Source organism: Podarcis liolepis, assembly GCF_965112155.1.
Source record: "Podarcis liolepis genome assembly, chromosome: 17".
NCBI classification, from domain to species: Eukaryota; Metazoa; Chordata; class Lepidosauria; order Squamata; family Lacertidae; genus Podarcis; species Podarcis liolepis.
In genome coordinates this window covers 20,909,811-21,164,733 of record NC_139571.1, presented here as the reverse complement: position 1 = coordinate 21,164,733, position 254,923 = coordinate 20,909,811, and the positions used below count along the sequence as shown (strand labels likewise).

The 254,923-nt window shown below is 45.0% G+C and overlaps 2 protein-coding genes across 3 annotated transcripts; one reads left to right on the top strand and one right to left on the bottom strand.

Annotated features, from left to right (window-relative positions):
- Positions 1 to 11,813: 11,813 nt before the first annotated feature.
- Positions 11,814 to 76,397, bottom strand: MUSK (muscle associated receptor tyrosine kinase). The gene is made up of 18 exons (XM_083483476.1): positions 76,089 to 76,397; positions 59,444 to 59,570; positions 57,896 to 58,047; positions 56,822 to 56,949; positions 56,545 to 56,686; positions 53,460 to 53,489; positions 48,634 to 48,758; positions 42,053 to 42,212; positions 35,048 to 35,081; positions 33,302 to 33,565; positions 30,436 to 30,611; positions 28,436 to 28,459; positions 27,150 to 27,238; positions 26,639 to 26,798; positions 24,114 to 24,303; positions 19,538 to 19,729; positions 16,164 to 16,312; positions 11,814 to 13,177 (listed from the first exon to the last, which is right to left on the bottom strand). Exons 1-18 carry the CDS (start codon positions 76,165 to 76,167, stop codon positions 12,495 to 12,497), a joined length of 2,904 nt encoding a protein of 967 aa, XP_083339602.1. The 5' UTR covers positions 76,168 to 76,397; the 3' UTR covers positions 11,814 to 12,494.
- A 44,853-nt stretch (positions 76,398 to 121,250) lies between these two features.
- On the top strand, positions 121,251 to 248,856 carry SVEP1 (sushi, von Willebrand factor type A, EGF and pentraxin domain containing 1). 2 transcript variants are annotated; one of them, XM_083482095.1, is made up of 51 exons: positions 121,263 to 122,141; positions 136,238 to 136,493; positions 139,718 to 139,894; positions 153,698 to 153,856; positions 155,997 to 156,176; positions 161,598 to 161,777; positions 163,699 to 163,896; positions 166,070 to 166,188; positions 168,785 to 168,914; positions 170,949 to 171,056; positions 172,766 to 172,897; positions 174,208 to 174,402; positions 176,597 to 176,718; positions 177,309 to 177,417; positions 178,545 to 178,736; positions 179,016 to 179,249; positions 180,678 to 180,839; positions 181,834 to 181,995; positions 182,854 to 183,015; positions 185,091 to 185,182; positions 186,486 to 186,579; positions 188,011 to 188,124; positions 190,277 to 190,390; positions 191,216 to 191,417; positions 192,085 to 192,242; positions 193,769 to 193,970; positions 194,369 to 194,544; positions 194,690 to 194,814; positions 196,734 to 196,857; positions 198,208 to 198,378; positions 198,994 to 199,167; positions 202,586 to 202,705; positions 203,764 to 203,940; positions 206,020 to 206,104; positions 208,486 to 208,677; positions 211,180 to 211,347; positions 214,030 to 214,702; positions 215,399 to 218,193; positions 219,783 to 220,008; positions 221,284 to 221,439; positions 223,598 to 223,661; positions 224,226 to 224,399; positions 225,792 to 225,968; positions 226,181 to 226,354; positions 227,682 to 227,858; positions 228,630 to 228,800; positions 234,894 to 234,989; positions 238,902 to 238,997; positions 243,323 to 243,416; positions 244,872 to 246,213; positions 246,455 to 248,856. In XM_083482095.1, exons 1-50 carry the CDS (start codon positions 121,629 to 121,631, stop codon positions 244,900 to 244,902), a joined length of 11,082 nt encoding a protein of 3,693 aa, XP_083338221.1. In that variant the 5' UTR covers positions 121,263 to 121,628; the 3' UTR covers positions 244,903 to 246,213; positions 246,455 to 248,856. The 2 variants fall into 2 exon arrangements, with proteins under 2 accessions (XP_083338222.1, XP_083338221.1); XM_083482096.1 differs by lacking the exon at positions 246,455 to 248,856 and having other exon boundaries at positions 121,251 to 122,141; positions 221,316 to 221,439; positions 244,872 to 245,652.
- Positions 248,857 to 254,923: the final 6,067 nt, after the last annotated feature.

Sequence of the window (254,923 nt, the reverse complement as noted above, 5' to 3'; positions counted from 1 at the left end):
CGGTCATCCCTTGGTGTTTGGACAGCTTAGTTCTTGAACGTTTTGGCTCCCAAACATTGAAAACCCGTAAGTGACTGTTCTGGTTTGCGAACTATTTTTGGAAGCCAAATGTTCAATGGGGCTTCCGCGGTTTCTGATTGGCTGCAGGAGCTTCCTGCAGCCAATCAGAAACCGCGCTTTGGTTTTCGAACGTTTTGGAAGTCGGGACTTCCAGAATGGATTCCATTTGACTTCCAAGGTACGACTGTACTGTAATGTATACACAAAGGGAACACAAAACCTCACACCCAAGAACTGATATGGAAATGTTAAGAACTGAGCTTAAGATTGAAAGATGAGAAACCGATAGGAACCGAAACTGACAGGTGCACTCATCCCTAGCTTCACCTCACTATTCATCTACCTCTTCTGCGATTGTTGCTGTAGCATTAAATCTTCTCTAGTGAAAAGCAAGCAGACCTTCAACCCATCCTGCATGTCACTGCACCTCCCTCCTCCTTGTGCTGCCCTATGAGTTGTAGGGTTGTTGGTAGAGTTTGGACAGCTGTCCGCAGGCACATTAACTCATGCGGTCACCTGCTCCTACAAGAGCCATCCTTACTGTCTCACAAACACAGAACATCAAAGCACATTGTGGGCAGCCATAGAGAATGTTAACTCCATTGCTTGTTTTTCAGCGTTCATAAGGAACTCCCTCCCCGCTTGTGTTTTGTTGGCAAGCATGAATGAACTGGGAATGTTCTTAGTAATTCTATTCCCAAAGGCAGCCCAACACTTCAGTATGTCGCTGAAGAAAGAGGAGGTGATCCTCAAGGGAGAAGGGAGGCCCACCTAAGGACCAACTCTTAATATGATGGCATGCCTCTTCTCTCTCGGTAGCAGAAATGCAGATTCCAAGGCTGCTCTCAGATCTTTCGCACAGAGCGACCTCTGAAGAGATAAACAATCTGGCAGGCTAGATCAAAATAGAAAGGCCAAGTGTAGTGGTTAGCAAATGGTTTCTCAAATGTCAAGATTAAAAACCAGTTGACTGTGCACATCACACACAAGAATTCTTCCAGATCCACCCCATCTTTGTGTCCCTTTAAGACTTGTAGCATGATTGCGTTTAGTGTAATATATCTGTTTCTTAGAACTGTGCTAGCCCCAACTCCCAATGAACACACAACTTCTGACTCATAAGGGATGCATCTTGTATAAATGTGACAAAAGTGCATTCATTCCAATGGGTCCTTCCATTTATGGAAGGCTGTTTGCTCCAGCAGATGCTTCTATTATCACCTTCTTTGCAGCGGCATTATTTACAGAAGTCATTGACAGTTCTAGTGTGCAAAAGCAGCAGCAGCTTCTGTTTGAGCAATGGTAGTGGCTGTTCCTCTCTCTGTGTGTCCCCAAAACCCACAACCTCCTTCCAAGCACACGGAAAGGTGCGCCCAAAATTACTTGAAGAGGCATCCCCCTTGCATGGACAAGAGGGACAGCATACAGTGGAACTTCGTGTTACATACCATCCCCCTTGCGAACGCTTCAGGTTACAAGCTCTGCTAACCCGGAAGTAGATGCTCCCAGTTGTGAACTTTGCCCCGGGATGCGAGCGGAAGTCACAGCACAGCAGCAGCAGGAGGCGCCATTAGCGAAAGCGCGCCTCATGTTACAAGCGGTTTTGGCTTAAGAACGGACCTCCGGAACGAATTAAGTTCATAACCAGAGGTACCACTGTATTGAGCATACACAATCTGCATCTTTTGAGTGGAGCAGAAAACTTGTGAAGATGCATGGTCCAAATAGCACGAGAAGGCAAATAAATGGCCTTCTTCTTAGGGCTATGCTTTAAGCAGGTCACTTCCAGATGACCTGTTTATTGAGTGTTCATCCTTGTTTGTTTGCAGGAAGGCTATACAGCATACTATCAAATAGTAGTTATTTCACACTTTCCAATGTAGTTCCCCATGCCTGGAAAAAAAAATCCATTGGAAAAAGCAGATTTGTTGTTCAATAGCACCAAATCCACTTTAACTGCACAAAATTGATTTTGCAGGTATGCTGTTGAATCTCACCCACAAAAATACCAACAGCTTCAAAGTGCCCACAGTCACCTGCCCGGCTGGATAGATGTTTAAATCAAGCCTTAAAGAAGATTGGGAAACTTGTTGGAAGGACTATAATGTGTTACCTTGGTTTTAAAGTGTGTGTTTGCTCTTTCTTGGCTCAGTTTTCAGGCAGCTCATCCGCACATTCCACTGTTAATCCCTACGTATATGTGCTTTCCTATTTTACATGATCCATTTTATACTTGAGCTCAGTTTTATAAATATAGATCAAAGATGTTACGGTTTTATTAAAAATTCCTTTGAAGTTCACGTAACAGTACTTGACGTGAAGGTATCAGGAGAATGTGTGCTGTTTAAATTCACCTAGGCTTCTTGGATTTAAGCTGGTTGTGTGATGAAATGCCCCCTTAATTTCATATAAACTTTAACTCTGCTCTGCTCAACACTCCCTGCTGAAACATCCTTTCTAGGGAGGGGGGAAAAAGTGGTTCAAAAAGTGTGTGCTGAAGACTGACTCACACATTACCAATGTGGTGCTGGAGCTACAAAAAGATTTCAGAATTATAAAGCGGTTCTAGTTTTTACTAGTTCCCCCTCTGTTTGGTCTAATAATGTAAATCTAATTTGTTTGTTAACCAAGGGGGTTTAGGAGTCATTACGGGAGGGATTCCACCCAATTTCAGCATCATTTTAATAACTGAATAACGTAGGTTGGTTGAATCACAAAAGACGTTCCCACATTATGGAGGAACCAAAAATGCATATCCTCCAACATTTTCCTGATAAAAATAGGGACGCCCTAATGAAGAAGGGGAGAAGAAGAAGAAGAAGAAGAAGAAGAAGAAGAAGAAGAAGAAGAAGAAGAAGAAGAAGAAGAGGAGGAGGAGGAGGAGGAAGAAGAAGAAGAAGAAGAAGAAGAAGAAGAAGAAGAAGAAGAAGAAGAAGAAGAAGAAGAAGAAGAAGAAGAAGAAGAAGAAGAAGAAGAAGAAGAAGAAGAAGAAGAAGAAGACCTGTACACAGGCCTGCCTTCAGATGGTTCAGGGGTCGGATAACTCCATACCCTCCAACATTTCTCCGATAAAATAAGGACATCCGTGTAGACCCCAGAGTTTCATATATGGCAATGTGTGAAATGGTTTGGAACTGAGGTTGACAATATGAAAGTGTACTGTACGCTAAGTTTAAGCTGTGTTTAATAATAATCTAATATCAACTTTTATTTATAATATTCTGGTAAAGGTAAAGGGACCCCTGCAGCGGCGTAGCGTGGGTTGTCAGCACCCGGGGCAAGGCAAGTAATTTGCGCCCCCTAACCCGGGGCAAGGCAAGTAATTTGCGCCCCCTAACCCCTAACCTGCCGCCGTTGCCAACTTCTTCTTGCTGCTGCCTGGTCTGGTCTGGTGTGGTTCTCTCCCGCGCTCAGCGCTGCGCTGGGCGGCTGCTGCACTGTCCCTCCCCCAGATAGTCCCTCACTCTCTCTCCGCACCACACGCCTGGCACCCACCCCCTCCACAGTGGGCGGCGACCCGGCGGCTCGGATCGGATTTGCACAGCCAGCACTGCAGTGAGAGAGAGAGAGTGAGCCAGGTAGGGGCAGAGAGCTGCGAGTGCGAGTGCGCCCCCCCAGATGTTGCGCCCGGTGCGGCCGGCCCCCCCTGCACCCCCCACGCTACGCCACTGGACCCCTGACCATCAAGTCCAGTCGCGGACGACTCTGGGGTTGCGGCGCTCATCTCGCTTTACTGGCCGAGGGAGCCGGCGTACAGCTTCCGGGTCATGTGGCCAGCATGACTAAGCTGCTTCTAGCGAACCAGAGCCACACACGGAAACGCCGTTTACCCTCCCACCGGAGCGTTACCTATTTATCTACTTGCACTTTGACATGCTTTCAAACTGCTAGGTGGGCAGGAGCAATGGGAGCTCACCCCGTCATGGAGATTTGAACCACCGACCTTCTGATCGGCAAGTCCTAAGCTCTGTGGTTTAACCCACAGCGCCACCCGCATCCCAATATTCTGGTAGCTAGGCCCAATTTCTGACTTTTGAACACAGATATCTCATAATAGTTCCCAACATTAAATGCACAAACTTACTGCTGTGAGCGGCAACACTTTTCCACGGATTCTGACAAAAGGTCCCTCTCCGTCCCTCCTGGAGATGCAAGGGATTGAACCTGCAACATTCTGCCTGTAAAGCTGGTCCTCTAGCACTGAGCTATGCTTAACAGTTATGGTTAATTCTGTGATTGCCTGTTTGGCCTTCGGCCACCTCTGGAAGCCTGCCTCTTGCGTGCAATAATACAGCTTGTGTGTGGTCTGAAAGGCCACACAAGGATTGTTGGATATCGACTTTGGAAGGAGATCTTTTGAACTCTGGTCCCCTTTAAAACTGGAGAACTTCATTTAGAACGTTCGGGAAACACGAGAGAATGAAATAAACAGATAGCTAAGCCATGGAGGATTTTTTTAAAAAGCCACACAGGCCAAAACTATAAATGATTATATATTTTTTCTTGAAAATCATTGTGTCTCGGGATGAGGTTGCCCCACCCTGAGGTGCAGTGTATCTGATGGGGAATATCTCCTGCCAGGAAGCAGCTCGTCAATTAATATTTCTGTTAACCACAACGGTGACTGATCTCATTGGAAAAAATAGAGAGAAGTTCAGAGTGTTGCAAAGATGATGAAAATCAATGTAAAGCTGTCTTTTTAAAAACAAAGTTTATTAAAGCAAATAACATTTTTTTTGTGGGATGGGGCAGTTGTATTCAACACAGAACATTCCATCAGTGCGATAATTTCTCCTTATGCAATGGAACTTTCTCCCCCTGTCCCTCCATGTTCCCTACTAGATCTGTTTTGGGTGCCCTCTCTGGAGAGAGGGAGAGAAAGGTACAGAATTAATTGTTTTTTCTCCTTTTGCCAATAAGCGCTGTGGAATTCCTAGGTACTTGAACATCATGTTTTGCTCTCTTGGGAATTCTTATGGAAAGCGTTTGTGCGCGCATGTGTTTTGAGGCCCTCTTATGCCTTGCATCTGCCAGGAGAAGTATGCAACTCTCAGGGAGTGACATTCTACAGAGGAGAGCTTCAGGGTGTTTGCTGTGTCCAGCTTGCTGAAAAACGAGTGTCTAGGATCAGTCAAATGGTTGGGATCCCAACACATTTTTGTAATGAATAGATCTCCTGTCGCAAACCCGGGAAGCTGCCAAGGAAGGTCAGCCACAGGCCACATTTATGTAACTTTAGCAATAGCATGAAACAATTCATAAATCTGTGTTAACAGTCTATGAGTGCACGGGAAAAGCTTCTGCCGCTCCTTGCCTTTGGAGCCATAAATCTTAATCTTGCAGAACCGCCAATGTTATAAGAACCACAACTTGGGAGTCCCAGGTGGGATTTTAAAAACAAAAAAACTTTCAGCGTTACACTATTTCTGCTCCCCTTGAAGCCAATAATACAATGGCGAACCTTTCAGGTGAAGCTGAGTGTTTCTCGAAAATGCACATACATAATCACCTCGTGTCACAGAACTATTTCCAGCATGGGACACGAAGCAGATGTTGCAGGTAGGGTAGCCAAAGTATAAGAGGTCAACTTTTTGGGGGAAACGAAGGGAAATTCTGCAGCAATGGTGCTGGACTGTTCTGAAATCTGCCTTGTTCATTGTGCTGAGATGCTCACTAAATAGCAGAGGGGTGTGTGTGTCTTAAAATTAGCTTGCCATTGGTCCCATTCAGATGATAATATCTCAGCTGATTAAGCCAATGATCGCTGAAGAATTGATGCTTTTGAATTATGGTGCTGGAGGAGACTCTTGAGAGTCCCATGGAGTGCAAGAAGATCAAACCGATCCATTCTGAAGGAAATCAGCCCTGAGTGCTCACTGGAAGGACAGCTCCTGAAGCTGAGGCTCCAATACTTTGGCCACCTCATGAGAAGAGAAGACGCCCTGGAAAAGACCCTGATATTGGGAAAGATGGAGGGCACAAGGAGAAGGGGACGACAGAGGACAAGATGGTTGGACAGTGTTCTCGAAGCTACCAGCATGAGTTTGACCAAACTGTAGGAGGCAGTGGAAGACAGGAGTGCCTGGCGTGCTCTGGTCCATGGGGTCATGAAGAGTTGGACACGACTAAATGACTAAACAACAACAAATCTCAAGCTTTTCCCACCTCCTTGCAGCCCCTTCACCTCTTCTTTTAGGAAGCCATAACTAAACCAGGAAGTCTGGGTGGGAGTTGGGAAGTTGACTGGTTGTTTTGCCATTGTTTCGCCGAGTGTGGAGACGTTGGAAGGAATTGGTGAAGACAGACAAGATGTAATTTATGGACCACTTCAAAGGAGTTTTAGAAGCAAGAAAATCCTCTCTTGGGCTCAAGGGAGAGAAATGCATTGCATTGGATTTGATATGCATAAATAGCACTGCTTGCTAATAGTTACCATGAAGAGTCATCTTCAAAACCGTGTGTGTGGAGTCTACTCCATCACTAGGGCTTCGAGTGTGAAACTGCTGCGTCACTCTGCATGATTCAGAAAAATAGCCAATTCCTTCAGTTGCTCATAGTTCAAATCCTGCTCGCAGATTCATAGTAGTATAATATTTCTTTAAGTAGTCCAAAAAAGGTTTCCATTCTTCCACAAAACAATCGTAACTAGGTTTTCTTAGGACTCAGCTACATTAGTCAAAAAACAGTGTTTTGAATGTGTTATAAAAGTGCAACACCAGAAGGTTCAGTAAAGCAAAAAAAATTCTTAGCAATTTTCCATAGCACTTTTTTTCTTTTGTTATAACGATTTAATTTCTGACTTATTTATAGTGAGGGTTTTCCCCCTGTGTGTAGATGCACCCTTATTTTAGCTGTTAGCTTTGCTGATTCCACATAGTCAATGGTGATACCTATCTATTTTTCTTTGGTGGGAATTTCTTCTTCCTTTGATGTTTGTGAATGCAAAATCCTAGTTGCATACATATACAGCTTAATAATTGTTTTGGAACTTATATCACTGTAATGCCTAAGAGAAAAGCTTCAGGTTTTTTTGTTTTTTTTAAAGGTATAATCACTTTAAACATCTTTTCTTATTGTAGCTAGGCATTTTTCTGGAATAAATGCCTAATCATTAGAAACAAAGCAATGAGATACAGAACCAGTATATTTTTGAACTAACTTAATGGGTTAGTTCTTAATGGGTTAGTAACTTAATGGGGCCTTAATGGGTGGGACACTCTCTGGAACATGAGAGTGAACGAAAGCGAAGGGGCCTTCTCATTCCTGGGCCTAATTTGACAGTGTGCTAGGATTGGCTATACTCTGAATGGCAATCTAACCACCTTCTCATCCAAAGAGCCATCTGTGGCTGAATCATGGAGCAAAACCCTTGCTCCCAGAGGAGGTCAAGAAGCCAGTGGCACATATTATTGGCTGCAATGTTTATACTGTAGGAGAGAGAATCTTGGCCTTCATCACCAAGTCTGAATACAAATATATACAACAGGAGAATGTTGTGAGTGGAAATACTGATTACTGTGGTGTTTGGATTCTTGGCAGCAGATGTGGCTAGCTGAGGATCAAATCCTTGCTTAGCCAGGAAGTTCATTGAATAGTCTGGAACAACTATCTCCCTGTCTAATAAAGATAATCATTTTATTATTTGTACCCTTCCTATCTGACTGGGTTGCCCCAGCCACTCTGGGTGGCTTCCAGAATATAAAACATAACAAAACAAAACATTAAACATTAAAAACTTCCCTATACAGGGTTGCCTTCAGATGTCTTCTAAAGGTTGTATGGTTACTTATCTTCTTGACATCTGATGGGAAGGCGTTCCACAGGGAGGGTGCTACTACCAATAAGGCCCTCTGCCTGGTTCCCTGTAACTTCACTTCTCATAGTAAGGGAACCAGCAGAAGACTCTTGGAGGAGGACCTCAGTGTCCAGGCTGGACAATGGGGGTGGAGATGCTCCTTCAGGTATACTGGGCCGAGGCCATTTTAGGGCTTTAAAGATCAGCACCAACACTTTGAATTGTGCTTGGAAACATGCTGGGAGCCAATGCAGGTCTTTTAGGACCGGTGTTATATGGTCTCGGCGGCCATTCCCAGTCACCAGTCTAGCTGCCGCATTCTGGATTAGTTGTAGTTTCCGGTAGCCCCATGTAGAGTGCATTGCAGTAGTCCAAGCGGGAGATAACCAGAACATGCACCACTCTGTCTAGACAGTCTGTGGGCAGGTAGGGTCTCAGCTTGGAGCTGGTAGACAGCTGCCCTGGACACAGAATTGACCTCCATGGACATCTATGATTTCAAAATGACTCCCAAGCTGCACACCTGATCCTTTAGGGGCACAGTTACTCCATTCAGGACCAGGGAATCCCCCGCACCTGCCCATCCCTTGTGACCCAGAAACAATACTTCTGTCTTGTTGGGATTCAACCTCAATCCGTTAGCCACCATCCACCCTCCAATTGCCTCCAGACACTCACACCTAACCTTACGTAAGCAAAAGTCATTAGCACACTTCCAGGCAAAAACATTTGAGGAGGGGAAGATAACAGCCACAGAGGGGGTGAAGCCTGGGAAGAGTCACAAGGGCCAGGCAGAGAGGCCTGGGGGGCCGCACTCAGTTCCTGAGCCTGAGATTCCCCACTACAGAACAAAACAAACTCCTCTGTCCTGATTCAGAATCTTGTTCTGAGCTCATTATCGTTTAAACCGTCTAGTATGTAGTATACCATAATATTTTATCCAACGCTTTTTAAACACTGCCATCCAATAAGTAAACCCTTGGGCTTGTTCGACATAGGCTGGTGTGGAAAAAGGAACATTGTTTTGACGCATCTGCTTCATAGTGCAGTGAGCTCGCCAAGAAAAATATTTGTGCTGCTTCGTGCTGAGTCAACATATGGTTCAGAATAAACAACGCGCTCGTTTTGCTTGGCGCAATGGTTTGTGTCATGGAAGGTCGCTGGCAAAACATGATGGCCACTGAGATGCTGCAGCTTGTCCTCCTCCGGGATCCAAGAGAGTGTTTATAGCACTGTGTTTATGAGATAACATTGAGATAAAGGCTTTGTTGCTGGTGTATAGACCCAGCTGGATTTTTTAAAGATATATGTAGAGCACCGTGTTTGGCTAAAGCAGCCAGTTTGGAAGGATGCCAAACAGGGCTGTGGAACTTGTGGCCTCCAAAGTTAGCTTAACATTCTCTCCATCCTTGACCATTGGACATGCTCACAGAGGCTGATGGGAGTTGGGAGTTCTACAACTTCCAGAAGACGGCAGGTTTTCCATTCCAGATGCAGCAGATGTTCAACCTTATGTGTTGCCCTCATCCCTACTGGGACCCAGAAGTGGCCTTGACAAGCAAGGTAGGTGAACTGCTGCCTTTGGACCCTGCTTCTGAGCTTCCAGACAGCACCTAGAGAGGTCTGCTTTTGGACACAGGGTGCGAGATTGGAAAGGCCAGCTTTTCCCAACCTGGGAAACACAACTCCCATCAGCTCCAGCCAGCATGAGCAACTGTCAGGGAAGGTGGAAGTTAAAAGCAGCAACTGGAAGGCACCAGGGTGGGAAAGGCTGAGATCAGGGATGGAAGTGCCTGGAAATCTCGATAATATTCACATGTTGTTGTTTCTAATTCACGCATTGCTCCATTCTGTTCTCCCAGTGGCGAACCGGAAGCCTGAAATCAGGACCTGAGCACCACAGCACTGTCCTCATTTGGGCTTCCCAGCAACTAATATTCAGAGAAGTGGAGGTGGAAATATAGCCATCAAGCTATAGACTTATCTATAAGCTATAGACTTATGATAGACTTATCATCCATATCTCTCCCGAATCTTACAACCTTCAGCTTCAGTAAATGCCTCCAAGTTCTAGAATTATGAGAGAGGAAGAAAAAAAATTCTCTTTGCTTCACAACATGCAGAAGGGCTGAGAGATTCCATATCATAACAGATGTCAAAAACTGGAAGAGTGGGTGGGAGGAACCAGCTGGGGAACCCCGAAGAGAAGAAGGCTCAGAGTCTGGGAACTGGTGGGGGGGGACGATGATGAGTGGCCAGAGGGAGAAGACTGGGAAGAGAAGGTGTCAGAAGATGAAAAGATAACAGGCCTTGTGAGCTTGGGGGAGTTGGTGGCAGAGAGCAGTCCAGAATCAGAATCAGAGGCAGAAGCTGAAGCAAGAGGGTGGGAGGAGGAAAGCCAAGAGGCAGAAATGAGTCAGGCTGGTGAAGAGTCACAGGGGTCTCCCCTTCCTGCTATAACAAGCTTCCCTCCCGCCTTGTCTCCCAGAACCTGAAGAGAGCTGAAAAGGGCAGAGCAGAGGCAGACTGCATGCAGATGCAGTCTCCACTTGCTTGGGGAAAGCCCTGGAGACGAGGGGACATAGATGGCAGTGGGGAGGCAGGAACTTTCAGTCTTGGCAGCTGATTCATGGAGCCAGATCTACTGGGGATGAGCTGCTGTGCTCATTAGGCCTGAGCCTCAGCTAAGTGTGGTTAGGCATTGGCAGGGGTGTTGTTATGCAAATGAAGGGGGAGGAAGTGCCATCACCTTCCCCAAAGCAAAGGTTAGTCCGGTAAAGGACTCTGGGGGGCGCTGCCCTGTCCGAAGCCTATGGAGGTGTGGGCCTAAGGCACGCCCCCGAGCGGTGACACCCGGGGGATCCTAGTTGGCGTACTTCAGCAGGACTCCCCCGGCTGGTGGTTAACCCTTCCCGGTCTTCATGCAATTGGGCTGAAGCCGGGTAGTCGATAGGAACCAATGCCTAAGGACAGCTGATTATGTAAACTAGATTGGTGGAGGAACAGAGAGAAATGACTAACAGAGATGGGAGCGTGAAATTTCCAGTCCTGGGCAGGGCCCTAAACTTCAGCTCAGGAAGTTTACACATTTATCTGACTATGTGCAAAGGCATTCTTGTCTGGGTGACTGCGTGTTTGCTCAAGGCCTTGCAACCAGGGCAGCTGTGGTCCCTGACCATTTGTCAGTATGCGCCTTGGGACTTTGTGGTGGTTGCAAACGGCAGCTAAGAGGACCCCAAGGCACTCCATAGTTCTGCAGGCTTTTCTCTCTAGGGGTCAAGTGCACTTGGCGTATCTCTCAACAGACTGTCACATGTCTGGATGTTAAGAACTTCCCGTTCCCCTGCTGTTCCTTTCTGGGAGACATGCTGTATCATCTTGTTAATGATCGGCAGGGTACCAAAGACTTCCAAGTCCCCTTCGCTGTAACCCAACTCCGACTGCCTTATTCCCTGGCATCCCCGTCTTGTGAACTGAATCCAACTCCCCCAACGAAAACTGATAAATTTAGAAGGCAATGATCTCACCACCAAGGAGAGTGAATGACGCTCTTTTCATTCACATAACCCTGCTGGCTTCATGCGGTGTATAGCTCTGCTCATTCACCACCAAGTTGTTTGTTTACACAAGACATCGCTCCCCCTCCCCACATCTAAAGTTCCCGAAAATTCTGTGTCTCCTGTGATGGATGCACAGAAATATACGTGCATGTTCATTTGATTTGCAGCCAGTCAGTACATACAGTGTATTCCGTTTTCAGACAAAATAAATGAACGAGGTTTTAAAGGGGGTTAGAACTGCAGGACATCGATCAGTGCTTTTCTGTTCTTAACCCACACATCTAAAATGGTCTCTCATGGAACAGGGTGTATACAAGGAATTGATTTCTCCATTCTTAAATTCAGTTCTCCATATTTCTGCAGCAAATTTGCAATTAAAAACAACAACAACCCTCACATCAGTGTGAATTTCTTCTAATAAACACATTTTGGAAGCAATTTTCCAATAAAATACATACAAGATGAAATCCTGTACTCTTGCCTGCCTGATCAGATTGAGCAATGTTGTGACTCAGGATAAATCAAGACATGAGATATAGACACATGTTCAAAATCACCTGTGAAGAACTTCCTGCTCTGGAAGGAGTTGGGTTTTTAGAATTGTTCAGGATGTTCCTGCTATAATATCCAACATGCCCCCCCCAAAAAAAAACCCTCTTCATTTCCTCTTTCAGTTGATTGTATTTGAAATTCTGCTGCTGCTTTTAGCTTATTCTCTGATCTTGTTTTAGTAGTAGTGGATTTTATTTTTGAACGTCGTGGTTTTTGGCATAACAGAAAGTCGCGATAAAAAAAAGTTTTAAAAGAAAACGGAAAACAAAAATGACATTTCAAGAACAGTGTCCTTGCTGGTTATTTTCAAAATACACTCGTGACGCTTCCTGAAGTTGCAGCCTTCACTCAAGTCAACAACCACACTTGCTTCAGTTTCCTATTGGGAATGTTGCCTAAGCAGCAACTACAAAGACTGTGTTGGCACAATTGATCCTGCTGATATATTGAGGTCCAGACTCCTTCTTTCACCCAAGCTTAGTCATTCAAGAGAGGAGGCCATGAAAAGCTGCCCTTGGTCGCACAGCTCATGCATGATCAGCTGCCACTGCCCTCTCATACATGCGCTCCAGAATGCGATAAATGCTCGCAAAGCTCGGCCTGTCAGAAGGGAGTTTGCTCCAACACAGGCGCATGAGGTTATACAGCTCCAGAGGGCAGTTATCTGGGCAAGAGAGGACATTTCCATCTCTCACGTAATAGATGACTTCCTCGTGAGCCATCCCATAATAGGGCTGCAGGCCGAAGGCAAAGATCTCCCACAGGACCACGCCGTAGGCCCAGACGTCAGACTCCGTCGTATAGCGATTGTAGAAGATGGACTCGGGGGGCATCCATCGTATGGGAATGGCGTCGTTCTCGTTGGCTTTGTAATAGTCTGCCGAGTACATATTCCTGGAGAGACCAAAGTCTGCAATTTTGACCACCATGTTTTCTCCCACCAAACAGTTCCTGGTGGCCAAGTCGCGGTGCACAAACTTGCGTTCTGAGAGGTAGGCCATGCCAGCTGCCACCTGTTTGGCAATGCAGAGCTGGTCGGTGCACGAGAGACCGGGCACGCTGGGGCTCGAGGGCCTGATCCGCATGTCAAGGTTATTGTTGCTTAGGCTACAGAGGTTGCGTGGCGATCGGTTGCGCAGGTATTCGTTGAGGTCCCCAAAGGCCATGTATTCAAAAAGTAGGCACATGGGCTTTCCAACAGCACACACCCCTGAAATCAAGGATAGACATGCAATAAATATTTGCTTGCTTGCAGGCCAACAAGTTTGTCGGCAATAGCAATGTGCTATTTAATGTGCCATGATGTGCAGGCATTTAAATAATAACAATCTTATAGGTTCTTCCCCCCCCCCCTACAGAGGATGTCCAGCAGTTAGCTATTTAAGAAAGGAAGTCCATAAAATGCTTCCTCAACTGGTTAATTGGAATTGCAACTTGGAATTGCAACTACCAACACTCAAACTCTGGGTTTTAGGAGCTTTATTGCTTCTGTTGTTAACAAGATCAACGATAACTCGTGTTATGATACTGAGTTGCTGGAAGGGCAAGTTGCGTCCTACAAAGCCACTGCATGGCTCAATAAATGTGTTAGTGTTGTGCAAATAACCATGGCACCAATGTATGTACTAATTGTGTTAGGACCATTGCTGGGAAGAGAATCACCAGTCCCTTCCTGCCTGGGCCCTCTCAAATGTGAAGCTTTGCTCACAACACTCTTCCCTGGTTGTTGTTTTTCCTCTGAAGGCTGTGCATGAATGCTCTTCGGCACTGACAATTCCCAAAATTACAAATACATAAAAGGAAGATAAGGAATGCTAAAGCTGTAACAAAACTATGCCTGCTCCTTCCTATTACATGGAGGTCGAGCCCTAGAGGTCCTGAATTTGCTAACATGTGCAAAGAAATGAGCGAGAAAGCAAAACAGAATTGTAGAAAGGCCTGGCGCTTGAAGCACAGAAACACAACATGTAAAATACAATGTCTCACCATAACACCCCCCCCCCCAAAAAAAAAACCAAAAGGAAGCAATTGATTCATTTCATCTGGAAGATTAATGTTTAGGAGCCAAAGGGTCTGTGCACCTTGGTGAGAGCAGTACATAAAGTAGGGGTATATACTGCTCTTTTGGTTTCTCTTGCCAAACAGCCTAACCACTGTTCTGTTTTAAAAGCGGCTTGCCTCTTTCGTACAATAGGTGCTCCTGCTAACAGATCTCTGGCTACATTTATGGTTTTCTCCCACATGTCCAAATATCTTGTTTTAATGCCAGCTAATAGCTGTTCAGGATTTTTACAGATTTCAGCTGCTGGAGCATTAACAACTGGAATGAGCTAAATGATTACATTGTGCAATTGTGTAGCTTTTGAAATATGAATTGCTGAAGTATACAGCCTTACACAGCTCGTATTAAACCTAAAAATTGGAGTATGAAAAGTGAACAAAGAGTGCAAGTACATTTAAGCCTCTGATGTCCTGGTGGACATTTATGTCCCATTTAGTCACTGAGGCTGAATTTTCACTCCTTCTCGCCATTGGGGGCATGGGGGACGGGACGGACACAGACATTTCACATTTCCAAAACAGCTGGTCTAGGCTAAAAGAGAAGTGTGCACGTAAAAGGGTTCTCGGGTCAAGTGATGTTCAACAGTCCCACACCCCCGCAACATGAAACTGATGGATTCCTTTGGCCTTTCCTAATTTATCCAGCATGGTGATAATAAACAAAGGGATCTCTCCAACTGAGTGTCCACTTCCTGTTTCCCCTTTCTCCTGCTGAAATGTACACAGTCGCTTTGGCCTGAGGAACTAACTTCAAACCCCTCTGTAACACCTCCCCCCCCCAAAAAACAAAAACTTCTGGCTTGACAATATTTCTAGCAAAATAAACCTTGTTTGGATTGATTACTAGAACCAGTCATATTCATTTGGAGAGATTTGCAGCTGACCAGCCCAATGACCTATGATGCTGACGGGGAGAAAGGAGGCATAGCATGATAACATCAAATCATGCATTGTGTTACTCTAGGCATTATCAGAAAGAAGGAAGGAGAGGCAGCTCTGCTTTTGCAAAGGATTCTGGGAGAACACTCAGTTCACACACGGACAGATAGATCAAGGACTTCCGCTTAACATGGCGACAGGTTAGGCAGTTGGCTCTGGAGCTCTGCAGATAGCACAATTTTAATTGAGTTTCAATGAGTTTTAGCCTCTTTTAAACCAATAACTCAGTTGGTTAGAGTGTGGTGCTAATAATGCCAAGGTTGCAGGTTTGATTCCCTTATGGGACAACTGCATATTCCTGCTTTGCAGGTTAGTTGGACTACATGGTCCTCAGGGTCCCTTCCAACTCAATGATTCTATGAATTAATTTATCAGTTTCACACACGGAGCCAGATGCGTCAGAGGCCTGGGTTGCACTACGCTGTTTTGTTCTTGGCTATGGCATGCAGTTGATGAGATAAAAGATAAAAAGGTAAAGGACCCCGGATGGTTAGGTCCAGTCAAAGGCGACTAGGGGTGCAGCACTCATCTCACTTTTCAGGCCAAGGGAGCCAGTGTTTGTCCTCAGACAGCTTTCCGGGTCATGTGGCCAGCAGGACTAAACTGCTTCTGGTGCAACGGGACACCGTGATGGAAACCAGAGCGCATGGAAACGCCGTTTACCTTCCTGCCACAGTGGTACCTAGTTATCTACTCGCACTGGTGTGCTTTCGAACTGCTAGGTTGGCAGGAGCTGGGACAGAGCAATGGGAGCTCATCCTGTCACCGGGATTCAAACTTCCAACCTTCTGATTGGCAAGCCCAAGAGGCTCAGTGGTCTAGAACACAGCACCACCCATGTCCTGCAGTTGATGAAGAGAGTCCTTAGCCATGAGTTCCAATTCAGGTGACAAACTAAGTCAAAACTTAGCTTAGTTAGAAAGGAACACAGAAGAGCAAAATGACAGTATTGGTAAGCCGCAGTTTGGCTCCCTGTGTCACGTGAACCAAGTCAGAAGCAGCACAAGAGACCAGACTCCATGTTCTGCTGCTTTTGGTATGGCAACTGCTTCCTCAATATGTCACCCAAGATGGCTGCCTAGTCTGCCTGCATCTTTGAGCCAGTGCTATGGGACAAGCAGGGGTTCCATAACAATAATAAATGCATATTGATGGTTTTAAGAAGAAGAAGAAGAAGAAGATGTCAGGTTTGGTACCTAAAAGTTTCACAATGTTTGGATTATCAAATTCAGCCATGAGGGCCGCCTCTCTCTGGAAGTCTGCCTGCATGTCCGCCGAGGCTTCTTCTTTGAGCATCTTCACAGCCACCATCGTGAACGGCTCGTAAGGAAGCAGTCCAGGAGCCCTAAGAGAGGAGGAGAACAAAAAGGAACGAGGCAGAGAGAAAAGTCATGTGCAGCTGCAGAAAATGAGAGCATCCCTTTTGCTATGCATTTTCAGAGAGCAAAACGTGCACCCACATGAAAAATACATATTACATATAAAATATGTATTATATTATATTATATTATATTATATTATATTATATTATATTATATTATATTATATTATATTATATTATATTATATTATATTATATTATATTATATTATATTATATTATATTATATTATATTATATTATATATAAAAATACATATTTTTCATGCAAAAGATGCGTACAAAATGCATCAATTACTGGTGATTACACAGAAAAGTATTTAGAAGTGTGTGTTATAAATAAAAGTGCAGGTTTTATGGAAGACATGCTCACAAAATGTGTACAAATGCTTGCCATAATGGCATACAATGGGAGAGAAAGGGAGAGAAAGAATTCAGGATTGTGTGACAGTGAAACCAGAATGGGATGGAATGAGCTGCTCAGCTGATATCTAGGATCTTGCCCGTCCCGTCGTGGTGTGACATTCTTTGTCCCCGACAGCAGAGAGCAGCATCTCCCATATATAACCTAAGGAATAACTTGCTGGCTGGTGACACCATTCACTTTTCTCTCTCACTGCCTCATAAACACCAATTGTTCATCTAGCTCTGAGGACTTTGTGTGTCAGCTGCTGGCTATTGTACATAACTCTCTCTGCCTCTGCCTCCCTTTGATGTCCACAGGTGGCAACCGCAGAGGTACAGGTATGAATAGAAGGAGGCACCCATCTCCTTTCTGAACCAGGTTCATCGCTTGCAGCGCTGTTTTCATTCTACTGCAGTTCAGCTTCTGACGATAACTACATTATTTCGCTTGCTGCGGTGCTGCGGCAGATAATGTACAGGCAACCCCCCATTTACACACATTCAATACATGTGTGACTGCGCACATGCCCATTGTGCCAAACCTGGAAGTGAAAAGGTCAGGAAAATGTCACAAAAGGGGGCGGAATGGGGCAGGGCAGAGGAGGGGCAGAACGGGGTGTTTGCAGACTTTTCCAATGGTGTTTCAAATATGTCCGTTTGCCCCTTTTGGGGTGGGTGGTTTTGTGGGAGGGCCCCGGGCCTCCATTGTGAAATGGCATATCGCCGGCCGGATCATCCTCCTGCTGCCAAATCAGCCCATGGCGGCAGGATTTGGAGATCGTCCCCTGGGTGCGAGACCAGCTGCCCAATAGCAGCGCTTGGCACTGCAACCAGGGCCAGGATAAATTCCCGGCCTGCCAAACCTTCAGCCTCCTTTGTGCCATGCCGGTTCTGTGGCAGCAACAAGGATGCTCACTTGTTAACCTACCAGTGGCAGCAGGTTCCTGTACCCTTGCAGTCCCCATCACAAGACAGTTGGGCCACAAGTGAAGGGGTTCATACCATGGAACTGGTGCCAGAACGGGCACTGTGCCTGCTCCTCTGCTGCTTGCCTAACCACCATCCGAGGTGTGGGATGTAATCCACTGGGAGCAGTCAAATACAACATTCCTTGTTTTCCTAGAATGGACATGCAAGGGGATGTTGGTCCAGCCAGTCGAAAATTCCTATTCCTCCTGGGCTGGAGCATCCTTCCCTTGCATGAGACTAGAGGTGGGCGTGACCTTACCTGTCCAGGTAACAAAAGGACGAGTCATGCAGCACTCTCTCCCTTCTCGCTTTTTCTCTCTCTTCTTTGTTGGACCAGCTTTTTAGCTACGAGTGCTCTGCTAGCTAGCAGAAGCACTGGGACTATTCCCCATATGGGGTAGATCCACATGTACATATTTGTAACTAAGTCTGCCTTCAGGAATCCAACTGTGAACTGATGTGAGTAAACTTCTTTTATTGACTTTAAATAAGATTGTTGTGTCTTTATTCTTTTAAGAGGGGTTAAAGGGAACTTACCAGGAATGCACAATTCAATCTTAAAGGTAAAGGGACCCCTGACCGTTAGGTCTAGTCGCAGATGACTCTGGGGTTGCGGCGCTCATCTTGCTTTACTGGCCGAGGGAGCTGGCGTACAGCTTCTGGGTCATGTGGCCAGCATGACTAAGCCGCTTCTGGTGAACCAGAGCTGTGCACGGAAACGCCGTTTACCTTCCCACCGGAGTGGTACCTATTTATCTACTTTGATGTGCTTTCGAACTGCTAGGTTGGCAGGAGCAGGGACCGAGCAACGGGAGCTCACCACATTGCGGGGATACGAACCGCTGACCTTCTGATTGGCAAGCCCTAGGCTCTGTGGTTTAGACCACAGCGCCACCCACGTCCCTCCTAATTCAATCTTAGACAGACTGAATTGTTTAATAGTGAGAGGCTTACACAAGCCTGCAACCAGCTATCTGCTGTATATGTAAGAAAGGGGAATGTGCCACATAAAGAAACTTGCTAGCACAAGTTAGGAAGGATATTAATAAACAATATATCCTCTCCTGCCACCCTGAATATTCCCACATGAGGCTCAGGAGCCCTGCTTAGAAATCCCTTTCCATGTCCTAGCATGATCTGAGTGTATCTGGCCTCAAGATGGGGCTCAGAAGGAGATGGGAAGGGAAACTGACAGCCTCAGAGTGGCACCTGTACTCCCTCTTGCCTTAATAAACCCCCCTTTATTCAGCTGAGATTATTTATGTCTGAGCTGGCCCATGGCCACGCCTATGGGAATGCCATCTCCGTGCTGTCCCTATGTATGGCATTATATAGAAGGAGACGCCTGCCTGGGGAGATGTAGCAGCCATCCCCAAGCCAACTTGCCCAGCTGTTGCTGAAACGTCAGGGTGTTTTACTACCCAGTAGCTATAGGAAGTCCCAGTCTCCAAAGCGAACTTCCAGTTCTCGCGTCGCCCGCTCCGGACATGTGGCAGTGTGACAGCTGCAGTGTGGATACAGTAAATGTCACATCATTGTCAAATGCCTGAGAATGGCCTCTTGCCCATCTGAAAACAAATCTTCCAGGAGAGCAACACAGCTGCAAGGCTGGCCCATGTGGTTTGGCAACCACAAGCATCACCGTTTTCTGCACATGCCTCAGCTCCAGTTAAGTGCCTTTTTGACCTCTGCCTTTGGGGGCAATGGCTATTCTTTGCTTAGCTAATTCTTCGAAACATAGAGAAACGAAGACAGAAAACGTGTCTAACATTGGGGTTCATGTAAACAGAAACACCAGAGATGACAGCTGGTCATTTACCTTGCTTGGAAAACCCGGCCGAAAGCGCCTTCTCCAATATCTCTCACATATTCGATATTGTTCCGTGGATACTCCAGACTGAATAACTTTGGGTTCAAGAGTAGAGGCATGCGCTGGTACATGGGATTGGGGTGCAATCTGTCCAATAAGAGCTCAGAAGGAAGTGTTGTCAGGGCTGGGGGTGCTGACTCCCTGAAACAATGGATGGAAGATTTGTTGCAAGATTAGAGCAAGCATAACGTTGATGATGATGTTGCTGTGGATATTAAGCAGTTTACCAGTAAAAAAAAAAATAATCAATTACACAAGTATTAAAAATAAACTTCAGTAATTGAATGCATCCACAAGTAAAAAGAAACACAAGAAACAATCCTATTAAAACATCAAAACGTAAGCATCCATAATTAAAATATGCAATAAAACAATGCCTTTGAAACAGCAACAATTAAAATAGGAGACCCTTATTGAGAGATCAAATAGCACCAGCAGGCAACTTTTCGAAACCATCAACTGTAGTAGTCAGTCTGCAGAGAGGTGTATGTGGAAATAATTAGTGCATGAAAAATATATAAAGGATGGGATATCTGTATGAAGCTATTTTTATTCCAGGAGTTGACAGGGGTACAATTTATGTAGGAAGAAGTGCCATCCCTTCCCTTTGGTCCCCAAGAACATCTGTATTCCTAGTTCTTCACACTGAGTGACAATTAAACTGGCCTATATACATAAGTCAAATGTGCCAAAAATACTTTCCCTTTACTTCAGCAAAGGGCAGCTATGTGGCCTCGAGTTGGGAAGACTGCTATAGTTATTATGAGTTATAAAAAGGTAACTACAACAACTGCTCCTAAAATACACTGCTCTATTGTAATCTAACCTTGCCCATATCCAATGCCCTTCTACATCCCTGAAATATTCTTATCCCTCTGCCTAATGGTAGGGCTGGCGCGATCCCTTGACTATTCTGCTTAGCTAGCTTCTCGAGCAAATTTTTAAACCCTATTTTTACCACATTTAAGAGAATCGTTCATGAACAAACATAGAAAATGGTTACCGGAGAAGTTCTTGTACGAAGGCAAGATGCCTTCAGTGTGTCTGTTAGACAGGTGGTAACCAAAATGGGGAGAGAAGGGTTTCAAGGTCAAGGGTCAAAATGTGCATTACGTCAGCCAATGACACGAGTCTGTTTTTAATACAGTGGTGCCTCGCAAGACGAAAAGAATCCGTTCTGTGATTCACTTCGTCTAGCGGTTTTTCCGTCTTGCGAAGCAAGCCCATTGAAGGATTAGCGGATTAGCGCTATTAGCGCTATTAGCGGCTTATCTGCTGATCAGATCAGCTGATAAGCGGCTTAGCGGCTTAGAAAAAGGGGGGAGGGGAAAAACCCGCAGGAACTCGCAAAACATTGTCATCTTGCGAAGCAAGCCCATAGGAAATTCGTTTTGCGAAGCACCTCCAAAACGGAAAACTCTTTCGTCTAGCGAGTTTTCCGTCTTGCGAGGCATTCGTCTTGCGGGGCACCACTGTATGAGCAATTGTTGTGACCCAGCCTCAACTAGGCATAGATAGGCCTGACTATTTCTAGTCCACAATCGTTTTGCACATGCTGATTCATAAATCCTTTCCATCCCATTTCTGCTTCAATCTGATTTTTTTTAACAAAAAAGAAGTGCATAATGTTCACATTACCCTCTAAATGCACTTTCCCACAATAGACACAGCTCATGCATTTATCCTAAAATATGAATTATACAAAAGTTTTAACCCAAATACCGTATTTTCCCATGTATAACACGCCCCCATGTATAAGACGACCCCTATTTTTTGGGACCGCCACAAAGATGGGGGGGGGGAATTGCCCAGAGTTCTTGAGCTTTTTTTGGGGGGGGGAGATCGCCAAGTGTTATAGAGATTCTTTTGGGGGGGTCACCACCACCAATCGGTCTACAGCCTGCCCACCAATGCAAATCACACTCATTGCCCTGGGCACCAATCGTCTGAACGCTCGGTGGAAAAAGCCCAACTGCCCACCCCACGCATCCACAGCCAATTGCAAGCACGCCTCGACACTGCCGAGGCGGCAATGTCCAATTGCCGCAACCACAGCCAATCATCATCAGCCCTTGGCGCAGCAACCAATCACAAAGCCAATTGCCACTGCCTATCTCCTGCTGGCTGCTGCAACCAATCGCCCGTCATGAGAACAATGACTTGCAATGACACCTTGAGTTCATATTCACAATGGAAACAGCGAGTGCTCTACTTGGCACAGAAACACTTGCACTATTCAGGAGTGGGGAACCTCAGGGTTCAGGGCCACATGTGGCTCCCCAGGCCTCTCTCTTTTTAAAAAAATAATCTTTTTATTAGCAATTTCAACATGACAAAATATCGAAACATATCCTATTCATTATTTCCCCCCTTTCCCCCCACCTCCCCAACAACCCCCCTGAGTCTTCCCTCAGCTCCTCTGATTTCTCCACACATATTATTCTTTGCATATTGTAAAATTGTATAAATCTTTATATTATCCTTTTACTATGTTAACAATCAATAAATTTGTGTATGTTTATTCAAAACCAGCCAAGGAGTCCAGTTCATTTTGTTGTCTTTTTAAGTAATTTGTAAAAAGTTCCCATTCTTCTTTGAAGTCATAGTTGTCCTTGTCTCGCAATTTGTATGTCAGTTTAGCCAGTTCTGCATAGTTCATCAATTTCTCTTGCCACTGTTCTTTTGTCGGGATTTCTTCATTCTTCCATTCTTGTGCTATCAAGACTCTTGCCGCTGTTGTAGCGTACATACATAAGTTCTTTATTTTCCTTGGCAGTTCTTGTCCTACAATCCCTAACAAAAATGCTTCTGTTTTTTTTTACAAATGTCATTTTAAATATTTTCTTCAATTCATTATATATCATTTCCCAAATTTTTTTAACTTCTCTACATTCCCACCATATGTGATAAAAGTCCCTTCTTTTTCTTTACATTTCCAACATGTATTTGACATGGCTCCCAGGCCTCTTTATCTGGCCCTCGGGACCCTCTTTAGACCCCACTGCCTCCTTGATCCTGTCCACACACCCTCCAGATCTTTTGTCTGGGCTTGAACACTTCTTGCTCCCTCGAATGCTCCTCACTTCCTGCATGGACAGATGTTGCTCTGACTTTTACATAGTTGGACTGCAATCTCTTCTGCAAAGGCAAGAGTTGCACCCATCACCCAGCCTACCACTAGGATGCCAGAAGGCTGCTCCCTAGGCAAGGCAGCTTTTGGGTTGAAATGAGTGCCTCACCTCTGCTCTACTACACGAACTATTAGTCCAACTGGGACTTCTTCATTCCCCCCCTCCCAGTTATATTTTATTAAATTTTCAAAAAATTCACATGGACGCTCCAATAAATAATAATTTTTTCGTTTGTTTTGTCGACTTCCTGCCTCGTTTTCCAAACTGTTTTTTATTTCTCCCCCTTGCTGCACCCTATCTTCTCTCTCTCTTATGCCATAATAACAATACAATAATCTCTCATTTCTTCTGTTGCTCATAGATCAAATCCTGCATGTGAATTCGTCGTACTATAGTATTTCTTTAAATAATTTGAAAAGGGCTTCCATTCTCCCACAAAACAATCCTCATTAGGTTCTCTCATTTTAGCTGAAAATTCCACTTAATCCATCACTCTGTTTATCCATTCTTCTTTGGTGGGAACTTCTCCATTTTTCTACATGCAGAATCCTAAGTGCTGTCATTACATTAGACCAAGTGGAACTTCTGATTAAATATGATTAGGACTGTCCTTCTGCTGAACAAACCACACACAACGTTGGTGAGCCAAAGTCTTCTTTGCCGCCCTGGCTCCTAATTATTTTCCCCGGCGATGGAAGAAAAGTACCCCTCCTTTGTATTAAAATAAATCAGCGCTGCAGTTTCAACTGTAAGCACCATTTCAAAGCTGAAATTAATGGAATGAAGCACTCTCAAATGAAATCAAATATCCTTTATTAGGCATAGCAAACCACACATTATCAAACAGACACTGTATACAAATTATGCAAAATACAAGCTCAACATAACAAGGTTTGTCCCAGATCTTTAACTCCAAAGAAAATCAATTTGCATAAATAATACAGTACAACCACTAAATCTCTTTATAATGGCCCAGTCTTTCTACATGGACAGCACTCAAAAATTCAGCCACTATTAAAGTAATTTGATCATTACTGTCCGAAAGCAGGTTCTGAACCGTTGGTAGCGTAGAAGTCAGCCTATTGAGTTGTAAGGCCTCTAATAATTGGCTTCTGGAATAAATGCCAAAATCACAAGAAAATAAAATATGCTCCAAAGTATCAGGTTCCTGTTTACTACATTTGCAGAGACACTCTGATTCTGGGAGAGCTAAATATCCCCCTCTCACTATCATCGAGGGAAACATATTAAATCTGGCTAACATAAACAGCCTGCACAATTCATGATTTGTGAAGCTCTCTCTTTCTCTCTCTCTCTCCCCCCCCCCCCCGGAGTTTTACTTAAAGGCGTTTCTCTCTGAAGGAGGCTGCAACCAGGGAAGCCCCAGATCTCACCTTGTTTTGATTTTCAGCTGCTTGCGCCTCCGGCAACAAATAAGAGCCAGGATCACAAGGATGATCAGCATCGCAAAACTGGAGATGATGGAGATAATGACAGTCATAGAGTATGTCGGGGAAGAAGAGGGGGCAAAGGGGAAACGTGGAGGAGCCGCACTCAACTTCGTCATTTCCTGGGTCAAAGATGCTGAAAGGGAAACAGGGAATTTGTGAGTGCTTGCTTGCCATTTATTTATTTGATAAATGTTAACTTAGCACAGTGGGACATAGGTAGCGCTGTGGGTTAAACAACAGAGCCTAGGACTTGCCGATCAGAAGGTTGGCAGTTCGAATCCCCATGATGGGGTGAGCTCCTGTTGCTCAGTCCCAGCTCCTGCCAACCTAGCAGTTCGAAAGCACGTCAAAGTGCAAGTAGATAAATAGGCGGGAAGGTAAACGGTGTTTCCGTGTGCTGCTCTGGTTCGCCAGAAGCAGCTTAGTCATGCTGGCCACATGAACCAGAAACTGTACACCGGCACCCTCAGCCAGTAAAGCGAGATGAGCGCCACAACCCCAGAGTTGGCCACGACTGGACCTAATGGTCAGGGGTCCCTTTACCTTTAAGTTAGCACAGACATAGCTTTTATACATGTATTCTATCAATGAGGAGACCCCTATTCCCATGAAAGAGTGACAATTCCCAGGGTGGTTTAATGGTTAATCCCTCTTCTCAGGGAACCCTGCATACAGACCCTCCAAGTGTCCCTATTTCCCAGGGACAGTCCCGGATTTACAGAAGCCGTCCCAGTTTCTGATTCGATCCTGGAATGTCCCGCTTTTCCTTAGGACGTCCCTATTTTCACTGGAGAAATGTTGGAGGGTATAGAGCCAAGGAGATAAGTAACTTTACCACCTTTAGAAGATATCTGAAGTCAGCCCTGTATAGGGAAGGTTTTTTTAATGTATTATGGCCACCTCATGAGAAGAGAAGACTCCCTGGAAAAGACCCTGATGTTGGGGAAGATGGAGGGCACAAGGAGAAGGGAACGACAGAGGACGAGATGGTTGGACAGTGTTCTCAAAGCTACCAGCATGAGTTTGACCAAACTGTGGGAGGCAGTGGAAGACAGGAGTGCCTGGCATGCTCTGGTCCATGGGGTCATGAAGAGTTGGACACGACTAAACGACAAAATGTTTTTATATATGTTGGAAGCCACCCAGAGTGGCTGGGGCAACCCAGCTGGATGGGCGGGGTATAAATAATAAAATTATTCTTATTATGGAATAGGACATCCCTATTTCCATCAGAGAAATGTTGGAGGGTGTGTTTATAGTGCAGATGGGTCCTATTTCTTGTGTATATAATTTTTATTAAATTTGCTGTTTTAAAATTTAAAATATTCATTTAAACATCCTTAAAATATCAATGACTTCCTTTCTTCTCTTTCCAGGTTCATTTTGCATACCCTAAATACCTACATATTTTACAAAAGCTAAACCATTCAGTATTTCATTATTGCATCCATCAAAACTTATTTACACTGTTGAATTTATCTTAATGCTGCCAAAGTTTTCAGATGTACACAATACCCCCCCATATATATTCAATAAACGTTTTCCAATCCTCTGTAATGATGGGGCCTATTTCTCATTCAACAGTGTGATTATATATATATATATGGAATCGTGAATTAGCAAGAAGGCTAGAAATGTAATAGATAAGAGACTATAATCTGCTAAACCCTATAATCTTTCTAAATCTTGAGCAGTTTCTCCTTTACGGTATCTTTTCTTGCAAACTAAAATGTTGCAGTGTGTAAATGTTAATGTTCAGGGTCCCAGAAACTACACACCATTCCATTCTTAAAAAAACAAAACTAAAACCCATCAGTTTTCCTGCTGCAGCTGTCATAGAATCATAAAATTGTAAAGTTGGAAGGGACCACAAGGTTCATTGAGTCAGTCAACATTCCATGGTCACTGAGCACATTGAATGCTCACTGGACCGTTTTGGGGCTTCTCCCCCACTTAGGTATTTGCCCTCTTATAGATTTTCTGTACTTCTGCAAACTCTGGAGTTCCCCTAAGCCTGCTGAGGCCTCCAGTGTGTGCATGCAGGTGGTGGAATTTTGGCGACATGAGTAACGGTGCTGACAGCCTCAACATCAGAAATAGATGGGGAGATAGATTTGTGGTTCTGCATTCCAATATCTGGCAGACTGGCTCAAAGCTATCAATAGCGCTACACAGCTCAGATCTACGGCACCCCTGCCACATCTCTCAGCACAATTTATTGATTCAAAACAAGCCAGCTAAAACTGGACGCACCACATATTGTAGAAAAAATACGCAGCGCTAAACATTCTGAAGCAACGCATCTGCAGCTTCCGGGGCTAGTGGTTTAAAGATTTCTCAACATTAAGCGGTTCAGAAATGCATTTCAATAAATAAAGAAATGAAATGAAAATGACTGGACCAATGCGTAATAAGATCAACACCCAAGCGGCACCTTTTGCTATAAACTGTACATTATGGTTTCTCACCATCTCCACAATGAGGCACGTTGCAGTATTCCCATTTCACAGATGAGTCCCTCGTGTAACACCAGGGCCGTGCATTTTCACCCCCTGGATTGCGGCAATAGTTTTCTGCATTGGACAGCTCCGGGAAAGCCAGAGGGGTTTTCCGGTGTGAATGGGGTACCTGGTGACAAGGAATAATGAAAACGAATGCTTTTTCAGAGTGAGTTAAATTCTGTTGGCATCTTGAAAAACAATAATCAAATGTCTGACGGACTGGTTGACGATGGGACCTGCTTCCATGGAAGTGATTTGTACCACTGGCTCCCAGGTATACCTCACGTCAGTGCTATTTTTCTAGAAAAAGAGGTGCCAGAACTCACCATGAACGCCTTCCTTGTTCTCTTATAATGGCAATGGCGCCCACTTGACAGATCCCAGAACTGATGAGTTCTGGTGAGTTCCAACTGGACAAATCCCTGCCTCGTCTGCTTTAAACCATCACCGCCCTCCAGCTTCAAATAAACCTTCTTACCTGTTCATTCCACTTCTGACAGGGAATCCCAGAGGTTGTGACGTTGACAGGACCCTCATAGGTTAACCCATTGCCTTTGTAACAAGTTGCTGAAGAGAAACAGAGGAAAACGGAATCGTAAAGCAAGGTGCCACATCCCACTGGGCTGAACAGAAGGCCATGCCCCTATCTCAATGCCCTCCTGATGGACAACAACTGGGCTGAACATCTTAGAATGTCCTTTTACCAGTCACTGGAAATCACAGGTAAAGGTGTGTCACGTTTCCCTTGGGAGGAGCGTCACTTGGCGATGGCTGATCGGGTTCCAGCAGGGGTAATGGATGGTGAATTTCAAGATCAACCAAGGGGCTACTGGAGTGTCCTGTCTTTGACTTATCTAGATTGGGCTGGCATTCTTTATGTAGCTGGCCTTTTTGCTCTAAGGTTTTCCACTCCAAGGGAGTGTTACGGCTGGGTGCACCGCGCGTATCCATCCTTAACGGCCCTGCCGAATGAACCACGGGCCTAGGGCAAGGGCCCTCTGACAAAGAGGACATTGATTGCCCGGGGTCAGTCCAGAAATACGACAAATTTGGCAGTAGTTGTTTCCGTTCTGTGTCTTTAAAAACTCGCCTCAACTCAATATTATAGTCCTGTAAGAGGGCCCTATATTTCAGGAACTTTTTAGGAGTAGCCGAGTCGGGAAATGTCAGCATGAGTCTGGTAAAGGTGAGTGCTTTAGTATTCAGCTCCTGCTCGCAGGGTTCCCACAGGCACAACAAGGTTGGCCACTGTGAGAAGATGGTCTACATGGACCTTTGGCCTGATCCAGCAAAGCTCTGCTTATGTTCTGTTCCCCTGCCCGCCTGCCAAATGCCACAAATACCCATTTCAGCAGCCTCCTTATCACCCTTTAAGTCTTCGACCGCATCCAAAAATATAGCACAGAAACATGGTTGCTGGCATGGAATCAAATTTAATGCCCTACAGTCATATGAGATCTGTGGGTATAGGGCAGTACACAAATTTAATAAATATGAATATAACAAAACACCAGGCTATATAATAATTCTCATTATATTAGTGCAACACTGGGTGCTTCCACACAGCAGCTTATAAAGTGCTTGGCACTGTCGAGGCATGCACGGTTTTTTGCACCACGTCGTCATCAAAATGCCATTCCCCTGTTATTGTCCTGTTTCATCCCGATTTACCGTTACCGTAGGAAATCTGATAAATTAAAAGAACAACAATAACAACCACAAAACATTTCCGGTAAAGTGCAGATTCCGAAGAGAGCCACTCACTTGTTATATCCTCCTTTTTAAGCTCTGAGGAAGGAAAAAGACACAAAGATGTCATCAATTTGTATCAGAAAGATTTTGAAATGTCGCTGTCTGGCGGTGTTAGCACTGTGCCCCCCCCCCCGCATGCTCTGATTACGGGGTTGCCAGTTTCAGCAGTTTTCAGCCACTTGCTACAGCTGTGCCTTTAGCTAATGCTGAAGACATTTGCAAAGTCTGATGTACATTTCCATGTCATGAAAATTTTCTGATTTCCATGTGTCAAGCTGTTGCTAAAGGTCACGAAGCCCCTAGATTAAAGGTGGCTCAAACACATTCACATGCTACATGCTGAAATTTAGGTTATTTCACAGGAGGGTGGAGCAGGGCTAGTTTTGACAGGTTCCTGGCCCAGAAGAGTTAGCAAGCAATGCTGTTAAAGGCATTGAGATTCTGACACTCCTGCGCTTCCTGCCTGCTCTGGAGCAAAAGCAGTCTTGCTTCCCAAAGCAAACCGGGAAGGAACTCCAGGCAAGTTCTCCAGGATGGTAGCTAAGATAGCAACTCTAGAGGGGTTGCGGCATTCAGCTTCAGTTTAAAGTTTATACCCCATGAACACCTAATAAATTAGCTAAAAGGTATAAGGAGGTTCCTAAATAACTGCTGGAATAATAATAATAATAATAATAATAATAATAATAATACCTTTATTGTCAGTGTACAACCTGTGTACAATGAAATTAACCAAGCCTTCCTCCCCCCCCAAAAAACACCCAATCTCATTGCCCTCTGTGTGCTTGTTGCACAACACACCAACCCTGAAAGTCAGTCGCACTATATTATTTTCCGTTCAGCAGCCTAACAGCCCACGGAAAGAAACTGTTTTTTAGCCTGTTGGGATGACTGACTATACTTCTATATCTCCTGCCTGAGGGTAGAAGATTAAAGAGGTGCTGGCCGGGGTGTGAATCTTCCCTGAGAATTTTTCTCGCTCTCCCAAGGCAACGATCCCTTGTGATGTCATCTAGCGGACTCAAGGGACACCCCATGATATCATGTGCTGTGTTCACCACCCTCTGTGGAGACTTTCTGTCCGTGGCTGTCAGGCCAGCATACCACACTGTGATACAATATGAGAGGACACTTTCTGTTGTGGACCGGTAGAAGGAGGTCATCAATGGTTGTTTAACATTGATCTTTCGCAAGACCCTGAGGAAATGGAGTCTCTGTTGGGCCTTCCTAACCACCTGAGTTATATTGTTTCTCCAAGTGAGGTCCTCACTAAGGTAAACTCCCAGAAATTTAAAGGAGGAGACTCTCTCCACACAACTCGCCTGATATACAACGGGGCTAGTTCCCCTCTCTTCCTCCAAAAGTCCAACACCATCTCCATTGTCATCCATATAGATGGGTCCTATTTTCATATGTGGTGGACTTGTAAGAAAACAAGGGCATTGCAGGAGATTATATATGATGAGGTAAACAACAACAACAACCCTGAAGCTTTTCTTTTAGGTATTATAGGGACAGAAGTCCCCCAAAAGATGATTAAGTTGTTTGCGTATGTTACAAGTGCAGGTAGGAATCTCTACGCACAAAATTGGAAAGAAGCAGAAATACCCACTAAATAAGACTGGACAAGCAAGTCAAAGAATTATGCAGAACTGGCAAAGTTAGCCGCTAAAATAAGAGAACCTAATGGCGAAGGTTTTGTGGAAGAATGGAAATCCTTTTTGGATTATTTAAAGAAATATTATTATATGATGAGCAAGTGAACAGGATTTGAATTATGAGCAACAAAAGGGATTGAAGATGATTGGAATTTTGTTAAGGTTTAATAGATAGAAGACATCTATTAAAACACGATGAGAAAGGGGGTGAGGAGTAAAAAAAGTTTTTATTATGTATTGAAATGTTTGTGTGAGATTTCGGAAAACTTTAAAAAAAAACTTCAGGGGGGGGGAATATAAAGTTTACACCACATAAATTTGTTGAGACAACAGGCTACTTATTGAACTGCTTACCAAACTGTGGGATCCTCGTGCAAGTATTAGGGTCCTGCTGTATGCTGGGAAGACTGTTGCACTTGGGAAGGGTAAGCAACATCAATCCAGGCTTATAGATTCCTTTGCGGGCATTTTCTTCCATCGAAAGCCATTCTTTAAAGCAGTAGAGATCCTTTACAGCAAGGCAGTGCTCTCTAGAGTGTTTCACAAACAACAGCAGAATGCACAGTCAATGATGTGACGGCGACAATATTACCCTAACTATGGACAGCCAGCAGCATACAAGAAAGTCGTCATGTGGCGTAAATCAGTACAGATTACATTGATTCTGGTTTTTTTAATGCTAGCTAAGTATCTGGCCAGACACTGCCATTGCCCTACTCTTTTACCATTGATTTCAATGGAAGTTGCTTCTGGCATGCGATGCATTCGGGTATTCTATGTGTCATTGAACGTTACCAGAAGCATTTGACGCCACCAGGCCCTCTCCACAGATCAGACCAAGAATATAGTTTGAATATTTCCTTGGTTTTCTGCGGTTCTTTCTCTTTAAGGAAAGACTTCCCACGTAAGTTTAACAGGTTTTGTCCTGTGATTTTGTAAGCATATTCACATAGGACTTTCTTCTTTAAAGAAATTAAAATTCCATTCTCAGGATAAGGTTTGGCAGTACCACAGAACATGCTGGTGCTTCTCCTAAAATTCTGGTTTGACATTAAAAACAAACAAAAAACAAAGCTCAAAAAGCCTTTTAGACAGTCCCTGAGAAAGTGTCTGGCCAAAGCAGAGGGAGAGGGAGAGACAGTGTGACTTTGGCTGAGACCATCTGGTTTCCAGAACAGTCTCTGGCACTGTTGACATGAGAAATTATAAATGAGAATGAGCAGGGCTGGTGAGCACTCTTTGTTCTTGGTCCTGATGAACTGGGAGCAGCAAAGCAGAAACATTGGCATGTCACTTGGTCCAAACCCAGCTTTCGGGTTTATTTCCAGCAACAAACCATGAGCGTTAGGCTACAACAAACCTTGGCTATTACTCGCGATTTTGTTCGGAAAGCCACAAACCGCCAACCCAGGTTTGGGTCAGTGACGGAGTGAAGCAGGGATTTTTCAGCTGAATGCACCAGCATCCTTCATGTTAAACCATGGCTAAATTAATCTCTAATTAACAGAAGAACCTCTGCTTCTTAATGGCGGCATTGGGGGGTTATCGGCAGATGAAATGCTTTTGCACTCAGCGCCTCCCTGCCTCTCACATTCCATGCCAGAGCAAGAGCCAGGTACTGAGACGAACCACAAGTGGACCCCATCCCCCCTGTCCCTGGGGGGAATTTGCAAGGATAATTACCCTCAATCATCCTTGTTTTTTCTTTGCCAATGATTTCCCACTGTCATGGGAATTAAGCCATTAAGGCAGACAGGAACCGGAAGCCAACCATGGCTAGATGTTAACCATGGTTGAAAGTAGCAAGTGAACCAGGCCTCCATGGGTAATCACTATGGAACAGTATGGAAGAGTCCATATCTGGATTTACTCAACTTACTCCCTCCTTCCCCACTCTCCCAACCCATCCCATCCCCACTTTATAGCAAACAGTCAGGTACAAGCCCCATGGCTGTTATGACTCAGGAAGTTCATACAAGAGAACAGCTTCCGGTTCTTCACTACATGCTAGCGACTGGCTCCCTACCAGGCAATAGCTATACACCAACCATTAACTAACAACGACGAAAGAATATAGGTTGATTTCTATCGATAGCAAGGAGCACTGGCAGGTTCATTGCTTTCCTATGAAAACAAGGGCTTGCTGGTTGCCCACTTTATTTGGGGAAATCAGAGTTAGATGGAAAGAATGAATTGCACAGGACTATTTATTTATTGGAGGTCACATCTAAAAATTACCTGATAAATGCTCTTATAAACAAAACACAAAGCCACACTTCTCACTCGAAGTAACAGGTGGTGGTAGCAGCGGCTGGTCAGCCCCATGCAAGCCTCTGGGGAGAAAGCCCTGCTTTAGGATGGATTTAGGAAGGCTTAACGTTTTCAGAATGACCTATGAGTCAACGCATATATTCATTGGATGAAAGGGTTTGCTGGCTGGGATCCAAGGAGCTCTCTGATTGGTTCCAAGTATGGCACGCCCAGCAAGGCTCTCGCTTCAGGATGGTTCCTGAATAGCAAATAACTTTGGGAACCCCTGGGGATTGGCAAAAGCGGTCTGTGATATGACATGACAGCAGTTGTGGATGGGGAGGCCCAGAGGAAAGCAACTAGAAATGCCACAGAGCAGATTCGATCTTTTGAGCACTTTGGATCAATGCCATAAGAAATGCAGTCATGAAATGTGCATTTGATCTGGAATAATGACCAAAGTAACCCAAGCCAATGCGGTTCGTTGGGCCTGATCCCCTAATTAGCTGAGGATACTTGCAGCATTCCAGTCAGGGGTGGTGGGTGGTGGGAATGAAACAGACACCAAGCCAATCCTTGCCAAATGCTCAGGAATGTCTAGCATACAACGTCTGCAATTTGTCTCCAATAATGGATAGTACTAATGATTAAAACTTAACTTCCTGTTCCACATCTACTTAGGCACAGTCATAGCAATATTTATACACAGCAGTCATCGTCAACGCCAAGAGCCAATTAATAAATAATCTGATTTCAAAGCAACTCACATTTGAGGGGGAAATTTTTCCCTAACTCGCATTGGGGGAAAATATAATTGGAATTCCAAAATATAATTCGGAATGTAATTCCCAAAATATGACATTTTTCTTTGTATTTCTCCATGCGTACCCTACCCTTTCCTGCAGGATGTGGTGAAATTTTGGGGGACGGGATGAGGATCAGGTTTGTTTGTTTTGCTCACTTGTGTTACCTGCAAACAGGTTTTGGAGCAGCTCCGATCCTGGAGGGATTGCACTCCTGGAAGATGTAATGACACAGCAGGGACTCAGCGGCTGGGCGGCAAAAGGGACTCACTGTTTTCAACTCAGCCCACGCTGTGCGGACAAGCAGTTCTTGGGTCTCCTCTGGGTCTCCATAGGAGGCGTTGAAGAAAACGAAAGCGTCCTTGGCCAACAGAGAGCTACACACCTCTCCACGGTATGTGCTGCAGTAGCCTGTATCACCCTTGTAGAGTCTGATGGGGAAGAGAAAAACACACACGGGGGGATTTCTGAGTGTTGACAAATCGTGCAGACAAATCTGCAGACTATACCATCAGCACTTGAAGTGTTTAAAGCTAAACCCCTAGAACAGTTATTATATGGGGCTCAGATCTGGACAGGCATTCCCCTTGGATCTACAGAAGCTCTTTAATAATAAATAATAATAATTTTTTATATTATACCCCACCCTTCCTGGTTCAGAAAACCGGGCTCAGGGTGGCTAACAACAACTTTAAAACACTTAATTGATGCTGCAACAACAACAAAATACAGTATAAAACGTGAATAACAATAAATTCAGAATTCAAAAATCAATTAGGGGGAAATCCATCCAATAAACATTAGATGATCACCAGGGCTAGCTGGCTAAATTAGTCCTATTTGGGCCAGTGAGGAGACCAGGGGAGAATTAGCTGTGGGATCCCAGAGCGGGTAATCTTCATAAAAAGGGGAGGGGAGGGAAGGAAGGGGGGAAAGATCAGGCTAAGTCCAAAATGAAAGCTAGGCAGAATATCTCTGTCTTAAAGGCCCTGAGAAAGGAAATTAAATCCTGCAGGGCCCTGGTCTCATGGGTTTAGTCTAAGTTCCTAAGGCAATTTTTTCCTGTTCCATCCAAATGCTTCCTTGCACTTGGAGACTAATCTCTCCTCTGTTGAATTACAGACTTGGCGTAGGACATTTAATTATTGGCTTCGCCTAAATTTAAACCCCACTGGCCTGCCACCCTTAGTATTGCAAGATTGTCATGAGCGCACTTGGACTAAAATTGTCAGCCAAAAGCTTTACTTTTCCGGTTTATCACCACAACAGTTATTAACACCGGGCTTCCGTAAAGCAAATAATTTAACCAGACAGAGCCTATGTCTATGATATCGAGTGACAGAATAATCTGGCCACAATAAGGAAATTTTGTCCATGGTATGATTATTTTCCACCTAGTCCTTTTGACACTTTGTCACCCTATTTGCAAAATTTAACAATTCCAAAATACAGACACGTTTTCACTTTCGCAAGATTGAATATACTGCCTTCGGCTGTACTTGAGGGTCGATTTCAAAAAATTCCACTGGAAAAACGGTTATGTCCCTGTGGAGATGGCAGTACTGAGTCTGTGGCTAATGTCCTTCTGGCTTGCAGTCTTTATAAAGATTTGAGGAGTGAGGCTATTACCCCTCTACTGTGGTCCATGCTGGGTTGCTCAACCACTGTTACGGTGTCTTTTCTTTTGGCAGATCAAGATGGTCAGGTGAAGGCAAAAACTGCAAAGTTTTTAGCAGGGGCAATTAGAATAAGATCTATTATTTGATTATTGATGTAAAGCCCCAAAATGTATTTGCTATAGTTACGTTTTTACCTCTATCTTCGGTACATTTTATTTTATTTTATTGCTGATGGTGAAGCCAGCAAGGACAGTGACTTTGGGAGGTAAGCCCCTTCCACTCTCTGCATGTTACTTGTATGTGTGAAGGCTAATGGGAGAGGCTGTTTCTAAGGCAAAGAGGAAGAGAAAAGGCATTCTGAAGCCTAACTGGTTACAGAGCAAGGGAGTGTTGAAAATGGAAATTCAAAGATGGGTCTCTTCATTGCCTCGCCAACCCAACTTGAAAGAAAAGCCAGGAGGATCATACTTAACTAGAAGCATGATTGCTGTTCGTTCTGTCTTGACCCACATCGTTCTGCCCAGACACTGAGGTCCAGCGCCAAGGGCCTTCTGGCGGTTCCCTCACTGCGAGAAGCTAAGTTACAGGGAACCAGGCCTTCCCGGTAGTGACACCCTAGAACACCCTGCCATCAGATGTCAAAGAGAAAAACAACTACAGTGGTACCTCAGGTTACAGATGTTTCAGGTTACAGACTCTGTTAACCCAGAAATAGTACCTCGGGTTAAGAACTTTGCTTCAGGATGAGAGCAGAAATGGTGCTCTGGCGGTGTGGCGGCAGTGGGAGGCCCCATTAGCTAAAGTGGTACTTCAGGTTAAGAACAGTTTCAGGTTAAGAACGGACCTCCAGAACGAATTAAGTTCTTAACCCGAGGTACCACTGTACCAGACTTTTAGAAGGGATTTGAAGGCAGCCCAGTTTAGCGAAGCTTTTAATGTTTGATGCATCCCAGAGTGGCTGGGGAAGCCCAGCCAGATGGGCAGGGTATAAATAAATAAATAAATAAATAAATAAATAAATAAATAAATAACTATCATCATCATCATCATCATTACACAAGGGTCACAGAGTTCAGTTTATATCAGTCCCAAATATTAGGAAATGCCAAAGGAGCTATCTGCACCTCTGTTAAAAAATTTCCTTCCCTCGGCTGACTTCCATCACCAACTTACTTGCTTGAAGGATGTGAGCTGCTTGCCACTGACAAGATGATTCAAGGTTTCCCCAACACTCAATATGTGCAAATATGCTTCCCAGCTGTAGGGACACTGATTTTTTTCTCTCCCTCTCTCTCTTTCAGCATTCCATACCAAGGTTGCAACGTTCTCCCTTGACTCCATTTCTTCTGGGATACGATCAGGGTTGGATTAAAAAAATTTGCTCGTGTTTGCAGAAAAGGAAGTGATTCATCACGACTGTAACCTGATAGCAGTGCAATGTCCCCGTGGACATAGCAGACGAGCCAAGATTAATGTTTCTCCTGTGTGTAGCTCAGTCCCTTTTCATGAATGATACATGCACACAAATGCAGCGCTTGCATTCATTGAATTTTACTGGCGTTTCTGCCTGGTTTTGAACATCCCTTTTACACTGTAGTACCTTGTTCTGTAATAGAAGTGTGGCTTAATAATAATATAAAAAATCATTGCAACAATATGTCGCCTAAATTTTAAATGCCAACAAGAATGGTGTGCTGGTAAAACGACATGGATCTATCAACTTTGAATCTTTTCAGAATAAGATCTTTACAACTATCCTAAGTATTCGTAACAGCATGTCTTGAGTTTTATTTAAGGCCTCAAGTCGGCATATTTTAGGCAGAACAAAGTGTGTACTTAATAGTTTTTTCAACTTGTTGGTTTATGTAACTGAAAATTCCTGAAGACATGCTCTTAAATGTTTGTTTAATGGAACAGATCCAATCAAGTTCAGTTAAACAAATGACATGCTTTCGGAAGATTAGAAAGATGATTCATCCTGATGGCTTTTCCATGAATTATTTGCTTTTGTTCTATCAGTTTTAGGGCAGCAATTACAAAACTGGATTTTTTGAAAAAGGTAAGAGATGCATAATTAGTTTATTTTGGCCAACACTAAGGTTGCATCTTAGTCTTTTCTGACATTATCAACCTGAGACTGAAAAATGTGTTTCCCTTTTTTTAGATCCAGTCAAATTCTTCATACAGTCGTTGCTAGGCGATCCCATACAATCTTTGCACTGAAAAGAGGCACACAATCCACAACTTTTGCCCTGGTTGTGACTGAAATGTGCTTAGATATTGTCAAGATTCATATGGTTCGATTAATCTGGTGCCATTTCGTTTTGGGTCTCTGTATCGAGAGTAGGTCTTGCATTGCTGGTGTTTTTGTTTTTATTTTGGCCGGATTCTGTATTTGTTTTACTTTGATTCTTACCTCTGCTTTTATCCAGAGCTCTGCAATAGCTTACGGCTAAAAACAAATACATTTGATGCTGGCTTGACTTGTATTCTCCAGCAACAGCAATGGGTTGCTATAACAATTGAAACATATTACCGGTTTTCCCTTCCATCGTTCCAAAGCGCTGTTGGTTTAAGAGGCTTAGAAGGAGTTTGCAAATGAGTGAATACCAATCGGTAACTTACAGTCTCCTGCATTGTTACCACTTTGCAAGCTTCTCGTTTCCTCCCTTTGCCAAGTGGTGATGGGAATTTCACCTTTCCGCTGCTTCCTATAATTCGTCACACCCTAAAACCCTTCACTCCACAGACTGCTGTTAGGAAGAGTGGGGTCAGCAGCAGAGGAATACTCTCTGGCACATGTGGTGGCGCACCCAGGGCCAGGGCGAACCGCCCATAGGGGCAGGGTGGGGCACACAGCACCCATAGGGATGGGGCACGCGGTGCCCTTAGGGAGGGGCGGTGTGGGGCGCATGACAACCACAGGGATAGGGTGTGTGGTGCCCATAGGGACGGGGCACACCACAGGGCCTCAGATGCCCTACAGCAGGTGGGGAGGCAGCGGACAGACAGAGTGGAGCCTGCGGGTGCCCAAGACCCTTGGCTCGGGTGCGCTGCACAGGCCCAGTGGTTTGTGCCGCCCGCCATTTTGTCACCCCTCTCAGTGGGGACACCTGGGGCTGGCCCATAGCTGTCAACGTATCACTTTTTTTTTAGGGGAAATTCCCTTATTCCAAATAGGATTCCTCTCAAGTAAAGGGAAAAGTTGGCAGCTATGGGCTGGCCGCACCTACTGCATCCCCCTTGCTACGCCCCTGAGTGGGGTAACTCACCATGGGATGGTTTCACATCAGGCATTTCAGACGGGAGACGAGAAGGAGATTGTGGCTGTTGCTTTTAAGAGCAGCCGCACATTTTCCAGAAACATCTAATGGGTAGAGCACTCCTAGCATCATCCAAGGAGGGGAACCTGTCTGAAATCATGGTGAGCCTGTCAATGGAGCCAATGATGTGGCAGGGGTCAGCAAACTTTTTCAGCAGGGGGCCGGTCCACTGTCCCTCAGACCTTGCTGGGGGCCAGACTATATTTGGGGGGGGGGAATGAATGAATTCCTATGCCCCACAAATAACCCAGAGATGCATTTTAAATAAAAACACACATTCTACTCATGTAAAAACACGCTGATTCCCAGACCGTCTGCAGGCCGGATTTAGAAGGTGATTTAGAAGGCGATTGGGCCGGATCTGGCCCCCAGGCCTTAGTTTGCCTACCCATGTGCTAGAGGAACCAAAGTTCTGACTCTGTGTAAGGCAGCTTCCTCTGTTCCGATATCCTTCATTTCTACCCCAGCAGGAAAAGGTCTGTGACCTGCTGAGCAGGTGGTTCCATCTGCCCTGTTCGTGTCACACAATCTTTTGTCACACAAAATCCATCCCCAGGTGACCCTTACCTCCATTCTAATAGCGCAAGCATGAGGTCCATCCAAAGAAGACAGTTGCGTTGGAGGGAGCGAGAGGAGGAAAGAGAGAAAAAGAGAGATGAAATGGCAAGGGCTGTTTGTGCTGTACTCAAAATAGATTTGCATCTTTACACAAATAAAGCTTAGAAGAGCTCTGTAGCGTTTTCTTTTAAGTTCTTAGGGAGAGAGAAGAGAATAAAAATAACTTCTGGTAGTGCCGTAGCTGGGGAGGGGGAGGGCAGGGGGGCTAGCCAGGTTTTTATGCCCTGGGTGAAGACTTCAGAGGGGCACCATTGAGGCTCCTGCCTGTGTACGCAAATGTGCAGTGTATGTGAGCAGGGCCGGATTTCGGTTTGATGAGGCCCAAAGCTACTGAAGGTAATGGGGCCCTTTATATGTCCAGCTGTCCTTTGTCAACAACAAATTGTCGGTGTTTTTTGTGTTGAATATATGCTATATGGTAATTTATGGACCTAATAGTTATCTCAAGCCATTTGCACATGTTGCCGTGCAACCAGTCCATGCAGAATGTAGGCATCCTATATATAGAAATGAGCAAACCAGTGATATTATAGGGAGCAGGCTAGCAGGTGGGGCCCATTACTTACATCAGGTGTAGACAAACTCCGGCCCTCCAGATGTTTGGGACTACAATTCCCATTATCCCTAGCTAACAGGACCAGTGGTCATGGATGATGGGAATTGGAGTCCCAAACATCTGGAGGGCTGGAGTTTGCCTATGTCTGACCTACATCATAGGAGCCTACACAACACAAAACACTGTTGCTGTAGGTAGGTTTTATTTTATTTGTTTTTTAACTTATATTTTGGAAATGTACATCCGGTTTTTTTCCCTTTAAATATTTTTGGGCTCCTCAAGAGAGTGGGGCCCTAAGCTATAGCTTGTTTAGCTCATACATAAATCTGGCACTGTATATGGGTCAAACTGGGTCTTCACTTGGGTGAAATGAACCTAGTTTCGCCCCTGCCCTCTGGATAAATTGTTCTCCTGATTTGGTTACAGGCATAGAGGCACAGAAGCAAGCTTCCGAAACAGATCTCTAGCTGGATGAGGAGTCCCATAGGGGCAAAAACAAAAAACCCTCCCAAAGCATTTTATGTATGCCTATTTCCCCCTTCAGTTCACTTCCACAACAGTTTGTGTGATGCACAAAGTGATCCGATTGTCCGTCTCCCACATCAGTTTTGGGAGAAAGGGGCAAAGAATACAGACATTATTAGCCTTGCCTGGTTTAAAGCAGACCAGATAAGGGGTGGTATTGGACATCAACAGGGCTTTAAACAGCCTGGTTCTCTCCACATCTACTCAGAAGTAACTCTACGTTAAGTTTGATGGTATTTAAGCTAAAGGTAAAGGGACCCCTGACCATTAGGTCCTGTCGTGACCGACTCTGGGGTTGTGGTGCTCATCTTGCTTTACTGGCCGAGAGAGCCGGCGTACAGCTTCCGGGTCATGTGGCCAGCATGACTAAGCCACTTCTGGCTAACCAGAGCAGCACACAGAAATGCCATTTACCCTCCTGCTGGAGCGGTACCTATTTATCTACTTGCACTTTGATGTGCTTTCGAACTGCTAGGTTGGCAGGAGCAGGGACTGAGCAACAGGCACTCACCCCGTCACAGGGATTCGAACCGCCGACCTTCTGATCGGAAAGTCCTAGGCTCTGTGGTTTAACCCACAGCACCACCCGTGTCCCAAGTAAAAGTGTCTAGGGTTGCAGCCTGCCATGGGCAGTGAAGGCACTATGCCGAGCCATCTTTCCTATTTGGGCTTACAGGCACCTTGCGCCAGGGCGCTGGCCTCTCAGGGGCGCCCCAGCGAGTGGGAAAGCTGTGTGGCTTTGCCAGCGGCCTCCCCTTTCCCTGCACGCCCGTCAGCTGCGCCCCATCAACCATATGGCTGGCGAGTGTGCAGCTTGCCTCCCAGGCCTCTGCGGGAAGAGAGCGATACCCGCAGAGGCTTAGGAAAAGGTCAACAACTATGGGAAACGGGGGGGGAGGGGTCTTTGAACCACGGCGCTGGATATGCTTAAGACGGCCCTGGCGCTATGCTACCTTCCTGTTGCTCACCAGCAGGGAGGTCAGGGCGATACGTTTGTACCTTGCCCAGCTCTCTGCTGCCTCACTGCTCCCGGCGGAAGTTAGGGGAGCTATACAAGTCGTCGTGTTTTATCACTGTTCAGAAAAATATCTGAAGTGGCGCCCCCTCCTACACTGAGCTGCATGGGTCAGCAGAGGAGGCCCAGCTATTGACGCTGCCATGCTCTGTGGGTTTGAGCAGGCGCAGACTTCTCTGTGGTGGCCCCTCCAAGTTGTAGACTGCCCTTCCCTCTGAGGTGCGTCTTGCACCATCACTGCATGCTTTTCAGGGACTGGTCAAGACACACCTCTTTAGCCAGGCCTTTGGTCAAGCAGATATCCTCTCTGCCCCCGCATTGCTGTCCTCTGCAGCTTTGCCTGGTCATTCTGATGTTGGTTTTATTTCATTATTTTATTCGGCCTTAACTTGAATTGTGACATTTGCGGGGGGGGGGGGACAGGGGTGTGTGTGTGTTACTGGGAGCATTTGGCGAAGGACAAATAACAAATAAATGAAGACCACACACAAGATCAAAGTAATCTCGGCGTGATTTTTGCACCTTGTCGTGTTGTACACATTGTGAGCAGAATGGGAAACGGCGGGGGGTGGGGAGAAACCACAACATTTTTCCTGAACACTTTGATATTCCATATACAGTGGTACCTCAGGTTACATACGCTTCAGGTTACATACGCTTCAGGTTACAGCCTCCGCTAACCCAGAAATATTACCTCAGGTTAAGAACTTTGCTTCAGGATGAGAACAGAAATAATGCTCCAGTGGCGCGGCAGCAGCAGGAGGCCCCATTAGCTAAAGTGGTGCTTCAGGTTAAGAACAGTTTCAGATTAAGAACAGACCTCCGGAACGAATTAAGTACTTAACCTGAGGTACCACTGTACTTTCCTTTGGGACCAACCTGTCCCCGGTTCGTGTAAGTAATACTCAAGATGGTCATGCCTCCCTGAACTATTTTCACATGGCTGTTAGGTGATATTAATATAGTGCTTCCTCACTTCCTTCTCCTGGATGAGTTTACAGAGTGTCTTGGGACACCGTAACCAGGACGGCAGCAAATATGTCGGAAATTATAGCTGTGCCAACCTCTGAAGTGTAATAATATAGGAAGAAACAGCCGGGAATGAGGTGCACTCCTAGATCAAATTTATCCTGCTGCAAATTACAAGGAAGCCAAGCCCTTCAACTTTCTATGATGTCTCTCTCTGTGTGCGAGCGAAACTCCACACAGAAGTTGAAGGACATTTGATTCCCCCACAAGTGCCTCTTTCTCTAAAAGCATACCTGATACGTTGATAGTGGCTGCGGCTTTTGCTGTGCCATAAGTCTCGCTGTGCTTATTCGTAGCTATGCAGGTGAACAAACCCGGCCGGGTGACGTAGACTTGCAACCTGGAATCGATCACTCTGTCTTTGACGGTTTCTACGATGGATCCTGCTGAGACCTAAGACAAATGAGCGACGGTTCAGATGTATTGCGTAAAAACCACAGGTCATCAGAATACAGAAGCAAAACAAGTGTAGCTGGTGCAGAATTCAGCGGCCAGGTTGCTCACCAGAGCAAGACGGTTTCAGCATATTACACCGATCCTGGTCCGACTGCACTGGCTACCAATTAGTTTCCGGGCCCAATTCAAAGTGCTGGTTTTGACCTATGAAGTCTTAAATGGCTCAGGACCACAATACCTCAAGGACCGCCTCTTCCCATATGAACCTAAGCGGTCCCTGAAGTCATCTTCTGAGGTCCTGAAAGACCTACATTGGCTCCCAGTACGTTTCTGAGCACAATTCAAAGTGTTGGTGCTGACCTTTAAAGCCCTAAATAGCCTCAGCCCAGTAGACCTGAAGGAGCGTCTCCACCCCCACCGTTCAGCCTGAGGGAACCAGGCAGAAGGCCTTCTCGGTAGTGGTGCCCTCCCTGTGGAACGCCCTCCCATCAAATGTCAAGGAAATAGACAACTATCTGACTTTTGGAAGACATCTGAAGGCAGCCCTGTTTAGGGAAGCTTTTAAAGTTTGATGTTTTATTGTATTTTTAATATTTTGTTGGAAGCCACCCAGAGTGGCTGGGGAAACCCAGCCAGATGGGCAGGGTATAAATAATAAATTATTATTATTATTTAAGAAGCAACTTAATAAGGGATAGCTCAGTCAATAGGGCACAAGACTCTTAATCTCAAGGTCGTGGGTTTGAGTCCCGTGTTGGGTAAAAGATTCCTGCATTGCTGGGGTTCAGACTAGATTACTCTCGTGGTCCCTTCATATATATCACGGTAGATTATGACTGTTTTTAATTATAAATAACCAACCTGCTTGCAAAGGGGGGACATGGACTGCAAGGTTGGGACCAATGATTTAAACCTGTAATATTAGTACATTAATGTGGCTCTCTTGCCTAGGAAACGAATAAGGGAGAATGTGTTGAAGAGCCAGGGATTTAACGCTGATATTTTATAGCCTGCTCTGATTCACACCAGCATTTAGAGTCACTTGTTCGCTTTCATTAGGAGCACATATTTCCTACATTAATAGGCATGCTTGTACAAATACAAGAACAAGCCAGAAGTTGGTCTGGTGAAAAAGGGCTGGTGTCAATTAATCCACAGGTTGTCAGGTTTCTCGTTTCTGTCTAAATATTTCGTTGATCAAAATATTTAACCAAGTTGTTCTTTTAGTCAGAAATCACTTCTCAGGATTTAGTGTGCAGAAGCAATTTCCTCAAGGGCATGAACCCAGTTCTGCTTGAGTTCATTGAGGTGTTATAGTGTCAGAGGCAAATGCAGCAGATTTAATAAAGTCCCAGGTTTAAACTGTTTTTCCTTATTTGCGATAGGATAAAGGCAGATTTCCCTGCAGTCAAGGAGGAGGTCAATGATGCACTTTCAGCGAGACATGTGTGTCAGATTGCATTTCTTAGTGCAGAAAGTATTGATCTCATGTGTAAAGTTCTTTCCTATGCTTTCCTATTCTGATTAATTCTAGAAGCTACTATAAGTTTCTCTGTATGAGAGAAGCAGGGGCAGAAGGGCTAATGATTGTTTGGGTTATACCTTCAGAGAAGCTGAGTACAGCTGCTTTGAATTAGTTTTCTCCCAATTAAGGTCATGGTGACTATAAATATAGGCCAGAACGAGCCTGGGTTTTTACCTTTTCTCTTCTCTCTCTCTTCTTTCTGGTGTGGTGTTTCTGTTTCTGTACATAGGATGCTTAGTGCTAAGGTTTAGTCTTATTATGAGTTAAGTTTATAAATGCTGCAACTGGATTTTGTATGGACTGAGTCAAACCTCATTGTATTGGCTTTGATAACCATTACACTACATTTGCCTTCAGCACAAGTAAAGCTCTGTTGAATGAAGTACTATTGCCATAGCTGTAAACTTTTCCCTTTTCTTGCGAGGAATCCTATTCGGAATAAGGGAATTTCCCTTTAAAAAAGGGAAACGTTGACAGCTATGGCTATTGCCTCTGGTCTATTTTTGGGAACTCTGCTGAACTCGGCAACGCATTTAAGGTTTTCCTCCACACTTATGACAACATATGACAATGTGGACCAGATCCAGATTTACAGAATCATAGAGTTGCAAGGGACACCAAGGATCATCTAGCCCAACCCCCTGCAATGCAGAAATATCAGATAAAGCATCCAGGACTGATGTCCATCCAACTGCTACTTAAAAACCTCCAAGGAAGGAGAGTCCACCACCTCTCGAGAGAGACCGTTCCTCTGTCAAACAGCTCTTACTGTCAGAAAGTTCTTCCTGATGTTTAGTCAGAATCTCCTTTCTTGCAACTTGAAGCCATGGGTTCGAGTTCTATCCTCCAGAGCAGGAGAAAACAAGCTTGCTCCATCTTCCATGTGACAGCCCTTAAGATATCTGAAGATGGTCCTCATATCTTTGGGTTCATGCCAGAGTGGTGCATGCTCTGGTTATCTCCCGCTTGGACTACTGCAATGCGCTCTATGTGGGGCTACCTTTGAAGGTGACCCGGAAAAGCAAAGGGTGCCCCCCATTTAATGTGGGGAGTGGTCATTGTAAAATCAAATAAAAATGATGACAGAGAGAGAGAGAGAGAGAGAGAGAGGGAGGGAGGGAGAATTGGGTATAGAATAATCAGAGGGAGCAATGGAGGTATAGGCCTTCTGACCTTGTTGTTGTTGTTTAGTCTTTTAGTCGTGCCAACTGATTTGTTCAAAATTGGGAAAAGAGTACGACAAGGCTGTATACTGTCTCCCTGGTTATTTAACTCAGTGTTTCCCAACCGGTGTTCCGCGGCACACTAGTGTGCCGTGAGACACCGGCTGGTGTGCCGTGGGAGGAAGGCGGGCGAGTCGGGCGGTGAGAGGCGGCGGCGGCGGCGAGGATCCGCGTCGAGCCGGGGGCGGCTCCGCGGTGGTGGTGCCGAGCGGCGGGGCAGCGCGCGCAAAAGGGAGGAGCGCGAGACAGGTTGATGGCAGAAAGTGAGGAGGAATTAAAGAACCTTTTAATGAGGGTGAAAGAGGAGAGCGCAAAATATGGTCTGAAGCTCAACATCAAAAAAACTAACATCATGGCCACTGGTCCCATCACCTCCTGGCAAATAGAAGGGGAAGAGATGGAGGCAGTGAGAGATTTTACTTCTGACCTTTAAAACCTCTATTCTGCAGTGTGATAATTTCTGGGCTTTGGCCCTTCTTTTTTTTAACACCTAAGAATGGGCAGTTGGTAGCGCCAACATGGCCCCTCAAACTTCCTTTCCCTTCTGTTCCTCTTCGTCTTAAAGGGACCCTGTCAAGTCAGGGAAATTTTTGTGTGTGTGGCTTTCCGTCCTGGCTGCAGATTTTGGAAAGGAAATGTGAGAACTCGGAAGGCTGAGTCAGAAGGCTTCGCTCTCAGCCTGGACCACACAGCCAAGGAGACTTTCCTTGCCACGTTCGCTGATAGAACTCACAGGGACAGGGAAATAAACGCAGGGAGAATTGAAAAGAGCTTCAGTTCTAGGGGTAAGCTCTGTCGCCAAGCTCCCATTAGGTAATAACAATCCCTTACTGCCTTGGCACAGCTAACTTCAGACCATCTTGAAAGACAGTTAAGCGCTGCACTCTTTGCCATTTGCACCGTGGAAACGAGGAGAAAATAGCTGCAGGAAACCTCGTGAACATTGCAAGGGACTGCATTTTTAAGTCCGGGCAGCTTTTCAACTTGAAATGTGAGACCCTGGTAAATTATGACAATTTATTTCGTACAAAAATCCTGTCACTCACTCTCAAGAAATCGCCTTTTTTAATCCTTTAAAAAATAAAAATAAATCAATTTAGGAATTAAACTTGAGACAAGATCAAGTATATATTTAGGCTACAAATTCAGATCCAGTTTTACACCCATTCCACTGACAAAAAGAATGCAGAGAGCAGTACTGTGGCGGGAAAGCTGATACTTCCCTATCGCGGGTCCCCATGCTCTCAGTTCATAGCATTCCTTCAAGAGAGAGAGAGCAATGCCTTGTAACTGATAACAAAGTTCAACAAAATTAGGGAAGGGCAAGTGGGGCCTGCAACAAAAGATTGCAGGGCAAAGTGCTCCTGTTCAGAGTTCCAGCCAGCCATGTTCGCTTTCATTCCATTCAATCCCCATCAATCTCATTTTCTATTTCCCCACCTCCAATAGACACACGGTATTCTGTGTGTATTCTAGGGATGCGGGTGGCGCTGTGGGTTAAACCACAGAGCCTAGGACTTGCCGATCAGAAGGTTGGCGGTTCAAATCCCCGCGATGGGGTGAGCTCCCGTTGCTCGGTCCCTGCTCCTGCCAACCTAGCAGTTCGAAAGCACGTCAAAGCGCAAGTAGATAAATAGGTACCGCTCTGGCGGGAAGGTAAACGGCGTTTCCGTGCACTGCTCTGGTTCACCAGAAGTGGCTTAGTCATGCTGGTCACATGACTCGGAAGCTGTACGCTGCCTCTCTTGGCCAATAAAGCGAGATGAGCGCTGCAACCCCAGAGTTGGCCATGACTGGACCTAATGGTCAGGGGTCCCTTTACCTTTACCTTTATTCTGTGTCCCCTGAGTATATTCTCATGGGGCTTCTTTATTCCCAGTTAGTTTACCCCTCCCTCAGTGATTGTTTGTACTTCTGCACTCTTGTGGGTGGGTGGTGCAGTTTCAGCTACAGAATGATCAGCGCTTGAGCCAGAGCAGCGCTAACAAAGGGCATATGTTTGCATGCCCAGTTGCAGACTCTCCTCCCTGGGAGCCAGGCCCAGATAATTATATTTGGTCATTTTTTCTTTTTTTTTCTTTTTCCCACTTCAATTTTAAAGGTGCGGCTTATATGTGGGTATGGCTTAAGTTCGTGCTGTGATAAGAATTTTAAAGTCTTAGATATATAATAAATGTCCATAAACGTACCAACCAAGCACGTACATAGATCAGCACAGGAAGGCCGACCTGAAACCATTTTTGATTCCCCAACCGACCAAATGTTTTCTCTGCAAGGTCAAAGGAAAATGGAAAAGCCTCATACTTGAGTAAGGATCTCATGTTCTACTGGCTAAACTGGGAAACCCCCTGAGTTAAAACTGTGAGCACACCTCACCTTGCAGTGACTCTTTCTAGACCTCCATTTATTTTGTCTTAGCCTAATAATTCATAACCTCTGATGTCTTGAGGACCGTTTTCTTAGTTCTTGTTTTCGGCGAGTCACATATTTTCACATATTTTCCTGCATTGTAGCTGCTGCAAAACTATCCGGCTCGCAGACCCTCCAAGTGTCCCTATTTTCCAGGGTCAGTCCCAGATTTACAGAAGCTGTTTCCCAGTTTCTGATTTGATCCCAGAATGTCCCGCTTTTCCTTAGGACGTCCCTGTTTTCATCAGAGAAACATTGGAGGGCATGGAGTTATGCGACCCCAGAGCCAAGGAGATACGGAACTATACAACCTTTAGAAGCCATCTGAAGGCAGCCCAGTATAGTGAAGTTTTTTAAAAATTTTATTTAAAAAAAATGTTTTTATATATGCTGGAAGCCGCCCAGGGTGGCTAGGGAAACCCAGTCAGATGGGCGAGTTATAAATAATAAAATTATTCTTATTATGAAATAGGACATCCCAAGTTTTTATTGGAGAAATGTTGGAGGGTATGCGGCTGCACTGAACAAGCAAGATGAATGAAAAAGAAGCATGAATGAACGTGTGAGAGACATTCAAATGTCAAGGAGATAAAGAGCTACACAACTTTTAGAAGACATCTGAAGGCAGCCCTGTTTTAAATGTTCGATATTTTGCTGTGTTTTTATATATGCTGTAAGCTACCCAGAGTGGCTGGGGAAACATAATAATAATAATAATAATAATAATAATAATAATAATAAGAAGAAGAAGAAGAAGAAGAAGAAGAAGAAGAAGAAGAAGAAGAAGAAGAAGAAGAAGTATAGATTCTCATAGGTAGCTGTGTTGGTTTGACGCAGTCGAAATAAATAAAAAAAATTGTCCAGTAGCACCTTAGAGACCAACTAAGTTTGTTCTGGGTATAAGCTTTTGTGTGCATGCTTACACCCAGAACAAACTTAGTTGGTCTCTAAGGTGCTACTGGACAATTTTTAAATAATTAGTATTATTATTATTATTCCAGGTTTGTGCATGCTTCACATCAACTAGTTACGTGTCAGTCAAAACTGATACAGGGCTGATCATTCAGTCTAGCTCTGTTGGAAGGTAGAAAGAGCTGAGTTTTCATTCAGCATTGCTATTTACTTTGCAAAAGCCTTTGGCATTTTCTTGCATGTTTCCTTTTTTACTCCCCGGCCTCCTCAAGGTCCAGCTGACAGCATGTGGCCTGCAGACCTCAGCTGAAGAATCACACATGTTCCCAGCAACTGCAAAGACACTTACGGCTTTTCCATTTTCAAGCCATGTCACCGTAGGGGTTGGAATGCCTGTTGCTGCACATCGCAGCGTCACCACAGAGCCAAAGCTGACATTGTAGGATTCAGGAGCTTTCAGGATTCGGGCGAAAACTGTATATGGAAGAAGACAAAGTTGTGGTTAATATTCATGGTCAGCCACTGGTCAAAACTCTGGGGATTTCTCTGTCGGAAAGCTCATCAAACAGCTGAAAGTCAAGCTAATCCAAGGTAAATCCAAATCATTACTGAAGGCAAAAAACAAGCATCATCATCATCATCATAATTTTTATATGCCACCCATTTGACTGGGTTTCCCCAACCACTGTGGGCAGTTCCCAACAAAATAATAAAGACACAATACAACATCAACCATTAAAAACTTCCCTAAACAGGGCTGCCTTCAGATGTCTTCTAAAAGTTAAACAGTTGCTTATCTCTTTGACATCTGATAGGAGAGCATTCATACACAGGGAGGGCGCCACTACCAAGATGCCAGTTTGTTGTACTTTTGCACATATACAGTAGACCCTCTGGTTACGGATATAATTCATTCTGGGGGTCTGTGCACACCCTGAAAAATCCATAACCAAATGCCTGCTTCTGTGCACGCACAATAGAGTGCTTCTGCGCATGCGCATGTGGCGAAACCCAGAAGAATACACTTCCAGGTTTGCCGCATTTGTAGCCTGAAAGTTATGTAACCGGAGGGTCCGCTGTGTGTGTGTTTTCTACAGTCCTGTACACAGAATTATGTACACAGAATTATGCATACCCTACAAAAGAAATACCAAAACTATCTATCATGCTAAAATAAAGGTTTGTGTCAAAAAGCTGGCTTCTGTTGCATGAATAAATTATACAAATTGCATCCCCGATTATGCCTGGATAACTCAGCCAGTGGGAGCCTGGTGTTGATAAGGTTGCAAGTTTGATTTCCATATGGGACAGCTGTGTATTCCTGCATTGCAAGCGGCTGGACTCGATGATTCTTGGGGTCATCTAATTCTATGATTCTAGTATTCTTTTTACATCTTTTACTGCTTGAGCAGGCAAAGAGGGCTGCCAGAAAAGGCCCCAAGGGCCACATGTGGCCCTTGGGATGTGTGTTGGACTGCCCTGATCTGGAGGAACAGACATTCCCCTTCCCTGCCTTACAGAATCAAGCCAGGCCCTGTAAATCAAATAGGTTGCAGATTCATTTAGCAGCGGTGGTGGTGGGGAATCATACTGCATGTATTCCACCAGTAGATTATATCAGAAGAAACCTCTTTAGACACATCCATAATACAGAGACCGAAACAAAATGTGAAGAATGTTTGTCTGGCGTCCCTATACAAAACCCATGTAATACAACGACTCATTTCTATATTCGCAGCAGCAAATCCCTAAAGGCAAGTGCATGGAAGGATAAGATGTGTTCGAATTACCTTCCTAAGGAAATGAGGGAGGAAGTTCTTTTCATGCCAGACCTTGTTCTGTGCACGTAAAGGAGCCTTTAGCCGCATGTATAAAGTTAAAGGTAAGCCAAGTCTGTTGGCTCAGCTGTCGAGAGCATCTGATGACTCAAGTCCAGGAAATAGGACACCGTAATAATTGTTTCAAAGATGTCTCAGGACTCTGGACTTATCCATTCATCCCTTTGGCCCTGCGGTTTCTAGGGACAGGTTTGCACTTTAAAGCTCTGAGTCCGAACATTGCTGTTGGTTGTTTGTTTGCTTGTTTGTTTTGCCCTGCGCCTTTCCCTAGGAAAACCCACTCTTTAACACTGTAGCAATTCGGGTTTTCGTGGATTGCCTGTTTGCTCTGATTCAGCATTAAAGAGCGGGCTTCCGTGGGGAAGTTATTATTATCATTTAATTTATTTAGAACATTTATATACCACCATGGGACGCGGGTGGCGCTGTGGGTTAAACCACAGAGCCTAGGGCTTTGCCGATCAGAAGGTCGGTGGTTTGAATCCCCGCAATGGGGTGAGCTCCTGTTGCTCTGTCCCTGCTCCTGCCAACCTAGCAGTTTGAAAGCACATCAAAGTGCAAGTAGATAAATAGGCACCGCTCCAGTGGGAAGGTAAATGGCGTTTCCGTGTGCTGCTCTGGTTCGCCAGAAGCGGCTTAGTCATGCTGGCCACATGACCTGGAAGCTGTACGCCGGCTCCCTCGGCCAGTAAAGTGAGATGAGCGCCTCAGCCCCAGAGTTGGTCATGACTGGACCTAATGGTCAGGGGTCCCTTTACCTTTACCCCTGCTCTAACCAATATGCCACGTTGGGACAAATAATAATAATAATAATAATAATAATAATAATGTTCAGACACAAAGCTTTAAAGCACAAAGCTTTAAAGTCCCTTTGTTTAATTCTCTGCACTCTGTCCTTTGTAAAGTTTGCCGTGGCAAATATTACAGGGCTGACTAAAAACCCCAACAGCATTCTGCATCTCCATCCATATGCTTCAGGGAAATAGTAAAGAATAATTAAAATGGCAACAACAACCATCACTGCAAAGTTTTGATGGGGCCCCAAAGTCTTAAGTGAATCAGGACAGGAGATCAAGTTATTGCCTAGTAACTTGTGAAGTTCACACAGTCAATCTGGAAGCCTCCTGCTAAAAGAAGTGGAGGCAGGGAAAGGCTTTCGTAAAAGAAGGGCTCGGTGGATTGGGCCCATCATCTGTTGGAGGCCAAAGACACAGGCTGGGCAGCAAACCAAATGAAATCTCACTCTGATCGAAACCAAAAATTCATTTGTTCCCAAGGTACCACAGACACAGCAACAAAAGGAGATGAACCACTGTGTTTTCCTCGTCTCTCCAATAACATTTAATTTATTTATGACATTTAGATACCATCATAGTCTTCCAAGAATCTCCTTGGACAAAGAAAGCACCAGTGCACATTAGGGGATACCAATTTCCACCAACACTAATTATTCTCCCCTGCAAATACACCCCAGGCTGTATGGATTTATTTTTCCTTACTGGTCTCCAGCACTGAACTCAAGCCAGCTGAGGGGGCAAAAATAACCAGATGCAGCACTTTCGGGGGGAGAACTGGCTCGCGTGGGAAATATTAAGTACCCTCTCACTGCCAACTTCCACATACAAAAAACCTCCCCCTGTTCCAAGCCCAACACAGCAAATGAGGGTTTGGAGATACACATTGGACAACTTGAGAAGCGACATGCCCTCAAGTTTAATGCGGACATTTATCTAACTCCCCTAAGCAAGGAATTCGGGGCCAACTTGGGTGCATGAGAAGAAACACAACAGTCAAGAGACCTGGTCGTGGTCCAGAGAAGAGACCGGGAAGCTAAAGGACCTTCTCCTTTCTCTGAGCTTCATTGTGAAGGTTGCAGTTCTTGCATGTCCCCTGCCAAGGACTAATGATTAAGCGGGGGGGGGGGGATGTTTAGCTTTCGATATCTGCTTTTTTCTTTTTCTTTTTTAAATTTTTTTTTATTAAAGATTTTCTTGTTTTACAGAAGTAAGTGTAATGTCTCTCATATTTTTCCCGTGTAACATTTTTACAAATCCGTTTCATTTGTTGAGACATTAGGAGGAGGGGGGGAAAAAGAAGGGGTGGAGGGAGGGAAGATGGGTGGGGGTGGGGTCGGGTGGCGATGTTTCTGTTATGCTTAATGTATGTAGGGTTTGGTGTCAGCGTTGCTTGTGCTGTTCACTTGTGTTCCTTTGGTGGTGAGAGAGGTTGGGGTTGGCCTAGGGTGTGGTTGTTTCTTTGTTTTCGTGTGTGAGTGGGGTGGGTGGGTGTTTTGGATCAGGTTAGCCATATTGATTCGTATGCTGTTGGTGGATTATTGTCACTGTCTTGTTGGGCTGTGTATGTGATAAAGGGGAGCCATACCGGGGTAAAGGCGTCTTCTTCTGTTTGTCCCCGTGTCAATTTCAGTTTATTGGTTAATTTTTCTAGCAGGGCTGTTTCCCATACTATTTGGTACCATTGGTCCATGCTCACTCCTGACAGGTCTCTCCAGTGTCTGGTTATGGTGTTTCTGGCTGCTGAAAGTAGGTGGGTTATGAGTTCTTTGTGGTGTAAATGGGCATTGTTGTCTTGGAAGATGTTTAGTAGGGCCGATGTCTAATATTTGCTTAGTTATTTTACATATTTCTTGTGTGGCTGTTTTCCAGAATAGATCTGCTGAAGTCATTTAGGTGCCATCATGCATGCCCACATATCAAGTCCTTTTCACACAGACTTTGCCTTTTGCTACACGCTGGACTGAGCCCAACAAGTTCTCTAGTTTCTCTGGATTTTGTAATGTGGAGAGCACAGTCCTGCGGATGACCGTGAGGTTCTGAGACTGCCACAACTTCGTGACACCCACATGCATCATCATAATTGTTACAAAGCCCCCTGTTTAAGACATGCACTTTGTTAAACCATGCAGATTGTGTGTGCGAGAGGGAGCCGTTTCCCAGTGAGGTACGCACAGCCATTTATCCTGGCTGACTTCCAAATTCTTCAGATAATTGGAAATTTGGATAAATGGGTATGGCAGCCACGCGAGGTTACATTTATACTGCTCTGTGGGGTGAATACACAGTGAATGCACAGAACGAACTTGTGCAATGTGGTGTTTAGATTAAATCGTGTTTGATTAATGGGGTTCTACCGAGTAGACAGTGGCTTGCAAGATTCGCCCATGCCAAATTTCTCGTATGTTCTCTTTCCTCCATCAGTTCCATTGAGCTGTTGTTAGTGTCATCAACCAAACAGAGTTGATGGGTTGGAATATTGCCACTGCAAAGATCATTAATGCTATAAACACTAAAACACAGCACACATGGTCTGAAAATACCTCCGTCTGTTGCATTTCTCTCATTAAGAGCTGCACAACAAAGAAATTGATAAAAGAGATGAATGTTCCAAGTTCTCCAAACAAACAAGCCCTGCATATGTCACAATTTATGTTTTTGTTTTTTTAAAAAAAAAACCTACCAAATTACTTACTGCCATGACCGCATCTTAAGTGCAATGCTTAATTTTGATAGGAGGCAGAATTAAAACAGAAGCTGTGTTAAAATATCATAATTCCTTAAGGGGGGAAGCAATGCAAGTTTGGAACATCTGCAGAAGACTTTTAAGGCCTTTAGTCTGTATCCCTTTCGTCATTGTTTATTTAGAATGAGCATTCCAGTACTGCAAGCAGATAAACCCTTCAAGTGAAGCGTCATATTTGTACGATTTTGCAACATAGAGCAGAACAGTCTGTGCATTAATCGGAGCGAATTAAAGAGATTATCTTGAAGCTGACCGTCCCCATTAGTGGCAGTTTTATAAATTAAGAAATCATTTAAGTGCGGGGGAGGAATGTATCAAGGACATAGTGTTCAGAATTGTTGTAAAAGTGCTGCCAACTTCAAATAATAATAAAAATCTATAGGAAAGTATTAAAGAGAGATGGGCAAGGTTAGTTGGTATACTCATTATCAAATATGAATGTTTATGCACAGGGGAAAGTAGTCACAGCTGGAAGTACCATAAAAATAAAAACTTTCTTATTTTTGTAAATGTAGGCATATCTATGTTAAGCCTGAAGAAGAGAAGACTGAGAGCAGTCGTGGTTGGTTGGTTGGGTGGTGATCATAGGCTCCAGCTCCTATGGGGCTGAAGACACCTTACTTCACCTCCCCCCAAAGTATGGGGGAAAGGAGCTGAGCCCCCTAATTGTGAGGGGCTGAACGACGCCCGGCCTCTCTGCAATGGTCCGATGCGGCTTCCACTTGAGTGCAGGAAGTTCCTGCAGCCAATCGGAAGCCCAACCTTGGTTTTTGAATGGTTTCAGGAGTTGAACGGACTCCCAGAACGGATTAAGTTCAAGAACCAAGGTCCCACTGTAGTCGCCAGGGGTCCAACATAACAGAGTGCCCAAGATGGACCTCAAAATGCTTCCTCCCCAGCTACAGTCAGAAAGTTCTGCCAATTAATATTGAACTGAGGACATGAAGTCTCATTTAGAGAGATAAAAGCCAATGGCTACTGCCTAGAAATTGCTGATTCTGGTTCCACTTATACATTACCCATAAGGTGTGTTTGCTTCTATCTCTGTGATTGTTCTCACAGCATAAAAGGTAAAGGGACCCCTGACCGTTAGGTCCAGTCACGGACGACTCTGGGGTTGCAGCGCTCATCTTTACTGGACAAGGGAACCGGCGTTTGTCCGCAGACATGTGGCCAGCATGACTAAGCCGCTTCTGGCGAACCAGAGCAGCACACGGAAACGCCGTTTACCTTCCCGCCGGAGCGGTACGTATTTATCTACTTGCACTTTGACGTGCTTTCGAACTGCTAGGTTGGCAGGAGCAGGCACCGAGCAACAGGAGCTGACCCTGTCGCGGGGGTTCGAACCGCCGACTTTCTGATCGGCAAGCCCTAGGCTCAGTGGTTTAGACCACAGCGCCACCCGCGTCTCACAGCATATTCAGTTCTTTTCAGACCGTGTGATTACGTATCATTGCTAATATGATTATGTGGCATGTTAGTGACGTAGAAGGATGGGCTGCTAGTATGGTCTAGTCCACGTGGCTGGAAGATCTAGATTAGGATGGGGAACCTGCAGAACTCCAACTGTCTGCATAACTCCAACTACTATTAGCCCAGACAAGCAGGGACAGTGGGCAGGGATTATGGGAGTTCTGTTCCAGCTCCATTTCAGGAAGGCCACAGATTTCCCCACCCATGTTGTAGATGTTCCTGGAAGCAAAGGTGGAGCAGCTTCAGGGCTGACAGTAACCATATAATTTCTGAAGGAAGGCAGAAATTAGGGAATCTAGGGCAGCGTGTACATGCCATAACTTCTTGACGGAACTATTGAGATAACTGTTGAGGTACCTTCTCCCCTACCTTTCCTAGGGTACCTAAGACCTGTGTGCCCTGCAAGAGTGCAAAAATGAAGAGGTTCAAGCCAGGGACCTTGTGTCACAAGCTCCTCAAGAGACCATTAGTCAGCCCGAGAGACCTCTGTTGTTCTATCATTTGCAGCATTTGTTTATTTTCATATTACAAAACTGCTTATCTGCCTCGAGTGCCTTGTCAGAAAGGCAACATATCAGTGGAATCGAAGTGATCTCATTCTCTGGCACCTTCACAGAAGACTCCATTCAGATGTTACCCATCACCCCAAAATATCTTAGAACGGCTCTAATTTACAGCCTGCTAGTAGCAATGGCATGAGAGGAATCCCCAAATGTATGTTCCTAGAAAAGTTTCTTTATTCAGAATTTCCATAGTAACAAAGCTGAGCTTCCCAGAATAGACTGAGTGGTTCACTTTCAGTTCCCTCCTGAAAACTAGGCTAGTCTTTAGGCTCAATATCCCAAGGTCTTTCTTCCAAATGGACATTGGATCTAAAGTTGAGTCTATAGATGGACCTTAAGGGCCATGAATAATCATAGTTTAGAGGTCCCGGGCCCTAAGGAAGTCAGATTATCCTCCACCACCTTTTCAGTGATGGCTCTGACCTGGTGGAATGCTCTGTCCCATGATACTAGGGCCCTTCAGGATTTAATCTCCTTCCGTCGGGCCTGTAAGACAGAGCTATTCCGCCTGGCCTTTTATTTGAATTCAGCCTAATCTTTTATTTCCCTTCCCTCCCCTTTCCCTTTTATGAATATCACCCACTCTGAGACTCCACAGCTAATTCTCCCCTGGCCTCCTCGCTGGCCCAAGTAGGACCAACTCAGCTAGCTAGCCCTGGGGATTATCTAACTGATTTTTTATTTTTGAATTTTAATGTTATTCATGTTTTTATACTGTATTTTATGCTGCTTTTATAATTAAGTATTTTAAAATGTTTAAAATTTGTTGTTAGCCGCTCTGAGCGGGGTATAATTAAAAAGTTATGATGATGATGATGATGATGATGATGATGATGGATCACTCACCTTCCACTTCCAAAGTTACAGGCTTTGAGTACGCCGTCCCAAGGCTGTTCTTTGCCATACACCAATAGTGGCCACTGTCTTCTCTTCGAACATTATGAATCCTCAAGTTGCCTGATTCAAGAATAGCAATCCGAGCATTTTCCTGCCACAAAAAAAGGCCCAGAGTGAGAAAGGAAGGGATTTGTTTTACTCCAGGGCTAAGGAGCTTTCAGACGATGGGTCAATAAGGGTATTTTGAACCCAGAGCCACCACTCACACCTGAAACGGGTTGCTCACCTTTATAACATTTTCTCCTTTGATCCACGATACTGAAGGTTTGGGGTTCCCCATCGTAGTGCATGGAAGAACAGCCTTTAGACCTTCTATTACTTTCACATTGGAAGGTGGGCGGGTTATTTTGGGTTCTAAAACAAAAAAGGTCAAAATGAGATGGAGATAGCGATAGCTGCCACATATTCAAAAGTCAAGTAAGACTATAAAAAGGAGGGTGGGGGAGACAACAGCCCTGTTTTCCTCTCACTATTTGTGCTATAGGTATACTCACTTTCTTATAGTTCAGAGCAGAAACAAAGGTTTCCCTAAACCCCTGGCAGGGACTGGGCAGGGGGAGGAATGGTGGAGACCGCCTCCCCAGGCTGACCCTTCCAGGGAGGAGGAAGAGGGAGACAGTATAGATTTACAACAGGGGTTTGTGGGAGGTCACAGCTCAGAGGCAGATGAGGGAAAAGTTGGGAAATAATGGGAGACAAGGAGGCAGAACCGGAATGGCAGCTGGCTGACACGGTGCCTTTAGAAAGCATTCCAGACCCTCCTTTCCCTTCCTCCCCCACAATAAACACTCTGTGAGGTGAGTGAGGCTAAGAGACTTCAGAGAAGTGTGACTGGCCCAAGGTCACCCAGCAGCTGCATGTGGAGGAGCGGGAAATCAAACCCAGTTCACCAGATTATGAGACTACAGTACAGCTCTTAACCACTACACTACACTGGCTCACTGAAAGTTATCCTGATGACACATCCCTGAAGTTGGGTTTCTCATGAGGCAACTGCCACAGATATGAACAATTCATAACCATGTCCCAAATCACAAGGGCAGAAAGAGACTGAAACATAGGCTGCATCTACACAGCTATAAAAAAAAAACGCTCTGGGGAAAAAACGTTTTAAAGCTCACAATGGAAAATTTCACAGTGCCCTCCAGTGTCACGGTGTTATAACACATTTATAACTTTTTTTTTTACTAGTGTAGTTGAGTCCATATAGTATTAAGGCAAATAATATATTGTGCCCTGTTTTCTTTTCCATGTGAGGACAAAACCAACTTTACGTTCAGTATGGGGTGTGTATACTCACTCATTTTCACCTGCAATGCCCCACATCTTTCTGCCGGTACCCCTACGCCATTGTTTGCAGTGCAGCAATAGACTCCATCATCACTTTCCTCCACACTCAGAATGGTCAGGAGCTGCCCATTTTTCTCTATGCTATACCGTGTGTCAAAGAACCTGAAAAATACATTTAAAGGGGGCATTTTAAAAGATGCACGTTACAGACCTGAGCTTATTCACTTGTTGTGAAATGTGGGCTTATCACATTCAGATATGTGAAATAGGCATACACCTATTTTCTTTTTTTCAAAAATGTGTGGAAATTAATGTGCGGCACCAGCAAATACAAACTTAGGATGGGGAGTAATAACTGGCAGAAAAATAGCTGTGGAGCTTAAGTTGGTTACAAATGTTGGGTGCCTGCCCCTCTCTCTTGCAGTGGCAAGAACCCATGGGGTCCCAGGTAATCACACTGGATCTGTGCTCCTTTGAAGAACTGAAGACACGGCAGAGACCATCGTGGCATGAAGAAAAAATGGTTTATTCACCCAATTCAAAGTGCTGGCTTTGACCTATGAAACCTTAAATGGCTCAGGACCGCAATACCTCAAGGACCGCCTGTTTCCATGTGAACCTACCTGGACCCGCCTTCTGAGGTCCTCCTTCATGTGCCTCCTCCTCAAGATGTCCGGAGGGTGGCAACACGAGAACGGGGCCTTCTCTGCAGTGGCTCCCCGTCTGTGGAATGCTCTCCCCAGGGAAGTTCGCCTGGCACCTTCAATACACACATTTAGGTGCCAGGCAAAAACATTCCTCTTTAACCAGGCCTGTGGTTGATCTTATTGACATCAAATCTCCTTTTAGAATGTGGCTCTTGGGAGGGGGGCGTTAATTGAGTTATTGTTTTGGGTTTGATGTTATATGTTGTGGTCTTGTTTGTGAACCGCCCTGAGACCTCCGGGCATAGGGTGGTGTATAAATTGAATGAATGAATAAAATATTTATTTTATTTGGAAGGAGTCCAGATCTTACACCATAGTCCTTTCAAGAGGTGCTGGTAACCCGCAAAGCAGTGCAGGCACCCTTCAGCCAACCTGCCCAAGATGGCTCTCAGCTCTTCTTCCTCCTCCTTCCTCTCAGCCACCCTTGCTCCCAGAGCAGTTACCCTGGCAACCTTCCAAATCCCCACTCTCGGTTCACACCTCAGGGCTATAGCTATCAACTTTCCCCCCTTTTTAAGGGAAATTCCCTTATTCCGAATAGGATTCCTCACAAAAAAGGGAAAAGTTGACAGCTATGCTCCAGGCAAGGGAGAAGGAGTTCTCTCGTATTGTTAATGGATTGTTCTTTTGATCACTGTTGCTCAGTCATGTTGTTTTGCATAAGCTAGGCCAGGATTTCCTCTGCAGCTTGCATTCTGCTTTCATATCCCAAATAACCCAAATCCTAGCATTTATTAATTTCTAGGATTTAGGGAGGGGTCCCCTCCTTAAATCTATAACAGCATTTTTGCATCGGTTTTCGCTAATTCATTTGTGGCGATGCCAACATCTTTTGCCCACATAATTTTTACCTGATGGGAATGTTATTGCGAGTCCATGTGATCTCTGCCTGAGGATAAGCCTCGACTACACACTCAAAGATGGCCACCTCTTCGACTTGGGCATCCACTGTTTCAAGAGAAGTGGCGATGATGGGCGCTGCAAACGGAAGGAGGAAAAAAGAAAGATGGCTTAAGAACACTAGTCATGTTCATGGTGGACTCTTGAGTTCACTCAAAAGAAATATACCTGTCTTTTATGCACAAAGCAAGCCCTCAGGGCAAATTAGAAGACAAAACCAGTTACACCCAACTGAAAGTTATCAAGATGAAGGACAATGAAGAGACAATCAGGTAATTGGGGATGAGGGAGAAATTCCGTTCAGTTCAGTTTTATTTATTTATTAAAAAAAAATATTTTTTATTAACAGACCAATCAAATCACATAGATTCCAAATTACAAAGCCAAATTTTAAATTTTTTGTTGGGGGTACCCATATTTCAAGTTCCGAAAGGGATCCAATCCTCTTGTTGCTGCTGCTTTAATGTCCACAAATCTGTCCAAATAATGTTCACAACTCTATCCAATCCTTTCTTGCTGTTTTTCACATCTCTTCTTGTTATTTTCATATATTTTTCCTTTCTCTTTGTCTTTGTGACCTCTGATAGTCTCCACAAGCGGGTTGAAACAAATTTATAATCCTGTGTGGGTTTTTCTATTCGTCCAAGAGTGTGATGGCCTGGGATTCCGAGTCTGAGAGCGATCCGGAGGAATCCCAGCCGGCACAGGAGTCCCCGCCTCCAGGGCCGGCTGAACTGGGGCAAGGCCTAGATGCTGAGGAAACTCAAGAGCAGGCACCAGGTGAAACCATTCTGGCCCCAGAGGTGCTGGATGACTCAGTGGCCACAGGTGAGCCTCCTCCAGGGCCCAGTAACCCTTCGGCCTCTCCTGATCTGCAGAGGCTTAGGGCAGAGAGGCGAAGGGAACTGGTTGCCCCCAGGAGGAGTGCTCGCCTTAAGGCCAGAGGAGGCGGGGCTCCTGGGGGTCGGGACCGCCCCTGACCTTAGAAGAGGATAAAAGCCCAGTCAGGCCGGCCCCAGGTTGCGGGAGCAACGTCGTTGTTGGCTACGGACCTTCCTGTGTTCTTGATCCCTGCTCGGCTTCCTGTTCCTGACTATCCAGTACTCCGGTTCCCTGCTCGGCCTCCTGTTCCCGACCATCCGGCGTTCCTGTTACCTGCTCCGCCTTCTGTTCCAGCGTTCCTGTTCCCCGCCTGGCTCTCTGCATCGGACCTCACCCCTCTTCGTGTGGACTCTGCTACACTCACGGTACCTTACCCCCGGGACCAGCACAGTTTGCTCCCGCCACACCCGCACTCCCCCTTCGTAGGGGTGCGTTCGGGAAGAGTCAGAGGCCATGGCCGATCAAGCGGCTACACTGTTGGCAATAGCCCAGGAGAACCAGGCTTTGAGGCACACCGTGCAGCAGCTCAGTAACGCGGTTACGGCACTGCAGCAGCGTTTGGACGCCCTACCGGCTCCTGGGGCCGACGCCCCGGCTTCTGGCAAGTACCCAGTGGCTTTGCCTGAGAAATTTGATGGGGCCCCGGCCAGCTTTCCCATGTTCCTTGCCCAGGCCAAGCTGTATATTCAGGGGCGCGCCCGGAATTTCCCTGACGACCGCACCAAGGTGCATTTTTTGATTAGTTTGTTAAAGGACCAGGCGGCCAAGTGGGCGTTGCCGCTGCTCAGGCAAGACTCCCCCTTGCTGACAGACTACGGGGGGTTTTGCAATCTGTTGGAGGCCGCGTTCGGCAACCCCCAGAAGGAGAGTCAAGCCAACCGGGCGATTCGGCGGTTGAGGCAGGGCAAGACCACGGTGGCCGCATACACCACAGAATTCCGGCTGCTGGCACAGGACTTGACCTGGAACGACTCGGCTCTCCGGGACCAGTATCTCGAGGGGCTTTCAGATGAGATACTGGACCAGCTGGCCACAATGGAACGCCCCACCACGCTAGACACTCTTATTCAATGGAGTCTACAGATTGACGATCGGCTAGAGGACCGGCGTCAGGCTCGGGACCGCCGGCACCTCCAGTTCTTGGCCCCAGTGTCTACCAGCAGCCCCACGGGCCCAGCTAAGTCATTGGAGGAACCTATGCAGCTTGGGGCAGTGCGGCCACGCCTCTCCCCCGCAGAGAAGTCGCGGCGTCGGGAGGGGAATCTATGTCTCTATTGTGGCGGAAGCGGACACTATGCAAGGTCCTGTCCTGAGAAACGCCAGCCGCAGGGAAACCACCAAACCCCAGTAGCTGATGACCCTGGCTACCTGGGGTCCCAAACAGCACAGAATGGGGCCGCACCAATTGAATTACAACACCTTATGGTTCCGGTACATCTATACCCTCCAGGAGGGCCATGGATTCTTACCCATGCGCTGGTGGATTCGGGCGCAACCCGCTCTTATATGGACGCTGCTTTTGCTGCCCAGCATCGGGTGCCACTTCGGAACAAGCCAGAACCGGTGCAGGTGGAGGCAATCGACGGACGGCCCCTGCGTTCGGGTGCCGTCACTCAGGAGACCCAGCCCCTGGTCCTGTGCCTCCAGCAGCACCGTGAGATGCGAACTCTGGATATTGCCTCCATGCCCCGGTTCCCCCTGGTGCTTGGGATGGACTGGCTGGAGGCTCACAATGTGCGGATCGACTGGGTCAAACGGACTGTACACTTCCCAGACCCCAGTTCTCCTGCTGAGACTGAGATGCTAGCAGCTGCGCCCACTGAGGAGGTTGCTGCAACGCTCCCCGCTGAATACCGGGAATATCACGACGTGTTTGAGGAACGGGGGGCAGACCAGCTGCCGCCGCATCGGTCCTTTGACTGTGGCATAGACCTCCAGCCCGGAGCGCCTCTACCAGTGAGTCGCTTATACTCGTTAACAGAGCCAGAGCGCGAGGCTTTACAGGACTTCTTGCGCAAGAACCTGGAGCGTGGGTTCATTAGGCCTTCTACCTCGCCCACTGCTGCGCCAGTGCTCTTTGTTAAAAAGAAATGTGGGGAGCTCCGCCTTTGCCATGATTACCGGGCCCTGAACAAAATTACCATCCCGGACCGGTACCCCTTGCCCCTTATTTCGGAGTTACTGGAGCGGGTGCAAGGGGCGCAGGTGTTCACCAAGCTAGACCTCCGGGGTGCCTACAATTTGATTCGGATCCGCGCCGGGGATGAGTGGAAGACCGCATTTGGGACCCGGTACGGACAGTTCGAATACCTGGTTATGCCCTTTGGTTTGTGCAACGCGCCTGCTGTGTTCCAACGGTACATCAACCACGTGTTCCAGGACTTACTAGACAAGTACGTGGTGGTGTACTTGGATGACATTCTGGTTTACTCCCGTGATCCGGCGTGCCACGAAGGCCATGTCCGGACCGTGCTGCAGCGCTTGCGCGAGCATCGTCTGTATGCAAAGCTCAGCAAGTGCGAGTTTCATCAGCGGTCAGTGGACTTCCTGGGTCACCGACTCTCACCAGGTGGGGTGCAGATGGATCCTGGGAAGGTGGCAGCGGTTCGAGAATGGGCGGCACCTCGGAACCGCAAGGACCTACAGCGTTTCCTGGGGTTCGCCAACTATTACCGGACTTTCATTGCGGACTATGCTCACCGCACCACCCCGTTGACCCGACTACTGCGCCCCAAGACGCCGTTTTCCTGGGACAAGGAGGCGGAGGAGGCGTTTCAAGGGTTGAAGGCCTGTTTCCAGAGAGCGCCAATCTTGCAACATCCGGATCCTTCTCGACCCTTTGTGGTAGAGACTGACGCCTCCAGTACGGCTCTTGGTGCCGTCTTGTCTCAACAGCACGGACCGGAAGCGCCACTTTTACCCTGCGCCTTCTATTCCCGCCAGCTCCTCCCAGCGGAGCGTAACTATACCGTGTGGGAGCGGGAACTACTGGCCATCAAGGTGGCCTTTGAGGTTTGGCGCCATCATCTTGAAGGAGCACGACACCCGGTGGAGGTGAGAACCGACCACCGGAACCTGGAATACCTCCAGACCACCCGCAAGCTGAACCAAAGGCAGATCCGGTGGGCGTTGTTCTTTTCCCGGTTCCAGTTCCGGATCCGCTACATCCCTAGCTCCCAAAACCAGAAGGCGGATGCCCTGTCCCGGAAACCCGAAGACAACGTAGACACGGTTCAGCAAGCAGCACCCACCATGATCCTACCACCAGCGGCATTCCTGGCCACCCAGGAGGTTGAGCCACTGCAGGCTCGGGTGCGGGAACAGCAGCGGGTCGACGCTTGGGCCCAGGAACGACTCCGGGAACTGGCCGAAGGATCATGCCCTCAGTATCCAGGGCTGGTCTCGCATCAGGGTCTTCTGCTGCACCACGGGCGCCTGTACATCCCATCAGGGCCGCTGCGGGCTGAGATTCTCCGGATGACCCATGATGCGCCAGCGGCGGGGCACTTTGGGCGGTATCGGACCACCCATCTGGTAAGCCGTGAGTTTTGGTGGCCCCGTTTGAAGGCCGACGTGGCTCGCTACGTCGCTGGTTGTGACGTCTGCAGGCGGGCCAAGGGGCCTACCGGGCGACCTCCCGGCCTCCTTCAGCCGTTGCCGGTTCCACCACGTCCTTGGCACACAGTTTCTTTGGACTTTGTAGTGGAGTTACCCCCGTCTCGTGGCTGCACCTGCCTTCTAGTTTTCTCCGACCACTTCACGAAGATGGTGCACTGTGCCCCCTGCCCATCCATACCCTCAGCTAAGGAAACCGCGCAGCTGTACCTTCAGCATGTCTTCTGCCTGCATGGCCTACCTGAGCGTGTAGTGTCAGACCGTGGCGTTCAGTTCACGTCCCGGTTTTGGCGTGCTTTGCACCAGGCCCTCGGGACAGAGGTCTGTCTCTCATCTGCTTACCACCCACAGACTGATGGCCAGACGGAACGGGCGAACGCGGTGCTGGAACAGTACCTCCGGTGTTACTGCAGCTACCAGCAGGACGACTGGGTTGACCACCTAGCATTGGCGGAGTTCGCTTATAACAACGCGGTGAATGCGTCCACCCAGCAGACCCCGTTCCAAGCCAGTTATGGTTTTCATCCACGGTTGTTTCCGGATGTGCTGCCGGCATCTGCGGTCCCTGCGGTGACAGAGTGGCTTCAGGAGCTCCAGTCCCAGCAACAGCTGTTGATGGAGCAGCTGCGCCAGGCCAAGGAGGCGTACAAGGTCCAGGCCGACCGCCACCGCCAGGTGGGGCCGGAACTTCACGTCGGTGACCTGGTGTGGCTTTCCACTCGCCACCTCCACCCTTCTCGACCTTCGCGGAAGCTGGACGCCCGGTTCACCGGCCCGTTCCCTATCGTGAACCAGGTCTCGCCTGTGGCTTTCCGTCTCCGGTTGCCAGCACACCTGAAGGTTCACCCGGTATTCCACAGGTCCCTTCTGAGTCCGGTGGCCCCACCCGACGAGTTCCACCCGAACTGTCCCCGACCGCAGCCAGTTTTGGTGCAGGGAGAGCCTGAGTACGAGGTGGAACGCATTCTGGACTCCCGATACCGCAGGGGAAGGCTGCAGTATCTCATTGACTGGAAGGGGTATGGGCCAGAGGACCGTTCCTGGGAACCAGCGGCCAACGTCCACGCGCCTGCCTGCATCCGAGAGTTTCATGCGGCGTACCCCAGCAAGCCGGGTCCGGACCCTCAAGTGAGGGGGGGGGCCTGGGAGGGGGGATGGTGTGATGGCCTGGGATTCCGAGTCTGAGAGCGATCCGGAGGAATCCCAGCCGGCACAGGAGTCCCCGCCTCCAGGGCCGGCTGAACTGGGGCAAGGCCTAGATGCTGAGGAAACTCAAGAGCAGGCACCAGGTGAAACCATTCTGGCCCCAGAGGTGCTGGATGACTCAGTGGCCACAGGTGAGCCTCCTCCAGGGCCCAGTAACCCTTCGGCCTCTCCTGATCTGCAGAGGCTTAGGGCAGAGAGGCGAAGGGAACTGGTTGCCCCCAGGAGGAGTGCTCGCCTTAAGGCCAGAGGAGACGGGGCTCCTGGGGGTCGGGACCGCCCCTGACCTTAGAAGAGGATAAAAGCCCAGTCAGGCCGGCCCCAGGTTGCGGGAGCAACGTCGTTGTTGGCTACGGACCTTCCTGTGTTCTTGATCCCTGCTCGGCTTCCTGTTCCTGACTATCCAGTACTCCGGTTCCCTGCTCGGCCTCCTGTTCCCGACCATCCGGCGTTCCTGTTACCTGCTCCGCCTTCTGTTCCAGCGTTCCTGTTCCCCGCCTGGCTCTCTGCATCGGACCTCACCCCTCTTCGTGTGGACTCTGCTACACTCACGGTACCTTACCCCTGGGACCAGCACAAAGAGTTATATTCAGACGGCTACCGTATTTCATCACTTCCATAAAGAAAAACACTCTTACCGTCTACTCGTTAAATTTTCACAGGTCTGTCACTCCCTTTCTCAGTCCTCTGAGGAGGTTCTGCCAGGAAGCCAATATGAAAACAAAACTTCCTCCTCCTGATCATCAATCTTTCGACAGAACCTGCCAAGATGGCGACTCCCTTTTTATTGCTGCATCATCAAAAGCCCTTGTTCTTTTATCGATCTCCATAAGCCAAACGTTTGGTTAGTAATTCATTTCCACACAGTTTTTAATCATCCTGCTTAGGTCAGTTATGCGACGGTTCTTTCTTAGGGAGGGGTTATTGGTTAATCACATAGAAGAAAAGGAAAAAAGTTTTTCCCCCCATCCAGTCCCGCTCCGACATACTGAACCTTTGATGTATCTTCTTCATGCTATATTCCGTTAAATCCAACCCGTCGCTCTACTTTCACAGAGGTCACTTCAATTAGCAGTCTTCACTCCCATTCTTCACTTGAAATATGTGCATTTGCTTCTTTCTAATTGTTTATTTCAAGCTGCTGCAGCCAGTGTGTGATCAGAGACAGCGTCCGGAAGAGCCGGACCCACACAAGGGCTTTGTGCTTAGTAGCCTCACCCTCTTCTTTCGAATCCGGGGGTGATTTATGGCCACAGCAGGCAAGGCAGTGTTCCCCATGTCCTTGGGATACTCCCATATCAGCCTCTTAATTACCTTGTGTGAGCCGGAGAGATGGTATTGTCGGCCATCTTCCAATGCACCCCTGGTGCCCCTCCCCCGTTCAGTTCAGTTTTAAAGGCAATCCTACCCAATGCACACTTTACAAAGCAATGTATGAATTGAAAGACAGCCATCCTTCAAAAACCACACTTCTCTGAAACTGGCACTCCTCCAAATTTTGCAATGCCATTCTCAGTTAATTGCTGATGTGTGCAAAACCTAAAATGGTAGAAATGAGCAAGACCTCATTTTAAAAATATTAAGTGTAGAAGATGAATCTACTGCGGCAGAAGATGCCCCCTAGGCCTAGGCCATTTAGAACTTCAGAGATAAGAACTGGCATCAGCATTTTGATGCAAACATCTCCTAATAATCAATTTTATGCTGTTTTGACTAATAATATGCACATTTTTTGCCTAGTGTTTTTCCCTAATATGATGCGCTCTAGTGATATTTCCTTGAATGGGGGCAATTTTATGTAAACCTTCCTGTATTTACATTATTTGGTCAGAGAACTGCACCAGAAAATTAGGAGAATTTATTACTTGACAGGTAGTTGTATTCCATTTTGCAAGGTTCGAATGAGGTACTTTCTCATTAAAATGTAAACAAAGTTGACTTTCTCCCCCCTTTCCCAAATACAGGGCATACTTCGCTTCTTTTTCTTTGGAGGTGTAGCAGATTTTGTGAGACAGCTGACAAATACACACACACACACACACATATATATATATAACACCCTGTTTAATCCAAGGCCTTGGAGAACTGTAAATACTTTTATATCTTGTCACAAAGTTATGATTAATGGAGATCAAAAGGGCGCCTCCTGCAAATTCTTTTTCCTTTTCTTGGCGTACGAAGGCACACAGCAAACAATTCTTTCAATGTATGTTTGCCAAAGACATCCATCCAGTACCGGGCGAATTAGATATTGCTGACAGATCCGTTTTGCACTTTCTCTACAGCACACAACAGAGAATGCTACAAGCAGCTGGGAGAATCCCCTGACCATCCAAGGATGCTAAAACACTGCCCTCCTTACAGATAAATTACCAAATGGGCATCATGAGTGAGGCACGTTTACGCTTGAGAGTCAAAACATCTGTCTCTTAGAAAGCCCTAAGCATGGATGAGACCTGGATCAGGGATGGTCGAACCTAACGGTTGGATTTTTTTCTCAGTTTTATCTGTTCCCTGGCATGCATTCAAATGGGTCTAGTAACATGCTGGTTTGGGTCTCCAGCTTCCACCTGAGATCCCACTAATGAAATCCTCAGTAATGAGTGCTAAATTGTGGGTGAACATATCAGACGACACAGCGATTCTTCAAACAACTCTTGTTTATTCACATGCCAGAACCGAACTGAACTGAAGGGTTCAGCCAGCCTGCTTATATAGAGCTCCAGTACAACATAACTGTAACAACTTTCTGTAACTATCCAATCACTGAACGTCACTTTTGATCCCTTATTTGCATATGTGGACCTGAGTGAAAACTATCTATAGTATTCCCCTGCTGGCCCAGGGTGAGAACTTCAGTACATAACAATGAGGATTTGTTTTTAAAGATTGCCACTAAAAAAGTAACATATGAATATAGCAGGCTGTTCTTTGAAGGAAAACTATATGAAAATGATGTACCGTTGGTACCTAACACCGAGTAAAATTGTGAAAATGTGTAGAACTAGTTCAAATCTGTGTTGGAAATATAAAGGGAAAGAGGGTACCTTTTACCATATGTGGTGGTCTTGTAGAGTGGTAAAAGGCTTCTGGGAAATGATACACAATGAGTTAAAGAAAATGTTTAAGAAAACTTTTGTTTAGTTGGACTCCTTGGCAGGTTTTGAATAAACATACACAAATTTATTGAGGCTTAACATAGTAGATAGATAATATAAGGATGTATACAATTTTATAATATGCAGAAGTTAAACTTGCTTGAGAAATCAGAAAGAGGAGCTGAGGGAAGTCGTAGGGGGGAGGGAGGGAGGGTTTGTTGGGGAGGTGAGAGGGAAAAATGGGGGGGGAATAATGAAGATGATTTGTTTGAATAATTTGTTATGTGAAAATTGTCAATATTTTTTTTTTTTAGGAAAAGAAATAAAACTTTTGTTTAAAAAACCCCAGAAGCTTTTTTGCTAGGTATAATAGGTGAAGAGATACCAAAAGAAGACAAGAGACTGTTTATGTATGCAACGACAGCAGCGAGAATGCTTCTAGCCCAGAGATGGAAGGAGAGAGAAGTGCTGACCAGAGAAGAATGGCAGACTAAACTGATGGAGTATGCAGAAATGGAGAGACCGATGGGACAGATCAGAAACCAGGAAGATCAAGTATTTTTAAAAGACTGGAATAATTTTTAATATACTTAAAAGACCACTGTAAACATTTTTGAATGTTTTATGTAGTTTTTATGTAGTTTTTCAATTTCATTGTTCTCCATGGGACAATGACAATAAAGATATTGTATATCGTATATCATATATCGTATATCGTATATCGTAAACAGTTAAAATCATTGGCAGGGATATAATGACACTTGTAATGTGAAATGAACTTTGGAAACTTTGAATATATAACAGATAGATAATGGTAAAAGGTGCAGAAAAAGGAGAAAGAATATATTTTCTTTGGAAAAGGAAACCCATGGAGGTGTTAGTTTGTTTGCCACTGTGCAGTGCTTTGGAGTCACAAGACTCTGTTTTGCATTCCACACATTCCAGACTGCTGGAAGTCTCATGGAAGACAGGAGACGGATGTGACGTTACTGGTTTCCTGTTCCTTTGTTTGTTTCGGTTGCTCTCTGCTCTCACAGAGAGAGGATGATTGCTTTTCTGTCTGCGTAGCTAGCCATAAAACTCTTAGCGATGTAGCCATAAATCTCATCACTTCTGCTGCTTTGATTCCCTGCGTAATGGGAACATGCCTGGAGGCCTCATCAAAGGCTCAGGTCGTTAATTATTGTCGGAGGGGATTCCGAAGGACTCGACCGGAGGATGAGCTTTATCAGCTCGGTCGTAACGGAGATTCCGATGGGGGGGGGGAGGTCCGAAGGTTCAATATAACCATTTCATTTTAATGTTTTGAAATGGTTAAAGTTAAAATGTATAAAGTTTATGTAAAACCAATAAAAAATTATATGTATATATAAAAGAAGAGCGCAAAATATGTGATTGCAAAGGCATAACTTGCAGGTTTGCTCAGCAGGAGTAGGCTGGAAACTGCAGCTCCTTGCAGCCAGAGATGTTCTTGCAAAATGTCCCAGGGACCAGGGGCATCTTACCCATAAAGGCTAGTGGCGTGGGGCACCAGGGCACCAAGTTCTGGAGGGCACCAGGGAAGAGGTGGAGGCTGGACGTGGTGCCTCCTGGCATCAGCTTGCCACCCTTGCCCGCCTCTGCCATGCTGTGCTGAAGCAGCACCGCGCCCGGAGCCTCCGTCTGCCATGGCCACCGTGGCACGAAGCAGCCAGCTGAGCTGGGAGCCGCCACATCCAGCCCCTGCCCGCCACCCTCCAGCCACTGCCCGCCTCCTCCAGCCCCACCAGCAGTGCTGTCCTTAAAAAAAAGGTCGACAGCTCTGGGAAACGGGGGGGGGGGCATTGGAGGGAGCTTTGCACCACGGCGCCAGATATGCTTAAGACGGCCCTGCCAGAGACCTAGTTCAGGATACAAATATAGCGCACCATAAAGCGCACCAATATTCTGAACTGGGTCACCCTCCCCCTTGAAAGTTCTTCTCTGGCTTGGATTGTAATCCAAGCTGGAGAACTCCCTTCCCCTTTGAATGTCCCTTCTCCTCCCACCCATTTATTTATGCAATGGCAGGAGGGCTGCCTCTTCCTGTCTCCCTGCCACCATTAAAAATGAAAGCGAGTGGGCAAAAAGGGAGAAGAGAGACGCTCCTTTGCTGCCACCATCGTCACCAAAGTCTCAGCATCAGCTGACAATACAGCAGCAATCAGGGAAGGGTGTTTCAGGGCACACTTGGTGAGGAAGCCAGATCCTGCCACAATCCTGATGAACATCCTTTAGAAACAAGATGTCATCTGAAGTGGGTCTGGAAATGCCTTGAAACTGACTGAGCAATTTTGGAATTTATTTATTATTTTGGGGGACGGTTGCTTGGTTTTCTAAGCGCCACTCAGCAGGGGTTGCGGTAGGTGAGATCGACCCACCGCTACTCAGGTTTTCAGCCACAGGGAACAGATCACATGATGGTAAGAGGAAGGATCCTTTGGGATCCCTGCAGTCCTTGAGATCCAGACCTTCCAAGTGTCCTTATTTTCCAGGGACAGTCCCAGATTTACAGAAACCGTCTCACTTTCTGATCTGATCCTAGAATGTCCTTTTCCCTTAGGACGTCCCAATTTTCATCAATGTTAGAGAGTATGGAGTTACGCAGCCCCCAAGCCAAGGAGATATGTAACTATTCAACCTTCAGAAGACATCTGAAGCAGCCATGCAGAGGGAACTGGTTTTTTTTACTGTTTAATGTTTTATTATGTTTTTATATATGTTGAAAGCCTCCCAGAGTGGCTGGGGCAACCCAGTTAGGTGGGTGGGGGTGTTGTTGTTGTTGTTGTTACAGTGGTACTGTACCTCAAGTTACAAATACCTCAGGTTACAAACTCCGCTAACCTGGAAGAGTTACCTTGAGTTGAGAACTTTGCCCCAGGATGAGAATGGAAATCGTGTGCTGGCGGCACAGCGGCAGCAAGAAGCCCCATTAGCGAAAGCGCTCCTCTAGTTAAGGACAGTTTCAGGTTAAGAACGGACCTTCGGAACGAATTAAGTTTGTAAGTAGAGGTATCACTGTATTATTATTACAGTCAAACCTCGTAACTTGAACGCCTCCGTTGCCAAACGTTTCAGTTCCCGAACCCCGAAAAGCCAGAAATAAGCGTTCTAGTTTTCAAACATTCCTCAGAACTCGAACGTCTGATGCAGCTTCCGCTGGAGTGCAGAAGCTCTTGCAACCAATCGGAAGCCGTGCCTTGGAACTCGAACATTTTGGAAGTCAAACGGTCTTCCGGAATGGATTACGTTCAAGTTCCGAGGTCTGACTGTATTATTATTATTATTATTATTATTATTATTATTATTATTATTATTATTATTATTGAAAGACTCTCCTCCTGCAAGAGAGGGGAGTGGTTGTGGTCGGGAGCCAGACTCCGCCACAAGCAGGGGGCGTTAGCCCCCTGCCTACCACTAACCTGGCTGGCGCCCACGCCCACGGGCAGGCACCCAACCAGGTGCCTGCGAGGGGGCGTGTTTAGCAGCCTAAATTGCTGTGGTACCAGCCTTCCGGCCTCACTTTTCGCCGTCCGGTCGCGAGTCACCCACCCTCCACTCCCTTAGAGCTCAGGGTCTCAGTTTTCTTTTGGCCTTGCTATGGACCTTACGTTGGTCGCCCTGGTTGTCCGGGGGGCCTGGTAGGAATTTTTCCATTTAGCATTAGGCTTTTTGGTTTTTTCGCCTACCTCGTAGCAATCGTCATAACTTTCGTGGTATTGGTGGGTAGGTTAGGCATTGGAATAATGTGTTGTGGTGTGTGGAAGGGCTAGGTGTGGCCATCGCCTACGCCTTCAATTTTTGGGTATTCCGTTAAAGGAATCCGGCGGTCGTGTATTCTGTCCGATGCCTGCGTGGCGGGAGGCCATGGCACGACCCTCGGTGACATCAGGGGAGAGCTTATAGTTGGATTAGCATCAACAGGCTCCACCTACTGGTGAATAAACCCCCCTGTTTTAGACTCACCCCTCTCTGAGGGGGTGGAGTCAGCTGACGTAATCCAATGCCTAAGCCAATACCTTTTCACTCGCTGTAATCAATAAAGTTGTGGCCTTTTCTTGCCCATTAACCTTATATCACGTGTCCTCGTGTTTTCATTCCACTACATGGGGATCGGGTCCTCGAACCACAATAGGATGTTCCTATTTTCATCGGATAAATGGTGGAGGGTATGTGGGATCTAATATTCATTCTCTCACTGGAGCTCTGTACTGAGCCAATTTTTTTGCAAAAAAAGACATTCCTAGGGTTTTCTTGACAGCTTGTTTGCATCTTAAAAGTCTTGTGTGACACATGATGATCCACATAAGCCTGACATCCTTTTGCTTTCTCAAGAAAAATAATAATTCAAGTGTGGGTGTTTCTTTGAGAGATCACGATTCCTTCGTGCAGAGTTAAGGAAAGAATGCCATCCATTTTAGGGGGTTGCATCCAGCTACTAAATCATTTCCACACTCAAAGTGGATTTTCTCCTCTGCTGTACCCATGGAAGTCGTTCCTTATGCACAATGATTTAGCTGGATACAACTCTTTCTTTCTTCGCGCTTAGACAACAAAATCTGCCATGGCACCAGTTTTCGTGGGCCAGGCAGCTAATTAGGAGCTAATGTTTTCAACTTGTGACTCAGCCTGTTCTATTTACAAAAGCTGTTGACAGCATTATGCAGTTGGATTGTGGGCACAATCTTACCGCCAGTATTTTAATTAAGTTCATACAAACACTTCTTTGAAATATTTGTGTAAATCTTCCTCCCAGCACATTTCCCCCCCTCCCACCACCATGTGAAAAATAATTTATAAGTAGTGTTCATCCTGAACTGATAAAAACTGTTTGCACAACCCGTGGTCTTAGCGGCCAACCTTTGTGTTATGTGCAATTGAGTATCTGCTTCATCCAGTGCTTTGGGGGATTTTTAAATGAAAATAATAGCATGGCAAGCAGTAACCAAGAGCAGAAAAGTGGCTGCTAACTCTTTCCCTTTCTGCTATAGGTAAAGGTAAAGGGACCCCTGACCATTAGGTCCAGTTGTGACCAACTCTGGGGTTCTCTCTGGTTTAAACTCTCTGGTTTAACCCATAGTGCCACCCGCGTCCCCTTTCTGCTATATGTCCACCCAAAAGTTCACCTGTCAATCTGCTTTCTCAGCTAAGTAGGGAAAGGTACAGGCTCTCCAAATTTCTCTCTCACAGGGGAGAAAGCCATGGGGAGTCGAATATGGGGACGGTGTTGAACAGACAAAGCGGGTTCTCCTTCATGGAGAGCACGTGTTGTGGTGGGAGCAACCATGACATCCCCTGTTGCTGAGCGGGTTAGTTTGGATGGCCAGGAATTTGATTGGACACCTTCAATTGTTGTTGGGGAAAATTTATTGTTGCAATTTTATTTGATTGATGGGGGTGCTATATATGTTCCCTGCGCACAGCGTTGAGCTTCCTCTTTTCGCTGCACGCATCAGATTACTGCCCAACCTCACTTTATTTAGGGTTTGTTCACGCTGACCTTGCTATGCCTGTCATGGGGTCATTTGCTTTGGAGCAGGGGCCTGGTAGGAATTTTACCATTTGGCTGATTGGCTAGTGCCATTTCGGTTTTGCCTACTGTGTAGCAAATCATCACAACTTGTAAGGTTGCAGTTAAAGGTAAAGGTAAAGGGACCCCTGACCATTAGGTCCAGTCGTGACCGACTCTGGGGTTGCAGCGCTCATCTCGCTTTATTGGCCGAGGGAGCCAGCGTACAGCTTCCGGGTCATGTGGCCAGCATGACTAAGCTGCTTCTGGCAAACCAGAGCAGCGCACGGAAACGGCGTTTACCTTCCCGCCAGAATGGTACCTATTTATCTACTTGCACCTTGACGTGCTTTCGAACTGCTAGGTTGGCAGGAGCAGCGACCGAGCAACAGGAGCTCACCCCATCGCGGGGATTCAAACCACCGACCTTCTGATCGGCAAGTCCTAGGCTCTGTGGTTTAACCCACAGCGTCACCCGCACCCCTACAAGGTTGTGGTTAGGCATTGTTTAATTTTTGGTTGGTAGAAGGGGTATGGTTGGCTGTGCCTGCCCCTCCAATGCTGCTGCTGCATGGGTATCCCATTAAAGGAATCCAGGGGCTCGCCATGCTTTTGTTTGAACCCCTGGCAAGGTGCTAGGGCCATGCAAGAGCCCCTGGGAGCATTTGGGGAGAGGGGAGAGCCTGGTGCCCAGCTTTATTCTCTCCCCAAAATTGTTTTCCCTTACTGACTTCCACACAGGTGCAGTTGTCAGTTCTGTTCCTACCTCCAAGTGGTAACAGATAGTCGCTAACCAATGCCTAAGCAACCACTCACATACTGTAATTCAATAAAGTTGTGGCCAAAATTATGCTAAAAACCAAAACAAAAAGGATGTGTGAACCGTGTTTTTATTCAGAGGTGTCTTAGGAGTCCTCGACATGCAAAAGGTGCTGAACAGACAGAAAGTTAAGCAGCCTCCTTTTCTATGACTTGCCCTCCTTCTTCAATGTCAACCTCTCTCAGAGTTGCCTTTAAAAAATAGAGAACAATGGGGGGAGGATCACCAAACCTCCAGAAATGTGTCACTTGGGCCCTAAACAGATCTGTAAAATGTCAGCTGAAGTCATCGTTTACAAACTGAAGTCTCAAAATTAAACACTGAAGTCCGTCAAAGTTTAAACTGGATCATGCGCCATAGAGGTATGACACTCTATGCAATTGCATATATTTAAGAGATATAGTTACACATCCTCAAATGCATAGGTAGATTTAAAACATACCGTATTTTTTCGTGCATAAGACTTTTACGTGCATTTACCAAAAAAAATAGGTTTAAAATTGGGGCTCGTCTTATACATGGGTAGAGCTGAGGGGTGTTTTCTTAATTTGGAGTCCCCCAAAATAGGGGGCATCTTATACATGGAAAAATACGGTATAAAGCAGGAATAGGTCCGACTGAAATTGAATGCTGTTAACTGTTCAGAAGGCTGCAATGAATATTTGGATCTGTGTGCATGAAACATATATAGCCATATGAGAAGATCTGTCTATCGATCTGTATTTCAATGTATCTTTTAAAATGTGTATTCTTTCTGAATGTGATTTCTATATGGGCTTTCGGGATAAATATTTGACGTATTTTGTTTTGTTTTGTTTTGTTTTTAGCTAAATCACGCAAGGAGTGCCAAAGTCAGTGGATAAACAGATGAGGCTACAGTCCCGTGCAAATTTAACTAGAGGAAAGCCCTATTGAACACAGTAGGGCTTACAAACAAGCATAGAATTGCAGTGTTAAATTCTAATCCACACCTTGGTCTGGGAGATACAAATCACATCAGTTAGCTTGCACTGAATGGGCAAAGATCAAATTCCTCAAGCATCCCTATATCTTCCTATCTGGCACACTTCTGAAGATTTATCTCATGCAGCCTGATGGTCTTATCTATTTACTTACAAGTCGCACAGCGTTCAGTGGGACTTAGTCTCAAAGGATTGTTAGCTGGAGCATATTCCAGCACAGGAAAAAGGTTTCTGTCTTATCACTTGTGTTTAACAGGATAAGCAGCCTTCCCACGCAAATAGCCCAGAGAAATTCCTTCCTCCATCACAGCGCCACTGATACGGCAGTTTTGTAAACACAAAAGAGACACCGGTTCTCCTTTGGAGACAATCGCAAGTACAGTGCTGGGAGAAAGGAGTTTCTGCTGCTTGTATATCGATCACAGGCTTCGGAGCAAGTATAAAACTGGAGGCAAAGAAAATAGAAGATGGACATTTGCTTATACCAACCTTTAGGAGATTTCTCAGCCAAGCTGAAGGCCGCAAGAGTGAAGAAATGGACCAGTGGAATGTTGAGAGCGTCTTTCATGATTAATCCAGGAGGGAGAAAGGGATATGTCTCCTTCAGCTAAAGGCAGGCATATTCCTTCGTGGCGGCTTCCCGTTGAAGCACGGATTGCTGCAACGTCCCTCTCAGCCACTGTCCCTGCTGTGGGTACTAAGTATAATCAGGAATCCTCACACTTGCTTGCAGTGATGGACAGGACCAGCTGCTGTGCATCCACTTAGGTCAGTATCAAAACGTGGGGGCTCATGAAACAAGAGAACGCAAATCCCTTTAGAATTCCTTCTAAGCAAACATTCAGCAGCAGACAATGCCCTCGATGCCTTTCTAATATAATAGCTGGAGCCAGGGCGACAGAAAATGCCCGGCCTCTGCTGTGGCGAAGAGCCGACAAACTCAGTGTTCTTCTTTCATGTTTCATTTGTATTTATTAAATTTGTATACCGCCTTTCATGATGCTCTTTTTTCTAGAAAAATAGGTGCCAGAACGCGCCCTTGTTCTCTTAGAAGGGCAATGGCGCCCACCTGAGAGGTGCCAGAACTGAATTCCGGCAAGTTCTGGCTGAACAAAAAGGAAAAAGTCCCTGCCTTTCATCCAGGGCAGTTCGCAACATGAAAATGCAAAACGAGAACATGAAATACATAATGAAACCAAAACAAACCAAAACAGATTCATAAAAGGTAAAGGGACCCCTGACCATTAGGTCCAGTCGTGGCCGACTCTGGGGTTGCAGTGCTCATCTCGCTTTATTGGCCGAGGGAGCCGGAGTACAGTTTCCGGGCCATGTGGCCAGCATGACTAAGCCGCTTCTGGCAAACCAGAGCAGCGCACGGAAACGCCGTTTACCTTCCTATTTATCTACCTGCACTTTGAGGTGCTTTCGAACTGCTAGGTTGGCAGGAGCAGGGACCGAGCAACGGGAGCTCACCCCATCCAGGGATTCGAACCGCCGATCTTCTGATCGGCAAGCCCTAGGCTCTGTGGTTTAACCCACAGCGCCACCCATGTAGGTTTAAAAGGCTGTTAATCAGTCAAAGGCCTGGTTATAGAGAAACATTTTTGCCTGGTGCCTAAAAATATGGCACCAGGGAGGCTTCCTTGGGGAGAGCATTCCACAAATGGGGAGCCACTACAGAAAAGGCCCTCTCTCATGGTGCTGCCCTACTGCCCTTACGCGGAGGCAGAACAGAAGGCACACTCTCCAACATTACAGTGGTGCCCCGCAAGACGAATGCCTCGCAAGACGAAAAACCCGCTAGACGAAAGGGTTTTCCGTTTTTCGATGCGCTTCGCAAGACAAATTTCCCTATGGGCTTGCTTCGCAAAATGAAAAAGTCTTGCGAGTCTTGCGATTTTTTTCGCTCCCCCCCCTTTTTCTAAGCCACTAAGCCGCTAATAGCCTTTTAGCCGCTAAGCCGCTAAGCCTTTAATAGCCGCTAATCCGCTAAGCCGCTAATAGGGTTGCTTCGCAAGACGAAAAAACCGCTAGACGAAGAGACTCGCGGAACGGATTAATTTCGTCTTGCAAGGCACCACTGTACTCTGATTAAAATAAAGAAGTCCCATTCCATAATGATAATTTTACTATTCATACCCCACACGTCTAACTCTGGGCAGCTTCCAACATGTATAGAAACATAATAAAACATGAAACTTTTTTTAAAAAAAATCCTTCCTTCCCTATACAGGATTGTCTTCAGAGGGCTTAGGAGTTGTATTACTCCATACCCTCCAACATTTCTCCAATGAAAATAGGGACAACCTAATGAAAAGTGGCGCATTCCAGGATCAAATAAGAAACTTGAATGGCTTCTCTAAATCAGGGACATCCCTGGAAAATAGGGACACTTGACAGGTCTAAGAGTGGTATTCTGACCAAGGCAGAATAGAGTGGTATTAGTGGTACTATTACTTCCCTTGATCTGGAAACTAAACTTCTATTGAAGCATTGGCTTTTTTTGCTGCTGCATCACACTGTTGACTTTTGTTAAGCTTGTGTTCCATCAAGACCCCTAGAACCTTTTCACATGTACTGCTCTCAAGCCAGATGTCCCCCATCTTATATTTGTGCAGGTGGTTCTTCCTGTCTAAGTGCAAAATCTTACATTTTTCCCTGTTGAAATTCATTTTCTTAGCTTGGACCCATTTTTCCCATCTGTTAAGATCATTTTGAATTCTGATTCTGTCCTCTGCAGCATTAGCTACCCCTCCCAGTTTGGCAGAACCATGCAGCACTCCAATTGTCACTTTTTCCAGGATGATGAGGAACCATTAATAAGTACTCCTTGGGTTCAGCCAGTTAAGCAGCTACAAATCTGCCTAACAGTTACCTCATTCAACCCACATTTTACCAGCTTCCTCGCAAAAATATCGTGGGGGACTTTATCAAGAGCCTTCCTGAAATCAAGATACACTATGTCCGCACCATTCCCCTGATCCACCAAGCTTGTAACTCCATCCCCCCACCCAAAAAAGAGAAATGAGTCATGCAACTAGAAGATCGATAGCTGTAAAGAAACTGCTGGTCAGAAACTGCTGCCGAGGGAGAAAGAGCATATTTTGTTTTCATGCCAGCAGCAGTCATACAAATTGAGATAACTCAAGTCTGCTATACAGTGGTACCTCGGTTCTCAAATGAAATCCATTCCAGAAGCCCGTTCAGCTTCCAAACTGTTCCAAAATGTTCGAAAACGTGTAAGCGGCCATTTTCAGACAGCTGGTACCAAAGCTTCCTTATTTTTGCAATCAAGAAAATGCTTTTTTTTAAAAATGCATTTTTTATCAGACAAAATGCCCAAAGAATCAAAATTATTCTGAAACTATATAGAAAGGGCTGGGGAAGGGGGGGCACACAAATTAAAATATGTGAAAAATAAGGAGGATAGAACAGGAATTCTGATGGGGTGAAAGAATGAGGCAACTTGAGGAGATTTTGGGGAGCACGTCAAATGGCGCAAGAGCCACACGTTGCCCACCTGTGCCTTAGAGCAGAGGTAGCCAAGGTGACTGTTAGACTACAAATCCCATCAGCCCCAGGCAGCACAGCCAAGGATGATTGGAGTTGCTGTTCAACAACATCTGCAGGGTGCCACATTGACTGTCTCTGCTTTAAGGGTTTGTGCGAGTTGCCGAACAGGAATCTTAATGAAACATCCAGAAACACTTTGATGTGAAGCTGGCTATAAAGGCAGGATGGGTTGCCTGCGACTGAAACTGGCGGGCCTGGCAGGACCAGATCTTGCTTGCTTTCGAGTGTGCTGCAGTCACTCCAAAATTTATATATTTTGCAAAGGGGAGTCTGATGACCAGATTGAAGGGTGAGTTGTGCTGGGCTGTGTTCCCAGCCTTTGATGGACCTTATTCTTTCTGGACGCTAATAAATCATCATTGCCTGGGATGGTGAGCATTGCTGAAGCAAATACAAATACTTAGAAAGGACAAGCTGTTTTGCTGTGAAAAAACAGATAACAACAGACTGTCACGTCCCACTGAAATCTGTTCCAAAGGGGGGGGGGATCAGCTTCCTCGCTGTATCTAACCCTGCCCTTACTCTGGGGACCAGCAGCACCTAGGCAGAATCTGGCCCAAATGTTTAGAGGATAATAGAATTGGGAGTACCGTATTTTTCTGTGTATAAAACGACACCCTTTTTTTGGACCCAAAATTAAGAAACCAATATTTCTTCAGTTGTTGAGCTTTCGGAGGGGAGAGAGAGCAGGGAGATTGCACAACAGAAATATCTTTCAAAGGGGAAACTGTCCACAGACCTGCCACAATTAGGAAAGCAAGGAACACAATGTGACTAGGATATTGTAGATTCTGCCAAATTCACTCGTATTTTAAAAGGAAAAGAGCCCCAAATGACTGTCTGTTCATGTTTAGTGGTACCTTGGTTGTCAAATGGCTTGGCTCCCGAACAAATCGGCTCCTGAACACCGCAAACCTGGAAGTGAGAGTTCCGGTCTGCAAACGTTTTCTGGAGGCTGAACGTTCAACGCGGCTTCCGATTGAGTGCAGGAAGCTCCTGCAGCCAATCGGAAGCTGCGCCTTGGTTTTTGAACCATTCTAGGAGTAGAACGAATTCCCAGAATGGATTAAGTTTAACAACCAAGGTACTACTGAACACTTCCACCAGACTGCTGCGAAGTCCTCTGGGTGGATTGAAGATTCCCTTTGAAAAACAGCTATCAGCTTGATCTATCAATCCAAGATAGATTATTTCTTTTTCTTTTTAAAATAATTTTGTAATTGGTTTTAGACAGTTGTATACATTTAACTTTGACCATTTCAAACATTAAAGTAAAAGGTTCTTTTGAACCTTCGGAACTCCTTCCCTCCATGGATTTCATATTTAAGATTAAATTTTCTCCATCTTTTACCATAATCCATCTGTTATATTTCCATAGTTACCATAGTTAATTCCACATTACAGGTGTCATTACATTAATAATAATAATAATAATAATAATAATAATAATAATAATAATAATAATAAATTATTTATACCCCGCCCATCTGGCTGAGTTTCCCCAGCCACTCTGGGCGGCTCCCAATCAAGTATCAAAAACAATACAGCGTTAAATATTAAAAACTTCCCTAAACAGGGCTGCCTTCAGATGTCTTAAATAATAAATAAATAAATAAATAAATAAATAAATAAATTACAAGATAGATTATTTCTAAGAGTTACTAATAAAAAACAACTAAATAAAAGGAAGGAAGGAAGGAAGGAAGGAAGGAAGGAAGGAAGGAAGGAAGGAAGGAGATTGGCTTCCAATCCATTGGCTTCCAATCCACCATTTGTGATCGTCTCCCATCTTCTCTGACCACAAAGCCATTTATTTCTCCCATCAACAAAAGAACTTTCTTTGTCTGCCTCTGTTTTTCCAGCAGGAGTTACTTTTCTCATCAGGCCATTGCCACAGAAGCATTTTAAGAAAGCTGTTGGCAGCGAGGCTGGCTTATGTTATGCAGACACCTGCCTGGGAGCGAGTACAATGAGATCAGCCACTAACAAAGGCCATGAGCCAGCTGCTAGGCTTTGAGTAGCTAAGGAGACCTCTGCCAAGTCCAAAGAGCAATCTCAAAGTGACACAAGTGTTAGGTCTTTTTATAGCCAGCCTGAGCTTTCCTGAATCGCTCTTCGCTGTAATGAAAGTGAAACAGAACACTTCGATTTCTCTGAACATACAAAGCTGACACAGACCTTGGGTCCATTTCAGCCAGCATTGCTCTTTGCTGATGGGAGACAACACCTCTCTAGAATTGGGGGCAGAGGACTTTCCTGTCACCTGCTACCTGAACCTCTCAACTGGATATGCCACAGATTAACCCTGAGACCTTCTGCGTGCAAATCAGGGCTCCTTGAGCTCTTCTTGCCCTTCTCTGCTGATTTTGTCCAGCATCTGGTATCTGAAGTTATACTGCCTGGGGCAGAAACTCTCCAAAGGCCCCAAAGTCTCTCCTAGCCCTGATACCCAAGATCCTTTTACACATGGAGATGCTGTAGTTGAACCTGCAACCTTATGCTTAGAAAATATGAGACCCACCTCTGAACTATGGCCAGAACATTTATCATTTAGCGATCATCAGCAGAAATCCCAGTGGATTCTTCTTGCCTCATCTCACCCCTGCATCGCACAGTTTGCTGGATGTATATGTTTTCGTTTTCTTTTTCTAGCTTTGATTTCCCAACTCCATCAGTATTGACATGTTGTCTTTCACCAAACAATTGATTCCTTGAGTTCAGGCTAAACAGTAAAAGCGACACACTGAATATTAAACCTCTCTTCCTTGCTGGAACTCCCAGCTGAAATCTCTATACCGATGCTGACATCTGCTGGTTGACTTTGTGATCCACAAAGCTTTTCATTGAAAGGGCAAGTCCCTACGTTGCAAGAGAAAATTGCTGCTAACAGAAGGATGGGTTCAGTTTGAACTTTTGATTGATATGGCCCCAGATACAAGCCTTCTGGAAGCTTCACCAGTTCTCGGGCAGGTCCCATAACAACAATGGGGAGACGTTTTGAAAGATGGGTTGGGATTTTCAGGAATGGCCTGGCAAGGGAAGGTCCCGGGTAGAGTTTGTTTGTGCATCTGTACTCAATTAAGAACTAAGTGTGGATTGATATTACCACTGAGTCTACGGTTGGCTGTTTTTCTTTGGTATGCGTTTCCAAATGGAGAATGGGTGGTCTCCCATGGCCCTGGATCATGTTTGGATGAACCATCACTCAAATCATTTGTGGAGGAACACGCCCTGCGATGACGGAACCTCATATGACCTGGTCACTAGGAGCAAGCTAAGAATATAATATGAGGTTTAGCCAGCCACAAATGGATCATAAGTTGAACTTAAGAAGAGCCTGTAGGATCAGGTCAGTGGTCCATCCATTCCTGCATCCTCTTCTCAAAGTGGCCAAGCAGATGTCCATGGGAAACCTGCAAGCAAGATCTGAGTACAAGAGCATCTCTCCCTTCCTGTGGCCTCCAGAAACTGGGATTCAGAGGCATGTTATACGCTGAAAGAAAATTATATGAAAATGATGTACTGGTGGTGTTTAACTCCTAGTAAATTAGCAAAAATGTACAAAACATGCTCAAATGTACGCTGGAAATGTAAGGAAAAAGAAGGCATCTTTTACCATATGTGGTGGAATTATAAGGTAGAAAACGATTTTGGGAAATGATATATAATGAGTTGAAAAAAATGTTTAAAACAACCTGTCAGGTCCTGTTGCGGTTGCTCGAGAGTAACCAGGCAAGACTCCGACCTGTCTTTTATAGGCATTATTTTGGTGCAAACTATTTACAGTGAGGGACGCAGGTGGCACTGTGGATTAAAGCATAGAGACTAGGACTTGCCAATCAGAAGGTTGGCGGTTCGAATCCCTGCGACAGGGTGAGCTCCCGTTGCTCGGTCCCTGCTCCTGCCAATCTAGCAGTTCGAAAGCACATCAAAGTGCAAGTAGATAAATAGGTACCACTCCGGCGGGAAGGTAAACGGTGTTTCCGTGCGCTGCTCTGGTTCACCAGAAGCGGCTTAGTCATGCTGGCCACATGACCTGGAAGCTGTACGCCGGCTCCCTCTGTATAAAGCGAGATGAGTGCCGCAACCCCAGAGTCGGTTACAACTGGACCTAATGGTCAGGGGTCCCTTTACCTTTACCTTATTTACAGTGAAGAGCGTCATAAGTTCATGTCTGGCTCAATCGCTAGTAGTATCTGGGAGTGGTCTGTTTTTGTACCTCCCCCAACATAAAAGTCTCGTCACCCCCAGCCTTTTCCGCCCCTCCCTGTTCCTCAGACTACTGCGCAGGATGGGCGATGGCAAGGGTGTGCTTCCCGCCTCTCCGGCTTGCTCAAGCTCAGTGTTAAGGCTCTTCCTAGCACCCTCTGGTCCTTGCACCTCTTCTCCCCTGGAGGTGGGGCTTTCCTCCTTGCCGGAAGAGGAACTACTTTGCAAGATTTTCGGAGGCTCCCTGTAACACAACTGCCCTTCTTCTCAAACAAAGACTCCTATCGCAAGGGGACCCCTCTATGCCGATGAGAGAGGAGAGCAGGTGCTCCACGTCCCACAAGGCGTCTCCATCAAATACCTTGATAATCTCTCAACCTGTTACTTTGTTACCCCCTACTGATCTGAATCAGCAGTTACCTGCTGACCAACAGCACCATTCTACCGTGGAGGAAGTTGATAAACTCAATACTCCCGTTTCAGACCTTATGTCCAATCAAAATATGGAGGTTGATGATTCCTTTGCCTCAATGCCTGAGCTAGAATCATCCCTGCCTGAAGATCACCAGGAAATGACTACGCATGCACCATCCCCACGTTCACGTCCTTCTATACATCTGCGTGAAAATTCTTCCCCATCTGCGCAGCAACTACAAGTGATGGTTGGAACACCTCTTAGCGCTACCCTGGTTAAGACTGACAACTCCGACGGATCTACTAGTATAGCCCATCAAAGACTTGCTACTACTCACCTCAATGAACAGCATCCAACCTCACCAACTTTGCCTAATTCTTCCTCCCCGGCAAAACCCTTCCTGCCTGTTAATGTTACCAAATCATGGACTCAATCAACACAGAAGAAGACCTTATCCACACAAACTAAAATTACCGATTTTCTTATAGGTCCTCGTTCTACCTCCAAGAACCCATTAAACAACTCAAAGTGACAATTACCAGGACAGCACAAGGACCCGACATTATCAATACTTAGCTGGAACATCGCTGGTTGGAGAACCAAAAAATCAGACCCCGAATTCAGGAAGTACATAAACTCATTTAATATCATTCTATTCCAAGAAACGTGGGATGAGGAAGAGATTATCATAGATGGCTTCGATCTTCTAACACTTCCGGCCTCCCCTTCCTTGAAAGGAGGTCGCCCCAAAGGGGGTCTTTTGATTGGGATCTCACTCCAACATCGCGCCAAATTCACTCTGGTACGGGCCTCCCCGCCTTTTGCTCTATCTGGACTGATCACAGATGGGAAGTCCTCATTATTAATTACTAATGTTTATCTCCCCCCCGAAGGCTCAGCACCTGATCTTGATTGGAGATGGGAATCATTTGAAAATCACCTATTGTCATGTCATACCAAATGCCCTAACTCGTATTCCTTAATTGGGGGAGATTTTAATGCTCGTATTGCCACTAATTGGGACCTACTAACCAAGTCCAAATGGTGGACTCCCCCATGTTTGGACAACTTTGACTTGGAACATACCAGAATTAGAACTTCAAAGGACAACAGAGTAAACAAAGCAGGAGTGACCCTTTACCAAATGGCCATTCGCTTGAATCTAGTATTCTTGAACGGCACCTTCCCCCCCGATATACCGGGGGAGTTCACTCACCTGGGACCAACATCTAACAGTGTTATCGATTACTTCTTGATCTCCGCAAATTTGGCCGTTAATGTACTTTCCTTCCAAGTTGAAAATCAACATTTCAGTGATCACCTCCCAGTAGTGACCACTTTGTCATTGTTCCGGTGCCAGAAGGACTATAAACACTCAGTTCTTCTGGAAACCTCATCATCGGTCCAAATAAGAGGGATCAAATGGTCGGAGGCTGTAGCCCAAAAATACCAGGATTTTTTCCATAGGGAAATCACTGCCTATCTACCTCAAATAACTACTGATTTACAAGATTCCAATTCGGTTTTGAAACTTTTTAACCTTCTTACAACAAACCTTACCACCTTTTTTACATCACCTCCTCAAAAGGCGAAAGTGGCGCATTGCAGTGCTGGGGCCCCTTGGTTTAACACCTCTTGCAAACTAGCAAGATCCCTTCTTCGTTCCATCTATAATGAATACAAAAACTCTAATGCCCAAGCTCTACCATCCTCCTATTTACAAGCCAAAAGAGCATACAAACAGACTTTAAAGCTGGCCAAACGCGAGTGGCATCAAAAGCGTTGGCGAGCCTTGATAGCGGCCTCTAAATCCCGCAGACCACAGGAATTTTGGGCTCTGATAAACATAAGAGGAAGGAAGTACCCACTGACGATTATCCCTGCACCCACATGGGAAAAATTCTTGAGTAAATATTTTTCCTTGGCAGAGGAATCCAACTCATCCACGGAATTCCAAGCCGACCATCTACCTCTGTGGCCCTCTACCGACCCAGACCTGATAATGGACTTGATATTAGATCTGAAAACGGGCAAAGCCCCCGGGCCGGATCTAGTCCCTGCTGAGGCTATTGTTGCGCAACCGAGGTGGTGGGCTGAAATTCTGGCCAAAGTCTTTGACGCAATTAATTCTACGGGGCTTATCCCTAGGTCATGGAAGGAGGCCGTGATCGTGCCAGTCCATAAAAAGGGTCCCCCTGCTGACCCGGAGAACTATCGGAACATCAGCCTTTTGTCTATCATCGGGAAAATCTATGCTAAATTTTTGCTGTCTAAGCTGTCTCATTGGGCAAACGACTCAAATCTGATTGGCCATGAGCAAGCGGGCTTTAGGAACAATTACTCGACCTCTGACCATATGGTAATTATGTATCATCTTGCCAGAAAATATTCTGCCCCGAGGCGGGGGCGCCTATGTGTCGCTTTCATAGACCTAAAGGCCGCCTTCGACAGTATCCCAAGAAACTGTCTATGGAAGAAACTAGAGAGATGGGGCATTGATAGAAGACTGTTATGGCTTATAACCCAATTACACCACGGGTCGTCGGCTAGAGTGAGACTCACACCTGCGGGAAACCTATCCAACGAGGTCCCAATAAATAGAGGTGTGCGCCAAGGCTGCATTTTGGCCCCACTCCTCTTCAACCTGTTTATTAGCGATATGAAGCTCTTTCTGAATGAGTCTCAAGCCAACATTCATGCCCCCCGCCTAGCCGATTTCCGCTGCCCTTTGCTCCTATACGCCGATGATGCAGCGATCCTTTCCTACTCTAGAGTCGGTTTATGCAGAGCTCTAAAGATTTTTGCGGCTTATTGCAAACTCAACCATCTGACAATTAATCATGGGAAATCTAAAGTCCTGGTCTTTACCAGGTCTCGGAAAACCTACAGCTGGAAGTTAGATGGAGTCCAATTAGAACAGGTTTTCAAATTTAAATACCTGGGAGTCTTTTTTCACTACAACCTAAGCTGGAAGCCACAGATACAGTATTTACTAAACAAAGGGAAAACAATACTTTATGCTCTACTCCAATTTTTTGCGGCTGACGGAGCCTCCCACATCCCCTCTGCATTGAAGGTATACCACGCAAAAGTGGTTTCCACCCTCTGCTATGCTGCCCCGCTCTGGGCCCCTGGGTCCAATTTAACATCGCTGGAGACATTGCAGAATCAGTTTCTCCGTCGCCTCCTGAAACTCCCCATGTGTGTGAGCAACGCAGCCATACGTCTGGAGTTAAGGATTGCAACATTGGAGACTGTCATCTGGAAGCGAGTCTTTGGCTATTGGCTGTCCAGCTGGCATAGGCTTCCCGACCATTACCTTTTTCAGTGCCTCTGGCGGGACGAATTTGTTAATCCGTGGGTAGGAAAAATCCATGCCAAACTTCTGAGCATCGGAATCTCCCCAGCGGACTCCTTAAAGATGAACTTACGCTCAGCTAAAAGCCTCATTGAGCAAAGATTAGCAGACATTGAAAATCAACACAACCTTGCCAGAGGTGGGGGTGTCTGCTCCCCCAGGTATCACGGAATAACCCCACCACTTGACCTTCCATCATACATGTCATCTCTTTCATCAGTACCACACCGACTTGCATTTATTCGTGCAAGGTTCAATGTCCTTCCATCGAACCTGCTGAGCCACAGATTTTCCAAGGGTTTGGTGTCTCCGCTATGCGTGTGTGATGGGAAAACTGTTGAATCTCTTCCACATATAATGTTCAACTGTCCCCTACATAGCATAGCCAGGACTAAATTCCTGGGCCCTGCTTTACTGCGCTTGGTTAGCAGGCCTGTTGAGTCACACGCCGCACTGCTTTTGCAGGATTCAGATCCTTCTGTTACTCTGCAGGTGGCGAGATTCCTGAATGCGGTTATCTCACACGCAAAAACCACCAAAAAACAACAACAACATCAAAACCTAATCGGACAGTTATGATGAGAGTGCATGTCGGATCTCGTCTTCAGTTTTCCTTTTTCTGTGAACCGTCCCTTGGAGCTCTCCGGGCCACATCCTATTATTTGGCTCTGCCCAATGACCCACCCTTGCATCGCAGTGTTCACCTTCTGTTGCCAGATATTTCGATTTTTAAGCCTTTGTGCTTTTTTATGTTGGTATATATTTTATGGGCTAATAGCCGTAAATAAATAAATGAAATGAAATGAACTGCCCTTCTATCTCTCCCCTTTGAGCCGCTGGCAGTTCCCTGACACAACCTTTGCTTTAAAAAAAAGCCTGAAGCCTTCCTTTTAGGAATTCTGGGTGCCAAAATCCCAAAGGAGCAGAAAAGACTATTTATGTACACGATCACGGCTGCACAGATGTTACTGGCCTAGAGATGGAAAGAAGATAAAGTTCCTACCAGAGAAGAATGGCAGATGAAGTTAATGGACTATGCTGAAATCGCTAAAATGACCAGAAAAGTCAGAAATCAGGAAGACCAGAATTTTAACAAGGAATGGGGGAAATTGTAAACAGTTAAAATTGTTAGTAGGATTGGAATATCACTTGTAGTTTAAGGCTGAATTCTGGACATAATGGAAGAGGTAAAGGATTTTGAGTATCGTAAAAGATGTGGAAGGAAATGATTAATAATAGCACCCACAAATGGGAGGATGGAAGTCCAGAAGCATTGCTGCCTCTAACTGTGGATTTTGGGGGCGGTGCGAGAGGCACAGAAGGTGGGAGACATGATAGGAGAGTCTCCACCCCCATCATTTTGCCCAGACACTGAGGTCCAGCACTGAGGGCCTTCTGGCGGTTCCCTCACTGTGAGAAGCAAAGCTACAGGGAACCAGGCAGAGGGCCTTCTCTGTGGTGGCACCCACCCTGTGCAGCGCCCTCCCAGCAGATGTCAAAGAGATAAACAACTACTTGGCATTCAGGGAAGTTTTTAATGTATGACATCTTAGTGTATTTTTGGTCTTTGTGGAAGCCGCCCAGAGTGGCTGGGGAAACCCAGCAAGATGGGCGGGGTACAAATAATAAATTGTTGTTGTTGTTGTTGTTGTACATACAATTCTGCCTGGAGGGGAAAGTGAATAGGGCTCTTGCCTAATACTAGAACCAGGAGTCACTCAATGAAGCTGAAGGTGGGAGATTCAGGACAGGCAAGTAGAAATACTTGTTTTATAGAGTGTATGGTTTAAACTACGGAGTTTGCTATTGCACCGGCCACCGGCTTAGATGGCTTTAAAAGAGGATTAGACAAACCCATGAATGATAAGGCTTTCAATGGCTACAAGGCATAATGGCTGTATATACCATCCAGCATAATAATAATAATAATAATAATAATAATAATAATAATAATACAGTGGTACCTCGGGTTACAAACACCTCGGGTTGCAGACTCTGCTAGCCCAGAAGTAGTAACTCAGGTTAAGAACTTAGGATGCCCCAGGATGAGAACAGAAATTGGGCAGCGGCGGCGTGGCGGCAACGGGAAGCCCCGTGAGCTAAAGTGGTGCCTCAGGTTAAGAACAGTTTCAGGTTAAGAACGGGCCTCCGGAACGAATTAAGTTTGTAACCAGAGGTACCACTGTAATAATTAATTAATTAATTAATTAATTAATTATACCCCGCCCATCTGGCTGGGTTTCCCCGGCCACTCTGGGCAGCTTTCAACAAAAAGCTTCCCTAAACAGGGCTGCCTTCAGATGTCTTCTAAAAATCAGGTAGTTGTTTTTCTCTTTGACATCTGGTGGGATGGCTTTCCACAGGGCTGGTGCCACCACCAAGAAGGCCCCAGTCAAATTACTCTCTCTCAAAAAAATAATAATAGTATTCCTACAAAATAATTTAAGTTTGCGTCTATTTTTCACTATCATTACTAGGCTATAATGCTCTTAAATCTGAGCAAGCTGAAAGCAAAGAGTAAGGTTACCGTAACTTCCATCATAGAGCTTCAGTATGCTGATGACAACGTAGTGTGTGCATACTCAGAGGATGACCTCCAAACCATCCTAAATATCTTTGCAGAAGCTTACAAAAAGCTTGGCCTATCACTCAACATCCAAAAAACCAAAGTGCTGCACCAACAAATACAAAAAAGACCCCTCTGCAGCACCACAAATCCAACTCAGTGGTAGGTAATGGTAAAGGGACCCCTGACCATTAAGTCCAGTCGTGACCAACTCAGGGGTTGCAGCGCTCATCACACTTTATTGTCCGAGGGAGCCGGCGTACAGCTTCCAGGTCATGTGGCCAGCATGACTAAGCCGCTTCTGGCGAACCAGAGCAGCGCACGGAAATCCCGTTTACCCTCCTGCCGGAGCGGTACCTATTTATCTACTTGCACTTTGACGTGATTTTGAACTGCTAGGTTGGCAGGAGCAGGGAACAAGCAATGGGAGCTCAGCCCGACGCGGGGATTCGAAACGCTGATCTTCTGATCGGCAAGTCCTAGGCTCTGTGGTTTAACCAACCTTGGAAAATGTCGATCACTTCTCCTACCTTTCCGCAAGGGCCAACACTGATGCCGAAATCCAGCATTGCCTGAGCTCTGCTAGTGTGGCTTTCTCCTGATTGAAGTGCAGAGTGTTTGAGGACTGGGACATTCACAGGGAAACCAAAATGCTTGTTTTCAAAGCTATTTTACTACCAACCTTACTATATGCTTGTGAAACATGGACAACTTATAAACGCCATCTCCAGCTCCTCGAAAGATTCCATCAACGGTGTCTCCAGAAAAAATTTACACATCATTTGGGAAGACAGGCAAACTAATATCAGTGTACTGGAAGAAGCAAAGATCACCAGTGTTGGCAATGATTCTTCAACACCAACTTTGTTGGACTGGTTATGTTGTGCAGATGCCTGATTATCGTTTTCCAAAGCAACTACTCTATTCCAAACTTAAAAATGGAAAGCATTGTGCTGGTGGTCAACAAAAGAGGTTTAAAGACTATCTCAAGGCAAATCTTAAAAAATGTAGCACAGTGGTATCTCGGGTTACATACTCTTCAGGTTACAGACTCCACTAACCCAGAAATAGTACCTCGGGTTAAGAACTTTGCTTCAGGATGAGAACAGAAATCATGCTCTGGCGGCACAGCAGCAGCAGGAGGCCCCATTAGCTAAAGTGGTGCTTCAGGTTAAGAACAGTTTCAGGTTAAGAATGGACCTCCGGAACAAATTAAGTACTTAACCTGAGGTACCACTGTAGTAAAATTGTTACAGCTTGTATATTTGTACTGCAGCGCCACTGGAGGGCAGCAAAAACTCAGCACTTGATCCTCATTGCTGATTCTTACAGGGTGGGCTCCTTGGTTTAAAGCGGCCAAGCCTGTTCTAGGATCTTTGAAAGCTTCTGATAAGATCTTTAGTTACTGAATTACTGAACAATTTTAGAATGAATTAACATTTCAAGGCTGCCCATACCTGAATAAGGGACGCAAGTGGCGCTGTGGGTTAAATCACAGAGCCTAGGACTTGCCGATCAGAAGGTTGGTGGTTCGAATCCCCACAACGGGGTGAGCTCCCGTTGCTCAGTCCCTGCTCCTGCCAACCTAGCAGTTCGAAAGCACGTCAAAGTGCAAGTAGATAAATAGGTACCACTGTGGTGGGAAGGTAAACGGCATTTCTGTGTGCTGCTCTGGTTCGCCTGAAGCGGCTTAGTCATGCTGGCCACATGACCCGGAAGCTGTACGCTGGCTCCCTCAGCTAATAAAACGAGATGAGCGCCGCAACCCCAGAGTCGGTCACGACTAGACCTAATAGTCAGGGGTCCCTTTACCTTTTTATACCTGAATAACTATCAGTCATGAGTGATTAATATTGTTACAAAAGTTGGGTGCTTCGCCATCCCTCTGTAGCAAGAGCTCATGGGGTTCCACGCACTCACCAGGGTCTGTGTTACTTTGAAGAAATGAGACATGGCAGAGACTGTTGTGGCTTTAAGAAATGTGGTTTATTTACCTATTTACTCCTTCGGCCTGCATGGAGGGAGTCCAGATCTTATGGCACAGTCATTTCAAGAGTGGCTTGCCCCCCCACCCTGCCTACAGCAGTGCAGCAGTGGTGAACCAAAAGAAAAGATATATCTTCTCATTTGTTCTCCACCATTTCAAGTAGCCAATGGGGTACTCTCCAGATGTGGCTGGCCTCCAATTCCCATCAGCCCCAGCCAGAATGGCCAATGGTCAAGGACGATGGGACTTGTAGTCCGGCAACTTCTAGAACTATTGGCTTCTCCCGGCCTAAAGCTTTAGTTTCTTCATCTATGCCTTGTTCCAACTAAATATTGCAGTCCTAATTTACACACACACACACACACACACACACACACACACACACACACACCCGCTCCAATTTCCAGTTTTCTGTATGTGCTTTGAAAGACTACAGCTGACGGCTTTATTTTTTTTAATCCATCTTGAGCCCGTTTCTTGATACAAGGCAGTCATCATAAATGACAAATGCCCGGCTCCTTCTGCTAGAAAACAAAGTGGCTTTGAAGTTGATGATGAAACTTTGACAAGGCCAGGGGTCCAGCTCTGCTGGAAACTCGAAATAACCTCCACTGGAGACTCGTGGTTTACTTAAAACAGGGTCCCTGACACCCACATAAAGCCAAGTCCTCCTTCTGTTTATCAAGGAACACATAAACAATGTCAGCAAAGGCAGCGCTAAGTCAGGAGACTGAAGTTGACCCCCTGAAATACTGCTTGATGGTCATCAAAGAAGCAAAATGTCCATTCATGGATAATTCTGGAAAGTTTTTATTCTGGTTCTTCTTTGAAAGGGTTTCTTACTTATGTTCCTTACTAGCATTATCAGTCTATTTGGACTGGACAAATAATCCAGAATGCAGCAGCCAGACTGGTGACTGGGAGTGGCCACCGAGACCACATAACACTGGTTGTGAAAGACCTACATTGGCTCCCAGTACCTTTCCAAGCACAATTCAAAGTGTTGGTGCTGACCTATAAAGCCCTAAATGGCCTCGGTCCAGTATATCTGAAGGAGTGTCTCCACCTCCATCGTTCTGCCCGGACACTGAGGTCCAGCGCCGAGGGCCTTCTGGCGGTTCCCTCACTGAGAGAAGCAAAGTTACAGGGAACCAGGCAGAGGGCTTTCTCAGTGGTGGCGCCTACCCTGTGGAGCATCCTCGCATCAGATGTCAAGGAAATAGACAACTATCAGACTTTTGGAAGACATCTGAAGGCAGCCCTGTTTAGGGAAGTTTTTAAAGTTTGATGTTTTATTGTATTTTTAATATTTTGTTTAAGACCACCAAGAGTGGCTAGGGAAACCCAACTAGATGGGCAGGGTATAAATTATTATTATTATTATTATTATTATTATTATTATTATTATTATTAATTTTTTTAAGCAACTTAAAAAGTCAATAGGGCACAAGACTCTGTTTGAAGTCGCCCAGAGTGACTGGGGAAACCCAACCAGATGGGTGGGGTATAAATAATAAATTATTATTATTATATTATTATTATTATTAAATGCATTCACAGCACAGAGTGGACTGCATTTGCCAGGGGCTGAAGACCAGCAAAGGAATCATATGGCAGAATGTTCTTCATAGAATCATAGGACTGTAGAGTTGGAAGGGACCCCAAGGTCATCTACTCCAACCCCCTGCAATGCAGGAATATTTAATGTCCTCCATTCAAGCAAACTCTCTGCATGAAGAAATCAGCCATGTGAGGGCAAAGGCTAGCTAAGGTTGCCATATGTCCTCTTTTTCCAGGACATGTCCTCTTTTTCAGGATTAAATTTTCTTTCCGGGCAGATTTTAATTTTTGGCGAAATGTTTGGGGGTTTTTGATGTTGTTTTTTGTTGTTTACAGTAACCCAAGATTTTTAAAAAAACAAAAGCCATTTTAAAAGCCCCATGTGTTGTGCTCCCACCCCTCGCCATTTCTCATGAATGGAATGGACATGTTAAACAGTTTAATAAATTGTTCTGTGTGCAGTTATGTTCACAAAGATGTGAACATGAGCCCAAATACTTTCATGTGGCAAGCGAGGGAGCAACATGTATTATTATTATTTTCTCGTTGAAAGTTAAGAGCACTGCTATTAGCAATATATCACAGCTTCTATAGCCTACATATAGTTAGGGGTATTTAAAATGAGAGCCATCATAGCAATCTGTAGTTAGAAATTGCCCAGTGTTGTCCTCTTTTTTTGCTCTTCAAAGTATGGCAACCCTTCTCCCTAACCTGCTAGTTTTCTATGTGGAAAATGTGGATTAATGGTTGGTTAGTTGAGAGGTAGGGTGACATTTTATCAAATGCCGTTGCCCATTTGCAATCTAAAGCAACAGAACCTAGGTGACGATTTTGCTACCTCTCTGAAGGCATCACAAAAAGCAAAGCATTTCAGGTGTGTGGAGCTGCACACATCTCCTCCTCCAAGTTGTCTACCTTTAGTGGCAAGGTCTGAAAGGGGATTTGCAAGTGTGTTGGCTTGAACGCACTTACAAGACTCAGAAGTGGACTTTGGGCTCTCAAATTTCAGCAGCGCCGTGCGCAAGGCTGAACTCCGGCACATAGCTGTCAACCGTCCTTTATTTGGCGGGAAACTCCCTTATCCCAGCTCCATGTCCCGCTGCTGTCCCTTATTGATGATGTCCCTTAAATTTCCCGGGTTTCAAAGGAAGCAGCTCCTCTCCCTCCCTCCTTGCCGGCCAGGAAGGAGGGAGGCTCCAACTGTGTTGCTTGGCTGCGTTGCTCACCCAATAAGGAGTCTAAAAACGATGGGGGGGGTGGAGCTTGCATGCCTTGTGCCGATCAAATCGGCCGCGTTGCCTGGGGACTCGCCTTTGCTCAGCACTTCCCAGCGGAGAGGTGATAGTGGTTTTCCTTGCTGCATCCCCTTTGCTGGGTTGCTGTGCTGTGGGAACCACCGCTTGAGGCTTTGTTTGGCTGCTGTCTGGGCTTTCTGCCTTTGGCTCAGAGGGGCTCAGAAGTTGAACATACCTGTGCTTGGAATTGGATGGATACGTCATCGACGGCCCACTCACCCTTGCCGGGGAAAAGCTCTTTCTGGAGCGGGGGTACATGGTGGGGGGAGAGGAAAGGAGCTGGTTGGGTACAATGGCGGGTGGCGATCTCATGGGAGGGGGGCTTTTGGATTTGTTTTGGAGGCTCCTTTGATTGACTGTTATGGGGGAAAGGAAAGGAGTTGGTTGACTAAAATCCCTTATTTTGGCTGCTGATCCCATATTTTCAAGGCCCCTTATTTTCAAATCTGTAAGTTGACAGCTATGCTCCAGCAGCCTCCCTCCACCTCTCGTGCTGTGGTCCATGTCATTGTTGCAGCACCTGGTGCAGTTGAACCAATCGTGCCACCCTAAAACCTCCTCTGCAAGAGGCCCCTGAGCAGAGCCGGATTTAGGTTTGATGAGGCCCTCAGCTACTGAAGGTAATGGGGCCCTTTATATGCCCAGCTGTCCTGTGTCAACAACAAATTGACACTGTTGGTGTTGAATATATGCTATATGGTAATTTATGGACCTAATCGGTATCTAAAAGGTAAAGGTAAAGGGACCCCTGACCGTTAAGTCCAGTCACGGACAACACTGGGGTTGATGCGCTCATCTTGCTTTACTGGTCGAGGGAGCCGGCTTTTGTCCGCAGACAGCTTCTAGGTCATGTGGCCAGCATGACTAAGCCTCTTCTGGCAAACCAGAGCAGCGCACGGAAATGCCGTTTACCTTCCCACCGGAACAGTACCTATTTATCTCCTTGCACTTTGACGTGCTTTCAAACTGCTAGGTTGGCAGAAGCTGGGACCGAGCAACGGGAGCTCACCCCATCGCGGGGTTTCAAACCGCTAACCTTCTGATCGGCAAGCCCTAGGCTCTGTGGTTTAGACCACAGCGCCACACGCGTCCCATAGGTATCTAAAGCCATTTGTAAATGTAGAATGTAGGCACCCTATATATAGAAATGAGCAAACCAGTGATATTTTAGGGAGCAGGCTAGCAGGCGGGGCCCATTACTTACATCACAGGAGCCTACACAACACAAAACACTGTTGCTGTATGCAGGTTTTATTTTATTTGTTTTTTATCTTATATTTTGGAAATGTATATCCAGTTTTTCCCCTTTAAATTTTTTGGGGGTCCCCAAGAGAGTGGGGCCCTAAGTTATATATAGCTTGTTTAGCTTATACGTAAATCCGGCACCGATTTCTGCTTGCTGCTGAATGTAGCAAGCAGTCACAGCGACTGAACTCTGTGGTTCCGTGGAACTGGGGTGATGGCAACCTTGATTCGCTTTGGGTGGCAGTATGCGTGCACCACACTGCAGGCAGAAAAATGTCTATTAATGATAATCTGCCTCTGAAACCCATTCCTGACATATTCTTGCCATGACTCACACAAGCAGCAGTAGTAACGAAGTAAAGACAATCTTGGCCTGGCAACGTGAACCAGAAACCGGACACCAAACAGACAACATAGCAACAACAAAAGAAGCCAGGGCAGCTGCACACCAGGCAAGGGGGAAAATGTTATTTTACCAAGTTAAAAAAGAAAAGAAACATAAAATATATTTCAGGAGAGAAAACAAGGAACTTACCATTTATGTAAACATAGAGCAGGCTTTTTCTGGCTGCCTGATTGTCACAAGCAAGGGGTAATTTCATTATTTCTTCAGTTTTAAATGCATCCTCATCCTAAACAGGCTTGGTTAATGGAAGTTGGGGTCTAAGGGCTCATCCACACACACACTTGTCCCAGGAGTGGGTGGCACTGTGGTCTAAACCACTGAGCCCCTTGGGCTTGCAGATCATAAGGTTGGCGGTTCGAATCCCCATGAGGGGGTGAGCTCCCGTTGCTCTGTCCCAGCTCCTGCTAACATAGCAGTTTGAAAGCACACCAGTGTAAGTAGATGAATAGGTACCACTGTGGCAGGAAGGTAAATGGCATTTCCGTGCGCTCTGGCTTCTGTCACGGTGTCCTGTTGCACCAGAAGTGGTTTAGTCCTGCTGGCCACATGACCTGGAAAGCTGTCTGTGAACAAACGCCGGCTCCCTTGGGCTGGAAGCGAGATGTGTGCCGCAACCCCATAGTCGCCTTTGACTGGACTTAACGGTCCAGGGGTCCTTTACCTTTTCCTTTTTTACCACTTGTCCCACCCATTGTCCCCAAACTTGCTCTTTACCACTGAATCAGAGCAAACACCAGTCAGGTTTTCTGCAGATTGACATTTGCTCCAATTGAGTTTTTCTGGGAAAATTGGCTCAACAAGAGGGAAACATCTCAGGCCTGTGCTTTATAGGTGCGGGACAAGCACAAGTGTGGAAAAGCCCTAACAACACCCGGTGGGCAGCACACTAGATACCCCCTGGTCTAGTCACTAGGACAGGATACATGGGCTTCCCCATTTTATCCTTTCAACAATGTTGAAGAGTCCATCAATGGTGTCTCCAGAAAATTTTACACATCACTTGGGAAGACAGGCGAATTAATGTCAGTGTACTGGAAGAAGCAAAGATCACCAGTGTCAAAGCAATGTGTCAGGGGTTTAGGAGCAGAGGCACGGGCAAGGGAGGAAACAGAGAGCGAAGGGGAGGAGGCAGAAGAAAAGATGAGTGATGACGACGACCCGAGATCTCCTAGTCTTTCCAGTGAATCAGAGGATTCACAGAAAGGAGCACCAGTGGCCAGGGCAAGGGGGGAGTCTAGGGGGGCACCCCAGGAAGATAGAGCCAGAGGGGACTCAGGGGGGAGCAGCTGGAAATCGGGACCAGCGTCACCGCCAGGAAGCAGGGAAGAGGAAGGGAGCCAGGGGGGAAGCGCTGGCAGCTCACCACAGGAGGGAGGGCATGAGTCAGGAGTGGCCACACCTCCATCGGGGAGCGAAGAAACGGTTAAGAGGAAAGTGGAAGGTTGGGCGCGCGCGCCAAGTTCAAATGCAGAGGAAGGCGGCGCAGTAAGCAGCCCCGAAAGGGAACCAGGTCCTAAAGCCCGGCGCAAGGAGGCAGGAGGGTCCGGGTCAGCGTCAGAAGAATCCCGGAAGGAAGAAGCCCCGGGGGGTAGAGGGACCCAGAGGAGGACAGTCAGGCGGAAAAGGTGGAGCAAGGCTAGGATATTAAGTTGGTGCACACGGGGCGGAGACTCAGACGGAGCTTCGCCGATCTAGCTACTAGACGTAGAGTTGCGCGCAGCAGCGTGAGAATGGAAACTGTAATTCAATAAAGACTTTTACTTAATGATCGCTGGCTAGCGTGATCCTCTGTGAGCTAGGATCTTCAAGCAGCTCTGACAGTAAGCTCCGTCTCATGATTGTGGGCATCTACAGCCTCGAGGAGGGGAGAGAAACAGGTGCCTACTAGCGAGCTCACGAACGGCAGACGACATGACGGCTGAGCAGCAGATAGAGGAACTCAGAAAAGCAGTGGCACAACTGAATGCCGAGGCTCTCGCATCCAGGAAGAGAGAGGAGGAGGCAGCTGCCGCCTGCAGGGATCTCCAGGTCAGGTTAGACGTGCTGACAAAGCAGACACCCCGGCAGGAGGGAATTGGGTTGGCGAGACGGACAGGCGGGCTGGTCTCTCACTTCGATGGGAACCTGCAACAGTATCCCAACTTTAGAGCCGACGTACTGTGCGCACTGCAACTGCTGCATAAAGACTTTAGAGATGAGCAAGAGAGAGTGGGATTCATCATGTCCCATCTGCATGGGGATGCTAAAGCATGGCTACGCAATTTATGGAGAGATAAGGATCCGGCGCTCCAGAATGCAGATGCCTTTATTAAAGCGATGGATGGGTGTTTTTTATCAAGTATTGACGTGGATCTTGCACGGAAGGAGGTGCATGGGCTGAGACAAGGGAGGGCCAGCGTCAGGCAGTATCATGCCCGCTTTTTCGCCTTGGTCAGTGCCCTGGAATGGGACAGAGATTCGGCTCCTGTAAGAGACCTCTTTTGGGAGGGGCTGCACAACTCGATTAAAGATGAGATCGCGAGGGGGGAGAGACCCCGAACCACCCAGGAGGTCGTTCAGAGGGCACTGGCAGTGGGGGTGAGGCTGGAAGAACGTCCGTGGAGCAGGGACGAAGGGCGTGGAGGGCGCGAACCAGCCAGGGGCCCCTCCTTCCTTCCCAGAGAAGCAGCGCGGGCGCAATCCACGCCTCCGCCAGGAGGAGGAGCCGAACCTATGGAGGTTGGAGGTGCAAGGGCTCAGTCAGCAACCAGAGCCCTAGCACCGGCAGCAGTGAAAGCGAAGCCTCCTAGAGGGAACAGGAAGTGTTACGTCTGTGAGGAGCCAGGGCATATGGCAAAAGAGTGTCCCCAGAGGCTCCACAAGCTTACTGCAGCCTCGGCAATGGTGACTGCAGCAACGCAGCAAGGGGGACCACAGCAGGGAAACGACGCAGTCTGGCTGGAGGAAGAGGCCCTGGGGCCCAGCCAGACGTGTTAGTGACGCAGTCCCCAGAGGTTTTACAGCCCGTGAACCCCCTCCCGCCCAAACCAGTGGTGAGGCTCACCGCATCTCTCCAGCTGCCCAATGGAATCACCACTGACGTGCCCATCACAGTTGACTCGGGCAGCAACGCGGACTTTATAGGGCAGGACTTTGTCGACAAGCACGCTATACAGTTGCTGCCGGCCACACTGCCCCTGCAGGTTGTCACGGTGGATGGCAGGGAGTTGCTAGGGGGGCAAGTGGTGAAGCAGACGCCGCCCATGGCGATGCGACTTGGAAATCACAAAGAAATCATCAGCTTCAATGTCACTCAACTATCGGATACGCCCATTGTATTGGGAATGAGTTGGCTAGACAAGCACAGCCCAACGCTGGCTTGGTACCAGAGGCAGCTGATCTTCGGCTCTTCCTTTTGTGCTGAACACTGCATCGTGCCCCGGCAGGACGGAGGGGAAGAGGAGTCACAGCTGCTGCTAGGCACGCTGCAAGCGATTCCCCACAAGTACGCAGAATTTTTGGAAGTTTTCTGCGAGAAGGAGGCAGACAGGCTACCCCCTCACAGACCATATGACTGCAAGATTGACCTGCTGCCGGGGGTGGCGCTGCCTAAGGGGAAACTGTATTCCATGTCAGAGGACGAGCTGCAGGAACTCAAACAGTTCATAGATCATAATTTGGAGCGCGGTTTCATCCGGGAGTCCAAGGCAGCGGGGGGCAGTCCAGTATTCTTTGTTAAAAAGCGAGACACGCCCCAAAAAAGACTGGTCGTGGACTATCGCATTTTAAACAATGGGACCAAGCCGTCGGACTTCCCCATGCCCCGAATCGACGACCTCCTGGCGAAGGTGCGGAAGGGGAAAGTGTTCACCAAGTTAGACCTGCGAGGGGCGTACAACCTCATTCGTATGCGGGAGGGAGATGAGTGGAAGACGGCCATGTTCACGCCACTGGGTACCTACGAATACAGAGTTATGCCCTTTGGATTGCAAAATGGCTCCCACGTTTTTCAAGCTTTCATGCATCACGTGTTGGCGGGACTTCTCTACAAGACGTGCGTCTGTTTCTTAGATGACATCCTGATCTTTTCGGATTCGCAGCAGGAGCATGACAGACACGTCAAGGAAGTGCTGACCAGACTGAAGCAACATAGGCTCTACGCCAAGCTGGAGAAGTGCCAATTTGACGTGACGGAGGTGGATTTTCTGGGCTACAAGTTGTCTGACAAGGGGCTCGCCATGGACAGCGCCAAGGTTCGCGCGGTATTGGATTGGAAGAGTCCACGCAACCGGAAGGAGGTCCAGAGGTTTGTCGGCTTTGCGAACTTCTATCGCAAGTTTATCAAGGGCTTCGCTATGCAGACAGCGGCCATCACGGACACGCTTAGCTCCAAGAAAAAGAAGTTCGTTTGGACAGAGGAGGCGGAGCAGTCCTTTCAGGCACTCAAGCGTCTCTTCGCGTCGGAAGAGCAGCTGCTTCACGTCAACCCCAGCAGGCCGATGAGGGTGGAGACAGACGCCTTGGACAGAGCCGTGGGGGCGGTCCTGCTGCAAAAGGACCAGCAGGGGGTGTGGCGACCAGCAGCGTTTTACTCCAGGAAGCTCAGCAAGTCCGAGCAGAACTACACCACCTGGGACAGGGAGTTGCTGGCCATTCATGCAGCGTTCAAAGCGTGGAGGCACTTCCTGATCGGCGCCAAGCACACGGTGCAGGTTTGCACGGACCACAAGAATCTGGAGCACTGGCGCACGGCACAGTTCCTAAACCAGAGGCAGATACGTTGGGCTGAGTTTTTTGCGAACTTCGACTTCCGCATAGAGTATGTCCCGGGGGACACTAACATCATGGCGGACGCCCTCTCCCGTAAGCCACAGTATCTGGAGGACGCAACGCCAGCGGCCGCCATGCACATCTTCGCACCAACAGTATGGGCGTGCGCCGCGGCCACTGTGGACCTGGAGGCGGTGCGACGAGCGTTGCAGGATGACTCCTTCGCGCAAGCAAAGATGGCAGAGGTGCAAAGGGGCACGGCTGCGGCCGACGGTTTCCAGCTACGAGATGGATTGCTCATCCGTAAAGGGGCCATCTACGTGCCGGGGGACGACCTTCGCGCCAAGGTGCTGCAGCAGCTGCACGACGCGCCCACGGCCGGGCACTTTGGCAAGGAGAAGACGGTGGAATTAGTAGCCAGGGATTTCGGGTGGCCTGGAATGAGAGGGGAGGTCGCAGATTACGTGGCGAGGTGTGACACCTGCCAGAGGGCCAAACCAGTGCACAAACCGCCGGCCGGACTGTTGGAACCGCTGCAAACTCCGGTCGAACCTTGGGAAAGGGTGGCCCTGGACTTTGTCACGGATCTGCCCAGCTCGAGGGGCAAGACGGCAGTGCTGGTGGTGGTGGACCTGTTTTCCAAGATGGCGCATTTCATTCCGTGTGCTAAGGTGGCCACGGCGGAGCAAACCGCCAAACTGTTCATAGACCACGTGTTCAAGGTTCACGGTCTGCCACGGTCTATTCTGTCCGACCGGGGGCGGCAGTTCATCTCGAATTTCTGGCAGAAGCTGATGGGCTTCCTGAACGTCAAGATCAACCTGGCGTCGGCGAGACACCCGCAGACCAACGGGCAAGCGGAGCGGGTCAATGCCATCATGCAGCAGTACCTGAGATGTTATGCAAATCAACAGCCTGCGACGTGGGTGGATTACCTGCCGCTTGCCGAGTTCGCCTACAACAACACGAAGCACGTGTCCACGGGGGTCACGCCGTTCTTCGCCAACAACGGGAGGCACCCCAGAACCTTCCCGGGACTGGAAAGAATGGGGGAGGGGGAGCCGCAGACAGCAGATGCGTTCGCGTCGGAGCTGCAGGAAGTCCACGATCAGCTGAGGCGCCACCTGGAGCTGGCCAAGCACGCATACAAGGTACAAGCGGACAAGCACAGAAGGGTTGGCGAAGAGCTCCACGTGGGAGACTGGGTTTGGTTAGCAGCCCACGCAGTGCCGGCCAGGTCGTTGGCCAAGAAGAAACTAGGGCATAAACAACTGGGGCCCTACCAAGTCGAAGAGCAGGTCAACCCGGTAGCTTTCAGACTGGCACTTCCGGAGGGTTCCAGAATGCATCCGGTATTCCACAGATCGGTGCTCACTCCCTACAAGGCACCGCACAGGTTCCAGGAACCCGGAACGGCGCCGAGTCCGGTCAGAGACAGAACAGGGCACGCGGGAGTGGCACAGAAGGAGCGCATCAACGAAGTCACGGAGATTTTGGACTCCAGATGGGGGGAAGAGGGGGTAGAATACTTTCTCGCCAAGGAGGGCACCCCGGCCAGTGCGAACAGCTGGGTGCCGGGCTACGCCTTGGACGAACCTCTCCTCAAAGACGAGTTTCATGCTCTCTTCCCCCATAGACCTATGCCAGCAGACTTTTTCGACGACTGGCTTTTCACGCCCACACTTTCGGCCAGCACTTTCCGGGGGTTCGACTCGGACGAGGACCTGACACAAGACGTCCGTTCCCCGGAGGGGTCACCCTCGGGATCTGCATCAGAACCCTCGTATTGGTGGGACGATAGACCAGAGGAGCAGTTCCGCAGACGGTGGCTGGAAGGCCCAGGACGAGCAACACCGCCAGGAGGAAGTGAGGGAGAGACGGACATGGACGTTTTCGGGGACGACCCTGGTTTCGAGCACGGCGGCACAGAGATGGAAGCGGAGGTGACCGTTGTCGACGAGAGCAGGGAGGAAGACCCGCGAGACTTCAGATGGAGGCCCGCCACGGGAAGCGACCGATATCCGACGTTCGTCCCTTTGCAACAGCAGCCCCCAGCTCCAGCACCGGAAGGAGGGGAGGGGGGAATGGGGGGCTTCGAGGGGGGGATGGATGTCAGGGGTTTAGGAGCAGAGGCACGGGCAAGGGAGGAAACAGAGAGCGAAGGGGAGGAGGCAGAAGAAAAGATGAGTGATGACGACGACCCGAGATCTCCTAGTCTTTCCAGTGAATCAGAGGATTCACAGAAAGGAGCACCAGTGGCCAGGGCAAGGGGGGAGTCTAGGGGGGCACCCCAGGAAGATAGAGCCAGAGGGGACTCAGGGGGGAGCAGCTGGAAATCGGGACCAGCGTCACCGCCAGGAAGCAGGGAAGAGGAAGGGAGCCAGGGGGGAAGCGCTGGCAGCTCACCACAGGAGGGAGGGCATGAGTCAGGAGTGGCCACACCTCCATCGGGGAGCGAAGAAACGGTTAAGAGGAAAGTGGAAGGTTGGGCGCGCGCGCCAAGTTCAAATGCAGAGGAAGGCGGCGCAGTAAGCAGCCCCGAAAGGGAACCAGGTCCTAAAGCCCGGCGCAAGGAGGCAGGAGGGTCCGGGTCAGCGTCAGAAGAATCCCGGAAGGAAGAAGCCCCGGGGGGTAGAGGGACCCAGAGGAGGACAGTCAGGCGGAAAAGGTGGAGCAAGGCTAGGATATTAAGTTGGTGCACACGGGGCGGAGACTCAGACGGAGCTTCGCCGATCTAGCTACTAGACGTAGAGTTGCGCGCAGCAGCGTGAGAATGGAAACTGTAATTCAATAAAGACTTTTACTTAATGATCGCTGGCTAGCGTGATCCTCTGTGAGCTAGGATCTTCAAGCAGCTCTGACACAATGATTCTCCAACATCAATTTTGTTGGACTGGTCATGTTGCGTGGATGCCTGATTATCGTTTTCCAAAGCAACTACTCTATTCTGAATTTAAAAATGGAAAGTGTAATGCTGGTGGTCAACAAAAGAGGTTTAAAGAGGTTTAAAAAGGTCTCTCAAGGCAAATCTTTAGAAATGTAGTATAAACACCAACAACTGGGAAACACTGGCCTGCAAGTGCTCCCATTAGAGAACAGCCTTTACCAAAGGTGTCATGGGCTTTGAAGATGCTCGAACTTAGGGACAAAATGGAGAAATGTGCTAAGAGGAAGGCATATTTGGCAAACCCTCACCATAATCAACTCCTGCCCAGAAACCTATGCCCTCACCGTGGAAGGACGTGAGGATCCAGAACTGGCCTCCAAAGTCACCCAAGGAATCACTGCTAAAGCAGTGTTTGTGGAAGACAATCTTACTTGGCTATGAGAGACCCCTGAAGAAGAAGTGACTGGCCCAAAGAAACCCAGTGAGCTTCACATTTGGCCTTACAGTTCAAGCCTGACATCATCCACTGGGCCACACTGTCTGTCTTGTGGACTTACACGGAAAGCCCATTCATTTTCAAACTTGAGTGGACAAGGTTACGGCACACAGTATGTGAAATCACTTCTTGTTCTGTTTGGATGCCTGTCAGGGGCTTCTAAAAGAATTGTACAAAATGTTATTATTTTTTGCTCCATGAGTGGAGGCAGCTGTTGTCTCCCACGTCAGGGGCTTGCAATGCAAGTGTCCAGAGCATCCGTCGCCACCGATTAAAGCACAGCAGCCTTGAACTCTCGTGGCGGTCCATGTGTGTGTCATAGACCCCAGCGCATATACACTTAGAGCAGCTGTGCTGCAGCCAAAATATATAGAACTCCAAACTCGGTTTTAAGAACATGAGCTGCAGGCCAAAGTTCCAATCTCCCTTCAGTCGGGACCTCACTATAGATAAGCTATTATCCATCTGCATCAGGGAAGGCTTACGTTTCTATTTTGCAGGATAAATGAGATCTCCTGGTTCTGAGGGATGGCTATTTTTCTGAGCCATGCAGAACAATGCAGTAGCTTCATGTTCAAAGCCCTAGTGATGAAGTAGACTCCATGTGTGGGAATGCTAAAGATAGTAGGGAAGCATATATTGGATAAGCATTATCCTCCCTTCACTCACGCTTGTAAGTGATGTAGCAGAGCAAATTCCCCTCAGTATAGCTGGAAGCTAGTTTGAAGATTTGTTCGAATCTCTTAGTTAAGTTTATCTCTGGTGTCCCCTTTTGATCCCTCTTAATGGCATAAAGACACAAGAGTCTTTCTGAGTAAAGTGGCAAAAAGTTTACTCACATTTCAGTTCACGGTTTGATCCCTGAAAGGCAGGCTTTACTTAGTGGTTACACAAACTGTGAGTTCATTTCATATGGAGACTGAACTCATGTGCTGCTGGCAAAATTACATTAAGCAAAATTACATTAAGACAACAAAATGGCTGCAGGAGAGCAGCAGGGCAGCAAAAGATCAGCAAGCAAGATGAGAAAAACAATAAGTGAGAAAATGGCTGTGTGACTCGGCTCTTTTATGGAGTCAGCCAGACTCACACCCATCTCCCAGGTCACATGCAGGGGGAAGATGCTCCAGACTAGTGGAACAGGAAGTTACACTGACTGGATGTCCCTCTGCCTGTGCCCACTCTAGGGAAATAAGGAATGTTGCATTTGACTGCACCAATGGATTACATCCCACACCATGCACAAGACTTTGAAGATAACTCTTTACTTGCAGGTTGGCAACTATTAACAAGCAATAGCATTGATGCATATCAAGTCCAATACAATGCGTTTCTCTCCCTTGAGCCCAAGAGAGGGTCTTCTAGCTTCTAAAAGTCCTTCAAAACAGTCAGTACATTCTAGCTTGTCTGTCTTCACCCAATCCTCCAGACACAGCATCTCCACACTGAGCGAAACAATGGCAAAACAACCAGCCAACCCTCCTATCCTTACTGAAGACACACACAGGGTTCACTTTTATAGCGAGTTAACCAATTGATAAGGCAATGATTCCGCATTCCGGTGACCTTAATTGGAGTCATAAGATTTTGCAGTTGTTACATTACATTACATTACATAGGTTTTCTTTTTCCCAATACAATTTATTATTTGTAGTAAGGTTAAGGCTTACTAGGGACATGGGTGGCACTGTGGGTTAAACCACTTAGCCTTGGGCTTGCCGATCGGAAGGTCGGCGGTTCGAATCCCCGCAATGGGGTGAGCTCCCATTGTTCAGTCCCTGCTCCTGCCAACCTAGCAGTTCGAAAGCATGTCAAAGTGCAAGTAGATCAATAGGTACTGCTCTGTTGGGAAGGTAAATGGTGTTTCCGTGCGCTGCTCTGGTTTCGCCAGAAGCAGCTTAGTCATGCTGGCCACATGACCCGGAAAAACTGTCTGCGGACAAACGTCGGCTCCCTGGACTAGTAAAGCAAGATGAGTGCCGCAACCCCAGAGTCGTTTGTAACTGGACTTAACTGTCAGGGGTCCTTTACCTTTACCTTTAAGGCTCACTGGGAAATGATATACAATGAAATGAAAAGAATGTTTAAAATAACGTTAGTAAAACAACAACAACCCAGAAGCCTTTCTCTTGGGAATTATAGGGATAGAACTACCTAAATTGTATAGAAATTTATTCATTTATGCAACTACAGCGGCAAGAATGTTACTTGCCCCAAAATGGAAAGAAGCAGCAGTCCCAGAAAAGGAAGAATGGATACAAAAACCTATGGAACATGCAGAAATGGCGAAACTTACCGGAAGAATAAGAAATCAAGATAACAAATATTTATAAAAGAATGTAAATGGTTTATTGAATATTTACAGATAAATTGTAAACACTGGTAGGATTATTGTAATAACCTGCAGCTACATCAGAGTATATATACATAAAGAAGATAAATAAATAAGTTAATGTAGAGATGCAGAATATATTAAAAATAAATGTAAGGAACCACAGAAAGAAGGGGAAGGAAGTCAAGTTTTGAAATGTAGAAATGATTGTAAAATCCATGAAATGTATGTATCTGAAAAATATAAATAATTTTTTAAAAAAAACACACACACAATTTATTCTTTGTAAAATACATTTTCTAACAAATACAGTGCAATTACTAACACTAAGGCAGTGGACCTTTGAATACAAGTTGTTGGAGACAAGCAACGGGAGGGAACTCTTCATTCTTCCTAGGCACCTTGTTGCTGTTTAGTTGTTTAGTCATGTCTGACTCTTCGTGACCCCATGGACCAGAGCATACCAGGCACTCCTGTCTTCCACTGCCTCCCGCAGTTGGTCAAACTCATGTTACTCACTTCAAGAACACTGTCCAGTCATCTCGTCCTCTGTCGTCACCTTCTCCTTGTGCCCTCCATCTTTCCCAATATCAGGATATTTTCCAGGAAGTCTTCTCTTCTCATGAGGTGGCCAAAGTATTGGAGCCTCAGCTTCAGGATCTGTCCTTCCAGTGAGCACTCAGGGCTGATTTCCTTCAGAATGGATCGGTTTGATCTTCTTGCAGTCCACGGGACTCTCAAGAGTCTCCTCCAGCACCAAACAATTGGAAAGTGGAAGTTGAACTAGACAGACCTTTGGTCTAATCCAGCAGGGCATTCTAAGCCCGTGAGGAGCTCACGAAGAGGTCAGGGAGAAAGGAGGGCCGTAAAGAACGAAGAGAGCTGGTGTGGTGTAGTGGTTAGAGCCCTGGACGAGGACTTGGGAGACAGGGGTGCAAACCCCCCCCCACTCACCTCACCGGGAGACCTTGGGCCTCGCAACCTATCCTACCTCACAGGGGTGTTGTTGAGGATAAAATGTGAAGAGGGAGAATCGCGTACACCACCTTGAGCTCCTTGAGAAAAGTTGGGGGTATGAATGTAATAATAAACGAAAACATAAATGTCAGCCAAATCTCTGGGCACTTCATTGCAGTAGGGAATGAAGATTAAGGGGAGAAGCAACCCAAGTAGTATTATAAGAAATATTTATAAAGGCACAATCAAAGTGGGACACAATGTGGACCCCATTATCCCTTTCAATGGTGGGGTGCAACCTGCAGACAACATATTTGCATGAGCTTATCCTTAGTTGAATCATAGTGTCACATTGCAAGAAGTTCTGGGGCACACCTCTCAGGTGTTGTGATTATGTGGAGACAAATATACCTTTAATGGGCTCTTATCAGAATCTCCTATGTGATACAGTGGTAGCTTGGTTCTCAAACTTAATCCGTTTTGGAAGTCCGTTCCAAAACCAAAGCGTTCCAAAACCAAGCTGTGTTTTCCCATAGAAAGTAATGCAAAATGGATCAATCCGTTCCAGACTTTTAAAAACAACCCCTAAAACAGCAATTTAACATTAATTTTACTATCTAACGAGACAATTGATCCATAAAATGAAAGCAATAAACAATGTACTGCAGTCGCACAATCAATCAGTAGCTGTACTGGGTTCCACACAGTTACAAAAACAAAAACGCAAAATAAATAGCAAAAACAGGCAGACCTCAGCGTAACACTCAGAACGGAAGTGTGGCACTCAAATCAGAAGCGTAACAATCAAACTGTAGCATGTTCGGCTTCCGAAAAATGTTCGCACTTACTTCTCTATTTGCAGTGTTTGGGTTCCAAGTTGTTTGAGTACCAAGGCATTTGAGAACCACTGTACAGGGGAATAATAGCATTGGCCTGTATTGTCAGGATAAGTACTCAGAAAAAGGACTGTAGGAATCATCACCACGGTTACCAGATTAAAGCTCTGAAATAAATAAAAACAAATTAAACCTATGCTTTTAGAGATAACTTTGAAACATGAGACAGTCCTCTGGGTACCTCTTCTGTGCAAACTGAAATGGATGGACGGATGGAAGCAAGAAGACCACGGCTGAATTCTTGTAGAAAGCCTATTTATTTCAGTGTGGTTTGCACAGTTGAGGTCCTTGGGGAAACCCAAAGATTCCAAAGTTAGCATTAAAGCAAAAATTATTGTAAACTTTATATTATGATTTGAGAGTGCTTAAGGAGGCCTAATCAGTTTGAAAAAGAAGGGGATATGCCATCTTATTAAAAAAAAAAAATCATATATATATATATATATATATGGAGGTTTTGGTGTCCTCGGGTGTCTTCCCGTGTAAAAGTTGGGGTGTCTAGGCGACGTTTCGACGAGGTCTCACTCGTCATCTTCAGGCTGGTGCTTTCGGCTTCTTGTTACTGGAACAGAGCGGGATCTCAGTGTTTGAGTTCCTATAAATACTGTAGAGGGGTGTGGTGTATTGCCTCAAAAGTTCTGGGCAGAGGGGAAGTTCCCAGGCTAGTGTTCTTTTCTTCTTTTGTTCCTTAATTACTTGAGGGATATCTTGAGTGATTTCTTGAGTGATATTCTGAGTACCACTTAGGTGGGTCATTAGGTGTGGATTAGTTGCTAAAGCCTTCGTGTCTTGACCTCTTGAATTTGTGAAGAGTTTTTCTGGGAAGATGGCTGTACTGCACTTAGTTGTGCTTTGGCTTGGCTTCGTGTATAGGGGCGAGCTGTGGTTTTGTGCCCTGTGCCAGCCAGATCTGTGTAGGGATTGCAGGGGGGTGCAGCATCCGGAGTTGCCACTATGGTTTGGTTACTGGATGGTGTCTGTAATTTATCTGTGGAGAGGGTCTGGGTTTGGGTCTGGTGTGGTTGATTGGTGGTGGCGTTCTGTGTGCCTCTGGATCTGGTGTCGGTTTTTGTGGGGAGGGCTAATTTCCAGATGTCTGGCAGGCGGGACGTGTCGTCACGCTTGTTCATGTTGTGAGGGTGTTTCTCTATCTCGATGGCTTCCATGATTATTCTCTTGTGGTGATGTTCCATGTTAAAGAGCAATTTGGAATCTGCAAAATTAATTTCGTGTCCTGTTTCTTTCATGTGTTGGAAAAGAGAGGAAGATTTTTCTTCTTTTTTGACGGCATTCTTGTGTTCTGCGATACGTGCATTTATTCGTCTGTTTGTTTGTCCAATGTACGTGGCTGGGCAGACTTTGCAGGGTATTTCATAGACCCCTTGGTTTTCCAACTGGATTTTATCTTTGGGGTTTCTGAGGATATTGGCTATTTTTTGGTGTGTTAATCGCCAATGGATACCAGCAAAACAGGGTTAAGAAGCTAATCCAAAAAGAAACACCCCCCAAAAACCAAGACACGGAAGAAAACAATGGCATGGCCCTCCTTCCTTATATCAAGGGCACTACAGATAAAATTAGCAAAATCCTCCATAAACACAATATCAAAACAGCCTTTTGCACCAACCAAAAAATAGCCAATATCCTCAGAAACCCCAAAGATAAAATCCAGTTGGAAAACCAAGGGGTCTATGAAATACCCTGCAAAGTCTGCCCAGCCACGTACATTGGACAAACAAACAGACGAATAAATGCACGTATCGCAGAACACAAGAATGCCGTCAAAAAAGAAGAAAAATCTTCCTCTCTTTTCCAACACATGAAAGAAACAGGACACGAAATTAATTTTGCAGATTCCAAATTGCTCTTTAACATGGAACATCACCACAAGAGAATAATCATGGAAGCCATCGAGATAGAGAAACACCCTCACAACATGAACAAGCGTGACGACACGTCCCGCCTGCCAGACATCTGGAAATTAGCCCTCCCCACAAAAACCGACACCAGATCCAGAGGCACACAGAACGCCACCACCAATCAACCACACCAGACCCAAACCCAGACCCTCTCCACAGATAAATTACAGACACCATCCAGTAACCAAACCATAGTGGCAACTCCGGATGCTGCACCCCCCTGCAATCCCTACACAGATCTGGCTGGCACAGGGCACAAAACCACAGCTCGCCCCTATACACGAAGCCAAGCCAAAGCACAACTAAGTGCAGTACAGCCATCTTCCCAGAAAAACTCTTCACAAATTCAAGAGGTCAAGACACGAAGGCTTTAGCAACTAATCCACACCTAATGACCCACCTAAGTGGTACTCAGAATATCACTCAAGAAATCACTCAAGATATCCCTCAAGTAATTAAGGAACAAAAGAAGAAAAGAACACTAGCCTGGGAACTTCCCCTCTGCCCAGAACTTTTGAGGCAATACACCACACCCCTCTACAGTATTTATAGGAACTCAAACACTGAGATCCCGCTCTGTTCCAGTAACAAGAAGCCGAAAGCACCAGCCTGAAGATGACGAGTGAGACCTCGTCGAAACGTCGCCTAGACACCCCAACTTTTACACGGGAAGACACCCGAGGACACCAAAACCTGCATTCCTGTACCCGTGAAAATCTACGAAAACATATATATATATATATATATATATATATATATATATATATATATATATATATATATATATATATTTAAGTGAACAGTAAATGGGTTTGATACAAATTATGAAGCCAGTCAAACATTATTTGACAGAAATTATGAAGCCAGTCAAACTGTAAACATGTCAGGGAAACGGAATAATCCAAAAACCCACATTTGGCATGAAGAACGGCTTCAACTATGTCAAATGCTATGCGGCCATGCTCCGGTTCCATTTTAAGAGCCTGGCAATAAGAACATCCTGTTAATTTCATGTGTGGTTTATCGGTCTGGGCGACAGCATGACTCAGGACCACTTCTGAAGTTGCTTTTAAGATACGTACAAATGCCCCATAGGAAAGATTGTGTATGTGCCTATGGCAGGAGTTGCCAACCTGGCACCTCCCAGGTCATCCATGAAGGCCTTTGTTGGTGCCCACAGGCAAGGGCTTTGAGCTTTCATGGAGAAAAATAATCTCTAGCCCTCCTAGAAAGTTAGGAATCAAAATGTGCAGGCAACCCCTTCTAAGCAGTCAACCTGGCTGCTCCCACCTCTCAGTATTTTTAGCCAATGAGTGAAGTCAGAATTGTGACTGATTGAGTTGTTTGGACACCAGGCAATGGGAATCCCCAAGGTCCTAAATAACTGGTCCTTCTCCCTCCCCTGTACCACACTTTTTCTGCTTCTGTCTTATTCTCTAGTACAGGGGTCAGCAAACTTTTTCAGCAGGGGGCTAGTCCACTGTCCCTCAGACCTTGTGGAGAGCAGGACTATATTTTCTGGGGGGGAATGAATGTATTCCTATGCCCCACAAATAACCCAGAGATGCATTTCAAATAAAAGGACACATTCTACTCATGTAAAAACACCAGGCAGGCCCCACAAATAACCCAGAGATGCATTTTAAATAAAAGGACACATTCTACTCATGTAAAAGCATGCTGATTCCCAGACCGTCCACAGGCCGGATTTAGAAGGTGATTGGGCTGGATCCGGACCCCGGGCCTTAGTTTGCCTACCCATGCTCTAGTAGTCCGTGGACTCTTCCGAGTTTCGCCTTCCAATCCCTTGCAACCAACTTCCCCCTGCATCTTTCCAGAGGTGTGTTCGCCTTACATCAAGTACTCCCTAGAACTTAATTTCCTGCAAAGAGCACAACACAATGTTAACAAATCTTCTCCCCACCCCAAAAAATGGCAAATGCAAAACGTAAAACATATGCAAAGCGGGTCTGTTGAGTACAAGATGGCAGCCTAAGCTATGGTTAAGGATTGGCACTGGGGAAAAGAGGGTTAGATTCAAAGAACTCTCGAGCTGGAAGGGACCATGAGGGTCATTTAGACCAACCCCCTGCAATGTAAGAATCTTTTGCCCAACACAGGGCTCGAACCCATGACCCTAAGTCTCTCGCTCTACTGACTGAGCTAGCAGGACATATGTGATTTCACAAGGTAAATATGAGGTAGAACGGGCAGACTCTAATTTTGCGTTATGCCATGCCTCCTCACGGAAACCATTTTGTGTTATGCCCTGTCCCCCATTTTGTGACTGGTGCCTATAGTACTCTATCAAAATTTGGAATGTGCCCACTGGTTCAAGGAGGTTGGCAGCCCCTAGCCTATGTCCCTTTAGAAGCACTGAACAACGTTAAGAAACGTCTGGATTTGGATTGGTACAAGTATTTTAAATGTGCCCCCCCCCGCCATGGGTGGTGGGTTGTTGTTGTTTTTTGCCATTCCAAAGTGATCCTCATTCAGTCTCTTTCTCCCCCCCCCCTCCCCACAGTTAACTGAAGCCACATGGCACAATTTTAATAGGCATTGCCATGTTTAGGCACTAAGTATGAAGATGTGAAAAGCCACCCATAGCAATTCTGGTACCGGGGAAGTGAGTCACAAACTCATTTGCATTTTAGGAATTACACTACATAATTTCTCTGGAGTGCCGTTTCAAAACAGATTTGACATCATCTTTGCAACCCAGAACAAACTGGTTTTTTAAGGTCTGTACTACTTTTCGTGGCTTTGAACACATCAAGTACACCCCCCCATACTGTAAAATTAAGCACCAGATAAATTCACTTTATATCGTGACTGAAAATAACCTCCCCTCTCATGCAAGAACAAGCTTGCAGTTATGCAGTTTTCATTTGCATGGAAAGGAAATTGGAGGTCTCCGGTTAATTTGATGACTACTTTAATTAAAGGGACGCGGGTGGCCATAGAGGGACTGGTGCTCACAGAGCCTAGGACTTGCCAATCAGAAGGTCGGCGGTTCGAATCCCCACCACGGGGTGAGCTCCTGTTGCTCAGTCCCTGCTCCTGACAACCTAGCAGTTTGAAAGCACGTCAAAGTGCAAGTAGATAAATAGGTACTGCTCCAGCGGGAAGGTAAACGGCATTTCCGTGCGCTGCTCTGGTTCACCAGAAGCGGCTTAGTCATGCTGGCCACGTGACCAGCTGTACGCCGGCTCCCTCGGCCAATAAAGCAAGATGAGTGCCGCAACCCCAGAATTGGCCACAACTGGACCTAATGGTTTACCTTTATTTTAATTAAATGACAAAGCAATGACAAACCTAGACAGCATCTTAAAAAGCAGAGACATCACCTTGCCAACAAAGGTCCGTATAGTTAAAGCTATGGTTTTCCCAGTAGTGATGTATGAAAGTAAGAGCTGGACCATAAAGAAGGCTGATTGCCGAAGAATTAATGCTTTTGAATTATGGTGCTGGAGGAGACTCTTGAGAGTCCCATGGACTGCAAGAAGATCAGACATGTCCATTCTGAAGGAAATCAGCCCTGAGTGCTCACTGGAAGGACAGGTCCTGAAGCTGAAGCTCCAAGACTTTGGCCACCTCATGAGAAGCGAAGACTCCCTGGAAAAGACCCTGATGTTGAGAAAGATTGAGGGCACAAGGAGAAGGGGACGACAGAGGACGAAATGGTTGGACAGTTACAGATAGGTAGCCGTGTTGGTCTGCCATAGTCAAAATAAAAAAATTCCTTCCAGTAGCACCTTAAAGACCAACTAAGTTAGTTCTTGGTATGAGCTTTCGTGTGCATGCACACTTCTTCAGATACTTCTTCAAATACACTGGTTGGACAGTGTTCTCGAAACTACGAACATGAGTTTGACCAAGCTGCCAAGCTGTTGAGCTTGGTTTGCAACACCCCTCCCAATGAAGTTTTTTATGAAATTGGCCAAAAAATCTACACTTCTTATATGGCTTGCCACATGCCCGGGTTTTTGGCAGGCGAATCCTGGCTATGTCCCGGAAATTCCAGATGTATGGCAACCCTAATATCCCACCTTTTCTCCCAAGGAGCTCAAGTTCTTCATGCCTTAAGTCCCTGACACCCCATTTTCTCTTTTCAAAAACAACCTTATAAGATTAGTCTGAAAGATGTTGGCTGGCCCAAGGTCACCCAGTGAGCTTAAGGGCTGAGTGGGGATTTCAGCCAGTGGTCTCCCAGGACTTAGTCTACCACACTAACTACTACACCACTCTGGCTTAGACATGCCAGTCTCCAAATATAGAGTAACACAGTATGCCAACCCTAAATGTTTCTGATTGGAAGTAGGTCCCATGGCTTCTAGTGAAATTTGCGTCTATGTAAGTGAGCTCTGGGACGCAGGTGGCGCTGCGGTCTAAAACCACTGAGCCTCTTGGGCTTGTCGATCAGAAGGTAGGCGGTTCGAATCCCCGTGACTGGGTAAGCTCCCATTGCTCGGTCCCAGCTCCTGCCAACCTAGCAGTTCAAAAGCACGCCAAAAAGTGCAAGTAGATAAATAGGTACCACTCCAGCGGAAAGGTAAACACCATTTCTGTGTGCTGCTCTGGTTTTGCCAGAAGCGGCTTAGTCATGCTGGCCACATGACTTGGAATGCTGTCTGCGGACAAACGCCGGTTCCTTCGGCCTGTAAAGCAAGATGAATGCCGCAACCCAAGTCGTCTGCGACTGGAATTAACTGCCAGGGGTCCTTTACCTTTAAGTGAGCTCTGGAACTTAGCTTTTAAGATTACTTTCTGGACTGAGGATTTTTCTAGTGTCACCATACTGATTTATTGCACCCAAGATATGGAAGGGAATCTGGAATTTAATGCAAAGCATGATTGGAGTGGGGGGGGTGGGGGGGGAGAGAATTCAGTGCAATTGGAAGAATTTAGAAAATAAAGTATTCAAGATCTGTTATTTAGATATACGTCCAGTGGGTTAAAAGTCATTCTTTTTTCATATCATTATCCTCTCCCAACTTCTAGTTTGGCTTTTTTCCACAATGCATAGAGCCAAAGTATACTGCTGTACAAAAATCTGATATTAAACAGTTGAGTGCCTAAACGTGTGTAACTAAATCGTTGTGCCTGAATGACGTTGGCAAAGTTTGGCAATGACACTATTGCTGAAGTCAAATTGCAAATGATGGGGGTAGATCTGTGTGTTTAAATCTGATTCTGAGCCAATCACTGAGAAACCAGGGGGTTTTATTTATTAAAAGTATTTTGGGTTGCCTTTCACAGTAATTACTCTCACAAGGCTGATTGTAATATAGAAAATATCATTAAAACGTGTAAGATAAAATCAAGTCATTTTCGACAAAACAAATTGTCATTAGATAAAACCGTATCATTATGCCCAGCTATAAAAAAATATATAATAATTTCAGCTGAAGCATCCTAACACCATCAAGAAAAAGCAAGGTAGAATAGTTGAGCTTTTATAGTCCACTTAAAAGCTTGAATTGAAAGGAAAGACCATATCTCAATGTGTAGCGTTCTAAAGATGTGGAGCCACCACCGAAAAGGCCCTCTCTAGTGAGTGCCAACCTAATTGATATTATTTGTGGGCATTCAAGGGTGGTCTCTGCAGTAGATTTCAATACAAGGGCAACTTGATGTAGGTGTAAGTAGTCCTTCCAGTAACGGGATCCTGAGGTGGGGGGGGGGAGCAGCTCTTTAAGTTGAGTGCAAAAAAAATACGCCAGTTGTGACGTTAACATATGAGAGTGCTGGAGGTGAAATAGTTAAACAAGTTACCCAATCAAAACCCAGGGGGGTGGAGTCAGAGGGACTATAAAACCAGTTCTGGGAGGGGTGAAGGGAGGAGTTTGTAGGCAGTTGGGTGGTTGGTTGGAGTGGGAGTGAATGGGGATAGAGTCTGTGGGGAGGTTGAGTTACTGTAGCGAAATAAGCTGAGTCAGGAACAGTTAGGAGCTGGGAAGACAAGTAAATATCTGAGAGGTGGTTTAGTGAGAGAGAGCAAGTAGCGGAAGTTTTAGGTCTGGATAGGCACCCCATGTTTGTAATTGACCGATACCGTTTATGAAACCACACGCTTGTTAAACTGCAATAAATAAACAGAAGTTTATGTTCCAATTTAAACCTGTCTGGACTCACTATTGTACCAGGTAGGGCCTGGGTGGTGGCAGCGAGAAATAAAGTGGTGGCACAGGGATCAATAGACTGTGAAATGTCCGGGGACCCTGTGTGATCGCCACACCAGTAACCAGTGCAATTGCTACAATATCGACATTACATATTCAGACCTCCTGTCTCCCACCAACATTTAGATGGCAAACATTTTGTACCAGTTGAACATGCAGTGCACTGTAGTAGCCTAGTCTGGATCTTATTAGCACATGAGTAACTGAAGCAAGTTATACTTAAAGAGCAAAATGGGCACATGGATGAAGGATACAGAGGTAAAGGTAAAGGATCCCTGGATGGTTAAGTGCAGTCAAAGGCAACTATGGGGTTGTGGCACTCATCTCTGCTTTCAGGCTGAAGGTGCCAGCGTTTGTCCTCAGACAGCTTTCTGGGTCATGTGGCCAGCATGATGAAACTGCTTGTGGTGCAACGGGACACCGTGGCAGAAAACAGAGTGCACAGAAACGCCGTTTACCTTCCCGCTGCAGTGATACCTATTTATCTACTTGCGCTGGTGTGCTTTCGAACTGCTAGGTTGGCAGGAGCTGGGACAGAGCAATGGGAGCTCACCCCGTCGCACGGATTCGACCCGTCGACCTTCTGATCAGCAAGCCCAAGAGGCTCCTTCCACCGACAGCTTACCTCCTTGCTAACTTCTGGTATTGCAGCGCAGCTACAGGAAAAGTGACTTCATTGGACAGTGAGCAATAAAGTAAGTCATGGGAAAGTTAAGGGCTCATTCCCTCATCACTCATTCCCCACTTTCAATGTGAACAGGGTAGATTTACAAACACAAAGATCTGCATCTTTGGGTATACCACCCATGCTGAACTAATGTAAATCACCGGAGTGTTGTTTGAAATAGTGATCAACAGGGCTATCGGCACATTTTCAAACACCGTCAAGAAGAAGGCCAGGCACACAAATTCCTCCCTTAAAAAAAGCAACATTTCTCCCTCATCTCTTTTAACTGCCTTGGCGTTTTCTTTGTTTCCAAGCCATGCCTTTGTGACACTGAAGTTGACAATCTTAGCGGAATTCCTCCTTCCTTAATCCTCCGGAATCATGCGTTCTGTTTTGCAATTGAATCTATTTTTAAAGGATAAATTGCCTTTGCCCTAACTAATCATGCATATACATATAAATTATATTTTGTCTTACGGCCCACTGAGCCATCAACCTTTTGACACACAGAGTCCTATTGGGCTGAAAAGGGAAGAACTGGATGTGCGATGACAGTAGGATCAACGGGGCGAGAATCCGTCACTCGGCAAAATGTGAATTTTCATTAATCTCTGTATGAGGAGGATTAATGTATAATTGTCTCCTAGATTTTTCAGCTTTGCACATGTGCGGAGGTTGCTGAGATTAAAATAAACTGCCGCATTTTCACAGTTAGCGGTTCTCAGCACTAGAACTGTCACGTCCTGACAGTAAGCGGTTTCAGAACATGTAGTTACAATGAGCGAAAATGTTTAATAATGTCGTAGGGCAACATGTATTTCATCTGGCTAATAAAATGGCCTAGTCAACTGGGAACTCCTGAACAACCTCTGCAAAAATGCAGTTGTAGAAAAGCATCTTAAGGATGAATACAGATGATAGCTTTTCAGAGACCTGGAGGCTATATTGTACAGCAGCCATTGTCTGTAGAAGAAAACATTGATTTCTCTGTGTGTGTATGTCTCATGCCATCCTCATAGGGCTTGCACAGGTTTTCTTAATTCATTAAGCAGGAAAAAAAGTCCAGAGGCTTGATCAGTAAGTACTCTGGCAACAGACATGTGCATTTTGGTGTGATGTTCACTGCTGCCTATGAGTGCCCAGGTATGGGATGTGGGTGGCACTGTGGTCTAAACCACTGAGCCTCTTGGGCTTGCTGATCAGAAGGTCGGTGGTTCGAATCCCCGCAGTTGGGTGAGCTATCGTTGCTGTCCAAGCTCCTGCCAACCTAGCAGTTCGAAAGCACACCAGTGCAAGTAGATAAATAGGTACCATTGCAGTGGGAAGGTAAACAGCATTTCCATGCACTCTGGTTCTCATCACGGTGTTCCATTGCTCCAGAAGCGATTTAGTCATGCTGGCCACATGACCCGGAAAAGCTGTCTGCAGACAAATGCCAGCTTCCTTGGCCTGAAACTGAAATGAGTGCCGCAACCCCATAGTCACCTTTGACTGGACTTAATCATCCAGGGGTCCTTTACCTTCTCCCCCCCCCCTTTTTCTTTTTCTTTTAGCACATATACTGCATATCCCTGCATATACTTTTAGGTAAGATTAAACGTTTTACTGGTTTAGAATGTGTAAAAGGATGGAGACATACCAACAAACACGCCTTTAAAAGAAAAGAAATATTTTATACAGAAATTATCTAGACCCAAAGCTACTTACAATCTGGTCCAGTCAATTTTTCCATTCTATCATATGTCTGAGACTAAAGAAAGAGGCTACGTTTAGGCCAAGCTTTCCTTCCAATCAAATTCTTTCCCTCACTGCATATACCAGCCTTAGCCTTTGGGCTGAGACTTACAGGCCAAAACATCTGGAGGGCAGTAGGTTAAGGAAGATGGATAAACAAGTTATCACTGAGAAATCAGTCAAGTAGTATCTCCACCCCCGTCGTCCAGCCTGGACACTGGACACTGGACACTGAAGCCCAGCTCCAAGGGCCTTTTGGTGGTTCCCTCACTGCAAGCAGTGAAGGTAGCTTCAGGGAACAGGGAACCAGACAGAGGGTCTTCTTGGTAGTGGCACCCACCCTGTGGAACACCCTCCCATCAGATGTCAAGGAAATAAACAACTACAGTCAAACCTTGGTTTCCAAATGCTTCCATTTTGGAATGTTTCATCTCCCAAACGCCACAAACCCGGAAGTAAGTGTTCCGGTTTTTGAAAGTTTTTCAGAAGCTGAGTGTCCGACGCGGCTTCTGCTTGAGTGCAGGAAGCTCCTGCAGCCAATCAGAAGCCATGCCTCAGTTGTCGAACATTTCGGATGCCGAACGGGCTTCTGGAACGGAGTATGTTCGACAACCAAGGTTTGACTGTATCTGCCTTTTAGAAAACAGCTGAAGGTACAGTGGTATCTTGGGTTAAGAACTTAATTCGTTCTGGAGGTCCATTCTTAATCTGAAACTGTTCTTAACCTGAAGCACCACTTTAGCTAATGGGGCCTCCTGCTGCCACCATGCGATTTCTGTTCTCATCCTGAAACAAAGTTCTTTACCCGAGGTACTATTTCATCTCGCTTTACTGGCCAAGGGAGCCGGAGTACAGCTTCCGGGTCATGTGGCCAGCATGACTAAGCCGCTTCGGGCGAACCAGAGCAGCGCACGGAAACGCTGTTTACCTTCCCGCCGGAGCGGTACCTATTTATCTCCTTGCCCTTTGATGTGCTTTTGAACTGCTAGGTTGGCAGGAGCAGGGACCGAGCAAAGGGAGCTCACCCCATCGCGGGGATTCGAACCGCCGACCTTCTGATCAGAAAGTCCTAGGCTCTGTGGTTTAACCCACAGCGCCACCCGCGTTCCTTAAGGAAAGTAATAGTCCCACTCTATTCTGCCTTGGTCAGACCACACCTGGAATACTGTGTCCATTTATATGGGCACCACAATTGAAGAAGGATGTTGACAAGCTGGAAAGTGTGCAGATGAGGGCAACCAAGATGATCGAGGGCCTTATGAGGAACGGTCGAAGGAGCTGGGTATGTTTAGCCTGGAAAAGAGGAGATAGGAGAACCATCTTCAAATATCACACAGAAGAGGGAGCAAGCTTGTTTTCTCCTGCTGTGGTGGGTAGGACTCAAACCCATGGCTTCAAGTTACAAGAGAGGAGATTCTGACTAAACACCAGGAAGAATTTTCTGACAGTAAGGGCTGTTTGACAGTGGAACGGACTCCCTCGGGAAGTTGTGAACTCTCCTTCCTTGGAGGGTTTTAAGCAGAGATTGGATGGCCATCTGACCTGGATGCTGTAGCTGAGATTCCTGCCTTGTTTGGGGTTGGACTAAATGAGCATCAGGGGTCCCTTCCAACTCTATGATTTGACGATTCCTTGGAGGTTTTCAAGGAGACGTTGGCTGGCCATCTGTCCTGGATGCAGTGGCGTAGCATGGGTTGTCAGCACCCGGGGCAAGGCAAGTAATTTGCACCCCCTAACCCGTGGATTTGCGCCCCCTAACCCTAACCCCCAGATGTTGCGCCCGGTGCAGCCACCCCCCTGCACCCCCCACGCTACGCCACTGCATGGATGCTTTAGCCGAGATTCCTGCCTTGCAGGGGGGAATTGGACTAGACTGTTCCAACTCTACAATCCAATGTTCTGGGACTTGCCTTCCTTTGAAATAAGGGACCTGGGAAAACACTGGGCGAGATAGGAGGCTTCCTGGAAGCGGGAGGTGGCGTCCCCCCCCTTCAGCCAAGCACACACTCCCCCCCCCCAACCGGCCACCCCCCCCCTCCCGGGTCTCCCGCTGCGCCTGCTGCTACAAAGTGTTTCCAATTACCGTGGCACTCGTGGTATCTGGATGCATCCCTCGAGCCCGGCATCCTCTCGCCGCCCCTCTCTCCCTCCCTCCCTCCCCTCCGTCCGGCGCTGCCTGCCAGACATATGGGATCAATCAGAGCTTAAGCCTCGGTGCCGATGTGTTTGCGCCGCCGGGAATGTTGACAGCCTGGCAGACACCGACGGCGCTCGGGTGACAAGGAATCCGGAGTCAGCCGCGACTTGAGCGAAGGGGAGGAGCAGGAGGAGGACGGAGCTTCCTCTCTCTTTCTCGCCGGTGCCCCCTTCTTCCTCCTTTTCAGAAACACGTCGGGGAAGGGCTTGAGGGACGGCAGCGCTTTCCTTCTTCCTCGCAGTCAGAGGCTAGACGCCGCAGCCGAGCGCCCCCAGAGCTCGCTATCTCTCCACGTGCGCTCTCCAAAAAGAAAGGGCTTCGCGCGCGAGAGGGGAGAAGCTCGAGGGGGCGTCCGGCGCGCGCAGCTGGGGGGAGGCGATCCGAGTTGGACCCGGGGGGATGTGGCCCCTGCTGGCAGTGTACTTGTGGGGCGGCGCGTCGCTGGTGTGGGGCTGGGCGCCGCCGCAGCCGCTCAGCCTCTCCCGCCCCGTCGACTTGAGCTCCCTGGCTGCGCGCTCGGTGTTGCCCTCGCCAGCGACGACGGAGGGCAAAGTGGAGAAGCTGGGCCGGGCTTTCAAGCGACAAGTGCGGCGCCTGAGGGAGCGGAGCGGGCGCCTGGAGCTGGTCTTCCTCGTGGACGAGTCGTCGAGCGTGGGCCAAGCCAACTTCCGCAGCGAGCTGCGCTTCGTCAAGAAGTTGCTGTCCGACTTCCCCGTGGTGCCCACGGCCACGCGCGTCGCCCTCGTCACCTTCTCGTCCAAGAACAACGTGGTGCCGAGAGTCGACTACATCTCGCCCGCGACGGCGCGGGCTCGGCAGCAGCACAAATGCGCCTTGCTTGGCAGGGAGATCCCGGCCATCGGCTACCGAGGGGGCGGCACCTACACCAAGGGCGCCTTCCAGCAAGCGGCGGTGAGTGGCGGGCGTAACGTCGGAACGCGCAGGGTGGGTGCCAACGTGGTGCCCTCCAGCAGGGAGGGCGACTTGAATGTAATGTTAGGGGGCAGGTAAGCCCCGTCCTTTGGGAAAGATGGAGGGCACAATCAGAAGGGGACGACAGAGGGCGAGATGGTTGGACAGTGTTCTCGAAGCTACCAGCCTGAGGTTGACCAAACTGCGGGAGGCAGTGGAAGACAGGAGTGCCTGGCATGCTCTGGTCCAGGGGGTCACGAAGAGCTGGGCAAAACTAAACTACTAAACAATAACAAGCCCCGTCCTGCGTAATCGATCACATGTCCGGCACACCACACCATTTGAATGGCAATGCCCATAATTTATTTAATATACATTTTTTGGCCCCATCAAAGATTTCACTGGGGGGCCCAGAGATGCCAACTTGAATGAAATATTGGGGGGGGACCCAAGTAAGCCCCGCCAGCATTCTTGACATTCTTTGAATGGCGATACCTGGTGCTTTTCCGCCCAGCGGGTACTCAATGGTACCCAGGACTGGCACCTCCTTTTTTGTTGTTAGAAAAAGTGTGGCACCTATTTTTCTAGAAAAATAGCACTGCCGGTGCCCATCAACTTGGGGGAAGAAGGGAGTCCTCAAATGTTTTAGGGGCGGCGAAGAGACCTTGGCTCCTTGGAGTTAGATGTTCTGCTCAAAGACAAAGCATCTGCACTGCAGGCAGAAGAGTCCAGGGTCAGTCCCTGGCATCTCCAGTGCAGATAGCTCAGCTGGTGGAGAATGAGATTCTTCTTCTCAGGGTCATCGAATCAGGGAACTGTAGAGTTGGAAGGGACCACAAGGATCATCTATTCTAGCCCAAAACCCTGCAATGCAGGAAACCTTTGCTCAGAGTGGGGCTCAAGGCCGGATTTAGGTTTGATGAGGCCCTAAGCTACCAAAGGTAATGGGGCCCTTTATATGTCCAGCTGTCCTTTGTCAACAACAAATTGTTGCTGTTTTTTTTTTTTGTGTTGAATGTGTGCTATATGGTAATTTATGGACCTAATAGGTATCTCAAGCCATTTGCCGTGCAACCAGCCCATGCAGAATGTAGGCAGCCTATATATAAAAGGTAAAGGGACCCTTGACCATTAGGTCCAGTTGCAGATGACTCTGGGGTTGTGGCGCTCATCTCACTTTACTGGCCAAGGGAACCGGCGTACAGCTTCCAAGTCATGTGACCATCAGGACTTCTGGCGAACCAGAGCAGCGTACGGAAATGCTGTTTACCTTCCCAACGGAGCGGTACCTATTTATCTGCTTGTACTTTGACGTGCTTTCGAACTGCTAGGTTGGCAGGAGCAGGGTCCAAGCAATGGGCGCTCACCCCATTGCGGAGATTCAAACCGCCGACCTTCTGATCGGCAAGTCCTAGGCTCTGTGGTTTTACCCACAGCGCCACCCGCGTCCACCCTATGAAGTGAGCAAACCTGAGATATTTTAGGGAGCAGGCTAGCAGACGGGGCCCATGACTTACATCATAGGAGCCTACACAACAGAAAACACTTTTGCTGTATGTAGGCTTTTGTTTTATTTGTCTTTTATTTTGGAAATGTGCATCCAGGGGTTTTTTTGCCTTTAATTTTTTTTGGGGGGCCCCAAGAGAGTGGGGCCCTAAAGCTATAACTTGCTTAGCTTATACAGTGGTACCTTGGGTTACATACGCTTCAGGTTACAGACTCCGCTAAGCCAGAAATAGTACCTCGGGTTAAGAACTTTGCTTCAGGATGAGAACAGAAATTGCGCGGCAGCGGCGCGGCAGCAGCAGGAGGCCCCATTAGCTAAAGTGGTGCTTCAGGTTAAGAACAGTTTCAGGTTAAGAACAGACCTCCAGAACGAATTAAGTACTTAACCCGAGGTACCACTGTACATAAATCCGGGACTGGTGGGGCTCAAACCCACGCCCCTTAGATTAAGAGTCTCAGACTCTACTGACTGAGCTAGGGTCGAGGGTAGGTAGGACAATGAGATTGGGTAGGCCAATGGTCTTATTCTGTACAAGGCAGCTCCCTATATTTCTAAAGGGGTTAGAGCACAAGACTCTTAAGCTCAGAGTTGTGTGTTTGAGACGCACATTGGACAAAAGATTCCTGCATTGCAGGAGGGGTGGAATACAGTGGTGCCCCGCAAGACGAATGCCTCGCAAGACGGAAAACTCGCTAGACGAAAGAGTTTTCCGTTTTGGAGGTGCTTCGCAAAACGAATCTCCTATGGGCTTGCTTCGCAAGACAAAAATGTCTTGCGAGTTCCTGCGGGGTTTTTTTTCCTTCCCCCCTTTTTCTAAGCCGCTAAGCCGCTTATCAGCTGATCCGATAAGCCGCTAAAAGCCGCTAATAGCGCTAATCCGCTAATCCGTCAATGGGCTTGCTTCGCAAGACGAAAAAACCGCTAGACGAAGAGAATCACAGAACGGATTCTTTTCGTCTTGCGAGGCACCACTGTACATGACCCTCATGCATAGGAGACAGCCCTTAGGGGCCGAGGTCCCTTTGCCCCCCCCCCCATAAAATATTTGGGGGGGGCAAAGTTGATGGACATTCAAATGGTGAGCATGTGCTACATTATGTGATTAATTTTGTGGGGCGGGTCTTACCTTTACGTTCCCTCCACATAAAGATTTTTATAGGGATACATTAAATTTGACAAAAGTAAGTCTAGTTCTCTGATGCTTGCATTATGGGCTCCCACAAGACCTTCAAAAATCTTGAATTTCGAATTTTTTTGAAGTTGAGTCCCAGCGATTTCCAAATTTGGGACATGGATCTTCAAAATGTGCATGCCACAAAATCTGAGCAACATGCACTCCAGGAATTATGTATATTACCTTCATTCGATATTTGTGGTGGCGACTGGTATTGAACATACAGCTCACTCTTACACTACTTAAGCCTTTTAGCAGGCAAAGCCGAGTTGTTTGCAGAAGGTACCCGAGTAACAGCAATGAGTTTTGAACAAAATGTTTGTGTCGTTGAAATTTGCTGACTTCTAATGGGAAACACTGTTACCTCCAAAATAAATACTTTCATCACACATAGACAAATAAACACATCTACACTACCAAACACCTATGTAGCTTTGATATGTACATAAAGTTGTAGTGTCACATGCAATTTCAGGGTGAAACTAGGCTCCCCCCCCCCAGGTCAAAGACCCAGTGTGGCACCCGCCTTGCGCATTTGCATACACACGAACACAGGATGGGGGCCTCAATGGCGGCCCTCTGGAGGCTTCACCTGGGCAAAAAACGACTAGCTGTCTTCCCGCCTCTCCGCCCCTGGTAGCTAGGGCACTGATGTGGGGCTGGGTGATATCAGCTTTTCAACACCACAATGTATCGCCACCCAAACATTGTGATATAGAGGTAAAGGTAAATGGACCCCTGACCGTTACGTCTAGTCGTGACCGACTGTGGGGTTGCGGCGCTCATCTCACTTTATTGGCCGAGCCAGCATACAGCTTCCAGGTCATGTGGCCAGCAGGACGAAGCTGCTTCTGGCGAACCAGAGCAGCGCACGGAAACACCGTTTACCTTCCCGCCGGAGCGGTACCTATTTATCTACTTGCACTTTGACACGCTTTCAAACTGCTATGTTGGCAGGAGCAGGGACCGAGCAATGGGAGCTCACCCCATCGTGGGGATTCGAACCGCCTACCTTCTGATCGGCAAGTCCTAGGCTCTGTGGTTTAACCCACAGTGCCCCCCGCGTCCCTTGGTTCAAATGCCAATTCACCCTCTTGATATACAGTGGTTCTCGAACATAATTTGTTCTGGAAGTCTGTTCAACTTCCGAAATGTTCGAAAACCAAGGCGCAGCTTCTGATTGGCTGCAGGAGCTTCCTGCATGCAAGTGGAAGCTGTGTCAGATGTTCGGCTTCCGAAAAGCGTTCGAAAACCGGAATACCTACTTCCGGGTTTTCGGCATCCAGGAGCCGATTTGTTCGGCAGCTAAGCTGTTTGAGAACCAAGGTTCCACTGTATAGTGTTACATTGCAATGTTGAAAAATGGAGGGAGGAAAAACATGCATCGAGCCTGGGGCCATGAGGTGCTGGGGTGAAAGCACCTCTGCTCCCTTGGTGGGGGCAGGGGTGCTTTCACCCCATTCCCTCATGGGTAAGGGATACTAATGGGATACTGAGTAAGGCATACTAATGAAGCCCCCTTCCACACTTGCTTACATCTTATCCTCCACTAAGGAATGCTCCAAGGTTTTGTTGTTGTTGTTTATATTTTATGAAGTTTCCATTTTACAATACAGTGGTACGTCGGGTTACATACGCTTCAGGTTACAGACTCCGCTAAGCCAGAAATAGTACCTCGGGTTAAGAACTTTGCTTCAGGATGAGAACAGAAATCGGGCTCCGGCGGCGCGGCGGCAGCAGGAGGCCCCATTAGCTAAAGTGGTGCTTCAGGTTAAGAACAGTTTCAGGTTAAGAACGGACCTCCGGAATGAATTAAGTATTTAACCCGAGGTACCACTGTATATAAATACTTCCTCATTTTTCACAATTAACTTTTGCTCATATGAGCTTGTCAACTCCCCCCCCCCCTCCATCTAATGGTTACCTTAATTCAGGCATGTCCAAAGTCCTTTTCGGGGGCCTAATCTCGCTTGGCGGTCAGTTTATTGGCAGTTTATTTCCTAAAACAAAGGTCAACAACCGTGGTTGGCCCTTTGGTCGGTCCTCACGGCCCTTCACTTCATCAAATCTGTCCTTTTTGGAAAAAAGTTTGGACACCACTGTAATTCTTTACTTTGCCATCACAGTTGTGTTTCTTCCTATTTACAATACACCATTTCACATTTTAAAAAGAATATGTAAAGAGCCATCATCATTACAAGTATTCTTAAGCCAGTCCTGCCAGTGTTTTTAATTGTTTGCAGTTGTTCTTTCAAATATTGTATAAATTTACCCCAGTCTTTTTGGAAAGCTTGATCACGCTGGTTTCAGATTTTCCCAGTCAGCTTCGCCAGCTCTGCATATTCCATCCTCTTCGTCTTCCACTCAACAGTTGTTGGTAGTTACTGTTGCTTCTACTTCTGGGCTAATAAAGTCCTGGCTGCGCCAAGGGGTTGTTTTTTTGGGAGGGGGGGGGTTAAGAAAATGATTCCCAGGATTATCAACACTGAATGAATAGGAATTGGTTCAAACATTCAGATCATGAAATTACATCGATACATATTTAGGACAGCATCTAACTCGTTTTTTGAGCCTCAATGTTGTCAAATTGTCATTTTCACCATAGTAATGAGAGTTACCTGTTTTAGCATGCAATATTATTTCTATGTTTATATGCATTTCTCTTGCCTAACGCGTTAACAGCTGTAATAATTCAACACACGTTAACCACTTGCTAAGAGCCTTTATTTATTGAGGAAAGCTACGATCACATGTACTACAGTCAAACCTCGGTTGTCAAACGTAATCCATTCCGGAAGACCGTTCAACTTCTGAAACGTTCGACAACCAAAAACTGAAGCCTCAATAGAATAGAGAAACTCAAAACGGAAGCCACGTAGCATGTTCGGCTTCCGAAAACCGTTCAAAAACCACAGCAGTTACTTCTGGGTTTTCAGCGCTCGGGAGCCGAAACGTTCCAAAATGGAGGCGTTTGAGAACCGAGGTTTGACTGTAACCATTTTCCTGACATCTTGTGGCACCTTAAAGAATAACAAATTCATTATGGTATATGCTTTTGTGGCCTGGAACCTACTTCATCACATATAATATATACACAGTGTATATCATAGAAGATCTCTGGGAATCTGCATGGCATTTGTCATGTGGTAAAGTGGAATGTGGCAGCTTTTATTTAAGAAATGACTCTTTAGGTATTTGTATAACGCCAGTGTGGTATAGTGGTTAAGAGTGATAGACTCGTAATCTGGGGAACCGGGTTCGCGTCTCTGCTCCTCCACCTGCAGCTGCTGGGTGACCTTGGGCCAGTCACACTTCTTTCAAGTCTCTCAAGTCTCTCAGCCTCACTCACCTCACAGAGTGTTTGTTGTGGGGGAGGAAGGGAAAGGGGAATGTTAGCCACTTTGAGACTCCTTAAAGGGAGTGAAAGGCGGGATATCAAATCCAAACTCTTCTTCTTCTTCTTCTTCTTTCATGTAACATCCCAAGGTGGCTCACAACATAAAACATACAACAATCCACTAAGTAGGTGAAGAAATTGAATCAGGGTTCAGTAGGAATCTTTATACTGTTCTGTCATCTCAAAAGTATAAGGTAAAGCTAAGGCTTCTATATTTGCTCTGTGAGACAGAAATTATTCACAGTCTCTTGCTTGGGGGCATTAAAATTATCTTATTTTTATGCTGCAACTTAATCACGGTCCTTTAAAAAAAATTCCTCTGTAACATGTCCTACACAAATACATTTATTATTAAAGACGTGCATAAAATATAGGGCAAAGTTAAATACTTTCATGTCTCACTAAAATCAGTGGAGCTTAACCTAGCTGCGTATCCCACACACTTAACTGGGAGCAAGTCCCATAGAACTCAGAGGGGCTTACTTCTGGGTAAACATGGATTGCGCTGTTGCTTAATGTTGCCTGGATCAGGTCCAGGGAGTTTTGTATGAAAAAGGTAAAAAAAAAAATTGTTTATGTTAACGTAGGAACTTTTTTTTAATTTAAGCAGGAATAAGTAAGAGGTAATTAATGTTTTTTATAATTTATGTTTGCATGATGCATTTCCCAATTCAAATATATATTATTATTTATTAAATTTGTATACCATCCTGTACCTGCAGGTCTTAGGGTGGTTCAAATATAAAAATCATCATTTGCTTGAATATAGATTTACTTGTAAAATGTCTTCCTTACTTTCTACCTTAACACTAACCAAATTTGCAAGTAAATCCACAAATTTCAGGTGGATATGGCTGCCATCAAATGCGAGCTTAGTAGGGAGTCAGTCCTGTTGAGGTCTGTGGGGTTTAATTCTACGTGAATATGCTCAGTCGTGCTGCACAAGAGCATTTATGACACCACTATCTTGTCTGCTTATTTCTCTTATGCTGTAATTCTGTGCACACTTTTCTGGGAGTAAGCCACACACTGAAAACTGTGCTCCTTACTTCTGAGTGAAATTGCATAGGATTCTGCTGCTTGTATTCACATACAGTTCAAAATGGTCCAATGCCACCAATACAGCTCGGCAATTCTTGATGCAAAGGAGTGCATGCAATTCATGAAGTGGCTAAGTGGCTAACTTTTAAAATAAAAACACCCCCCCCCAAAAAAAGTTTTTTTGAAGACTGAGACATTTATTATGACATAAGGCTATATGGACGTGGGTGGCGCTGTGGGTTAAACCACAGAGCCTAGGACTTGCTGATCAGAAGGTTGGTGGTTCAAATCCCCGCGATGGGGTGAGCTCCCGTTGCTCGGTCCCTGCTCCTGCCAACCTAGCAGTTCAAAAGCACGGCAAAGTGCAAGTAGATAAATAGGTACTGCTCTGGCAGGAAGGTAAACAGCGTTTCAGTGCGCTGCTCTGGTTCGCCCGAAGCGGCTTAGTCATGCTGGCCACATGACCGTGAGGTGTACACCGGCTGTACACTGGCTCCCTCTGCCAATAAAGCGAGATGAGCGCCGCAACCCCAGAGTCTGCCACGACTGGACCTAATGGTCAGGGGTCCCTTTACCTTTAAGGCTATATCACAATAAATTTGTCAGTTTCCATTGCTTTAACATTCCGTCTTCGTAACTGCAGCAGACTTAACCCACTTATTCCTCTGGAATTATTTTTCAGTAACCTTTGTTTCTTTGGGATTTTCCGCTGGTTTTTAGGAGCAAAGGGTAATTCATTCTTCATAGAACTACGTTGACGTATCAGCATATCAGAAAGCATCTTCCAGGGTACCAGAGACAGCAACCCGAGCATCCACTGTATATCATTGATCTTGTTCAATGCTCGGTGTATCTAAATAGGTTTCAAATCCAGTTAGGAATATCCCAAGTGTTCTTTGCCCAGTGTGGTAAGGAGCAAGAAATTGGTTTTAAACCATGTGGTATATTATCATAAGGTATAGTATTATCTCTAGGATATTTTGCCACAGATTCTTTTTAAATTCATTTTAGTTAGCATTTCACAAATTCCATTTCAATAATCACACAGAACATCGGTATAAACATCAGCAATTGGAGTACAACATCTTTAGAGCTAGATAGAGCTTTAGCAGTAGAACAGTATCTCCAGAGGTATATACCGTATTTTTTGCACCATAACACTCACTTTTTTCCTCCTAAAAAGTAAGGGGAAATGTTTGTGCGTGTTATGGAGGGAATGCCTACGGGTGGCATGCCTACGGATTTTCCTCCTCTAAAAACTACGGGCGTGTTATGGTCGAGTGCGTGTTATAGAGCGAAAAATATGGTAATCTACTCATTTCATCCTGACACCCATGGTCATAAATCTCTCAAAAAGAGAACTTGGAGGAATTGCCACTGATTTCAGTGTCACAAAGTTCAACACACTGGCCCAAATCCAAGACAGGTTAGTCTCACTAAAGCCCCATTGAAATTAATGGGGCAGAAACTAGCTGCAACTAAGCTGGCCTGTTGAATTCAGTGGAACATAAGTATAAGTGATTTGGACCACTATTTATTTTAAATGTGATTTGTTAGCATGATACAGTTCCTCCCAACATAATCCATTGATCCTCTAAAATGAGGGTGCTAGAATCACCATCTTCTCGTAATGAAGTATTGTGTGCTGTAAATTGACTCAGCCAGATGTAATTGGTTCTCTCTTGATATTTAATATATCTCGTCCATTTTCTAAGGGGCTCTTACCTTGTGAATTTTCTTGCCAGACAAATTGCAACTTGGAGATACAAACAGTACTGTCCTGTCCTGGTAGGGATTATAGAAGACTTCTATTATGTTGAAATGCCATTACTGGAATGAATAGAGGAACTTGCACTTCAATGTAACAACCACCTTTTTTCTCTTCTTGTGAGCTATTATGCCACTGTCCTCTATTTTTAAACACTATTGTATTACACCTATGCTCCTTGTGTTTCCTTTGTGATACTTCTCCTTTACTGACTTTAATTATTCACCCATGTTCACTTGCTTCCCCAAATTTAAAAATAATTATTTCATTATGTTTGCACAAAAAGACTCAAATCCTTTTTTCCAAGAGGCTCTCCGAAATATACCCGAAATCTTTATGGAAGTGCATTATGGACTATTGAGATGTAAACTGTTGTTCCTCTGGAACAAAAGGACAACTGGTGTGGTAGGAGCTCTGGAGTATTGTAGACGTAACCCATTGACTTATGGTCCAAAGGCCACAAATCAATCTAAGCCCCATTGAATTTAAAGGAGCTTTCTCTCAGAAAAGTGGTCATAGGAGATCTACAAGTCTTCTGACTAGAAATGAATAGAATTCTGCTGCAGAAGGTCTTATTCCTGGCCTTCAAAGTTTAGAACGCATATTCTACGTTTTATGGATGTCTTGCATTTTATAAAGCTGAGTCAACCAGTTTGAATAGCCCCTGATAGTCACTCACCCAAGATTGAGCAGTAGCTTTGTGGATGAATGGAGCTTTCAACCCAGACTTCCTGGGCCAAGTCCAACATTCCGTCCACTACACTGCATGTCCGCCTGGGGTAATGCCAATACAGTAGTGCTATGTTTAAGGTGATAATACATTAGGGCTGGTCAATATTTGGTTTTTAGCATTCGTGATATATCACCAGCTGAACTGAAATAAGGATGGAGCTATGGAGAGCCATGGTTTTTCCTGTATTGTAATTTTTGCTGGCACCTGCTCTTTGATCTTAGCTGAAATCAACAATATAAAGTTATTCCATCCAGAAGTTAGAAGGAAGGACAAGCTTTTGGCCGTCTTGACTACCCAAGTTCAATACAGTGGTACCCTGGTTCTCAAACTTAATCTGTTCGGGAAGTCCGTTCCAAAACCAAAGCATTCCAAAACCAAGGCATGCTTTCCCATAGAAAGTAATGCAAAATGGATCAATCTGTTCCAGACTTTTAAAAACAACCCCTCAAACATCAATTTAACATGAATTTTACTATCTAACGAGACCCTTGTTCCATAAAATGAAAGTGATAAACAAGGTACTGCAGTCACACAGTCAATCAATCGGTAGCTGAACTGGGTTCCACAGTCACAAAAACAAAACAAAAAAGCCACAAAAACACAAACACAAAATAAATATCAAAAACAGACTGACCTCAGCGGAACTCTCAAAATGGAAGTGTGGCACTCAAATCAGAAGTGTAACACTCAAAACGGAGCACGTTCAGCTTCCGAAAATAGTTCGCAAACTGGAACGCATACTTCCGGGTTTGCAGTGTTTGGGTTTCAAGTTGTTTGAGTACCAAGGTGTTTGAGAACCAGGGTACCACTGTATTTGTAAGGTAGAACAAAGGAGATGAAAATTAAATGTAAATGAGTATTCAGGTTAGTCACTGCTCTGTGATTTATGATACAGTTACAGCCTAGTTTTCTGTGCTTAGTTATCCACCTTTGCTTTAAAATACAATTTTAATTTGAAGACTCCTTGGTGTTGCTCTTTCAAGAGATCTCTTGCTAGAGATCAAGAATAGCCACTGAGTTGTTTTATCTCCTGCTCTCTGGGACGTGCAATTACTCCTTGTGATAGAAGAAACAAAGGCAGTCATATTACTGTTGCTGGCTGTGCTGAAGGAAGGAATGCAATTAGTTATCTTTACTTAGCGGTGCGAGAAAGAAAAATAGCTGAGTTTTTCCTAGTGGAGTGAAGAAAAACATTTACTGAAAAAGCAGACTTTGAACTGACAGGTTAATCAATTACAAAGTGTTAAGGGACCTAATTGCACGGTTAATTCTACGAGAGTTTAAGGAATTTTTTACAACCACTTTGGACCAGATCTCAAACTTTGCTTCAGCATTTTACTCTCTAAGATTTTGGGGAAATATTCACCCTAAATTCTTCTACCGTGGAGTGTGTTTTCTTCCAGTTGTAAGAGATCGAATACATAGCCAGATAAACTCAAAAATATATTAGTAATTGTATTATCTTGCATATGCTTGTTATCTCACTGGATTCAGGTACAAAAATACTTTGTCCCACATTGCCACAATGTAAATATATTCATTGTGTTAACCAGAGCCACTCTAATGTGGGTCCTTAGTTACTGTGGACATGTAAATAAACGTTTCTTCCCCTTGGAACATTCCTTCACACCAAACACATTTCATGTTGCTGACATGTCCTTGGAAAAATTACATGAAATTTAAGGGAAGGGGTGTGTGAAATTATGGTTGATCTTCTCAACAGGAGAAAAAAAAAGGGGGTTGGTAAACCTGTGGCCTTCTAGATGTTGTTTAAAAAAATGTATTGTTTTAATTAAAAAACGAAAGAAAGAAACTCCATATAAGGGTAACAACAGGAAGATTTAAAGGAACTATTGGAAACTCAAGGCAGTAGAGACATAAGATGATCAGAGCCCCACCGAACTTGAAGCATGGGAAGTCCCAATAAAAATTTATAATTTGGCAGAATATTCGGACTATATGATATGTATTTGTATAATTTGGAATATTTAATGTGATTTGATTGGATTGTTAAAATGGAAAATTTAATAAAAATTATTTTAAAAAAAGAAAAGAAAGAAACACCATATAAAGTATAGACGCCGTTCAGGTTTATTGGCAAAGGTAGGACTTTCTGGTATAAGAAAAAGGAGTAATTAGGAACATATTCTAATATTCTGTACTTCTAGTACAATATGAAGATTAGCAGAGGTTCGTCACACCCTAAGGTCTTGCTTGTGTTTTATGTGTTTTGGACATAGTAGTTTCAGCTGTGATATTGCAATGCTTGGAATGAAACCACAGTCTCTTGTTTTCCTTTGACACCCCCCACCCCACCCCCACCCACCTTGTGGGTCCATTGTTTGGAGCCAATGGAGGCCAGCCAGGACCGTCTGACTCTGAGGCAGCTGGGGCTATATTGGAATTTTCAGCTGAGGAAGCAGCAAAACATGTGAACATGACCTGAAAGTTTAAAAATGCAGGGCATATATATAATCTCTGTTGTTTATGAGAGGCATAATTAGGCCCAATGACGAGGTTGCCCACAGGTGACTCCTAAATGAACTTCTGGGCAAAACTTAGGATAAAGAGAAATCTTGTGTATCAGAATTTCAGGGGGCCATAGATTGTGTGGGGCTAAAACAGAGGAGTAGAACTTATGTTTTAACCTGGTTCTGTCCTCCCAAAGCAAAAGGTGGCCTGTTTCTTAGAGCAGAAGGTGATAAATTATTCTGTTTCTCATCAAATTTTCTCCCCACGTTCCGACTCGCTATTTCCTTTCTCTGCAGCTGAGCAGCATCCCATAAAATGACCTCCAGTGGGGGGGGGAGCATTTGTGTGTGTGGCCCTCCTCAGATGCTCCTTCTGTAGGAAGGACGCTGGTGACGCTGTGGTCTAAACCACTGAGCCTCTTGGACTTGCTGATTGGAAGTTTGGCAGTTCGAATCCCCATGACGGGGTGAGCTCCCATTGCTCTGTCCCAGCTCCTGCCAACCTAGCAGTTCAAAAGCATACCAGTGCAAGTAGATAAATAGGTACCACTGCGGTGGGAAGGTAAACAGCGGTTCCGTGCACTCTGGTTTCCATCACGGTGTTCCATTGCGCCAGAAGCGGTTTAGTCCTGCTGGCCACATGACTTGGAAAGCTGTCTGTGGACAAACGCCGGCTCCCTTGGCCTGAAAAGCGAGATGAGCGCCTCAACCCCATAGTCCCCTTTGACTGGACTTAACCATCCAGGGGTCCTTTACCTTTACCTTTTTTCCTCTGTGTAAAACCAGTATACAAGGGGAGAGAGTAGGAATGAGCAACCTAGCTCAGTCACCCTCCATGAGTTGGAGAACAAACTTCTGAAGCAGGAGGGAACTCATGAAAGCTCTGTGCATTGTTTAGATATGGGTTCTGAATACTGTAGGAAGCCTCCACAACCACAGGAGCGTGCCCCCCCCCACTTCAGAGGTTTGCACTGCAACTCTCTGTGCTCATGTTTTGGCTTTACACATAAGTAGACCTCCTGAAGAGGGCTTGTATGGTCCCCAAATGTTTTCCTACATATACACAAATCACAGTTATATTGCATCAATTTGTCCTTTTATGGATAGCTCAGTTGGTCAGAGCATGGTGTTGATAATGCCTAAGGTTGCAAGTTTGATCCCCGTGACGGACAGCTGCATCTTCCTGCATTTCAGGGGGCTGGACTAGATGATCCTCAGGGGTCCCTTCCAACCCTACAGTTCTATGATTCTGCCCCATAATGCAGTGCATTTGTTCAGAGAACAGATCTAATTCAGCTGGCATCAGCAACATTCACTCAACTTCACTTGATACTTCACCAAGCTAATCTAGTGTGATGCTCTTATGCCATCTAATCTAATATTTCAAATCAGAGTTTTTTAAGTACTGATAAAAAAATATTTGCAATTTCAGCTAGTGGTGAATGTCAGATCATTGTGTCTGGGTTTGCTTTTTTACAAAAGTGGGTGACTTCTCATTATAAGAAACTGCCTGTAAGGATAAAAAAATTCCTTCCAGTAGCACCTTAAAGACCAACTAAGTTAGTTCTTGGTATGAGCTTTCGTGTGCATGCACACTTCTTCAGATACACTGAAACAGAAGTTGCCAGATCCTTCTATATAGTGAGAAGGTGGGGAGGGGTATTACTCAGAAGGGTGGTGGGAATGGGAGATTGGCAGATGGCTGAGATGAGCCTGTTGACGACTCTTAACGGCTGGTTGATAGCATCTGTATTGTGCTATAATAGCATCTGTATTAAGGCCGAATATAAGTGTGTGAACTGTGAGTCAGTAGTACTTGGCATTTTAACCACACTGGCTGCTGAAAGCTTGTTGATCTTACAGTCTTAATGCTGGGTGGTCCTTCAAAATCTGCAGTTAAACAGCGTAACTAAAGGGAGTGCCCCCCTGGCTGAAAAGACCATGAGTAGGTCATCAGTTTGCTTGCACTTGGCCTTGAGATGTTATCCCACCCCCTTTCTTCCAGCAAATACTGCTTCACTCCCGTGCAAATGCTTCCAAGGTGATATTACTTATTACCGACGGCTATTCCAATGGAGGAGACCCCAGGCCCATTGCAGCGTCCTTGCGTGAATTTGGAGTCGAGATCTTCACGTTCGGGATATGGCAAGGCAACATCCGGGAGCTGAACGACATGGCGTCTCACCCGAAGGAAGAACATTGCTACTTGCTTCATAGTTTCGCAGAGTTTGAAGCTCTGGCTCGCAGAGCCCTCCACGAAGGTACTTGCCTCCCAGTTGAATTTTGATAAAATGGAACACATTCCACTCCATGTAGAATACTTTCATGGCATTCAGAAATATTGTCATCGCACTGAACTTCTGCCATTTATTTGAATTCTACATTAATCAGGAAATCCTGATCAAATAGTTGATCAACTGAAAATTCAGGCGCTGAAGGAAACCATCCTTTTAGATACACAAATGGAATAATGCTAAACCCAAACATACAGAAAACAAGCGTGAGGCCTGTGAATGCCATGATACACATTCGGAGCATAAGATTCACCTTAACTCTGGGGTGGCTAGCTCTTTTTTTGGGTCAGAAAATTAAGCACCCCTCTGAGGACCACATGCCAGCAATGGGTGTGGCCAGTTCACATTTATGCACGTGTAGAAGCCACTTGCCAGATGAAGTGAAGCTGCTATGATACCTCCCAGGCAGGTGGGTCGCTGTTGCTTACTAGGAGGGGGAAGGAGTGGGGCATGAGGGGCTGGGGAGGTTGATGTAGTGCAAAGATGCTGGTAGGGACACCAAATTGTCTCTGCTAGTGCATTTATATGCCACCTGCACTCTTTCCGAGCACAATTCAAAGTTATAATAATTATAATTCAAAACAACGACATCTGTACAGTGCTCACAAAACCAAATACTCTGGGTGGTATACTAAATGCCCATACGTCAGGAGCTGGGGACAACTGATGCAATCCTAGTTGCATGTCGAGGTCCCCAACCCACCCCATAAATAACACACAATTGACACATAATTTTTGTTTAAGGTTTTTGGCATAATTTTGGCCACAACCTTATTAAAATACATGAAATGTGAGTGGTTACTTAGGCACTGGTTGCAACTATCTGACCCCGCACGGGGACAGACTGACATTCATAAGCCTGTGAAGTCAGAAAGGGAAAACATTTTGGGGAGAGAGACAGCCCTCACCTCTCCCCAAATGCTCCCAGGGGCTCTTGCATGGCCCTAGCCCCTTGCCAGGGGTTCGGACAAGAGCATGGTGAGCCCCTGGATTCCTTTAATGGAATACCATTGCAGCAGCAGCATTGGAGGGGCAGGCACAGCCAATCCATGCCCCTCCACCAACCAAACCATAAACCAATGCCTAACCGCAACCTTACAAGTTGTGACAATTTGCTACGCAGTAGGCAAAAGCCAAATGGCTCCAGCCAATCAGCCAAATGGACAAAATTCCTACCGGGCCCCTGCCCCAAAGCAGACGACCCCATGGCAGGCATAGCAAGGTCAGATGCAAAAAACCGCCCTAAAATTAGGGAGGGTGGGCGAACAGAGGAAGCTCAACGCTGCACGCAGGGCATACAAAGACTATGGCTGTCAATCACAAAATGGCAACATATCAATCTCCCCAGCAACAAGAAGGACTCAATAAAAATGGTGGCCAACCCTCTTTTCCTGCCCAGCAACAGTGGGTGTCCATGAAGGAGAACACGCTTTGCTCCTCCTCCACACGTTTCTTTCTACGTATAGAATCATAGAATTGTAGAGTTAGGACGGCCATCTAGCCCAACCCCTGCAGTCCATGACATGAGCATCTGCACAAGGCTCGAATTCAAGCCTTTGGGTGCTTTTGGAATCACACAGTCTTGAAATACATTTTATAAAAACAAACACCAAGGCTCTTGGGATTTCCTCTCCGACCACCGAAATCATTATTAAGTCACAACAAATGTTTAGAGCACTGCCTCTGACGTTCCTGTTGGGCCACTTGACTATAAAGGGCTTTATCTGATTAACTTGGTAAGATATTCAGAGGGGTGACTCTTTGACTTCCTGTGCAAATTCAAACACTTCATGAATAGTCCATGGACTACTTCAACCTGTGAATGTTATTAAGTACTTTACAATGTACTGTCTGCCAGGAAAATAATTGCTCTTTGATAAGCTGATATCAAAGTTGATCACACCTTCTAAGAATCAGGCAGTGCTTTCTAAATAATGCTTTGAAACACGAAGCATCTTAAATTGAATCAGTTTTGCAAATTGTCAAACCAGACACCCCTAAGAGCCTCAGAATAAGTTTGTGAGTCGAGGACTGGCCACCCAATTGAGGATAAGAAAGACACAAGGATGCAGTATATTAGGTTAATGGGCTAAAAAAAGGCCACAACTTTATTGATTACAGCATGTGAGTGGTATTGGCTTAGGCACTGGATAAAAAGAACGGAGCGTGACTCCACCCCCTCAGGAAGGGGGGAGTCTATTAAGGGGTAATCACCAGTAGGAGGAGCTTGTTGATGCAAATACAACTGAAAGATCCCCCTGATGTCACCGGGGGTCGTGCCATGGCCTTAGCCACCAGCAAGGGCGTCGGACAGGATCCACGACTGCCAGATTCCTTTAATGGAATACCCATAAAGTGGAGGGGTAGGCGATGGCCACACCCTGCCCTCCAATACACAAACATATTCCAATGCCTAACCGCCAATACCTGAAAAGTTGTGACGATTTGCTGTGAGATAGGCGAGAAACCAAGTGGCTGGTACCAATTTGCCAATTGGATAAAAATTCCTACCAGGCCCCTTGGACAACCAAGGCAACCAACCACAAGTGCAACCATATATGAGCGGCTAAACCCCGCCCCCTCAGCTTCCACCCGATTGGTTGGCTGCCAGGGGGCGTGGCACGGCAGCTGGGTCAGCTGACACAGGGGGCCTGAACATCCCCTGCCAACACAGGAAACGGCTCCCGCTCACAACCCCTCCCCTCTGGAAGGAGGAGAGGCTATCTAGAAAGGAGGTGTCATAATTTTATACACCAGCATATGGTGCAACCAAGAACAATTATATTTCTGCTCTGTTCTTCTGCAGCTTTTATTTAATTGAGTCTCATGTAGAAGAATTATCCAGTGAGTCGGGTCCTTATAAATCAGCATACAGTTGTAGGTGCTTAAGGGCAGAGGAGGAAATGTATGAATGGATCGTTTCTGCATCACTGGGGAACCAATGAGCTCTTCTCCCCAACCTGCCGCCCAATTTCTCCTTTGTAGCCAATGAAATATTTGCCTCATTAAGAGTTGAGCAAAGAATGTGGATGACATTCAAAACAAATCCTTCTGGTTCGTTTCAGGTTTTGCACCCCAAGTTAAAATGTTCCTGATTAAAAAACTATTTTCGCCATAGTTATGAGTATTATCTCTTAACTCGCTTGTTTGTTTGGAACCCTGTTTCCTTCCCAACTCATCCTCTGTTACAGATTTGCCTTCTGGTAGCTACATCCAAGAAGACATATCTTACTGTTCCTACCTTTGCGACGGGGGCGAAAGCTGCTGCGATATCATGGCAAGCTGCAAATGTGGCACCCACACGGGCCAGTTTGAGTGCATCTGTGAAAAAGGATACTATGGCAAAGGGCTGCAACATGAATGTACAGGTCAGTCTCTGTTTTCTTCTTCTTGGTTGCGAATATGACTACGGATATAAGCATGGATTGAGGTGGCCTCTTCTGTTTTGCCAAACCCTTTTGAGCAGGCATCCACAAACTCGGCCCTCCAGCTGTTTTGGGACTACAACTCCCATCATCCCTAGGTAACGGGACCAGTGGTCAGGGATGATGGGAACTGTAGTCCCAAAACAGCCAGAGGGTCAAGTTTGGGGATGCCTGCTTTTGAAGTTTCAGAGGGGTCTTCTCCACCCAATAGTATGGGCAGCCCACCGTTTATGCAGCAGTTACTTTCCAAGGGCACCGCGCACATCATTGAAATCATGTATAATTGAAACCCATTGAAGAAGCCTGCAAACACCCTGTTCCACCCCACCCTGCCCCCCTTTCACCCTCTTAGTGACATTTCAGTGATGTCTTTATGACATTTCCAGGTCACTTCCGACTTTAGTGCCATGTAGCGCCAATATCGAATGCATATAACAAACAGAATGAATGGCCTTATCAGCTGTTCGTGTCCAAGGGGTGACGTAAAAGGACTGAGCTTAAAGAGGTTGTTTTAATAAATTCCCCACCTTCTCAGTGCAAAATTCACTAGTAAACTGGCTGTTTGACTGACGGGCACACTGAGAGCCAGTGTGGTGTAGTGGTTAAGAGCGGTAGTCTCGTAATCTGGGGAACCGGGTTCGCGTCTCCACATGCAGCTGCTGGGTGACCTTGGGCTAGTCACACTTCTCTGAAGTCTCTCAACCTCACTCACCTCAAAGAGTGCTTGTGGTGGGGGAGGAAGGGAAAGAAGATTGTTAGCCGCTTTGAGACTCCTGAAGGGGAGTGAAAGGCGGGATATCAAATCCAAACTCCTCCTCTTCTTCTTCTTCTTCTTCTTCTCCTTCTTCTTCTTCTTCTTCTCCTTCTTCTCCTTCTCCTTCTCCTTCTCCTTCTTCTCCTTCTCCTTCTTCTCCTCCTTCTTCTTCTTCTTCCAGCTTCAGAAGCAAAGGCTGCTTAAAAGACCAGAGACCATCTTGGCTGTGAGTCCTGGGAAACCCAGCCAGATGGGAGGGAAATTATTATTATTATTATTATTATTATTATTATTATTATTATTATTATTATTATCTCTGCCTTGCAGGCCTTTTTCCACCTGGCCTAGGAGGACAGGTGGATGGCTGAACAGATTCATGGGCTGTGGCATTATTTAGGGTGTTTTGTCGTTGTTACTGATATTCATCCATTATTTTTAGATCTTACTATAATTTATGTGGAAATCGTTCCATTGGGTTGCGTACTTTCCGATGCATTTATTTCCTGTTTGCGCATTTTATGTTTGTTAATTACATAAATCTTTTCATGCTTTAATCCGCCACAAGCATGGTTTTGACTATGGAAAGGTGATATACAAATAAAACAATGGTGGTGATGTGTTTGACTCAGCCCTGCACCTGTTGCTCAACTGCAACCTCCATCATCCCAGGACGTTGCTAGGTCTGGTGCTCTAGTTATCTCTCGCTTAGACTACTGCAATGCACTCTATGTGGGGCTACCTTTGAAGGTGACCCAGAAACTACAACTAATCCAGAATGCGGCAGCTAGACTGGTGACTGGGAGCAGCCGCCGAGACCACATAACACCGGTCTTGAAAGACCTACATTGGCTCCCAGTATGTTTCCGAGCACAATTCACAGTGCTGGTGCTGACCTTTAAAGTCCTAAATGGCCTCGGCTCACTATACCTTAAGGAGTGTCTCCACCCCCATCATTCAACCCAGACACTGAGGTCCCGCGCCGAGGGCCTTCTGGCAGTTCCCTTGCTGCAAGAAGCCAAGTTACAGGGAACCAGGCAGAGGGCCTTCTCGGTGGTGGCACCCGCCCTGTGGAATGCCCTCCCACCAGCTGTCAAAGAGAACAACAACTACCAGACTTTTACAAGACATCTGAAGGCAGCCCTGTTTAGGGAAGCTTTTAATGTTTAATAGACTATTGTATTTTAATATTTTGTTGGAAGCTGTTCAGAGTGGCTGGGGAAACCCAGCCAGATGGCCAGGTATAAATAAATTATTATTATTATTATTATTATTATTATTATTATTAGGGTTGCAGTTCATCAACATCTGGTGGGCCAAAGGTTCCCCACATCTGAGTCAAAATGATTAGGTTGCTGCAGGTGTGACTGCAATCATTCTGAACCATTGTTGGTCAAACTAGACAACACCAGGTTAGAAGGGCAATCCCACTTGCACAACAACCTTCTGCTTGCACGAACCATTTTTACTTCAGCCCCTTGCATATACCAAAATCTATTCTGGAAGGTTGGAAGTCCTGTTGTATCTACTGGTGTGATGTTGGATCTTGCCCAGCATTTACTGGGTTATAAGACTGGCGCTGAGGGTTAAACCACAGAGCCTAGGACTTGCCGATCAGAAGGTCGGCGGTTCGAATTCCCGCGACAGGGTGAGCTCCCGTTGCTCAGTCCCTGCTCCTGCCAACCTAGCAGTTCGAAAGCATGTCAAAGTGCAAGTAGATAAATAGGTACCGCTCCGGCGGGAAGGTAAACGGCGTTTCCGGGTGCTGCTCTGGTTCGCCAGAAGCGGCTTAGTTATGCTGGCCACATGACCCGGAAGCTGTACGCCGGCTCCCTCGGCCAATAAAGTGAGATGAGTGCCGCAATCCCAGAGTCGGTTACAACTGGGCCTAACAGTCAGGGGTCCCTTTACCTTTTTAAGACTCGCTATGATCCAAAGTCAAAAGCCTGGAGGAAAGCCAGGTTCAATTAAGGAGATAACGAGGCAGGTTGGTGGTGGAACTAACTGGAAGAAGACCAGGGAAGGATATGAACAATTTGGAGTTCATATTGTGCTACAATCCAACGTTCTTGACAGATGTATGACACAAGAGCTTCCTGAAAAGCTTCCGTTTTTGTCCATTTATAGGCATCAGAACTATCAGTGTATTTGAATGCATTCTGAAGACTCTTCTTAGCCAAATGAGATTGCTACGCATATCTTTTTGAGCAGTTTTGTCAGTTGATTGTTTTCGCTAATTGTAAAAAGACCTGAAAGCACATCTGTTTCACCATAGGCTGTCGAGTGAAGATGGTTGATTAATGCAAATTGAATTTTCTAATGTGAAATTTGTGCCTTTATCTGACTTCACAAGCTAAATGAAAATTTTACTTGTGGCCACTCTGGAGCTTATAATAGTCAAAACACATTCATCCTTACATTCAGCACAGTCTGTATATGCGAATATCATCTGGTTTTGGACTCGCAAGATCCAGAACCATAAGGTTTTTAAGAGTGCATTTGGCAGATGTTGTTGCTTTTTGTAAGAACATCAGCAATGCATCAGCAAATAAACATTTTTAAAAGGTAGCATATATTATACAGAGCACGTGAAGGTTTGCCATCTGCTTTCCATGGGCTTATTGGAGAGAACTCAGCTGAAACTCTGCACACACATCATAACATTTAGCCGAGGGGATTTCATTTCTCTGTGTAAACATGACTTAATCTTTCTGAAGTCTTGCTGCATTTCCTTAAAAAAAAAAGACAAAAGACAACATGTTTGCCTCTCGTAAGTGAAGAAAATATAAAACTATTTTGAAACCTTTTTTATTTTGAAAGAGTTTGGCTCTCTTTTTGTAACATTTCCCAGCTGAACTTATCTGCAGATTTGCAAAGCATGAAGAATTCGTCAAATACAAACGGACTGCTTTCCTTCCCCAGTACAGTGGTACCTCGGGTTAAGAACTTAATTCGTTCCGGAGGTCCATTCTTAACCTGAAACTGTTCTTAACCTGAAGCACCATTTTAGCTAATGGGGCCTCCCATTGCCACCGCGCCGTTGGAGCACGATTTCTGTTCTTATCCTGAAGCAAAGTTCTTTACCTGAGGTACTATTTTTGGGTTAGCGGAGTCTGTAACCTGAAGCGTCTGTAACCCGAGGTACCACTGTATAAGCTAAGCAGGCTATAGCTTAGGGCCCCACTCTCTTGGGGGGCCCAAAAATTTTAAAGGGGAAAAAACTGGATGTACATTTCCAAAATAGAAGATAAAAACAAATAAAATGAAACCTACATACAGCAGCAGTGTTTTGTGTTGTGTAGGCTCCTATGATGTAAGTCATGGGCCCCGCCTGCTAGCCTGCTCCCTAAAATATCACTGGTTTGCTCATTTCTATATATAGGGTGCCTACATTCTGCATGGACTGGTTGCATGGCAACATGGGCAAATGGCTTTAGATACCTATCAGGTCCATATCATATATTCAACACACACAAAACAGCGACAATTTGTTGTTGGCAAAGGACAGCTGGACATATAAAGGGCCCCATTACCTTCAGTAGCTGAGGGCCTCATCAAACCTAAACCGGGCCCTGCACACCAGGCACTATGTATAGGTAGAAATTGCATATGAATGTTTGCACAGGGTATCTGTTTGCATTAATTACTGACTTGTGCATGTAAAAAAAACCAAAACCTGAATATGTGATTGTTTAATAATCTGCATGCCAATGCCTCATTAATTCTTTGTAGGAAATTGGTTTTCCATACGGATTTTGTGATGTGTGAGGCAATCATTTTAGGGAAGACCTGGGAGTCTTTTGCTCTAGCTGCCTTCTTGATAACTCTTTTGAAAGATATTAAATGAGTCATTTTTACAAGTTAATATCGAGGGCAGATTGGTTGCTGAAGATATTTTAGTGCCCCCCCCACGTTATTTTCAGGACACAGCTTTTGTGTCTACAACTTTTCTCACATGCATGAAACTGCCTGAGTGACCTTTTCATCAGTACTGAGATTTTAAAAGTTTGTACAAACAATACAAAGACACTCTCCTAAAAAGGGTGAGTCTGGCGGGTGAATGCATGTATCTGGATAGAAACCAATAACCCTCTTGAACTTCTGATGAGTTTTACAGTGCTTCTTTTTTGTAATATAGCAAAGTATCAAATAATATTCCAATATCTTATCCAAAGAATGTCATCATCCAGCTATTTTGCCTGAAATTGTTTTTCTTGCTTCTGTTCCAGGGTGGCTTGCAATCTAGATTGTTAGTTCTAACCCTTTCAATGCCTCATTAAGTTTCTAGGAAGAGATTCTAGAATTCTCTTAATTAAAAACCAGATACTTGTGAAAATGAGCCACTTGCTTGTTTTATGCTTCTTAACTCCTTGTCATAAAAAAACACAATTCCAAACAACTACCGTATTTTTCGCCCTATAGGACGCACTTTTTCCCCTCCAAAAATGAAGGGGAAATCTGGGTGCGTCCTATGGGGCGAATGCAGGCTTTTGCTGAAGCTTGGAGAGCGAGAGGGGGCGGGGCGCCCTGATGCAGAGCGCCCCTCGCGCGGGGCAGACATCGGTCAGCCCCACAAGCTCAGGGGACAGCAAGGAGGCGCAGCGCCACCATCCCGCTGTTCCTCGACCTGGTTCTGTTTCCCCGACCTGCTTTGGGGGGGGGGGAATAAAGGGAATTTTTTTTCCCTTTATTTCCCCCCCCAAAAAAAAAACTAGGTGCGTCCTATGGGACGGAGCATCCTATGGGACGAAAAATACAGTACTTGTCTGATTTTCCAGTGGTAGGCACCAGAGCTTCTGTGTTCAGATGACATGGTCAATCATCTCCTCATGAAGTTAAGAGGGCCATTGGTAGCTCTAGTAGTTATAAATCAATAGAAGATCAATGTCTCATTGTTACTGATTATCGTTTCTGAAACTTAATTTAAAGCAATTGGTAAAAACCAGGCCAGTAAACCCCTTTTAATGTGCTGAAGCTATGGGGTGGCGATGGCAAACAAATCTATCCTGTTCTTGAAATACCGACTGCAGAACAGTTCCCCCCAAATTCTGTATGCAGCAGAAATCTGGGGACACAGCAGATTTCTTCCATTTAATTAAAAATCTGAGTAGAATGTTAGGTCTTTTTCTCCATAAATTGACCACCCCCTTAGCCTCCAGGGCAGGGAGGGCGGCAGCAGTGAGGAAACTATTGACAGCGTGATGGCTGAAGCAGGAACTTCAGACACCCATCTCTGATAGAGCAGCGTAAGTCATAAGAGAGTATATTATAAGGAGTTCTGGTTCAGTCATCTGTCTGAACTCTTCTGTATATAAGTGGAATATATTAACTAGCCATATATTTCCTAGCAACCATTATATGTACCAGTAAATTTTGACCTCTTCATCTTAATTATGGGATATGTTACACTGTTAAGTACTGGCTTAACCTTAAACACAAAAATTAAGAGTCTTGGTTATATTTTAATATTGCTCTCTGCTTTGATGTAAAGCTTTGGTTCATTTACTTCTCTTTGATTTGCTAGGCATGGCTTTGATCGAGGTTGAGTATCTGATGAGTGCTATTTAATCAGCCTACTTATTCACACACTGAGAAATTCACTTGGCACAGGAATGATTTTTACAAATATCATTTTAGGAGGACAGTAAGTTTCAGATAAGCGTTTTCCAGACTTCTAATAGCTGAAGCACACTTTTATTTCCAGAGTAAGTGAACACGGGCATGCCATTTGTGATGGGATGATGAGCTGCTTGTGCGTAAAAGCGTAGTCCCTCAGAGTCTGTGCAAGTTCACAAACCTCTGTCTGTGATGGAGCCCCTCAGGCATGGCTGCTCTAGTCACTTGCAGATTCCAACAGTGGTTGTTTTCGGAATCGTTTCCAGCATAAAAGCTCCTTAACGGAAACACGTCTCCTGGACTCACGGCGTGACAGTTTCCGGCGAGGCGTGGGTCTCCCTATGGGAGCTTCAGATACCTCCCCACTGTTCTCGCTGGAAGTGTCTCTGAGCCCTCCCGCCTGCTCGCATTCCCTCAGAGATCCACTCCTCCCCCTGCTGGTTCCTGCTTCAGCTGTTGAGTCTCTCCCAGCCTCCCTGAGCCCATCCACCACCTGTTCCTCCGATGGCAGTTCCCTGACACCATTCTTACGTAGAAAAAAGGTTTCACTTTGAAGGGGGTGAAATAGAAGAATGCATCGTCTAGGGCAAGGCTGTCCAGTTTCCAAGAGACTGTGATCTACTCCCACTAAAACTGGCAGTGATCTACCCTTTGGATTGACCAGACTTGTTGAGCTTTTTGGGCGGGCATCAAGAGCTCGCAATCAACATGGGTCGACCAGGGACATCCCGTGATTGACCGGTAGATCACAATCAACCTGTTGAACAGACCTGCTCTAGGGGCTATCAGAGGGGCTAACAGAGTGTATGGGGCTATCAGAGTGTATCGAACAACTTCTGCAACCCTCAGAACCCATCAAAACATGGAGTGTTGCAACAGAGTTCAGAATCAGTCTTTCATGATTTCAGTTAGAATCGAAGGTAAAATGGTGTTTCCGTGCGCTCTGGCTTCCGTCATGGTGTTCCGTTACGCCAGAAGCAGTTTAGTCACGGTGGCCACATGACCCACAATGGGAAAGTAGCTGAAAGGAATCTGATTGCATTTCCTGTTGGCATGCTACTGTCACTGATACAAATGACATCTTTCCCTATTGATTCAAGACTGTAGGGACCATTTTGTAAACCAGTTAGGAACCTAGTTGCTCCCAAGTGTCTATCAATGAGTAGCTTTTGATAAAGTTTGGAAAATATTTGGCTTCCATGTTTTTCATTTCATGAAGGTTTCTTTCAGCGCAGAGGTTATAGCTGAATGATGCAAAAACACATCACAAACCTTAACATAATGGGACTGTGGGCACTTCTTTGTGCAAATTCGATTCTGACTGAAATAATGAGAGACTGATTGTGCATTGTGTTGCAATACTCCACGTTTTGAGGTGAACTGTTTGAGCTTTGTCCACACTGGCAGGTGGGAAGGGAATTGTAAGTTCTGATTTTCTATTTAGAACAAACATTAGTTTCATGAGTCTGTGGAAGTGTTTTCCCATTGTATGCTAGTTTTAAGTATGAACTTTTAGAGGAAATTATAAAATTAGGATGTTATATTCATATAGCCAAGGCCTGGGAACAAGAATGAAACTGCATTCTTGCACAATTACATGAATAACAAGGGGAATAAGCACCATTTGATTTTCTATGTTTTCTAGTGCCTAAGCACGTGTGCCTCAGCTCTGTCATGCTAATTTAAACCATCTGACCCTTGGCTGCTAAGTAAATAAACATTTTAAATGGCACATGTTCTCAAGCTTTAAGCTCAGCTGTTTCCGGCACTGCGCGTCTCTAGTGACTGGGAATATTGGTTCAAAGAAATATAAACATTGTTGTTGAGCAGCATAGTTAAATAATCAATGGCATCTTAGGGAGGCTAGACATTTCACACCAAACTCCTAAAGGCAATGGCAGCTTGCTGAGTTTGTCATATTTTCATTTTGAAACATTCACCTGGGCATATGTTACACCTATAACATGTCCAAACTCAAACTCCACATTATCTGCATTTGCTTTTTAAAAATTTGCATGTACAGTGGTACCTCTGGTTGCGAACGGGATCCATTCCAGAGGCCCGTTCACAACATGAAAGGAACGCAACCTGCAGTGGCGCGTCTGTGCACACGCGGGTTGCGATTCGCCGCTTCTGCGCATGCGCGTGACATCATTTTGTGTGTCTGCACATGCACGAGCGGCGAAACCCAGAAGTAACCCTTTCTGGTACTTCCAGGTCGCTGCGGGACGTAACCTGAAAGAACGTAACATGAAGTGGACATAACATGAGGTGTGACTGTAGCTCTCAGTGGCGTGCAGTCCGTGGACTAGGCTAGTCGCTTAAATGTTCCCCTGGCACCTCCTTCCCAAAGCTCAGGAAGCTTGTATCTGGCTTAAGGAGGCACAATGCTCCAACAGATCCAAGAGCCCTTCTGCCACCTTCCCAAAATCCTTGAGTTACATACGCTTCAGGTTACAGACTCCGCTAACCCAGAAGTAGTACCTCAGGTTAAGAACTTTGCTTCAGGATGAGAACAGAAATCACGTGGCAGAGTGCGAGGCCCCATTAGCTAAAGTGGTGCTTCAGGTTAAGAACGGTATCAGGTTAAGAACGGACCTCCGGAACGAATTAAGTACTTAACCCGAGGTTCCACTGTACTAATGAAGCCCAGGAGGGCGAAAGAAGGCCAATATTCCGGAAATCCTTGTCTTAGACTCTGTGAAAGGATTCTGTGGAACTGCTACAACAACAACAACAACAACAACAACAACAACAACAACAACAACAATTTATTATTTATACCCTGCCCATCTGGCTGGGCTTCCCCAGCCACTCTGGGTGGCTTCCAACAAAATATTAAAATATGGTAATGCATCAAACATTAAAAGCTTCCCTAAACAGAGCTGCCTTCAGATGTCTTCTAAAAGTCTGGTAGTTGTTGTTCTCTTTGACATCTGGTGGGAGGGCGTTCCACAGGGTGTGTGCCACTACTGAGAAGGCCCTCTGCCTGGTTCTCTGTAACTTGGCTTCTCGCAGTGAGGGAACCGCCAGAAGGCCCTTGGAGCTGGACCTCAGTGTCCGGCTAGAACGATGGGGGTGGAGACGCTCCTTCAGGTATACTGGACCGAGGTCGTTTACAACCTTTCATGTGGATTGTTTGGACCTTATGAACAGACAGGTAGAATAGACACTATTACACGGATGGACCTTATGCACGAACTGACTAGAGAATGATCTGACTCACTGGGTCTTCTGCTTTGTTTGTTTGTTGAACTTTATGAGTTACTTCTGTTGAAATTTATGATTTGATACATGAATAGTATACCTTATTTACCTGTATCTAAGAACACAGCTGGTTACGTCTTGTGCGTTTATTGAGTATGCTTTACGTGACCATAGGTTTGTCTTTTGTTGTTTTACACAACATCAGGACGCCATGACATTGCTGCCTCCCCCCCCCCCCAAAATCACCCTCACAAGTTGGTGCCTCTGGTCCTAACTGTTCCCCCTACGGAAAATTTCACCGCTGCAATAGGCACTCAGGGTGACTTCGGGCTGAAGTGATTTAGAATTTCTTCTGCAGGGTGCTGCAAAGGCAAACTAATCTCTCTAATAAAGCAGTTACAAGGCCCAATTTGTGCCTTGTGAGTAGTTTGTAGTTTCATAATGCAGTGTTGCAACACACGAGAGTTTCTGAAAGAGAAAGAATTAGCAGTGGCTGAAATCACATCCATGTCTTCTTTACTGAATTACTCCATTGATCAAATGCTCTGTATGACGTATCCTTTGGAATGACCTATCCTGGAAAAAGGCAAGGCTGCCTGGCACACTGAACAGGAGCATTCCAAATTATGGTATAATTATGAATTTAATGCGGGTATCATAATTTGGCACTTTGCTAAATGTTTTTAAGAAACCTTTGTAAGCCTGCAATACATGCAAAACAGCTGAGCGTTAAGGGTCAGTGTGTGCAAGCTTATGCCTTTGGATTCTGGATCAATTAATTTGGAATAAATACTACCCTTTTTATATTAATAGTTACTATCATAGTTTTCACTTTATGCAGTGAAAGAGTGAATCGGCCTTTGAACTTAAAGCCATTCTTCCCTGACTTCCCTAATTATGAATTAAAGGTTAGCTGAATTGTGTTAAAGGAATAACGGATCTAAGCTAAGTAAACTTGCTTAGACGGAAGCTTGTTACCTCTGACTTTAAAGCAATGAAAATCAGATGGAGATGTTCGAAAGTAAGCATACTGACCATTGTTTTGTTCTGTGATAAAGAAACATGGATGTAAAATGGATATCAATGTTGATGCTCCACATTAGAGTTGCCCAATATCATTGTATTGATTATATTATGTGTGGATTGTTCAGATTTTTATTTTCACGTGTAAAAAAGTCGTTTAATTGTGTCCGACTCTTCGTGACCCCATGGACCAGAGCACCCCAGGCACTCCTGTCTTCCACTGCCTCCCGCAGTTTGGTCAAACTCATGCTGGTATTTTCGAGAACACTGTCCAACCATCTCGTCCTCTATCGTCCCCTTCTCCTTGTGCCCTCCATCTTTCCCAACATCAGGGTCTTTCCCAGGGAGTCTTCTCTTCTCATGAGGTGGCCAAAGTATTGGAGTCTCAGCTTCAGGATCTGTCCTTCCAGTTAGCACTCAGGGCTGATTTCCTTCAGAATGGATCAGTTTGATCTTCTTGCAGTCCATGGGACTCTCAAGAGTCTCCTCCAGCACCATAATTCAAAAGCATCAATTCTTCGGCGACCAGTCTTCTTTATGGTCCAGCTCTCACTTCCATACATCACAACTAATGTGTAAACATTAGTTTTAGGGAATACTTTGATGTTCTATGCTTTTTTTGTTGCCTTCTTATTTCACAGCGTATAGTGATCTTTCTTGGTGGAACAGCACCATAATCAGTTACGGGTTCCCCTCCCCTCTTTAGAATTCCTTTCTGCTTGGTATGGAGATTCAATCTTGTTAAACCACCCCCAGAATTTCCCCAGCCCCTACCAAAGCTTTTAGTGTGCAGGTTTACTCTGTGTAAAAACGAGAGCACATTAATAGGCTTCTAAAGATCTATTAGCAGTGCAGACCAAATCGTAAAACTCGCTAATCTGACCAGTTATTACCATCAGGTATGGAAAATGCTATTTAAGGATTATTTCCCCCATGAAATTGAGTTCACTGAATAAATGCATTTTTAAATATGTTGTTTCCAGTATTTTAACCTCTTAAATGCATTCTCTTCACATTGCTCATCTCTTTGCACTAGAGCAATCTGTACAAATGTTACCGAGAAAGGGGATGTGGGCAGCAGTCTGTGGGGTAGCAGGGAAGAAATTTGGGCAGGTGGCAGAATGAAGTAGAAAAAGTCAAGTAGTATACCTAAAATATCTTATCTTCCAGTTTGGTAAATAAGCCAGGAACACTAAAATACTGAAATAGAGCAACAACAACAAAAAGAACAATGTCCCAGCCACTCTGGGTGGCTTTCAACACACAAAAAGCATAATAAAACATCAAACATTAAAAACTTCCCGACACAGGGCTGCCTTCAGAAGTCCTTGTGTAGTTGTTTATCTCCTTGACATCTTATAGGAGGGCATTCCACAGGGAAGGTGCCACCACCAAGAAGGCCCTCTGCCTGGTTCCCTGTAACTTTACTTCTTGCAATTAGGGAACCACCAGAAGACCCTCGGGCACTGGACCTCAGTGTCTGGGCAGAACGATGGGGGTGGAGATGCTCCTTCAGGTCTACTGGACCGAGGCCGTTTAGGGCTTTAAAGCTCAGCACCAATACTTTTAATTGTGCTTGGAAACATACTGGGAGCCAATGTAGGTCTTTCAGGACCGGTTTTATATGGTCTCGGAGGCCACTGCCAGTCACCAGTCTAGCTGCTGCATTCTGGATTAGTTGTAGTTTCCGAGTCACCTTCGAAGGCAGCCCTACGTAGAGTGCATTGCAGTAGTCCAAGCGGGAGATAACTAGAGCATGCACACCTCTGGCGAGACAGACAGCGGGCAGGTAGTACAGTGTCTCATCCAGCAAATGAACATACAAAGTACACATTTTAGTAAGCTTCCCCTTGAAAGTAAAGATTGGCTGTATTTTTACTGAAATAATAATAAACAAGCAAACAAACAAACAAATAAAGTTATTATTTATGCCCTGCCCATAAATGGCCAAAAAGGTAGTCTGGCAGATGAAATTGGTGGAATATGTGGAATTAGGAAATTTAACTAACAGAATAAGATATCAGAAAATGGAGTATTTAAAGAAGAGTGGGAAATGTTTGCAGAATATCTGAAGAATAATTGTACACAGGTTAAAACATTAGCAGGATTAGAGTAAATTCAGCAGTTTAAATTATATGAAGATATAGTGAGGAGGGGGACAATAAAACATATCGAATAGAATATGTAGAATAGGCAGTTCTAATGGCTTATTAAACAGAACCAAGGAAGGGGGGAAGGGAAGTCGACAATTATGACTGTGTGTGGTTATGTTGAATGGAATGTGAAAATTTGTAATGGGCAAAGTATAAATAAAATAAAATTAACCCGTAGTCAAGAAAAATGGGAGTTGGTGTCCAGCAATTTCTGGAGAGCCAAAGGTAACTTCTTCTCCTTCTTCTTCTTCTTCTTCTTCTTCTTCTTCTTCTTCTTCTTCTTCTTCTTCTTCGGCAATCACTCATAATCTAGTAATATTGTCTTCCATGAACACAGTTTTAACAGTGAGTCCGTAAGTTAATGTGGAGGCCAGTTCTGGATCCACACATCCTTCCACAGTGGGGGCATTGGTTTCCAGGTGGGAGTTGATCACGGTGAGGGTTTGCCAAATATGCCTTCCTCTTAGCATGTTTCTCCCTTTCGTCCTGAGTTCGAGCGTCTTCAAAGTCCATGGTAAAGGCTGTTCTGCAATTGGAGCACTTGCAAGCCAGTGTTTCCCAGTTGTTGGTGCTTATACTACATTATTTTTTAGATTTGCCTTGAGAGTGTCTTTAAACCTCTTTTGTTGTCCACCAGCATTACACTTTCCATTCTTAAGCTGAGAATAGAGTAGTTGCTTTGGAAGACCATAATCAGGCATCTGCACGACATGACAGCATCAATGAAGTTGATGTTGAAGAATCATTGCTTCGACACTGGTGAACTTTGCTACTTCCAGTACACTGACATTAGTTGTCTTCCCAAGTGATATGTAAAAATCTTTGGATACACCGTTGATGGAATATTTCAAGGAGCTGGAGATGACACTTATAGGTGGTCCATGTTTCACAAGCGTACAGTACCTGTGGATGAAGGAGTAGGGGACTACAGCTTTGCAATATACTTTTGCAACTTGATCCTGACTTGGATTTTATTGCCCTTTCTTTGCTTTTTAGCCTGCCCACCAGGGACCTACAAGCCTGAAGGTTCACCAGGTGGAATAAGCACCTGCATCTCATGTCCTGATGAGAATCACACCTCTCCACCAGGAAGTACCTCTGTCGAGGACTGCAGATGCAAGGAGGGGTATCGCTCTTCGGGCCAGACTTGTGAAGGTAAGCTGTTCATCCATCCTCAAAAAAGAGAGAGAGATCCCCAAAATATTAACATCATGATCAATAATTCTTTAAGATAGTGGTGAAGATTGTTTGTTTGTTTTTCAGTTTTCTTATGAAGGTTTCCTTTCCAAACTGATTTATCTGACAAGGATCCCCTTTGTATCTCCATAAAACCCGTGTACATTAGGAGAAGATTTGTGCTTGGACGCACTCACAGTTCATGTCAAGTGCTGAAGAAAAGGACACATGGATAGGACACATGCCTTGAATAGGAAAGCTGCTTGGATTGTTATGACTGCATAAATGACCTTTTGACTCATTCACGAGATTTGTTGTAGAATGGTGGTGGTGCAAATTCATAGCGACAATGTTTTCTTTTCTATTTTTAAACCAGAGGTTTGGAGTGCTTTGTCAGCAATATGCTGACATCTTTACTTCTCCTTTAGCTCTCCAGGTGAGGCAGTGGAAGTGCTCTTGTCTCTTTAATGGACTGGATGAGAGCCAACAAACTGAAGCTCAATCCAGAGAAGACTGAAGCACTGTTAGTGGGTGGTTCCCTGGACCGGATGGCAGGGAGGTTGCCTGCTCTTCATGGGGTTATGCTCTGAAGTAGTGGGCTACTTGGGGGTACTCCTGTATCCTTTACTGTCACTTAAGCTTCCATCAACTTCAGCTGGTAGCCCAGCTGTGCCCTTATTAGGACAGGGACAACTACTGTTGTCTATGCTCTGGTAACCTCTAGGTTGTTGTTGTTTAGTCGTTTAGTCGTGTCCAACTCTTCGTGACCCCATGGATGCCAGGCACTTCTGTCTTCCACTGCCTCCCACAGTTTAGTCAAACTCATGCTGGTAGCTTCGAGAACACTATCCAACCATCTCGTCCTCTGTTGTCCCCTTCTCCTTGTGCCCTCCATCTTTCCCAACATCAGGGTCTTTTCCAGGGAGTCTTGTCTTCTCATGAGGTCGCCAAAGTATTGAAGTCTCAGCTTCTGGATCTGTCCTTCCAGTGAGCACTCAGGGCTGATTTCCTTCAGAATGGACATGTTTGATCTTCTTGCAGTCTATGGGACTCTCAAGAGTCTCCTCCAGCACCATAATTCTAAAGCATCAATTCTTCGGCGATCAGCCTTCTTTATGGTCCAGCTCTCACTTCCATACATCACTACTGGGAAAACCATAGCTTTAACTATATGGACCTTTGTTGGCAATGTGATGTCTCTAACCTCTAGGTTAGATTATTGCAATGCATTATACGTGAGGCTGCCCCTGAAGACGGCTTGGAAACTTCAGCTAGTACAGAATTCAGAGACCAGGTTTTTCACCAAGGCTAGACGGTTTGAGCACGTCACACCAGTCCTGGCCCAACTGTAGTGACTGCCAATAGGTTTCTGGGCCCAATTCAAAGTGCTGATTTTGACCTAGAAAGCCATATGCACATATGTGTTGTGGAAGAGGGGATTATTTGTTTGTTTCTGTTCTTATTTGTATTGTGTATTTTGAGGTTTTTTATATTTTAATTTTATGTTGCGAACCACCGTGAGATCTACGGGTATAGAGCAGTATCCAAAATTAATAAATAAATAAATCCTGTTTAGGAATCGCACGAAACGGTGACAATTAAGGCTGTAATCCTATACATGTTTACCTGGGTGAAGCCCTGTGGAGCACAGTGGGGCTTACTTCTGAATAGACATGTATAGGACTGTGCTGTAAGGGTGGGGCTGTGGTCTAAACCACTGAGCCTCTTGGGCTTGCCGATCAGAAGGTCGGTGGTTTGAATCCCCGCAACGGGGTGAGTTCCCCACTGCTCGGTCCCAGCTCCTGCCAACCTAGCAGTTTGAAAGCACGCCAGCGCAAGTAGATAAATAGGTACTGCTATGGCGGGAAGGTTAACAACATTTCTGTGCGCTCTGGTTTCCATCACGGTATCCCGTTGCACCAGCAGCTGTTTAGTCCTGCTGGCCACATGACCTGGAAAGCCATCCATGGACAAATGTCGGCTCCCTTGGCCTGAAAATGAGATGAGTGCCACAACACCATAGTCACCTTTGACTGGCTTTAACTGCCCAGAGGTCCTTTCCCTTTTACCTTTATGATTTTGCTGTAACCAGTTTGTAATTATTATTTGCTCCAATTAGTGGTTCACTGCCCTGAACTTCACCCTCCTGAAAATGGCTATTTTATCCAGAACACCTGCAACAATTATTTCAATGCTGCATGTGGAATCCGATGTAAAACAGGATTTGACCTGGTGGGAAGCAGCATACGACTTTGTCAGCCCAATGGCCTATGGTCTGGTTCAGAAACAACATGCAGAGGTAAGAAGCCTTTACTTTTGAAAAAGAATTGTTGCCTTTCTCTTGTTGGCTTGGTTTCGTTGTTATTCTCTTCCAATCTTCCATGATGTGTGTCCTGGGCAACGCAGTCAGGCAATGGGCAGGGTACAAATAAATTATTATTATTATTATTATTATTATTATTATTATTATTATTATTAATAATAATAATAATAATAATAATAATATATTTTTAGTAGAAAATGAAAAGTATTGTTTTAATTACCAAGAAACTTACCAACAGCAATCAGTTCTGTCTTTCTTCAATTTTGCATATGCTTCCACTAGGCCTGCTACCAACATTTGACTGGAATACAGAGCTAGCTCCAAATATTACTTAGCAAATCCTGCCAGTTTTACCGACAGCAGAACGGTTATGTAGAATTGAAAGGGTGGTATTCAATGACAATTTACTCAGAATAGAAATTAATATACCTCAAGGAGCATCTCCACCCCCATCCCTCAGCCCGGACACTGAGGTCCAGCTCCCAGGGCCTTCTGGCGGTTCCCTCACTGCGGGAGGCCAAGTTACAGGGAATCAAGCAGAGGGCCTTCTTGGTAGTGGTGCCCGTCCTGTGGAACACTCTCCCTTCGGATGTCAAGAAAATAAACAACTATCTGACTTTTAGAAGACATCTGGAGGAAACCCAGTACGGGGAAGTGTTTAATGTTTGATGTCTTACCGTGTTTTTAATATTCTGTTGGGAACTGCCCAGAGTGGCTGGGGAAACCCAGCCAGATGGGCAGGGTATGAAGGAGAAGGAGAAGGAGGAGGAGGAGGAGGAGGAGGAGGAGGAGGAGAAGAAGAAGAAGAAGAAGAAGAAGAAGAAGAAGAAGAAGAAGAAGAAGAAGAAGAAGAAATAATTAGGTCCCTTCATTTCAGTGTGTCTGCTCTGAGTAACATTTAGTTGCATACTATCCACAAAAGGTTTTTTTTTTATGTTACTGTCACGCTCATTCTTTGGGATGTTTTCCAAATGCCAAACTATTTTCTTTGATTCAATCTGTAAATGCTTTGAGAATCATGTTGCATTGTCTCCCCCAAGCAAATATGCATGTACAGCAATATCAAAAACCTGCATGTAAGCATCATGTAATAACAGAAAATAGGAACCAGCCAATACTTCAATACTTAGCTGACTGATCTGTTGGGGCAGCTGTTGCTTTTCATTTCCATGTGTACTACCTGATGGCTGAAGCTCATATTTTCTGCTTATTCACTTGAGAGGCTGGTTATTTGGTTATTTGTGCAGGGTTTCCCAAACTTGGGTCTCCACCTGTATTTTTAGACTACAGTTCCCATCATCCCTGACCATGGGTCCTGCTAGCTAGGGATGATGGGAGTTGTAGTCCAAAAACAGCTGGAGACCCACGTTTGAGAAACCGTGGTTTTAGGGGGAAGTCAATTGGTAAGGATTTCACTTTTAATTTTTTTCAAATTATTTTTTAGGGAAGTATTGGCTTTGGGTAGCAAATGGAGCCTTGTACTGTTATCTTCATTTTCTGTTAGTTTTCTCTGAGTGTCAGAAAGATAACACTTTTGATTGATTTCTGTTAATTTCCCTTCCAAGGCACATGGCTCTTAGGCGAGCGATGCTCAACTTAAGCATGGGCTCTGAGTACTATCCTCCATTCATATACTGATAAGGCATGTGGTAAGCAAAGGAGTGATCAAAGGAGCAGTTTCATGAGCCATCACCTTAATCCCAACACAAACCGCCCTCCCAGCTTTTTATCACATGCATTTGAAAGGACAACAGAAGGATGCTAATGCCCTCGTAGGCTATGTTAACTTGTGGCATTAAACATTCATCCTTTTGCTGTGCTTGCTTGCTTAGCCAAAATATGTCACTAGTGTGACAAGCAGTGCTTAGACATATTAGCACATGTGTAAATTACACAGCAATAGCATAATAGTAAAGAGCAGGAAAGAGCAATTACGGTGAAGTTCGGTATTGATCAATGTTTTACACCTGATCTTTTCTTGTGATCACAGGAGTTTTGTGGCAGAACAACAATTTCAAGCGGATTTTGAAAAGTCACCTTGTAAAAAGCAAATACCCACAAGGTGCATTGATTCAGGGGCAATTTTTCAAAATAATAATATTTGCCTTTCATGTAGAAATGCTACCTAAATCTGTCAGTTTTACTATGTCTGTGCACTGAATTTGCAGCAATGTCAGGGGAAGTCCTAGTTTCACAGTGGCCTGGTTTAATGTCAGTGTCTGAAAGCACAGGTCCCCAGAGTGGAGCTCACAGTTCTCTTCCCAGTCATTTTGCTGCTTTGGTGCAAAGATAAGCTTATAGTAACTCTCGTGTCCCAACAGTGGCTCATGGTTTTGCTTTCTTCTGACTAACCATGAGCTGTAACCAGGTTCCTATAGTTTAAGGCTTGCAGTTTCACAGCTACACCAGAAGTCCAGGTTTGGACGACAGGCTGACCCAAGTGCCTGATGGAGTAGCAGAAATGGGATGAGCGAGGTAGCTACAATCTCCTCTCCCAGAGCTTCATGGTTTGGCCTAGAATGAAATGTGAATGCAAAATTAGATTCCTGGGCATGTGCTCATGCATGCACATTTAAGTGCCTATGTGTTTGGAGAGAAGGAAGGAATGAGCAGGAAAACTGAAGGGTGTGCCTGAATTAGATCTCATTCCATTTCTGCATTCACGAGGGCTGAGATAAACTGTTCTGATTTTGGCTGTGCTGCGTTGATCTGTGAGGAAAACCTCAAATGCTAGTACAAATGCACTGCAAGTAATTAAAATAAACTTTAAAAAAAATCCAGTGTGGCTATAGTAAACCAACTGGGAACAAAGTCCCCTTACAGACAAGGACTCCTGTATAAAGAACATGGAAAAGATGTTCTCCCACTTAATCTCCATCCTACTTGTGTTCTGGTAAGGAGATCCTTTTCTGCGCGGTGAGCCAGAATATTCCAAGAACTAATTCGGCAAAATGTGAGATTAATCAGGATTCGCAGCATCCTCAGATATTTGGCATCTAATCTTAATAACGATAGATGAAATTGCCACAGACTTTTGGCTTTCCTGCTGGAGAAGAAACAACAGGCAAGAGATAATACTTAACATCCAACAGATTACAAAAGTCTGTGCTTGTATGTGTGCCTGGGTATTGTTCCACAGGGTATTATAAAGGCATTAAAATTGCCCTGGGAGATGTTGAAGGCGGGAGGAATCTCATGATGAGCCTTAATTCTTCCACAGATTTTTTTTTTTATCCTTGGCACCAAAGCTCTAAAGAATCCTAGATGCTTTTCCTCTTTTTTATGGAGAGGTTATCCAGAAATAAGCAAGCCTGCCAAATTAAACATAGCTGCAATAAAAAATTGCATAACGTGCTTCCAGGGGCCAAGCTTCTTAAAATATATTTAATCCCTGTTTTAAAACTTTTTTTTTTTTTTTTTAGTATGCAGTTTCATAAAGGGGAGGGGGGCGGCTTGGAGAAAGACAGCATTCTGGAACCGAACAACTTGACATTCCCAGTGCACAGATGTTAGATGGATATTTGGTTTGCCACTTCGTATTCTATTCTGTTCCTCAATTGTTTAAAACGTCTGTTAGCAAATCTTCCTGTAATATTCTCCCTGAATGAGGGAAGCTGCTGCTGCTGTTGGGGTCACGTCTTGTCGCTGGCAGATACGCAACCGTATTTTTGTACAGTTGACTTAACATGACTGATACCTCAGAGGATATTATCTGCTAATTAGCTGTCAAAAAGGTGTATATTTCTCTGGATAAATTGAATTCTGTGCTTGTGCTAGTCTCGGTTCCTATTTGATAATCGCTTTAATGAAACAAATAAAGAAAGGATGCCAAACAGTCGAGAAAAAGAGATGCCAGAACTCACCATGAACACCTCCCTCGTTCTCTTTAGAATGGCAAGGGCACCCATCTGAGAGGTGGTGGAACTGAGTTCTAGTTTGGGGGGGGGGGCGAGCCACAATGCCAAATATTCCTAGCTGTGGAATTTTATAAAAGGAATTTCCTCAGGAGGATCTGTTCAGACATTACTTGGCCTCAGGGATCAGTGATGGCAGGTGGCGCTGTGGGTTAAACCACAGTGCCTAGGACTTGCCGATCAGAAGGTCGGCAGTTCGAATCCCCGTGATGGGGTGAGCTCCCGTTGCTCGGTCCCAGCTCCTGCCAACCTAGCAGTTCAAAAGCACATCAAAGTGCAAGTAGATAAATAGGTACCGCTCCAGCGGGAAGGTAAACGGCGTTTCCGTGCGCTGCTCTGGTTCGCCAGAAGCGGCTTAGTCATGCTGGCCACATGACCCAGAAGCTGTACGCCGGCTCCCTCGGCCAGTAAAGTGAGATGAGCGCCGCAACCCCAGAGTCGGTGACAACTGGATCTAATGGTCAGAGGTCCCTTTACCTTTACCTTTAGCCCCTTTCACCCCCTGAAGCAAAACAGGAATGTGCCACTTCATGCCCCCCTATTCTGCTGCCACCAGAACACACAAACCCTTACCAAACTTTGCAAGAGAAGGGGTGTTCTGCTAAGCATTTGGGCTCGTGTTCCCTGCTCTAGGGCCAGCAAGACAAGCAGCAGTGCAGCATACTGGAACACCTCTCCTCTCCCCAAAATCCAGCGGAAGGCAGGTGTTAACAGCAGCAGCAGAAGCCATGGGGTGGCCAGGACACCACCTCTTCTATTATTTCCACTGTCCTGTGGTGGGTGCTTCACTCTACCTCATCTCTGGGCTGGTTCTGCTAGAGATTCTGGCTGGGATGAGGTAGGAAACAGGTTCTGAATGCTCCAGATGGCTCATGTAAATGACCCAAGATTACAAGCCAGTTGGACTTATCAGAAAGTTGCCTCTGTCCTCAGTCAAGCCCCAAGACTTGTTCGCTGGGGCATCTCAAGAGTTTGGATTTTATATCCCACCTTTCACTCCCTTTAAGGAGTTTCAATGTGGCTAACATTCTCCTTTCCCTTCCTCCCCCACAACAAACACTCTGTGAGGTGAGTGGGGCTGAGAGACTTCAAAGAAGTGTGACTGGCCCAAGGTCACCCAGCAGCTGCATGTGGAGGAGTGGAGATGCGAACCCGGTTCCCCAGATTACGAGACTACCGCTCTTAACCACTACACCACACTGGTTTAGCTACCTGCATTTGCTATTTGTGACAACCCTGGGTGCCTATTTGATGGGCCAGGACTCTAGATGTTGTTGTGTATGCATTTTCTGATCTTTAAAATGCATGGAATTAAAATCTGAACACACTTTTCAGCATCTTGGCCCCTTCTGTTGCCAGTGGTTTCATTGCCAGAGAGTGCAATAATGGTTACCGAGAAAAAGATGGAAAGTTGTGTGCATGTCTTACTCAACTGCTTCCCAGATAAGTGTTGATGTACTTGACTTTGTTTTAACCTCTGCAGTTCGCACATGCCCCAAACTCTTCGCCCCTCAAAATGGGCACATTAACTGCTCGCTAAGTGGGATCTCGTATAAGACAGTGTGCTTGATGACCTGCGATGAGGGGTACGAATTGGAAGGTAGCTCCAAACTCACCTGTCAAAGCAACTCGCAGTGGGATGGCAAGGAGCCAAAGTGTGTGGGTATGTTTTCATTATGCTGCTGTCCCTTTGGAACACAACTCAAAACCAGGGTTTATTACTTTAAGCAACAAAATGCTGATGACAAAACTAAGACTTCCAGCTATTGCAACAACTACCAAAACTTCTTTCAAAGGAAAGCAAAACATAAATGCATATGTATCTTTTTGGAGGCACGCTCCATTGTCTCTCAGGAGACGGGTGCCACAACAATGAAGTTCGTTCACAGTTTTTATACACTGTATCATGTAACTTGTTACACAGCTTTCGTATGTTGTCTCCAACAACCATTTTCTAAAAAGAAACATACACTAGTGGCCAAAATTGTGGAAACATTTTGGGGAAAGTGTGTTTACGAGGTCTGATGGTTCATAACATCTGTTTGGCTCTCTAAACACTCACTGGCTACATTCAAATGGCTACATATCACCATATCAAATGGCTACATATACATGCCATTCAAATGGCTACATATCACCCTAAAGGAAGTTGTGCTTCCTTTTGCTGGTTATTTGTCTATAACTTTTGATAACCGATAACAAACTTTGTTGCATTACATTCTTCATTAATTTATCTTCCCACTGTTATATAATTTTATGGTATTACTCCAAAATAAATGTTGTGTTATGAGCCATCAGACCTCAGAAATACACTTTTTTCCAAAAGGTTTCCACAATTTTGGCCACTAGTGTAGGTGGGCAAGTGTGGGAATGCAGACAGAAACTTGAAAAACATACTGGCTGTTTACACGTTACAAAGGCTAAGGAACTGTAACAAGTTAAAATGAATTCTTGAAATTCAAATTAAAAGTTTTGTATACACAAGTTCAGAATTTCACAAGAATTCTACACCCTAGAATTAGTGAAAGTGTGATGTGTAATAAATTCAGTCTGTATGTCTAAACTATATGGAGATTTAGTCCTTTGGGCATTTGGCTCACTTTCATCATATCCTTAGCATGGAACAAACTTGAGCACCATTGATGTAATGTAGGAATAAATACAGGGTCCTGAACAACGCAGTGCCTTTCATTCCTGTTGTTGTTTCTGGCACAAGTCTGGCATTGTTGAACTTCAGACTTATCTGCTGAACTTGCCAGGTCCCGTGATGTTGTATTCAGGCACTTAGCCACACTTGCAGACACTTTTTTCAACTAATCAGCACATGGGAAGATGTGTCAAAGTGTGTGTGCATTCAGCACAAAGAAACACTTAATCCTGTCGGTTGATACCTGCCTTGCCCCACCCTCCGGCCCTAGGAGTCCTCATAAGGGAGCTGGTCCTAGAGGAAGAACTGTGAGGGGAGAGACTTTGTCAGGCAAGGCCTCCTTCTACCAACCTTGCCCCCCACCCTCTAGTCTCTGCTTCTCAATTTGCATTGTATTATTTTATGTACTGTGGCTTGCCATTGTTTTATTGTCAAAATAAAAAAATTCCTTCCAGTAGCACCTTAAAGACCAACTAAGTTAGTTCTTGGTATGAGCTTTCGTGTGCATGCACACGAAAGCTCATACCAAGAACTAACTTAGTTGGTCTTTAAGGTGCTACTGGAAGGAATTTTTTTATTTTGACTATGGCAGACCAACACGGCTACCTATCTGTAATTGTTTTATTGATTATAATTTAGAAATTATTTCTTGTAACTGTTGAGTGGGTTTCTGGTTAACTTTTATATGTTGATATCATTATTATTTAATACTATTCTAATGATGAGTGTTACTTTTTTGATGCAGGTTGCTTATTTTATTATCACATTTTTGTAGTGCATTAGATTGTTATAAGATGTACGCTTTTTGTTTCTTCAGCTTGTAAACCGCCTTGAGTGTTGTAAGATAGAAAGACGTTATACAAATTAACAGTGATGATGATGATGATAGAATATCAAATGTGCAATCTGTTTTTGTCCATGTGTTTCCTTTGTCTAGAACTGTATTGCCCCGTCTTCCAAAAACCAAAAGATGTGACAGTCCACCCACACCTCTGTGGGCTCGAACCATCCAAGCATGGCACTATGTGCAGGTTCAGTTGTCCCAGTGGATTCCTTTTATCTGGGGTTAGAGAAGAACTGCAGTGCTTAACCAGTGGGAGGTGGAGTGGAAATGTGCAGAAGGCATTCTGTAAAGGTATGGATTTTTTAAATATACAATCTTTTTTATGGAGTTTTACATTGCATATTTGTATTCAAACATTAGACATAATCATCACCATCCTTTAGGATTCCCTGAATCCGTAGACTCCCCTCCACCCTTAAAAAAAAATCAACTCATTAAATAGATGATATAATATCATCTTCCAGAATGCTTTTGTTATCCTGCATGTCAACCACATATGGTAGAACGTGCCTTCCTTCTCCTTACATTTCCAACATACATTTGAAACAGTTCTGTACATCTTTGCCAATTTGATATGTGTTAAATACCAATGATAAAAGGGACATGGGTGGCGCTGTGGTCTAAACGTCAAAGTGCAAGTAGATGAATAGGTACCGCTCCAGCAGGAAGGTAAACGGTGTTTCCGTGCGCTGCTCTGTTCACCAGAAGAGACTTAGTCATGCTGGCCACATGACCCGGAAGCTGTACGCCGGCTCCCTCGGCCTGTAAAATGAGATGAGCACCACAACCCCAGAGTCGTCCGCAACTGGACCTAACGGTCAGGGGTCCCTTTACCTAAATACCAATGATACATCATTTTCATATAGTTCTCCTTCAACTCACAGCATGCTGTAAATTTTAAGTCCTCCCCTCCATAACTTTTCCCAAGATGAAAATTGAATGTTGTAAAGGTATGGGTTTTGATGAATGTTTCATCTTGTTAAAAATAGAAGGCTTGTGGGGAAAGATGGTCATTTGAGTCCTGGTGCCCCAGGTCCTAGTCCAATGTGCTGAATACTACACCACACTATCTTCTCTCTCTTTTTGATGCTCAGCAGCTGACTGCCTCTGCTCAGAATCTGGCTGCTTGCTTGTTGAGGTTATTTTCTGCCTTGAAAATCTAAGATTCAAGTCCTGTAACCGTTTCTGTGGATATATATTTTTTTAATCTGTTGATTACATTAAAGATAGCATTTGATAACTAAACTTTGACATTGGTGGTGTCAGGGCCTCAGGAACAGAGGCACAGGGGAGAGGGGAAATGGAGAGCGAAGGGGAAGAATCGGAGAGCAGCGTAGGGGGGTATAGCAGTGACCCGAGAGATTCCATGAGCTTCTCCAGCAAATCAGAAGATTCCCAGAAGGAGGCGCCGATGGTCAGGGCAAGGGGGGCCAGCGGGGACTCCCAAAGCAGCAGCGGGAGATCAGGACCAGCTTCCCCACCAGAGCGTAGTGGGGGGGAAGAGTCCCATGTGTCAGGGCCAGCGTCTCCTCCAGCAGGGGGAGAAGATGAGTCAGGACTGACCACGCCTCTATCGGAGAGTGGGGGAACGGAGGGGAGGTCAGGTCCAGCTAGCCTCCCCGAAGGGGGAAGCAGTGACAGGAGCAGTGTAACGGTCAGGAGGAAGGTTGCCGGCTGGGCGCGCGCGCCAAGTTCAAATGTACAGGCGCGCGGGACAGCAGAAAGCCCGGATTGGGAACCAGGTCCTAAAGCCCGCCGGAGGCAGGGGGAAGACTCAGGGGACTCAGCGTCAGAAGAATCTAGGAAGGGCGAGACCCCAACTGACAGGCGGACCCAGAGGAGGAAAGAGCAGAGGAAGAGGTGGAGCAAGGCTAGAGTCTTAAACTGGTGTCTGGGGGGAGGAGACTCAGACGGAGCTTCAGCGGTCTAGAGTTTCAGACGTAGAGCTGCACGCTGCGGCTGTGAAAACGAAAATGAACTTCAATAAAGACTTTTGTATATAACAACGAACTGGCGTTGGTCCTTTGTGAGCTGGGACCTAGGGCAGCTCTGACAGGTGGGCTCTTATAAACAGATATCAATTAAGTTTTGTCCCCAGTGTGTTCCCAAAGTAAATGCATGCAAAATGAAGCGTTGCTGTAACCCTTCTAAATTTTATTGCTATTGTAAAATAATGATTGATTACTTAACAAATAGTAAAGGAAGATTTTAACTCATCTATCGGGGGTGGGGGGATGAGGTATATGTGTATACATACTGTTTCATTAAAATCAAATGTTTGGAATGGAAATCAGTAACCTCTCGTCAGGTTCATAACTGTGGAATGTGGGTAGTTTTTCAAATCAACACATAAAGGATCTAAATTTCTGGATGCAGTTGTTTTAGACAGCAAGGAATTGTACAATTGAAATACACCATTCTTCTTGGAATACACATGTTCAGAACTTGTTCTTTTCTGGTACAGACATTGAACCACCCAAAATTAGCTGCCCTGGTGACATTGAAACTTCTACTCTTGAACACCAGAACTCTGCAAATATTAGCTGGCAAGTTCCAGAGGCAACTGACAATTCTAGAGATGAGGTAAGGAAAAGCCAAGGCTTTTTGGTTCAACATAAACTCTTTTGTAGGGCCAAGTAATTTTTCATGAATTAATGAGATTATGGGGGCGTGAAGTGCCATAAACCCTCAAATCCCCTGTAAAAGTTCAAAATACTGTTAACTGGCCTAGACTCTTTCAGGGTCTAGCACATGTGCTCATGCTTCACCTCCCCAACGGTGTGAGTGACACAGTCTGGTGGCATGTCCTGGGGTAGTGAGAGCCAGCTGTCCTGGGGAAAACTTTAGAGCAACATTTCTGAAACTCTGGGTCTCCAGCTGTTGTTGGACTATGTTGTAAGAGAGTCAGGGTCAGAGAGGGGAATAAAGGAAAATGACCCTACTAATATCAGAATTATATCATTCTACCAAAAAGCCCCACAAGAATAATAAACCGTGCCTTGAAGAATGCATCGTTGGGAATATGTCATTTTGTCTTTTCATGTACAGTGGTACCTCGGGTTACATAAGCTTCAGGTTACATACGCTTCAGGTTACATACTCCGCTAACCCAGAAATAGTGCTTCAGGTTAAGAACTTTGCTTCATGATGAGAACAGAAATCGTGCTCTGGCGGCACGGCAGCAGCAGGAGGCCCCATTAGCTAAAGTGGTGCTTCAGGTTAAGAACAGTTTCAGTTTAAGTACGGACCTCCGGAACAAATTATGTACTTAACCCAAGGTACCACTGTATCGCTGAATGTGATTTAATGTGCCTTTTGCTATGTCTGTCTCACTGAAATGAGTCTGAATACAGTGGTACCTTGGGTTAAGTACTTAATTCGTTCTGGAGGTCCATTCTTAACCTGAAACTGTTCTTAACCTGAAGCACCACTTTAGCTAGGTAACCCAAGGTACCACTGTATATTCTTGCTACAAGCTAATTAAGGCGTAGCATGCCTTTCCATCTTATAGTATTTTATTGTTATAGTGGTGTTTTAGCGACTGTTTTTTTTTCTTTCTTTCTTTCTTTCTTTTCCCCACGGCACAAGCTGTCACTTATGTGTTGTTTCTACCTGTATGGGCCTATGGCCGTAATAAATATTATCTATCTATCTATTCTTGCTGAGATCCCCTTACTGAGATGTATCTCGTTCTCCACAAAGTGTATCTCTTTTAAAATGTATTTTCCTTACAAAATGTATTTGTGAATGTATCTTTACTGAAATGTTTTTACTGAAATGTTGTATTATGCTGTACTTTTCTGAATCTATCCAAAATGTCATTTTGAAGAATGTACCAATCAAAGTATTTCAAAATGTATGTACTTGACTCAATTTGTATCCAAAAGGCTGCCAAAAACACTCTCCACCACACTGCCATCTACTGAGTCTGCAAATAATGCCATGAATACACACAAATACCGGCTCAAAATAAAGTAGTTTTATTTTCAAATAAGTATGCATACATCAGACTATCACACCCGTATTTATTACAACTACAACTCCCATCATCCCTGACTACTGGTCGTGCTAGCTGGGGATGATGGGAGTTGTAGTCCAAAAACAGCTGGAGACCCAAGTTTGGAAAACACAGCTTTAGGGGGGGGGGGAACTACTAGATGGTTCAACTAATCTGTTGCCTTTATGACCATTTTGTACATCAAGAGCATTACAGACACACACCACTTTCTCCTCTGGCTTTGTTGAGCTGATTATTACTGTATTTTTCGCCCTATAGGACACACTTTTTCCTCTCCAAAAATGAAGGGGAAATGTGTGTGCGTCCTATGGGGCGAATGCAGGCTTTCGCTGAAGCCTGGAGAGCGAAAGGGGTCGGTGCGCACTGACCTCTCTCGCTCTCCAGGCTTCAGGAAGCTATCCGCAAGCCTTGGAAGCCCATGGGAGTTCCCGCCGGGCTCCCAAGGCTTGCGGATAGCAGCCTGTTCTGGGGGCTGGGGTCAGGGGAAGCTCGGGCTTCCGCCGCCCCAGCCCCGTGCCTGGGGGGGGGGAACAATTTTTTCCCCTTTATTTCCCCCCCCCAAAAAAATATCTAGGTGTGCCCTATGGGCCAGTGCGCCCTATAGGGCGAAAAATACGGTAATTGACTAATTCATTTTAGCGGGCTACTTAACCAATACATCAACAGAGGAAGGCCACTGATTAGAGAACATCTGAATATGTTCACTTTTATTGTGGAAGGAGGAAGGATTTCTAACATTGTCTATGACTTCTGCACAAGAAAAAAACTGTAGGGATTTGCTTCACCATTCTACAAAGGTTTTCTTTTCCCCGTGTGCAGCAGAGTCGCACGCAGGCTTCATGAATGAAGTGCATAGCAGCAGATCTTGTCTTCTTAACTATGCACAGCAAAATCTTAGTCTAATGCTTGAAGGAGCTGAGTAAAGAGCAGTTGTGATCAAGGCTCAAGCTTCACACAGCATAGCCTTTTTTTACAGACAGTGGATGCGCAGTTTGCAGACTCCAGTGGAAGTCTAGTGTGGGGCAAAGGGACATCTTAGTCATTCCACATCTGCCCCTAGGCTGCTTCGAGCACTGCAGCTCTAAGAAACCCATGCCCTCCTCTCTCCTCGTAGAATATTTGAAGTCCCAGGCACCACTAAAAAGTTTGTTCCCACCACAGGTGTCGATTCAGGTGACTCCTGCTTTTATTCCCCCTTACCTTTTCCCAATTGGAGAAGTTGATATCACCTATACGGCAGTGGACAGAACTGGGAACCAGGCAAGCTGCACTTTCAGCATCAAAGTTATTGGTGAGTGCTATAGAAAAATTATACACATTTCCGTGTATATACTACATTTCCGAGCACTATTCAAAGTGTTGGTGCTGACCTTTAAAGCCCTAAATGGTCTCGGTCCACTATACCTGAAGGAGCGTCTCCACCCCCATCATTCTGCCTGGACACTGAGGTCCAGCACCGAGGGCCTTCTGGCAGTTTCCTCGCTGCGAGAAGGCAATAAGTGTATAGACAAAACTTTAAGATAAGCTTCCTCAGAGAGATGACCTAGAGTCACCCATGGAACCGAGTTTGGGGATTTTCTTAACGAACTAGTTTGGGTCGGGGGATGGTCTGCGCCTTCAGATCTGTACACAGAATCTGGCGATCATCCGGGTCATTTTATTATCTTTGCCTAACAGGAAAAGGTCAAATTTTTGCTTTTCCGGGAGGTCAGCAAGCCTCACCAGCAGGGGATCAATGGTCTCACTATGTGCCTCTTCATAAAAGGGACATCTAAAGAACAAGTCCTCTGGGCTTCCTATCTCCCCCAATGAACAGGCACAAAGTCTCTGAGCATATGGGACTTTTTAAAAGGATCCTTCCAGGACCAGCGAGGGCAGAGCCGAGCTTCTGGCGAGCACTCTTTATATCTTGTGAGGAGTGGGAAAATGTGTTCCATCTCTCCAGCACTGGGCTTGCATGCCCAGCCTTCCCTTTAACAAAGGAGCTCAGAGCGGTTTGAGCCAACAGTGTGACGCGGCAGCTAAAAAAGCCAATGCAATTCTGGGCTGCATCAATAGGAGTATAGCATCTAGATCAAGGGAAGTAATAGTGCCACTGTATTCTGCTCTGGTCAGACCTCACCTGGAGTACTGTGTCCAGTTCTGGGCACCACAGTTCAAGAAGGACACTGACAAACTGGAACGTGTCCAGAGGAGGGCAACCAAAAAGGTCAAAGGCCTGGAAACGATGCCTTATGAGGAACGGCTAAGGGACCTGGGCATGTTTAGCCTGGAGAAGAGGAGGTTAAGGGGTGATATGATAGCCATGTTCAAATATATAAAAGGATGTCACATAGAGGAGGGAGAAAGGTTGTTTTCTGCTGCTCCAGAGAAGCGGACACGGAGCAATGGATCCAAACTACAAGAAAGAAGATTCCACCTAAACATTAGGAAGTACTTCCTGACAGTAAGAGCTGTTCGACAGTGGAATTTGCTGCCAAGGAGTGTGGTGGAGTCTCCTTCTTTGGAGGTCTTTAAGCAGAGGCTTGACAACCATATGTCAGGAGTGCTCTGATGGTGTTTCCTGCTTGGCAGGGCGTTGGACTCGATGGCCCTTGTGGTCTCTTCCAACTCTATGATTCTATGATTCTATGGTAATACCACTGGAAAGCAAGCGTTTCTTCTCTGATGTAGCGCATCCCCCTCCTGTTCGCTGGGCCTCGTTGGCCTGATGTAAGGAGTTCCTGTGGCTCAGTTGGTAGGATTTTGCGCATAAGGCCTTGTGAGATTGCAGCGAGACATAGGTGTGGATGCGGTCTCATGGCTCGGTTGAGAGCCCCAGTCGTTTGATATGGAAAAGGAATCTAGAAGTGGTCTGGCTGCTTATGTTTGCAGAGAAAGCCCAATATTCCATTGCTATTAAAGCCCTCTTCTGATTCTTATCAGGCAAATAGTCTTATTAAACACACATGTCTGAAGTTGAAAGCTCGCATCAGTGAACTTCTGGCCCCATTAATTTCATGCAGCTTCTTGCCAGTAGAAAAACCCAGCCATGGTCTGCTCAGTATCTGGCAGCAGAGAGCCAGTGGGGAACAGCTAAACGTCTACTTTAATGGAGTTTCGGTGACAGCTCTTCAAATGCATTTATTGTAGCCTTAAACATGATGTATCCATGCTGCATTTATTGATACAAAGTTATTTATGTTTCCTGTTCTAATGACTCATGTAGTCCGCAGGGAGCTCTTATCTTAAACTTGCATGGCATCTCTTGGCGTTCTCATTTAATATTTTCTTTCTTTCTGCTCCCTTGTGATCAAATTTCCTTTTCTGCCTTTAAATTATTTAGACAACGAACCCCCAGTAATTGATAAGTGCAGATCCCCACCACCACTTCAGGGGACTGAGAAGGAGTACAGAGTAACATGGGATGAACCACAGTTTTCAGATAACTCAGGTAAGCTGCTATGATTTCGGGGGGGAGAGAGAGATTTTAAAAAAGAGAGTGAAAATGCCTCAAATAAATCATTTTGCAAACTTTTGTGATGGGGTGGGCTAGCTTTGTTTACATTTGGATGAGATTTGGTCATTGGAGGTGCTTTCTAAATAAAATAATATCATGGCAAGCATGAAGAAATGTAATCTCAAGATAAGGCTTTTAATATGTAGTACTAATTGATAGAGGGGACACAGGTGGCGCTGTGGTCTAAACCACTGAGCCTCTTGGGCTTGCCGATCAGAAGGTTGGCGGTTTGAATCCCCGCGACGGGGTGAGCTCCCGTTGCTCAGTCCCTGCTCCTGCCAACCTAGCAGTTTGAAAGCACGCCGGTGCAAGTAGATAAATAGGTACCACTCTGGCGGGAAGGTAAACAGTGTTTCCGTGCACTGCTCTGGTTCGCCAGAAGCGGCTTAGTCATGCTGGCCACATGACCCGGAAGCTGTACACTGGCTCCCTCGGCCAGTGAAGCAAGATGAGCACCGCAACCCCAGAGTCGGTCACGACTGGAACTAATGGTCAGGGGTCCCTTTACCTTTACTAATTGATAGAGGGGGTGCAGGTGGTGCTGTGGTCTAAACCACAGAGGCTAGGGCTTGCCGATCAGAAGGTCGGCGGTTCAAATCCCCACGACAGGGTGAGCTCCCGTTGCTCGGTCCCTGCTCCTGCCAACCTAGCAGTTTGAAAGCACGCCGGTGCAAGTAGATAAATAGGTACCACTCTGGCAAGAAGGTAAATGACGTTTCCGTGCGCTGCTCTGGTTCACCAAAAGTGGCTTAGTCATGCTGGCCACATCACTCGGAAAAACTGTCTGCGGACAAATGCCGGCTCCCCCAGCCTGTAAAGCAAGATGAGCACCACAACCCCAGAGTCATCTGTGACGTGACTTAACCATCCAGGGGTCCTTTACCTTTACTTTTTTACTAATTGATAGAGAATGAATGCTGCCTTTATGTCATTTACTCTTAATGCTTGCTAGCATGAGAATGGAAAATCTGGCATAATGGCTTGAATGCTAACTAGATCTCACCGGAGGGAGCAACTCTGGGGCAGAGTCCTGTTTGTGGGACAATCCCACCCTCTGAAGGCCCTTGGAGGCAGCTTTCCAAAATACTCTCCAAAAATCTGCTCCAGAGGCCGAGGGACCCCCCAGAGCAACATCAGAGGTGGTGCAGGAGGCTGTAGAGAGAGGGGGAGGGGGGAATTTGCTAATAGTGCTTCCCTCCCCATTCTTCCACCAGGTTCATCTGTTGGTTTTTTCCCCCATGTGTCAGTTGAAGGAGGCTTTCTGTTTGCAGCCTCCTACAAGCCATTATAATTATATATTAGTTAACCTTTGGAATACATTCAAAGGGGTTCCCAAAATAGGGTAATAAAGCATTCTTAAACAGCTTATAGTCATATTCCCACAATCCCACGCTGTTCTTACGACCAAAATTAATTAGAGACTTGGTTATACCGCACTAAGCATTTGAAGAACGTTCCCTCAAAAAACATTTTCCAACGTTTCATAGGACTCATTGGGATTTAGTAAAATCCGGTGCCATCGGGCTTCAAGCATTTAAAGCCCAGAACAATGGCTTTGGACTCAGGTTGGTAGGACTACGGTTTGTAGGCAGAAATAATGGACTGGTGTCTACTTCTTCTTTTTTCTCCTCTGGCTTTTCTAGGTGTGGTCTTAACAATAACGAAAAGTCACTCACCTGGAGATATTTTTCCCAAAGGAGAGACAGTGGTTCAGTATACTGCCAGTGACTCCTCAGGAAATAACCGGACCTGTGAGCTCCACATAGTCATCAGAGGTAGGTTTTGTTGGTGCTTACATTTAAAATGGCTTGCACAGTTTATGGGTATTTCCTGAAATTAATGGACTGTGCAGAATTAGATAAATTAACAGGAAGGATTCGAAACCTGCGGGATCAGAGATTCTTAGAAGATTGGAGTAAATATATGAATTATTTGAAAAGCAGTTGTAATGAGCAGATTAGGCTAGTTCTGCAAGGAGGACTAATTGAAACATTGCAAGAAAGACTATGAAGAGAACTATTAGTTAAGGATAATTAAGAGTAATAGAGAAATTAAGAAATGCTGAACAAGTGAAAAAGAACAGGAAATCATCAGAGGTTGTTGACGGAAGTCTAAAATATTGTATAAGATAAGAAGTTATGTTAAATGATTCTTGGAAATGATATGTTTTAAAAAACTTATATAGTTTATGGTATTTCCAAAAATTCTCCTCCTCTGAATTTCTCTTTTGTACTTAAGAGTTCCACATTTTCCATTAAATCTGATGTTGTTGCTTTAATTTCTGGATTATATAGAGAGCGCAGTCTGCCATAACTTTAAGCTCCTTTGGTTAATTTTTGTTTTCTCTCCCCAATGAACAAAATAGTGATATTGATGCCACCATACGTACAGCTATGTCAACATTTTTGTGTGGGGTGATTTGACAATGTGCAGGCGTGCTTGTGCACATCGGTAAAGCACTGCAGAAAAAGACTCTTGCTGCAATCGTACATACAATCGCATCAAGATTCCTTTGTTGCTGTGTTTAGAAATTTGCACCCATGGGTGCTATACAGAGGGAAAGAGATAGATGCAAATGAACTCTTAGGTTGTGGGAATTTTCACATGCTCCAGTTCCAGAATTAATTTTAGAAATTCTCCCAGGAGGAGAATTCAGGAGGAGTGGAACTGAGGAGAAGAAGATCACAGAGCAATCAAAGTACAGTGGTACCTCGGGTTAAGTACTTAATTCGTTCTGGAGGCCTGTACTTAACCTGAAACTGTTCTTAACCTGAAGCACCACTTTAGCTAATGGGGCCTCCTGCTGCCGTCGTGCCGCTGGAGCCTGATTTCTGTCCTTATCCTAAAGCAAAGTTCTTAACCTGAAGCACTATTTCTGGGTTAGTGGAGTCTGTAACCTGAAACGTATGTAACCTGAAGCGTATGTAACCCGAGGTACCACTGTACAGAACTTTGGGGTGGGGGTCTGCTCATCCTTGTGTACCACAGGCTCAATATCCAAAATAAAGGTGGTTTGCATTTTTTAATGCCAAGAGGAAGCACAAGAGCCTTCCTCTATTGTTTTCTCTTTTTTTCCCTTCCCCAGGCTCTCCTTGTGAAATCCCCTTTACCCCAGTAAACGGGGATTTTATATGCACAGAAGATAAGACAGGAGTTAATTGCACATTACGCTGCATGGCTGGATATGACTTCACATCAGGTTCCAATGAAAATTACTATTGTGCCTACACAGATGGTATCTGGAATCCACCGTATTCTACAGAATGGCCTGACTGTTCTCGTAAGGTTTATATTATGTATTTTGATTTCCAAGGACCTAGTGCATTCTTTGTCTAAGTGATACAGGAACTGGGAACTGGGCATTATATTAAAAGAAACCTAGGCTTCAGTCTGAAGTCCTGGTTCTAATAAAACCTACAAGCAACCACAGCTAGGATTGAGGTACTAACAGCTGAGGAATTGCTGGAATTATTTCTGTTTCCACAACGAAAAAGATGGTGCTGTGTTATTTAACAGAGATTCAGGGGCTGTTCCAGACCCCTGGGAGAGTTCTTATCTTCCCTTTCCTGCTAACCTCTTCAGTGACACACACAGGGGATGAACTGGATTAGATGTCTAGCTATTAAGCAAATATTGAAATGTCAGCAAAATACTTTCCTTCTAAATTGCAAAAATATGACTCCTAATTCAAAGCACGGTTATTTGGAATGTTGGGTTTTTTATTATTATTATTATAACAAATACCTTTAGCCACTTACTTCCTCACAGGAAGCATGCTTAGGATTGCAGGCAGTGTCATACTGGCCTGGTTTGCAAGTCATGCTAAACCAGATTTTGGTTTACCATGAATGTGTGAACATGCTGACTCCCAGTGGAGACCCCCATAACCAGCTTTTCTCCTCCCAGTCTTTTTAGGTCAGGGTTTGGCTTAGCATGCTATCCAGACATGGGTTGTAGTTAAAGTCTCTTCTCCTTAACCTTGGCTCACAACCATAAGGAAGAGGCCTTGCCCAAGATTTGGATGACATGCTAAGTCAAACCATGGATGCTACTCCTAAACAGCCCAAGAAGGAACAAAGTGGCCATGATTTCCTCCTCAGGAGCCAACCATGTTTGGACTAAGTCATGGTTTAGCTTAGTGTGTCATGTGAACATGCCAAAATATGTGATTGGAATGCAATCATACCTCAGAAGTCGAATGGCATCCGTTCTGGAAGTCCGTTTGACTTCTAAAACATTCAGAAACCAAAGCGCGGCTTCTGATTGGCTGCGGGAAGCTCCTGCAGCCCATCAGAAACCTCGCAAGATGTTCGTCTCATGAAAATCGTTCAGAAAACCGGAACATTCACTTCTGGGTTTCAATCGTTCGGGAGCCAAGGCGTTCGAGATCCGAGGTACGGCTGTAATTCTTACATACTTGCTGATAGTAGTCAGATACAAGTTATTCATTATAGCTAGTTTCTTCACTTCTTACTTATGGAAACAAAACCAGAAAATTATCCATTTTGACATAAAATACCTAACAAAATTTGGTATAAACGAAGCTAACATACTTTTCAGACAGCACCCCTCCAGCCGCTCGCTACTGCTCTGTTTAACTTCAGGCACATGGTGAAGACTTTTTTTGTTATATGTGAGCTTTTTAAGTGTTAAGTAAGTACTTATTTAAAGTAAACTTTTCTCATGTTATGGGAAAGGGCATTCTTGGTGGTGGCTGCTTCCAGACTCTCCTTCTCTGGAGAAACTTCTCCTTCCCTGGAGAAACTAGACTGGCTCCCACCTTTTTGTCCTTCCATTGGCAGGTGAAGACGTTATTGTTCCAACAGGCTTTTAACTGAGCCTAGGACTTGCCGATCAGAAGGTCAGCGGTTCGAATCCCCGCAACGGGGTGAGCTCCCGTTGCTGAGTCCCTGCTCCTGCCCACCTAGCAGTTCGAAAGCACGTCAAAGTGCAAGTAGATAAATAGGTACCACTCTGGCGGGAAGGTAAACGGTGTTTCCGTGCGCTGCTCTGGTTTGCCAGAAGCAACTTAGTCATGCTGACCACATGACCTGGAAGCTGTACGCCGGTTCCCTCAGCCAATAAAGCAAGATGAGCGCTGCAACCCCAGAGTCGGTCACGACTGGGGGTTGGGGTCTGGTCAGGGGTCCCTTTACCTTTACCTTTAATGTAAGGGCTAGTGTTGTGCTGTTTACATTTTAATTATTTGTATGTTTTGAACAGGTTTTATATGTGCATGTAGTTTTAATTCTATTAATGTTTATTTGTTTTTTTAATGTCTCTCCCTCCCCACACACTTTTAGCAATTCTTGGTTTTATCTGTAAGCCACCAATGGGGGGGAGTGGGGGTATAAATAAATATAATCTTCTTAACTGGCTTATCATTTTTATAAAAATCTCTTTTGTACACTGCTTGGAAGTGGTATATGAATCGTTTAAATAAACGAAGAATCCTCCCATACCCTTTTTTTCAGTGAATCGGTTGGCAAACCATGGTTTCAAATCCTTTGAGATGCTGTACAAAGCAACGCGATGTGATGACAGCAACCTTCTTAAAAATTTCGGGGACGCTTTTCAGAGTGCGCTTGGTAAAATGGTGGGTTAGTAATGCACCATCCTTTAAAAAGTAATTATTATCATTTCATGAATTGAATTGCTTGCCCTTGAAATGTTGAGCACACAATATGTACAGCAGAGCGACAATATTTAATTTCAGGAGTAAATTTTCTATAGTTCAGATAATTGTCTAATAATTGTAATACTTGGTACCGTTTGAATAAGATGCGTTTATATTCCTAAACCAAGCCTGTTTCCTACCTTTCGGTTTATGAAAGCTACTGGCTGATGGAACAGTTATTTCTTATTTGGAAAATAATATTTTAATTGGGTAATGGCTGGGAAGTTAAAGCTTTGTATCTATTTTAAATTAAGAGGTAGATTTTAGCATTGCACTGTTATGCGTTGTTCTGTCCATGCAAAGCACTACAGTTTGCCAGATGGAATGTGCTATTCTGGGGGGTTTCTCTCAATTCCCCCAGAGGCAATTTGGGGTGGCACTGGGGGAGGAGAGGGGAGAATGCCCCCTTGTGCAAGTAGAAGTCTTTGCACAGGACTTCACCTTACAGAAATAATCAGGCAGTTTCCTGCCCAGTGTTTTCACTGTTACTCTTAAATCATGGCTCATAGGTTCCATCGTTTTGCAATGATGTCGATGACATTGACTGCAGACTGGAGGATCTGCCACAGAAACATTGCTTGGAATATAATTATGACTATGAAAATGGCTTTGCAATTGGTAAGTGAATTATTTTGCTGCTCACTAGCTCTAAACCTCCTTGATAGCCTAAATAAGAAGGGAACATTCAGCAGTCCTGAAGATGTACTGATCCATCTAGCAAATCTCGATTTGGGTCTATCAAATCATTGCAAACACATGTTTGAGCCCTGGACAAAGAAAAGTGAGGGGTAGTGGGGGGGGGTTGTGTGTGGGGGGGTCATGTTTGCAGATATGATTCAGAGTAGATAACTTTTCCTTCACTACAAATTCCCATTTTCCTTCTTGTTTTGAAAGAACAGTTATGGCGCTCTGTTGAATTCATTTCAGAATAATGTGCAGCAAGCATTGCCAAATATTTATTTATTTATTTATTTATTTATTTATTTATTTATTTATTTATTTATTTATTTATGCCCTGCCCATCTGGCTGGGTTTCCCCAGCCGCTCTGAGTGGCACCCAACAAAATATTAAAAATACAATAAAGCATCAAATATTAAAAACGTCCCTAAACAGAGCTGCCTTCAGATGTCTTCTAAAGGTCAGATAGCTGTTTATTTCCTTGACATCTGATGGGAGGACATTCCACAGGGCGGGTGCCACCACCGAGGAGGCCCTCTGCCTTCAGGTGTCTTCTAAAATCAGATACAGTGGTACCTCGGTTTACAAACTTAATCAGTTCCGGAAGTCCGTTCTTAAACCAAAGCCATTCTTAAACCAAAGTGCGCTTTCCCTAATGAGACCTCCCGCCGCCGGTGCCCTTCCACTCTTTGGCTTCCGTTCGTAGACCGAGGTAAAGTTTGCTAACCAAAACATCTACGTCTGGTTTTGCGGAGTTCATATACCGAATAGTTCGTTAACAGGGCTGTTCTTAAACCGACGTACCACTGTAGTTGTTTATTTCCTTGGCATCTGATGGGAGGGTGTTCCACAGGGCGGGTGCCACTACCAAGAAGGCCCTCTGCCTGGTTCCCTACCTCTGCTGGATACATGTTCTGAAGTCAAATCAGATTTCTACATGCAATGAGGTCTTTTCGTTTTCTTCTTTCAACCATTTAGCAGTGCTTCATCCGTGTGTGTTGGCATCCTTGGGAGTTGTTGCTCTATTATCATTGTGATATTTCCTCTTCATACTAATGACTGCCAGGTCCCGGTGGCTGGGGTGGAGCAAATCGGCTAGATTATTCGTACGATGATTTCCTTGAGGCAGTTCCTGAAGAAGAGAAACCTAACCCACTATCTGGTTCGGTGAATGTGGCACACTCCCGGGTCAAAAGGCACAAAAAAATGAATGTGCCTACATCAGACCACAAAATAAAGTTGGTTTTTAATATAACTGGTAAGGAGAACCCTCTTTTTTTCATTATTGTATAAAATATTGCTAATCAGGTGTAATATTTCATACTGTGCCTGGTATAAAAACAAGAGATTTTCGAGTGAGTTTTAAGAGTGGCTTTTCCTTTTGCCATGATATTCAGGAGTGGTGTCTAACAATCTGCATATTTGCATTATTATTATTATTATTTATACTCGCCTGCTCTGACTTATGGCGTTGCGGGAGTCAACATTTTCAAGCCTTTGTGAGGTTTGTTTGTTTTTGTTTTTTCCCTAATCCCAGCTAGTGTACCATTGCCTGATGAACGAAATGATACACTGGAATCGGAGAACCAACAGCGCCTTCTAAAAACACTAGAGACTATCACAAACAGGCTGAAAAGAACTCTCAGTAAGGATCCAATGTATTCTTTTCAGTTTTCTTCTGAACTGCTCGTAGCAGACGCCAACTCACTAGAAGCTGAAAAGGCCTTCCTGTTTTGCAGGCCAGGCTCTGTCCTAAGAGGCCGGATGTGTGGTAAGCAAAATTCAGCTTTAAGTCTTTTTCCCTGACCTTAGTTGCAGTAAATAAAAGAAAGGTTACTGCTTTCGAGAACTGAGAAAGCGTGATAGAATCTTAACAGGTGGCAAAGTTTTCAATAACGCTGTTCCATCCCCTCTTTCCGCTATAACAGAAAAAAATGTGAAAGAGGCAAATTTTCATAATTTCTGTGTGCAGATTTGGATATATCTGGATATTTCAGTGCTATGGCCTATGTACCATTTCATTGTACAGCAGTGCTGCTTATGTGACTGCAAACATTATATTACACCAAATGAAGTCTTCTTTCAAGTTCAAACCTTAACGACCTTCAGCTGCTTCAATTCCGCAGTTTATGATCTCATCTTTTCTAGCACGCGCTCGTACATTAGTCCAAATTAAACTCTAATTAACAGGAGAACCTCTGCTTCTTAATGGCGGCATTGGGGGGCTATTGGCAGGCGAAGTGCTTTTTCACTCAGCGCCACCCTGCCTCCCGCACTCTATGCCGGAGCGAGAGCCAGGTACTGAGACAAACTGCAAGTGGAGCCCATCCCCCCTGTCCCTGTGGGGGGGGGGCTTACAAGGATAATTCTCAATCATAATTCACAAGCACAATTCAAAGTGTTGGTGCTGACTTTTAAAGCCCTAAACGGCCTCAGCCCAGTATACCTGAAGCAGCGTCTCCACCCCCATCATTCAGCCCAGACACTGAGGTCCACCTCCAAGAGCCTTCTGGCGGTTCCTTCACTTCGAGAAGTGAGGTTGCAGGGAACCAGGCAAAGGGCCTTCTTGGTGGCGGCGCCCACCTTGTGGAACGCCCTCCCATCAGATGTCAAGGAAATAAACAAATATCTGACTTTTAGAAGACATCTGAAGGCAGCCCTGTTTAGGGAAGTTTTTAATGTTTGGAATTTTATTCTGTTTTTAATGTTCTGTTGAATGCTGCCCAGAGTAGCTGGGGAAACCCAGCCGGATGGGTGGGGTAGAAATAATAAATTATTGTTATATTAGTAATAATATTACTATTATTATTATTATCAATCATCCTTGTTTTTATTTGCCAAAAATCTCCTGCTGTCGTGGGAGCTGCTTCCATTTTAAGGCAGACTGGAATCGGAAGCCCGATTGCAAACATTATATTATCTGTATTGTGGTGCGTTCATAGATCAGCTGAAATGGATGAGTTAATTCATCCTTCAGCCAAATTCATATGGCTTTTCTGCAGGTAGGAAATGTTTGAATGGAGGAGCATTCAGCTATGTGAACCCCCCCCCCTGTAGTCTGGCTGGTGTAGTTCAGACACGGGTTTTGCCTTGCTTTCTGTTGCTTGTGAGAACTGGGCTGTGGTCAGCAGCTACCGTAGACAAAGATCTTCATTACATTTTCCATGCATAACTTTTCTTTTGTCCGGTTAAATCACAGTTAACTGCCCTCTGGGGACTTATTACTCCCTGGAACACCATGCATGTGAAAGCTGCTGGATTGGTTCGTACCAAGATGAGGAAGGGCAGTTGGAATGTAAGAACTGCCCTTCTGCTAGCTACACTGAATATCTCCATGCCAGAAGTATATCAGAATGTAAAGGTGAGAGGTTAGCAATCATGTAATACCTTTTTAAAAAGCAACTAAAGATGTAAGTTTTTCATTTAGACACTGCAAAAAATTGCTTTTTAAATATTTTAATAATATTTAGAATTTATTTTAAACAGTTGTGGAGACTAGAACTACATATTTAAAATAAAAGTCTAGTTTATGGGTTTTTTTTGTTTTAGAATTGTGGAAAAATAAAGGAAGGGGAAATTGCAAAGCTAATATTAAAAGTTCAGCCTTTAGCTGGGTAGAAACCTATTTCTTAATCTGGACTGTCTTTCAACCAAATGACTCGAAGGCAGTTCACAACCCTGAGTGATATTCAGCATGATGTGAGTAGCAGTTCACTTGTGCGACAGGACTTCCTCATCCTCTCCAACCATGCACCTTTCTGAAAGGTTCCCCCAACACTTTGGGATGGGGCACAGAAGGCCTACAAGGAGGAAGAGAGGTAAAAGTCCTTTTGCACCAGCGGAAGTCCGTTTCAGGTAGCCGCAGTTGAATATCACGCAATAAAAAAAATGGTAATAAAACCAACAAAATCAGTAGATCAGGCACGAAACAAGAAACCAGTGGTAAGAACAGCAGGTTAAAACAATTACAACTCAAAACCTCAACACAAGTAGTTCTCAAGCTTTTGTCTCTCCCTCGGCTGTTGATCCAATGCGTCTGGTATTATACTGTAATCGGTGCGTTTGACTGAAAAGACCAATCACCAAATGGACTTCTTTTTTCTGTGGGCTTCACATTTTGCCTAACTGTTCAGCACTCACAATAAGTGCAGCTTGTGTTCTTGGCAGATGCTCCGTGCTAATTGCATTTTGCAAGCAGTTGTGGTGTGCAGATTCTTTGGGCTTGTAAGTGACCAGTTACATTGTGTTTTAGAGGTTATTCTGCCTTTGGCTCCTTGGGTTATTGGCTGTTCTCCTTGATGCATATTTGAAGCTAGATATTGCTTAATTCTGGTGTATTGTTCTTCCCTAATTAGCTGAGTGCAAACCGGGAACCTATTCTCCAAATGGCCTTGAGATCTGCGAATCATGTCCTCTTGGCAAATATCAGCCTGTAACTGGATCTAAGCACTGCATTCCTTGCCCAGAAAGCATGTCAACAGTCAAAAGAGGAGCTGTGGATATATCAGCATGTGGAGGTTTGCGAAATTCAAATTCCGGGAAACAGCATGTTGCTAAACCCTATGCAGTACAACTTTCCTGATCTCTGAATAACTGGAATATTTTTGAGTAGAAGCATGTGTTGTATCTTTCTTCTATACTCTGCTTATTGATCCTTTAACTTTATGAAGAAAGGAAAAGACAAGGTTGAACTGAACCCATGGCTTTGAGGTACAGAAATAATCTCTTTGGGGACAATTTTCCTCCATTGACAAATATTCCATAGTGATTTCTAATAGTTAACACAGATCACAGATCACTCCTTGGGGAAAACTTAGCATTTGATATATGCTACTGCCTTCCAGGCCTGCACAAATCATGACTCATCACCCAAGTCAGGTAACCGATTAGGAGTCTGATCTGCCTCCTGTTTTTGCAGCCTAGATCTCAGCAGAAGTTAATAAAAGGTGCCAGATGTCTAGTCTGGCCTTCAATTATAATTATCAATTATCAATATCCTCCTCTTCTTCCATCTTGAGAAAAAGGGTCTTCTATATTTTGTGGGGGGAAACAACCCTATTTACAAAGATGGTACAGTGGTACCTCTGGTTGCAAACGGGATCCGTTCCAGAGGCCCACTCACAACATGAAAAGAGCGCAACCCGCAGTGGTGCATCTGCGCATGCATGGGTTGCAATTCACCGCTTCTGCGCATGCGTGTGACGTCAGTTTGCGCTTCTGCACATGCGCGAGCATCGAAACCCGGAAGTAACCCTTTCCGGTACTTCCAGGTCGCAGCGGGACGTAACCTGAAAGAACATAACATGAAGCAAATGTAACATGAGTTATGACTGTATAGTAGTCGTTGAAATAGGTTTGTGTTTTGCACTTTGCAGTACCTTGTCCATCTGGAGAATTCTCTCGCTCTGGTTTAATGCCCTGCCACCCTTGTCCCAGAGACTATTATCAGCCTGACCCCGGAAAGTCCTATTGCCTGTCTTGTCCATTTTATGGGACTACTACCGTGATCGGCGCCAGGTCTATAACAGACTGTTCAAGTAAGTTATTTTCTTTGAAGAAAATGAAAAATTGGCAGTAGGGTTAATGATCAAAGTTACATAGCAATTGTTACATAGCAATTGTTAGGCATTCTAGGTCAAGACTTGCCAAAAGAGAGACAGAAACTCTTTATGTACGCTACAACTGCGGCTAGGATACTGCTAGCCCAAAGACTGAAGAGTGATAGAGTACCAACTAAAGAAGAATGGCAAGGAAAACTAATGGAATACGCCAAAATGGCAAAACTAACTGAAAGAATACGAAACAAGGACAATAGAGACTTTGGGAGAGATTGGGAACCATTTATGATATACCTACAGAAATACGTAAAGCAGTGAACTCACTAGCAGGTTTTGAGTAAATACTTACAATCAACAAAATTAATATATTTACAAGAATGCTATAAAATATATGGAAAGCATGACAACATTACAGGTTTAAGACATTAAAATTTAAGATATATCAAAGAATGCAGGAGAAGACATTAAAAATAAACCATAAGAGGAAGTTGAGGGAAGTCGTAGGGGGGGAGGGGAAAACTATCTTTTTCTTTATTTTTATTATATGATGTGATAATTGGATGTTTCAAATATAAAATCTAATAAAAAAATTTTTTAAAAAAGTTACATAGCAACATGCTTTTACTAATGGTTGCTTCCAAGGAAAAGCTTCTTGCTGCCTTCCCTGTCCTCTCATAGCAAGAAACTCGTATAGTCACACTATGTGGAATGTTTCATCAGCACAAGCTTTCCACCTTGACAGATGGAACACCTGGCATGTTGTTTAGGGGGTTATCCTGATACACACACCCCGGGCCAATTGTAGGTGGTGCACAGGGGGAAGAAGGAGGAAAGCCCTGTTGTGCAACCATCAGACCTTGTGCAGGGCTTCTTGCTGATGGGACTTCTTGCGTGAATCCCTCCCACTGTACCCAGCACATAGGCTGGACACTAGCAAATTCAGTTGTCTCACCATCCCGAAGGCCAAACAATCGGGTTTCTGGTTTGATAAGCTGGTCTCAAAAGTTGCAGCCTGTTTTCTTTCATGTGTGCTGGTGTTCCTTTCGTTCCTCCTATTCTCACTGCTACAAACATGGTCCATACATTCGCTGACATTCATCTGCAGTGGGCCTAAATATTTAAGAAAGATACTCAATTCAGTGATTTAATGGATAGAACTAGGGCAGGGTTTTCAAAACTGGCGTCTCCAGCTCTTTTTTGAACTACAACTCCCATCTTCCCTAGCGAGCTGAATCAATGGTAAGGGATGATAGGAACTGAAGTCCCAAAACAGCTGGAGACCCAACCCTGAACTAGGTTTGGGTTTACTGAGAAATCTAGTGGGAATTAAGACAGTTAAAAGACCCATAGCTTCTTCCTTAGACGTTGCCAAAGCTCTCTAGTGGCACGAGACCTGAAGACTGGTGTTAGTTCTCTAGGAGCTAAGATGCTGAGATGTTCAAACTGAAATGTTAGTGGGAGTTTGGGTCAAACTAGATGTGTTAGCAGCCGATCCAAGTGTTTAACAAGTCCCCCCCCCAAAAAAAAACAACAACAACAACATATGGGTTGAGGAAAAGAGGCACGCAAGTGACAACAGAAACCTTTCTCCATCCTTAGCTTGCCTCCAGAAAGATGCTAGCCTGCAAGAAAAGTGTTTGGGGAGAGGTGTTGTGTGGAAGTGAGCAGCTAGTGTAAGGATGGATGAGAATTCTGTTAAGTCCACATATTCAAGCAAACAAAAACAAGACAGAATGGACTTGGGAATGAAGAACTGACAGAGATAATAAATAGAATTATCTAGCTGTATGTGTGGCAAGAAGCTGTCACATCTTGTGTGGCCCTAAACAACCAATAGTTCCATGCTCAAAGACAACAGAGTCTAGCTGAGGCACACATTCGTGGTTGTCAGGTTCACATGCTTCAATTGACACTGTAATTGAATAGATCTATCTATCTGCACAAATCAAGGCTGATTCTTTTTCCATTGCTGTATCATTGATTATGTCACAACCTTGACTCAGAGGACCTTGTCAGTGGAATTTTTACAGCTGCTTTCATTCAATCCTATTTAGGTTTTGGCTCTACTTTCTCTGCAGCAGAAGAGAGTGTAGCACTGCCAGTCTCCCCAGAAAACATCAGCAACAAATACCAAATCAGCAGCCAGGCAAGAACAAACGTCATAATTGTCTAAAGTTAGCATTAGTATTAAAAAATGAAAACATCTTGCATGCATACAGTATTTGTCTCTTGTAATATTCTTGTTCTCTATTTCACTTCTGTCCCACCTTTTCCCCCCAAGGAGCTAGAGGAAATAATATACCTTAAGTTTTGCATGTTTGACATGTGGCTTCTAAATGGTTTTGGAGGGGGGATTTCTTGAAAAGTAGGATACGAATCTATAAATAAGAATAAAATATAAATACAATGCAATACATGTCTCTTTCCCCTTTTATCTTCACTACAACTCTTGAGATAGGTTAGACTGAGAGACAGGGTGTTATGTACTGAAGTTCTCACCCTGGACCAGCAGGGGGATACTGTAGATAGGTTTCACTCAGGTCCACATATGCAAATAAGGGATTGAAAGTGACGTTTGGTGATTGGATAGTTACAGAAAATGGTTACTGTTGCGTTCTAGTGGAGCTCTATATAAGCAGGCTGGCTGAACCCTTCAGTTCTGTTCTGTTCTGGCCTGTGAATAAACAAGAGCTGTTTGAAGAATCGCTGTGTTGTCTGATATGTTCACCAACAACTTAACACAGTGACAGTGAGTAGCCCACAGTTACCCAGTGAGATTCATGGCTAAGTGTAGTTTTGAACCCGAGTCTCACCGGTTCCTTTAACCTCTGCACTGCACTGTCTTTACAATTTTGCATACAATTTACAGTTGCTGGAATGAGCCAAAACTCCTTGCCTTGTTTTTGTGTCCGTTTGCATGAGTGTCAAAATGTGCGGTCCCTTTTGAGGGTTTTTCAATACTCACTGCGGAAATGTGCTTTTGCAGTAACATTGTTCTTGGTGCTGATGATGACGATGACTACTTTTTCCTCCTCCTCCATTGTGCATCTTTTCCCATCACTGCCATCTAATCCCATTCGGTTGTAAAAACCGAATGGTGATTTTGCCACAGGTGTCTCAGTGCTGCATCCATCCATTACTAGAAGCTGCCAAAACTGTGCATGGGAAAAGCAGAACAGTTCTCCCTATTCAATCCGTGTGTTCTGCAATTCAACCCAAGCAGTTGGGAATATTTCAAGCCATGGAAAATACTAAATTTAGCCCAAGACTCGATTTGGACAAAACCCTACAAACCTTCAAGCGAACTTACTAGGACTTGAGGTTTATTTCATTATTTAACTAGCCTAGCTTATACTTCTGGGGAGGGTAAACCAGTTTGTTGCTTTCAGGGTTCCCTTTGCTTGCATTTTGCTTCCTTAATAAACTGTGTTATTTCCACTGGCAAACAGGTATTCCACGAGTGTTTCCTGGAACCGTGCAAAAATGGAACTTGCAAGCATGTTGGAAGTGGGTACATCTGCATATGCTTCCCTGGATATGAAGGTAAACGATAGAGTCGACTGGCATCTTGTACAGCACATGGAGGGTTGGATCCAAATAATTGTGAGTGGGAGGAGAGAAAATGTATTAGGGGTTTTTTCCACCGTGAGCTCTTGCACCTGTGGCTCCATTACAACTGTTTGTGACTAACTCCTATGGAAAGCATTGAAGCTTGTTAGTAATGATTAACTTGATGCATCAGTGTTAATAGGATGTGCAGCCTGCTCCTAAGGTTAGGGTCCCACCAGGTTCGTTGGTGCATATTCCCCAGGTACTGTGTGTAGCAGAGATGGAGAACCCGCCCAGCCCTACAGAATAGGACTGGGCGATACCTGGTTTTCAGCATCACAATCTATCACACTATACTGATATATCACAATGTCTGAAATAAGGATCAAGCTATGTAGAGGCATTGGCTGGCTTCAGTTTCCCCCACGTTAAGATTTTTTCCAGCAGCTGCTTTTGTGACTCGCTGCCCCCTGCAGGATGTAGGGGGGAGCTGAGCCAGCAGAGTTAGCATTGGAATTTTTGCATATCACACACACACACACACACACACACACACACACACACACACACACACCATGATTTGCGATATATTGCCAGGTCAAAAATTATGAAACCGATATCACAACATGGATCTCAAACCCGGCTTTGGGTGATCTAACCCCCAACCCTACTCCAGATGTTGATGGACTACAGTTTGCATCATCTGACCATCTGGGCATGCTGGTCCAAACATGTAGAAGAGACCATGTTCCCCATCCCTGGTGTATAGGATTAAGTGACAACAAACTCAGTAGGAACCATTTCTGAAGGCTGCATGTCCTATAACTTTAGCTAGATGTCATTAATTGTTTTCATAGAACGTATTTTAATACTGTGTATTTACATTTAAGCAGCACTTCACTTAGCTAGAAACTTTTGTTTATTTATTCGCATTTCATTTAGGAGCTGCTTCCCCTGAAAGATTTTGAAGCAACTTAACAATCAAAACATGCATAGTAACCATTTCGCATCCTGAACAGATACAAAATGGGGTTTAGAAACTCCACTTAAAAGTTGGAGTTGTTGAAAAAGGAGGGTCTTTAGTATAAGTCGTAAAGACAGCAAGTGTCGTGATATGGAAAAGGAATGGGGTACCGGGCTCTCCAGCCAATATATGGGTTGTTGGGGTGGGGAAAGGAGAGTAGAGTAGAGGGGAAAGCCATTTTGCACAAGTAGAAGCCCTTGCAAAGGACATCTTCTGACAGACTCACGAGTTGAATCCCAACCTTTTTGTATATACTTATTTATTTATTTATTTATTTATTTATTTATTTATTTATTTGTGTTATATTCATTTGGAATTTTAGTTTGCTGTTTCTTCCCCTGCCCCTCCTTAGTAACCCCAATATATTTTTTTCTTTTGTGTTCTTTTGGGTTGTGTTTTAGGCTTAAAATGTGAAACAGATATTGATGAGTGCAAGTCACACCCCTGTCTCAACAAAGGGATTTGCGAGGATGGCAATGCAACTTTCATTTGCCAGTGCCAGCCAGGCTATACAGGTGACAAATGATGAACTCAGGTGTCAACTCCAGGTTGCATACTTTAAAAAGAAGAAGAAAAAGCCAAGTGTTGGTCATACAGTGGTACCTCAGGTTAAGTACTTAATTCGTTCCGAAGGTCCATACTTAACCTGAAACTGTTCTTAACCTGAAGCACCACTTTAGCTAATGGGGCCTCCTGCTGCCACTGTGCCACCGGAGCACGATTTCTGTTCTCATCCTGAAGCAAGGTTCTTAACCTGAAGCACTATTTCTGGGTTAGTGGAGTCTGTAACCTGAAGCGTATGTAACCTGAAGCGTATGTAACCTGAGGTACCACTGTACTTGATTTCGCTTTTAAATTATTTGCCTTCTGTGGAATAAGTTCGTTAGTTCCAAGAAATTGGACCTTTTCAGTCAGCTGATGATAAAATATTCAGTACACTTTTTATGGTTGCGATGTAGAGGAATTTGATACAACAGTGCATGTTTTAGAAGTTCTGATTATACAAAAAATGGCTTATTTAAGATGTCAGAGGCTGCAATTCATACTTATCTTAAAGCTTGTCCCACTGATATGGTCCATATACCCTGCTTTTTGCAACTTATAGATGGTTCCCATACGCTGGCAGCTTACAGAGAGAGGTCTGCTTAGCTTCAGTAACCAGACTGTGTCAAAAGCAGAAATAGCTGGGATTGTGCTGAAAGTCTAAGATTTAGCACTTGTATTTATGGAGATAAAAATGCTGGTAGTAAGCTCTAGGAGATTTATTTTAGAATTCAGTTTTCGTGAGTGTATGAAACTGCCTTCTCCTGATTCAGGCCAGTACTGCCTGACTTCAGCGAGCGACCTTCTTAACACAAAATCAGGTGGTCTCTTCAGTCGACCTTTCACTTGCTGAAACTCCATACTTTGTTAGTCACTTGGTATAAAAGAGTCTCAGAGTGTCTTGATAAGACAAAATACAAACAGATAAAATCAATTAAGAGCCAGCGAATTTAAAAACAGTGTGCAATCATAATAAAAATGATAAGAAATTCCTGAAATATTCTTCCAACAGAACAATAAAAAGTGCAAAAGTTCAGTATTCCCAGATTGTCAGTCTTAGAACAGGCACTAGGAATAAATATGAGCAAGTTTATACAGAGTAATTTGGCAAAAACAAAAACGAAAGTGGTCTAGGAAAATTAGGTCTAGCAAAAACTAAGAGTGTTCTGTTTTTTATGCAAAAAAAGGAGAACCACATTTAGGTTGTTTATTACTTTATGGCAGTGGTGGCCAAACTTGGCCCTCCAGCTGTTTGGGGACTAAACAGCTGTTTAGGGACTAAATTAAGAAATAAATGTATTTATATATTGCAACATTCCGTGTATAAGACGGAAAACTTTAAAAAAATGGGGGGAAATATAGTCTTATACATGGAAAAATACAGTACTCTATTAATGTTAGCTTTTCGATGTGCTTACAATAATTTTCCAAATAATCTACAAAACATTTCCAGTCTTTCTTAAATCTTTTTTTCATCTTGATTTCCAACTCTGTTTATCAATCCTGCCATTTCTACATATCCTATCAGTTTCATCTGCCATCCTTTTTTGGGGGGGGTGTTAGGGGTATTGTTCCCTCTTACCATCTCTAGGCATATGCTATTCTAGCTGCTTCTAGTCTCCTTTTCTGTGGCTGTACCGGGGTGACGGAGCAAACACACCCAACTGCCACTCAGGCTTGTCCCTGTAGCACTTAACTATAACTTAGCATGACATCTAGACTAGACTATCAACTCAAGCAAAATCCTCCTTGAGAAAATAAAAATGGAATTAAAGCTCTGCCTTGCAGAACTTGTTACAGAGCCCATCGAGCCCATGCAGTGTCCAGCAAGGAGCTCTGATTTATACTGCAAAAAGAAAAGGAGATTGTCAGATTCCTTAGCAGTACTGGAGAACAATAAATAGTTCGTGCAATGTGAGTGTGCCACATGGCTCACTTTGAAACCTGGAAATTCATGCTGTGGGTGGAAAGCACACGAGGAACCATGTAATAAGTGGTAAATGAAACATGGAGACTCTGTGCAACCTGAATAGATTTTTAGAACGCCAATTCAGTGTTTTTTAGGGTTGCCTCTTCCATGCGTATGAACTGTTAACAATGCTCTGTAACCATTATTGCTTGAAGGCTTGCAGTGTGAAGAAGAAGTAAATGAATGCAGTTCAAATCCATGTCTGAATGAAGCAGTCTGCATTGATGGTACCAACTCTTACCAGTGTCTGTGTGCAGAAGGATTCACGGGTAAATAACTGATTGGTTTGTATTAAGAGTTGCCAGCTTTTTATATTGTTCCTCTGCCTTTAACAGCAGCTTTCTACGCAGACATTAGCAGGAGAAAACGCCTGAAGGTGTAAGCTTCACCTTCTGACGTGTGTTATAAGAAGTACACCAGGCTGTTTTTGTCATTGTTTGTTTAGAAGCACCACTACTACAGACATTTCTGTTTAAATACAGCCTCAGTGTATTCTGTACTGATAGAATTGAGAGGATTTCAGCTTTTATTAAAAAGAAATATAAAGATACAGCTTTCGTTTCAGATTCACACAGTCTCTTAACGTTATAAACAGGAACTCTGTAACATGAAAAAGATTGGCAAAGATTTTAAACATTAATATGCTATCAAAATGTGTTGCTGCAACTCCTAAATAACTTCCCCCAGTGTGATTTGCTCAGGAAAGGTGCTTTTGTTAGTATTGTGTTTAACGTAACCAATAAATCACTGTTGTTGTTTTCATTTTCATTAAAATAAGGCTGAATTTTAAACTGCATTTTAACCTGTATTTTAAATTGGGTGTTTTCCCCTATTATGTTTTTACTGTAATTTGACTGGTGTTAGCCGCCCTGAGCCTGGCTGTAGCTGGGGAGGGTGGGGTATAAATATTTTTTATTATTATTATTATTATTATTATTATTATTATTATTATTATTATTATCTGGAATATTCTTTAGTTTTCATCTCTGTTCTTTTTAATCTGTCAAAGTTCCTGAAATTAGAAATTGCCCGATAAAGGCATTATGCTCCTATTCCCCCACCCCTAACTTTCCTCTTTACACCTTTCTTCTCAGGTACTCACTGCGAAGCAGAGATTAATGAATGCCTTTCAAACCCCTGTTTAAACAAAGCTACCTGCGAGGATCGGGTCGGAGGTTTCTATTGCAAGTGTCCGTCTGGGTTTATTGGTACCCTCTGTGAAAAAAACATTAATGAATGTCTCAGCAGGCCTTGTGAAAATGGAGGCACCTGCAGTGATGCTATCAATGGCTACAGGTAAAAAGCGACAAGCATTAGCTTCATCTACAGCACAGTTCTGTACATGTTTTTCCCAGTAATAAGCTCTGTTGAGTTTAAGGGTGCTTACTCCCTAGTAGAGCGACGCGGGTGGCGCTGTGGGTTAAACCACAGAGCCTAGGACTTGCTGATCAGAAGGTCAGCGGTTCGAATCCCCACGATGGGGTGAGCTCCCGTTGCTTGGTCCCTGCTCCTGCCAACTTAGCAGTTTGAAAGCACGTCAAAATAGCGAACTACAGTCATACCTTGTGTTGAGTTTGCTTCAGGTTGAGCGTTTTCAGGTTGCATCCCATGGCGACCTGGAAGTAACGGAATGGGTTACTTCCAGGTTCGCCGCTCGTGCATGCGCAGACGCTCAAAATGACGTCACATGCATGTGCAGAAGGATCTAATTGTGACACACGCAGACACGGGTTGCATTCTGCTCAGGTTGCGAACGGGGCTCCGGAACAGATCCTGGTCGCAACCAGAGGTACCACTGTATTCATTTTGTTTTTTTCAAACTGGCCAGCTGCTCAGGCTGCTTTGAACTCGTAGCACCAGTTTCCCCCTCTGCTTTGCTCCCTCATTTCACTCGGAACAACCAGGATTTTGTTTTGTGGACTGCTGTACTAAAAGGTGCTTTTGGTGTTTTTTTGGCCCACAGGTGCCACTGCGTCAGAGGATACACAGGACCGCAGTGTGAAGTGAACATAAATGAGTGTGACTCCAATCCCTGTGCAAACCAAGCAACTTGTGTGGATGCCTTGAACGCATACATTTGTAAATGTCCCCCTGGCTTTACAGGCAGCAGGTGTGAAACAGGTACACAGAACCAAAGTATCAGGAGAAGGAAGGCTTGGCAAAGCTTCATGGCAACGCTAGTGCAGTTTGGAACTGATACCAGACGGCTGCCGTGAACGTAGGAGATTTTTCAAAGGGCCATGTTCATGATCATAATGATTTAAATACCAAATCCAATCCCATTAAAAAGAGGAAACGAAAGGATATATGATTTCTGACGTGATTGAGAATCGCAGAGCCAGAGACAAGAAGTTAGAGTGTTAAAATCAAGATGTTGAAATATGGAAATAACAACCAGAGGCAGGATTGAGATTTGGAGTTATACTTCAAGGTCCAGACTATGGGAAGTCCGAAAAATTAATAATTACAATTTGGAAGATAATTTGACCTTTTTTATTTGTTTTTTATTTTTATTGGATTATGATTTGATATGTTAATTGGATATTTTTATTGGAAAATTAATAAAAACAATTTAACCAAAAAAAAGGAAACCTTTGCAAATAGAAAACCGGCATATAGAGTTTTTGTCTCTGCTCAAGTGGCAATTTCATTTCTTATAACAGTACAGAACTCCAGTGTTACTACTGGATTTCCTCCAAATGCAAGAAGCTACTGAATAAGCAGAACAAATTCTGCCCAAGTAACAGAATCGCCAATGGTTCCCTGCAATGCTTCAGAGCAGATTTTGGACAGTGCAATGCGTTCAGTCCTTGCTACCATGGAGAAGATTTTATTCCTACTCTGCTTTATATTATGTTGGTGTGCTGTGGCACACATATATGATACTGTAGCTTTTGTCTTGCAATAAATAATGCTATACCTGCACTTTGTGAAAAAGGCAGCCCTGCCATTAATTCTTTTTGATCCCTAACAAATTATGAGCATTTCTCCTTGCCAAAGCTTTGCAAATCTGCATGTTATTCCATTTCCTCTGCCAATCAGTGTAACACATCGCACAATAAGAGTAAGCTTTGATCTGCTACCATGAAACACTGGGAACCTTTTTTAAAATATTAATTATGGGAGGAGCAGGTGGCAGGTGATGGCAGGTGGAGAAGGAAAGCTTAAAACTTCCCCTGACCGCATGCTTCAGTCCTGATAGCAATCCAAGATGTAGTTGCTATTATTATTATTATTTATTAAATTTCTATCACACCCTTCACCCATAGATCTTAGTTTGTCTTTGATGCAACAGATGGTACATCTGTAGGCAAGAGGTGAAGGATCTTGGGATGGCATTGCAAGATCCAACTTCAAAGCAGATCGTTACAGTCAATCCCATCTGAAAACAAGAAAGTGACATGTTTTCTGCAGGCTCGCAGTCCCTTAAAAAGGAGAATGTTAGATTTGTGGCTATATGTTTGGAGGCTGGTGCTTCTTACAGAAACCAGGCATTTTAGGATTGTCTCAGGATCAACTTCCGTAGATCACTAATGTGGGAAGCATAAGTGGAAAAGCAAATGAAATTGTTCATTTCGAAGGCAAGCATGTTTCTTAGCAAGCCATTGAAAAAGTGAAACTCCCCCCCCCTTTCCCGTTTGTTGCAGAACAGTCTTCCAGATTTAATCTGGATTTTGACGTGTCTGGTATCTATGGCTATGTTATGCTTGACAGCGTCCTCCCCTCGCTCAGTGAAATCACTTGTGCGTTCTGGATGAAATCGGCAGATACTACTAATTATGGGACTCCCATCTCTTACGCGGTGGAAAATGGAAGTGACAATGCCTTTCTGCTTACAGATTACAACGGGTAGGTGTGAAGTAGAAAACAGTACTGTGTTACCCTCTAGATGAATTTCAGTATTCTTGGGGAGCACATAATTCTCCATGGGCAGAGCTGTAATTTACTGCACACACAACCTTGAAAATTTCTCAGGTAATCAGGCTCTCTAGTGAAGCAGTTTCCCCTAAAACAAAGCATTTTTGTATACATGCTTTTCCCTAATATATGCTTTTAAAAAATACACATTACTTGGCTGGACAACTGCACTGGAAAATTCAGAGAGGTGTGCATTTCAAAGGATGGCTGTTTTTCATTTTGCAAATTATTTCAGAAAGCGCAAATTTTGAAGGTTCAGCTTTAAATCATTTTTTTTCCTTATCCCTGGGCAAAGATGAATCATTTTCTTCGTTCTCTCTCTTAATTAGGTGGGTTCTTTATGTGAATGGGAAGGAGAGTATTACAGATTGCCCTTCTGTGAACGATGGTAATTGGCATCACATTGCTGTGACCTGGTCAAGCCTTGATGGAGCTTGGAGAGTGTATATTGATGGGAAATTATCCGATGGAGGCAGTGGTTTATCTGTAGGGTCAGAAATCCCTGGTATGGACCTTTCCATATTTATTTGATTATATTACTTAACAATGATGCATATTGATTGAGAGGGGTTTTTACTCTTTTCAATTACAGCACAGAAGGTGGGACCCAATTCAGTTATCTTCTTGTTCTGTTTTTCTTTTGTGATTAGGTGGGGGTGCGTTAGTTCTTGGACAGGAGCAGGACCAAAGAGGAGAAGGATTTAATCCAGCAGAGTCTTTTGTCGGCTCAATTAGCCAGCTCAACATTTGGGGTTATGTTCTGTCCCCAGAACAGGTACATATGTAACATTTCATTTGGTTTCTTTGAAGCTCAGGAGAACACTGTCTGGCAAATGGAAATATATTTAGCAATTTCCCACATTCTGGGCCTGATCCTTTGCTCTTTCTCTCATCAGCTGCTCAGAATTGTTTATATCCGTGAAAAATAAAACCATGTTGGCAGTAATGAAATGGGAAGGTAGTGGCTGTGTTCAGACAAGAATGAGTCTAGCTTCGCCCAGGCTCACACATCCTCCTGTGGCATTTTTATGAACCACAACTTAGTGTGTCATCCAAACCCTAAACTGTGCTTGATCTATCAGTGGAAGCAGGCACACCTCATAAACTATAGCCTGTAGCACTGCAAAACTCTGGTGTGTTTTTGTTTTGTTTTGTTTTGTTTTGTTTGTTGTAGCAGACTAACATGGCTACCACTTACAGGATGGAGGGAAGCTAACCAGCCCTTCTTCAAATGACCAACATCTATGAGAGTGGGTGGAAGTTCTTTTGGGGGGGGGGGTTAACTTACAATTTTGTTTTTTATTTGTGAACTGAATAGATGTTTATTCCCGAGCCATCAGTTTCTGCTTCTTCGGTTTCTTTTGAGATATCTTCTTCTTTTGAGCAACTTCCTCTTCTGGCTTAGGGACAATTTGCTCCTTCTCTGTGAGGATTATCTCAATGTGGCAAGGAGAACTCATGTAGGGGTTAATGCGACCATGAGCCCTGTAGGTCCGCCTGCGCATTTTGGGAGCTTTGTTAACCTGAATGTGCTCAATTACCAGAGAGTCTACATCCAGACCCTTGAGCACACACGTTTTAAGAACGTGTGTTCTTAAAGTGAACACAAAGGTTGGATTTTGTGCATGATTTTGTGGGGTTCTTCAGATCAAGTGAGCAGCGGACCATTTTCAGAGCTTACCTTACAGCCACAGCTACCGCCGGGGGAAAGCGTGGACGTTCTTTGTTTATGTATCGGGTCATACATCACTTTAAACAGGTTTTTAGTTGAAAGCAATTAGTTGCCGTATGTTGTAGAGTTAGTTAGAGTGTTGGGGTTGTTATGTAACCGTTTTAATGACTTCCAAGATCTCTGTTTTCTCGTGAAAACACTCTGTTTTTCTGAAATGGGTATCAATATTCAAGAGCAGGGGTCAGCATCCTTTTTCAGCCGTGGGCCGGACTATATTTTGGAAAAAAGTATGAATGAATTCCTATGCCCCACAAATAACCCAGAGATGCATTTTAAATACAGTGGCACCTCAGGTTAAGTACTTAATTCGTTCCGGAGGTCCATACTTAACCTGAAACTGTTCTTAACCTGAAGCACCACTTTAGCTAATGGGGCTTCATGCTGCTGCCGTGCCGCCGGAGCACGATTTCTGTTCCCATCCTGAAGCAAAGTTCTTAACCTGAAGCACTATTTCTGGGTTAGCGGAGTCTGTAACCTGAAGTGTATGTAACCTGAAGCGTATCTAACCTGAGGTACCACTGTGAAAGCACACATTCTGCTCATGTAAAAACACCAGGCAGGCCCCACAAATAACCCAGAGATGAATTTTAAATGAAAGGACACATTCTACTCATGTAAAAACACGCTGATTCCCGGACCGTCCGTGGGCCGGATTGAGAAGGCGATTGGGCTACATCTGGCCCCCGGGCCTTAGTTTGCCTACCCCTGTTCTAGACTGTCTTTTTTCCTGCCTGATCCATGTTTCAGGAAATAAGTGAAGAACAGATATTCTTCCAACCATTTCTGCACAACACTGTGTGTCCAACACCCCCAGTATTTCTCAAATACATTGCATTGCATTCAGATACAATAGACATGGGTTTGTTCAGTTTGATCATTCGCTGATCGTTGCGGTGAGAAGGAAGAGGATGAATCAACTAATTGACAAGCTTGTATCTGTTCCTTTTCTCTTGAACTATCAGGTGAATTCATTGGCTACTTCTTGTCCAGAAGAACTCCAAAAGGGCAATGTGTTGGCCTGGCCAGATTTCCTTCCTGGGGTTGTTGGAAGAGTGAAGATAGATTCCAAGAGCGTATTCTGTGCTGGTTAGAGCTCTACCTCCTAAAAGTGTTTTTGTAATATAATGCCATGGTTTTTAAACTTTGCTCAGGAAATCCTGGTGCACCCTGGAAGCTAGTCAGAGGTGCCTCATTGCATGCCCAGCCAAACTAGGACTTAGCGACAATGTGTTGGGTCCTTTAAGGGTAAGTCACAGTTGCGTTGCTCCTGCTCCTCCAGTCGTGTTGCTGCTGTGCTGCTGTCAATTAAGCCATTGTTTGACTGAGGACTCAGCTATACCGCTGCAAATGAAATGTTTTACGTGTGTTTTAAGTGCAATATACAATGTGACACTAGCTGTTGATGGTGAGCTTTATGGAAAATTCAATATATTTTTTAAAAACGCTTTTTAAAAAAGCATTTTCAGAATGCGTGTAGATTCCAGCTTAGTGTGTCATACATAGCTTGCCTTGTAATTTGTTTGGAGGAGCAGAAGGACTGAGGGGAGGACTCCGAGGTCTTACACATTTGCCCAAAGGTAGGCGTGGGAAACCTTTTCAGCCCAGTGGGCCAGAGCTTTATCTCCTTGACACTAGCTACACAAACTATGTGACTGTCAGATAGGCTTTTCGTATGTTGCTATGACTTGACAACCAGCGAATCGTTGGGCTTTTAGAAAGAGCATCTGACAGCACCTGCAAAGCTGGTTTCAGTACAGAAATAAGTCCCTGAAAGCAGACAAAGCAAAAAATAAATAAATCGCTGGTATACTGGTGCTCCTTAAGTGGCACAAAACCTATGATATTATTATCCCCATGGCCTACTAGCCTTTCACAGATACACTTGCTCATTTAATGACTGGAACATTCCGTCTTCATTCTTCAGATTCCAGTGTTGTGTAATAAATGTTCCTTGGGACCTCGAGCGAAATATTTATGGTTTCCTGGATTGAGATGTTGAAAGAGTAAAGTTTAGGATTGGGTCAAATGGGAGAGATTTCCAGTCATTCATTGGAACAGAAATTTTGATCTTATTTTGGCTCTCCGTTCTGTTTTGCTGTTTGTTTATTTTTTCACTTGTGAAAATGGTTTTAACCTTGGATGTTTGAAACAGATAATACTCTTATGTTTTTCTAAAAGCAAGCATTGGAAGCGTGTATATATGTCTTCCAAACCTCCTTGCATAGCATGGAAGACTAGTAAAATTTTGGGAATCAAAGTGTGAAGAAATCTGCAACTCTCATGCTTCCAGCTGATTATCTGGCAGCAGTGTGGCAAACTTCAACAACTAAATGGAGATGTTCATTTCATTTATGTTACACAACCATGTGGGATTACAGGAGCTCTTGTTTTAAGGTGCTTTAGCTGTTTTGTGTGTGCTTTTTCCTTTGTTCTCAGACTGCCCGCCTTTAGAAGGTTCCATACCTCACCTGAGAACTTCATCAACGGATTCAAAGCCGGGGTCAAAAGTCTCCCTCTTTTGCGACCCAGGTTTCCACATAGAAGGGAATTCCGTCCAGCACTGTCTCAATTTAGGGCAGTGGGCACAACCTCTCCCACGCTGTGAAAGTAAGTGGATACCCTTAAGATGCTCCTAACTTGAGGATATACTGCAGTATTAGACCGAAGATCCTAAACTAAAACAAAACAATCACTGCCAAGGAAGCCACTGCGTGATTTCCAGAAGGCCCCTTCTTGTGCTGCTGTCATAAAACGTGGATTTAGGTTTGATGAGTCCCTAAGCTACTGAAGGTAATGGGGCCCTTTATATGTCCAGCTGTCCTTTTTCAACAACAAATTGTCACTGTTTTTTGTGTTGAATATATGCTATATGGTAATTTTTGGACCTAATAGGTATCTAAAGTCATATATAGAAATGAGTAAACCAGTGATATTTTAGGGAGCGGGCTAGTAGGTGGGGCCCATTACTTACATCATAGGAGCCTACACAAAACAAAACACTGTTGCTGTATGGAGGTTTTATTTTATTTGTTTTCTTATCTTATATTTTGGAAATGTACACCCAGGTTTTTTTCCTTTAAATTTTTATGGGGGGCCCAAGAGAGTGGGGCCCTGAGCTATAGCTTGTTTAGCTTATACGTCAATCCGGCACTGATCAAGAAGAGATGAAAATGAGCACGTCTAACCTCTTAATACTTTTGTGCCTATATCGTCCGGCTGCAGGGATTAGCTGTGGAGTGCCTCCTCCTTTAGAAAACGGATTTTACTCTGCCGAGGACTTCTTTGCTGGAACCACCATCACGTATCAATGCAACAGCGGCTATTACTTATTAGGAGACTCGCGGACGCTCTGTAAAGACAGCGGGAGGTGGAGCGCCATTTCGCCATCTTGCCTCGGTGAGATCATGAGCACGTTTGACCGTATAGAATTCAGATTTCCCCTCATTCGGTGCATATAGTCCAATTACTAAAAAATTTTCTCCTTGTGTTTGGATTTCAATTGCAATAAATCTGCCTTGATCATCTTTAAAGACAAATTTTGGTGAAAGGCTCTCCTTTGCATAAATGACGACTCCTCGCTTTTTAACCTTGTCTGATGAAATAAACTCTTGACCCAGTCTCTTATTAATCAATACTTTCCTATGTAGCCTTATCACGTGTGTTTCCTGTAAACAAATTAAGTCCAAATGTTCCTTTTTCAACAAATGAAAGACTTTTTTCCTTTTCTCCGGGGAATTTAGACCATGAATGTTCCAACTTAATAGTTGCAAAGACATGTTGTACCTAAATTACTTTCCTCCAACTGCTCCCAGTAGTTCCTCTTCTTCTGTTGGTGGTATCACTTTCTGTGGTTTGACCGTATTGTCAACACAAGAGTCCTAAGACTCCTACTCATCTCTGCCTGCATTCTCCTACTGGCTGAATCTCGGTCTAAACCTCAAACCTTTACTGGTATATAGACTAAAATTCTGAAAGCCTCAGTACAATGAAGTCACCTGCTAGACTCTGCATCTATCATAATAATAATAATAAATTTTATTTATACCCAGCCTTCCCCAGGGCAGCTAACACCAGTAAAATTACAGTAAAAACATAATGGGAGGGGGGGACCAATTTAAAATACAGGTTAAAATGCAATTTAAAATGCAGCCTCATTTCAAAAGTAGCCCATAGATCAAAACCATAAGGGGGGGACGGGACATAAGGGTCAGACTGAGTCCAAACCAAAGGCCAGGCAGAACAGCTCTGTCTTGCAGGCCCTGTGAAAAGATGTCAAGTCCCACAGGACCCTGGTCTCTTGTGACAGAGCGTTCCACCAAGTACTGAAAAGGCCCTGGCCCCAGTTGAGACCAATCTTGCGACTTGGGACCTCCAAAATGTTGTCATTTGTGGACCTTAAGGTCCTCCACGGGGCATACCAGGAGAGGCAGTCCTGTAGGTACATGGGTCCTAGGCTGCATAGGGCTTTAAAGGTCAAAACCAGCACCTTAAACCTGATCTAACAATTAAAATGCTGTTGTATAACATTCACAAATCTTCGTTGTGATCCCCATCCTGGGTAAACATTAGGAAGGGTAACTTGCATTCATCTGAATGCTACACCCTGCTAACAACCAGCTGACTAATGGATTTAGATGAAATTCTCTGACACAAGAGGCATGCACAACTGATTCTATATGACTCTGTCCTCAGGGGCATAGACTCTCTGTGAATGGTATTTTCTGGAATCTCCCCAGTAGTATTGTTGAAGGCAGCACATTCAGTCTCACTGGCATGGATTCAGGTTGATCAGGTGGTAGTCACCATTGGCTGTCCACATCGGACCATCCCCAAACTTGCACACCCTACAGACTCCAATCTGGCTGAATACGGCTGTTGGCCAGATCCCCAAAACCTACTCTAGGCAATTCTGAGGCCTTGCATCCACCAGTGAGATTTTTGAAAACCCTCTCTGTTTCAAAAGCAATCTGCTTTGCAGCACAAAGAACTGCTGTTCCAAAATATTTAAGACCCAAGCCCCTTCAGGGACACCCAGTTTTAGATGTGGGTCTTTGGATTTTAGGTGCAGGATATTTGTGGCCCACCAGGCTTCCCCTGCAAAATATGTTTAAATGTATCGTTGAGCTTACATAGTTATGAAGGCATTGCTTACAATAGCAAGAGTACATGTTTGCATTTTTGTCATCGTACGGCAGTTGTTTCTGATAAGTTTTGTTATGTCTTTATCGAGCAGCAGTCTATGAAAGGAAGGGAAATAGAGAATGTGTACATTCTTTCATGCATTGTTTTCAATAGTTCTTGGGGGAATGTAAGTTGCTATCTTTGTATAAAGCACCAAAGACTGAGAGTCCCTGAGACAGTAGCACCTCCAAGGGTATTAGTAGTATGGCTATATTATTAATCTAGTAAGGGGAGCGGGTGGTGCTGCGGTCTAAACCAGTGAGCCTCTTGGGCTTGCCAATCGGAAGGTCGGCGGTTCGAATCCCCGTGACGGAGTGAGCTCCCGTTGCTCTGTCCCAGGCCAACCTAGCAGTTCGAAGGCACACCAGCGCAAGTAGATAAATAGATACCTCTGTGGTGGGAAGGTAAATGGCGTTCCATGCACTCTGGTTTCCGTCACAGTGTCCCGTTGCACCAGAAGTGGTTTTAGTCATGCTGGCCAAATACCCCTGAAAGCTGTCTCCGGACAAATGCCGGCTCCCTCGGCCTGAAAGTGAGATGAGCACCGCAACCCCATAGTTGCCTTTGACTAGACTGAATCATCTAGGGGTCCATTATCTTTTTACCTTAATTAATCTAGCACCATTGGTGAGTAGGATGTTTGGGATAGTAACATAGGTAGGTCAACAATCCTTTGCAATCTAAATTTAAATCAAGGTTGGTGGTAAAGGTAAAGGGACCTCTGACCATTAGGTCCAGTTGTCGCAGACTCTGGGGTTGCAGCATTCATCTCGTTTTATTGGCCGAGGGAGCCGGCATACAGCTTCCGGGTCATGTGGCCAGCATGACTAAGCTGCTTCCGGTGAACCAGAGCAGTGCACGGAAACACCGTTTACCTTCCCACCGGAGCGGTACCTATTTATCTACTTGCACTTTGAGGTGCTTTTGAACTGCTAGGTTGGCAGGAGCAGGGCCCGAGCAATGGGAGCTTACCCCGTCGCGGGGATTCAAACTGCCAACCTTCCGATCGGCAAGTCCTAGGCTCTGTGGTTTAACCCACAGCGCCACCCGTGTCCCGACAGGTTGGTGGTAGGAAAGGAAAAAAACAACACAGGGGAGGGTAAGAAGAGTTTGGACTTGATATCCCGCCTTTCACTCCCCTTAAGGAGTCTCAAAGCGGCTAACAATCTCCTTTCCCTTCCTCCCCCACAACAAACACTCTGTGAGGTGAGTGAGGCTGAGAGACTTCAGAGAAGTGTGACTGGCCCAAGGTCACCCAGCAGCTGCATGTGGAGGAGCGGGGAATCGAACCCGGTTCCCCAGATTACGAGTCCACCGCTCTTAACCACTACACCACACTGGAGGGAGAGGTTAAGATAACAAAGGAGAAATAAGAGCAAATGCAGTCATTTCAGGTGGAGATGAGTTGCAGGGAAGGGTTGGGGTTTGGAGAGGGAACTTTCACCACTTTTGGTGTCCTGGGAAGGAAATCCCGGGCATAAGTGGTAGCAAATGAGAATGGGAAAAGATCAAGAGACCTTCAGGTTGTCTTTGGATGGCCAAGAAACATCACAAGCAGAAACAGCTTAGGGCATGAAAGCTGAAAGACGCCAAAGGCATTTCATTCATAGGAATCCCACTTTCTGTTTTGTAGATGTTGATGAATGTGCTGTTGGCTCAGACTGTGACCCGCATGCCTCCTGCCGTAACACAAACGGTTCCTACTTATGTGCCTGCATTCACCCTTACACTGGAGATGGCAAGAAATGTGCAGGTACAGGGGAAAGAGTGTTAAGTAGCGGGTTCTGAAAGGAGAGACTTGCCCAGTCTGTATTCCGTAAACATTGCAGAATTATATTTTTGCTGTAGTTCGCTTCTTATCGAAATCCATCGCTGCGATCCCAAGATACCTGCTTCGCAAATCCAATGGCAAAACTCGTATGAATTTGAATTGAAACCTAGGACATGAGACATTTTCTCCCAGGAAGCACATACTGCTTTAAAAAATGTGTAGTAGGACAATGCAGCCTGCAAGAGGCCGGTTCACAGGGGAGTCCAGGGTCCCGTTTGCAAAGCCACCCGCCCAAGGAGGGCAAACAGACTTTTTTTACAAGCAGAAGCTGCAAAATTTGGTTTGCCAGCTAAAGCTACAGCTAGGAATTCCAAAGAGCATAATCAAATACAGTCATACCTCGGAAGTCGAACGGATTCCATTCCGGAAGTCCGTTCGACTTCTGAAACGTTCGAAAACCAAAGCGTGGCTTCTCATTGGCTGCAGCCAATTGGAAGCCACAAAAGCCCTGTTGGGCGTTTGGCTTCCCAAAGATCGCTCGAAAACTGGAACACTCACTTCCGGTTTTCGATCATCCGGGGGCCGGAACATTCAACTCCCAACTGTGTTGCAAAAGTAGATCACAAGTTATAGTCATGACCTAATGGCCAAAAAGTGTTGACCTGTGACTAGAAGTTTTGCTTCTAGATTCACATTTCAGCACATTGCACACTAGACAATATTGCACTCTGTGTAAGGAAATGAAACAATATATGAAATATTATTGCACTTGGAAAGGAAGCAGATTCCTCTCAGTGGAAGAGGTGGCCCAATTGCAGTATTGGTGAAGTCTCTGCAAAGAAAATAAATGTGGTTGGAAATGTTCATTGAAGTGTTTTTGAAGTGCTCTATTTGTATGTCCCCGTAATCTTGTGCATTGGGCCTTCTTTCCCCCTCCCAAGTCACCTGCTGAAAAGTTGCAAGATTTGTTTTCATTTTTAAGCACATGAGCCACACCTGATGTCAGTAAGCTCTGTTTTACCTTGTATCTGATTCCAAAGAACCAGTGAGGTGCAGACACCCAGGAGACCCTGAACACGGCCATTCGCATGGTGACAGCTACAGTGTTGGTAGCGAAATCAGTTTCTCGTGTGACACAGGCTACCAGCTCAAGGGAATGAACAAAGTTACATGTTTCGAGTCCGGGGAATGGAGCCACCAGATACCGCACTGCGAAGGTATATTCTGCATTCTTATTGTGATAGTACGGATAGAACCACGAAACTTTAAAAGGAAATGTTAGGCACTTGAATGCCTAGTTGGCTGGAATTGGCTACCATATTTTTTGCTTCATAGGGCGCACCGGACCATAGGGCGCACCTAGTTTTGGGAAGAGGAAAACAAGAAAAAATTCTTCTGAATCCCAGAAGCCAGAACAGCAAGAGGGATCTGGCTTCTGGGATACCGTGTGGCTGTTCTGGCTTCTGGGATAACCGCACCAAGCCTCTTCAGGGCAGCGGGATGAAGGCTCCCCCTGCCCGAACAGGCTGTGCAGGGCTAAGGCAGAAGCCAGGACAGGCGCGTCGCTGAAGGGGCACTGCCCCTTCAGTGAAGCTGGAGAAGGAACAGAAGGAGACCCTTCTCTTCCTCCTCTGGCTTCCAGGACAGGCGCGTCGCTGAAGGGGCACTGCGCAGTTCTCTCTCTCTCTGCGCAGCGCCTCTCCTTCACAGGAGAGGCGCTGTGCAGAGAGGGAGAAGGCACAGCGCCCTTCAGCGAAGCTGGAGAAGGAACAGAAGGAGACCCTTCTGTTCCTCCTCCGGCTTCCAGGTCAAGCACTTTGCCACGAAGCCAAGGAGCCTGCATTCGCTCCATAGGATGCACACACATTTCCCCTTCATTTTTATTGAGCAAAGTTAATATACTGTTTGATCAAAAAGATAGTCTCTGAGTGCTTTGCACAAAGTGGTTTGCTCTGAAAAGTTCTCCAGTGTTTATTACAGTCGTACCTTGCTTATTGAACAGCTTAGTTCTCAAAGATTTCGTCTCCCAAACACTCCCGGAAGTGACTGTTCCGGTTTGCGAACTATTTTTTGAAGTCAAACGTCCGGCAGGGCTTCCAATTGGCTGCAGGAGCTTCCTGCAGCCAATCAGAAGCCTCACTTTGGTTTTCAAACGTTTTGGAAGTCGAACGGACTTCCGGAATGGATTCCTTTCGACTTCCAAGGTACGAATGTACTTGACAGTTCATAAACCTCCTTCCACATAAGTTGGTATGGGCTGCTCACTTGAAGATGTAACTACGATGAAGGAGTTCTCTCATGAGATGATATTCATATAGCAATCCATTATGGTTTGCCCTGTTCCATATAGTACGCCGGGCTCCAGTCCTGCTGCCATTTTGGCACCAGGTTAAGATCTCGCTGTTGGCCTGGGCTTCCTCAAGTTTCTAGCATTAGTTTCTGCTGTTGTAAAGAGTTGAGTTGGGTTTCCTCCAATAAGATACATTGTGCTTGAGCTACCGTTGATTTTAGGTATGTTTTATCTGCTCTGTCTGTTTCTTAGGATGCTGGTATTTTAATTGATCTGTAATGTGCCTTGAAATCTCAGGATGAAGGGCCAGTTAAATATATACTAAGTAATGTGGCTGTGTTCTTAATACTTTATATATGTATTTAAAGTATTAAGAACACAGCCACATCCAGGGCTTTTTCCCCAGCCAGAACTCAGTTCCAGCACCTCTCAAGTGTCACCATTGCCATTATAAGAGAACAAGGGAGGTGTTCGTGGTGATTTCTGGGACCTCTTTTCCTAGAAAAATAGCACAGAGGCACAGACTTAAGCAGACTGAAGAGTCATTCCCTCTCACAAAGGAATCCTGGGAACCCATGGTTCTGTGACCAGCGAATTCTCACCACATTCCTCGAGCTACAATTCCTAGGATTATTTTGTGTGTGTTTAATAACAGTTTGAATTGTATATGTGACCTGAGAGGCCATGAGGTACAGTAAATATCTCTTTTGCAACTTCTTTGCAGAGCTTAGTGACAGGATCCAGAAGTGATCTGGATTATTTATTTATTCTGTATCGCCGCCCATCACCCAAGGCTTTCTGTTCCTTGCTTAACCTCTGTGCCCCTGTGTGAGAGCTCATAGTATCCCAGAAAAAAGAAAAAGAGAGGCTTACTAGATTTTGATCTGAACTAGCCCATTTTCACACAACTAACAATACAATTCTACAAATCGCTACTCATTAGTAAGCCCAACTGAGTTAAATTATGTTAATAAGAATGTGTGTTTTTTATTTGATTTTTTAAAAGCTGTTTCCTGTGGTGTCCCCGTTGTTCCAGAAAATGGTGCAGTCGATGGCTCAAATTTTACATATGGTAGCAAAATAATCTACAGGTAGGAGGATTGCACATCAAATAAATCTGGTCCTAAATGTGTAGTAACTTATTTCATAAGTTCTGTGTTTGAGAGGACTTTGTTGAATTATTATTATTATTATTAAATTATATATTATACTGTTCATATAGGGTCCATTGAGGTTTTGTAAATGACTACTCAGTGACGCCATGCATATAGTTATCAATAAGTATGACATATTTAAAACTTCCATGTTCTCTACCTTGAAACTATTAATAAACGACAGGCACCACTGAAATAAAAATACAGTGGTGCCTCGCAAGACGAAAAGAATCCGTTCTGTGATTCTCTTCGTCTAGCGGTTTTTTCGTCTTGCGAAGCAAGCCCATTGACGGATTAGCGAATTAGCGCTGTTAGCGTATTAGCGGCTTTTAGCGGCTTATCTGCTGATCGGATCAGCTGATAAGCGGCTTAGCGGCTTAGAAAAAGGGGGGGAGGAAAAAACCAGCAGGAACTCGCAAGACATTGTCGTCTTGCGAAGCAAACCCATAGGAAATTCGTTTTGCGAAGCACCTCCAAAATGGAAAACTCTTTCGTCTAGCGAGTTTTCCGTCTTGCGAGGCATTCGTCTTGCGGGGCACCACTGTATGTTGCATTTTATTGCTTCTTATAATAAAAGATTTGTTGGCACAAAAACGATGCAGAATATTGCAATCATGTTTTAAATTATATGCCCTACATATGATTATGCAATGCATACATTATATTTTCAGTTGTATGCACTATGTACGATAAATGGTTTGGCAGCAAAAGCTACAGCTAGGAATCAAATACAGTTGTACCTCGGAAGATGAACGGAATCCGTTCTGGAAGTCCGTTCAACTTCTGAAACGTTCGGAAACCAAAGCGTGGCTTCTGATTGGCTGCAGGAAGCAGCGGAAGCTGCGCCGGACATTTGACTTCCAAAATAATGTTTGAAAACCGAACACTCAATTCTGGTTTTCGATCGTTCGACAGAACGTCCAACTCCCAAGGCTTTCGGGAGTCGAGGTACGACTGTACTTTATTTTCATTTTTTCTTTCCTTTTCCTTCTTTTCTTTTTTATTAAATTATTTTTATTGATTTTACAATTTTAACTTCACCAAGGATTCTCCATAGAGATAATACAAATCTGGAAAGAAAGAAAAGGAAAAGGAAACAAAAAATGAGAATATAAATAAACCTTAATCATGACACATTTTCAGTATATATAGACATATTTTGGAAGTTCTCTTTAACCTCCTGACTTCCCTCCATTTCCTTTTCTGGTTCATTAAATAAGTACATTTTCTGCATAATTATAAAACCTCTCTTTCTTATTTTCCTTATATTAGAAACATTGACGGGCTTTGATTAAACATTTGCAAGTGTTAAATAATGAGATGAAGTCTAACATAGGCAATTTGAAATATTAAGGTATGGTGGTAATTAGTTAAATATTGATAATATTTTCAGTTTTTCTATGAATTTTATCTACAGTTCCATACTATAATATCTGCCCAGCCTGCTTCTCACTTAAGGTTCTAAACAGACAGCTAAGGATAACGACAAGAGTGCTACAAGAAATCTAATTTTATTTCATCACTAGCCAATGGAAATATGTAATGTCTTGGTTTGCTCTGCAACCCCTCGGAAGTCTGGGGAAGGAGGAAAGTCCTGTGGTCCTCAACTTAATCCATAAAGAGTAGCTGCAGACCAGGGATGCGGGTGGCGCTGTGGTCTAAACCACTGAGCCTCTTGGGCTTGCCAGTCAGAAGGTCGGCGGTTTGAATCTCAGCAGTTTAGTCCTGCTGGCCACATGACCTGGAAAGCTGTCTGTGGACAAACGCCAGCTCCCTTGGCCTGAAAGCGAGATGAGTGCCACAACCCCATAGTCGCCTTTGACTGGACTCAACTGCCATGGGGTCTTTTACCTTTTTACCTTAGTTACAGACCACTGAACTCGACACAGTATTCACTCTCCCCAAAAGAAGAACTCCTTCTATCCGTGGAAGGCTTTTGATCCAAGGATCTCACTGGCGGATGTGATGTTTTTCAATTTGCTGTCCGTCCATCCCCAGAACACAACCCATACTTTTCTGAAGGTTGCCCCAATCCTATGGAGCAGATTTCTGAAGAATGCAAGCGACTGCCAGGGAAATTGGCAAAAGTTGGCTCCTCCACTCTTCCACCAGTGAGAGCATCCTTTGAGCAGTAGTTGTGACCACAGTGCAGCAAGAATTGAACATATTGAGCATCTGCTGAATGCTATGAGACCATTTGATTCTACCCATAGTTTTTCAGTGGGGGGGGGGACTAAGACCGTTGGAGATAACAGAGATGCAAGGAAAGTACAATGCTCTTTTACCTATTTTTAACCTGCTTTCTTGTCTCAATACAGGTGCAATAAAGGATACAGTCTAGTAGGCAATGAGGAATCGGTGTGCCTTGCAAGTGGCACATGGAATCGTTCTTCCGTATTTTGTGAATTAGTGAAGTGTCCCCTCCCAAAGGAAATAAGCAATGGAAAATATCTAATGAGTGGCGTGACATACCTTTCTAATGTATCGTACACCTGCGACACAGGTTACAGGTAATCAAGAAACCAAGATGCACTTAGCATTTTATGTGCATTTTAAATTTTTTTTTTTTTATGTAGAAATGAAGGAGGAGTGCTTTGAATGGAGCATATGCAAAATGATTCATCTGGCTTTTTCTTTAATCTTCTAATATCTGCACATGTAAATTGGTGATGCTCATGGAAAAGTCATGTAGGATTAGTCATCTTCCTAACACCCAGCTCATTCTTCTGAGCACCAGTCTTTAAGCAAGCATGTTTAAAAAGCATCATTAGGCAAAATCTGCAAATTATCCTATGATCAAAAGGTTCATATTTACAATTTGACACCCACTAAAGATTTTATTGCTTCATAATTAATATTTCTTTTTCTTTTCTTTTTTTAAAGAAGCTTGTTGAAAACTCTGAAACACTAGAATTCAGAGTTAAATATGGTGTCTGACAGCAGCTTGGATGTTATAGTGATTTGTGTCAGGATCTCCGCTTGGCCAAGCTGATAAAGCTCATTTTCTTCCCCCGAGTCCTTCGGTTGCTCTCCTCCCGACGTGTTTAACCACCTGAGCCTTTGATAAGGCTCCAAGGCACGTTCCCCCATTCAGCAGAGAACCAAAGCAGCAGAAGTGATGAGATTTATGGCTACATGCTATGCTTTATTACTAAGCTACGCAGAGAGTAAAGAAAAATATATCCTCTCCCTGTGAGAGCAGAGAGCAACTGCAACAAAGGAAACAGGAAACCAGTAACGTCACATCCGTCTCTAGTCTCCCATGAGACTTCCAATAGCCTGGACTGTCTCTGGAATGTAAACAGAGCCTTGTGACTCTAAGCAGCTGCTCAGTGGCAAACAGAAACTAACAATTTGAAGAGAACAGAAAATTTGTATTTGAGCTTAAATATCTATTTTGAGCTTTACAAAATCTTGAATGTAAACTTTCTTAGAAAACCAGAATCATTCCTACTCAGCATTATAGGTTTAGATATTCCTAAAAATGTAAGAAAAGTTTTTTTATATGCCACCACTGCTGCGTGGGAACTCAAAGCAATGTGTTGGAAGAATGATAAAATCCCCACTAGAGCAGAATGGTTATTGAAGCTGACAGAATATGCGGAGTTAGCCTATCTTTCTAAAAGAATTAGAGATAAACCCAGGCAAAAGTTCGTTTTAGAATGGGATCATTTCAAGAGACACTTAAAAAATAGTTGCTGCAATCTGAATACGGTAATTGCTTTTGAGTAAACACTATAAATAATATGTATTAAGGAAAAAAGTTATAGAAACACTAAATACTGTGTTATGAAAATAAACAAAATCATGCAATATGTTTATTAAAAGAAACAAATATAGAAGGGACGGGAAGTCAGATGTTCATGAAGAAAATTTATTGCAGGAAAATGTATATACTTTTTGTGATTATTGATGTTTTTTGATGGATTGGTAATGATGATTATGAGTTTACGTTGTACAGATATAATTACGAACAACAAAGCATAAAAAAGGGGGGGAAGAAAATACTTATTTGGACTGTGGCTGCAGAATGCAGAATTTGTTACCCGTATTTTTCGCTCTATAAGACGCACCAGACCAAAAGACGCACCTAGTTTTTGGAGGAGGAAAACAAGAAAAAAAATATTCTGAATCTCAGAAGCCAGAACAGCAAGAGGGATCGCTGTGCAGTGAAAGCAGCGATCCCTCTTGCTGTTCTGGCTTCTGTGATAGCTGCGCAGCCTGCATTCACTCCATAAGACGCACACACATTTCTCCTTACTTTTTAGGAGGGAAAAAGTGAGTCTTATAGAGCAAAAAATACGGTATATCACATTTCTTTACTCCCTGCCCCCATGCCACCTTCATGTAGGATTTTGGGAACTGAATTTCATGTAGATGTTTTTTAACTTTAACTTCTTTACGGGCTGTTTCTGCTGCACCACTGCAGTTGGATTGCCCATCTACTCTCATAAAATGTAAAGAAAAATCCTTCTAAATGGCTGCGTATTCCACAGCAGCAAACAACCACCATTACAAGATCTGTTTCGCTTACTTTCTTTTTTAAAAAAAAAGTGATGTAAGTAAAATATGTGCCTTCCCCCTTTACAGTATTGCAGCAAACAGATTTTATGTATATATTTTTAATCAGACAGACACACACACAAAAAAACCAAACAAACCATGACCACAATTCAGCAAACACAGCAAAACCTATCTCTGTGCAACAAATTTGCCCAGGCATGTTGGGTTTCTCTGCTGCAGGGTGAAAGGTTATGTCTGCCCCTCTTCATGCATTGTGGGTGGTATATTTTTGCACAAATATAAGGTGTCACTTTTTTTAGGATTTTGCATTTGGCAACTTTATACCTGGTGTGTGGGTCGGTGGGTGGCTTTACAGCTTTTACTTTAACCATGTGCTCTCAAGTGGATGGTTGACTAAAGTTCAACATGTTCAAGGAAAGACATGGTAAGGGACGCTTGTGCTTTCATGTGCACCTCTCACGATTTCCCCATTTCCGTTGGTTTCGTAGCCTGCAAGGACCTTCCGTACTCGTGTGCGGAGATTCGGGCGGCTGGAGCAGCCTCCCTCCAGAGTGCAAAACAGTTTCTTGTGGTCTCCCTCCTGTTATAAAAGATGCCGCGGTTACTGGGAACAACTACACTTTCGGAAGCACCGTCACTTATATGTGTAAGGAAGGGTATGTAAAGGAGCTCAATCAGATCGGAACTCTTAAACGTTGTCGTACTGCGAAGCAGAGATGGGGAACCTGCGACCCTCCCGTGATGCTGGACTCCAGCTCACAACAGCCCCAGCCTTCCCCTTGGCCAGTGGTCCAGGAAGCTATAGTCCAGCAGCATCTGCAGAGCCACAGTGTGTCTTTAAAGTGTGGTGATTATTGTAGATCTCATTGCAGAATCCATGCTCCTGTGTCAGATAACTGAAAGGTAATATATAGCAGTAATGGAGAGCCTCAGGCCCAGGGAGTGCAGAGAATGTGGCCCTCTAGACCTCGCTATCTGGCCCTCAGAATTCTTTGCAGGCCGCACCCCTCATGGGGTGCTTTGTAGGGCTGGGAGATACCTGGTTTTCAGCATTGTGATGCATAGCGGCTAAATACCACAATATGCTGATATATCACGTTGTCTGGCTCTGGGATGTATCTCAGCTGCTTGCATTTCTTAGTACAGAAAGTATTGATCTGATGTGTAGCGATCTTTCCTATTCTCATTAATTCAAGAGGGTTCTGGAAGCTTCTGTGTGTGAAAGAAACAAGCAGAAGGTTCATGATGTTTGGGTTATTCCTTCAGAGAAGCTGAGTACAGCTAACTTAAACTGGTTCTCTTATCTCTTTCACTCAAGGTCATGCTGACTTTAAAAGTAAGGCCAGAAGGAGACTGGATTTCACTTTCTCTTTCTATCTCTTTTCCTTCTGGTGTGGTGCTCTGTACATAGTATGCTTAGTGTTAAGGTTTAGACTTATTAGAAGTTATTGTAAGTTTAAGTTAAGTCTGCTGTGACTGGATTTCTTATGGACAAAGCCAATCCTGAATGTATTGGATTTGTGACCATTATGCTCATTTGCCTTCAGTAGCAGTAAAGCTCTGCTGGATGAAATATAATAAAATAATAATAATAATAATAATAATAATAATAATAATAATAATAATAATAATAATTTATTTATACCCCTCCCTTCCCGGTTCAGGGCGGCTAACAACAAATTTAAAACACTTAATTGTAAAAGCAGCATAAAATACAGTATAAAAACATGAATAACAATAAAAATCAAAAATCAATTTAGGGGAAATAAGCATTAGATAATCCCCAGGGCTAGCTGGCTGAATTAGATAATCCCCCAGGGCTAGCTGGCTACTTGGGCCAGGGAGGAGACCAGGGGAGAATTAGCTGTGGGGTCTCAGAGCCTCTGGTCTCCTTTTTGGGGATCCTGCAATGTGTTTAAGTTGCTACTCTGCTAACTATACATTGGAATCTACTCTGGATCAATATATTGAGTAGAATTTCAGTGACACTTCCTCCCCACCTTAGGGGAGGAAGGAGCAGCCAAGGGATATCACAGAGGTATCTCCGCCCATCCCTGCAAAGCCCCATGAGCTTTGGCTCGCGTGAGCCAGAGGGGGAATCAAGGCTTCTTTCAACTGTTCAGCTTGAGGGGGGGGTAGGGGGTTTCCTCAAAGGTGCAGGCAGGCAAGCAGATGGAGCCCGAGAAGAGGCTCGCCTGGAATGTTTTCAGGCTCTGCCTGCCTGCCTGCCTACACCCTTGCTGATCTGCAGGCAAATTGCGATGGCAAATACATTGCAGCTCCCCAGCCATCGCACTGTATTGCCAGCTCAATTTGTCTGAAACCAGCATTGTGAACTGAACGCCGTTTATCAATATATCACACAGCTCCAAAGCTTTGCACCCCAAATGTGCTTGCCTGGCTAAGAAGTGTCCTTCAACTCTGATGCTTGTCTGGATAGAGAGGGAAGTGTGAGAGTGTGTAGAAAATTGCCTGCTGTGCAAAGGGAAGATTTATATTCATTGCTCTGTCCACCTCAGTCTCTGCCCCCGTAACACTGGCAAGTGGTTCCTGGATGCTTGCCCAGAAAGGAATGTTTGAAAAAGATTATCCACCTCGAAGATGTGCTAGCTCAATGGAACCTTTTGTTCAAAGCTCCCTGAATGATTTGTTTTAGAGCTAACTACTTGATAGGGGGGCAAAAGATTGCACCCATCAGTAGGAGGAGCCCCAGCACCGCCAGTGAATTGCATCCAAGAAAATATATCTAGGAAAGAAATAATTGTAGGCATGCCAAAACACTTTCACAGCTGTGACTTGTTTTTATCTGCGGCTCCAAAGTTAAACACTTTTAAGGCCCGGCAATTTAAAATAACTCTCCTGTTGAAATCAGTGGAATTTGACAGTGATTTACTCCTCCACTAGTTTCCATGGTTTACAGAAAAGGTATATTCTAATTCATTTTAAGCATTTATACCTATTCTTTCTGAGAATAAAACTTTCCCATGGCAACTTAACCCACCCCCCCAAAAAGTAAGTACATTTCAAAACTTTTACAGTGGTACCTCGGTTCTCCAACTTAATCCATTCCGGGAGTCTGTTCAACTCCCGAAAGCATTCGAAAACCAAGGCGCTGCTTCCGAATGGCTGCAGGAGCTTCCTGCACCCAAGCGGAAGCTGCGTCGGACTTTCGGCTGCCGAAAAATTTTCGCAAACCGGAACACTTACTTTTGGGTTTGCAGCATTCAGGAGCTGATTTGTTCGGGAGCCAGGCCGTTCAAGAACCAAGGTACCGCTGTATGACGTTAGAAGTCCATTCTATTATGAGTCTAATGTTGCTTTTCCTTTCCATTCCACAGCTACACATTAATTGGCACGGAAACTGTGGAATGCTTGGCGAGTGGCAAATGGAACCTGAATCACCAGCAATGTGTGGCCGTTTCATGTGATGAGCCTCCGCCTGTGGAACATGCCTCTCCAGAAAGCGGCCATCGTCTCTTCGGCGACATAGCGATCTACTACTGCACTGATGGGTACAGTTTAGCTGGCAATGCCCAGTTGCTGTGCAATGCCCAGGGAAAGTGGGTGCCGCCGGATGACAAAGACGTTCCAGAATGTATCGCCGACTTCTGCGAGAGACCGCTGCCTGCGCCTTACAGCATCTTGGAATCGTCAAACAAGGCCAAATTTGCAGCCGGGTCCGTTGTGAGCTTCAAGTGCACAGAGGGCTTTGTCTTAAACACGTCCGCTAAGATTGAATGTGTTCGGGGAGGGCAATGGAGCCCTTCTCCGTTGACCATCCAGTGCATTCCTGTTCGCTGCGGAGAACCAGCAGGCATTAAAAACGGTTATGCAATCGGCACAAATTACAGTTTTGGGGCCATTGTGGCTTACAGCTGCACTAAAGGGTACTATATCAAAGGAGAGAAGAAGAGGACATGCGAGGCAACTGGAACATGGAGCGCTGCTATGCCCACCTGTCACCCAGTGTCCTGTGGAGAACCACCCAAACTTGCAAATGGAGTTATTGAGGTACTGCTAAGGCCTTGAGCATAGACAGCATTAGCAGCTGGAAGGTTCAGTAGTTTAAAAGTCCAGGCCAATGAACTTGGAAAAAATAATTAAAAGCAGAGTTTTTGTTTAAGGTAGTTAGGGAAATGCATTAGTCTCTGAATCAGACTTCTAAAAATCAGATATGTGCAACTTAATCTGGTAAGTGAAGTGCTTTTAAACAGGACACTAAGAAAACCAGAAAACATTTTGCTGGCTGAGTTTTCTGGGGGTTTTTTGGTGTGTTTTTTTTGTACAGATGGTGGGCAGATTTGTAGGGATAACCAAAAGATGTATCTGATATCACTTTTTCCCATTCATCATCCATAAAAATGCTGAAAGAGGTACCAAAACCTGTTCAGGTGTACAGGCACATTTATTTCACCTTGAGTTTGAGTTTTGTTGATAATGATGTCTTTCAACATTAATTTTTTGGAGTTTTTGTTTCATCCGGTCCTATGAAACTGGCCTCACAGCTAATGCACCACCTCAGTTGCACAGAGAAAGACTGGAATTTGTGACAATCTTCAACTCTTTAAGTGGGGGGGGGAGTGGGAATGGTACCAGTTGTTCTTGGAATCAGAGCCTTAACATTTATGAACTGTCAGAAGTCAGTGTTTATCTGCTAGGTGTGTGACGTTTTATAAGCCCTAAAGTTTGTTCTGGTCTGTTTTACAGGTTGCAACAGGGCGTTCCTTTGGGAGCGAAGTGAGATTTCGGTGCAATGCTGGCTATCAACTGAATGGAAGCGCAACATTCACTTGCCAAGCTAACCGCCAGTGGCAGAGTGAAGCCCTTCCTTCCTGCACCCTTGTCACTTGTGCAAAGCCACCTTCTCTCCAGCATGGCTTCAGCAAGGGAGAAAGTTTTGAAGTGGGAGCAAAAGTCAGGTTCTTCTGCGACGAAGGCTATGAGCTGATCGGAGATGCCTCCTGGACTTGTCAGAACTCTGGGGTGTGGAACCGAAAACAAAACCCCAAATGCGTTCCAGCAAAGTGCTCCGAGCCACCGCTAATTGAGAATCAGCTGGTCATGAAGGAGATGGCTGGCCAAGTAGGCGTGGTCCACTTTTCATGCAAAGAGGGCTTTGCTTTGCACGGTGCCTCCGTATTGAAATGTTTGACGTCACAACAGTGGAACGATTCTTTCCCTGTCTGCCAAGCCGTACTGTGCCCTCGGCCGCCTTATATCCCCTTTTCGGACTCCGTGGTGTCTTCCCTTCATTTTGGCAGCACCGTGAGCTACACGTGCATGGATGGGTTTTTGCTGAAAGGTGTTTCGACCATCAGCTGCCAAGCCGATGGTACATGGAGCGCCCCGCTGCCGGAATGCATTCCGGTGGAGTGCCCACAGCCAGCGGAAGTTCAGAACGGCATTGTAGACGTCCAAGGCCTTACCTACCTCAGCACTGCCCTGTATAATTGCAAACCAGGCTTTGAGCTAGTGGGGAACATGACCATACTCTGTGGGGAGGACGGCCACTGGCTTGGAAGGAAGCCAACTTGCAAGCCCATTGAGTGTTCCAAGCCCAGGGAGATTCAGAATGGCCGATATTCGTACGTTGACCTGCATTACAGGCAGACAGTTACCTACTCATGTGACAGAGGATTCCAGCTTGAAGGGGAAAGTGTCCTGAGCTGCCTGGAGACAAGGGAGTGGGATGCAGAAATTCCCTCTTGCAGAGCTATCAACTGCGATCCTCCGCAGCCCATTGAGAATGGCTTTGTCGAAGGTGCAGATTACAGCTATGGTGCTATGGTGATATACAGCTGTATGCCAGGATTTCAGCTCTCAGGTCTTGCCATGCAGACTTGTGAAGAGTCTGGTTGGTCTAGTGTTAGCCCAGTATGCCTGCCGACCGATTGTGGCCTTCCTCCCCATATAGATTTCGGGGGGTATATAACAACTAGCAGCAATGAAAGGCTTTTTGACCATGGAGGAGGGTTTGAAGAGGGGTTCCCTACTGCCAGCCCACCTTTTTACTCCCTAATACTTGATAACCAGAAAGACATGCAAAGTTATTCAAAGGCCATTAACACACTGCCGTTGTCAGGGTACTTATATGGGACTATGGTGTTGTATAGCTGCTACCCTGGCTACGAACTCTTAGGGAATGCCAAGCTGGCTTGCCAAGAGGACGGCATGTGGAACGGCAGTGCCCCTGTCTGCATCTCCAGCCGGTGCGAATTGCTGCCGCACCCGGAAAACGGCTTCGTGAATTTTACAGAGAACACACTTGGTAGTTCAGTGAAGTATACCTGCAAACCAGGGTATAAGCTGATGGGCTCAGAAACGAGGCTTTGTATGCCCAATGGGCAATGGAGTGGCGAAGCCCCGACTTGCAAAATAGCATCATGCATGGGGCTTGGCAGGCCCATGAATGGCACAATAAGAGGGGAAGGTCGCACTTACGGGAGCGTGGTCCACTATGAGTGTGACCCTGGGTTTCAGTTAAATGGTCCAGGTAAGAGAACGTGCCAGGCCGATCAGAATTGGGATGGGGATGAGCCGATCTGCCTTCCCATTTCCTGTGGCCAAATCCCTAATCTAGAGAATGGCCAAGTGCTAGGAGAGGAATATACGTTCCAAAAACATATCGAGTACAGCTGCAAAGAAGGTTTCGTCCTGGAAGGGGACCAGAGGAGAGTCTGCCTTGCAGACGGACAATGGAGTGGAAGATCTCCATTTTGCAGGATGATCCAATGTGCCGAACCACCGGTGCTTCGTCATGGGCAGACTAGTGGGTCGGAATTTGGCTTTGGGAAGAGAATTGAGCATCGCTGTGACGAAGGGTATGTATTGCATGGTGCATCCATACGTATCTGTCAGGCTGACGGTAACTGGGATAGAGAGGCTCCTTTCTGTGAGTCTGTCAGCTGTGGGCCTCCTGAAGACATCTCTCATGGCTTTCTGAACGGCTCGGTCTTCACTTATGGGAAATATATAAAGTACATCTGCTTTCCTGGCTATGAGTTACAGGGGAACCCAGTGAGGCAGTGTATGGCTAATGGGATGTGGAATGGAACAGCCCCCTCTTGCGTGCCTTGCGAATGCCCTGTGCCCGTGATTCAGAACGGGTTAGTTGTAGGCAACCATTTCAGCTGTGGCCAGAGGGTAGAGTTTCAGTGCCTGGAAGGTTTCAAGCTGCTAGGACCCACAGAAATCACGTGCGAAGCTGCCGGCAGATGGAGTTCTGGCTTTCCACACTGCGGGCTGATCTCTTGCGGCCCCCCACCAACGATCCCCAACGCATTCATCAATGGGAGCAGCTCTGTAGACCAGAACGCCATCGTTTATAATTGCGAACTGGGCTACGTGATGCAAGGGAGTTCGGAATTGACGTGCACAGAAACAGGAGCCTGGAGCAAGCCGTATCCAAGCTGCAGCTTACTGACTTGCGGGCCACCACCTTCTGTCCTTCACGCAGTTGCCGTTGGAGAGTCGCAAGCCTATGGGAGCAAAGTCCAGTACAGGTAAGAAGAGTTCACATGCCAGTCTAAGAGTCTTAGGCCTGGGCGATACCTGGTTTCCAGCATCGCAATATATCACCAGCAAAAATAGCACAACATACCAATAAATCATGATGTCTGAAATAAGGAAGGAACTATGTAGAGTCACTGGCTGGCTTCATGGTTTTTCCAGAATCATGGTTTTTGCCAGAGCCTTCTCTTTTGATTCACTGCCCCTTGCAAGAGGCAGGGGAGAGCTGAACCGGAGGGATAACAGGGACTACAGAAAAAGAGAAAAGCCTTGGCTGGCTTCACTGTTTCCCCCACAATCATTGTTTTTGCATAGTACACAAACACGATTGGTGATATGTTGCCAGGTCAAAAATTATGAAACTGATATCACAATATGGACTTCCAACTGGCTTTGGACGATATAGCAATATACAATGGTACCTTGGTTTACGAATTTAATGCCTTCCGGAAGTCTGTTCTGAAACCAAAGCATTCTTAAACCAAGGCGTGCTTTCCCATAGCAGTGGGGGGACTCAGTTTACAAATGGAACACACTCAACAGGAAGCGGAACATGTTCTGCTTCCAAGGCAAAGTTCACAGACCAAAACACCTACTTCCGGGTTTACAGAGTTCTTAATCCAAGTTGTTCATAAACTAAGCTGTTCTTAAACCAAGGTACCACTGTATTTACCAGCCCTAGTCTGCCTTCGAATGCCTAGCATCACATACATACATACATACATACATACATACATACATAACTTGAGGTTGCCATCCTTTTCGCTCTGCCTACCTGCTAACCCTGCTTCCCCCATACCTAGCCAATCTCCCTTTATATCTGACCCAAACCCTCCTCTGTTTACACCTCACCCATCCCCTCACAGCACACTCCAACCTCCCATTCCACTCCCAACTAACCTTAAGCTCCTCCCCATCACAGCTCAGCCCACCTTTTAATGGGTTTTAACACCACTATTTAATGGAAATGAGGAGGCACTTCAAAGAACGGCTTACAAACTGCTCTCTGAAGCACCTCTCATTCTCCTTAAACCCTGCTTGGGTTGTTTTGTGGCAAGCTTCCTTTTTTCCCCTTACAAGAAGTAGGATTTGTTAAGTCATCAGACCCAGACATCCCCAACAGATGCTTGTTTTGTGTTTGCATTGTAAATGTATTTCACAAAGAACAAATGGTATTGGGGAAAGGAGGTGGCAGTTGGGAGTTGGTTGGTCATTCTGTTAGTTGATTATTTGAGAAGGTGGCTTCATGCAGGTGCTGTCTGGAGAAGTTTGTGAAGGCGGGCAAGCTATGGATTAATAACTTGTGCACTGCTATGAAGGAGCTTTGAAAACAAAAAAGGATTAAACCCTCTCTTGGGCTCAAGGGAGTGAAATGCATTGTATTCATTAACAGGTATGCGAATAATATTTGTTGTTCAGCTGTTGCCAACCTGACAAGTAAATCTTTATCTTCAAGTCTTGTGTAAGGCGTCTTATTTTATCACAGACAGCTAGCAGATGTACCTTAGGATTTACTTCAGCAGTTCAGAGCATGCAATATGTACCTATTGCTGGTGACCCCAGTGTGACTTACATGTTGCAGATGTCTGGAGGGTTATGTGATGGAGACAGAAATGGATACCTGTACCTGTCAGGAAGATGGGCACTGGTCCCCTAATAGTATTTCCTGTTGCCCCAGAAAATGCTCCCTGCCAACAAATACAACCAATGTAATTATTTCTGGTGATGAGTTCACTGTAAACCAGAGCGTTACCTTATCATGCCAAGAAGGCTATATTCTGAACGGAGCAAACACTTCCACATGCCAGGTAAAGGTTTATCTCACTTTTGCTCTGTTTTAATCCTTGTCTTAATAGTCATATATCTGTGCCTAGTGAAGTCATTCCTGAAGAGCGAAATAATAATAATGTTATGGTAATACACCATGCTTTTATTCTGCTAAATGAAAACCAAACTGCATTGCTGTTTTAAAAAATATTGGTCTGAAAATAATCCTCCCTCGTAACCTTTTTATAACAGCACCATTCCAGACTGGCAGCACAATCCTATGCATGCCTACTCGGAAATAAGTCCCAGTGCAATGAGTGGGAGTTATTCTCAGGGAAGTGTGTATACAGTGGTACCTCAGGTTACATCCGCTTCAGGTTACAGACTCCGCTAACCCAGAAATTTTGCTTTGCTTCAGGATGAGAACAGAAATCGCACAGCAGCGGTGCAACTGCAGCAGGAGGCCCCATTAGCTAAAGTGGTGCTTCAGGTTAAGAGCAGTTTCAGGTTAAGAACAGACCTCTGGAATGAATTAAGTACTTAACCTGAGGTACCACTGTATTAGGATTGCACCCTTAGTGTTAAATTTAGAGGAAGTTAATTCAGTTATTTGAAAGGCCAGACATTCCATGCCACCTTAATAAAACTTAACATGAGAATTGTGTCAATTTATCCTCCTTAGAGAAGGGTGGACCTGCTCCTATTAGGTAATGGAGTTTTATCCTTTTGTTTTTCTAGATGCATTTTGATTAATATAGTTCCTGGAAACTGTTAAATGACTTGATTAGCAAGCAATGGTTGCATTGTTGTAATTTGCCATGGAACTATGTCTACAAAATTTGGAATATTTAGAATTAAAAATGCTATTTAGCAATTTGGAATAAATTCTTGCTGCTAAATAATGTCTGCTCAACATTTCTTGATCCAAATAATCCTTTCTGCATGAATAAACACCTTTCTGCTAATCATCAGATCTCAATTCCAAAAATTGCAAGTTGCAATCTATAAAAGCACAGGACATGCCATACCCCTGACACCATTCTAAAAAGCCCATCGTCCCAGACCACTGGTCCTGCTAGCTAGGGATGATGGGAGTTGTAGTACAAAAACAGCTAGAGACCCAAGTTTGGGAAACCCTGGTCTAGGTAATCGTGAACGTCCCAATTCTTCAGTCCAGTCATTTCTTAAACTCTGCATATCAGACTTATATGTTGCTAGGCTGTTTACACTTTATATATCTTGTGAAAAGAAAAAAGAAATTTGTTGCTTCTGTGTTGCTTAGCAAGCCATGGAGATACTTTCCCCCCTCTTTTTAGAATAACGGTAACTGGATGCCATTATTTTCAAGCGAGATCTGTGCTCCTGTATCCTGTGGAAAGCCTGAGGCTCCAGAACATGGAATAATGATTGGCAACAGATACAGTTACAAAGACATGGTTCTTTATCAATGCAGTTCTGGTTATGAGTTGGAAGTAAGTCCATTCAATCTTTTCTTCATTCTGTTGGTTAGCATGTTGCCCAGTAGATGGCATGCTAGGTTAAAATCAATGTGTCCTTTTATTGGGAAAAGCTTCTCACACCCATCATTTGCACTTGAGAATAAAATACAGGTGTGCTGCATCGCTTATGATGTGCAGCTTATTTGCCACTCATTAAACCACGGGAGTTGGCAAAGCCATTCTCAAAAGAATTAAGTCACAAAACTATACGTCCAATGCACCTTTCAAACTGGTACACCAGAAAGTGGATCCAAGTTGGGATGATTGCTTGTGAAGCTTTAGTTGTAGGTCTGCATCTGTTAAGACAGGAACTGTAACTGGATCTCCATAAGGATCTGGATCTCCAGATCCACAATGAGGAGCAAATAAACTAGTAGTTCAGAGATGAGAGAGCTGTAGCACTTCAAATTGCAGGCAGCGAATCGTATTTTTGACTCTCTTGCTGTACAAAAACAAAACGAACCTGAAAGTAGGAAAGTATCACACCAGGAAGAAGGCTGGGTAAGAATTTTTCAGCCGATATATTTGTGTTCATAATAATAACACATGGGTAGGCAAACTAAGGCCCAGAGGCCGGATCCAGCCCAATTGCCTTCTAAATCCGGCCCGCAGACGCTCCGGAATCAGCATGTTTTTACATCAGTAGAATGAGTCCTTTTATTTAAAATGAATCTCTGGGTGATTTGTGTGGCCTGCCTGGTGTTTTTACATAAGCAGAATGTGTGCTTTTATTTAAAATGCATCTCTGAGTTATTTGTGGGGCATAGGAATTCGTTCATTCCCCCCCCCCAAAAAAAAAATAGTCCGGCCCCCCACAAGGTCTGAGGGACAGTGGACCAGCCCCCTGTTGAAAAAGTTTGCTGACCCCTGTAATAACACAATACCTTGGGAGGGGAGAGTACTTGTTTATTTATTATTCAAAATGTTTGTATGCTGCCCTTGTGTAAGCAAATTCCCAAATATTTCACAATAACATTAAAATGGTTAAAACGCAGTGGAACTCAGTGGCCAAAGATGAACACAATAGTATCAAGAAGGAAAATGAGAGAAAGCACTTTTTAAAAATCAGATCAGTTTTAATGACGCAAGTGGGACCTGCAACAAAATGTGGCTGTACAAAGTGTTCCCGTTCATGACTTTAGCCAACCAAAAACACCTCCCCAGATACTCCATTTCCTTTTCCTCCTCCACCTCACAATACTCACTTGGCATTCCATTGTCAGAGGCTGGTCTGGATAAGAAGACTGGGGAATGCAGTCGCAGGAAAAGCAGCTCCAGGAGACAGGCAGACACAGAAGCTGCTCAGTTGAGAGAGGAGCTACCCAGCTATGAGATAGTAGCTAAGCAACCAGAAGGGAGGGAGCAGCTGGGCGATACATCAATCAAGAGTGGGGGAGAACCCCCTCCCTCTGCCTGAACTTGGAGGTCCGAGTGTGTCAGAGAACAAAGAAGACATGAGGGGGGGACTTCCCATTGGAGCGCTTCTTGCTGCAGAGGTGGGGAGGAGTAGGCAACTCATATCCTTGTGGAGGGTGGCCTGTTTGTACTTGTAACAGAATGCTGTAATAAAAAGACTATAAATCTACCAAATGCTCATTAATTCTTATTGGTGAGCCACCAGAAGGGAAATGGGAACTCCTGTACTTGTCATTTCGTGACCATTGCTTAATCTTCATTGAGCTTTGTCTGGGGTACCACTCCTCTTCAGTTCCCATTGATTGGTTGTGGGGGATGGGGTTTACCTGGATCCCATCCCCTCAAATATTTTATTCAAGTTGCCAACCCAGCTCTCCCCCACAGACTTATGAGAGAATGCTTTCATATTTCTTCGATAATGCTTTTCTACTTCCGTTATTCCTCGGGTTGTACCCAGTGGTTGTGCAGGCAGGAGATAGCTTGTGCAATCAATTTTATCCTTTTCCCTCCTCCTCCTCCTCTCAGCTCCAGAGGATGGGCCCCTCTGTGTGGGCTTTGTTATACAGGGCTTCAGTGTGGGAGGAGAATCTGCTAGAATTAGCTGGTGAACCTTGCCCAAAGATCTGCTGGTCTAAGATTCCTCTGTCCAATATCAGGTTTCCTGCGAGAATAGGATATTTTGTGCTCTTTTTTGAATTATTCTTTTACCTGATAGGGTGATGCAGAGCGTATTTGTGGAGCGGATAAACTCTGGAGTGGAGCAACACCAGTCTGCAGAAGTAAGCTATGCATTAATTTTATTATATGTCAAGCTTAATTTGAACATGGCTCCCCCACCCCAAGGTGCAATATTGGAATATGTTGTGTTGCTTTTGCCGGTGTAGATCAGTTCCTTTCAAATTTCATTTGAAACACATCTGGCCATTACTTTGAATGCAGAGTCTGTTTGGGTCCTTTGCAGAGATTCTGAGATGCTCCCCCCCCCCAAGTTTTTCCTAGTAATTAATCATCTGCAAACTCATCCATACCAGCAAAGTAAACAAAGTTAAGTACAGTCATACCTTGGATCCTGAATGCCTTGCGAGTCAAATGTTTTGGATCCTGAACACCGCAAACCTGAAAATGAGTGTTCCGGTTTGCAAACGTTCTTTGGAACCCGAACATCCGATGCGGCTTCCGCAGGTTCCACAGGTTCCTGCGGCCAATTGGAAGCCGCGCCTTGGTTTCCAAACGTTTTGGAAGTTGAACAGACTTCCGGAAGAGATTCCGTTCAACTTCTGAGGTACCATTGTACTATGTGTGCACGCTTTACTGAAAAAAATCACCTGTGTGTTTTCATTCAGAGATATCCTGTGGGCCCCCTGAACCAATAGATAATGGATCCGTTATCGGCAAAGATTTTGTGCTTGGAGATGAAGTTCTCTACAGTTGCGATCAGGGATTTGAGCTACAGGGGCCAGCTCGAAGGATTTGCCATGTTAACAAGAAGTGGAGCCCCTCAGCCCCTACGTGTGTGAGTAAGTAAATATCAGTGTCAGTTGACAAACGTTCTCCAAGTGAGAGGTATACCACTTTAAGTAACTTTCAGTAGAAACGCGAAGCCTTCTCCTTCCTGTAGTTGCCACAGGCAAAGCTATGTTGGTGGTCATGTAACAAGGGAGAGGAAAGAATGGGTGTCTTAGTTTCCCCCCAGAATTGTTTTATTAGTCCTCCCCCCCCCCAAGATAATCTTTATTTTTTTTAATTACATACTGTACATACACATATTGCATTACATTTTACATTTATATTTGCTCCTAGGAGCTGACTTCCCTCCTTCCTTCTTCTGGCTTTTTTATATCATCTCTAAATTTTCCTTATGCATTTTTTATATTGTTATTCTTCCTCCACATTTGTCCATAAAATATCTGTAAACAAATAAATCCTTCTATACATACGATTCTTGTTGTCTGTCTATTTTCATTTACACCTGCTGTTTATTACATTGGTCACATTGTATATTTTACTTCTTATTGTTATTATTGTCCAATAAAATTTTATTGGACAAATTTATTGTTTTATTTGTCCTAGTGTTATATTTATTGTTTATTGAAGCCATGAATTGCCCTTCTTCCAAAAGGGAGCCCAGAGCAATGTACAACGATAAAAACAACAAAACCCACCAGTAGGTAAAACACATGTGTACCAAAAAATCTATATCAGAAACCAAAATCATTTTCTTAAAAAACCCAGAATCACCTGAACATAAGATGAGCCATGCTGGACCAGTCATTGGCCATCACTGCCTCCCATGAGAGTAAATTCCATGTGATGTGTAGAAACGTGCTTCCTTCTTTCTGTCTTGAATCTTCCCAGCTTCATCCAATGTCCCCCAAGTGCTAGCATTGTAAAAGAGGAAGGAAAACCTCCCTGTGTCCACTTTCCCTACAGAATCGTTTGCTGCTGTTAGGCATTAGACCATGACCTGTTTTGCACAACACAGTAAAACTGTTAAGTTGTGTGTGAACATATCAGACGACACAGCGATTCTTCAAACAGCTCTCGTTTATTCACAGGCCAGAACAGAACTGAACTGAAGGGTTCAGCCAGCCTGCTTATATAGAGCTCCAGTACAACGTAACTGTAACAACTTTCTGTAACTATCCAATCACCGAACGTCACTTTCGATCCCTTATTTGCATATGTGGACCTGAACTATCTACAATATCCCCCTGCTGGCCCAGGGTGAGAACTTCAGTACATAACAAAAACGAACTATGACTTACTGGGACTGTAAGAACACGTGGTCTCTCAGAGAGGGCTTCCACACCATGCTAAGCCAAGCCAAGGTTTTGCTTACCATATCATTCAAGCCCTGGCTCACGATTAAGCTCTTTCTTCACTGACCACAAGCTTCTTTTCTCTTGCAGGCATAAGATGTGAACCACCTCCAAGAGTGGAAAATGCATTGCCTGTAGTCGTAGAGAAAACATACTATAGAAGCAACATATCCTTTGTATGCAATTTTGGATATCACTTGCTTGGACCCGAAAACATCACCTGCTTGGCCAACGGAACCTGGAGCAAACCCTTCCCATCCTGCAAAGGTGATTTTTGGGTTGTGTTTTGCATTTGTGAGTGTCCTGCTAGTTTTCTTGTGGCTGGGGACACTGGCGGTCTGTTTATACACTGTCCTCTTATCCCAAACGAGTGAGAGGTCCAGATTGTCTTCATAGAAATCCACATCTTCAGAGGGGTGCTGGGGAGCCCTAATAGACACTCGTCCCACAATTGTCCTAATTAACTTACCGTTGTTTAGAAACCAGATGTGAAGATCCGGAATTCATTGAGAATGGGAATGCTCTCTATGAAAACAACACAGTTGGCAGCAGGGCTGCGTATTATTGCAACCGAGGGTACAGCTTAGAAGGGGAGCCCATTGCAGAGTGCACAGAAGCAGGAACATGGAGCCATCCTATACCTCAGTGCAGACGTATGTTCATTTCTCAATAATGGAAACTAGCTTTGCTTTGTATCATACAAAAGTTGTGAAGTCTGATTTAAAAAACAAAGTATTTCTAATGTGGAGTATGTCTTTTTGCCTTCGGTGAAGTTTATCAAGGTTTGCCCACCATAAATAACTAGCTATGTTCTACATTCTCTTTAAAGAATTCAGCCACATTAAAAGGGATGCGGGTGGCCCTGTGGTCTAAACCACTGAGCCTCTTGGGCTTGTTGATCAGCAGGTCGGTGGTTTGAATCCCCGCTTTGGAGTGAGCTCCCACTGCTCTGTCCCAGCTCCTGCCAACCTAGCAGTTCAAAAGCACACCAGTGCAAGTAGATAAATAGGTACTGCTGTGACGAGAAGGTAAACAGTGTTTTTGTGCGCTCTGGTTTCCGTCACGGTGTCCTGTTGCACCAGAAGCGGTTTAGTCCTGCTGGCCACATGACCCAGAAAGCTGTCTGCAGGCAAACACCGGCTCCCTCTGCCTGAAGCAAGATGAGTGCACCAATCCCATAGTCGCCTTTGACTGGACTTAACAATCCAGGGGTCCTTTACCTTAGCTTCTATTTACCGCATTAAAGACTACATATTTGAATTTAGGTACAGATGTTCAGGCTAGGCACCGTATCATGTAGTCTAAACTACATCTAATCCCCTGCATATTATGGCTCTGATGTTCCTGATCATTGTGACATAACCTTTCCACAACCATCATTCCATTCTCCTTAGAAAAGGTTGGATTTCATAGTGCAGCAAAGGTGTTTTGAGCCTTCCAGGTATGTGGTCTGAACCACACATGATAACGGTGAGACATCCATGAGGATGATATTTATTACCCACGCTTCACTGCAATGTCCCAGGGGCTGTTCACCACAATGCAAAATACAAGACTGAAAACAGTTTAAAACAAATTACAGTCACAACTAGGGTGCTTTTAAATAGATCTGAGGAAAATGTGACTTCCAGACTGTGAGGATGGCGGCAGAGTAACCAGACATGTTAAATTTGACTCCTACATTTTTCACTTTTATTGCTTTCATTGCTATCTCTGTTTGGTGACTTCCATGCCACCATTAGTAGAGAGGGTGAGATCCATTTCTTGTTGATGTATATGCATGGATAAGTACCACACTGTTACACATACACTTAAAATAATGGACAGAATGCCTAAACGAACAGGTTACAGCTTTTGTTGTGGACTAAATACTGTATAAATAAGCCTATTTTTCAGTGGTAGCATAATTTAACTAAGTAAGGATATGTCAGGTTTGTTTACTATCTGCATTCCCCCCCCCCCTCTTCCTACGGTTAACAGCAAATCCGTGCCCTGTGCCATTCATAATCCCAGAAAATGCCCTCCTATCGGAGACAACTTTTTATGTCGGGCAAAAGGTATTTATCAAATGCCGAGAGGGCTATCAGCTTCGAGGGCCATCTGTCATAACCTGTAATTCTGATGAGGCATGGACTCCGACTAGAGCTAAATGTGAAAGTAAGTAATATAATAATAATGAAAAGCGACTTTCGTTTTTATTGAGAATAGCTTTCAGCATTAAGCTCCTCTCTCCAGTGAAGCTAGAACACAAAACCAAGTCGACAAAGAGATTTTATAGGCCGGTCTGCATTAATTCACATTCAGGTAAAAGTGCTGATTGTCATATCAATCGGTGTCAATCTGAGAGAGTTGGACATGCCTTGAAATCATGCCTAGTCTTCTGCCTGTGAAAGCTGAGATTCACATTTTGGGTATTATGTAAATGTAATGGGGGGGCAGGGGCGTAGTGTGGGGGTCAGGGGGGCCATGGCCCGAGGTGCAGGATTTTGAAAGGGTACAACAAGGCACTCCCATGTATGCACCCCCTCACAGCTCTGTGCTGTGCCTGGGGGCCCCCACTTGACCCTGCCCCCAGAGAATGCAAATGGAGGGAGGACCCAGTGCTTTGAAGGCCCAATGATCTCCTTGGCAGTTGGGGCTTCAAAGTGCCAGCTAATTGACAAGTGGACAGCCCCACCCACCTTACAGATTTGGCCAGTAGCTGGGAGGGACCATATGGGAAGGTATAAGGAGCCCCAGCCTGCCAACCAAATCCATATGCAAACAACCATGTACCTGGAAGTCAGGCATCCTTGCATATCCATAAATGCTGAAGTCAAATGTGATATTCAGACTAATTCCCACCCAGCTCCCTGAATAGTCTTTTCAGAGTCAAATCGTGACATGCTTTACCATTTAAATCACAGTTTCGTTGTTGTGTCTCTTTAGAGATATCTTGTGGACCACCGGCTCACGTAGCAAATGCTTTGGTTCGGGGAACGTTTTATCAGTACGGAGATGTGGTGACATATTCGTGCTACAGCGGGTACATGCTGGAAGGCTCCTTACGAAGCGTTTGTTTAGAGAATGCAACCTGGACAACACCACCAGCCTGCAGAGGTAAATAGGCCTTTACCATAACAGCTGTGTCAGAGGCTCATCTTGCCACATTCCGTAGCAATTGTATGATAGGTGCCCTCTAAAAAGAATTTCCCAGAGGTTTCCCCAGTGTTTACCGTTAAAGAAGCACTGTCTATATAATACAATAATAAACATTTTATTATTTATACCCCGCCCATCTGCCTGGGTTTCCCCAGCCACTCTGGGAGGTTTCCAACAGATTATTAAAAACACCAAACATTAAAAACTTCCCTAAACAGGGCTACCTTCAGACATCTTCTAAAAGTCAGATAGTTGTTTATTTCCTTGACATCTGATGGGAGAAGTGTGCATGCACACGAAAGCTCATACCAAGAACTAACTTAGTTGGTCTTTAAGGTGCTACTGGAAGGAATTTTTTTTTATTTTGACTATGGCAGACCAACACGGCTACCTATCTACATCTGATGGGAGGGTGTTCCACAGGGCGGGCGCCACCACCAAGAAGGCCCTCTGCCTGGTTCCCTGTAACCTCAATTCTCACAGTGAGGGAACCGCCAGAAGACCCTCAGAGGAGGACCTCAGTGTCCGGGCTGAACTATGAGGGTGGAGATGCTGCTTCTAATATAGTCATGGTTTTGCTGTGCTGAATTTAGAGACAACATCTTTCAGGAAACAGGTTTTTAAATTTAAAGGTTTTTAAAAAACAACAACACACACATCTTTTTTTAATCTTTTCTTTTCCTATTGCCATTACTGCTGCTTTTAGGTTCTTACTTGGTTGTCCTCAATTGCTTTTGATGTAAGCTGCTTTGGGTCACTCTGTGAGAAAACACAACGAACAATAATGAACGTAATAATTAAAATGGGGAGGTGGAGGACCATAAATGCCACCTTGAGGTAATAATGATAAAGGTAGCAATAATAGAATAAACTCCTCCCTCAGTTTAGCTGCGGAGCTACTCAAACTGGGAGGTGTGGAGCTGCCGCCACCCAACCCCCAACAGATATCTAGGTTAAACACAAAGCAACACGCAATCCGACATCATCGTTCTTAAGGTTTGCTTTGCCCCCGCCTTGCAGAATTGGCTGGCAGGGTGTTGGAAAATAACACACAGCCTGGTGCCACAATGTCACCACTTGTCTTCCGCTGGACGTTGCAAGGGAGGTGGAATGAAGATGTATCTGTTTCACATGTCCCATAAAACTATCCCAGTTTTGTCAGGACAATTCAGGAAATCACCATTGCATTTTGGCTCAGTGTTTCTCAAACACTGGGGGCGTGGGGTGAACTTCCAGAATTCTGTTTCCTTCCCTCTCACCCCAACCCCAACCATCCCATGCCAACCACCGGCTTGGCTAGTGAGTGCGTAGGTATTCTTGGATGTGGGTGGCACTGTGGTCTAAACCAGTGAGCCTCTTGGGCTTGCTGATGAGAAGCTCGGTGGTTCGAATCCCCGCAACGGGGTGAGTTTCTGTTGCTCTGTCCCAGCTCCTGCCAACCTAGCAGTTCGAAAGCACACCAGTGCAAGTAGATAAATAGGTATTGCTGTGGCGGGAAGGTAAACAGTGTTTCCGTGAGCTCTGGTTTCCATGAGCTCTGGTTTTCATCACAGTGTTCCACTGTGCCAGAAGCAGTTTAGTCCTGCTGGCCACATGACCCAGAAAGGTGTCTGTGAACAAATGCTGGCTCTCTCGGCCCAAAAGCGAGATGAGCACCACACCCCATAATCGTCTTTGACTGGACTTAACCATCCAGGGGTCCTTTACCTTTACCTTTTTTACAGCAAGGGCAAACAAGGATGGCACTGGTGTAAATTTTGTGTCTACTTATGACAATCGTATGCTGACCTGCAGATTGCCCCAATCCAGCTGCATGCAGCAATTTGAGAGGATGTGGGATTATCCGTCCCCAGCAAACATTGAGCATCTACAAAAAGAAATAACAACTGGCTTTATTGTATGCAACTCTTTAATCTATTAAATATCGTGCATTATTCATCCTCGCCTTTCTACCCAAAAAATCAGTAATAGAAAAAAAGGACCAAAGGCAGAAAGGGTCCTGTGTTCTCCTGATTCATGTCCCAGAGAGCTTTTTTAAAAAAGAGAGAAAGGAAGAAGTGTATTATAAATAATGCAGACTATTTGCAATGCAAAAAGACCTCCAGCCCCTAAGCCTTTGAAGGGACTACATCAGAAGCAGCATGAAAGCAGTCAGCATCAATGACTCACGTGAACCCTGTAGGGCTTTAGCACCAATAAATAGTATTAAGAAATGCCCCAGGTCTGCAAAATCAATACATTCTAACCCAATTAATGACATATTAATTAATACGAGTCTTACAAATAAAAATGCAGTGTGAGTACTTTAAGCCGGGACCGTTTCTGAACAGATTACATGTCATATTCTGGCAACTCTGGAGTTGTCCAGTGGATTCATGACAGTAAGACTCAGTGTGACTTAGAGTAACCTCAAAGGAAAAACCAATACAGTACTCAGCAGCTCACTCCCAGTTGTAGACCCCACTCAAGAAAGTGCAGAATATATTACTCACAACAAAAATCATAGTATTCTACATACTTAGTAGATCTGTATTAGTATTTAAGTAACGTGAAGAGACAAAATGATGTAACCCCCTGCGACAGGTTTTCTGGGTATTGTGAGTGTGACACAGTGCTCAAATTCGTTCCACGTTAGACGCTGTGCTTCACATGGGTTTGATAAGAGGGACTTGCCGATCAAAAGGTTGGCGGTTCGAATCCCCACAACAGGGTGAGCTCCTGTTGCTCGGTCCCTGCTCCTGCCCACCTAAGCAGTTCGAAAGCACTTCAAAGTGCAAGTAGATAAATAGGTACCACTCTGGAGGGAAGGTAAATGGCGTTTCCGTGCCACATGACCCGGAAACTGTACGCTGGCTCCCTCAGCCAATAAAGCAAGATTAGCACCGCAACCCCAGAGTCGGCCATGACTGGAACTAATGGTCAGGGGTCCCTTTACCTTTACTCAGACCACCATGTGGCCCAATATGTTGTCAGATCAGTTTTAATTGCTGCAATCTGATGACAGGGAGGAGATGATAGATGGGGTCCAGCCCCTACATGTATTCCCCACTCTTGTCCTTCTTGGCTAATAAAAGCAAGCTGAAGTGTCAGTTGACTGCGTGGTCTAGGGGGTGATTTCATGCCTTGACGCGAAAGGGGTGATGGTGCCATAAGCTTTAAAAGAGGCAGTGGTTCATCCCCTCAAGAGGAGATCTCTGGACCCAGAAATATCTGTCAATTACCAGTTGCTAATATCTCCTCCTTTGGTAAAGTGTTTGGGAAGGTCGTGGCATGACAGCTTCAGGTGTGCTTGGAACGAATCGGTCATCTAGTCCCATTGCAAGTGCAGCTTCTGGTTTGGGACCCAAACTGCCTTGGTCAACCCTAGTCCGTTGGTCTTGGTTGGGAGAGAACTCAGAGGAGTGTGCCCCTGTTGATTCTCCTGGACTGCTTTCAGAATTTAGGAGCTTTGTAGCGGTTCCGCTCTCAATCTCCGAGAGCAGTTTCAGAAAGCAGCATTGAGTGGCTTCTTCACCCCATGGGAGCTGTTCTGTGGGGTTCTGCAGGGATCATTCTTGTTGCCCATGCTGTTTCGTATTTGCGTAGGAAGTCACTGCAGGAGCAGCCACTGTGATTTGGAGCGAAGTGCCGTCAATATGATGTTGACGCCCAGCTCTGTTCCACCAATATCAAGGGAGGAAGTTCCTGAAGCCAGTAATTGGGTGGATGTGGCCCTGTAAATTGAAACTGGATCCAGATGACAGAGGTTCACCTGGCTGTGTGGGTCCCAGGTCTAGAATATTTTATTTTATTTTATTTTATTATTTTATTAACCTACTGAAAAAGATTGAAGTAGGTCAAACATTGAATCCACTAGAGGGCAGCAGTGCATATGCATGTTCTTCTGTATAAATATTTATAGCATGCTTCAGCAAATGCAAGACCTACTTTTTCCTAACTGCGCCAAGTATTTCTTCTACATTATTTCAATAATCCTGAATTGAATTTACAGAAACTCTGTAAAAATAAGCCAATATTACCTCCAGTGAAGAAGTCAATGTGGTGCTTTCCTGATGCTGTTAGGCTCCCAGCATGGCTTAAGTCCAGGGATGACAAGTTGTAGTTCAGCAACACCTGGAATGCACCTGTTGGTGACAGCTGGGTAGAGTGTTGGACTAAGGCCTAGGATGTGGGAATGTTAAGGATAGTTGGAAAGGATATATTGAATAAGTATTATCCTACCTTCACTCACACTAGTGGATGGTGTAGCATTGCAGATTCCCCTCAATATCGCAGAAAGCTAGTTTGCAGATTCGTTGAATCTCTTTAGTTAAGCAATCCAATCTGGCTTGCCCAGATGGATTATTCCCGGTGTCCCCTTTTATCCCTCTTAAAAGAATAAAGACACAAGAGTAACAAGAAGTTTACTCACATATCGGTTCAAGATTTGATCCCTGAAAGACAGGCTTTGCTTAGTAGTTACTGTATTTTTTGCTGTATAAGACTCACTTTTTCCCTCCTAAAAAGTAAGGGGAAATGTGTGTGCGTCTTATGGAGCGAATGCAGGCTGTGCAGCTATCCCAGAAGCCAGAACAGCAAGAGGGATTGCTGCTTTCGCTGCATAGCGATCCCTCTTGCTGTTCTCGCTTCTGAGATTCATAATATTTTTTTTCTTGTTTTCCTCCTCCAAAAACTAGGTGCGTCTTGTGGTCTGGTGCGTCTTATAGAACGAAAAATACGGTACATAACAATATGTGAGTTCATCTCACATGGAGATTGAGCTCATGTGCTGCTAGCTGAGAGCCAGCAGACAGCAAAATTACATTAAGAGATCAAAATGGCAGCAAAAGAGCAGCAAGCAAGCGAGAGAAGACAAGACTGAGAAAATGGCTGTGTGACTTGGCTCTTTTATGGAGTCAGCCCATCTCCCAGATCACATGCAGGGGGAGAATGCTCCAGACCAGTGGAACAGGAAGTTACACTGACTGGATGTCCCCCTGCCTGTGCCCACTCTAGGGAAATAAGGAATGTTGCATTTGATAGTTCCAATGGATGACATCCCACATAGGAGACCAAAGTATAAATCAACCATTCAGCCACGGAACTCACTGGCTGACCTGGGACAGTCACCTTCTCTCTGGCAAGCATACCTTACAGGGTTGTCAGGTTGATAAAATGGGGAAAGGAAAACAATTACTTGAGGCCCTAAAATTGAATAGACAGATTTTTACACAACCAACTGTTCAGGACCTGCTGGCGGACAGCAATGACCAAATTACTTTAATAGCGGCTGAATTTTTAAATGCTGTCCATGAAGAGAGAATGGGCCATGATAAAGAGACTTAGTGGTTTTTAATGGTAGGTGATGTTGCTGTGTTGTATTATATTATCTATGTACATCGATTTATTTCCTGGAGTTAAGAATAGGTCTGGGATAAATTGTGTTCGCTGAGCCCGTATTTTATACAGCCTGTATATGATGTTTGTTTGTTAATGTGTGGTGTGCTATGCCTAATAAAGGATTTTGAATTGAATTGGAAAACAAACTGTGCCACTTTGAGCTCCTTGCAGGAAATACGAGGTCTAACTGTAGGAAATAAATAAAATACTATTCCCGTGTTGCAGGTGGGGGCTCAGGCTGACAGGGTAACCTGACAAAATTAATTCAGTGGCTGAAGGCTACTAATTAAGGTGCTCATCCAGTATGCTGTACAGTGGTACCTCGGGTTACAGACGCTTCAGGTTACAGACTCCGCTAACCCAGAAATAGTACCTCAAGTTAAGAACTTTGCTTCAGGATGAGAACAGAAATCATGTTCCAGTGGTGCGGCGGCGGCAGCAGGAGGCCCCATTAGCTAAAATGGTACCTCAGGTTAAGAACAGTTTCAGGTTAAGAACAGACCTCCAGAACAAATTAGGTACCACTGTACCCGATAATCCTTGCAAGTAAGGAAACCTACTTTGCCTAGAAACCACCTACTGCCAAGAATGTTTGGAATGTGTCTGTTCTGTAGTGCATCCTCTGCTTTCACTGTCCCACGTTCTCTAACCTGATGCCGCTCCCCTTTCCAGCTATTTGCCGGTTCCCGTGTCAGAATGGCGGCGTCTGTGAGAGACCAAATGTGTGTTCTTGCCCAGATGGATGGATGGGGCGTCTCTGTGAAGAGCGTACGTACCTTTATTATTTTTTAAAAAAATTCTGTGTGTGCTACCCACCTTAAGCACCTGAAATTACAGCCGTACCTTGAAAGTCAAACAGCTTAGTTCCTGAACGTTTTGGCTCCCAAACGTTGCAAACCTGGAAGTGACTGTTCCGGTTTGGGAACTATTTTTGGAAGCCGAACGTCCGACGGGGCTTCCATGGCTTCCGATTGGCTTCAGGAGCTTCCTGCAGCCAATCAGAAGCCATGATTTGGTTTTCAAATGTTTTGGAAGTTGAACGGACTTCCAGAACGGGTTCTGTTTTACTTCCAAGCTCGACTTCTTCTTTCTTTGGCAATCACTCGTAGCCAAGTAATATTGTATTCCATAACCACAGTTTTAACAATGAGTCCGTAAGTGACTGTGGAGGCCAATTCTGGATCCACATGTCCTTCCACAGTGGGGACATAGGAGTTGATCACGGTGAGGGTTCGCCAATCGTGCCTTCCTCGTAGCACATTTATCCCTTGTGTCCTGAGTTCGAGTGTCTTCAAAGCCCATGACACCTTTGGAAAAGGCTGTTCTCCAATTGGAGCACTTGTTTCCGAATTGTTGGTGTATACTACATTTTTAAAGATTTGCCTTGAGAGAGTCTTTAAACCTCTTCTGTTGACCACCAGCATTACGCTTTCCATTTTTAAGTTCAGAATAGAGTAGTTGCTTTGGAAGACGATAATCATACGACTGTATTCATCCCAAGTTTCCATCCACATTACTGGCATTTTCAGTGCTTGTCAGAATCGGTCCAGAAATAGTGAAAAGTTAAATCTTCCACAGAGAAGTTTGGACTCCCTCACTATCCTGTATCACGATTGGTTCATGCCAATCATGCATCCCTCAGCGATGGTCATCTATCTGCAGCAAAACCCTAGAAATAACCAATCTCTGATGAAATACTGAAGCCACAGTCCTATCAGCATGCTTAGCTTGGAAATAACCCCCCTTTGAACCCTGTGGGACGTACGCCTAAGTAGATATTGCACTGGACTGCGCTGTAATAGTAGCAAATGTAATAAAATGTAGTCACAAAAGTTCTTCCTTCTCCGCACCCGGCAAGTTCAGATTGTTTGGGAATTGCAGAGCAGTGGCGTAAATATTACAAGGAGCATCCAGTGCACATCATCTTCGTTTGCTAGCATTTTTTGTAACCAGGTGAACGGATTATACATAAAAGATAAAGAGAGTCTAAACAACTCCGAGCCCAAATTTGCACTTCAGAGAGCAAAAACCAAGCAGACAGTTAAAAGAGAACCAGGTCAGGTGTATTTGGTGCGCCAGCTGCCAAAGCAAATGGAAATGACACTGCCTTGTCGGAGCCCTTTCTTTTAAAAGGGTTCATCCTACATTGTACGGGAAATGCAATGGGTGGTATTGTGCTACGTTTTGCTCAGAGAAGATCCTATGAAATTAATGACCATGACCAGCTGGTTCTGTTAGCAAAAGCCCACATAAGGATTTCCACTAGTGCAATGCCCCCAGTGTCAGATTTACGTATAAGCTAAACAAGCTATAGCTTAGGGCCCCACTCTCTTGGGGGTGGGGGCCCAAAAAAATTTAAAGGGAAAAAAAACTGTGGATGTACATTTCCAAAATATAAGATAAAATAAAACCTACATACAGCAGCAGTGTTTTGTGTTGTGTAGGCTCCTATGATGTAAGTCATGGGCCCCGCCCCGCCTGCTAGCCTGCTCCCTAAAATATCACTGGTTTGCTCATTTCTATATATAGGGAGCCTACATTCTGCATGGACTGGTTGCAGGGCAACATGTGCAAATGGCTTTATAGATACCTATTAGGTCCATAAATTGCCATATAGCATATATTCAAGACAAAAAACAGTGACAATTTGTTGTTGGCAAAGGACAGCTGGACATATAAAGGGCCCCATTACCTTCAGTAGCTGAGGGCCTCATCAAACCTAAATCCGGCCCTGAATGCCCCCCAACTTGCCTCTCTCCCCCATACCACCACAATGGTCTACGGGAGTCAAGAGAACACCTGGAACAGTGCAAGGGATGGGAGGAAGAGAGGAGATCTTTCCAACAAGCAAGAGGTAACGCTTGCACTGATGGAACATTTGCAAAAGCAAGTCGCCGAAATCCTCTGTAATTTAGGTTCATTCATTTCTATAGGTCTGCTGCCAACCTGTCTTTCCCCCCTGTACAGACAAATATATATGCCTTCATTCCCACTGTTTAAATTAACATATTTACATTTACAAAGCAATTATAAATATTGAGAAGCTGTTTGAAATCCAAACAAAGCAGGGAAATTTCTTCCAACTTGTATACTCTATGCTGATCACAAAACATAACCTTTTCTAATGATAGTTTCTAAAGCAGTATTCTAGGTCTGCCTGCCCCCTCCCCCCTTTATGCTTGAACAGATCAGTCAGAGGTGGAGCAGACACACAGCGCTGGCCTTGCATTTGACATGTCACCGCTTGTTTCCTTACCTTAGTGTCGACAGCAATGCTAAACCGAGACTCCCAACACTTAGGGACTGCTTTTGTGCTCTTGGTCATTGTGATCTGCCACCTCAATTCACTTTTCAGCTCTCTTTTGTAAGGAAAGGAATGGACAGCTGTCTAGATCCATCAAAGTTCATGTTTTCTTTTCTTTTTTCCCCATTTGGCTTGGAATGGTAGTAACATCCTATGGGGGAGGCTTAAGAATGCCTTATCTAATGTCATCGCAGTTTGTAAAGGATCTAATGTCGAGGATGCTGCCAACCGCTGATATTTCATGTGCCTCTTAACTCAAAAAAAGAGTTAAAGGTTGCTGTTGAAAGTGCAGTTGGGAATTGTATAAAGACAATGTGATTTAACAGGGTAAGCTAGGGGAAAACGTTTGCAAAAACATATTTTTAAAAAACCTGGGCATTTAAAAAATATATATTTTTGTTTTTATTTTGCTTTAAACTTTAACTTTAAACAAATACAGATAAATATAAACAACCAAAATTACAAAAGAAAAATCCTCAATGATAATAATAATGGAAAAGGCTTTAAAAAACCTACAAAAAATATCAAAGTACATGACATAGAACATAAGCCAATATGGGAAAGAAAAAAGAAAGAGGAAAGGAGAAGGAGAAGGAAGAAAAAAAGGGGGGTGAGCGAAAACACAAGAAGGCTCGTCTATTGTATGCTTCCGTCAAGGTCACAACAGATCATTATTCTTATCAGTTCTCTCTATCTGCATTCCATAAAATCCCTCATCTTGGTATCAGGGAACATTTCCCTATACGGTATCATTCTAAACATAACCAGGTCTTTATTGATGAACCCTTATCCCCTAGATAATTACCGTATTTTTCACTCCATAAGGCGCACCGGACCATAAGGCGCACTTAGTTTTTAGAGGGGGAAATCAAGGGGGGAAATCTTATTTCCGCCCCCGCCCCCCCAGCCCCAAAGAGCAAAGAAGCCAAGACAGCGAGCGGGATCCATCCTCTTTAGCGGCGCGCAACCTCTCCAGCTGGGAGAGGCTGCGCGTGGCTATGGCAATACCCCCACCTCCCACAAAAGCCCACAGGAGCTGCGTACCCTTTAAGGAGCGCGCGGCTTCTGCGGGCTTTTCTACAAGGAGGGAGAAGGGACTGACTGGCCGCATCAGTCCCTTCTCCCTCCTGGGGAAAGCCCGCAAGAGCTTTTCCTGCCTGCCTCCCCCCTGCATTCGCTCCATAAGACGCACACACATTTCCCCTTACCTTTTAGGAGGGAAAAGGCACATCTTATGGAGCGAAAAATACGGTATGTTTAAATAAGCTTGGGCATTTTAGTTCAATCATCCCACTTTATGAAAGTGGTTTTTCTGGTCCTAATATTGATGCATTTATTTTCTCTGGTACTCCCCCCCCCCTGCATCTTCTCTTTAGCAATCTGCATCCTGCATTGCCTGAATGGAGGTCGCTGTGTGGCTCCTTACCAGTGTGACTGCCAAGCAGGGTGGACCGGATCCCGTTGCCATCAGGGTAAACCTGTCTCACTTTGTGCCTCCCGCTATCTAACAGCAACATCTGTTATGCTGGTCTGTAATTGTTTCTGGGAAGCTTTGAGGGACAATGTCATAATCTTATCGTTGCACGCCACCCCAGTCTACTGAGACCTTAGGGGTTCCAGGCACCGAGGAGTCTGTGGTGTCTTTATGATATATGGCTTATTTACACACATATGCAACCTGAAGCTTTCAGTAAAGGGGCTCACGGCAGCAGCACCCCAAAAGTCACCAGCTTATTCCATGATTGCAGCGTCAGCATCCATTCTCTGCAGTCTTCCTTGCTCTGAAAGCACATCCCAGCTCACCTTCTCTGCTTCTTGGTTACATCACTCCCTAAACTAAGCCCTCATTATCTACAGGGGGTGGGGCTCCAATTATTTACATACCAACTCCTTTTTCCTTGAATGCTTTGAACTTCTGGTGGTTCACCCCAGGCAGAGACAACTCAAAAGACATTTCATCGACACTTGTTGATTTGGCTAGGTTTGCCAAGTCCGAAACACCAACCCAGGAAATGTGCCTCAGCTAATTAGCTTTGACATACATGCTAATTATCGAGGCTTAGAATACATGCTATGCTTCCTTAGAATCTAAGCCTTGGATAGACCTACAAATAAGCTTAATTAAAAATATTACATTATGTTGTAAATAAGTATTTTTCTTAACTGGTCTTGCAATGAGAGTTTTCCAGCAAGGATGTTTCCACAAACACTCATAGCAGTGTTAACATTCACATAGACCATTTAGCTATAAAATCTACATACAATATTTCCCAGTTGTTGTTTTTTTTTTAAGTGGGTGGAGCTATGGTCTCAACCACTGAGCCTCTTGGGCTTGCCGATCAGAAGGTCAGCGGTTCGAATCCCCGCAACGGGGTGAGCTCCTGTTGCTCTGCCCCAGCTCCTGCCAACCTAGCAGTTCGAAAGCACACCGGTGGAAGTAGATAAATAGGTACTGCTCTGGTGGGAAGGTAAACAGTATTTCCGTGTGCTCTGGCTTCCAGACAGGATGTTAGTATTTCACGCCTCCGTTGCTGCAGATGAGATTGGTGTAAAACACATCTGCAGCAACGGAGGCATGAAATACTAACAGGAGTTTGGATTTGATATCCCGCTTTATCACTACCCTAAGGAGTCTCAAAGCGGCTAACATTCTCCTTTCCCTTCCTCCCCCACAACAAACACTCTGTGAGGTGAGTGGGGCCGAGAGACTTCAAAGAAGCATGACTAGCCCAAGGTCACCCAGCAGCTGCATGTGGAGGAGCAGGGAATCAAACCCGGTTCACCAGATTACGAGTCCCCCGCTCTTAACCACTACACCACACTGGCTCCAGAAGTGGTTTAGTCATGCTGGCCACATGACCTGGAAAATCTGTCTGCGGACAAATGCCTGCTCCCTCGGCCTGAAGAGAGATGAGTGCCTCAACCTAATAATAATAATAATAATAATAATAATAATAATAATAATAATAATAATAATTTATTATTTGTACTCCGCCCATCTGGCTGGGCCTCCCCAGCCACTCCTGGCGGCTTCCAACAAAGATTAAAAACGCATCAAAATGTCACACATTAAAAACTTCCCTGGACAGGGCTGCCTTCAGATGTCTTCTAAATGTCAGGTAGTTGTTTATCTCTTTGACATCTGATAGGATGTCACATTTGATATAGTCACCTTTGACTGGACTTAACCGTCCAGGGGTCCTTTACCTTTACCTTAACCTTTTTACCTCAGGTCATACGAAGTGGGCTGCAAAAGTACTTTGACACAGAACGCAGGGAGGGGCACACACTGCCTTGTGGGGGTGGTGGAATTTGAAGCACGCACCCCTCAGAGCCCTCATGCTGCTTTCTACCCAAAGCTGGCTAAGTGAGGCACTGGGAACTCTAGGAAGGAGATGTGTGGGCCCTCTGGGTCCTAGAGCCCTCCTACCTCCTTCCCAAAACTGGGAAATCACTAACTAAGCTTTGGGAAGGAGGTAGGAGGGTGTGAGGGTCCTATCAGAGTCCTCGCACCTCCTTCCCCAAACCAAGCACCTCGCTTACATGGCTTTGGGAAGGCAGCGTGAGGGCATCAAATGCCCCTGAGGGCCACCTAAAATGCCTTGATAGCCACCCTTTGGACTCCACCCCTGGTTTAGGTGCACACTTGAAATAACTTTAAGCATACTTTTAAAATGTAAATGTGTGTGGCAAGCTCATGAGGGTCGCAGTTGAATGTATTTGCCTTCCGTTTCCAAACCTGTAATATTCAAGGCATCCATTATGTATTGTCTTCAGAGGATTGCGCCAATGTTTTTTTAAAAATAAACTCCTTAAATAGGACTTCCAGTTCTGTCTTGGGCTGCAGCCCTATGAGGTATAAGCCCCGAGGGAAAACAGTTGGACTTCTAAGTAAACAGCCATAGGGTTGCACTCTCAGTTATTTGTTCCTATCGAACCTAGTCTTTGTGTCTCAGATTTAACAGGAAATGCTAGGGTTTTATCTCTCTGCCCATTTTCCGGGTAATTAAATAGCTAGCACAGTGAAACTACTATAGCTATCACATGGCTATTTGGGCACTATTCCTACTGAGTAAGATTAGTTCCTTAATTATTTGTCCCTTATAGTTCAGCTACAGGCTGTTCCTTTTAGTATAACAGCTTCCACAGAGATTCTGCCCCTTTTCCCACTTTACATCCATGTCCAGTTATCAACAAACAGAGAAGTCCTTATCAAATCATTGCATTTTTCAACTATTTGTTTTCTGTACCTTTCTCTCTTTTTTTTGGTTTTTCTTTCCATTCCCTGTTTTCTGGGTTATAAGAACTGAGATGGATTCCGCGCATGCAGGTTAAGAGAATTGGTTTAAAATGTATGTTTCTGGAAACAAAAAACAACAAGTGACTTTTGCTGTCATGATCCCTTCATGTCTGTCAATGGAAACAGGCACATAAAAAGGTAAAGGGACCCCTGACCATGAGGTCCAGTCGCGGACGACTCTGGGGTTGCGGCGCTCATCTCACTTTACTGGCCAAAGGAGCCAGCGTACAGCTTCCGGGTCATGTGGCCAGCATGACTAAGCCACTTCTGGAAAACCAGAGCAGCACACAGAAAAGCCATTTACCTTCCCGCTGGAGCGGTACCTATTTATCTATTTGCACTTTGGCGTGCTTTCGAACTGCTAGGTGGGCAGGAGCAGGGACCGAGCAACGGAAGCTCACCCCTTCGCGGGGATTCGAACCGCCAACCTTCTGATCGGCAAGCCCTAGGCTCTGTGGTTTAGACCACAGTGCCACCCACGTCCCTCCCTTTAATCTGCACCCATCACAAAAAGTTTGTGCCATAGAGAAATAAGTCCTATTTTGCATGTACAAATTCATCCTCAGTTGTAAGCGTATGTGTAAATATTTTCTGTTCTCAAGGAACGAAAATCGGATGACACTGCAAGGAGCTCTGAAAGAAACCTCCCTGAAGTTTGTCATGATTCATGCCTTCCTTTTCTGAAGAAAGGGTTTGGGGGAACAGTGGGTGGGTCATTCCTTCTCTTTTTTTCAGCAGCCAAAAGAAGAAAAAGCCAGTGGATATGAAAAAGCAAAGCAGTGCAGAGAAAGGCTGAGGCCTATGGCAATGAAGGAAATGTACATATGGGCAGGAAGGCGTAGGAATAAAGAGGCAGAGCTATGAAGGGCAAACTGTCCGCTTCCACTAGCCACTGAAAGTTTCTCCCTAGACCTCCATTTGCTTTGCCTCCACATGAACAGAACAAAAACCCCTGGAGTTTTCAAAACTGATGTACAGAATCCTTCCATTTGTTTATTATTATTTTTAAAAGACACCTGCTTGCATTATCATGGCAAGCCATGCAGTTAAACTGGCTGAAAACTTGTTCAGTTGGAAACGGTTATGTGTAAGCAGTTACAGTGGTACCTCGGGTTAAGTACTTAATTTGTTCCGGAGGTCCGTTCTTAACCTGAAACTGTTCTTAACCTGAAGCACCACTTTAGCTAATGAGGCCTCCTGCTGCTGCCGTGCCGCCGGAGCACAATTTCTGTTCTCATCCTGAAGCAAAGTTCTTAACCCGAGGTACTATTTCTGGGTTAACGGAGTCTGTAACCTGAAACGTATGTAACCTGAGGTACCACTTTATACAGGCCACAATGTAAACTGGGACGGCAAGCCTGCGTCTCCCCCTCCCAGATGTTGTTGGGACTACAACACCCACCGTCCAGTGTGGCCCTTCAACATCTGGAAGGCCCATGGGTTAGCAACCCGTGATGCAAACAAATGCTAATGTGGATCTGTGGTCTTCTAATACAGCTGTCTGCCAGTCTCCATGCTTAAATGGTGGGAAATGCGTACGACCGGATCGGTGCCATTGCCCGTCACCTTGGACTGGACACGACTGCTCTAGGTATGTATGTAGTTTCCCCTGCGGCTTGATGGAGGTAGAAACTGTCTCTCATGTCTTGCTACGCTGCCATTTCTACAGGGATATACACTCTGTATTTATCACTCCTGTTATACAAAAATCTCCAAATGGGTCCGAACTTCAATGTCTAAAACTCCTGGTAGAGGACAAGGATCCAGAGATCACGCTAAGGGTGGCCAAATTCTGTGCGACTGCCATAAAACTTAGGGAACAAGCTGTACTACCAAAATGATTAAGGTTAATTTTAGGTTATATTTTAGTGATCAAGATTTAATATATATTTTTAACTGCAGCTATATCTGAATTGCCTCTGTCATACCCAATGGCAATTCAATGTATTCCTGTTGTGTTTTATGATTTTCCTGATATAGTAAGAGCCAGAACTGGTCTGTGACCATAATAATAAAATTCAATTCAATTCAATGTATGTAGTTTTGGTTTAAGAGTTTCGTCCCAAATTCTGACCTCTCTGTACACACAACCACTTACAACAGGTCTGGAGAAGGTAGAATCATTTGTTGTTGTTGTTTAGTCATTTAGTCATGTCCGACTCTTCGTGACCCCATGGACCAAAGCATCCTAGAATTGTTGAGTTGGAAGGGACGCCATGGGTCATTGATTCCAAGCCCCTGCGATGCAGGAATCTCACCTAAAGCATCCAGGACAGATGGCCATTCAACCTCTGCTTGGAAACCTCCAAGGAAGGAGAGTCCACAACCTCCCAAGGAAGCTGAATGCGGCCCCCTGGACCTCTTTCTTTGACCCTTGGAGCTCCTCCCCAGCCTCACTTCCAGGCCCAACACCTTGCTCACCCTATTTTGCACTGGCTCCCCATTAGTTTCCGCGCCCAATTCAAAGTGCTGGTTTTGACCTATAAAGCCTTAAACGGCTCAGGACTGCAATACCTCAAGGACCGCCTCTTTCCATATGAACCTACCCAAACCCTGAGATCACCTTCTGAGGCCCTTCTTCATGTGCCTCCTCCTTGAGAGGTCCGAAGGGTGGCAACACGAGAACGGGGCCTTCTCTGCAGTGGCTCCCCATTTTGTGGAATGCTCTCCCCAGGGAAGTTCTCCTGATGCCTTCATTACAAACCTTTAGGCGGTAGGCAAAAATGTTCAGTTTTTAACCAGGCAGGCCTTTGGTTGATCTGTTTGACATCCTATACCCTTTTCAAATGTGGCTCTTTTTTGGGGGGGTGGAGCTTTATTGGGTTGTTTTTATTCTGATTATATATGTTGTGATTTTTTCTGTGAACCGCCCTAAGACCTCCAGGTGTTGGGCGGTATATAAACTATAATAATAATAATAATAATAATAATAATCAGCGCAGACGTCTTCCTGATGCAGCACACCCTGCTTTGTCCTTGTGTGTAATGATCTGTAGTGAATAATTAACCTGTTTTTTCCCCTCTTGTTCCATGTGTGCTAATCTAGGAAAAGGAAATCTGGATTCCACCACTTTTAACATGAACTCTGGACATTCCAGGACTGATCCAGTACACCCTGGTATTTTACAGGCATTGTAAAATCGAACCCAGTGCAGGGTTTGTTTGTTTTTTAAAACAAGGGCAACGTGTTTGAGTTTTTTAAATGTTCTTTTTAAATTTTGTATGATGTTTTCTTAATACTTTTTTTATTTTGAAAAGAACCACCTTTTTCACATGCAGAAGTGTTATCGTATATGCTGCTGTCAGTACACACAAATGTACAAACAATGTTGTCGACTGAGAGTATTTTTTAATTATTGTTGCAAATCCTTGAGCATAAGTTGTGCCCTGTCATCCTCTGGTTCACACACACACAAACCTGCCCGTCCCACCAATTTTCGAAAGCAGTTTTTTATGTGGCATGGAAACCCTACTGCTTGAAGGAGACAAATTCCTCTCTCCCCACTTCCCGCAACAGAGAAAGAATTGTGCGATTCTTTCAGACCTGACCATCACAATAATAAGTAGAAGGCATCCCCCCTCGATTAGCTCTGGTGTGAAGCAACACACAATCACTTTACTGTAGATTTATGGCTTACATATTTAAAACACACACACACACACACACACACACACACACACGTGTTGTGGTGGTGCTTGGTTGCTGTTTAATTCAGAATTAAATAAACAAAACACTAGTTGCTGTTTTCGTAAAAGAGATGGAAATTAGGCTTCTTATTTGCCTGCCACTGACATCATTTGTTTGCTGTCCTTCCTTCCTTTTTAAATATATATATTCATTTTCCATTTTCGTTCATTACATACATCTCAAATTCTTAATGTTTACTACATATTCCTCCCTCCCCTCCAAGACTTCCCCCAACTTGCGTTTCTGGTTTGTTTCTATTTTCACCCACTTTGCTGTCTCTCAACAGAAAAAGTTATTAATAACAGAACATCAAACCTTAAAAACATAAAAATAAAATTAAATACTTCATCTTATTTCACTATCTTCCAAGCATTTTCTGATGCTAATAATGTGGATGTTTATTTGCCCTCCTTCCTTCCTTCCTTCCTGAGGCCGTTACAACTAGTGATCCTAAGCAATACAAAGGAGTGGTGGTCACGGTGCTGTAATTGTCATCACCAGAGATCTCAAACTACAATGATTCAGCCACTGCAAAAATTAAAAGGTGGTCAGGAACAAAGGGGGAAGGACGATGTTTGGACCCAGTGCTAATTCTGCTGTATTTCATGTATGAATTTACTACTTTCCAGCCTAAATGTTTTCCATAGAACAACAGGTGCTTCTTCCACACTTCCTGCTCTCTACAAAAAATGACACTACAGTGGTGCCTCACAAGACGAAAAGAATTCGTTCCGCGAGTCTTTGTCTTGTGATGTTTTTCGTCTTGCGAAGCATGGTCTGTCGCAACTGCGCCTCTTCAAGCGGCTTTAAAAAAAAAGTGCAAGACGTTTTCGTCTTGCGAAGCAAGCCCATAGGGAAATTCGTCTAGCGAAGCAACGCAAAAACGGAAAACCCTTTTGTCTAGCGAGTTTTTCGTCTTGCGAGGCATTCGTCTCTTGCAGGGCACCACTGTATTTGCTCGCTTAATGGTCACTCCTTGACCTTTGAATTCTGGTACTACCCCTGCCCTGTGGCAACTTATTTTTGGCTTCAAAGAGTATTGCAGCTTGCTCCTTAGAGGTGTAAATGGGCTTAGCATTGCTAGATTGTAGTTCACTGTCACACAGAGCAATGTGGCTGGTGAGGGCATCTTTTCCCCACACTTTGCCGCTTCCATATTGCATTGCTTGCAATACCTGTGATTAGGACTCAAAGACTTGCAGAAAAACAATGCAATTTATTTTTTTATTATGAGCGTATTGCAGTTGCCCATAACTTAGGCTTGTGGTGGTGGTTTTTCGGGAAAGTGTGGATGGAAACAACGGTGGCATCCATCTCAAGTTTTCAGGAGGCTCGTAGTATGTTTGCACGTAATCTATGTTTAAACAAAATGATCGAAGACTGAATCTGCCCTGTAGGCTTCTGTGTTGTTGTTTTTTTAAAAAAAATGGTAGTGCACTGCAAATGTTACACACAGGTGTGAACAAAAGAGGACATAGGAGCCAGCCCCTAGGGGCCAAGGTCCCTTCGGCCCCCTCAATAAAATATTTGAGGGGGCCGAATCTACTGCCCCCCACACAAGTTGATGGGCATTGCCATTCAAATGGTGTGTGTCACATACTGTGATCAATAATGTGGGGTGGGGCTTTCCTGCTCCCCCCCCCCCAATATTTTATTCAAGTTGGCACCCCTGAAACAGGGAATGAGATTACTTCCCGTCTGTAACGTACTTGAAATACCAGTTCTGTGCCACCCACTTAAGCATTTGTGTTGTGGATAGACAACCATGACTGTTAGCAGGGAAAATATCTCTGTACCTGGGAGTTAAACATCAACTTTCAGCTGATTGTGGAAGACCACTGACTAGGGCCCTGGTTTGAAAGCAGCCCGTGTCTCTAATAGCAGTCAGATTCATTCCAAAAGGATAGGAAATCATTGTTAATCTTGTATAACCTCACTGTTATGGCCCTTTCTGAGCACAGCTGGGCTCTCCCTTTCTGGTGCATGTGCACAACTACAAGAATTTTATTTTTAGGTTTTTGCAGGGGCTTGGAGATACTAAGAGCAAACAGGATAGAAAAACAAAACATACAGCTCTTTTATGAGGAACCTTTAAAAAGTAAGAGGAGGAGTTGAAATAATGAAAATGCATTTTCCAATAAATATATGGTCACCACTGTCTAGTTTTGTTTAGTTTTTTAAAATCATTTTTATTAAGTTTTCCATTTTAACAATCCAATCCAATCACATTAAGTATTCCAAATTATACATATACATATCAAATAATCCAAATATTCTGCCGAATTATATTTTTTTTATTGGGACTTCCCATGCTTCAAGTTTGGGGGGGCTCTGATCATCTCGTATCTCTGCTGCTTTTGATAGTCATTTCCAATAGTTCCTTTAAATCTTCCTGTTGTTAACCTACCACTGTCTAGTTTTGAGCAGAAAGTGTAATGAAGAATCAGCCCTGGGAGAGCAACTGTGTATAACACTGACTAAACTAAGAATATATTGTCCTGCAATTCCACTGACGTTCTTTTTTCACAGCCTTCACCTCTTCATTATTTGCTCCTGTCATTGCAACAGCAGGCAACAATCTCCACAACATAATGCACATGTGCTGGAACATAGCATACATACACTAATGATTAGCTTGTCTTCACACAGAGACTTTTAAGAGAACTTGCTGTTCTACAAGATTTACAGAGCGATACATGCGCAGACCAAACCCTATGCATGTTTACTCATAAGTAAGTCTTGCTGAGTTCAGTGAAGAGTAACTCCCAAGTGAGAGTATATTTCCACCTTAGAAACCTTCATTGAGTGGGTAAGAAAGGGAATTTAAACTCAGCTGCCATTGCCTTCCTCGAATCATTGTAAAATTGCCCCATTTTCCTCTGTGTTCAAGCATTCTGTGTATTATTTTATCCTGGTGGCATTCTGAATCATACCTTTCCCTGAAAAAAGCCCGTCTTTTGAACCACACTTTGGATCTGAGAGGCGGGGAAATGTCGGGGAGGGATTATAAAGCCAACCGACCTGTTTTCAGTTCTATCTGTTCATACATTTTGTTGTTTATATGGTGAGCAGGCAGAGAGTTCGAAACCTAACGACCCAGAGACAACCCTCAAGAACAGCACTGCTGCTGCGATGCAGTTCCTAGAGGAAGCAATAAAAGGCTGGATTGGTGAATTTCAATCTCTTTTTACTATACGAAATCCTCAGAGGAATTAACCTGTTGTTGTTTTTTAAAAAGATTAAATTCAAATAATGTATTGTCATTTATGTCACTGCTTGTCATGTGTTTGAACAACTTCTGTGTGATGCACTTTACATTGTAAATAAAGTTGCACCCCATTTATTACCTGGACTGCTCATTGTTGACACCAATCAAAGGGGGTCTCTTTCTTCGCCCAGGCCAGCCCCACCTGGCCTAATGTCAGGGACTGGACATGGTGGAACCTTCCGGAACCTTCCTGAGAAGAGGAGGGCAGTATAGATTTATAATGGTGGTTTACAGAAAGTCATGTTGTTGTTGTTGTTGTTTAGCCATTTAGTTGTGTCTGACTCTTCGTGACCCCATGGACCAGAGCACACCAGGCACTTCTGTCTTCCACTGCCTCCCGCAGTTTGGTCAAACTCATGCTGGTAGCTTCGCGAACACTACCCAACCATCTCATCCTCTGTCGTCCCCTTCATCTTTCCCAACATCAGGGTCTTTTCCAGGGAGTCTTCTCTTCTCATGAGGTAGCCAAAGTATTGGAGCCTCAACTTCAGGATCTGTCCTTCCAGTGAGCACTCAGGGCTGATTTCCTTCAGAATGGAGAGGTTTGATCTTCTTGCAGTCCATGGGACTCTCAAGAGTCTCCTCCAGCACCATAATTCAAAAGCATCAATTCTTCGGTGATCAGCCTTCTTTATGGTCCAGCTCTCACTTCCATACATCACTACTGGGAAAACCATAGCTTTTACTATACGGACCTTTGTTGACAATTCCCTAAAACATTTGCACTCCATTTGCACTCCCTAGACCTATTGAATGCACACATAATATCAATCACATGGAAACCTTGATGAGCGTATACGAAAAGTGACTCATGGCCACATGTTAGGGCCTGGCAGTGAGAAGGGATGAAATAATTACAGCATTGTATGTTGTGGGTTTGGCTGAACAGCTTGCTGTTTTCCAACACAGATACGCCGGCTTATGGTTGATCTGCAGTCTGGTTTCAGTACTTCAGCCTCCATACCGACACCAACAGTATGACACAGAAACTCATGATGCTCTGCAGGTGGAGGAAAATGCTTGCCCAAATCCACAACGTCGCCTCGAGGTCTTTGCTCATCAGAACTGGTTTAAGAGGATTAATGCCATCAGAGGGAATTCAAGCTCTGAGCCACCCCAGCAGTTAATTGCAGGAATCATTAAACAGCGTGTAATGTTTATTCTCCATAACACATGCCTATAGCCTTTTCAGGGCATAGAAAGGCTGGTGGCCACACCTAGTGATGCTTCTCTTTCAGATGTTGCCAGAACCTTAATGAGATCTTTAAAGATGTCACTGAGCCTAATACAAACTCGGGAAAGGGGGGGGGGTTGCAATTCTCTTTGGCAGAGTGTGGGGAGGAATGGAAAAGGCCAGCTCAACAACAAATGTCCACAAATGAGCTAGGAAGAACACCTCTTTCATTTTACCCAGACCCCAGCGTGGAGAGAGAACAAAATGGAGCAGCCTCAATGATGACTGCTTTGGGAAGGCAGATGCCATAAATGTAGGCCTGGTAACCTGCAGAAGAGAAAGGAACTTTGGGCATTGGAACAGGGCAGTGAGGGAACTGGTTGTATGGTACCATTTACAGCACAATCCTATGCAAGTTCATTTAGCAGTAAGGCCCAGTGTGATATACCTGAAGGAGTGTCTCCACCACCATCATTCAGCCCAGGCACTGAGGTCCAGCTCTGAGGATCTTCTGGTGGTTCCCTCCCTGTGAGAAGTGAGGTTACAGGGAACCAGGCAGAGGGCCTTCTCCGTGGTGGCGCCCGCCCTGTGGAATGCCCTCCCATCAGATATCAAGGAAATAAACAACTATCTGACTTTTAGAAGGCATCTGAAGGCAGCCCTGTACAGGGAAGTTTTTAATGTTTGATGTTTGATCGTGTTTTTAATATTCTGTTGGGAGTTGCCCAGAGTGGCTGGGGAAACCCAGCCAGATGGGCGGGGTATAAATAATATGTTGTTGTTGTCCATAGGATTATACTCTCAGTCCCCGTTTTACTTGATCTGGGGGGGGCAGCTGCCCCCCGACCCCCCTTGGGTACGCCCATGCAGGCATTGATATTAGCACACTGATGTGCACACTCATTTTCGCTTTGCTCAGCCCAAGGCAGGAAAAAAGTCACTCTGCTTGGCTCACCCGCAGGCTCGCGCATCTCAGCAACCGGGACAAAACTGCCAGGTTTAAGCAAAAGGAGGAGGGGAAAGTCACACAGCAACTCCAGAGTTGTTCGTGGTGGAATCCCAACGCCATGGCTTTTCAAAGGGTCCAACCCTTATTCTGAAAGCACCTTCCCACAGAATTAGTTACCGGTAGGTAGCCGTGTTGGTCTGCCATAGTCGAAACAAAATAAAAAAATTCCTTCCAGTAGCACCTTAGAGACCAACTAAGTTTGTTCTTGGTATGAGCTTTCGTGTATCTGAAGAGGTGTGCATGCACACCAAAGCTCATACCAATAAGAAACTTAGTTGGTCTCTAAGGTGCTACTGGAAGGAATTTGTTTATTTTGTTCCCACAGAATGTAAGCTTATCAACACAGCACAAAGCAGGTCAGTGTCTGCACAAAGGAAGCCTTCTCTGACTTGAGCTAAGCGTTCTGGAAGTAAAGTTCTATTGCACCGATAAACCAATATTAAAATCAGCTGTGTTGCTGCTTTAGTTTTTGTTTGTTTGTTTGTTTGTTTGTTTGATTGTTTTAAAGCTTCTTAATCTGCCGTGTTACAGTCTCTTACATCAACCGGCAGGTTTCACTCTGATAGCTGAGAAGTGTGCTGTTACGGGGAGGTATGAAATTCCCGCATTCGCTGACTCAAATTACCAGGGAATCCAACACCAGGCAAAGCTGTCACTCTTCCCTTGTGGCAACTGGAGCAGAGGACTGGCCCTCCCCGAGCTGGTATACCTGTGGCAGGTGACACTACCTCAGAATGCAGGTGGGGGCTCACCTTGCCTTGAAACTTACACGCTGCATTTATTCGCCTTAATAGTCTATCTAGAGATGCTTTTACTTTGTCTTATTTTAATGGAGGCACATTGAATCGTTTGAGTCCACACCCGCAGTCTGAAATGGTATAACCCTGACACAGGTTTGCCACCTCCCTGAGCATCCCACCCCTAGCACAGAATTGCAGCGCGAGAAGGCAGTTGTTGATCTTAGGCAAATGCTTAGTCCTGGGCTGTGAACCAAGCTGCAAAATGACAACAGTCCCAAGAGAGAGCATTTGCGAAAGCGTCAAGAGCATTGCTGTTATTTATGTATGCCCAAAACGGAAAACAAACAAGGTCCCAATTAAAGAAGAATGGCAAGTTAAACTGACAGAATATGCGCAGCTTGTGGACCTAACACATAGAATAAGGGAACAAGAAGAACATGCGTTTAAGATAAATTCAACAGTGTAAATAAGCTTTGATGGATGTTGTCAGGGGTTTAGGAGCAGAGGCACGGGCAAGGGAGGAAACAGAGAGCGAAGGGGAGGAGGCAGAAGAAAAGATGAGTGATGACGACGACCCGAGATCTCCTAGTCTTTCCAGTGAATCAGAGGATTCACAGAAAGGAGCACCAGTGGCCAGGGCAAGGGGGGAGTCTAGGGGGGCACCCCAGGAAGATAGAGCCAGAGGGGACTCAGGGGAGAGCAGCTGGAAATCGGGACCAGCGTCACCGCCAGGAAGCAGGGAAGAGGAAGGGAGCCAGGGGGGAAGCGCTGGCAGCTCACCACAGGAGGGAGGGCATGAGTCAGGAGTGGCCACACCTCCATCGGGGAGCGAAGAAACGGTTAAGAGGAAAGTGGAAGGTTGGGCGCGCGCGCCAAGTTCAAATGCAGAGGAAGGCGGCGCAGTAAGCAGCCCCGAAAGAGAGCCAGGTCCTAAAGCCCGGCGCAAGGAGACAGGAGGGTCCGGGTCAGCGTCAGAAGAATCCCGGAAGGAAGAAACCCCGGGGGGTAGAGGGACCCAGAGGAGGACAGTCAGGCGGAAAAGGTGGAGCAAGGCTAGGATATTAAGTTGGTGCACACGGGGCGGAGACTCAGACGGAGCTTCGCCGATCTAGCTACTAGACGTAGAGTTGCGCGCAGCAGCGTGAGAATGGAAACTGTAATTCAATAAAGACTTCTACTTAATGATCGCTGGCTAGCGTGATCCTGTGTGAGCTAGGATCTTCAAGCAGCTCTGACAGATGTAATAATGGAAAACTGAATGGTTTAGTTCATGGGTAGGCAACCTGAGGCCCGGGGACCGGATCCGGCCCAATCGCCCTCTAAATCCAGCCCACGGACGGTCTGGGTATCAGCATGTTTTTACATGAGTAGAATGTGTCCTTTTATTAAAAATGCATCTCTGGGTTATTTGTGGGGCATAGAAATTCATTCTTTTTTTTCTTTCTTCAAAATATAGTCCGGCCCCCAACAAGGTCTGAGGGACAGTGGACCGGCCCCCGACTGAAAAGGTTTGCTGACCCCTGAATGAACTATTATTTTGTGAAGCAACCTGGGATCTATGGGTACAGGGCAGTATGCAAATTTAATAAATATTAATAATCCATGCCCTTCTTTCAGCAAATAAAGCCTGCAAGGCATATTATTACTATTTATTGAATTTATATACCGCCCAATACCCGGGGGTCTCACGGCGTTTCACAGAATAAAAAAGATATAAAACCACAAAATACATAATAAGAATAAAAACAACAACCCAATAGTGCCGCCACCCCCCACAAAAAACTCACATTTTAAAAGGGCATCGGATTAACCAGATCAACCAAAGGCCTGGTTAAAAAGGAACGTTTTTGCCTGGCGGCTAAAATGAAGGCGCCAGGCGAATGCCAACACACAGCAAAGCCAAAACAAAACGAACAACTGTGAAACTTTTACTACCCCTTAACTAAACATCAAACTTTAAAAAAAAATAAAAAATGAGTCATTAAAGCAATGGTATCCAGTCAGTTAGCATTCCTTCTTTACCTGTCCTGGGTGTTGCCGAACAGGGAATTTCTGCAGATGAAGCTTTTCTCATTCTTGCACAATAAGAAACCTCACCAATCATTCCACTTCTATGCCGTTAGGAAAGTGACAGGCATTTGCCCTCCTTTCCAAGGGGGTCATTTAAGCTCACCTGCAGCTCAAGACACAGGAGTGAGCTCTTCCTTCTGTGCCTTTTTTTGGTGGGAACCAGTGGCGTAGCGTGGGGGGTGCAGGGGGGGCCGGCCGCACCGGGCGCAACATCTGGGGGTTAGGGTTAGGGGGCGCAAATCCACGGGTTAGGGGGCGCAAATCCACGGGTTAGGGGGCGCAAATTACTTGCCTTGCCCCGGGTGCTGACAACCCACACTACTCCACTGGTGGGAACTGCCCACAAGGGTTTGCAGAGTCAGTCCCGGTGCATTTTTCTGCTGCAGGCAAATGGCAAAATGGAAGGTATGCACTCTCTCATTGCATGCACAGAGTCTAGCCAGACTGGCAACTGTAATCTGACCTCAATATCTGCAGCAGGAAAGAACCCACCGAGGCACTTGAGGGCAGCAAGCAGGAGAGTCAGAAGTTGGTGTGAATGGTTTGCGTGTCGAGGTCCCCAGGGCCACCCCAATAACTCACACATCACACCAATATTTTTGTTTAAGGTTTTTGGCATAATTTTGGCCACAACTTTATTAAAATACAAACATGTGAGTGGTTGCTTAGGCATTGGTTGTGACTATCTGCCCCCCCCCCAATGGGGGAAAGTCTGACATTCCGCACGCCTGCGAAAGTCAGAAAGGGGGAATACACTTGGGGGTAGCGACGGAGCAGGGAACCTGCCCTCAGCCCACCCCAAATGCAGCCAGGAACTCTTGCAGTGGCCCGAGCCCCCTTGACAGGGTGGACAAGCAAGAGTTAGCCCCCGATTCCTTTAACAGAATCCCTTGCAGCAGCAGCATTAGAGGGGCAGGCACAGCCAATCCATGCCCCTCAACCAACCAAACCATAAACCAATGCCTAACCGCAAACTTACAAGTTGTGACGATTTGCTATGCAGTAGGCAAAAACCAAATGGCCCCAGCCAATCAGCCAGATGGACAAAATTCCTACTGGACCCCTGCCTCAAGAGCAGACTACCCCATGACAGGCATAGCAAGGTCAAGCGAACAACCCTAATTCTAGGGAGGGGGGGACGGGCAATCC

What these genes read in the sequence shown, in the direction of transcription:
- MUSK (XM_083483476.1), bottom strand. Translation starts at nt 76,167, where the DNA reads ATGAAAGACGCTCTCAACATTCCACTGGTCCATTTCTTCACTCTTGCG. An exon ending in CGCAATAACATTCCCATCAG is followed by an intron (nt 58,048 to 59,443) that starts GTAAAAATTATG and finishes TGTATTTTTCAG; the next exon opens with GTTCTTTGACACACGGTATA. An exon ending in GGCCGGGTTTTCCAAGCAAG is followed by an intron (nt 16,313 to 19,537) that starts GTAAATGACCAG and finishes CTCCTCTCTTAG; the next exon opens with GGCTCCTGGACTGCTTCCTT.
- SVEP1 (XM_083482095.1), top strand. Translation starts at nt 121,629, where the DNA reads ATGTGGCCCCTGCTGGCAGTGTACTTGTGGGGCGGCGCGTCGCTGGTG. An exon ending in GTTGGTTTTTAATATAACTG is followed by an intron (nt 178,737 to 179,015) that starts GTAAGGAGAACC and finishes CCCTAATCCCAG; the next exon opens with CTAGTGTACCATTGCCTGAT. An exon ending in ATGCTTCCCTGGATATGAAG is followed by an intron (nt 186,580 to 188,010) that starts GTAAACGATAGA and finishes GTTGTGTTTTAG; the next exon opens with GCTTAAAATGTGAAACAGAT.